This window comes from Peromyscus leucopus, chromosome 1 (assembly GCF_004664715.2).
Source record: "Peromyscus leucopus breed LL Stock chromosome 1, UCI_PerLeu_2.1, whole genome shotgun sequence".
NCBI classification, from domain to species: Eukaryota; Metazoa; Chordata; class Mammalia; order Rodentia; family Cricetidae; genus Peromyscus; species Peromyscus leucopus.
Genome location: NC_051063.1, coordinates 43054647 through 43343004, shown reverse-complemented (window position 1 = coordinate 43343004; position 288358 = coordinate 43054647). Strand labels below are relative to the sequence as shown.

At 42.4% G+C, this 288358-nt stretch overlaps 3 protein-coding genes and 1 long non-coding RNA gene across 7 annotated transcripts in view; 3 read left to right on the top strand and 1 right to left on the bottom strand.

The window, feature by feature from the left end:
• LOC119088126 overlaps positions 1-1616 on the top strand; it is a 16831-nt gene extending 15215 nt beyond the window's left edge. Inside the window, exon 2 of the long non-coding RNA XR_005091703.1 lies at positions 121-1616. This is a non-coding gene — a long non-coding RNA (uncharacterized LOC119088126). The remainder of the gene's footprint in view (positions 1-120) is intronic.
• A 125283-nt stretch (positions 1617-126899) lies between these two features.
• Positions 126900-135205, top strand: Ankrd1 (ankyrin repeat domain 1). The gene is made up of 9 exons (XM_028882867.2): positions 126900-127097; positions 127626-127805; positions 128734-128871; positions 129157-129264; positions 130200-130298; positions 131453-131551; positions 131717-131815; positions 131940-132038; positions 134358-135205. The coding sequence occupies exons 1-9, from the start codon at positions 127071-127073 to the stop codon at positions 134466-134468; spliced, it is 960 nt and encodes a 319-aa protein (XP_028738700.1). The 5' UTR covers positions 126900-127070; the 3' UTR covers positions 134469-135205.
• A 6648-nt stretch (positions 135206-141853) lies between these two features.
• On the bottom strand, positions 141854-167325 carry Rpp30 (ribonuclease P/MRP subunit p30). Of its 2 annotated transcripts, XM_028882865.2 has the most exons (11): positions 167191-167325; positions 165668-165723; positions 163982-164038; positions 163536-163610; positions 161223-161294; positions 155740-155829; positions 147550-147666; positions 146986-147015; positions 146597-146634; positions 145990-146069; positions 141854-143691 (listed from the first exon to the last, which is right to left on the bottom strand). In XM_028882865.2, the coding sequence occupies exons 1-11, from the start codon at positions 167270-167272 to the stop codon at positions 143582-143584; spliced, it is 807 nt and encodes a 268-aa protein (XP_028738698.1). In that variant the 5' UTR covers positions 167273-167325; the 3' UTR covers positions 141854-143581. The 2 variants fall into 2 exon arrangements, with proteins under 2 accessions (XP_028738698.1, XP_028738699.1); XM_028882866.2 differs by lacking the exon at positions 147550-147666 and having other exon boundaries at positions 167191-167323.
• A 19705-nt stretch (positions 167326-187030) lies between these two features.
• Htr7 (5-hydroxytryptamine receptor 7) lies at positions 187031-280852 on the top strand. 3 transcript variants are annotated; one of them, XM_028882861.2, is made up of 3 exons: positions 187031-187941; positions 269523-270278; positions 279229-280852. In XM_028882861.2, exons 1-3 carry the CDS (start codon positions 187394-187396, stop codon positions 279269-279271), a joined length of 1347 nt encoding a protein of 448 aa, XP_028738694.1. In that variant the 5' UTR covers positions 187031-187393; the 3' UTR covers positions 279272-280852. The 3 variants fall into 3 exon arrangements, with proteins under 3 accessions (XP_028738694.1, XP_028738695.1, XP_028738697.1); XM_028882862.2 differs by having other exon boundaries at positions 269523-270283; XM_028882864.1 differs by lacking the exon at positions 279229-280852 and adding an exon at positions 275140-275812.
• Positions 280853-288358: the final 7506 nt, after the last annotated feature.

Sequence of the window (288358 nt, the reverse complement as noted above, 5' to 3'; positions counted from 1 at the left end):
GACTATCCAGCTTCTAACTGAATAAATCTCTCTGTACAGTTTCTATGCATTATAAACCAGGTTCACTTCCTCTAGAGAATCATGCCTACTTCTTACTTTTGATTCTGCTTCCTTTACCAGAGTTTTCCAGCTCAGTAGAGTGCATCTACCACATTCAAGTCAAACACCCAACTACACCTGTGATTCAGCCTGGCTTTTGCCCTCTGAAATCTTGTGACAAGCCTTATCTCTCATCTCCAGTTGGAATCATAGAGCTGTTGCAAAGACTCAGGATGGTGCCGAGCAGTCAGTCATGCACACAGCCTGAGATCAGTTCCCAAAGAGCTCTTTAAAGCATGTTGAGCTTCTAACAAAGGCTCAGAGCAGTACAACAGGTCTGAGGATCCTTAAAGCAGTCTTTGTTATTTTGACAATAAGCCACGTTCTTTACTCCAGAAGGTTGCATGAGAATTGTTACCAGTGATCTCCTCTATTGTTCATGTCTACATATGTTCATATATACATCATACTAATGTGAACAGTGTATATTTCTGTTGGTCCTGGCAGGTTGTGTTTTATTTTGCCTGTAGTTCCTGGGAATCATAAAAGGAAAATACTATAGATCTACAGAATAGCAAGCAAACAAAATGACAGTGCAAATATGTATAAACAGTGCACTCAATCAAATACTTACTGAACTCTTGTTTCATTCCAGGCCATCTTCTAAGAGCTGCCAAGGAGCTCACTGAACGAATAAGCCGTGGTGCCTGTGTTTTCACAAAATTGTTAAGAAAACAAAGCACAGTGAGGGAACATTAAGTATTGAGACTGTTTACGCGAAGTAACGCAGAGGAAATTATATATTGGGACTGCTTTTCAACAACATTCTGCAAGTGATTATAAGCATAAGGACCGAGCAGTGTGAAAAGAGCCTTTGATTGTTTTCAACCCAGTGGAGAATGTATCTTAGTAAACATCAACATCTCAGCTACTCACTTCCATAGTAACCAAACAGTCTAGGGAAGTGGTAACATTAATACTTATCAGGACAATTAAAATAATGATAGCATATGCTGAGATGGACTATAATTTAGGCAAAGGTAATGTGATTTTGCTGGTATTATCTCATTTAAGCCTCATAATAACACTCCAAGTTAACAAGTATTACTAAGGGCTCAGAGACAGTAGACAACATTCTGTCCTGTAAGTGGCAAGAACTATTTGGCCACAGCTCATGCTTCATAGCCACTAGGTGACATGTCAATATGGGAGTATGCCTCATCCTTGTACTTATTTTTGAAAGCAAAGAATGCAGAAAATCTGAGTTGAATTATGTGGAGGGAACAGGTTGGTGGGATATAGGGAATCAGAGTAAATTCTCCTATGTACATTCTACCAACATGTGTAATGGGGCAAGGAATATTTGTAGGCATGTGTTTACATACAGATTGCTAGGAAGTCAACTTTTTGTTCAAATGACACTTTGGAATAGAGGTCTAGTGCATGTTATATACAGTAGATGAAGAAAGAATCACAAAGATTGTTATTCCTTACCTTTGTAAAGAGAATGTATGTAGATGTAGTATACATTTTAAACATTAACTCACAAATTCAATAAAAAGTTCAGAAAAATTAAATTTTTGTTTCAAAAAATGGACAAATTCTTCCACAAGAATCCATTATCACTCTAGCAGAAAATCTTGGTAATTCCTGTGAGTTTGGATATTCTGTGACTGACTTTTGCTAAATTGGGACAGCTCATTGTTATATTGCCAATAATTTTCCCCAGATAGGTAGAGTTTATGGTAGTTTGAATATAGAATGTTGGGAGTGTTTCCACCATGGAAACCAATGAATGTTCTACATCACTCCAAGAGCCACTTCCTAAGGCTGAACAGCACATCACTGCCTAGTAGCATCGAGGCCTTAGCGAGCATCTCTTTGTTCGCTTCGGCAATCTAGAGACAGTGGATGCTGCTAACACGAAGAAGAGTGAATGAAGAGAGGGAAGATGAAAAACATGCAAACTGAGAACAAGTGACAAATGTGGATTATGATTCCAACATCAGGTTGCATGTGAGAAATGGTTGGGGAACTTAAAAAAAGAGAGAGAGAGAACTCCCAGATCCATACACATATCTAGTAATAAGCTATAGAAATGAATTATGAAGATCAAATCTTCCAGGAGATGTCTAGCACATTGGTATGCACTCTTCTTTATGATTAAAAGTTACCTTATTATACCACAGCTAATAATAACTTCTGCTGGTTAGTTTTATGCCAACTTGACACAGGCTCAAGTCATCTGAGAGGAGGGAACCTCAGTTCAGAAAATGCCTCCATAATATTGGGCTGTATGCAAGCCCACAGGGCATTTTCTTAATTAATGATCAATGAGAGAGGATTCAGACCACTGTGGGTGTAGCCAGCCCTGGGCTGGTGGTCCTGGATTCTATAATAGAGCAGGCTGAGCAGCCATGATGAATAAGACCCTCCACAATGCTTAAGGGAAGTTCCTTGTCTGTGTATCCTGAATAATGGGTGTTAACAGCTTAGATGCAAGATTGTAAAACATCAGTAGCGAACTTCTGCCCTCCGGGGTCCTCCCATTGTGCTGTAAGCCTGTATTTAAGACCTCCTACCCCCTTCAAGACATGACATTCAACATTTAAAAATTAAATATATACATATATATATATATATATATATAGAATGAATACTGCAAATGTAATCTATGAATGCCACAAATGTGAATAATATCATGAGTGTAATTAAAAAAAAAAAGACCCTCCACGACCTCTGTGTCAGCTCCTGCTGGTACAATTTGTATAGTTGGTTCTCTCTACCACTTCATGGGTCCTAGGGATCCAACTCAGGTCTTTGGGTACATGCAGCAAGCTCTTACCCTCTGCACCCTCTTACCAGCTCAAACAACAGCCACTTAACAGTTGTAAAGCTGTCTTCCTCTAGTTGTCTCTAGATCTCTAAGCAGCCTACCTTTATTTGTATTTCTTGTTTTACTGGTCACCCCTCTGCTATGATATCTGTAGTTGATATGTTTACATTTTCTAAACTGTCAGTTATTATGACTACTTTTAGAATTTATTAATCACATTTGAGATTCATATTCTGCTACATTTATTTCTGATTCTTTGAGATGCTGCCCACTGTATCCTCAGCTTCTGAGATGCTATCTTCTTTCTCTCTCCCTTTCTTATCTGAAGCCTCATTCTTTTCTGATCTATTGGGCTTTTAAAAATATTTTTACTTACTTTGACAATTATACACATATATAATGTATCTTGATCATGTCCAAACTAAATCCCTCTCTCTTGTCTCTCCTATACTTCTCTTTCCAACCTTCATGACATTTCTTTTAAAGTAACCCACTGTAAACAGACATTTCCCTGTCCCCACCACCCAATCCTAAATAATCACTCAGAGGCTTATATTAATTACAAATGATCAGCTGGTAGCTCAGGCTTGTTACTAGCTAACTCTTACATTTCAATTAACCCATTTCTATTAATCTATGTTTTTCCACATGGCTTATAGCTTGTTACCTTAATTTTTTTACACATTCTGCTTGCTCGGCGGCTATCTAGCTTCTGCCTTGACTCTGCCCTCCTTCTTCCCATCATTCTCAGTTTGTCTTTCCTGCCTAACTTCCTGCCCAGCTACCAGCCTGTCAGCTTCTTATTAACCAAATATAGTAATACATGTTCATAGTGTAGAAAAGGATTGTTCCACAGCAACCCACTGAGTCCAGTTAGTGCTTCCATCATGGATATAGGTGTGGGGTCATCTGTCAGAGCATAAGCAACCTACCAATGTCCACACCCTGAAAGAAAATGGCTCACCCTTCCCCAGCAGCTGCCAAGTTACCAATAACTTCTTAGCTAGCCATGGAGCCTCTGGTTTACTAGTTTTTATTCACGTGGTATGACTTGGACTCCAAGTGTTTTTACTGTCATCTACAAAGTGTCCTTTGGGAGAGTGGCTGGTACAGATTAACACTTCCCTATTCCCTGGTCTCCAGTTTGAAATTGGAAAGAAATAAATTGGTGTGGTGGTGAGATTTGTAATCCCAGAATTTCAGAGGCTGAAGCAGGATATTTAAATTCCCACAGAAACAGCCTAGAGCAAGGTTGAGCTTTTCCAGGAGGGACTAGAGGGCAGACAGTGTCTCTGAGGGGCTTGCTGCTGATGCCTCTGTGGTAGATGTACCACTTCCTGATGGTCTCAGCTTATGCTTCAACACCTGACTCTACCCACAGAAGGGGCATAGCTATTTGGGGGTGGGGGAGGATTCAGGTTAACTGTGTTTCTCAGACTACGTGCCAATGCACTGGAAGCTGAATCTCAAATAGACACAAGCAGCATGATAACCCTTTCCCAGGGAAGCAAAGGGTTTTGCTAATGTGGCCATATTTCCTCACATTATGTCATCTGTGACCTCTGCCAGGGTGTGTTTCTTCTTGTTTATATCTCATTGCTCATCTGTCCCCCGCTTGACTAACATGTATTTAAAAACCTTCCACAGTCTTCATTACAATCAAGTCTAATTGTTCAGCAAGCCATCTTTCTTAAGGCCAATCAGCTCATTTGTGTTAAAATAATTCCCAGAGAGTCATCTTATTCCCCAGATTCCTGACTCCACAGCTCATCACATCACTGTTCCCTTCAGGTAAGAACAAAATATCTATTTTCTATTGATTGAAGGCATCCTGAAAGATTCAGTGTCTCATAAATGCAGACAGCTGAGCATCATATTTCTGTTGCAGGCATATTTCTGAAATGGATGGAGGTACTTCTGTGACAGCCAGGAGACTGGCTGGATGGCAGACCAGGCGCATGCTGGGCCTGAACATATTTACAGCCACTGTGACTCAATGATTCACCGCCAGATGGTCTGTCAGATCTTAAGGGAAAGTGAAAAAGGAGTATTGGAATTAATGAATGGTGCACAGGGATTCAGGTCCCTTCTGTGTTGCTCACACTGTGTGTAGAACCATAACATGGTACAGCTTGTGGCACAGCAGAGTAAGAGGAGGGGAAGGCTTACATACATAAAGCCAAATTGGAAGTATTTCAACTGCATCCTTTTATTCAGTGAACATTTAATTAATATTTATTGACCGTCTCCTATCTGGGAAGTTGTGCACTAACTTGTAGGAATGCAGCACAATAATGATCAAGGAAGATTATCTGACTTCATGGACCTCACAATCTCAAAATTACAATGGAGTTTGATATAATAACCATCACAGCATCTGGTGCACTGCATTCCTGCGGTGGTCATGGTGATTCTGGTGAACCAAATGCCATGTTGTCAGTCATAGAAAAGTCTGTCTCATATACAATCCTATATGGTGCACCCTGCTTGATAATAAATGACTGTGCCGCTGGTCTGTATTTACTGTATACATTTTGTTATTATTTTAGAACAAACGCTTACTTATTGAAATAAGTTTATGGGCCTGAGAGATGGCTCAGTGGGTAAAGGCACTTGCTGCCAAGCCCAGTGACCTGAGTTTGACCCTGGCAACCACATTCTGAAGGAAGAGAACCAAGTCTAGAAAATTTGTTCTCTGGCCTCCAGATGCGTGCTCTGGCACATGCCCCACCCTCATAAATAAATAAAAATTTAAAGTTTACTTTACAGTATTAAGATATGTGGCATTATATCAGCAGAAGACTTATTTCATGCCTAGCAGGTTGTATCATTTTCTGTTGTGATTTTGGCCCTGGAAACAATGGGCCTCTGCGTGTGTTATACAACCTAGGTGTGTAACAATGCAAGGACACTTTGTGAGATTCACACAGTGACATAAAATCAGCCAGTGGTGCAGTCTTAGTTTTCTTCCTGTTGCAGTGCTAAAACACTGGCTGAAAATAACTGGGGGAAGAAAGGGTGTGTTTCAGCTTACACTTCCGGGTAACAGTCTGTGACTAAAGGAAGCCAGAGAAGGAGCTCAGGGCAGGAACCCGGGGGCAGGACTGAAGCAGAGAAGTCACAGAGGAATGCTGCTTACTGGCTTGCTCCTCATGGCTAGCTTGGCTTGCTTTGTTATACAACCCAGAACAACGTGCCCAGGAGTGGCATTGCCCACAGTGGCCTGGGCCCTCCCACATCAGTCGCTAATCAAATGCTTCCCACAGGCCGGTCTGATGGAGGCATTTTCTCTGCAGAGGTTCCCCCTTCCCAGATGACTCCAGCTTGGGTCAAGTTGTCAAAACAAACAAACAAACAAACAAACAAAAACCAAAAAGACACCTAAACACCACAGATGCATCCTCAGAACACATGGCCACTCCTTTCTTCATGGTGGGCTTTATTACTAGCCTGGACACATGAAATTGTACCACAAGCAAAAAGCCAATATTCTAGCCCATGGAGTAGTAAATGTTTTAGATAAACTGATATTTCCAATAGCTGTGCCTGCACCTATTTCTCCTCGTGTAATTTTAATAGCTACATAAATGTATCTATAAACCAGTCACCTAAACACTTTGGAGTGAATGGTTACCAGTTAGAGAGGCTGGACATACTCTGTTCTATGCCATTTGGAGTTCTCGGTTATCAAGTCTACAATGATTTGAGTGTGCCTTAGGACAATGCATGCCATTTGTAAGATCTTTTATTTAAATGTTAAAGTATCAAGGGAAACAAAACTACTGGCAATCCCAGGACATTTCCTTGACTTCTTTGGCTTCAGTCCTAAGGTTGTATAGTGCCTTGAGTTCAGTTCTCAATACCTCACAAAATATACCCTAGTCTGACTTCATTATCCAGAACATCCATGTGCCTTTTTGTTCTATGTCTAGGTCAAATCTTCCTGTGATGACCTATGCACTGTTTCTTGTAGCTGGAATTTTCCTGTGTCCACCTGGCTCCTGCAGCCACTCAGACCCAAGTAAACACACAGAGACTTATATTACTTATAAACTGTATGGTTGTGACAGGCTTCTTGCTATCTAGTTCTTACATTTTAAATTAACCCATTTCTATTAATCTATAAGTTGCCACATGGCTTGTGGCTTACTGGTACTTTTACATCTTGTTTCCTCTGTGCCTAGCTGGCAACTCCTGACTCCGCCTTCCTGTTCCCAGAATTCTCCCCTCTGCTTATCCCACCTATACTATACTTCCTGTCTGGCTACTGGCCAATCAGCATTTTATTTATCAACCAAATCAGAGCAACACATTCACACCATACAGAGCCATATCCTCAGCAGTTTCCAGTTTCAATTTATATTGTATCTTTCTATAAGAATGAGCATTATGCAATTTGTGCTTAGTTGTGTCTATATGTGTGTTCTTGAGGTATGGGGGTATCTCAGTATGTGCAACTACAAACCCTTTTATGTAAATGAGGATTTCTTCACTGCTCCAATGGGCTTTAAGTGAGTCATATCCCCAATCCACGACTCCCCCCAAAAGTAAGGGTAACATTTTATAATAATTGCTTTTCTCGCTGGAGTAATATATACACCACGGCATTTTCCCCCACAGGAAGTGGGGGGGAACAAGGCACCTGGTAGACTGAAATTGAGACAGAATGCTTTAGAGGCCCATTAGTAATTTTCGTTGGTCACCTATAAATTGTAACACATAAATTGAGCTCTGTGAAGTGGAGTTCACTTCTGGGATAACTCAGTTCCTAGTTAGCCTCATTACCAATATTCTTAGGAAGGTCTGAGCTCATAGGTTCTCGTTAGATAATAAGATGATGACTTTACACAGTGAGTATGAAATAGTTCTCCATGTTCTCTAGTAGCCTGGTTCTATGAAGCAACTAATGAGGGCTTACAAAAAACTGGTTTCCTTCCAGGGTTGATGCCAATCCAGGTGAAAGGGCAGCTTAGGAGTCTCTCTTGCGACGATAAACACCATGACCAAAAAATCACATGGAAAGGAAAGGATTCGCTTGACTTCTGTGTCCTGCTTACAGTCTGCCACTGAATGAAATCAGTGCAGGAACTCAAGCAGGGGCAGAGGCAGGAACCCTGGAAGAAAGCTGCTTCTTGGCTGGTTCATCTTGTCTTTATGTCTCATCCAGGACCACTTGACTGGAGGTGGCACTGCTCCCGGTGGGATGGACCCTCCCATATCAACCATTAATCAAGAAAATTTCCACACAGCCTTGCCTACAGGCAATCTGATAGAGGCAATCCCTGCATTAAGGTTCCCTCTTGCTGGATGATTCTAGCTTGTGTCAAGTTGACAAAAACAAACCATCACAAGGTTCATATGATATGTATGATATCGTTTTATATTAGTGAATTAAAGGAGGAGATATGGCCTCATGCAAGGCCTGGTGCAAGAGGCCTCAAAGGAATGAAGAATCCAAACAGCCTTGACTCTACACTGGAGGTACCTGGAGGACTTGAGGAAAACTCACTCCCCTGCCTTCTCTGGGATTTCTAGAGCCATTAATCTGAGTGTGGTCTGAACACTGGCAATTTTAAAAGTTAAACGTCACCATCAGGTGACTCTAGAAACATGCCTTGGTTTAGAGGGAATTGGTGAGTCCTCTCCACGGTTTCCTTCGGATCTCTTCACAGGTGGGTACACTGTCTTCTGCTTGACCGTGAAGCTGGAAGAGCTGCGTATGATCCATGTCAGATATAAAATTTTCATTTTGGGATTTTTCTCCTAGATGTTATCTGCTGGGAGTTGTGATGTCATTTGTGAGAGAGGGAGGGGTGTGACTTTGTATGCAACAGCTTTCTTCTGAGCCTTTTGAAGGTCAATGTCTTTCTCATGCTCCTACTTAGAAACTTGGGAGCCTTTCCTGAAGAGTTGAACCCAAATCTCCAGTAAAAGCAATACTAATTATTAGAATAAATCATCAAGAAGAATGTAAAAGCCAGAACAGAGATTCAGGCCTGATTGCCCTCAATGAGAGTTTTATATATTCCTAGGTTCAGGATTTATTAATTCCGTAGCAGGGTAAGGAACTAGAAGCAGTTGGGTATCGCTTACTCATTTATATTTTCATCCAACAACCATCTGCCAAGTGTCTTCTCAGGCTTGGCAACATAATAGTAAGTAGATTACACGGTCCATGTCCTTAGTCTAATAGGACACAGAGAAGTAAGTGAGCAGTTGGGCTTTGTGTGAACCGTGTGGTAATGAGGGAGTACAGGAGGCCATGAGAGACAAGGCTGGGACATCAAGCCCCAGACCTAACAGCCAGGTTGGAGATTGTGATAGGGAAAGCCTGGTGAGAAAAAATCACTTTGAGGAGGGGGTCAGCTATGGGATTTGGCCATTTGGACTTTGACTACGGAAAACAAAAATCTTGGTGTTCAAGATGAGTGAAGTTATCTGGTAATCTCCAGATGTTGGGCTCTCAGGACTGGCCTTAGCTTTCAGCTTTCAGTTGCTGTGTCCTGTCTGTATCATCGTGCAGAGAACAGAGTAAACAACAGAAGTAAAGGGAGAAGAAGAAGATTAGAAAAGTTTGTGCCCCAGATCACCGGAGACCTGGGAGACCACTGTCGGAAAACTGGCCTCTACTATAAGGGATATGGTGTTAAAAAGAAAAAAGGTATCCGGTGTCTGGTGACAAGAAGTGATTATGTATCCTAGGCCCTCAGCTTTGCTACTGCTCTCCAGCTAATGATACACGGACCCTCTAGGGGGCTGTCATCTAGCTCAGCAATACGTCTGCTTGGTGGCTCCTAGTCTGATAACCTTGGGTAGCTTCTGTGAAGTAGGAGTTCCCAAGAGTCTGAAGACTTCACCTGTGACTTCTGCAGCTTTAAGTGCTCATGGATGAGACTATGTCAATTTTTGTGCCCAGTAGTTTTGGAAGTCAACAAGTTTCAATGTTAAGTGTGCTGGGGGAAATCCCAGAGACGCGATAGGGTGGTGGGGAGAACAAACTGGGTCAAATCCTTACGTGAGGCAACATTCCTACTTACAGTCCACGCTGTAACTGCCCTCCCTGACTTACTCATCTGACTGTCAGTGAGACTGGCAGGCGACAGCCAGGGAAGGACCTGGCTGCTGTGCGTCCCCAGCTGAAGTATAGGCATTTATTTCCTATTCTCTGTCTTCTGACGATTTCCATGTAGAGAGACAAGCTGATGCTAGATGTAGAGATTCATAAGAGGGGGATTTTTTTTATTTAGAAGAAAAGTAATTCCTTTCTAGAGGAATGACCTTCCATTCATAGATTTTAAAAGTTCTGTTTTCCCCAATTAACTATTCTTTCTAGGGTTTAATTCCTCTAATTACATCTTAGCAGGTACTGAGAAGACCTGTGCTTGATAGTGTCTTATTTGGTCGCAGACCCTACATCAGGCATGTCTGTGCTTGAAAGTCTACTTCCCAATAGATTTTGTAGCACAAAGACATTCTTTTCAATACCATCTGGTCCCAAGGAATGCCAATGTTCATGAGAAGAACTAGAATGTTCTAGTCTGTATCTCTTCCCTCCTCAAATCTCTGAGCTATCTACCCTCCATCATTCTTGGTCCCAAGTTCATGATGAAAACAGCAACATGGCCATAACTAATCAAGAAAACGGGGAAGACCTGACAAGTTGTACACACCAACAATGAATACACTTATAAGAATATTTAGCATCACTACTAATAAAAGTGGGGAAACAATGCTGAAGAAAATGATTAAAATTTCAAATAGTTAAAGAGGCCCACAATAATCAATTGATGAAATCTGTATATAATGAGCTATTGTAGTAAACTTTCTTATCAGACTTTTTTGGACTGCCAGCCTACAAATAATGACATGGAGATTTATTATCAATTATGAAAGCTTGGCCTTCAGCTTAGATTTGTTTCCAACTAGCTCTTATAATTTAAATTAACCTGTTTCTATTCATCTATGTTCTGCCACATGAGTGGCTCAGTCACCTCTTCTCTGTACCGAATGTCCAACTTCTTCAGTGCTTCTCTGGCATCTCCTGCATGCCTAGATTCATGTTGAGTTTCTCTTCCTGGAAGTCCTGCCTATCCTCTCCTGCCTAGCTATTGGCCGTTCAGCTCTTTATTAAACCAATCACAGTAGTACATCTTCACAGTGTAAGCAAATATTCCACAACAGGCTATCTGTCACCAGGAAATATTCACACCATAAACTTCTCCTATCAAGAAATCAAAGAAGCAAGACATGTGGTACCTGCCTGTTCATCTCAGGACATATGAGGGTGAGTCAAGAGGATCTGAAGTTGGAGGCTAACCTTGGCAACATAGCAAGTTCCAGGCTGGCCTGGGCTATCTAGACCCTGCAGCAAACAAAATAAAATGTAATAAATAAAATGAATATAAAAACTACCTATATAAACAAGTCCTTACCTTTAAAAAATGAAAACATTTATAAAGGATGGCATGTTGTGGTAAAAGCAATGCTATTTATTTTTGATAAGTACAATTATGACTAATTTTAATTTCCTATAAATATTTTTCTGTTTCCTCCAAACATTTCCTACTTTTCCAGACTAAACACATAGTCAGGAATGTCAAATAAAAATAAATTTTAATAAAAATGATGTTGAAATCACAAAATTTTTCCCATAGTATAATTTTTCAAAAGGAATTTTTTTCTGAGAAAAATAATTTTAGGAAGTCATCTAGCATTGGTGTTGGCTTTTTTTTGTGGTAATATAGTGTGCTGGCAATAAAACGTTGCTCATGAAGTTATGATTTAAATGACTAAACCAGACATCGTTAACCTAGGATCAGGGCTACAAGTTTAATGATAGTCTTTTATGGGCATCATGACTAAAACTGTGTAAGCATGGCCAATTTAATTCCCTGGTATAAACTGGTGCATTTATAGGACCCAGATTACAGCCCCCCCCCTTTCATTGCAAAATGGGGGTGGAAGTGGGATAAGCATCATTTTGTTAAAGCAATAGAAAAGACGAAAGGAAGTAGGTGAGGGGGCATCTGAGGACCATGGCACTGAGGAGATTTTAAGAATGATTAAGAAACTCTTCATGTGTTTTATAAACAGAATACCTCAAGATGTGCGGGCCCATCCACATTTGATCTTACCATTTGACGTCGTTGTGGGTGTTTATGACTGTCTTTTCTGCATCTTTTCTCCTCCTCCTCCTTCATCGTTTATAGTAAACATTTCAGGTGTTTATTCACTGCCGTTTCTGAGTCATCATTTCTGTGAGTCTGAACCCAGTCCCCAGTGTTTCCGCTTCTGTGACTTATTCACCCATAGACACAGATATTGTTTTTCTTTTTCACTTCACAAATAAGGAAACAAGTATGGAGAGCTAATTTGTCTGAGATTGTTCATGCTGCAAATAATGAAACTCCCTTCATAACTGATTCTGAAAACATGTCTCCATAGGTTTGGAGGTGCATGCCAATGGCACTGACCGCTTTGTCTGTGTCCCTGAAGAGTGAGAGGTGACATGATTTACTGCCGACCATGGAGATAACAAGAGAACACAAACCACTTGGTCCACACTCTTAGTAAATAAATTGTGACTTATGTTGGAACCTCAAACTATCAGGGTAAAAGATTTGAAACAGTCCAGGCTTTGGGTATTTGCAGGAATTATAGGAGGGGAGAGTATGGGGAGCAAGAGAAAGAATGGAATACAGGCTTGTGAGGACTTGGTTCAGGGGAAAACTGAGTGTGTTGACAAGGGAGTGTCCACATCCGAGGAGTGGTTTCCTGGAGGACTCAGGATCCCCCATCCCCACCCCACATCTAGAAGGTTCCCTGAAGGGCAAATCAGAGAGTCATATCACCCTAGGATAAGGAGAACAGAGACTGGGTGTGGTGCTGTTTGTACTTGTAGGAGGGAACAGGGAAGAACAGAGCGAAAGCACTGTCTGGAATCCTGGTGTCACAGAGGGTCTCCAGGCCTCTTCCATAGCCCCTGTCTTAACACTTAGAACTCCACATGGAAGCACTCCATGGTGGCTAACGGGGGAGGACCACAGGGAACAGTCTCCAGGGAAGCTGGTTAATGATTCACATCTGTATATTTGAATCTTAGAGGACCTAGTGAGTCCTTATCCTTTGACCTTTTCAAGAGTATGCCGTCATAGAGGGCATTGTCTATGTTTAATCTACCTTTGAGTCTCCATAGAGACTGATGTGATAACTTGCTCATAGTCACTAGGTAAATGAAAGGTGATTCTGAGATCACACTGGAGAATCTACAAGATGATCGTCCTACAACCACAGCTCTGCTTATTTCTCACTGACTACCTTTCCTGGATTTGCCACAGTGGACCTCCTCAATCCTCAGTTTGCCTCGTACTGAGTTATTTTTTTTTCCGGTCAATTTTTTGATAATGTTTTTGAGATTATATTATAACATTCCTCCTTTTCCTCTCTTCCCTCTAAAACCTCCCATAGACTACTCCCTGCTCTCCTTTAAATCCATGGTCTCTTTTTCACCAATTGTTGTTGCATGTATGTATATAGGTGTATGCAGATATGCATTCCTAAATATGACCTGTTCTGTCCATATAATGCTATTTGTGTGTGCTCAGGGCAGACTGTTTGGTACTGAAGAACCAGTGGGTGTACCCTTCCCTAGCCGTTATTCAGGAGCTGGTAGTTCTTTGTGTGCAATTGAGGCCTCATGGGCTTTTCTCCATCTTTTGGTCAACTTTTATAATCCACTAGTTATGAGAAAAAATTATTGGGTTGTGCCATCTGTTTGGTGCGGAATGTTTGAGATGGCTGAGCTGGACACCCAACTGCACACATAATTTAACCGAATATGGATACCCTGGGTTTTTTTGTACGTTGTTTGCTTTTAGAGTTGGCACTATTGGTCCTTCCTCGGTAGGATGTACATCTCCAGTAGCATAGTGGAGTGGAATGATCTGGTCAGATGGGGAGTAAAATGGGGTAACCAGGCCGTGGAAAGGACCACTGACATTCCTAAGCAGCCTTCTACATTTCTTATTTGTTTCTTCTCAGTAATAATGTAGATTAAAACTTACTTATACTTTAAAAATTGGCATCAAAAATTATGATCACTGACCCATGACTGGGTAATGCCCTGCATTCGGCTGTTCAGTTCACCATCCTTCCATTTTACAGAAGAACTTTTACATTTTATGGATTTGAGGTTCATTTCTTGGAGACCAGACAGCTTTTAAACAGCAGAATTTGGACACGAGTCTGTTTAAGTTCAACTTTTTGCTTCTTTCTTCTACACTCTAGTCCCTCAGTGCCCTCCCAGGGAGATGAGAAGACTTCACCATGTGGGCTGCTCAGCCACACTAGCACCCTTTGCTTCCCTGGGAAAGGGTTATCATGCGACTTGTGTCTACTTGAGATTTAGCCTCTAGTGCATTGGCACTCAGTCTGAGAAACACAGTTAACCTGAATCCTCCCCTCAAATAGCTATGCTCCTTCTGTGGGTAGAGTCAGATGTTGAAGCATAAGCTGTACCAGGAAGTGGTACATCCACCACAGAGGCCACCAGCAGGAAGTCCCTCAGGGGCATTGCCCGCCTCTAGTCCCTCCTGGCAAATCTCAGTGAAGATTAAATTCTCTATTTAGAAGTCTTTATTTTTTTAATTGAAAACAATTTTTTTTCTTAAAATATATTCTGATCATGTTTTCCCCACCCATATCTTTTATTCTACTCCTCAGAGTCACTTCAAAACTTTCATAAAGCCAAAAAATATTATCAGTGCAAGCCTGTGGCCATCTGAACCTACCACAATCAGAAGCAAGTGCTTCGAGTGGGATTTACAGAAGGCTGATTTTCCAGAAGAGTCAAATGTCAAGGAATCATGTCCTTTCACAGTTGATGGGGTTTTTCTAATAGATCTTTAAAAATCTCTCAAGAAATCTGAATATAACAGGGTTCAGTAAATACAGTTGTGTAAGAAACTAATCTGTTTTAAACATTAAGAATTATTTTTGGCTTGGTGTGATGGTACACACCTTTAATCCCAGAACTTGAAAGACAGAGGCAATTGAATCTCTGCAAATTTGAGGCTAGCTTGGTCTGTATAGGGAGCTCTAAGCCAGCCAGGGCTGCAACATGAGACCCTGAATCAAAAATAAATAATTAATAAAATATTTTGAAATCATTAAAATGGATCTATTGTGAGACATTAAAGCAAACAGGTTCATAAATATAAGAATGAATATTCTTGGGCTGGAACGATAGCTCATTGGGTAAAGCACTTACCATGTAAGCATGAGGACTTGAGGTCAGGACCAATATAAAGCCTATGAGGTAGTGTGTCCCTGTAATCCAGTGCTTCTGTTGTGAAATGGGGGGTAGAGGCAGAAGAACCCTCAGAAGCCTGTGGGCCAGCTGTCTTGGCATATGCATCTGGAAATCACAACAACAAAAAAAACCTGTCAAACAAGGTGGTGAGGACTGGTACCTAAAGTTGTAGTCCTGTGATCTCCACGTGTATCATATATGCCTGTGCAAATGTACACATACACACACACACACACACACACAAACACAAACACACACACATACACACCACACCACACCATACCACATCACATCACACAAACACAAAGATTAAAAGGCTCCCAGTGATATATTGCCTTTACTTATTTTCATTTAGTTGGGACCTTTGGTGATGCTAGATTGAATACTGTAAACTTCTTTGCTAATTTTTAACACCCTTCTCCCTTACACAGGTACACGTGTGAGTGTGTGCATGTATGCTTACATGACTTATTTTTTAATGAGAGCATATATTGTATTTCATTTCATAGTTTACAACTTATGCTGCACATAGATTTTTGTGTCCAGCAGTTAGAATTCTATCCTTGGTGGGAGGAATACTGCTTCTCTTTTATCTTTATAAGGATTGTAAAAGGTTGCCATGGCAATTACTCCTATATTGAAAGTATTCAAGTACAGTTTTACTTTAAAAGGAAAAACAGGTACCCAAAGTTTTGATACAGATGCCGTTGAATTTATTGACAAAAAGATGATATTCAGGTCATGTGGTACATTCCAAACAGCTTAAGGACAGGGAGGTGGCTTCTCGTTTTCCTTCTCTGAATGGAGGTTCACTTCGTGATCTGCATATTATAAAGAACATGAAAGTGAGGTCAGGCTTGGCAGGAAAATTGCTGGCTACAAGCTTTTTAGGACAATTAAGAAACAACAGGATCATTCTGGCACAAGCTTCAACCAGTTGGCAGAAAAATGCCTCTTCTGCTCCTCCGGTGACTGGCAATTCAAAGTAAGTAGCTAAAATTGCCTTTCATGTCTGAAGACAACTTCTTTCCAGAAACCTGTGAGTCTTGTTGGATTGTCATTGATAATGGAGCATCTTTCCTGTTAGAGTAAGTTTGGCATCTATAGGGATTTATTTCAACACCCACAGAATGAACGTTTACTTGTTTCCGCAAATAGAAGTCTCTGAAACCTTGCTCCAGTCTAGAAATGAAACGTACCCCACCTGAAAAAAAATTTTCTTCTTTCATCTTTTGTTGTCATATACAGAGGCTATGACCATGTTCTGCATGATTAGTGACATCCTAATGGGCATTTTTGAGACATTAAAAATAGCTCACAGACATATGTTATTACCATTGCTGAAATCTGAGGACTTGGAACTCCAGTTAGAATATTATTAACCATCCCTACTCACTTAAATTATAAGCTATCAATAAATATTACTTTTCTTCCAGCTTTCATTCACAGTTTCATTGTTGACCATTCTCCTACTACCAGTACCTAGCAGGGCAGAGCCAGTAACTGCTTTCTGGTTTGCCTCTGACAGCCCGAAGCTGGGACACTGAACGATCAGTACCCCACACCCAAGACTGCATCTACAGACCCAACCAGCCACTGATGGGGTGCAAATTCTATCTGTACTGGATGTAGACAGCCTGTTTTTCTTATTACCCTTGCCTCAACAATATAGCAATTATTTACATGGCCTCTGGATTTGTTAGGTATTATAAATAACCTAAAAGTGACTCAGCGTACGCTGGAGAATGTGCGTAGATTATATACAGCTATGCCATTTTGTATAAGAGATTGAACATCCAAGGTGTTTGGTATCTGCTGGCGCCTTCGGAGTCAACTGTCCATTGTATTGTGTAGTAGAGTACTTGGGAGCAGTGATGCACTGAATTCTAGTAGCTCTTCACATGGCATTCACTTGCAGCTGCCATACAATGCGGGAGCCTAACTCAGAAGGCTGCTGAGACAGGCAACAGGCGCATGTATTGAAAGACACTTTTAACATTTCCCAGACCACAAAGTGCCCATGAATCCCACATCTTTTCTACTTAAGGCCATTGTCTTTGGCTTCTGTCTTCACAAAGAGGTCAGCAGCTGTTTGTGCAGCTGAGGGAGGAAACCATCTCCTGCTGCTCCCTGTGTCGTGACAGAAACAAAGAGGGGAAAAATAATAATGCAATGTCAGCCCATATTTGGTTAGGTAAGAGCAGGGCTTCTGAACCAGGCTGCCTGGCAGACCACTCACAAGCTTGCACCGTGAGCAAGCTTCCTAACACCTTTAAGCCTTGGTTTTTGTATCTGTATGAAAGGGGTGACAATTGTCCTTGATTGCAGGGCTTCTGAGTCACCCAAAGCAGTGTGGATAGAGGGCTTACGCACAGTAAGTACTCTATGCAGTTAGCTGTTGAGAACATTCAAATGCAGCCATTCGAGTTGGCTTCTGTTGAACACCTGCTATCTTTTCATCCTAGGTAGAAAGTTCCCTAACGGTGTTCCACCAGAAACACTGAGTCTCCACCGAATTTGGATCCTTAAGGAGATTGAGACTTTGACGTATTTAATAAGAGCGTAGTGGTTCTCAATGTTAGAGGCGATGGAGCTGAGGTATAACCCAGGTCACAGGCTGGCGGTGTTTTCCTGTGAGAGGTGCCTGTCTTAAAAGTCTGAGGATTCTGGGGATCAGTTAGAAAGTAAGGTGGAGAGACTGGTAGTCCTTGCCTTCAGCTTTTAGAAGCCTGTTAAATTATGCTTTTATAACCAACACCTAGGTAAACATATTTTAAATGATGAATCAATATAGTGTGGCTTTGTTTATATTCACACTCTCCTTTCATGGACTTCCTCGCAAATCTAAAGGTTTACAACCAGGGATTTTCCTCCCTTTTCTCCTTTGACTCGAAAACAGCAAGTTGACTCCTCTTCCTCTCGGAAGCCTTGCTAAGGCCTTGCAAATAGCATCCCTGATGCTCCTCAAGCGACCTTTCACGAAGCTCTTCTTTCTTCTTCCCGGGATGAGTTCTGACATCATTCTCCAGGAACACAAAGGACTCCCTGAGATTGATTCATCCTGCGGAGAGTCTGCAAAGTGTCTCTTCTCTGCTGACTGTATCTTAATTCAAATATTCACCGTGGGGGACACACGATGCCATGGGGGACACACGATGCCTCTCTTTTTCTACTTTTCCTTGAGGTTGGCTTTTGAAAAGTCAGCTATTTTAGCGACGGCTTGGAAAACTTTATTATCCCCATTCACAAATGTGGTTTTGTATCTTTTAGCCAATCATATCTTTCGTTACTTCTGCTCCTTTTTTTATTCAAATCAGCCAGCATCTGTTCCAGGATTCAGTGCCAAGGTGCCGCCCAGCTTAGAGGAATGAATCTTTGATCTTTTTCTTTTGCCTCCTCTTGGTACCAATGCACCAGTTACCGCCTAAATCCCTCCACGTTCTCACGCCTCTTTGCAGATTCACTCGGGACTTTTTTAAAAAAGAAAAGAAAATTTTAAATGGAAAGCTAGAAAGCTTATTCATACAGATGCTGAATGAAGACAACCCCGGGCTGTGTGATTGTGTTCTGTGTGGGTGTGTGTGATTGTGTTCTCTGTAGGCGTGGTGAGTGGACAGAGATGGTGCCAATGTAGCAGCGTGCAAGAGCAGTTTTGCCTTTGGCTCCTTCCCTGCGGTGGGTCCCTGCTAAGTTTCTTAGCCTTTTTTCTATTCAGGTAGCTTTTTCATGTCCTGAGCAAAGTGTTGTGGAAGCCACTTGTGTAGACTCAAGGGATGCAGTTAAGGCCACAGAAGAGGGGCTTTGGAGGGCTGCTTACTTACCAGTGCCCCTGCAATGTCTGCAGTGACATCACTTTACCTCTGGGTGCATTCAGATCCTCTTTTTAATGGAGCTAGCAATGGTTTTGACACTTGGCCACTGGCTGAAATAGAGTTATTGTCATTTGTTTGTGAAGGTGTTTTACTGATGTCTAGCACATAGTGGGTCTTGTAGCTAGAGTTTTCCTGCCTTGCCCACAGTCAGGACAAATCTCTGTCACCCGCCAGTCCCACAGCCGCTCAGACCCAACCAAGTAATCACAGAGACTTATATTGTTTACAAACTGTATGGCCGTGGCAGGCTTCTTGCTAACTGTTCTTATATCTTAAATTAACCCATTTCTATAAATCTATACCTTGCCACGTGGCTGGTAGCTTACCGGCATCTTTACATGCTGCTTCTCCTGGCGGTGGCTGCAGTGTCTCTCCCCCTTCTTCCTGTTTCCCCAATTCTCCTCTCTCCTTGTCCCGCCTATACTTCCTGTCTGGTCACTGGCCATCAGTGTTTTATTTATATAGAATGATATCCACAGCAGGTCTTCTGAATTCGAAATGCCCATTTCAGATGTTTGTTAAGTGAGATTTGCATAATGCGTTGGGGGAATCACAGAACAGTTCTTGAAGTGTTGAAAAGAACTTTTCAGTCATTCAGTCATTCGATCAATGAGTAAAGATTTAACACCTCCCCTGTGTCAGGTACTGACTGTATGTGGCCCAACAGTACCGCCTCAGGGGAAACAGACACAGGCCTCTCAGGCATCAGAGTCCACCCGATCACTTTTATGGCAGCAGTAGCTTGAGAGTAGATATGAAGCTACTCACTTGCCTAGACGTTATGGGAACAGCTACAGACCGCTGGAAGAGGAAAAGACTTACAATTCTGTGATTCTCGTGGACACTTCCTCCCCTCAGGTACTTCCCCCAAGCACTTGGCCCTTTAACCAATAGCCATGAGCCTGATCAACTCATCCATTCTATCACGCAGACATAAGTCGTCAGTGTACAATAAGAACAGCCCACTTATTAGCCTTTGGCCGAATCTTACCTGCTCTCTGTGCCGTATGACCTTTGTGCTTAGAAACATTTTTACATTTGAAAATGCTTGGGAAAAAATGATGATAATAGTTTGTGAGACAAGAAAATGATGAGATTTCAGTGTCCATGAATAAAGTTTTATTGGTACATGGCCCAGCCTAGTGTGGATGGATGCACTATGCATGCCTGTTCTTGAGCTGACAACAGGACCCAGAAGCTGTGAGAACAGCAAGGCCTAAAAGTTATTATCTGGCTTTTTAAAGAAGGATTTTCTAACCTCTGCTCTAGAAGACCAAGGTGTCATGACGTTGCAGCATTTGCCAAGCCATCATTTGAATCACTGGGAGGGAGAACGGCCTCGTTAGTTGCCTCTCGTGCCCTGGCATTCAAGGCTGAGGCCTAGGAACCACAGAGATGGCGCATTTACAGGCACCTTTGAACTTTCTTTAGCCAGAGTGTGCACGAAATATACAAGGTTCTTTTTCTTAATGTAACTCAATTCATTTTCTACCATGGAACCTCAGTTATTTCCAGAAAACTATGCATTCTTGCTTTTTCACCTTAAAATGTAGATAAATCTAGTGGCTGGAGAGGTGGCCTACTGGTTAAGAGCACTTCCGACTTTTATAGAGGAGCAGAGTTTAGTTCCCAGTACTTACGTCAAGAGGCTCACAATCACCTATAGCTCCAGTTCCAGAGGAGTTCACACCTTATTCCAGCCTCCATAGCATAACCCTAACCTGTTCCTAACCCTGCATCCATGTGCACATCTCACATACACATGTAATGAAAGATAAATGTCATTTAGAAATACAGTTAACTATTTTTTTTTCCTATTGTCTTTCTTCTCCCCTGGTGGTGTCTATGTGGGCAGCCAGGTGGTGTTTTGACAAGGGCTGCCTCTCCTAAGATGTGTCCTACCTCTGGTCACCAGCAGTCCGAGGCACTATGGTTCTGCCTGCTCTTGCTGCTTTCTGTGGTAAAGCCCCTTTGCTACCTCTCACAGACGGCTGGGCCACTCAGCCTTGCATTATCCTGAATTCATCAGATGTGTGGAAACCACACTCTGTGTTTTCTTCTGTGTTTTCTCAAGGGCCTCTGAAATAGAGTACACCAGTCTGCATTTCCCTGGCCCATCATCCCAAGGCCTGGGTCGGGGACCAGAGCTATCAGACACCATCTTTGTGCTTTGTGATGCTGGCCAGCTTCTCAAACTAGGAAGTGCCCATGAGCCAGCTGTCATTTCAACATAGTGGCGTCTTATCTCTCGAGTTAGAAGAACAGGATGTTTCTTTGGGAGCTGTGGTCTGAGGAACTGGGAACTAGCTGACTTCTGCTCCATTGACCTTTCGAAAAAAAGACAATTTGACATTTCCAGTTCTATGCAAGCTCCAGACAGCCTCAGTCCAACCGATCGGTGCTGTTATATTCGGCAACCTCAGGCTCTGGTTAGACCAGATGGAAAACACAGGTCTGGAAAAACAAAAACATGAGAACCCAAGACAGAGAAAGCCATTACTCATCCCCCGAAATCTAAGTTCACTAAACGTATTGAAGGACTTGCCAGGAAAACGCAATTTTCAGTTTTCTCTGTGGTTCAATTTATCTTCACTGTTCAGTAGTCAGTTTGAATTAGATCCAGAGGCAGATACAATTCAACCCTTTCTCTTTGAAGACAACAACCCCCACCTTCCTGTCAGTGGCCTCGATGTCCTGTCCCAAGTACTGCCGTTTCCCATGTTAGGAACTGCTGCACCTCTTCCTGTGAGACATCTGAGTGGGGCACCACTTGTTTCTCTTCTCCCACACAGGTATCATTGTGTCTTCCCTGCTGTGCCTCACTAGGAACGAGGAACAGCGCACCCAGCTGCATTTTACTTCAGTGACTTTGCGTTTTGAAGAGGACAATTTGCATCTCCTGATCGGCCTTGGCCCGAGCTCTACCTCATCTATCACAGCAACCATTCAAGTTTGGCATTCGGCAAGAGGCGTGATGGAATAAAGTGTAAGGAAGGGCATAGCTGTCCAGACAACTGAGTGGCCAAGTTCACCCCAGTGCCAAGGATGCACTTAGAACAGGCAGAATACCTACACATGACTATGTGTGAAATAAAACACACAAAACATTCCCTGTGCTTCTGTGGGCAAGAATCATGGTGTCTAGCCTCACAAGATTGGAATGGGATGAAAGAGGGGAGTCCAGGTATAGTCACCCCCAAATGGTAAGGTAGAAACTGATTGCTAGTTTTCACGTGGAAATGATTGTTTCTCCACACTGATTGTCCCAATGAGTGAAACTTCTCAAGATAGTGTAAGGGAAATCTTTCTTTAAACTCCCTCAGGCAGCCATTGTTTAATTAAAGTCTCTAATGTGCCTCCTCCAAGAAGTGGAAGTTAGACTTAGTAATTTAGTCTAATAAATAGAATGTAGCGGAGGTATAGGCCAGTTAGTGTACTACTTCCCTAACATGCATGGAGCTGTGCATTGGATCTAAACCATCCAGTGGTGTACACGTGTGATCTCAGTGCTTAGGAGGTGGAGACAGAACATCAGAAGTATGTCATCTTTGACCAAGTTTAAGCCCCTACCTCCTTTTAGCTAGAATATAGATAAAGCACACAGGACAAAGTATCACTTAATGTACCAATGGCTTCCTGTTCATTTTCATTAACATCACTCTGTAAGAGGCCAGTGTCATGTCCTAAGAACTTTGGGGCATGCTATGATGAAGCCCATGTGTGAAGACCTGGGGTCTCCATCCACTAGCTCTAGGGATGGGCAATGTTCAATGACGACCACTCAGCACAGACAATCCTTTAGATGCCATGGTCCCTCCCTATGAGTAGCCTTGAGAGACAGCCTCTAAGCTAAGTTGCTCACACATCCCTGATCCTCAGAAGCTTTGAAAAAAAGTGTTATTTTAAGATACTAACTTGTGGAGTGATTTTTCCATGCAGCAATAAACAATAAAGTTCTCTTTGGAGAATACATCATGTGTGGTACAGGGTTTATTTCACATGTTATTTATGATGCACACCTGTAGTGGGAATTCCCTCCACCCGTGACCTTGGGCTATCGGGCCTGATAGAGGCTATGCTTCTTGCCTGCCTATGTGACCTCTTAAAAGGGAAGGGGGAGAGGGTCGAGGGCTTTCTCTTGGACATGGAAGGCTTCCTGGCACACAGTTCAGTGACCTGGTCTGGAGATTTCCCCATATTTACCTGGGGGACGAAGAGGCAACAGTATTACTTCATTTTGTATCTATTTTCCCTATAGAACCCATAATAATTATATATATATATATATATATATATATATATATATATATATATATACACCATTGAGGCTCTTGGTACATACACCTTATGTTTAACTGTTATTATTAACTATTAAGTTCATATTATAATAACTAATAAAATTTCACAATGAATGTGAATGGTAAGTGACCACATTAATGGACTCCTGAGCTATTTGAATGCAACCAGACATGTTCTCATATGCTTGAGAGGGAAATTCTAGGGTTTCCCCATATGGGTGCCTTGAAGGGATAAAGAGGAAGTGAGGTCTAGGTTTACTAATCTCACTTGATTGTAGTAGCAGCATGAAGAAGACACTGTAACAGCTTTAAAATATATAAGCAAATTCTTACCATGGAGAGCTGAAGTCTCAGGCACCAAACCTGGAATCTGGGCCAGTACAATTAATTGCTTATAACCAGTATATGGCTTGGTAGACAGCTTCAGATGCAGTGCCAGCCAACAGCCAGTATCAGTCGCCTGATACCTGGGTAAAGACGCTACTTTTGTCCCAAACATCAAGTGACACCCGACTGCAAACAATCCCAGCTTGAGTCTTCTTATAGGAAGCCTCAAATGTCAGAGACAAATATCACACTAGATCCTGTCTAAATTCTTGGCCCACAGCATCTATGACCATGATACCATTATTGTCCAATGCTACTAAAATTTGGATAGTTTATCACATAGCATCTGCAACTAAAACAGATATGTAAAAATAGTTTTATTTACCTTTCAGGCTAGTTGAAAACAATTTAGTTCAGGATTAAGAACTAACTAACCAACTGAGTTTAAGCTCTGATCCTTAAAAAACTTAAGGGTGGCAACATGAGGGACCAGGAGACACTACAGTCTTTGATCTGCTGTTTCAATGTTATAAATTTCATATCTTTTGACGAGATCATTGAACAACTAGCTCATTAGGCTCATTGACTAACTCAGAGATAAATAAATAAATGCATATTTTATCCTTAAATATTCCTCCAGATAGACTTCAAATATATATATTTTAATTTATGCATGTGGGTGTTTTGTCTGCATGTCTGTCTGTGCACAATGTGCATGTGGTGCCCATGGTGGCCAGAAGAGAGCATCATATATCCGAGAACTGGAGTTACAGATGGTTGTTAACCAGCATGTAGGTGCTGGGAATTCAACCAGGGTCTTCTACAAGAGTATCCAGTGCTCCTAACCAACCATGGAGCTGTCTCTCCAGAGCACCCCACCCTAGGCTGCCAAGGCACTTTTTAAACAAATTTGAAATTTTGAAAAAAGAAAAAAAAATCAAAGAAACACAGCAAATAATGGAATGACTAAGTATTTACCTGACCACCTATAATTAAACCAAAGTTCACATTCTGGATATTTTTGCCTTTATAAATTAAAGAACAAGGTGTAGAATTGATTTAGAGCTTCTACCCTCTACCCAGTTCCAAGTCATCCTGTGCCGGGGGTGGGGTGAGGGTGGTAATCAACATCCGGATGTTAATATTTCTCCCTGGCCCTTGCCTTTTCATTGTTTTTAGAGTAAATAACTCTGTAAGTTATCTTGTAATTGCATTTATTAAGAGCTTGTCTTACTGATGTTGTCATAAATAAGTAATTTGATTTGATTAAGCTTCGGTAGACAAATGTTTGCTCTGGATGCCTAATGGAGTAGTAACACTTGTAGGATGCGTGCTGTCCATCCAGTGGTAAAAGGATGGTACCCGTAGCAAAGCTTGTGTCTGATGGACAAGGCTGATCCTGCAGAAAGTCACATCGTGGACAGGACCCCAGTCTCCAAGAGGGAGACACAGATGAAGAGCAGCAGACATTGGCTCACCTCCAGGATGCTCCAGGCCACAGGCTGTTATCACATCCTCAGAAACCGTATGAAGGACATACATGGAAGCCCAGGAAAGATGACATACCTGTCCAGGTTACACAGCTAGTGATTGGCAGAGCCACAGTCCAGACCTGATCTTTCTGACTTCAAAGCTCTTAGTCTCTGAACAGCACAGACACATAGCACTTGCAAGAAGTATATATAAAGGTCACATATCCAAGAGTATATGAGCAGCACAAACTATGCTTGATGGGTTAAAAAAGAGAGAGGACACAATATTGGGTGGGGAGAGGAGGGGAGGGGGGACAGGCCTGGGAGGAGGTTAGGGAGGGGCTAAATATGATCAAAATACATTGTATGAGATTCTCAAAGCACAAATAAAAAGAGAATATACAGATTTCTTGTGAAGCAAAATGTAAACTTCGATGAACTGTAAGGATTAATGAAGAATGTTCAGATAAATGGAATTTGTTTCTTGGATTGTCTTACGACTTTAATTCTAGAAATTTCTGCATTCTGGGGGCCCTCTGATCCCTAGAGAACCAAAAGAAGCTTGCTTGGGAATGGAGGTCTAGCAGAGGAGGGTTCTGAAGGAGAAATGTGGAACTAAAAAAACAAAACAAAACCTGGAGGCCATGGCACAAAAAAATGTTTACAGCTAGGCAGCTGGGCTCCACCTGATCAGACCAGACACTGAAACAAGCACCCAACTTAGTCGTGACTGTGCCCACCCTTTTCTTCATGAAAGATGCATCCTGGAAAGAAAAGTACCCAGAGGAAGGCACTTAATAAAGCATCCACTGATTTTAAGGTACCCCAAACCTGCTCTTTCATGCTCCTGCACCTATTAGTCTCCCAAATTAGAAGCCTTGGTGTTATATTCCACTTACTTTCTGTGTTGGGCTGGAATCCCATCTTGATTTCCACTGCTTGTCTTATTGGTCCCCTGATCTTAGTTTGAGGGAGGGAGAAGTAGGTATGTTTGCCATCAAAAGCCCAAAAGGCACGAGCCCATTGGGAAGGTAGCTCTCCAGATAGAAGCACATGCATAATTAATTTGGGACTGGTTTGGACAAAGAAAGCAGGAAGAGCGCAGTAGACTGGTGGGGGCTAGAAAGGGGCCACAGAAGGCCTGCTTGATAGCTAATATTTTATGCTAAGGGCAGTTGGGAGTTGTTGGAGGGATTTAGTTAGTGGGAAAGGGCCAGATAACAAGGTATGATGATTCCATTTTCAGAACATCCTTCTGGCTATGATGATGAATTCTAGGGTGGCAAGAACAGAAGTGTGCTGGGAGGCCAGGCATTTTTGTTGCTGAGGGGAAAGATGGTGGTTTAGATGGTAGTGATGGTGGAGACAGATGAGAGGAGAGACTTTGAATAGTCTGTAGGCAGCATCTACAGGGCCCAAGTCTATTAGCATCTTCTGATAGTACTGAGTCTAACTCCCTCATATTACAGATAAGAACATCGAACTTCAAAGAGTGATGTTAAGTCAAGATCCGTGGACAAAGAACCCCCAGTCTGATGTGGGCTCTTGCTTCCTGTTGGTCTGCATTACTTTCTGTATGTTTCTTGTGTGTGCCTTTATCTCTTTCATTTCCTGACATGGAGAACTTGCCTTCCATTTTACAAAGGCTTTTGGCAAGCTGGGTGAAGGAGGATAGGGTTCTCCAGCTCAGGGTCACTCTACTCCAGGCACATAGAGGGAATTCCTAAACACTTCTTAGATGAAATAAAGTTGACTGTGTGGAAGAGGTCCAACTGACATAAAGCAACATCCCATTGAGATTCAGACTCCGAGGGGAAGTTTAGAATCTTGCTTAAGAAAAGGGAAAATTACTGGAGGAGATCCACTTTAGTTCTTTATGGAGGGAAAGACAACAGCCCTTGCAGGGCCTGTCCTACATCGTCCCAAAGTAGAAAGCATTTGCATACTCCTTCTCTGAGCTCTAAACTCCGTGAAAGAGTGACTTAGCTAAATGTCCACATACTATTCGAGGGCCACAGAGACTAGAGGGAAGGACAATGTCATAAAGCTCCTAGGAACTTTCTCTTTCCATTTCCGTCTCCAGAAAAGTAAGATGGCTTTGGCTAAGCATTCCTTTTAGGAGATGGTTTTACTCAGAGGAAGATGCAGCACCACGTGGTAGCTTAGGTGAAAGCCAACCAAGGGACTGGCTTCACATGTCTAATTCTGGCTTAGGCTTCAGGCTAAAATAAAAGAAAGAAAGAGACTTTGAGTATTCGTGTTGTTTGACCCAATACACTAAAGCAAAGGAGCTGGAAAGATTAAGTCCATAACCAGATATATAGAATAGCCAAGGATAGCATCATAACCTGAAATAAAGACTGTTCATTCTGCCGGGCAGTGGTGGCACACGCCTTTAATCCCTGTACTGGGGTGGGGGTGGGGGGCAGACCTAGGCAGATCTCTGTGAGTTTGAGGCCAGCCTGGTCTACAGAGCAAGATCCAGGACAGGCACCAAAACTACACAGAGAAACCTTGTCTCTAAGAACAAAAATAAGTAAATAAATAAATAAACAAATAAATAAAAATATTAAAAAAAAATAATGTTCATTGACCCCAACCACATTATCTCATTCAGGAGCCAGGCTTAACAGGACAACTGTTGGATGTGCAGATTTAGTCCAGGTAAGGGAACCCTTCCCATCTGCTGTGGTTGGCAGGATCCAACTTAGCCATCTGGAAAACTCTGATAAAACAAAGATGCCACTTGGTTTCATAGCGTATGCCAAACACCTGTGTCTGTTTTTAGCCATGAAGTTATTGAAAATTGGCTTTACATAGTGCTAATGACAAATTAGTCTGAAATCAGTCCCTGTACCCCACAGCCACCATGTCTTGAGGGATGTGCAATGTTGGTGAGACTTTCCTTTGGTTTGTTCAGTTGACTGTAGTGGAGGGCTGTTCTGTCTATGACCTTGAAGCACCACCCCTAGAGATGCAGCAGGTAACTGCTGCACCTGCCTATGACCTTGAAGTCCATGCCCCTGGGGCGTGGCCTCTGGGGACCCTAAAGACCTGAGATGCACGTATGGGTGCACTCTTTCCCCTCCCTCGTGGTTTTGGATATGGGACTAAGGCGGCCAGAACACCATTCCAGAACCTGCAACTATTCTGTTCTGTGCAGTGAGTTTTCCCCCTAATACATCCCCTTGCCCTTTAAGCAGACTCTGTGGATTTCTCTCTATAGTTGACTGTGCTCTTGGCTTCACTCTGTGTCTCACTCCCTTTATCTGGCATCTGACACCTTGTTGCTGCAAATAGATTTTCTGGAGTTTCCCAAGCAGGTTTAACGATACCCAGTGTTGCTAAATAATTATTTCTTTATTGTCCATTGAGTCCATAAATCCTTCTACTTCCTTGGAACATCATCTCTTGACTCTGAAGGAAAACAGCTGACTGAGCCAAGTCATGGGATAAGTTAGACGGCTTATGTGTTAATTTGTCTATTGCCCCAAAGGACAGATCTTTGAATCCATAGGATGTTGTAGGGACAAGTGACAATCTCTGCATTTGAAGGTGTATATACTTTTATCCCATTGTCCTTATTACAGTTTGTAACTATGTAATTGCCTGGTAACGGATTGATTTCTATTTTATTTTCAATTAGATGATGAAGACTAAGAAAACAAGATCTGTGTCTGTTAGCATCTCTAACTAAAACACAATGACTATTTCCAGGAACACTGGTGGCTCATACTCTTGTGTAGGGGAATAAATGAACGAGTAAAAAAAAAAATTAATCAAAGCAAAACATTTTTCTTACAAACTTTGAAGTACAAAAGTGAAAAATAAAACAGCAGTATCAAAAACCACAGATGTGACTGTCTCAGGGAAATTAAAGATGATTGTAAGGAGCCACAGGATGATTGGTGTTTTGTTCAGAAATGCAATACTATATACAGATGTCTTTACATTCAAAAGGAAGAGGTTTCATTGGGGCTGGCAGGTAAGTCTCAAGAAAGCAAGCCCCGATTACTGAATACCTTATGTTGGCAGGGAACCACCCCTCAGATGAGAAAAATCAACTGTTACCATCCTTTCCCACGTCTGTGCCTCCTGCTCTGGGAAGATGAACAGTTTGGGAGCAGAAACCCCCATCCTGAGCCCCATGGCTCTTCTTATCATACACCCCTCTCATGTCTACCCTCTCTTACACAGGCCTCTCTCTAAGGCCTGCTCCCTGCTTGAGATTCTTGCACACAATTGGGCTGCTATCTATACAACTGGCTGGTTTGACATCAGACTCAGTCTGTGCTCAGGGCAGCCCTGCTTGGTGTGCATTTCTGTGAAAACGAGTTCTTCTAGGTAGGAGTTCTGGGTACTCAAATCGTAGGCCCTCAGAACCTGCCACTGTGCTTGCTCTGTCCTTCATAGATCATTCAAATGCTGCTGAACTGAAGCTGTGCAGAAAGAGCAGCTTAAAAAGAGAAAGTAAAATATTTATAAATAGTTAAAATGCAAAACAGTGACCCAGGACTAGAAATGTGCACATGTAAGTGTTAATAGTGTCAGCAAGGCAACAAATTCTAAATGGCCATGGCCTGTAACTCCCTAGAATGGAAGACTTCTTCAGGAGGGCAATTTCCCCTGAAAGCATAGCTCAGGTGCCTTTTTGATATGGTTCTGCTGTTGCTATGGAAATTGTCTCTGTAGGAATGTGCACAAATGTAGGATAGATTGCTAGCAGTATGAATAAGGAGGTGTGGGCAGGGGGCAGGCATGTTGACACTTGTCAGTCTCCAGCTTTGGTCCTGAAGAGACCGGCACAGAGTGGAGCAAGGGTGAGGGGTAGGTACCACCATGGATAGCTCAGGTCCGAGAGACCCCCGGACCTGGGCTCTCCAGATCTACACTCTGCTACCTAGAGTGATCTATTATGGTTGTTACCGCAATGTCCTCATGAATAGCATGTTCTTTCACTGTCAATGTCGTTGATTTAATTGCTCAAAGAGTCCCACGGTCACTGTAGAATGTAATTTTCCCCCACAAAATGAAAAAACAAAAAACAAAAAACACTTTGAAGCAACCCTATAGACCCTTCTTGATTTCTCTCCCTCTCTCTCTCTCTCTCTCACACACACACACACACATTCTCTCTCTCTCTCTCCCTCTCTCTCTCTCTCTCACACATACACACACACACACATTCTCTCTCTCTCTCTCTCTCTCTCTCTCTCTCTCTCTCTCTCTCTCTCTCTCTCACACACACACACACATTCTCTCTCTCTCCCTCTCTCTCTCTCTCACACACACACACACACAGAGAGAGAGAGCCATTGCTTCCTTCCCACAAACTCCTCACTCTCATCCCAGTCCCAGCTTTACAGCTCTGTTTCTACACAGCCAGGAGAAGGAAACACGTCATCTTTTAATCTTCAGTTTCAGAAGGAAACTGAAGTTGTGTTGAGTCACAGCACGCGAGGTGAGCTAGGTTCACTCTCTAGGGAAATGACTAGCTCTTACACGGTAGCCTTCCAGGTTGTACATTGCAAACTTGTGCTTCAGGCAGAAAAGTAAATGAGTGCCCCTAATGAATTCAAGGGGAGTGTCTCACTTACGGGTTCTTGCTAGAAGGACTCTAGATGTGAGAATGTGCTGAAAGGACACCGAGTCATTGTCACGGGATGGAGGGATAGGCATAGAACTTGAACAGGTACGAAGAAGACTTGCTCAGACAGATCACAGCTTTGAGCATGTCCTGGAAGCTGGCTGGGGCACTGATCCCACCACAGTTCCTCTGCCATGAACCCATCCCCCAATGCTTGTGGCTGCCATGATCGCTACCAATTGATGGAGAATCCATGCCTCCTCCTCCTTCTTTCTTAGGTAGCTTTTGACTCTTGGTACGAGGCATGGATTGGACAGATGGCCTTTGGGTGCTTAAGCCCTAGCAGCAAGCAAGGCTGGAAGAGTGAATAGCAGCCCCTCTGAGCTTCTAGGTAAGAAACTGAGCTTTGCCTCTCACTAAGTTCGAAAGCGTAGCATTGTGGTTTGGATGTGAAAGGCCCTTGCATTTGCACACTTGGTACTCAGATGGTGGTGGTATTTAAGAGGGTCGTGGAACCTTTGGAGATAGAGCCTAGTTGGAGGAAGTGGGTCACTGAGGGGTGGGCCGTACAGCATCAGAGTGCAGCCCTACTTCCTGTTTATGCTCTGATTCAGAGTGCAGGTGACTAGCTGGCTTCCTGTTGCTGCTGGCGCCGTGATGGAATGCTCCCCTTCCACCGTGAGCCAGGAGAAATCCTTCTTCCTTCACATCGCTTCTTTTCAGGTGCTTAGTCACAGCAATGAGAAAAGTCACAAAAGCACATAGGAAGGACTTCCACAGGTGCTCAGCCTAAAAACCATTTGCAATGTGGTAAGTATTGTCAAGGGCCTCTCTCTGTGATATTTAAAGACAAGATCTCTGACAGTCCATGGTAATAAAAATCAAATGCGGCTAAAGAAAATCTTAAAGCATGGCTATCTGACTGTTTTAAAAGACAAGGTAACTTTTAGTTGTCCGTGAGTCTGGGTCTAATGTCCAAAGAGTTGAAGCAAATGGGGAGGAAAGGGCATGACTAGAATTCGGGAGAGGGCGGGGAGAGTTTGAGGTGTTGAGGGAAGAAGGTGAATTCACTAGATTTGCACCACCGTCTGCTAGAACTCACAAGCCACCACAGAAAGTGGGTGTAAGAGGATGGGAAAGCCGAGAGACCCAGAATTCTGACAACAAACAGGAGATAAATGTGTGCCCACGCACCCCAATCTAGAAGGATGCCATGGTGAATTTAGGGCCACACAGGATTTAGCTTCTAGAAACACTGAATCCTGAAGAGCTGAGTCAGATTGACTCCCAGAAATCCTTGAGGAACAAGGAGACACATGGAGGCAAAATATACAGTCAGGGTCATTCACTTATTGGTTATTGGTTGGGCAGCTGTCAGAGTGAGAAAATCTGCCAGTGTGTCACACTGGCTGCCAGTGATGGAAACCAATGTCAATTAGCTGAAGCAAGAGGAGAATATGCATAAGGAATAAGGGGTACTCAACTGCCATCGAAGAGGAGAAGAGTAACTGGTCCACAAAGCTTGAATGTCCCCACTGTCCTCAATCTTTGACTATTGTCCCTGCTTTTCTCTGAAGAGATGAGGCATCACTGCCTTGACTGAGGTCCAGCATCCTCAGCACCGTGGAGAGCAGGATTTTTCATGAAGCCAGGTCTCACAGTCTCATGCTCTGCATGTATTCCCCAGGAGACCTGAGCCTCTTTCAACTCCAGTTTCTTAGAGACAATCTGGTGAGCCTGGCCCACCAGGTGGGGTGTTTAAGTTTAATTGTCTAATCATTTTAAGGGAAGGCTTCTTCATTGTTATTTATAGTCAAACTGCTGACATTTCCACTTACCCCAAGTTATTGCTTAAAAAGCAGGGTCCTGATGGATCCAGCCTATCTTAGTTAGGGTTTCTATTGCTGTGAGGAGACACCATGACCATGGCAACTCTTATAAAGGAAAGCATTTAATTGGGGCTGGCTTACAGTTCAGAGATTTCGTCCAGTATCATGATGGCGGGGAGCATGGCAGCATGGAGGCAGATATGGTGCTAGAGAGGTAGCTGAGAGTCCGACATCTGGATTGGCAGGCAGCAGGAAGTAAGCCACTGGGTGTGGCTTGAGCTTCTGTAACCTCAAAGCCCACCTCCAGTGACAAACTTCTGCCAACAAAGTCATATGTCCTAATCCTTTCAAACAATGCCACTCCCCATGAGCCTATGGGAGCTGTTTTCATTCAAACCACCACACAGCCCACTAAGGCCCTAGTGAGTAGCATCCCAACAGTCAGTATGGATGCTGGGCTTACCTTGCAACAATAAATGAGCTAAGCTTGAGAACTTGGGGCAGGGACAACAGGCACCAAGTCATCCTGAGAGTGAAAGGTCATGGTGTTGGTACTGAAGGGTGGTCAACTCCTCTTTCCATGATCCACTCTCCATGCAGTATCTGATTGGCTTGACAAGGGACTAGCCTGGAACTGGCCAAACATAAAGCAACCTTCTCCTCCATCCTGCCAGTATGCATGTGCTCCTGGACGATGCATCACAGACCAGCTGCAAGTTCACACTAGGAAAGTGAAAAAAGCAGTCTGTAGTTGTGGTCCACGCGGCTGCAGTGGGAAATTCAGAAGGAACCGACTCTATGATGGAATAATTCAGCTCTTTACCAACAGGACTGACTGTACCTTGAAGCGTTGAGAAAGTGAGAGTGTGTATACCTGGGCTCACGCCTTCTAATGGCAGCTCTGTCTCCCAGCCTGGCCTGGCTTTACTGAACCCAATCCCTAAAGAGAATACTAATGGTGTTAAGTTTGTTACTTAAAGTGCAAAAGAGAATTGGGTGATTGGAAAAGGACAGAGAGAGGGTTCCGGAAAACTGTAATAGAGTTTAACCCTTTCTGTTCCTGGGAGTTGAACTTGGCATCTACCTCATAAATTACAGGTACTGAACATTTTATATGAAGTCATGTTCTGAGGACCCAATTGAATCCATGTTCCTCTTGTTCCTTCCAACTCTCCCACATCTCTAACAAGTCATGGACTGGCAGCCTTCTTCTAAGGGAAAATAAAGTTACACTAGCAGACCCGACTGCTGATTGCTTCCTCCTTGAGAATGCAACCGCTTCATCCTTTTCTATTTCTGCTTTGACTCAAGTTCCTTACTTTTGGACACGATCTTATTGGGAGAAAAAAAAATGTATCCATCCTTTTAGGGATATATGTCAACATGTCAACTGCTTTGTCACATTCTTCGCTAATGCCAGTGCCATCGGAATTTAAAAAGCTGAAGCAAGGACTCACATTTTGGAATGAAGGCCATGTGAGCAGTCAGGGCAGACAGCCAGAACCTGCGGCGGCGGCAGAGAGAGAGAAAGTGGAGCTGTGGTGGAGAGCATTTCAATCCCCTTACAGTTCGGGGCTCCTCCCCCACCTTTCCCAGCCCCTTGTCCCACCGGAACAAAGGTGGTGTCATATTTCCTGGGCACACTGCCTGCTGCCACTCTTTCCCCCCAGTCTTTAGATTTTTTTTTTTTTTTTCTGAGAACGGTTTTGTGTTCACAGCAAAGATATGAGGAAGGCATGAAGATTTCTTTCCGGAATAGCTCCCCGTCGTCCTGCGTATGCGCTGCCTCCCCAACGACCTCGTCAGTCTCCTCTTCTGCATTGGTTCATCGAGATCACCTGCGCTTTATGCAGTTTTATATGTCTTATGAGTTTTATATGTTTTGAAGAAATATACAGGAACATATATCTACCTATATCATTCTATAGACTACTTCCACTGTACACCCCGCCCCCACACCCATGCTGTGGTTAGTCACCGCCCCCCCCCCCTTTCCCTCTTGATCCCTAGCAGGGACTGTCTTCTGTTTCCAAACATCGATCTTTCTAGGAGTAATTCGGTGCGAAGCCTCTTCCCTTCGTTGATGTTTTATTTCCTCTACATGTTCTCATAGCTCAATGGGTCACTTCTAGCCACCATACTTCTAGCATAAGCATCATGCTTATACTTCCTGCTTCCCTGCCTCCCCTCCCCCACCTCCATAATGCATGCATTCTAGAATCATTTCCTTGCCATCTACATCCCATCTGGGTGACAGAAATCAGATCACACACCAACATCTCGACATCTTGTTTCCCCATTGGCTTTCTGGTCCCCAGGATCCTGCTTGGACTTCAAGACTTCCTGTTTGAAAACAAAATGCATCGCAGTGACCACCTTGTGATATATGTTTTAAAATGTCTTTCTAAGTAGACATTATCAATAAATTTAGTGTGTAGGGTCAAAAATATAAGCATACTGAGTGCATTTGTTTTTTACTTGGGCTTTCTCATTTTAACAGAGGTTGTTAACGCTGAGACTCTATTCATATCAGAGATGTTTACATCAGAAAAAGTACAGAAGCTGTTCTCAGAAGCCCACATTGCAGAACAGTCCGCAGCAGCCTGTGAAGAAGCGATTTCATTTCCATGGCAGCCAGAGTCCAGACGCTCAGGCTTTATAGATTAAAATCAATGCCTGAATTGCATTCACAAAGCCTGAATTGCCTGTCAGGCTTCAGGACCAGCCGCACAACGTGATAAATGAGGTGAAGAGCCCTGTCCGGGCCAGGGTGTGTGTGCTGCATTAGTGAGGACTTGGGTTTCTTTTTCAAAGCAAATACCAAACGGAATGAATTACTGGGAAACAGCAAATGAACGTCAAGAACTTGAGATGCGGGGGTTACAATTTACTAATTACTGGGAAATGATGAACACAGAGTCAGACTGTGAGAGAACATGGCTGGGGAGAAAGGGTGGATCGCGGATGCAAAGAAAGGAAGTCTTGTGGGAGGCTCCTGATAGCCATTGTGAGCAAATCAGGTGGGCTTCAGAGACGTATTTACCTGGTGTAGCTCCCACCTTGGCCGCTACACCAATCGTTATTAGCATTAAATAAGTGTGTAAACACCTAGGCTAGACTATAGATAGGCACGTGAGAGGCAGTCATTAATTGTGTCTAGCTCTTCCCAGCTCCCATTCAGTTCCTTTTCTTACTTAGTGCTGAGATACTCAGTGATGCCTCCTGTGGCAGGTTAACACGTCAAGACCGTGAAGTGAGGAGAAAGCCTTGAGCATTCACAGAGGCTCTTTCCAAAGTCTGGTTTTGCTGCAAAATTGCTGAACAATATAACTGTGATGCTGCCTCTGCCTGTTCGGGCAGAGGTGTCAGATGGGCAAAAATGACCCCCTCGTCTCATTCTCCAGTAGCTTTGCCTCTTCTGGAGGGGTGCTAATGCATTTCCCAATGTCTAGTGGAAGCTTGGCAAATCAGACTTAAGTAGGTGTTCCTACCAGGGCTTCAGCTCCTAACAGACAAGATGAGGACTTCCTGTGGTCTCCATTCTGCCACTGGGCATAAGAAGGTTGGCATCTGAGGAAGAATTGTGTAGTGGTCTGGTAAGACCTTGAAAGGGAACCTAGATATTTGGATGTGTATCTTGGCTTGCCCAACAACCAGCAGCTATACAAGGAAGGGATCAGACCCACCATCGTTTTCTGAATGTCTTTAAGAGGTTGTGTTGGAGCCGGGCGGTGGTGGTGCACGCCTTTAATCCCAGCACTTGGAAGGCAGAGCCAGGCGGATCTCTGTGAGTTCGAGGCCAGCCTGGGCTACCAAGTGAGTCCCAGGAAAGGCGCAAAGCTACACTGAGAAACCCTGTCTCGAAAAACCAAAAAAAAAAAGAAAAGAAAAAAAAGAGGTTGTGTTGGAAAGCACTCACTTGACACTCCATATACCCACGCTCTCAGCCCTTACTTGAACATACTTGCTGCTTAACTGAATATGGGTGCTCAGAAGGAGGACCATATCACCCAGTCTTTGTGTGTGTGTGTGATGAGGTGTTTGCTTTTCTTGCTGTGTGATGAGGTTTCTGGCAAGGATGTGGAAATACAAAACATTGTACCCAACCTGTTGCACATTTCTTTGGCAAGGACAGAGTGTATGTCCTCTGCTCTTTTTCCTGATCATGTGATGTGTCCAGGATGGTTGGAGCTAGTCACAGCACCTTGGAGACTGATGTGGACATCTTCAGAGTCTGGGTCCCCACACCCTCTAATAAACACACAAATCCTAGTCTGTTTAGATTTCCTTAGAAGGCAAGAGGAAATGTTACTGTTACTCTTGATTTTTTGGTAACTAAAAACTGGAACTAAATCTAAACTAAGGGAGGACGAGTTCAGGGAGGTCTGTACTTTACAGAACCTCCTTAAAGATTTGTACCAGAGGGACTGGAGTGAGTGCCTGGAGCAGCCTTTGCTGCCCTTTAGAGGACTGGAGTATGGTTCCCAGCACCCGTGCGAGGTGACTCACAACCACCTGTCACTCCACCTCTGGGGGATCCAATACCCTCTTCTGGGCTCTGTGGGAATCTGCACATATGTGTGCATACACCTACAGACACACAATATTTGCACAAATAAAAATGAGTAAATCTTAGGGGGAAAAAAGATTCACAGCACAGCCTAGCCCATTGTGGCTTTAATAGGTTCTTTGTGAAGAAATAGAATGTCTCTTGTAAACCTCTTCCCAAGGTTGGTGTTCCATAGGTCCTTGTAGCTCTGAGCATGCTCTATAGGTCCTCAGGGAGCTTGTTACAAATATGGACTCCCGGGCAACACATGCCTGCTGAGTCAGCATCTGTATTTTAAACAAGGTCCCCACGTGACGTGTTTGCTCTTGAGTTTAGGGAGCACTCCTGAGATGACAGCAGTGTCTTATGGTCCCCAGACCCTGGAACAGAGGGACTCTCTCCACACAGCCCCAGCTCTTTAGGTCTTAGGCTGCTTCTGTGGACTTCTGAGTCCTTCTATAGTTTCAGTTCTTAATGTTGAATCATTTCCAGGGCCAGCAATTTTTTGGGCATCACTAGCTGAACCAAGAGCCTGTGGCAAGCTTCCTTCTCCTCTTCTTCTAGGAGATTTTAGGGTGTCCCCATGCCGCTGCAGATCCTGAGTCTTACTAATGCTTCTCTTGGTGGGTTATACCTGGATCTAGCAGGGAGCTAAGACGGGCCTCCCAGTAGACCTACTTGCTGGGGCTGCAAAACATCTGTCAGTCATTTTCAATTACACACTAGCTTACACATGGGCTCTGGAGCTAGCCAATCAAAACATCACTTGGATTAGGTCATACTGTCTGTGAAATGGTACCTAACTGGAGTAATTCCATTTCTGGTTTATCCAGAGATGGACAGTTAGAGGCTGTGCTGGGTGATGTTAAGTATCTTGGTTTCTAGAAATAGATTTTCTGATTGGAATTCAAGTTCATCACATGCTTGCTGCAAGGTTTCAATCAAGCCTTAATTTTCTTATCTTTAATAGGAAGACTAAAATGGTATCTCCTTCCCAGATTTGTTATGAGGGTTATGCAAGGAACATATGGAGGCAAGTAGCCTTATATTTGGTACAGAGGAAATACTATGTAACTATAAGGGAAAATCACATATATGTGTATATAGATGTACGTATATATGCACAAACCCATAAGCAAGAAATTATTAGCATTATCTGTATATTATAATTCAGAGAATTAAAATCCAAATAAAGTGGGGAAAATCTAGAAATGAGAAAAGAAATCTAAAATCATATGAATTGAGGAGGTTTCCAAGCCTGCTTCTCCCATGGAGAATTAATGAACAGTGGTTAGTTTCATTAAATCAGGGCAGGCAGTTTGAGCACACATGGAGAGAATCAGCCTCCACTGAGTACCAAGAAAGGAGGTAGCTGGGGTACATAACGATGTAGCAAAAGAGACTCCTGTTCCATGATAGAGAGGAGAAGGAAGACAATGACTCAAATACTTCATTAAAAGACAAAGGGAGAAATTGCCACATTGTCTTCTATAAAAGCAGAGAAACACACAAAAACCATCACGAATGCTGTTCTAGAAATCACGTATTGTACTTGAATGTGAATGGTTTCTTTTTATATTCACAACAAGCCTTTGCTAACTATCTGAATAACTTCTACTCTAGAAATCACTAAATGGAGCTTCCAGGACATCAAAATAATGAAGATAACTGGATTCGCATACCTGATACAAGAAAGAGCCAGGATTTGAACTCAGGTCTGGATGTTGCCAGAGTCCTTGCTTTTTCTGTCTCAGCAAAGTTAACTGCAGTGAACCATAAACACTTTAAGAGAAGATGACATTTCTACTTAGTCTTGAAAGATGGGTTTGGAGGCAGATTGGAGCTCAACAGTGGACAAGTATTGGCCTAATGCAGAGGCAGATGAGCTGGCTAGAAAAATCAGAGGGTAATATAGGTGAGTGAGTGAGAGAGACAGAGAGAGAGAGAGAGAGAGAGAGAGAGAGAGAGAGAGAGAGAGAGAGAGAGAGAGAGAGAGAGAGAAACTTGCTAACTATGCAGATGGGACAGTGATAGGGTCATATGGTATCTGATCCTGACTTAGAGTCTGAAGGGAGAATGATGATAAAGATTCTGGGTGGCAAGCACACAGACCCCATGTAGATATACTCAAAGTCTAAAAGAACAGTAACTGTGACTACTTTGTACACAGAACACACTCCACAGATGTTGACAGCCAGTTTAATCATGTATGTAGATAGCACTATTTTTGTGACCTTCAATAATATAACTCATTGTATATGTGAGTGCACGCATGCGTGAATGTGTAGAGGTCGGCATTGAATGTCTTCCTCGATTGCTCTCTCCTACCTTTGTTGAGACAAGGTCTCTCGCTGAACTAAGACTGGGTATTTCTGTTAGACTGCCTGGCCAGCAAGTCCCGGGACTCCTCCTGTCTTCTTCTCCCATGCTGGGAATGCGAGCACATGCCGCCATGCCTGACTTTTATGTGAGGGGTGGAGATATGATTTCATGTCCTCATGCGTGTGTGTGGCCAAGCCCTTTATTCACTGAGCCAGCTCCCCAGATTTTAATCTTTAATAGTGTCCATGAGTGTGATGGCTCACAGGTTGGTTCACTGCAGTCTTTTCTACTGTTTAACAAGTCAGATGAGAAGTCCAAAACCTAAAGCAAAACAAAACAGAGCAAACACTCCTCGGTACCACACAGCCAGATGAGCCTGGCCTTCAGGAAGATGAGTTTTCAAATTCTGCAAGGCAGTCCTGTCCTCATGAAACACGAGCTCAAAGCTGGAGGCGAAGAGACCAATTCCGCTCTTTGTGAGGTGGAAGAAAACAAGGGTTGATATAAGAAACTGGCGGCGGGGCCAATTAAAATGGGGGGAAAATGACATTTCACCTGGAGATTATTGAACAGTGGATTTTCAGTCTGGTTGTCTCCTTTAGTTGTCACTGGTGATGGGGAGATGGACACATTACCTAGGCCTTATTCACAGGTCTGCTTCTGAAACATCTCCAATGTAAATGGATGGAGCCACTTTCTCTATTTCTGGTGATTTCCCTGTGCAGAGCCTCGCTGTCTGCCAGGGAGGGCTGCTGGGAAGGGGGAAGCTGGAGGAGTGAGGATGCTTAAATAAAAACAGTTCTATTTTTGGCACGCTTAAATGACAATCCTGTCTAAGAAATATTTTTCCTACAATGCCTTTTCCATTCAGTGTCATTGGAAGTGTTTTTAATTTCAAAGAGAGGCTGTGGCATGGGATGTTAATCAATGAACTGCTGGCATGCTTTTCTATGAATGTGGTTCTTTTATATATATGTATATGTATATTTACCAGTGACAAAGATGATTTCTTCAGCTCAGGCAATGTTACCATTCATGCCTGGCTAATAAAGGAAGAAAGAAATGCCTGAGGAACTCACCCCGATGGTGGAGGGGAGAAGAAGGGCCTATTTTCAGTCCTTGGGATATTTTATTGTCTTCAGGCCTTCCCTGTGAGTCACAGGACAGAAATTCGAGGCAGAAATGCACCAGTGTCTGGGCTGAAAACCGTTGGGGCCGCAATGCCAGAGATGTGTGTATGCTTTCTTTGCTTGTAGGTTCTGGCTGCCCTGCTCTGTGTGCAGGAATTCAACGGGTGACGCCTGCCTGTTCCTTTAAATTCCTGTAGCTGGACAGTTGTCAAAATTTAGGGTGGGGTCAGCTTAGGGTCATTTTAGATCCAATAAAGGTCCATTTTATTAAAAGCCCTCTGGTCCCTTGCCTGTTTACTGCTGTCCCGAGACAACACTTCCTTTATCTCTTTCTGGCTCACTCCCAAAGAAAACAGGGAGACTGACTGCCACTTTGGAATCTAGTTTCCATCTCCAGGCTGGGCTTGTGGGGTTCGGTGGCTCAAAGTGAGCATGCACCAGAGCACAGCGTGTAGGATTAAATTTCACCTTGCTCCATACTCCCAGTGTTTAAAAAGAAATTGTTTCCAACTCACGCTGTTGAGCAGTTTCTGCTACATCTTTTTAATGGGAGCTACACGATGTCAATCAAACATTCTCCCTCCCTTCCGGTGACCACACAACTTACGTTAGAGTTGACGGAGCCAAATTAAACCTTCCCTCCTTATAAGCTGATCGTCTCTGGCATTTTGTCACAGTGATGGTGAGCTGATTAACACCTTCCTGAAAGCAGTATCTTGCCTTCATTTAGAGGTGGTCAATCCGACCTGAAGTGCAGGGGAAAGGGGAGGAGTGAGAGCTGGGAACTTGGAAAAGTATTTCCCTGGGGAATGCAGCTGGGAACTTAGCAACGGAAGCTGATTTTTAGATGAATTCTTACCATGTTCTCACTTATGAATCTGGTCGTGACAGTCGGTAAACTAACATGCTAAGTCAACCACAAGGTGGACCACCTTCCTATCTATCCATGCGGCCTGTTCATTGGGTCACCCATACAGTGGACCACCTTCCTATCCATGCAGCCTATTGGTTAGGTCGACCATACAGTGGACCACCTTCCTATCCATGTAGCCCATTTGCTAAGAGAAGAGAAGGATATATGTAGATGAATTTTTTTAGCAGTCTTATTAAATAAAGAACATGGAGCCAAATATAGGGGTGAAAGTCTTAGAGATCAGGGAAATAGTGAGAGCCACCAATCATCTTACCTCACCAGCTCTGCAGCTCCCAAAATGCGAGCTACTTTCTGTCTAACCTGCGCCTTTATTGCCTTGCTTTTCTGCCCTCTCATTGGCTCTTAGCCCATCTATCTCAATTCCTTGTCAGTGCCTGTCTGTACAGACCTCCAGGTCTCTATGGTTGGTACTGGGATTAAAAGTGTGTGTCACCACACTTGGCTCTGTTCCCAAGTATGACCTGGAATACACAGAGACCCTGCCTGCCAAGTGGTTGGATTAAGGGTGTGTGCCTGGCTTTTGTGTTAATGGCTTGCTATTTCCTCTGATCTCCAGGCAAACTTTATTTATTAACATATAAATAATATATCACCACATTTCAGCACAAATAAAATATCACATTTCCCCTTTTTGTCTAATAAAAATTAAAGAAAAACAGAGAAGCTATACCAATATAAGAAAAACTATATACAATAAGTACAATAACTATATATAATATATACAAGCAATAAATATATCAACAATGTCTAGTCCATTTGCATTTGACAAATTTGGAGAAAATGTTTCATTTTCTATGCTATTTTCGTGAGTCTAAAATGTACCTGATTCATTTTCTATCCTAACTTATATTACTAACAGAGAACTATCTTATAATGTCTTTCAAATGTATACACTTTACACCTTTTAGTGAGTTTCTTTTCTGAAATTTCTTAACAAGGAAAATTGTTACTACAGCTATCTAATCTTCAACTCCCTCAGAGACCCGAGAAGGAAATAATAATATTACCTAGTAAAACAGGAAGTGCAAACAAGCGACTTCCAAAAAAATGTGAGTTGACAGAAACAGCCAGCTGCCTGGACAGTCACCTGAGATTCCTCTGCACATTGGAGCATCTCCTTCAGCCTATAGGCTTAGTGTATCTGACAGACTCATTTGTGAAGCAGGATGTACACAAGGCCTACAGCTTGACCTCACAATTGGTTTGAGTATTCCATGTACCAGACAAACCGGAATTCCACCAGTGTCCTGTCATGATTCAGGATTTTAAATTCTGGAAATTGCCCGTGGTTTTGGAATTTGGTGGCCTATTCTTCTCGGCTTGTGGATGGCTCCATCTCAGTGTCCCATTCTTCTCCACATCCCGTTCTTCTCCAGGTATGTGCTGGCTGGAACTCAGAGGATCCAAAAGTGGGAGTAGAGAGAGCAAGGAGGACATGTGTAGGGGTGGGGGTTGGAGTAGATGGGAGCTGGTGTGGCTGGAGATGTGTGGGAGGATCGTGTGTGGTTGTCTGAAGTGATGAAGGAGAGAGAGAGAGAGAGAGAGAGAGAGAGAGAGAGAGAGAGAGAACAGCCTGGAAAAGGGAAGCTGCCAAGGAAAGAACAGAGGAGGGGTAAGTCCCAGAGGGTCCCACACACATCTTTCAGACTATACCTCTCTGACAGGTGAGACCTAGAGTCATGAAAGAAGTAAAGAATTTCCAGTGAACACTGTGTCCCTTGCTAGTTTATATCTGGAACATTCTTTAATGATCCACACATTGATATTTTTGCTTTCAGCCCATGGTTCTATTTGGGAGACTGTGGAACCTTTAAGAGGTGGGCCTGGTGGATATTAGGTACCCCTAGAGGGGATATGGGGTACCAGCCCCATCGTTCTTTCTCTTTGCTTCCCAGTCACAATGAGGTAGCAGCTTTGGCCCATGCTCCCACCAATGGCATACTGCCTCACCAGAGGACCCGAAGTAACAGGGTCCTTTGACCAGAGATCAAAATCTCTGAAACCATGAGCCAAGCTAAGTTTCCCTCCTTATAATAGGATGGTCTCAGATATTTTGCAACAGTGTTAGCAAGCTCACACCTCTCCAGGGGCGTTTCATGAGATGGGCTTATGAAGTGTGCACAGCTCTCGGCTCAGCTTCCAAGTCAAGCACGGCACCTGGTCCTTTCTTCCGCAGTCCCAGTACCCCACTGGAACTGCCTTCACTTAGTGATTCAGGACTTGGCTTTAGTATAACTTCTTATTGTTCTGGGTCCAGCCTTTCAGTGTGGAACTGGATCTCTCCATCGCACACAGATGCTGCCAATGTGACTATAATGGTATGACTTATGCTTCGTTCTTACATCCAGCCTCACACTTGGTTTCTGTAGCTCCCAGCTCTCTGCTTCTTTTCAGTTTCTCCTCCAAAACCTTGTAAACCCACATCAGTAACTGACAGTTCCTTCCAGTCGGAACAGTTTGGCCTCTCAGCTGTCTGATCCTCTAGAGAACCTCTCACTGTACCCTGCATCTCGCCACCCCTGGATCATTTAAACAACCGTTTTCATACCCGCATGAACAGACAAGTCGCACGCGGTACATGATCTGGTTTTGTCAGCGGAGGACAGGATCTGGGATCCTGATTTTCTAAATCCCTGTGGTGATGCCAATGCTGCTAGCCCATACACCACCACACACCAAGTGGTGATGTTTAAGGATGGGAAGATTATGAAGCTCTTCTGTATCCAGCCCCACCCACTCCAGCTTTTAATAGTCTCCTCCTCCTCCTCCTCCTCTCAGCAAAGGGATGGAGTTTGTCTGTACCTGCTCTTGTTTCCTAGCTTCTGGTTGGATTGATGTCCTGAAATCAGCTTTAAATTGGTGGAGGGTTGAGATTGTCATCTTCGTACACAGAGTTTCAAAATTTTTCTCCTTCTTGCTTTCTTGGTGCATCACTGAAATCATCTTGGGCATATGGCCTATTGTGCTGTGTGGAGGGAACATTGGTGAACTGTGAAAAGCAGACACTGAGCAGGCTTCTTCCTGCACTAGAGAAACTAGGCAGAGGCTTTCTGAAGTTTGTCCTGAGAGGCCCCCTTCCTCTGGCCTCACATCTCTGAGCAATGGAGGCCCTCTGGCCAGCTAGCTCACCGTGACATTAGCTTGTGATTCAAAAGGAACCAAGAGCCTGCCTGAAAAGAATCATGTTTTCCATTTGTACAGAGGATCTGAAAACATTTATTGCTTGTAACATTTACATTTTAAATTTCTTTTATTTTTACACTAAGAGGGTGAATTAGCTCTAAAAATAAGGCTTCCAGATTACAACCAATGTTTTACAGTAGTAATAGTTGAGAACACAGAAAATGGTTATTATTAAACATACACCTATGTCCTCCCCATAGAAAGCCCTCTGCTTATGCCGTGTTCCCCTCCCCACAAGCGCCTCTGAAACAGCGCCTCAGTCCTCAGCTTCTCACATCTAAATTCTTCAGATGGTCTGCACTGATTCCAAGACAACCTCGCCCCACTCCCTCCTAAAGGGTCTGAAGTGGAATTTGACACTCACAGTTTTACTGAAATTGCACTTCTCAGGACCCAAGCAGTCGCCAAGTCACTGGATCTAATGGCTTCTCAGCTCCATTTTACTTTCGTGTCTAAGGCATGGATGCTGTTAGACCCACAGTGCACTTCCGGATGGGTGAGGTCAGCGGATTCACCACGCGGCTGGTCACAGCAAGTCTTTCCGAAGTCTTTCCTGTGTGTGGTGTCGCCGCCCCCCACCCCCATACCAACTGCACGTGTCGCAGGCAAAGATGGATCAAGGCTGCTCCTTGTCCTTGTTTTTCCTCTGCCTTGGATCTCATCTGTTTGCAGGGCTTTAACTGTCCGCCCAGGCCAGTGTTCAGATCCACAACCTGCAGCGCTGACCTTTCTCTGCAGTTCTGGCCCCGCGTTCAATTGCCTCTTTCCCTTGTCATCTCTTAGCTTTCTGCTTCCTAAGTCCTTTATTTCTGGTTGTAGCAAATATCAATGTTTAATCATGATGGTTAAGAAATGATACATTGTGTGTGTGTGTGTGTGTGTGTGTGTGTGTGTGTGTGTGTGTTTCTTTAAGACGGTATCAATCTTATATTCTTTTTCCTGAGGTGGCAGGAAGTTCAGTCTCCTTCCTCATAGGTTCAAAGGCCATGCAGCTGCCACTCAGGTTCTTAACCATTGCTAAAGCATTACCACCAAAATGTCCCCTGGCCCCACTCACAGAGTATTTTAAGATCAAACCACTTTGTTACTTTATATTACACCAGAACTAGGATTTTTTTAAATATATATATATATATATACACATATTTAATTTTATTGTTTATGTGTGTGTGTTTAAGTGGGTGCTGGGAACCACAGGCAGTCTTCTGAAAGAGCAGGAAGTGAGTATTTCGGCATCTGTACTGGCCTGCCCTCAGGGTCCTGACAGGATACATCCTCAGCTGCAGGCATTAGGAGCTCCTTTGGTGTACATTCGCTATGTTCCCTTATAAAAGGCAGGCCTTGCTCACCTCCCATCTCTTTCTCTTCCTTCGCTCTCGTCCCCAGGGACCAGTCTCTGCCCCTTCTCTGCCCTCCCCTCAATAAACCTCCCACGTGGGCCCTGTGGAGTGGTTTGACTCCTTTAAAGCACGACATTCATCCGCTGAACCATCTCTCTCCAGAATCGCCCTCTGACTTATTTTAATTGAAAAAGTAATTTTTAGCTTAATTCCCTAATCTTCCTTTTCCTTCCCATCCTGAAGAAGTCTACCCTAAAGGCTCTCCAGAGTCGGAGCAAAGGGGAAGTCAGGCAAGAGCCACTGTGTCCTAGGGCAATGTATGTGAAAGACCTGGAGAATGACCTGTGTGCTGCGTGGGAGGCAGCCAGAGGGCCAGATGACAGGGGAAGTCAGAGTTCAAGAGGCTTAAAGGAAGTGTCCAGGTGAGAGGGAGAGCCGAGTGTCGGGAGGGCCTGAGTGTCCTAACAGGAGGGACAAATGCAGAATGGACCCGTGACATCACCTTGGGTCGGACAGGGATCTCCTGGTTTTTTATGTGTACGCAGACCTGTCAGCTCAGCCAGCCTAGAAGTCATGGGAGCAGCAAAAGAAAAGAGTAATGACCGGGTCCAGAACCTGGCTTCCAGACACCATTCTGCCTTCAGGGGAGTGAGGGCCACCAACAAGGCAGTAGAAGGGAACTCCCATATACTCGGGGACAGGGATGACAATCAGCAAATGAAAGAAGACACAGATTAGAGTGGGGAATGTTTGCAAGTCATGTACCCCATAAAGGTCCAGTATCTCAAATTTGTCATGAATTTTCAAATCTGAACTTTATAATCCGTCAACGGTAAGTAAAAATGGGTATGTTGATGATTTTCTCATTGCTGTGACTAAACACCCAGCAACTTCAGGAAAGCGGGATTGATTTTGGCTCACAGTCTCCGGGCACACAGTCCATCACGGCGGGGAAGGCACAGTGACAGTCACATCTCACATTGCTCTCACAGTCAGGAAGCAAAAAGAGAGGACTCCCGCCGCTGTTTCCTCTCTCTTTCTGTCCAGTTTGGGACCCCAGCCCTAGGACTCGTCCCTACTCTTTCAACCCTTCCTGGAAATACACTTATAAACATAGCCAGGGCTGTGTTTCCACGGACATTCTAAATCCTGTGTAGTTGCTAATGAAGATTAACAATCACAGTGGTATAGCTACTTAATAGAAGATTTAAAAGGAAGGGACTATTGATACAATAACAAAGATGGCGTCAGCATAGTTATGCAAAGTGGAAAAAGCCGGTCAAACAAGAGCTCATGCTGACTGATTCTATTTAAATATGTTTTATAAAACGCAAACTAATTTATAAGGATTTCAAACAGAGTGAATGTATAATGAGGAAGAATATACATGGGAGTATGAGGAAAATTTGGAGAGTATTCTATGTCTATTATTTTATTGGTGTGATTATTTCAAAGCTATAAAAACTGATCTAATTATTTACTTAAACATATGCCCATAAATGATACTTTAATAGAGCTATTAAAATGATCCTATAAGGGGCTAAGGAGATGGCTCAGTCAGAAAAAGGCCTGTTACACAGTCTGGAAGACCTGAGTCTGGATCCTAACACCCTGTAAAAAGTCAGTCTGATGTGTAAGTCTGGGGCCCTTCTAGCCATGGGAAGGTGGAGACAGGAGGATTTCTGGGGCTTACTGGGCAGCTGATCTAGGCAAATGAGCTAGCCCCAAGTTCCAGAGAGACCCTGTCTCAAAAAAGGTGTAGAGCAATTGAAGAAGACACTCCATGTCTGGCCTCCACATGCACACACACTCACTCATGCATGTGCACACACATTATACTCAAACAAAAAGATTTCATAATACTAATGAAATATTTTGTGTATTCAGACAAAGGTTGGTATAAAATACATCTGTGGAAATTCTACTAAGTTTTGACAGACCTTAACCTTCTGCTAATATTCTTTGAGGAAATAAATCATTACAGATACAGTTGAATCTTTCAATATCCCTTCCTAATCCAGCTTCTCTCCACTTCCTCCTGATTGTAATCATTGCCTTGACTTTTCTGATTATGGATCTTGTGCTGGCTTTACCCTTGGTTTTTAGCATGGTTTGCATATTGGAAATCTTTGCATGAACGGCAATTTCCTCTCAAAACTTGCTTTTTATAGTCAGTATTGTGTTTTTTGAAATCTCTCCATGTTGCTGTACAGCACTCATTTATCGGTCTGCTTCATAAATACACACAATATAGTTAACCTTCTCCTCTTGGGTTTTAAGCTGTTTCCAATTTTCCATTCTTACAAACGAAGATTTGTCTCCTTGGTGTTGGCCTTGAGATCATTTCCCCTGTCCTATACATGGGAACACTTCTTGAGTCTATCTTAGATGAGTTCGGTTTTACTAGTTATAGGCCAAGTGGTCTGCACACAACATTTGGCACTCCTAAGAGCTCTTCATTCTTATCCAAACTTGGTTCTGTCATACTTCTAAGTGTAGGCATGGGTGCTTCAGCTCCTCTTGGCAGGACACAGTTTCTGAGTCCTCCGGTGCAGTGGGAAGCCATCTCTTGGAAGCTGGCTAGCTTCTTAGAGGTCAGCAGAAGATATGAACTGGGCCAGAGGTCTCATGTTATCTTTGATGGCTAATTTTTAATGCTAACTTAATTTCATTAAGCAGTTCCTGGGGGATGAGCAAAGTACACCTTGGATGTATCAGCTATTGTATTTCCAGAGATTTCTAGATTCTGAGGGTTCTGACCTAATGAGTGGATGAATCCCTTGTATTCATAACATGTTGGCATTCTTAGTAGTTGGTGAAAGGAGGAAGTGAGGTCTAGTTAGAGGAAATAGTTCTGGTGTATAGCCTCAGGGCTGTCTGGCCCTGGTCCCTTTCTGTATTTCTGTCTCTGCTTCTGGTTTGCTAAGAAGTGAAGAAAAGCCCCTGTCACACACTCCCCATGCCATATGTTATGACCAAGCTCAGGGCCAAAGAATTCTGGACTGAAAACCCTTGGAAATCATGAGCCAAAATAAGCCCTCCCTCCCTCCCTTTCATCCTTCCTTCCTTCCTTCCATCCATCTACCCATCCTTCCTTCTGTGTTTCTGCCAGGTATTTTGGTCACAGCAACTGAACACTAACTGGTACCGGACCCTTTTCCTACGCTCTGGAAACTGTAGACCTCTGGTGAATTTCAGCTTTTTAAGACACATGAGCTGCCGGGCGGTGGTGGCGCACGCCTTTAATCCCAGCACTCGGGAGGCAGAGCCAGGCGGATCTCTGTGAGTTCGAGGCCAGCCTGGGCTACCAAGTGAGTTCCAGGAAAGGCGCAAAGCTACACAGAGAAACCCTGTCTCGAAAAACCAAAAAAAAAAAAAAAAAAACACATGAGCTGATGGCTCCTTGGGAAAGATAATTCAAACAAAAAGTTGCAAAGAAGCAGGAAGGGTAATGAGAAAAACTTGGAGAAAAGTTGAAATCCCCCAAACTATTGTCTCCATGAAAATGGTACCCCCTCATCATCATGGAGATGTCAAACCCCATGTCGTCCACTCCATCCTGAAGTTCTTCAGATGTCAGCTCTTAATTCAACAGCCTTCCCTAGTCCCTGCCTTTTGTCTACTCTCCACTTCATCTCACAGCGAGTACCTGGCCAACCCCTTCTTTCTCTGCTTCATTCCCACAACTACCCTACCCTCTTCCAATGAGCACAAGGGAAATATTCTTAGAGGACCATGTTGATCCTTTTGGTGTCCTGTTGGGGTCTTTTAAAAATACAGTGGCACAATTGAATGTGGGGATTGTGAAACATCTTGCCACATAAAATGTTTCTTAGTATATGACTGCCAAGAATCGATTCAGATTCAAATATATAGTGAATCTAAGGTGTTTCTGGTGTCATTCACCTCTGCTACATCATGTGACTCCACTGAAGCCTTTGTTGGATTGCACAGCACACATGTTTTGCACTGTGTACAGCATGTGTTGTTTGGAGGTGTTTATGGGACTCCTTTGGCAATGACTCAACAATATGTAACCCAATCCTGGCATCGGAGGTTTACTAGGTTGTATATGATGTCTAGTTGGGACATTGTCTCCCTCATTATATGGTGGACATGGCTCAATTGGTAGAGTGCTTGCCTAGCACACAATTTATACTTCTTAACTTCTCCTGCTTGATATATGTTGGATTTATGTTTGTTTCCTTCTAATAGCTTCAGTGTGTTTTGCTGAGTGGGGTACCATCATCAAGTTTCCACAGTGATGGCATTCAGTTTATTTCAAATCATTTACTATTTATTTTACTTGGTTCTCACAATTTTAGCAACCATGCTATTCAAGATAGTCCATCCTTGATCTGTCATGGTGCCAATTTCCCAGTACTACACAGCATATTCCCCAATTTTCTTTTTAACTATTTTCTAATAGTACAGTTGAAAAGTAACTTGGACTTCTCATACATGATAAGTCAAGCATTCTTATGAGTGAAATGATCTAGCATACTTTTAAAGCACAAATTCTACACATTCTTTGTCATTGTTCCATTTGGTATCCTATTATTGATTCATGGAAACTCTTTATATACTGCTGACATAATTGAACATAACTTCCAGGACTGGTTCCTGAAGGAGACATTAAATCGTGTTTTTTTTTTTTCCAGCATTCTGTTCTCCAACCTGAAGTTTTTACATTATAAATTAGAAACAATGTTAGAAAACATCTGTTTCCTTTCTTCTAGAGTAGCTTTTGTAAACAAGGCCAAATTTACAAGTTAGTAATCTGCTACCGTCTTTCCAAACTTTGTCTTTGGGCATAGTGGAAGTCTTTGTGTGTGAACTGGTAGATCTTGTGAGTTGTGTTCTAATGGAGGTAAGCAGCGTACTTGCCCTGGCTTGTAAGATTTAATCAAAGAACAGCCTAGTCATCAGAGGCTATTCCTTTAGGATCAGAGACCATTCCTCTAGGTCAAAGGGCTACCTAAAGGCTGAATGTGGCCACATGTATTTTATTTTTTGGTCAGCATGATACTTAGAAAAAAAAAACAAACAAACAACAACAAAATTAGTGAGTGATTTTACAGAAATATCTAGATTTCTAGCTTCTCTTGAGGAAAACACACACACACTCATATACACATACACGAGCTGGCAACAGTGTTTCCACATGACAGAGACTTATATGAATCTCTCCTTAATAGCCATAAAGCCAGATATTTTTGCTTTCCTCAGATCAGTCTGCTTCCCTCTCTAATTACCTACCTGGCTCCTGGAGTCTTTGCCTTTGCAACCTTTAACCCTCTGCTTCCAGAGTGCCCCACCCCATTTCCACTTCTTTCCGGTCCCAGGCTCCCTTTCCCTTGGAGACGCACGGTGGCGTGTTGGTTGGACTCTGTCCCATGTCCTCATATCCCCATCTCAGCACTTAGCAGCACAGTCTGTTCTTTGGGATGCCTTCCCACACTTTTTGGAATGACAACAGTCTGCTCTGCTAGGGCACGCATTTTAAAGCGGTTTAACAGGCTTTCTCAAGCTTGAGAAAGATGAACAGAAGCATATTGAAGGTGTCTTTGGGGCACCATTGACATGAACACATCTGCTTGGATGGAGTGTGTTCGTGTTAATGGATGCTGAGGAGGATGTGATCGAGGAGAATCAGTGGGATGCAGCACACATAACAACCCTGATCCTCAATCACACCCTCCTCAGCATCCATCTGAACCACAGCCTCAGCCTTGTAGTTGGTATCCCTCTGCAGGGCTCTTTGCTTCAATATGACTTTTCAGAAAGCTTTTCTAAAAGGTAGCTCTTGTTTCATCCACTGGAACCCCCTTTAAAAACTTTCAGTCAATCTCTGTTATTTAGAGGAAATGTTTCACTGTCAACAAAGTGCCTCAGTGTTTATAATGGGGCCTTAGGACTTATTTCCAAACCCTCTGTACACCTCTGGTCTGGGTGCTTCAGTCTGTCATTCTCTAAGACTGCTAAGAGCATTTTCTCCTCAACTTTCACTGCCAGGTCTATTCCTCCCCTTTCAGCTGGCTTGTTCTTCAAGCTCTGTTAATAATACTTAATATTGACTGTCGACAGATCTAGGATCACTGAGGAAGCAGGCCTCTGGACACCTGTGAGGAGTTAACTAGATTGGGTTAGCTACTGAGCATGCCTGTGGGGGATTATCTAGATTAGGCTAATTGACATAAGGAGACTAACCTTAACAGTGAGCAGCATGGTACCACAGACTTGGGTCCTGGACTGAATGATAAGGAGAAAGGGAGCTGAATGTTAGCATACTCACCTCTAACAGTGGACACAATGTGACCAGCTTCCTCAAGTTCCTGTCAATGTAGACTGTACCCTCAAACTGTGAGCCAAAGAAGCCCTCCCTCCCTTACGTTGCCTTCATTGGGATATTTTATCAAAGCAGCTAACATGAACTCCAAATCAGTATTCCTTTCTCTATGGAATCTTCCATTTTCTCCAGCTGGTCCCTGCTGCCCTCTTAGCCTTGATACCACAACTAACTCGGAGTCTCTCTCCCTGGACTGTGAACTCTTTGGAGTTAAGAAACTAATTTACCCTTATGTCTCCAGACACAATCTCACTGTTTGGTGTTTAGTAAATATTTAGTGAATGAAAGAAGGAGCCATCAACACTTTAACCCCGTTATCAGTCAGTCAGTCATTTGATAGAGTCTAGAGAACGTGTGTTTTTCGTTTGCAGCAAGCAGTATCTTCCCAACTGGCCAAGCCACTATTGTCTAGGTTTTTGTCAACATGATACAGGCCACCCTGTGTGGCTGGACCCCTTGCCTCCATCCCAGCTTCCGTTGTTACCTTTCAACTCTGTCTTAGTCGCTGTTCTATTGTGAAGAGAACCCATGACCAAAGCAACTTACGAAAGAAAGCATTTCATTGGGGGCGTGCTTGCAGGTTCCCAGGCTGAGTCCATGACCATCGTGGTGGGAAGCATGGTGACAGACAGGCAGGCGTGGCACCTTAACAGTAGCTGAGAGCTTACATTCGGATCATCCACGTGTGTGACCAGAGGGAGGGGGGGAGAGAGAGAGAGAGACAGAGAGACAGAGAGAGACAGAGAGAGACTGGGCCTGGCATCTGTTCTTGAAACCTCTGAACCCACCCCAGTGACACACCTCTCCAAACAGTTCTACCAGCTAAGGACCGAGCATTCAAATATAGGAGCCTGTGGGGGCCGCTCGCATTCAAACCACACCAAGTCCGACTCGGGCAACAGTTGAGCATCCTGCAAACCTTTGCTCTCTTGGTCTGGCCCTGGCACTTGCTTCCCATTCCGGCTTGCAGATATTTTCCGGCCCCTTCTAATGGCTGTGTCCTGGGACAGCTTAGAAATGCTTCCCCAGCCTGACCTGTCCGCCACTGGATCCAACGTCTGCATGTCTGCTGTGTGCTCCATGGGACTTGTCACATTGTGACCTTTGTCTCTTCTGCAGTCCCAGCTCCAACCCCACTCAGCTCCCCTAGGACAGATTTTTGGTTTTTGACAATGATAGGAGGGCGGATTTTTGGTGTCAACTAGATTTTCAATAAATGTCAAATGAGTAAAACTAACAGAATGAAGGATGCCTGGTGTGCTGTAGATGATTCACTGAAGCATCTGACGCTTATCCCTGTGTTTGATTTGAGTTGACCCATCCATTTCAAGTTAGTATGCATACCACGCATAAGTTAGGACAGTGAGGAACACAGAAACCCCATGTTATGTTATTTCAAACATAGAAAAGTTAATACATGGGTTATTTCATGATAGTGAGAGACTAGGAGAAGAAGGCAGGAAGCTGAGGCCATGTGGCTATTTATTAGTAAATGTTGGAAGAAGAGGTATCACCGCCTCAGAGAAAACCTGCTGTGACCCTGAGGGTATGGGGCAAAATGGGACACAAGCATTACCAGAACCTGGTTGCTCAGAAAGAAGAGAGATTCGACCAGATTAAAGGCTCACATATTTCTAAGATGTTCCCGGTGGACAGATGTTGAAATGGAAAGGTGAGAAGTGGAGACACTGTGGAGAGTCAGTAGAGTTAGCCAGACCCAGACTTGCAAAGGGAACCTATGGTGTCTAACTGCACAGGATTCGAACGACCACTCTGCCCTACGTAAATGGGTTTCCTAGAACGTAAGCAGGCATTGTGGAGGCAGGAGGCTAACCCTTAAGAGAGTGTCACTGTCCTGGGCTGCTGTCTCTCCAGGTTCATGATCCTAGCCTGTCTCTAGTCTCCAGGCTCGGCTCTGCTCGCTTCTCAACTTCCTGATCATCAGCTCATGCAGCAGCAACTAGAGCATGCTGGGAGCCTCTTGAAAACATGAGTCATTTTAAAGTTGAGATTCTTAAGAAGTGGTTAACATAGGTGTTGAAACAGCATTTTATTGGATGTTTGCAGTGCCCCAGAGTTGTGTTTATCAAATTTTCATGGGTCCTCAGTCAAGTCAAGTACGTAGTAAGGGCTCTCTGTGGAGCCTGACGTATAACAGTCATCATTTTAAATCTATCGACTTACAGCCAACTCATTTAATTTTCTAGACAAGTGTATGAAGTAGGTTTTAGTCGGAATTTATTTGAAATTACTGGTCTTCAACCATTTTTACCTACAAAATAGTGATTTAATATGGGTCAACCTAATATACTCATTTTTGAACCCGTTTTACAAAAGGCAGGGAAGCTGAGGCAATAGAGGTTAAAGAAGAACTGAGTCACACAGAAGGCAAGCACAGGCAGCCTGTACTTAACTGATGCTTCCTACCGATTGCTTCTGAGCGGCGCCATCTCATCCTCTTCTGCAGACGAAGAGCCTGGGGCTTAAACAGTTAGGTCACAGAGCCAGGAGCGGTGTGCTGGACTTCTAGACCTGTGTAACAACTCTGCCTTGCCTCTGTCCACGTTAGTCCACATCTGTCTCTTCCGTGCAAGCCACGCTGCTCACAGTGGGAAGTGGGTGAATTCGTCCAGCTTGTTACTCAGGCGCGGCTGTCATGGTGATGGATTGGTCATTTGCAAGGTTTCTTTGCTGGAAACACGGTTGCCTGGATTGTTTTGTCGTCACACAATGATGTCAGAGATGACGCAAACAATGCCATTCTAAACTACCTGGGGCGTGGTCTAGACACTCCCCTCCAACGCCCGAGTCAGTACATTCTTCTTTGAAAACTGCCTCAAAGTCGTGTTTGTTCACCTGTGGAAGATACTCAGCTCGAGACCACTTTCCTCCTCAGAAATTCATTGATTTATTGAATATACACTATATAAGAAGCCTGGTGCTAGTTGATAGGGATTCGACTCTTAATAATATGGACACAACTGTTTTATTGTATTTTCAGCCTACCTGGGAGTGTTGACTCTAATATTAACAATCATTGATTTTTTTTTTTTTTAAAAATCCATTGATTTTATGTGTAAGAATATTTTGTCTGCATGTATGTCTGAGCATTATGTACATGCCTGGTGCCCTCAAAGGTCAGAAGAGGGCTTCAGATCCCTTGGGACTGGTGTAACGGTTGATCTTAAGCTGCCATGTGGGTGCTGGGAATCAAACGTGGGTATTCTGCCAGAGCAACAGCGCCCCGCCCTTAACCTCTGAGCTGTATCTCCAGCCCAATCTTTACATTTGTTTGTTTGGGGTGGGGAGATGCACGTGTAGAGGTCAAAGGACAAGTGGGAGGAGTCCTTCTCTCCTACCCTGTGGGTTCCAGAGTCCAGACTCACATCATCAGACTCAGATTTGGCAGGCATCTTTACTGGCTGAGCCACCTCCCCAGCCCCCAACCGAGGCTTTTGATAGCTGCATGGGGAAGTCTAGGTCCCTTAATCCAGGCGAGGTTACTTTAGTTTGGAGTACAGCTACTTGAGGTGTGGTGTGCTGGATAATGGTGTGCTGGATAGTTTATGTCGACTTGACACAAGCTAAAGTCATCTGAGAGGAGGGAATCTCAATTAGGAAAATGCCTCTGTAAGATCAGGCTGTAGGCAAGCCTGTAGGACATTTTCTTAATTAGTGATTGATGGGAAAGGCTGTTGCCCATTGTGGGTGGTGCCATCCCTGAGCTAGTGGTCCTAGGTTCTGTACGACAGCAGGCTGAGCAAGCCATGTAGAGCGACCCAGTAAGCAGCTCCCTTCCAAGGCCTCTGCACCAGCTCCTGCTTCCAGGCTCCTGCCCTGTTTGAGTTCCTGTCCTGACTGACTTTGGTGATGAACAGCGATATGGAAGGCTTCCTTCCACACCCACTGAGTTAGAATTTGGTGAAGGGGGCGGGAGGGGGGGGGACAGAGGTAAGAAAAAGGAACCCGTATTTTGAAAATATCTCCCAAGAGATTCTTAAGCACACTGAACTTTGAGATGTCCTGCCGTGGTCGTCTCATGGCCTAAATGAGGAGTAACATTGACCCTGAGTCTGGAAGGGTAGCTAAGAGCAGGTGAGAGGCAGGAGGTAGGAGAGGATTGTTCCAGGCTGTGAGGACAGTATATGCCAAGTTCTAGCAGTCCGCAAAAGAAGGGTCAGTGGGAGGAAGCCATGGTGGCTTGTTAGAGATGAAGAATCATCGCAAAGACAGAGACATCAGAAGGTGTGGAGCTGAGCCCTGTGAGTTCTGAAGCAAGAACATGAGGAAGAAATGACGTGGTGAACTTGTGTGCTTGAGGGTCTTATCTTCTGGCCTCACAGCAGCCTGGTTACTCAGAAGGTTGCTCTGAAGAGGATGAGGACCCCAGGAAGCCTCCAGGAACCTCTGTTGCTGGGCTGTGTAACAGGAAGAACTGCCCCCCAAGCCACATTGCTGTCCCTGTCCTCTAAAAGGCAAGTTGGATCAAATACTTTAGATTGTCTGGAGTCTTTCCTGGAAGAATGTGGATCAGAGCAGAGCTTTCAAAGAAGAATGTGAACCAGATCACGAGACTGATTGCAATAGGCAGGGTGGAGTTTTTCTCGGTGAGATGACTGAAGATTTAAACCTACTATGGTTTGGACTGTGCCCCGCAGACCCCTGTTCTGGATGCTTGGCCCCAGCTTGCAGCACTATTTTGTAGTCTGTGGAGCTTTCGGGGCTGGACTGGTAGAAATGGGAAACGTTGGGGCTGGCCTCTGAAGTTTATACTTGTTTCTATTCCTACCCTGTCTCCCTTGCTTCTCTGGCTCTGCCCCATGTAAACAAGCCACTGCCACACACTTTCCCTGCAGTGAGGTCTGCCTGCTGTCCCTTCCCCACCAGGACAGAATGTGAGCCAGAGCAAACCCTCCTCCATAAGGTGTGAGAAAGTAACTAATAGGAAGCCTATATGAGAGGGGTTGGTCGCTCTTAAATCAGAGGGCAGAGGAGCCAAGTGAGGAACGCCACGGGCAGGACCTCATCCAGCAAGACTACTGCCGTGGGTAACCCAGGAAACCGAAGTCGGTGAGATCACTGACTTGAATGGATGGATGGTGAGGTTAATGTCAAAGGGAATCAGGATGGGGGGGGTTCTTCCTGCAATGTCCCCCCAATTCACTCACTGTTCTGTTTCCTGTGGTTATGTCTGCTCAATTGGTGTGCAAACTGAAAGGCAGGTCTGGGAGCATTGTTGTGTCCTCACAGGACCCAGGGGAGAAGGACATATTTTTACCCCTCTGTGTCCTGCGAGCTCTGAATAGGAGCTGCGACTGAGCGTTTGGCTAACAGGTTCCTGGCAGAAATGGGGGAAGCACTCCAGAGGAGGTAAACCTGAGGGTGGTGGAAACACCTCATAGTTTGGGAAAGCTGCTTTGAAAGACAGAGCCAGGCAGCTGCTATCACCAGGCAGCTGCCATCATCATCATCGGGAAGCTGCCTTTGGGCCTGGCCCCCGTGACAGTGGCGGATAAGCCTCCCAAGCCAATATCGTCAAAACCCCCCCTGGAGGCCCCGGGCTTGACTAGGCCCTTCCTCCTTCCAGCTGCTCAGCATTCCTGACAGGTTCCATCACACCTGAGTGGCAGGCTCCTGAAACGACAGAGGGACTGGAAAACAGAAGCTGCTCCGGGAAACCTGCGGGCAAGACCTGGAGGCTTGGGGCTGTTTCGCCTTTAGTCAGTCCCTTTGATGGATTCCAGGACATATCATTGTGTCCCCACGCACTGCTCAGTGAGCAGATCCTCCGTCCCCAAGTAGGGTGGGCAGGACAAAATCCAGTAAACGTCATTGCATTTGAATTTCAGAAAAATATCAAGTAATGCGTGGTTATTGTCTAAGATATGGGAAACATTTCATAGTCACAGGGTATCCTACATCTTATATGTGCTAAGTCCAGCTCTCGAGGGGCTTCTAAGGGGCGGGTACCTGTGTCTTTTCTTGTGGTGCTTTTAGTCTTTTATGTTGGGATTCTCTCCCAGGTGGAAACTTTCCAAAAGTCTCAGAGGAATGGCTGCTTCTCAAACTTTGGCTAGGCTCTCTCCTGGCATCGTGTTTGTTCATGTAGGGCCATCTAGGAAGGAAGCCAAGACAAGAGAGCACAGGGGGTGGGGGGGTGGGGGGTTGGGGGAGGGTAGCTCTCCATCCTTCCTTAAACCTTAGCTGCAAAGGGCTAGCCTGGGAAGCGGAGGCAGGCCAGGAGGAGTCATATGCACAGCCGTGGGCTCAGACACTGTCAGGAGAGTGCTTGCTGGTCAGTGACCACCGCTCTCGATGCAAACTCCTCGATGGGTTAGCCGAGGAAGGGGTCTCATAGACACAGGGCTGTTCTTTCATGAGCAACACACTCTCAGCTTGAGACCTGGACAAACCATTCCCGGACTCCAGACCCTTAATCACTGTAACCCTCTCTGCCTGGGGAATTTTGAAATTTGATCAAAACATGAGTCGATGGAAAGCAACCGGCAGATTCCTGCCTTGCAGAAAGTGACACTTCCAACCGACCACCACTTCCGGGAAGACTTCCCTTACCAGAACAGCCACACAGGTGTCTTTAGGGGAATGCGCGTCAGCACCTTCTTGAAAGAAACAAAAACAGAACCAAGAAAAGTTAACCCTGCTGCTAACTTGAAAGTGATTAAGGGGGTGGTGGTTCCTGGTTCTGGAGGTGGCTGGAGTCAGAACTGCCTCTCTGCCTATTTTCTGTCTTTGGGAGATCGTGTATAGTAGCTAAAGATCTGAGTGAAACAGTAAGACGGAGTTCGGCGTAGATCAGCTGGCCTGTCATCTGTGGCTTGAGATCAAACTCAGTGCCGATGAACGCTGGGACTGCCGGTATACTGAGGCCTGTGGGGCAAGGCTACCCCCTTGTGGTAGGGTTTGGGACTGCTCCCTAAGAAACAAATCCCTTGCCAGTCCTTTCAAAATGGTCCAATTACACAGGATTAGGTAAAACCTCAACAACAGCGGCTTAAGTGCACAAGATTGACTTCTCCTTCTAAAAGAGAGGCTGAAAGTGGGCAGTCATAGCTACTAAGGCAGCTCCTCGGTCCCCAAAGGCTCAGGCTTCCTTCTACCTCGCGGGTTAATCAGTCTTAATGAATGGTTTCTTCTCAAGGTTACAGGATAGTTGCAGGAGTGACAACCATGATATCCATATTGTAGCCTAGATATAAAAAAAAAATAGAAAGGAATAAAAAAATAACAAACGTGAGATTTGTGTTTGTGTGTTGGGATGAAGTCTCCCAGCCGACTCTCCCTTTAGTCTTTCAGGAACCCTCAAACACATCCCCCTGCTAAATCCTTCTAAATAAATCAGTCGCTGACACCAAGGAAGTGAAGGAATAAATCTCAAATGGCAAGCCGGGTGGCGGTGGCACACGCCTTTAATCCCAGCACTCAGGAGGCAGAGCCAGGCGGATCTCTGTGAGTTCGAGGCCAGCCTGGTCTACAGAGCAAGATCTAGGACAGGCACCAAAACTACACAGAGAAACCCTGTCTTGAAAAACAAAAAAAAAAAAAAAAAAAAAATCTCAAATGGCAGCAGTGGCATTTGCTTCTCTGGAAAGCGTGTAGGCTGAGACTTTCAAAACCCTTAGACAGTTGGCACGAATTTCCTGACTGTAGGTCTGTGCTGACTCTCCCCTGGAGCCAGCCCCGAGGCCAGGAGAACTGGGAGACTCTGGCAGGCCTGCCTCGGGGTGGCAGCTACCAGGAATTAGAGCTATAATCCCACAAATCTTTCTTACTCCGAGGCTTGGCTCATCTCTGTGGGGCTGTGGGCAGGCAAGGTGGAGTGTAGGGGAGGGGTAGCAGTCTGTCGGGGGTGCTCACTTTCACTCACTGGAAAGGGAGTGGCTGTGGTTCCACAGATCTTGGTCACCGAGAGCTGCCTGAGGCCTGAGAGCCCTAGCTGGTGTTTGGTTGAGGAAGAAGAGCTGGTTACTGGCAGCTTATGGAGGAACCTTCAGTAAGAACTCAACCATAAGGAGGCCAAAGCTATTTCCCTAGACACACGAAGAGGACCACCCTGGCTTGGTGGGATAACACGTTGCCCTGGCCCTGCAGCCCTTAGCGATACAATCAGCACCGTCCTGGACACACTGGAACAGAGTCAGTCAGCTTAGTACCATGCATGAGGTAAGAATCTTCCAGGGACCCTTAACTTTGCCGAGGGGTGCTCAGGGCTAGATGCCTGTGAGTGACAGCCAGAGCCCAGAGCCATGAGCTTCTTTTTATACAGAGGTAGGCTATGCGGATCAGAACAAACAAGTACGTGGGTGGGAAATCAACAAATGTTCAAATGCTGCAGCATCACTCAGAGAGCCCCGGGTCAGCCCGCTTCCTTCTCCCCAACCTCGTCTCCCGCTACTAGGACTCCTGTCTCACCCATGAGTCAAACCCCTCCAGAATTCGTCAAATTGCTTCTGGAATTTCTGCCCAGAATGAATTCCCCTCTTTCATGCACATGGTGAAGTCCAGCTGCCCCTTCAAGTTACAGTTTAGGGATCACCTCTGTGGAGCCTTCTCTGGTCCTCCCAGTCTGCTAAATACTGGCCACCAGTATACCTGGCATGTCCGACCACACTGCATCCTGTTGTCAGTCTGTGGCACAGGTCAGCTTCTCCCACCGTCCAATCATCTCCCAAGATTTCTAAGTCCTCACCCTGAGGCAAGAGTCCTGCCTTGTGGTTCAAGTCATGGATACTTAGTTTATTGGAAGGGTTGATCAGTGTGTCTCTATGTTTATGTATGTTTGTGGTTGTTGAATGTTCTCCATTCTGGGCAACAGAATATTGGCCACAGTTCTCAGTTGCTTCCAGTTCTGCTGACTTATTTGTTGAGTGGTTCATTTACCTCTAGGCTTTATAAAGTCAAAAGAGGATTTATAAGAAAATACTGCCATGGAGAATAAATAAAACTTATACACACAATAAAATGATTCATTGCTGATAACACTGAAAATAAAAATCTGTGTCTCCCTATCAGTTACATTAAGCAGAACACAGATGAAAAATAAGTCTTATCTTAGAATTATAGACCATTTTGTTGCCTCACACTGGAACTAGAAAACCCTCTAAATAAATATGGATGAATTTAGACAGGACCAGGACGGGGTAAGTTGGACTTTATTACAAAACCACATCAAGATAAAAGCAAAAATGAAGTCCAAACCTCAGAGAGTCAGTGAAGGTGGAATACTCCCTACCCTCCCTCCTCACCCCCCACCCCCACCCCAGCTCGAGTCTCCCGCTTGTTGTATGGTGGGTCACTTGACTCCTACTGCCCCCAAAGCAGAAGAGAAAGTGCTGGGCCATCCTGTGGCCAGTTCCCTGCAGGCATCCCAAAGCCATCAAGTGGCCCCAGACCACCTCCTGGGAAAGAAATAGGGACCATTCTGGCCAGATGAGATTTCTGTCCTCTGGGGAAGGCCACTGTTGGGGAGATTTATAGGCAGCTCACTGGGGGAGGGGGTGCAGGAAGGGAGGAGGGATCCCCGTCTCTCTTGAGGTCCTTGGCTAGATGGGGAAGAAAAGGATGAAACAGGCTGGCGGGAGGGAGATGCATAACCTGACAGCCATCCTCTCAGGAGCCTGAGCTGCTTTCGTGGGTGCTGGCATCAGATTGTCCCAGTTGCTCACCCTGGATCAGGCTGTTTTGGGACAGAGTATGACCATCGGGTGATTCTGATGAGGACTCACTCCCGAGGGAGCCACAGCTGGGGAATGGGTGCACCTCGAATCCATGATGGGGAACCTGGGGTTCACCCCTTCACCGGGGAGCACAGTGGCCGCTTTCCATCAATCACCAGTACACGGATCTGAACGGGGGCCGTGCTGGGACTCTTCCTACAACCCTGGAATGACAGCCGGTACCAGCTTGAGCCTGAACCGTGCCAGCTGTCTGTCAGCAGGGCCACCAGCCCGAGGCTCAAAGCTTAGTCTTTAGACCTAGCTTTCTGAGCTGTCCCTCCTGGCTCTTACACAGATTCATGCTGCTCATGTCGCCGAAGGATGGTCTCGTCTTTCAGTGTCGCATTTTTGCCAGACTTGCTATGGAATTAATAGCCTCTCTTTGGGCTGCCTCTGGCCTCAGCAGGCCAGGACTCTACACAGGTACAGGGCCACTTTTGGGCTGGACCATCCATTCTGCATTAAAGGCTATCCACGCTCTGGTACGGGAGCCATACTTGTTTTTTCTGATGGTTACGCTGATCACACTGGAACCCACACAGCTCTGCTGAGGAACATCTGCGTGAATCCAGCTTTCATTTCTAGAACCTCCAGTAGGAGCAGAGACTGAGCTGAAGAGTCAAGTTCAAGAGGACATGGCCAGGGACCCACTTCACCGGATCTAACTCTGTGGTGACAATAGGTCCTCAAGCATGTTCACAACTGCCCTGTGCAGAGTAATTTACTTTTGCTGGTTTCTCATAAGCAATCCATTGGACAGATAGTTTAGAACAGTTCCCAAGATCACATGTGGTATAAATGGTGGAAACACTATTTGAACTTAACTTACTTGATTGTGGAATTTAGGCTTTTTTATTATTTTTATTTTTATTTTTGTTTTTGTTTTTTTTGTTTTTTGTTTTTTCGAGACAGGGTTTCTCTATGCAGCTTTGGAGCCTGTCTTGGAACTCACTCTGTAGCCCAGGCTGGCCTTGAACTCACAGAGATCCGCCTGCCTCTGCCTCCCGAGTGCTGGGATTAAAGGTGTGTGCCACCTGGAGGAATTTAGGCTCTTGAAAAGCATGCCACCCAGCTTGTCGACACTGAGGGTTCTTTCAAGCTTAGCAATGAGTGGGAGCCTGAGGGCAGGCCATAGCCCAGCAAGAAAAATTTTCGTGAAATGCTTCTTAAGGGTCACTTAAGGCATTAAAGGTCAACACGTGCCTAGGAAACCCAACCAGAACCAAAGCCTTAGTAAAGAGCCCTCTTTATATGGCAGAAGAATGAACTGAGAATGAATAAATTTAGGAAAGGAGATGCAATTAAAGATATATTAAAAAGTATGCACTTAGAGAAGCTGTAATTTTTAACATGGGACAAATGATGACCAGCTTTGGGAAATTTGTATTAAACAGTTAGGTGGTAAGATATATTTCAATTTGGAAGACAGAAGGCCAGTATGATTGGCAGATGGGATGGGGTAGGACGAAATGAGAGGAGCTACCTCTTAGGGACACTGAGCTGCCTCAGGCTTCCCTTTGTGCATAACAGCCGCAGCCAGCTCCCTGACCATGCCTAGCTCTCTCTGAAATGGCAGCTTGGTTGTTTACAAAGTCTCCCCGTGGTGAGGTGGTATCCTCTATATTAAATGATCTGGTAAGGACTCCAGGACGGTTTCTAAATACAAGCTATGTGTGAACAATTTGTTCCTTCATCTTCAGTGTGATAATTTGATGGGCTTTCTTCACATCATGTTAGCTGGGAAGCGGGCCTGGAAGAAGCTTGGTGCCGTGTTTCTGTGATGCGGATCTAACCTCTCATGTCAGCTCCGCTCTTAGGATACAAATAGCCACAAGGAGTGCCCTGGCCGAGCCTAGCCAGCCCTGCCTGCTGATGAAATGTCCCTCTGCCTGCTGATGAAATGTGCTCCCAGCAGGCCGGGTCTGGAGGTGATTTGGTTCTGACAGCTCGGCCTCCAGACCACATTTTCCATGCGTCAGGAAGATGAACACCAGGTCTACTCCACGTGCTCAGAGCAATTAGACCTTTATTAATATCTCAGAGCAGCTGGGGCTAGAAACAGTCTCAAGTGCTCACATTCTTTGAACATAGAAATTTTGAGCGGATGGCAGCTGCTGAGGCCAGGTTTATCCATCTTGAGCCAAAATTCCCGTTCTTTGACCCCATGTCCCAGGCCTAGATAGACTTCATGGCTCTGAGAAAATATGGCTGCAAAGTTCTCTCTGAGGAATCGAACCCTGTCCGTTAGACAAAATGTCTTTTCTCCCAGCCCTCTGTTCAGCCACACTGCCATTGGCTCGGGATTTATAAAGGAATTTGATTTTCTAAATTGAGGGGTTTGTTTGTTCCCACTGAACGCGGCGTTAGTTTGTGTCTTTTGTTCCTGTCCTCCACTAAGGAAGGGTTCCCCCATGTCTCTACCAGCTGGACTTCATAGAACAGTCTGGTGACTTGACCTACTCCACCTGCCTACCCATTAAAGAGCCTTTCTCTGGCTTCTGCCTTGGTTTCCTGAAGCTGGGGATGAGCTTGTAGACTGGGTGGTTCCATATCGGCTGACTCTGGGCTTGTGGATGTTGTTCCCTGCAGTCAATTGGATCCAATCTCTTCACAAGGCCGCAACAGTTCTGCTCCCACACGTTCACTGCGCGAGTAAATCATTTCTCTCTGGACAGGTTTCTAAGTGTCTCTGCCATATAGGATGCTTATTCTCCAACTCTCTTCTCATAGTGCTTTCTAGATGAAGGAGATGGAGGCTGTGGAATTAATTCCTTTTCTCCCTTTCAGAGGATGAAGTCTGATTTAGCCTTCAAGAATGAGACTCAGCGCCTGTTCCAGAAAGACAAGATCTTTATTTCCTCCATGTTAATCAATTAGTGTTATAATGAGCGCTCTGGTGGGTTAAGTTCTGTTTTACTTCCCAAAAAGGTATGCTGAAGTCTCAATACTGCAGATTGTATCCTTGTTTAGAGATAAGGGCTTTATATATAATCATATTAAAATTCAGTCCTTAGGGTGAGCCTTAATTCTGTATGTTCAGCATCCTTATAAAATGGAGAAGTTTGCCTATAGAGACAGATGCAAATATATAGAAGGAAAATAGTATGGAGGCCCCGGGAGAAGACAACCATCTGAGAGACTGAGAGAAAGCCTTCCTCTTGGCCCTCAGAAGGACCCTGACACCTTAACTTTGGATATCTAGTTTCCAGAACTGTAACATAATACATTTCTGTTTGACCCAATCTGTCTGTGGTGCTCTGTTATATTAGCTCTAGAAAACCAACCTAACTTTCACAATTAAGCTTTTGGTTTTCTGCAGCTGAAAGTTATCTTTGGTTTGTTTTTGTTATTTTTTATGGTGGCTCTGGTGGTGCATGCTTGTAATCCCAGCCGTTGGAAGCCTGGGCTATTGTGTGACCCTGCCTCAAAAATAAATAAATAGATAAATAAATACATATATACATAAAGAAAGAGGAAATAGGACATAAGTTGTATAAACAGAAAAAAATATAAAGAAACTGCAGCAGAAAGGTGGTTTACAACGCTTCACTGACACTGATATACATATATATGTATGTATGTATATGTATACATTGTACATGTGCATACAATATGCTTAGATAGATAGATAGATAGATAGATAGATAGATAGATAGATAGATAGAAAGACAGATATGGTTATCACTTAGTGTCTGTGGGCTATTGACTCCAGGACCACCCTTACAAATAACCCAGATTCACAGATGTCAAGTCCCATATAAAACAGCACAATAATTGCCTACAGTGGTTTGAAAGGGAAATGTCCCCAGAGGCTCAGGATGTGAACACTTGGTCCCCAGCTGATGGTGCTCTTTCAGGAGGCTCAGGAGGTGTGGCCTTGCTGGAGGAAATATACTGAGGGTGGGCTTTGAGAGTGTATAGAGTGATCCTGCTTCCAGTTTGCTCTGTCTGCTAGGTGTCTGTGGCTATGGGTATGAACTCTTAGCTTCCTGCCCCTTGCTACCACGCTTCCCCGTGGTGCATTCTTATTCCTCTGGAACCATGCACCCAGATAAACTCTTTCTTCTGTAAGTTATTTTTGGTCTTGGTGCTTTATCACAGCAATAGAAAAGTAGCACACTTCATCTAATCCGTGCACATCCTCTAATAGACTTTAATATTATGATTAATTATAATATTAGTACAGTGTAAGCACTAGGGGGAGAGTTGTTTTATTGTACTGTTTAGGGAATAATAACAAGAAAAAAGGTAGAACATTCTTCACACGGGTTCCTTTTCCCTGAACATTTTCAACCCAAGTTTGGTTGATGTGAAACCCGTAGGTACAGAGGATTGACTGTACATATGAATTCCTATAAAATAGTATGTATACATGTTATATGTGTTTAAACAATTCAGACATTTCCCAAAAGTACACTAGAAAGAGTCAACATGAGCTTTCACTTCCTGGTCCTTTCTGTTACTGTCAGCCACTGCTCTGATGGCTAATAGTCTACACCCAAAATTGTTCCTATCAGACTCTCTGCATCTCTCCATCTTAAAGAGACTCATACAAAGGGGTTGTGTTTTACAGGCTCTTCTGAGCCTTGCTGTTCTCTTTAAATAACACATTGGTTCATCCAGAGCAGCACAAAGTGTCCTGATTTCTTCGTGGCTGCACAGTATTCCACCACATGGATATGTGGTGAGTCACGAAACAGTATCTGCCCAAGAGCCGGAGCACCTGGAGGGCATCCTGGCCTCCTCTGCCAGCTGCTCTTGTTTTTCAAACGAAGGGAACAGAAACACAAAAAGCAGAATTTTGCCACCGGAAGCACAGAGAACTAAGGCAAGTGGTCCCAGCTGTTAGAGAGATGGAACATCTTTCATAGCGTTACAGTGTATTTGTCACCAAAACGATGTAAAGGCGTTCCTGATGAAAAGTGGCAGGGGAGAGGCGGTGATTATCATATCTGCATGTTAAAACACACACACACACACACACACACACACACACACACACCATCATGTAACAGTTTTCTAATCTGTCTGCAACTCTTCCAAATGAAGAGTATAGTGAGTTGACTGTGGTCTTTGAGAAAATATAAAATCGCAACAAGTTCCTAATAGTTTGTGTAAACAATTGGTTGACATCTGGAGGAAATGAGAAACTTAAGTAAGATTTGCACAAGAGCTTTCGTGAGAGTTTTAGTGGAGTTCCTACTGCTGTGATGAAACACCACGACCAAAAGTAACTTGGGGAGGAGAGAGTTTATTTGCCTTACTATCCTGGATCACAGTTCACTGGGGGAAGCCAGGGCAGGAACTCAAATCGGGAAGAACCTGGAGGCAGGAGCTGATGCAGAGGTCACGGAGGGGTGCTGCTCACTGGCTTGCTCCCCATGGCTTACTCAGTCTGCTTTCTTATAGAACACAGAACCATCAGCCCAGGGATGGCTCCACCCACAATGGGCTGGGCCCTTCCCGATGAGTAACTAATTAAAAAAATGTTCTACTGGTCTGCCTACAGCCTGATTTAAGGGAGAAATTGTCTCAATTGCGGTTTCTTCCTCTCAGATGACTTTTGCTTGTGTCAAGTTGACATAAAACTGGCGTGCACAGCAATCTTGGTTAAGAGTGGCTGGGAAAATGGGCGTCACATCCTGTTCAGTGCAGCTACCCTCTGTGTCATTTGCAGTCACGTGTTTTGTGTGGTGGTGATGATTTTTTTATTGTTAGTTAAATTATATCATTAGCTATCATTGCTAGTTCCTGAATCTAAGCGTTGAAATGAGCCAAACGGCTAGCCGCTCTTACTGCTTCATGCCTACGTGCCATTGACTCAAATGTTTTCAAGCCAATATAGTATTTCTGTCTGCATTTTTCTCCTTAAAATACTATTAGCTAAATGTATTAATTTGTCAAAAGCTGATATACTTTTTTTTTTAAAGACAGGGTCTCATTATGTGACTCTGGCTGTTCTGGAACTCACTCGATATCCCAGGCTGGCCTCAAACTCACAGAGATCTGTCTGCCTCTGCCTCCCAAGCGCTGGAGTAAAAGGTGTGCACCACTATTCCTTGCAATATGCTTTTTTTTATATTGACAAAATTGAGTTTTAGGCTGTTTTATATAGGTCATCTTTTATGTTCTTATTCTACGTATGTTGTGTTATGTACATAATTAGTATGTTATACACGTATGTATGTAGATGTAATGTGTACTTATTCTACAAGTCTGTACTCAAAATAATTTTGCTTATAAAAATATGAAAGAAACAAAGTTTGTGAAACTATAAATGTAATTGTCAACCAATTTAGTCATAGCTGGTACAAAGTGTTGCTCTGAGTTCTAAATGCTTAAAGGGAAAAGAACAGACAGCCTAGAACTCTATTGTCAGCTAAACTGAAATGCAAGACAGAAAGCAAGCTAAGACATCTTCAGGCAGCAAAGATCCCATAAATTACCATTCTCAGTTCCACGCTGAGTCTAAAAGCTTGTCTGTTGTGGGTCCAAGACCTTCAAGGTAAGTGGGTAAAATCAGTGGGGAATGCTTGCCTGGCTGTCCTGTGTTGGATCCCTAATACCGAAGAGATGTGGGGAGGAAGGAAGAGGAGGAGGAAGAAGAAGGGGAAAGGAGGAGGAAGAAGGATCAGTGCATATTTGGGGAAATATAAACAAGCCCAGGTGGATCATAATCAATTTTGAACAGATTAAAACAAAGTGTACTAAAATACTAGACAGCAAAACCGTGTCATACAAGGAGTGACCAGAATCAGCCTTGCCTCAGGTACGCTTAACCACAGGGTGAGGCTTCCTGAGATCAACATGCCAGTGGAGATGGCAGTAAGAGATCGGCATGTCTTGGAAGCATCCAAATGCAAAGAAGAATAGTAAGAAATAAACTTCATTCTCCAGTGCTGGCAAACCTAGGAACCTAGCTGGTGGCTGAAAGTTTGTGTTGCAAAATAAATGGCAATGATCCTTGGTGCAGTGGACAGTGAAGTTCATGGGTAGACACGGGGTAGGCTGTGGTATTAGGGTTCTGATTCAGGCCCGACAGGAAAAAGGCAAAGAATCAGAAGAGAAGGGATCACGTAGGCAGGCTAGAAACCATCCCCCCAGGAAGACCACAACTTTCTGAGGCAATAGATATTGGGGTGGAAACAGACAGGGTCTTGCTATGTAGTCCAAACTGGCCTTGAACTCACAGTGATCCTCCTGCTTCAGCCTCCTGAGTTCTGAAATCCTAGCTGTCCACCTGGGTCTAAATATTTAACAATATAATCTCCCATCCAACCTGATTCTGTAAACCCAGGCAAAGCCCACGCCTGAAGAGATTGCAGGTGCTGATGGGAAGCTGCTGTTGTTTTGCTAATGGTCACGCTGCCAAACTGCCTCCTGACGGTTTACGTTTGTACCCACAGACTGGTGCTGCTCTCAATGTCGGTCAGACAAGCTTCCTTTTTCAATGTTTAGCGATCAGTGCAGACTCACAATGGTCAAAAGTGACGGGAGCCATAAGCCTAAGCGACCCTTGACACACATGCTGCCATATTTGGGTTTCTCTCCTCTTTTCTTAGATCTAGGCCTTGCTGAAGTCTCCATAGCACCAGAACCTCTTCCCACAGATACCAGAACCTCTTCTCACAGATACCAGAACCTCTTCCCACAGATACCAGAACCTCTTCTCAGATATCAGGTGAAGAGCTGCAGTTAAGCAATTAGGCAGCTTGACAAGGGTAGATAGATAACCTTCAGAGCAACATTTCCTGTTGGCCGAAAAGCCCATAATTAAGTCCCTTCCTGCTTGCAACCCCCATTACTAAGTCCCTTCCTGCTCGCAACCCCCATAATTAAGTCCCTTCCTGCTCGCAACCCCCTTTGCCTACCTATATATGCCTTGAGAGTAAAATAAAATTTTGGAGCTTGATCAGACGTCCTGTCTTGCTCTCATTCTTTGTGTCTCTTGTCCCTCTCATTCGCCGGCCCTCCCTTTAGGTCCCCGTTGAAGACCCCACTGGCCGGGGCACAAAAGGTTGAGTATAAATAACACTTAAATGTGGACCGGTCAGCTATACGAGTCTCCCACCATCCAAGAATCAGGGAACTAGTAAGAAGGAGCAGAAAGAACGTAAGAGCTGGCACACGGAGGGGAGAGCTGCGAAACACTGGCTTCAGGACATGACGTGGCCGTTGCATGCGTCAAATGATAGCAGCTACAGTTACCTGCACATGGCAGTATAAGATAAAACCAGTCAAGACTTCAGCACAGATGGAGGGCATCAGGGAAGGTCACTCTGCTTTGGGAATGTAACTGTTCATAAATTGCTCATGCCCCATAGTATACGGGCGGGCAGCACTAATTGGACTCAAGTTATTAATAACAATTTTAAAAATAGGATGTGAAGTTGCAAGGGAGATGGGGTAAGAGACACTGGGAGGAGCGAGAGGAGGGCATTGGTGAATGGGTATAATCAATATGTATTGTATACATGAATGAAGTTTCAAATAACAAAAAATATTGGCCCGGTGGTGGTGACACACGCCTTTAATCCCAGCACTTGGGAGGCAGAGGCAGGTGGATCTCTGTGAGTTCGAGGCCAGCCTGGACTACAGAGTGAGTTCCAGGAAAGGTGCAAAGCTTCACAGAGAAACCCTGCCTGTCTTGAAAAACTAAAAAAAAAAAAAAAAAAAAAAAAAAAAAAAAAGTGAACCACAACCACAATGAAATATCTTACCATGATGCTCAGCAGCAAATGGCTCAAACAAATACAATTCTCAGTAAACATATAAAAAGATTAAAAAACACAGTTAATACTTGAACACAGCATTTCCTGTACCTAACAAAGAATCCATATTGAGGTTTTTTTTTTTTCTTTGAATGACAACACACTTGACCATGAAGCAAGAATTTAAAAAGTAACACATGAGTCAATTTTATAGACCACATTGCCTTTCAAAATGCTACTAAATTAGAGATGCATTCCAAAAGGCATATATATATATATGGAATGAAAGAGAAAGAACAAGAACCATGTTTAGAAATTTTAAAATACTTGCAAATAAGTAATGAGTCAGAGTAGGAATCATAATTGAAATTCAAAAATGCCTCCACCTAAATGATGAGGGGAAACCAGCAGATCAGACTGTGGGATGCAGCTGTGGAAATGCTCGGACAATAAAACACCTGCCACTCAAGTGAGAGTTCAGATCCTCAGAACCCATGTAAAAGCCAGTTGGCGTGACAGCCCACCTGTAATCCCAGCGCTTGGCAGATGGAGACAGGATCCCTGGAACAAGCTGGCAGGCCTGACTTACTAAAACGTGAGCCTCCAGGTTCAGTGAGAGTCTCTGCCTCAACCTAAAAAATGGAGATTGATAGAGAAAGACTTCCAACATAGACATCATCTACACACACATGCATGTTGCTTCATACACATGTGTTCTCACATGTGCAAACCACATGTACATAACATGTATGTATGCAAAAACATTGTGAGGTACGGCTAAAGTAAAGCTTCAAAGGAAATGACAGATACGCATACATACGTAGATAACACCGACTAGAGCGCTTTTTACAGAGCCCACCGGCTTATCCGAAAATAGTGGGAGTGTTAGGATGAATGAAGTCCAAAGCAAACTTAAGGTTGAAAGGCAAAGGGTCACTTCAACTACCAGACCTGCCCTTGAGCTCAAGTAACGTTAGAATTCTTATACAGCTGTACAGATAGAGGAACCCATGGAATAGTAAAATGGGTCTAGCAAAGGATCCACTTGTATGCAGGAATACAGACTTAAAGGGTGTGGAATTTCAAATACTGGGAAAGTCTGCACTATCCTGATAAATCTAGGTGTCCATTTCACCACATAGACAAAAGTAAATTTCAAATGGACAAAGATTTAACTGTGAAGAGCAAAAACTTCAAATCTTCAGAAAATGAGTGGGAGAACATTTTGGGTGCAGTAGGAACGGATGATTAAACAAAAGGCAAAGCTCTCAAACCTTGAGTAGAGTGTGAATTTGATGATGAAGATTAAAACGCCATCTAGAGTGTAGAGCAAACAACCGTGGAAGGTGAGGTGAAAACTGAGAAGGGATATTTAGAGCTAAAAGCACTTCATTTTCATGTAAACAAAGTAACAAATGTCTGAGAAAGAGGGGGGGTGGGGGGGTGGGGGTGGGGGGGGGTGGGGGGGGGCAAGGCACACGTGCCTACCAACTCGCAATTCCACCCACATGGACTTATATCAAGGAATGTACAAAGTGCATTCACAAGCAAATGCAAAAACAAACAAACACAAACAAACAAACAAACTGTCCCTCAAAAAGCAGACCAGCAAATGGTGGCACCGTAGACTGAAGTTAAAAGGAGTGTGCTTGTATTCATGTAACATAAGCAAATCTCTAAAATTCATGGTTGGAAAAGAAAAGCAAATCGCAAGATTGTATATATGTGTGTGCTATTTATGCTATTTAAACACACACACAATAATTGAAAATGTTGGGATTTATAAATACGTAGTGAAAGGACAGAATCATGGGAGGGAATAACGGACACCAATCCAGACCAAAGGCCCCAAGGAAGGAAGTAGGGGGGCCAAGGAAGGGGCCTTGGCTTTAGCTGTCAGTATGTGGGGAAATGTTAGCCGTTGAATCAGGTCAAGTGTTTGTTCTATTTTCTGTACCTTTGTATAGGTTTGAAATACTTCTTTTCTGCATTATTTATTTAGATTATGTGTTCAGGCCCACGTATGCCCATGCCAAGGCACACACGTGGAAGTTAGAGGACAGCTTGCAGGAGCTGAGTCCCTCTTTTCACCATGTGGGTCCCAGGAATTGAACTTGGGTTGTCAGATTTGGTTACAAGAGCACACTGAGACATCTCACTGGCCCAAATATTTCTTATTGAAAACTTTGAATATACAAATCATTCTAAAACATTTAAGACCAAAATTCAAGCTTTTTCTTTCTGAACCTTTTTCAATACAATAAAATTTGTGCACATCACGTGAGCCAGGCATGGATGAGCTAGCTGTCTAGAAGATCCCCGGAACTGGAGAGAGCCTGTCCTGATGGGGGGAAAGGTGGTGATTGCACTGAGAAACACAGCTGTAGGCTTTGTTTTTGTTTGTGCTAAATATAAATGCAACAAGGAAAGACCCATGGGAAGGGCTTCCCCCAGGGTCACATCCTTGGCTGTCACGTCTGCAGATGGCAGTCACAGGTTCCCTTTGAGTGCCAAAATGTTCTCGGTGTTGGTGCCTGTCCTTGCCTGCATGGTACAGCCAGGGAGGCTGTGATGACAGAATCTTTCAAGGACTACAAGTAGCAGGCTCCGTCTACAAAGGTCATGTTCTCTGGGGTGACCCTGGAGCATTGCGTATCGAGACAGATGAAAAAGGGAGCTGGCAGTCTAGCCAAAGTAGGGGACAGCAACATATAAATGAATCTGTATCATCTTGCAACATACAGTTTGGGTCTTAAATGTTCCCCCATCAGCCTGTGTGTTGCATTCCTAGTCCCCAGCTCAATTACTGGGATGTGACAGAAACTCTAAGCAGTCAGGCCAGTTGAAGGTGCTTGGCCATTATGAGTACTCCCTCAAAAAGGTGAGCTGGAGATCCCGTCTTTTCCCTTTCCTCTTTGTTTTGCTTCCCCACCGTGAAGTGAATGGTTTAATCAGGTGCCTCCATTGTGGCATGCTGCCTGGCCACAGGCCCAGAGCAAGAAGGCCAATTGACCATAGAGCGAGACCTCCAAAGCGGAGCCAAAATAAACCGTTGGTTCCCCATTAGGTTGATTTATTTCAGACACTTGTTGTAGTGCCAGAAAGCTGACTAACACAGGTCTGCAAAAGAAAAACATGCTGGAAGAAATGGGGCAGGGGGAAATGAAGTTGGGGGCACTTCTTGGGATTGACAGAATGGGAGATTCCTCTTATTTCCAGTCAGTGAGTGAAATTCAGCCATGGAGCTTCCCCATCAGAAGGGTCAGGGATGTCAAGTTTCAGTTGCCTAAGAAGCCATATGGAAATGACAATGGAATCTGCTAGCAGGCATGGGCATCCCTCTCCTGCTCCATCCCCAACCACCACTGTGTGCTGAGAGTATCATTCATTTGGTCCTAGACAGTGGCCCCTCCAGGGTGAGGGCAGACACTGGATTTGGAGGGTAGGGCACGAGGGAGGAAGTAAGCACAAGAACAGATTTTAGAAATGGCAGGTAGATCATGCCTATTACTGATGTTCCGGTATTTCCCCATAAAATTACCAATCAAAACACAGGTGTCCCGCTGAGGCCAGGCATCCTGACACAACAACTAGCAGGTGACAGAAGAGAAAATTCAAAGATTGCTTCACTTTTCAGCGAAGAGGATACACAGGTTGAGATCAGCAAATATGACCTGGATGCCCTTCAGAATGTGCCATATGGTTTTTGTGGGAGCCCAGCTGGGTGACTGGCTCCCATACTTTATGACAGGGTACTCTGGAGGAGAGAGGGACAAGAGATATTAGATAGAAGGATAGAGGGGAGAGAAACAGATAGAAACACAGGATAGCCTGGAACCTTATCCACGGGCCCCCTCTGTCTCCTCTAAAGGGCTATTTACATCAATGCCAAGGGGTGGAGCAAAAGGCCGCCCCCTACCTCAGCCAAGTGTAGACCCTTCCAATCACCTGGTAACCACGCACATGGTCAAGCAATCCTCTAACGCAGCTCTGCTGGGTAAAGCAAGCTCAGATCTCACTAGGAAATGTTTGTGGGCCTCCACAGGTTTTGTTGTTGTTGTTTGGTTTTTGGTTTTTCGAGATAGGGTTTCTCTGTGTAGTTTTGCGCCTTTCCTGGAACTCACTTTGTAGACCAGGCTGGCCTCGAACTCACAGAGATCTGCCTGGCTCTGCCTCCCGAGTGCTGGGATTAAAGGTGTGCTCCACCACGACCCGCTCCACAGGTTTTATAGTATGTTAGATAATAGCCTGTCATTGTCGACAGGTTCTAAGTTCTAGGACCTATGGATGTTATCTTATATATAATGGATGTTGAGATGGCTACTCTTGGTTGTCAACTTGACTACATCTAAAATTACCTGGAATCCAGAAACAGAGGGCACACCTGTGAGGGACTTTTTGCTTGGTTTGAAGTGAGTGGATCCACCTCTAGTCTGGACCTCTGAGGTAGGAAGACACATACCTTTGATCCAGATATTGAGGAGGGAAGACCCACCTTTAAGCTGGGCCACACCTTTGGCTAGAAGCCTACATAAGGACATGGAAGGTGGAAACTTTTGCTCTTTGCCTACCTGTCCTTGCCTTGCTGGAATTCCAGCATACACCAAAGACTAGTGGAGTGGGACCCACCTCATGAACTGAACAACTACTGGACTCTCGGACTTTTCATTCATAGCCAGCCATTGTTGGATTAGCTGGATCATAGCCGGATCACAGCCTGCATGTTATTCTAATAAATCATGTGTGTGTGTGTGTGTGTGTGTGTGTGTGTGTGTGTGTGTGTGTGTGTTCTGAGAGAGAGAGTGAGAGAGAGAGAGAGAGAGAGAGAGAGAGAGAGTGTGTGAGAGAGAGAGAGAGAGAGAGAGTTCTGTTACTCTAGAGAACCCTTACTAATACAGATGTGACTAAATTAAGCACCTTTGGGAAAGTAGAATGGCTTAGCTGACTAAAGCACCCTTTACCAAGCCTGACAACCTGAATTCAGTCCCTGGGACCCACTTGGTAGAGGGAGAAAATGGACTCCTTTACATTGTCTTCTGACTGAGACATGCACATCTGTCATACATGCAACTCGCTCCTCTATAAATGACTACATATAATGAAAAAAAATTTTAAGAGAAAGATGATAGGATTAGAAGATGGGAATACTAAGGTTTTTTGGTCATCCTGAATTACTTAGGTGGGACCTGAGTGCAGTCACAAAAAGGACACAGAAGATTTAGAAGGTTTGACACAGAACAAGGAGGCAGTGTGGCCTTGGTGGCAGAATGCTGTGTGGCTGACTTCAAAAAGTGGATGCAAAAGTGGATGCTTTGAGTTAATGAATGCAAAACCATGCTCTAGAAGCTAGAAAAGTATGGACAAGATTCTCTGGAGTTCTGAAAGGAGCCAGCCCTGCCAACACCTTGACTGTAGTGAAAGTGACTGTAGATTCTGGCCTCCTGTAGTGTTAGGAGATTGGGTTTGTTGTTATTTGTTATAGAGGCCTCAGGGAATGAACAGAGATTTCTCTTACTGTCTTGATTTAAAAAAACAAAACAAAACAAAAAAACCCTTTCATGTTTTTGATATGAAATTGTCAATGAAAGAGTCTCCATCAAGTGCAGGAATGAAGAATTTGGTCCCAAAGGAGGCAAAAGAGAAAGAGACTAGATCAGTATATGTTGTATGTGTGGTAGATCTATTTTCCTGAATAAAAGGTTCTGGATCAAGAGCTGCATACAATAGACTGACCATGAACAGGGGTAGGGGGGTACCAGGGACTTGGGGAGAATATCTATGAGGAGTCAGGAAAGCAAGCTGAGCGTACGCTGGATTCCCCCCCTCAATGGATGGCATAAAGACCTTATCCTGGGGTCTGTGAAGCTGGGCAGCCCTTTGTAGATAGTCCAGAGGGAGCAAGCAGGTTAACCCTGAGTTTTCAGATGCAGGCTGTTCCCAGAGAAGGGGCTGCAATCTCCACCAAGGTCACAACCCCTGGGAGGAACTCAGCACATCACAGCATTTACCACACTACGGCGCATCTTCCAAGACAAGTTGCCTGATTGGGATCTTGGAACAGAGACGTAAGGGAAATGTTCTTATTGACCCTGCTTTCAGGCCACCAGAGCTTGTAACAGCCCGAGCCTGTGTGTTCCTTTTGGAAGCCTGCTGACAGCCACTCAGGGCCACCTTGGACAAGCTGCTGACATAACTGTAAGCGGTTTGGTCTTGGACTGAGGTCTGAAAACAAACCTCCCAGTGGACAATTTGGAAAGGCCTCTGAGAGAGCCCCTGAGTAGATTCCATAGCCCCTTGCTACACGCGTTTGGATTGTTTTGGCCTGGTTTTCTGGGATTCTCGCTGTACCCTGACTGATAAACTAAGCTGTGTAGAAAGCACGGGCGACACAGAGCCAAGCCCTGTCCCAGGCATCACACCACACCAAGCTCCAGGCAACTCTGGCTGCACACTCTGATGCTGAAGCCCAGGGCAAAGCGGGGTTGAAGCTGAATTCCAGAGAGCCCACTTTTTGTCAGAACAGCCCTAAGCAGGTGAAGACCTTTAGTTTCAGCCTTGGTTGCTCTAAGTCCTACCCAAAGGCCTTCTGTGCTCATGTGATTAAATTGAACTGAACATAGTGTATCGGTGCTTTAGTGACTGAGCATCTCCCAGGGACTCAGAGGCACCGCGTTCTGAGCTGAGCGGTATCTAAGGGTCTGGGGTCTTTTCTTACTTCTGTCAACTATTACAAGTGTAACTTTGAGCAAGGAACTGAACCTGTTTCCCTCCCCTGTAGCATGGAGTTGCAGGACATTATTTCAGGTTTGCCCCATCTCCAAGTTTCGGGAATCTGTGGTTCCCCCATAGGCCTGAGGGTACAGAATATAACATGCCTTTGCATACAAACTGGTACATTCTAGCATCTCCCTTGTTGGGAGAAAGCTCCTGCCATTGGATCCCTTTCAAATGACTATGTGACAAGATCATACTTGTTTGCATTGATTGCCTTACCCCTGTCCCCTAGCATTTAATGATCCCTCCTTGTATCACAGACCCGAGTCCTGCCATCAGTAACTGAAGTGTCTTGGGGGTGTGTGCATGAATACTCACTACATTCTTTTAAACCCATGGGATTATTTCTGAAGTGTAGCAGAATGGTAGAGTGGAAAGTCTGATAACTTATTTATCAGGGTGTTTGTGTTGCAGTTTGTGCCAACTACTTACCCCGTGACACTGGCAAGCCATTTAATCCCAACATGCTTCTGATAGGGAGGCCAGTCAGGTCATCCCTGCCTACCTCACGTGGCAACCTTGAATTTCAAGTATAATGGGACTTGTGAAGGTTATCGGAATGAAAACTGATATTATTAATCATAATAGTTTGGCACCTTCAGAGCAGCATGCAAAAAGTGTGTTTCTGTCAGTTGTGTTTGTTTGGGGGACAACAATCTTCCCTGTTTGAAACAGAAGTTTTCAGTGAGAATATAAGCATAGTGAGTAAAAGATTTACCATGCCAGCTTCTGATGTTCCCAAGAGAACGTTTCTAAGCAGCAAAAGTTGCTAAAACAGTTTGCAAGGTCACCAGCTCTTAGCAACGATGTCTGGTCCTGAAGGACCTAACCCCAGGGATTGATGCCTTTAGTGGGCATTGCAAGTATAAGGAGCAGGGGGTCTTGTCATCTATGGTACCTTGTGCCTGCTTCTGCAGCAGGATACACAGCTCTGTTAGCTCCTCTAGAGCACAGTTCATTTAGTCACGTGGCTCTGCCAGCTACAAGGATGACTGCGAAGGTGAATACAGTTGCAATAAAAAAAAATCATGTATTTCTGTTTTCCTTAATTCTACTCTGCACCCTTAGTCCTTCTGAGGTACAGGGTTCTTACTGAAGCTAGCCCTCAGCACAGCTCTGCATCCATTTTCTTCTCCTAATTTTTTTTTTTTTCAGAAAAACCTACCCATGGAAGACAGAAAATTCACAAAAATATTGTCTCCAGGAGTGCATCATATTTCTCCTTGATTTTACTTATTTTTATTGTTTGACACAGGATCATCTGTGCCCAAGGCTAGCTTTGAACTCTATACAGACGGGGACAAGGCTAACCTTGAACTTCTGATCCTCCTGCAGTCACCTCCTGACTGCTACTATCATAGGCATTTGCAATTATGCCTGTGTGGCACTGGTAGCCACTATGCCTGTGTCATGCCATGCTAGAGACTGAATCCAGGGCTTCACGCACGCTAGCAAGCACTCTGCTGATTGACCTACACCCCAGCTGTCTTTGATTAAAAATAAAACCTTAAGTTCAACTTCTCTTGCAGAAGACAATTAGGTGACATCATAGGAAGGCAATGCATGGGCAGCTGCCTTCCTGTTCTCCTTGCTGCAGCTTGAATGTTCCTAGATAGAACACAGTGAAGGAATTGCAAACCATCAAGATTAGAAGGGTTTATGAAAGCTCTGCTTTTATTTATTGTTTACCCGAGTCTCCATTTCCCTCTCTCTGCTCTTGGGAAATAACTGCTGGTCAACATTGAACAAGTGCCTCAGGTCTGGAGGGGCTGGGCTGGGCTCCGCCAATGTGGATTGGCAGATGGTCCTACATACCACAATGGTGGGCAGGGGTAGGATCTGTTGTTATAGAAACCAAGGTTCTCTGAGGGCACATGGGTAAGGGCAACAGATCTCTGGGAATCATGCAGATAGAAAGCTCTGGAACAAAGCCTTAGAATTCATGACAGGGTGACAGGGGACCGTGAAGAATGTGGCTGAGTGTGGCAGGGGACCACAGAAGAGATGCCTACTCTCTTCTTTGAAAGGGTGAAGCCCTGTCTTTCCTTCCTCCAAGCAGATGTTAGCTGGCCGGTGTTCACTGCTCTATGGGCAAGACCGCTTTGCAGGTGTTTGTAATTGCAGAGCCAGCAGGGTCCAGTCTTCTGGGCGCTGTCCGACACCCCTGAGGCAGCTACTGTGGATCCTGTTTCTCCACAGACTGTTGACTGAGCTTCATTTGGTGTCATGTGAAATATGGATCTCCTCCAGTTGCCTTCTTGGTGTACCCTTTGAATATATATCAATCTGGAAATATCCTCATATAAGTATTATGCATCCTCTGAACCCCAACTGGCAGCCCTTCTCTTGTAGATATTCACATTTCTCAGGTCAGAGGAGGTTCCTACTTCAGAAACACAGAGAAAATATTTTCAGAATGTTAGGACTTGCAGGCAAACAGACATTTATCTTAATGCTAGGCTCATGAGACTTTGGGTTTGAAAACGAAGCTCCATCTCTTTATATAATAGCCACCTCCTTTGATTAAGGGCATTTGCTTTTCAGCCTCCCTGAGATTTGTCACAGTGTGTAGTTTAAACAAAGCCTTACCAGGGACCCTACAGATGACACTTGCTCACACACTAGTTGTTCTGTGGTGTCAGTGAAATGTGCAAAGCATCAGACAGGAATAAGCCCAGCAGAGATGGCTTCATTTAAGATGATGTCCCTTCTCTATGCTACTGGAATAGGAACAGGAGCCTTGACCTCAATTGGCAATATTTTCCCCATCCCACATGCCTCATAGTAGAAGTATCAAGCAGGGTTTTTCACCCCATGACTTGAAATAGACAGCAAGAAGGGCTAATGGGGGATGATTGACTACAACTTGAAATGATGATTCTGTGCAGTTTGTTATGGTTAACTCTGATATACTGCTGTGTCCCATAAGCTGTAAATAATGTACAGTAGAATCCTTGAATCAATTCCTACAACCCTCTTGTTGAAGACTTCTCTATAGGCAAATGTCTGGTCCTGTTCAAATCTCCCTCCCTTTCTCCGCCCTGGCTCTCATATTTGCTGCCCTCCATTGGGTCTCTTACCATTTAGTTCTGAGGCAGTTCAAACTTCAGGAATAGAGGTTCTATTTTCTATATGTTCACAAATCCTACTGTGTAGCATGAATCTTAAAAGTTCTCACCAGTTCCTCAGCTGATTCTGTTTTCTCAGACTGGATGCCTCTGAGTCCTCATCCAGAATGAATCTCAGGTGAACTGCTGCTCGAAAGCCTGAAAGCTTAACCAGCCGAATGCTTCTAGTTTCTGGACTTCACGCCTTTTATACCTTTCTGCTTTCTGCCATCACTTCCTGGGATTAAAGGCTCGCTTTCTGGTGTTAAAGGCAAGAGTCACCATGCTTGGCTGTATCCTTGAACACACAGAGATCCAGATGGACCTCTGCCTCTGGAAAGCTAGGATTAAAGGCGTGTGCTACCACTGCCTAACCTCTATGTTTAATATTGTGGCTGTTCTGTCTCTGACCCCAGATAAGTTTATTATGGTGCACAATATTTTGGGGAACACAATACCACCATACCTACTGATCCTCTAGAGCACAGTCAATGGGAGCCATTGATTGAGGTCTGGCCAGTGGGCAGATGTGGTCAATGTCAAGTCAGTGACCACAAGGAGCAGAGGCTTCCTTGCTCTCCTCCCATACAATCACATGAACTGAGTTGGTCAAGATGTAACTCCTTATTAATGTAAAGATCTTTGGGGATATGTTGATCTCTCAGACATAGACTGAGGCTGGGAATAGAAATTTCTAAGAATGCTTCCTTTCTCTTTCTGCTCTGACTCAAAGTTCAGACTTGGAGTAAATTTCTCACGGATGGTCTGTAACCCAGAGTTGCCCTGATTCAGTGCAGCCTTTATCATCTGAGGTTGCCAGCATATCTTCTCTGTTTACAAGCCTGAACGTCTTCTCTAGTGTATGCCCTCTGGGTCACATTGTATATGGGAATTTAAATAGTTGGTAGAATTTTGGTGTATACAGTGTAAAAAGATCTTCTGTACAAGTACACTTCCAGTTCCTTCTTGAGTGGTGACATCAAATGTTTGTCCACAGACTGAGACATCTCCTGGGCCCAGTAGGGTCAGTCAGAAACAGCTGGAGGGAAAGGACAACAGAGATCTAGGATGAGCTCAGGATGATTCAGGTGACCTGGATTTTACTCCAGACTCTTCCACACACTTGCTGTGAATTTGGGCAAGGTGCAACTTCTGTTAGCCTCTGTCCCTCTGCTTTCTTGCCTATTCTATGCAGATAATATTTCTTCTTACTTTTGCTTACCCAGTAGGTATCTTAGTTGCAACAGGAATGGATGGCGTAGAGGTAAACATAGAACATTACAGTGGAGAAAACATAAGGAATGATTCCAAGAAAGCTTGCTTATAATCAGGTAGCTTTGTGGTATGGACTGACCGCACCTCTACTAGACAGAGTTGCTTTTGAAAAGAATGGACGTTATGGGAGATAGCTGGGGAGGTAGCTCAGTGAGCAAGAGTCATTGATGTGTAAGCATGAGGACTTGAATTCAAATCCCCAACACCCGTGAAAAGAAAAGAAAAAAAGAGTCATGTGTGGCCATATGTATCTGGAGCTCCAACCCTAGGAGATGGAGACAGATGGATCTCAAATGCTCACTGGTCAGCCAACCTAACAGAAATGGCAAGTTTCAGCTTCAGAAACCGATCTTGTTTCAGAGAAATAACATAGAGAGCAGTAAAGGAAGAAACCGGATGTTCTCCTCTGGCCTCTGCCTTCAGCACAGCACATGGATGTGCTTCTCTGTACACACATGTGCACACATGAGAGCATGCACACATGGACATACACACTCACTGTACGTTACTTCTTGGGTTGATTTATGGTTTTCTAACTTTAACTCACACACAAAGAACAGACACAAATGGTCTCTGAGTGGGATTAATATAATTTCTTTTCTGGTTGACTCTTTGAATGTAAGGATTTTGTCAGCACCACAGTTTGAATTGTCCACTCAATGTTTGAGCAGTAGGAGCTTGCTCACTTACGATAAAAACGATTAAAAACCATAGCTAGACAAGTCCATGTATTACTATCTTATGAATGAGTATATATGAAAAATGACATGTGCAAAAAACTATTCACTGTTTTGAATAGCACACGATTCAAAACATGTACACTTCACCACAGGGGGAAACTTCCAATGAATTGGCAAAAAACTGTAGCCACAAATTCTGGAACACTGATCAACTGATATGGCACATTCCCCCCCAAATTTCATTAAGTTGAAAAAGCAAATTGCAGAACAGTGTGTGAAATACAATACCACTTGTGTCAAAAACATTTTTTGAAAATTGTATTTGCCTGTGAATGCATAAAATACCTCTGGAAGAATTCCAAAATTTTGGTATTATTGTTTGCCGCTGGAGAAGAAAATGAATTATCGAGGGAGCTGACTGCAGAGGTACTGTTTATATTTTTATTGAAAACAATATGCCCATATTAACTACCCAAAATGAAGGAAAACAAAAACCAAACACATGATTTGATCAGGTTCACTTTTTAAAATTTATTTATTTACTTTAGCAAAGTTTACATAACAAAACTTATTGTAAACAGTATTTAAGGGGGAGAGTATTATTTAAGGTAAACACTGTAGCTGGAATCTTAGAAGGTCTTATTAATAAAATCAAACCCAAGGCCAGTTATTGGGGTGAATGCTGGAAGATCAGAGAAGCAGAACAAGCCACAGCTACCTCACCTCACTAGTTCCTCAGCTGATCCTGTTTCCTCAGACTGGAAGCCTGAGTCCTCATCCAGAATGAATCTCAGCTGAACTGCTGCTCGAAAGCCTGAAAGCTTAACCAGCCAGAATGCTTCTAGTTTCTGGTCCTCACGCCTTATATATTTTTCTGCTTTCTGCCTCACTCCCTGGGATTAAAGGCTCACTTTCTGGGATTAAAGGCATGAGTCACCGTGCCTGGCTGTTTCCAATGTGGCTGTTTCCAACTCACAGAGATCCAGGGGGATTTCTGCCTCTGGAATGCTAGGAATAAAGGCGTGTGCTACTACTGCCTATCCTCTGTTTAATATTGTGGCTGTTCTCTTCTCTGACCTCAGATAAGTTTATTAGTGTGCACAATATTTTGGGGAACACAATACCACCACAAAACACAGCTGCAGGCACATAACCTTTCTGTCTTTCAAAGAAAATGTCCTGTTGTCTTTCAGAGCAGTTTAGCTTCTTGAACCTAACATTATTTCCAGTTTAGAAAGCAACATTATTCTGCATTCTTTTAATGTATGTTCTTTCAGTTGGCTTCCCCCAAAAGCAGAAGTCTGAACCTTTTGAATTTAAATTTTAATATTTTGAGCAACTAAAATCTTTAAATTTTCTGTTTTAGGCTGGGCATGGGGCACGTGTTCATAGTTCCAGTACTTGAGAGCTGAAACAGGAGGGTCACAAACTAGCAATCAGCTTTGGCTGTACAGTGAGAACTTATCTCCCAATAGATATTTTTCAATTCATGTCTTTCAATAACAGCTCTGAATGTTAATGATCTTGATTCTCTAATCAAGAGACACAGACTAACAGACTGGATCCAACTATTTTTTGCCTGTGAGAAAACACACTTCACTAGCAAAGACAAACACAGCCTGAGGTTGAAAGGATGGGAAAGGGCATTCCAAGCAAATGGAACTTCAAGTTGGTTATCTGACAAAATAGACTTCATATCAAAATTAGTTGGGAAAGATAAATAAAACCACTTCATATGAAGAAAACAATTCATCAAGAACATATTATAATCCTAAACATAGATTCACTGAACATTGGGTGAGCCTATTTAATATAACAAACAGCAGTAAATGCAGGCACACAGGTTGACCTAAACACAGTGACGAGCCACCACAATATTTCACTTTCACTAGTAGGTCATGTAGAACCCCAAAGAAAACCAACACATATACATCAGATTTCAATGACATTAGTAGGCCAAATGGACTTACTTAACAATCATCTACAAAAACTCCAGTCTAACACCACAAAAATATACATTCTACTCAGACTATGGAACATTCTCTAGTAATAGGCTACATTTTAGCAAGTCTTAAGACATACAAAAAAACTGAAATAATTTTTTGTATTCTGTCTCATCATAACAGAATAAAACTAGAAATAGACAGTAGAAGAAACTCCAGAAAATGTTTAAACTCATGGTTATTGAGCAAACACACTATTAAGTGAGTCATTAAAAAAAAATAATAAGCTAGAAAATTAAAAAAATCTTGGAATGGAATGAAATTGAAAACACAATATATCAGATACTGGGAGGTATCATGAAAGAGATTCTAAAGGTATAAATATAACTATAAATGCCTACACTAAAAAAAAATCAGAAAAATACCAAATAACTTAATAATGTATTTCATGGTCCTTGCAAAACAAGAGCAAATCAGACTCCAAATCAGTAGATGGAGAGAAATAATTAAAAACTGGGGTAGAAATTAATAAGGCAGAAATGAGAAAAATATGTAAAGTGAAAGTTGCTGGGAGGCTTGGTGGATAAAAGGATTTGCTGTCAAGCCTGGTGACCTGAGTTTGGTCACCAGGACCTACATGGAAGGAGAGAACTGACTACACAGAGATGTCTTTCAACCTCCACACAAGTGACTTGGTATTATTTCTCTTTCTCTCCCTACCTACCTCCCTTTCACACACACACACACACACACACACACACACACACACACACACACAATGTCAATCTCTCTGATGACATGGATACAATTTTTTTCATAAGATTTTTCATAAAATTCTTGAAAACAGGATTTAATAGCACACTGAAAATAATATTCACCATGAACAAGTGGCTTCATTCCAGGGAAGCAACGATAGTTCGATGTAGGTAAATCAATAAATGTGGTGCATCACATAAATAGACTCAAGGCAAAATTTACACAATCATCACAAAAATGCAGAAAAAGCTTTTGACCAAGTCCAACATCTCTTCCTAAAATCCCCCAGGAAATTAGAAATAGAAGGAACATTTCTTAACAAAGTGAAGACTATGTATGACCAATGTGTAGGCAGACTTTCCTTTCTGCCTGCCAATTCCCAAATAACCAACATGGAGACTCAATGCTAGTTATAAATGCTCAGCCAATAGCTCACACTTATTACTAACTAACTCTTACAACTTAAATTAACCCATTTCTTTCTTTTTTTAAAAAATGTATTTACTGGCCGGGCGGTGATGGCGCACACCTTTAATCCCAGCACTCGGGAGGCAGAGCCAGGTGGATCGCTGTGAGTTCAAGACCAGCCTGGGCTACCAAGTGAGCTCCAGGAAAGGCGCAAAACTACGCAGAGAAACCCTGTCTCGAAAAACCAAAAAAAAAAAAAAAAAAAAAATGTATTTACTAGCTGGTGTCCTAGGGCAGGAGGTTCTCTCCAGGTTCTTAACCCATTTCTATTAATGGCATTACTTCTCTTTCATCTTGCTCCTCCTATTTTTTCTCTGTATCTTGATGGTTACCCCTCTGACTCTGTCTTTCTTCTTCCCAGTGTTCTTAGTCTGGTTCTACTGCCTAACCCTATCCTGTCCAGCTGTTAGCCAGTCAGCTTCTTTATTAAATCAATCACACTGTAATTTACACAGTGTAAAGGAATATTCCACACCAGCATATACCTAGTAAAGACTTCATATGACCAGTGTGTACCTACTGAAGACTGCATATGACCAGCATGTACCTGATAAAGACTTCATATGACCTGTGTGCACTTAATGAAGATACACAAAACAGAAAAACCTGAAAGCATTTCTTCTAAAGTCAGCAGTGAAACAAGGGTATCCTCTCACTGTTGTTGTTCAGTATAGGATTTAAATTCATAGCTACAGCCATAATATAGAAGAAAGAGCTAAAACAGACACAAAGGGAGGAAGAAGTGGAGTATCCCTAGTTGGAGGAAACATGACCCTATACTTAAAAAAAGACTCCACAGAAAAACTCTTAGAAGTGATGACCAGTTTTGTCAAATTATCAAGATATATAACTGAGAAAGACATAAAAAAAAAACACATTCACAATACCTTACAAACAAATAAGCAAGCAAACAAGCACCTAGCTATACTGGAGAGATGGCTTGGTGGTTAAGAGCATACACTGTTCTTGCAGGGGACCCAAGTTCGAGTTCCAGAACCTACATCCAGTGACTCACAATTCCAGCTCCTTGGGGCTCTGACTTCTCTGGCTTTGTAGGGCACCAGCACTTATGTACACACTCCAAATAGTCACACACAGTACACATAGGCACATAATTTAAAATAATAAAGTAAATAATTTTTATGTCTGGAAATAAACCTAAGCAAGAAACTGAAAGACCTCTAACATGAATTTTAACATAATTTCTGAAACACTGAAGGAGGAAAGAAGACTACACAAGATATTCTTTCATGGATTAATAGAATTAATGTATAAAATGGCTACATTATAAAAATTATCTATAGATTGAACATAGTACCCATAGAAACTTCAATGATAATCTTCACAGAAATAGAAAAAAATCCTAAAATTCATATAGATGCATAACAAAAATCCTAGATAGTCAAAAGCGTACTGAGGGGGAAAATAATGCTGGAGGTGTCAAAGCCTCGACTTCAAGTCACATTGTAGAGCCGCAGTGACAAAAGCAGACACAGACCATGTGTGGAATGAAGGAGCAAGGCACAGCCAATAGAGATATATTTCTCTAGATATCTACATCTAGAGAAGCGACACTAAGTTTATGTCTCTTCTCCTACACAAAATATATTCAAAGTTGGTCCAAAGTCTTCATCGAAGACTTGGATCTCTGAAGTGTTGGAAGAGAACACTTCAAGATTCAAAAATAGGGACTTTCTGAGAATACCCTGAAAGGATTAAAACCAGGAACTGATAAATGAGACTGCTTGAAATTAAAAAGCTTCCACACAGTAAAAGAAATCATCAAGGGAGAGACAGCTCACAGAATAGGAAGAAATTTTGCTAGCTATACATCTGACAGAAGAGATTAGTATCTAAAATATGTAAAGAGCTAATCAATGAGGAGTGTGATGGCTCCGTGGCTGAGGGCACCTGCTGCCCAGCCTGACGACCTGAGTTTCATCCCTGGGACTCACACGGTGGAAGGGGAGCACTGACTCCCACAAGCTGTCCTCTGGCCTCCACAGGCACATCCTAGCATGTGAATATAGACACACACCTTAAAAATACTCGATAATCTACATAGCAAAACACTCCACATGATAAATGAGCTAATGAAATGAGCAGACAGCTCTGGAAAGATGGAGTACAGTCAGTGAGCAAATGAAGGCACAGCCAGGGAAGGACAATCGAAACTCAACTGAGATTCCATCTCGCCCCAGTTAGAATGTCAATCAGCAAGAGAACGATGACAGATGCTGGCGAGGATGCGGGGCAAGAGAAACTGTACACTGCTGATGTGCATGGAGACTGGTCCAGCCTCTACAGAAACCACTAATGGAAGTTCCTAAAAACAAAACAAAACAAAACAAAACAAAAACCCTGAAAATACAAGTACTGTATGCCAGCCATACTCCTGGTTAGTTATCCAAAGTTTCTAAAGTCAGACACTATAGACATACCTGTACATCTATGTTTGTTCTCTATTTATGACAGTCACACTGTAGTGTTAGCCTGTCTGTTGGCAGATGGATGGATAAAGAAATTGTAATATGTACACAGTGGATCAGCCTGTCTGTTTACCCCTCGATCCTTTCCACCCCTGAACTTCCCAGCCCTGGTGCTGAGGTGACAGAAGTGTGCCACCACACCCTGATTTTATGCATACTGAGGATCCAGACTTGGGTCCTCATGCTTGATGGTAAAGGACTTCACCCACTCACTAAGCATCATTCCCGCCCTGCTGCCCAGTACATTTGAGTGCAGGTTCCTCCATGTTAAAATACAGACTAGAATAAGTAATTCCACTTTCATAATTCATTATCCACCTCTTAGGCCTCTTCCTCTAGCACAGCCCATCTCTACCTTTGAGTATATGCATATATAAAGTTAAATCTAGATCACACAAAAGAGAAAACATGGCGCTGTCTCTACATCCGACTTACTTTGCCGAGTACAATGATCTCTGGTTCCAAACATTTTCTTGCAAATGTCAAGTTTTCATTCTTCTTTACAGTTGAATAAATTGCCATTGTGTATATGTGCCAAATTTCTTTATCCATTCATTGACAACATTGACCTCTAGGTGGGTCCCACATTTTCACTTTTGTGAATAAAGCACCAATAAACACGAATGTGCAAGTATCTCTGTGGTATGCTAGGTCATATAGGGGTTTTATTTTGGGGGGAACATCCACACTGACTTCCACAATGGCTGTACTAATCTACATTCTCACACTGGTGTTTAAGAGTTCTTTCTCCACATTTCCACCAGCCCTTTTCTTTCTTTCTTTTTCTTTTCTTTCCCTTGAGACAGGGTCCTACAATCTAGCCTTTGCTGGTCTGGAACTTTGAATACACAGTGATCTGCCTGCCTCTGCTATTCATAAGCTTTGAAATGTCATATTTTACTTTGAGAGCTATGATCTATTATGGGTTGATTTTTGTACAGGGTGAGAGATGTACAGTTTCATTCTCCCTCATGTGGAAAAACAGGTTTCCACACACCATTTGTTAAAGAGGTTCTTTTCACAATGTGTGTATCTGAGATCCCTATCAAAAATCAGGTGGCTGTGACAATGTGAACTTATTTCTGGGTCCTATAGCCTATTCCATTTGCCTGTATATCTGGTTTGGCACAGTATCATACTGTTTTGCTATCAGAGCTCTGTAATATAATTCAAACTCTGCAAGCTTTGATGTCACTCTAAGAAGAGAAATTTAAGAAACCATGGTTGTTGTCCACACAGAGCCCTACACCCCACCTCTACATGGACCTTTGTGGGCCCCAGGGGCATTTAACAAGGTCATGTGAAGCCCTGAACATGTTCATTCTTTCAAAAACTGGTAAAGGTCAAGAGACACACAATATTGATCTCGTTTTTAAGAAAGTAGTAGGCTGTGAAATCACTTGCTCTGCTCAATTGTACCTGATGGCCTTGGGGTCCTGATGTTTAAGTGAGCCTTGCTGACCTGCAGAATGCTGAAGGGCATTTGCAAAATTCCAGCTATTTGCTGTAGATGTTGAAGGAAAAACCTAGTAACCTGACTATTTTCCATGCCATGGCTCTTACCTTTGTCTAATGTGTTCCATTGTTAAAAACTGCCTACTGTGATTGAAGCGCCTGTTGTCACCTATACTACTGATGGTCATTATGGTGATATTTTATTTGTACTCTGATAAATAAAACTGGTGTGGAGATCAGAGGTCAAAGCCAGCCACTATATTAAACATAGAGGCCAGGCAGTGGTAGCACACGTCTTTAATCCTAGCATTCAGGAGGCAGAGATTCATCTGGATCTCTATGAGTTCAAGGCCACACTGGGAACAGAGCCAGGTGTGGTGGCACACGCCTTTAAATTCCAACACTAGTTAATCATAAAGGTCTAGAGGTCAGTATAGACACACAGGAATGGACAGAGCTGGGCAGAAAGAGGAAGTGATGTAGCTGGGTGGAGAGAGGAAGTGAGATGGCATGGCCAGAAAGGATGTAGGTGTGAGTATACAGGAAGTGGCTTTCTCTTGGGCTGAGGAATTCCTAGAGTGAGAACTTGTGCCTGTGGCTTGTTCTGTACTTCTGACCTCTTAGCTTTCACCCCAATATCTGGCTCCAGGTTTTTTTATTAATAAGACTGTTAAGCAATTCATCTTACATCTGGCGCCCAACATGGCAGCCAGCTGTCTCTGTCATTCTAGATTTTTGGAAGTAGCTTACAATGTATTTCCTGTTTACTTAGGTAATAATTTATCCTTCTGGGGTCTTGGATATAGTTGAAGATTAAATAGTTATAATTATAATTTTCCTAGGTTATGATAAAAGGTGATTAAATATGACACTTTGGAATCACAAATATAGGATAGATGATAGAGTATTTTCTTTAATTTTGCCAAATACAAATAGACTAGATATTATAACTGTTAAAGTTAAAATCTTCTTTTTTGATTAGACAGAAAAAGGGAAGTGCTATGGGATGTCTTTCTGCATTGACCTCTAACAAGGAAGTTTGGAGAAAGTGAGAAATCCAAGACGGAGACAGGAAGAAGAAAGGCAGAGGTGGAGGAGATATCATCCCACCATTCAGGAAGCAGCATGTGATGGCACACAGGTAAAGCCATGGAACACAGGGCGATATATAGATTAATATAAATGGGCTTAGTTTAGCTATATGAGCTAGCTAGCAAGAAGCTTGGGCCATAGGCCATAGCCATATGTTACTTGGATTCTAACAGCTCCCTCAGGGGGAGGGGGTGAGAAGGCATGGTGTCAACGACTCAGACACTGGGAGTCCATTGAAAGCAAATAATGAACTCATTTTTCAATAACAGGGAAGGACTTATATACCCTCCTCCCAGCACCCAGTCTGTGTAGTCATCCCTCATTGGCTGGGCATGATCAGGAACTCTGACATCACATCAACTGTTGCTAGGTCCTCAGGCAGACTCAGCATGATCAGGAACTCTGACAGAGACTAGGATCTCTGACAATGACTGTTGCTAGGCCTTCAGGCAGACTCCAGGTTGGCTCTTAAGGAGTACGTTATGTGCATGCCTTGGCTACTGGTCTGAGCCAATTTCCTCAACCCTATGGGCCTGTCCTACTACAGCCATACAGTTTGTAATTAATATAAGCCTCTGTGTGATTATTTTATAAGTGGCTGCAGGACCACAGGTAGGAGAGATTTGTCCTAACCACTTAACTGTGGAGCTGGGCAGGAAGGAAGAAATTTCTGGCTATAGGTCATTTTTCTCCACCTGTCCTATGCTAGTTTTATTTAAAAGCACAATTATGAGATAGATAGACTTCCCATGCTTAGCACCAACAGGTTCACCAAATCCTGAAGAAGGTGATAGAAACCATGGCCTGAGAGGTGCAGACAAATGACTTGGAAGAAGTGGGCAACAAAGTGATCCCAGGGAACTGGGAAGATGGGTAAGGTGAGTGCTTGCTGGGCATTAGGGTCTGAGTACAGATCTCCAGCACCCATGTAAACAGCTGGAAAGGTGGCATACACCTGTCACCTTGGTGCTGTGGGGGCAGTGATAGGAGGACTCCTGGGCCTTTCTTGCAAACTAGTCTAGCCAGCTGGGGAGTTCCAGGTTCATGTCTAAAAAAATAAGGTGAGTTTGGTAGTTTGGATGAAAATAGCCTCCATAGGCTCATAGAGAATGGCAGTATTAGGGGGTGTGGCCTTACTGGAGGAAGTGTGTCACTGGGGGTGGGCCTTGAGGCTTCAGATGCTCAAGCCAAGCCCATTGTGTCTCTCTCTTCCTGCTGCCTGCTGATACAGATGTAGAACACTCAACTACCTCTCCAACACCATGTCTGCCTGAATGCTGCCATGCTTCCTGCCATAACGATAATGGACTAAACCTCTGAACTGCAAGCTAGCCCCATTTAAAAGCTTTCCTTTATAAGAGTTGCCATGTCAGCCAGGCAATGGTGGCGCACGCCTTTAATCCCAGCACTTGGGAGTCAGAGGCAGGCAGATTTCTATGAATTCAAGACCAGCCTGGTCTAGAGAGTGAGTTTCAGGACAGCTAGGGCTACACAGAGAGACCCTGTCTCGAAACAACAACAACAACAACAACAACAACAACAACAACAACAACTTGCCATGGTCATGATGTCTCTTCACAGCAATAAAAACCCAAACTAAGATAGTGAGCGATTGAGGAAGGCTCCCAATGTCAACTACATGTGCTTTACACACACACACACACACACACACACACACACACACACACACACCACTGCCACCATCACCACCACACACATAAAACAAAATAGAAATGAAACAGTTCTGGAGAGCTCTGGGAAAGACACAGAAATACTTTCCAGTCTTTTTATCCTCTCTATCCTGTCTTCCTTAGACATCACAGGATAACACTTGTGAAGAAGCCCAAGCTTCATGGTTCTTGTAATAATTCTAGAAAAGACACAGAGGACAAGACAGGTGCCAAAGTCAAACGAACTGATGGACGTGGCCACTGTGCAAGATTTCATTTAAAATTCAAACCTTTCATAGTGACAATCAGAACCCTGTGTCAGCGGGGAGCAAGCTGACCGCTGAGCTGTGCTCAGCAGTGTATCATCATCAGTTTGCTTTCGGGGATGGTGTAAGGGGCAGTCCCAGGAGACCCACTGCTTTGCCACTTTGTGCTTACTCTCGAATGTTGGTGAGGATGTGGCTCTTCATCTTACACAGCATCTTCATCAGGGTCCCAAGGGAGAAAACTCCTTTCAAGTTCATAGTTAGGACTAGTTCCATTTCTGAGTGTCTTGGTTAGTTTCCATCTTCGGGGTAAGTGGTGTGACAAAACAAAGCATGAATCCCTCTGTGTTGACTTGGTGGCCCACACCAGCGAGTGGACTGAAAGTTAAGGTTAGCATGTTTGGGAACATGTGCTCATTTTACTGCTAGTTTCACAATTTTTCTCTCTAGTTTCATCTCTTTTACTCCATATTTTAAAATATACTGAATTAATTAGGACCCCTAATTGAGAATAGCCAGGAACTCAAATAAGGAGGCAGGGAGGATATTATGTCTACTGAAAACGGTCCAGGAGTTGGTGAAGCTTCATCCATGGCTGGATTTGGGATTCTTTTTTCCTTAAAGTGAAGTCTCCTTCCCTGCCACATAACCTTCTCAGACCCTGGCCTCCCCTCCGCTCCAGGGTGCTGGCAGCACAGGCTGGAGCTGCCTGGAGGCAGCAATTCCAGTGGAAGACTTCTTTCACACCAGAATTCAGACCAGAATTCAGAATTCGCCGGGTGGTGGTGGTGCACGCCTTTAATCCCAGCACCTGGGAGGCAGAGCCAGACGGATCTCAGTGAGTTCGAGGCCAGCCTGGTCTACAGAGCTAGATCTGGGACAGCCAGGGCTGTTACACAGAGAAATCTTGTCTTGAAAACAAACAAACAATCAAACAAACAAACAGACAAACAAACCAAAACAAAAAAAAACCATAATTTACCCCAGAATCCCAAGGTGAGTTTCTATGAGTGGTTTGACCAAGCTTCTGTAAGTGAATACAAGGGGTCCTCAGACTGATCAGATGCGGGTGCCACCCTCCTCTAGGAACCTGTGAGGAGATGGTACAATTATACTTGAGAATTCCCAGAGGGGAGACATAACAACGGAGTGGCTTTGAGGCAGGCAAACTCTAAGCCCATGGTATCCCTTTCCATTCGCTTATATCTTTTAGACTGAAGCAGATACATTTTGATAAGCCCCTTTTAACCTTCTAACAACAACATGGGCCACTGATAAACTAATGGGGAAATCAAGCTGTAATTTGCCAGTCACTCGGTGAGAATGTGGTCAGAACTAGGGGAGTTATGCATATGACTCAAATATTTTATGGCTTCAAGAGAGTAGACTCATCTGTCTGCTCAAGTAGGAACAAACAGATCACAGCTATGGGGCAGCAGGAGACACGCTGCAGCTTCTTGGTCCATGAGCTCGCCCTTTCCTTGGTTACTGTTCAACTCTTCCGCCCTCCATAGTTACGACAAAACATTCACTCCATGCCACTGGAGACATGTCAGTGGAACTAGAACTCTCGACCCCTCCTGCTGCCAGCCTGGAAGACAATCTGCCTTTTATTTGTCCTTCTGCATATCCTGCTTCATCCATCATAGGCTGACTTCGTAGTGTAACTGTGACAGCTTAGAGAAGAGAGGAGCAGGAGCCTACTAAATGCTACAAGAAAGGCAAAGGATTGCTTTAACAAAAATTATTGTGTGCCAGCGTCGGTGTGAGAGCAGGCTTAGGTAGCCTGTTCCTGCCGCTGGTGGTGATGGGACAGTATCTATACTATCAACTCACAGTCTATGGACCCGGGGAGCACTTGAAATAAATAAAGCAATTACCCTGGGTATGCATTGTACACCCAGTGTGTACAGAAGAGTAGCTGGAGAAGGCATCATCACCCCTCAACTCAAATGTCTGCTCATGCCTTCCATGATCCCATGGGCCAACACCTTCCTGGACATCTCTGGGAAGATCCTGCGGGGATTTACATCAGCACTACATTACTTTGCTATGAGACTGTTCGATCTCTCTCTTATCTTCTTCTCATTTATTTCCCTGGGAAGAAGGAGAAATCAGGGATGGTGGCATCCATCATTGTCATTTATCACCAGGAAGCCTCACAGTAACACTGAATAGTGAGAGACAGAGCTATTGGCAGGGTCAGAACCAATGTTTCCCATGAAGCAGGACCAAGGGCTGCCCAGAAGAGAAACTCCTTGCCCAGGCTGTGCGGGTGGGTGTTACCAGCAGAAGGTTAACCCTCTGCCTGGCCAATGGAACTCTGTCTCCACTTCCATCTCCACCCCTTCTAGCTCACTGCAGCCCCTGTGTTCATCATCCAGATCTCTGCTTCCTCCAGTCCATTCATAAGTCCTGGAACACCAGCAAGAGCTGGCCTGAGAAATGGGGTAGGAGAAAGGGGCACACGTGTGAGGGTGTAATCCTTTAAGGGGGTACCAGGAAACAGGGGACAGGATAGGACCCCTCTTCATCTCCTCCTTGCCTGCTTCCCCCAGGATCTTTGAGGAAATGAGCTGAGCCTTCTAGGAAAGAGCCACATAGCTTCTTGATGTCATGTATATTTGATAAGAAAAAGGCACAGATGGTGGTTATGACCTGGTCGACAACCCAACAAGCAGGGTTGTCAACCCAGAAAGCACCTCTGCCCCCAACAATCCCAGAGTTTCCATTTCCAAAGGATTCCCTACAGTCACGTGTTGTGGGAGAAGAGAGAAAGACCCGAGGCAGGTGAATAAGCCGCTTTCCTACGTGCCCAGTCTGAACATTCCTCAAGAAAAGGCACCGGGCGGTGGTGGCACACACCTTTAATCCCAGCACTTGGGAGGCAGAGGCAGGTGGATCTCTGTGAGTTCGAGGCAAGCCTGGTCTACAAAGTGAGTTCCATGAGAGGCACAAAGCTACACAGAGAAACCCTGTCTTGAAAAACCACAAAAGAAAAAAGAAAAGAAAAAAGAAAAAGAAAAGGCTTATTCCTTACATGTCCTTCCCCTTTCCTCATCACAGCAACTAGACTCAATATCTGGCCTGGAGTAGCTCTTCAATGAATTAATAATGGTTTTTTTGCAAAAATTGAGGAAAAAAATGACATTTAAAAAAATTGAAATTAGAATTATAACACTTCTCCTTTCTTGTTCCACTCTCCATATCTTCCCATATACCCCCTCCTTGCTGTCTTTCAAACTCATGGCCCTTTTTTTCACTAATTGTTATTGCATGCCTATATGTATTTACATATATATTCCTAAACGTAGCCTGCTCAGTCTGTATAATGTTACTTGTGTGTATGTTTTCAGGGATGACTTTTTGGTGCTGGACAACCAGTTAGTATTCTATTCCCTGGGGAAGAGTATTTCTCATGCTCTCAGCATCCTTTAGTTGCCTGTAGTTCTTTGTATAGAGCTGAGGCCTCATGGGCTTTTCCCCATCCACTTTGGCATGTCTATTAGTATTGTCCGTGTTCAGCTCATGTTTGGACAGTCGTATTGGTGAGACTTTACGGACTTACCTTCCTACACACAGTCTGCTACTGTGCTCATATTGGTAGACACTATGGGCTATAGTATGTGGGTGAGAAACACACAATATGGGAGATAGGAGAACACACATAAACATACAAAAGAAGCAAATGTTGCAGGTCTTTCAAGAGGGTGCTTTAGAAAAGACTAAGTTACATAGATCAGGGCACAGATATGAAGAGATATGGAGCCAGGGTCCCCAACCTTTCTCTAGCAGTAAAGCATCAAGCCACTGGAGCTAGAGAGATGCCTCATTGGTTAAGAGCACTGGCTGCTTTTCCAGAGGTCCTAGGTTCAATTCCCAGCACCCACATGGCAGCTCATAACCAAGACAGCAAACACCATTTAAAAGCAGACCCACAGACAACTAAACCCAAAGATTAGATGTTATTATGACAAAGCCTCCCTGGGATTTCTGTACTTTTTAACAGGTCTTTTCCTCAGTTTGTCCATCGGGACCCACAGCTCCTAATCACAGGGGAAGTAGAGAGGCAGTGAGAAGTGACAATGAGAGACGGTGTGCCCGGTAGTTGGCAGAAGAACAGTGCCAGCCCCCATTCTGCCTGCTGCCCTGCCTGCCCTTGGGTGCTGGGAGATCTTATATGTCCCTTTAGTCTTGAGGTCATGTCAATAGACAAAGGCACCCTGCTCTTTATCCATGTGTCACTGGAGTCCTTTATTGTCCCCGTGGTCTGTAGTTTACATCTTTGCTAGCGTCTCCAGTTTTATGGGTTCACTTACCTGCTCGAGGTACTCAGTCTTCCTTTTATTTAATCAGGCCAGAATGCATTTGGCTTGATCTATAATGGAATATAAGCAGTGAGCCAAAGAGCAAATTGTAAATGTTTGGAGAGATTGCAAAGATCATCTTTGGTTAAAATCTAAATTCTGTCTCTAGTTGCAAGCTGAGAGGGGATTTCCAAATAGCACTTATTTATATAACAGTTGTTTCTTTTACTTATAAAACATCAGCATATTCCATTATCTCAACTCTTAAAATCTCGGGTCTGAGAAACCATGCAGACTAACTCAGTTCTTGGTTATAGTTCAGGACGTGGACTTTCAGAAGGTCGAGAGTCCATTCTGGCATCCTGTCTATGAAAGGGTTTTTTAACCTAGTGACTACCCTTGGCCTTGACATTACAACATGATACACTTGTGTATATCTTCTGTCAGTAGGACTTTTTCTGATTGCTTGGGGTATGACCCATGTCTTGGGGAGGAATGGGATCTACTCATGGCCAAAAAGTCATTTTCTTCCCATTGCTATTGCCTTTTGCTTTAACCAGGAAATACTCCAGTGAAATTGAAAACCTAAAAACAATGTGTATCTGTTCACACAGTTGTCTTTCTCAGTACTTGATGAGTGAGTTTCCATTTGGTTTTGCTTTCTCACTTTAAAATTTAGTGTGTTGTTTCTTTTTTAATTATTTTCTTTATTTTTTAAGATTATTATATAATCATTTCTCCCTTCCCTTTCCTCCTTCCAAACCGTCATATATATCTCTACTTGCTCTCTTTCAAATTCATGGCCTCTTTTTTCATTAGTTGTTGATACAGACATATGTATATGCATGCATGTTTCTATATACATTAATACAACCTGCTCAGTCTGTATGTTGTTACTCATGTGTATGTTTTCAGAACTGACTGCTTGGTATTGAACAACCAGTTGATGTTATTTTCGCTGGGGAAGACTATTTCTCTTGCTCTCAGCATTCCTTAGTTGCTCATAGGTCTTCAGGTAGAGGTGAGGCCTCATGGATTTTCTCCCATCCATGTTAGCCTATCTATATTTGTTCAGCTCTTCTTCAGCTCTTGTTTAGGCAGTCATGTTGGCGAGACTTTATGGGCATAGCTTCTGACATTCCTAGAAGACACAGTCTCATAGAAAACTCCCTGATCCTCTGGCTCTTACAGTCTCTTTGTCCCTCTCCTCAAATGTTCCCTGATCCTTTGGTGTGGGAGTAGTTTTGTAATTAGGACGGGGCTCCACAACTCTGCATTTTTTTTTAGTTGTGGTTTTCTTAATGGTCCCTGTCTTTTGTGAAGAGAAGTTTCCTTGATAGGAGGTGAGGACTACACTTATTTGTAGGCACAAGACAAATATTTGGATTGTTGTTAGGGATGATGCTGGTTTAATGAAGTGGTGGTTGTAGGTTCTTCTAAAGATCCTTGACTTCATCAGCTGGAGGTAGGTGGTGTAGATGTAATCAACCATTTTATTAAAATAAGAAACACAGAACCAATGTAAAAGAGAAAGCCGAGAGGTCAGAGCTCAGAGCTAAAATCTTACCTCCTGCGGTGCTCCTACCTCCCGGAAAGAGAGCTACTTCCTGTGTGTCTGTCTTTAAATAGTCTTTCTGTTCTGCCTTCTCATTGGTTGTAAACCCAAACACATGACTGCCTCGTCACTGCCTGTAAGTACAGCCCTCCAGGTCTTAAAGGCGTATGTCTCCAATGCTGGCTGTATCCCTGAACACACAGAGATCTACCTAGCTCTGTCTACCAAGCGCTGGGACTAAAGGCGTGCGCCGCTGCTGCCGCCGCCGCCACCACCACCACCACCACCACCACCACCACCACCACGCTCTTGCTATGGCTCTAATAGCTCTGACCCCCCAGGCAACTTTATTTATTAACATACAATGAAAATCACATTTCAGTACAAATAAAATACCACCATAACGTGGCAAAGTTTTCAGTACCAGGCATGAATTCCTTCTTGTTGAGTGCTAGATATCAATACTTTGTAGAGCATCTGCCAAAGTCCAACAGGCTGAAAGCAGATACAGGGATTCTGGAGTGAGGACTATGCCATCTATAACAAACAATAGACTACCACTTGGAGTCATGGTACAAGACCGATGTGTGTTGCAGAGATTCCTCATTCCTGCTGTCACCTATGAACTTCCAAGGAGCTCACTATAATACAGGAGAAGCAATCATAGTCTGTTTCATAAATGGGTGACACTAATGTACATAGACCATATCCTGGCATTCTTCTGAGATACCCTAAAGGACACTGCTACAGAACACTCTTCTCATTCAGAAGACTCTGCTTACATAAAGTGAGAAACAGCAGCCTGGGTACACACACACACACACACACACACACACACACACACACACACACACACACACACACTGGCCAGAGAGAAGCACAAAGGTCTGTCTGGCATGGATACCAGAAGGAAAGCAATTGGAAGACCAGAGAGAAGGGAGTTTGGGAGTCATGTGGAAATGAGAGCAACCTGCCTGCATCTTGAAAACAACAACAACAAAAACAACACTGAATAGTCAGCGGAATACATTATTCTGTGGAAGGAAGCCGGTTCCTCCTCTCAGCCACTGTGGTCCTTGAGCAGTGGGCTTGTGAGTGGCATCACAGCAGGGATGGGTTGCCAATGGTATTCCTCTCCTTGAGACTCCACTAATCACTGTCACTCACAAATGCCCTTCTTGACAGCTGTAGAGACTGACACCGAGAATTTGCTATGTCACTCTATGGCAAGGGAGCCAGTTGGTCACATGACAGCACTGATTATTGATCGTGTGATTACTAGTCTATTGGAAAGGGCTCTGTTGGAGCCTTCCACACTGGAGGAAGCAGTAATCCACCCTTATCCTGACTGACATCTGCTCCTTCTGAATGGGGTTTGTTTTTCTTGGCCTCCTGCTCCACACACCACCTCTAAGGTCCCACAGAATGCCCAGTCTGTCAGTATGCTGCCCCCATGTAGCACATGAGCCTGCCTTACAGTGAGGATACCGCCTTATCTGATGGACCATGGAAGGCATTTGCCCTACTATATGCCAAACCACTCGGAGGTGGTCCTCCTGCAGCATCATGTCAGGGAGATTGCTCTGCAGAACCAGAATGGTTTCCTTACAAAAGTGTCTCTTCTGTGTGTGAGCAGTGCCAAACCGACTTCCTTGTCTTCGGTTCCCAGACACTTGTACAGCTGCTCGAGCCACAAAGCCACACATCAGCCCCTGGTTCACTACATATGCTGTCTCCCAAAATAACCCATTCTGTAGCTCACAATGGCAACCAGCCCAATGGAGCAGAACATGTTATGCAACAAATTTTACCCCTATACTACTGACTTGGAAGTATCTCTCCAAGCGTAAACTACTCCCTTGAACTCCAAATTCTCAAATTAAAATATATACTCTCCATAACTGTCTGATGTCCAATAGATGCCTTAGGTTCAAAGGGCCCCAAATCCAACAACCCCAATCCTTCTCACCTGGAACATTCTTCCTGTTTGATGAATGTCAGCTCATGTCTCTATCCAATGGCTCAAATAAAAACTTGATGTCATCTTAGACTCTGTTTTCTCACTCCTTATACATTTTCCATCTAACAGTGCTAGGTTCTGCCTTCAAGCATATCCATTTTTCATGGACCTTTTACATGTCTGTCGTACTCAGTCACAACACCCAGTTGGCCTACTCTAATACCCTTTCGGTTGTCTCCCAGCTTCCACCCTTGTCCTGCAGTCCACGCTCAATGTAAATGACAGACAATCCTTAAAACTTTATGTTGTGGTAACGCCCACACTACCGCCACCCGTTCACCATGTTCGAGCGAGGGGCTGTGGATAAAAAAATAGAGACAAGAAACAGCGAGTCATTTGACACAGCAGAATGCTGAATGCCATTTATTGAAGGAGGGAGGAAACCTTAAATACAGGCTTACAGCACAATGGAGGATCCCCAGAGGGCAGAAGTTCACTGCCCAATGTTCTACATTCTTGCATCTAAGCTGTTTACACCAAATGCAGGATACACAAACAAAGATCCTCCAGTGAGCGTTCAGGAAGAAGGAAACCGGCAGGGAATCAGCATAGGGAGGACATCTAGTCAAGGTCGACAAGCAGGCAACAGTTTACTCAATATGGTAGGCCAGGGCCCTACAACTTTAAGCATCGCTTAAATAAAAATATCTATGCAATTTTTAAAAAAGCCCTTCCTGTCTCCAAGCTTCCTAGTGTCTGTCTTGTCCTTCGAAATAAATCCATATACTGTTAATAATCTAGAATGTTCTGCATGATCTGGCCTCATTGGGCTACAGACATCTGCCTCTTGGATGTTCTCAGAGCACTAAGCCTGCTTCTGCCTCAGGGATTGTTCACATGCTGTGTGCTCTATTTGGAAGGCTCTGCCACCAGATACCCAAGTCAACTTCTGCTCAGTCCTCTCTTTGACTCCTCCATATCACTCTATGTTGCAAAACAAACAAACAAACAAACAAAACTTTATCCCTTGGGTTTTTTTTTCTTTGGGACTTTTGCATTACAGTACATTCTTGATTATATGAGTACTGTTTACACACACACACACACACACACACACACACACACACACACACACACACACTGTAGAATTCTCTCTTCTTCGTGGAATCAAGCATTTGGTTGTGTTTTTGCGGACACCAGAATGCTTAGCACATTGTTAACATTCAGCACAACAAAGAATGGGTTAAATATCATCTTTCACCCGGTTTGTGGAGGAGATGCCTCGGTTGGCACCAGATGTGAACTTAGGTACTTTATTTCTTAATTTAGTGATTTCCTCAGTGCTGTGGTTGAGACATGATCCTAAGTTAAATGAGAAGATGCAGGCCCAGGTTCTCCCAGACCTCATGGTTCCAGCTCTCACTGTCAACTGTACATTTCTGTGGTTAGTCCATAGCTCTGTCTTTTACACAGGAAGTCAGTTGACCATATCTTGCTTAGAAAACAGCATAGCACAACTGATATCTCCATAGGTTCATCTCAGAGCCGCTCAACTTCATCACCAGTTGCAAGAAGAAAAGAGTTTCCATAAGTAGTCTAAAGATCTTGTCCAAATCTTAGGCTACTAGCCAAATAGCACAAAATTCAGAAAATTGGGACTTAGAATAAAGTTCAAAGCGAACCACAGAATTTAACAACATTTAATGGGGAGTTTTCGTCCTCTTAATCACTTTCTCTGAGAATAAAGCTCACATAGAGTGTTTGTCTAGTATGCCCAAAGCCCTAGGTTAAATCCCCAGCACCAGGTAAACCAGGCAGAGTGGAACATAATTGCAAACTCAATGCTTGGCAGGCAGAGGCAGGAGGATCAAAAGCTAAACATAATTCTTGGTGCTTATCAGGTTTACCATCCTGGAACACACACTACATTGTCTAAAAATAAATAAATAAATAATCAGGGGCTGAAGGCATGGCTCAGTGGTAAACAGCACTTGCTCTTGCAAAAGATGGAGTTGCTTCCTAACACCCATATCTGGTAGATTACAACCACTCCAACTCCTGTGAATCCAGTGCTCTCTTCTGACCTCTGTGGGCACCTGTTTTCACATGTTTGTGCACACACACACACACACACACACACACACACACACACTTAAAAATAAAGTATTTTAAAAATAATTTATTCTATATATTTTATTTAAATATGTTACCTGGAAAATGTAGTCATTCATATGAATTTTTATATTTGGTTAATATTTAGTTCTCAAACTCATTTTTTTCTAAAAACAGATATTAAAATTATTTTGTTCTTAACTAAAAATCAAGTGAATAAATTCTCTAGAAAATGGTTATCTAACTAGATAGCTAACCTCCAGAAGACAATAAGAGGTGTGTCTTAAAAAGGAGGGTGTGGGCAAAAGGTCACATGTGGCCTAAGCCTAGTGGTGGCTCAGACATTTAATACCACACTCTGGGAGGCAGAGGCAGGTGGATCTCTGTGAGTTTGGGGATAACCTAATCTACACCAAGAGTTCCCAACCAGCCAGGGTTACATCGTGAGACTCTGACTTAAAAAAAAAAAAGTCACTTGTGACATGGCTACAGGATGTCCAAGGCACAAGAAGGGGAGGAAGGTGGGCAAGAAAGGGGGAGAAAGAAACGATTATTGCAATTTTTTTTTTAAAGATCTATTTATTTATTTAGGTATACAGTGTTCTGCTTGCATGTGTCCCTTCAGGCCAGAAGAGGGCACCAGACCTCATTACAGATGGTTGTGAGCCACCATGTGGTTGCTGGGAATTGAACTCAGGACCTCTGGAAGAACAGCCAGTACTCTTAACCTCTGAGCCATCTCTCCAGCCCTGATTATTGCAATTTTTGATTGGAAAATGCTACGATAAAGCCTAATTCTTTGTAAACTATTACAAAATAAAAAAACAAATTAATAGAATCTATGAAAAAATATTCTGTCTCATGGCATAGTAAAACATCCTTAAACTTAAGTAATTAAAGCAAAATTGACTTAAAGCAGAATTGACTTTTCACCTGAGCCTTGGATTGGCTGGACACTCCTGACTGGTTCCTCTAGATTTCACTAGTGTGTCTGTGTTAAACTGAAGAACTATGTATAGGACAGAGGCTGGAAAACCTTATCTGTGAAGGACTGGATGAGAATATATCCAACCCTCCATGGTCGTCAAAACCCATAGGTTCTCAGATCCCTCGTGTAAATCAACATAGTGTCTGCATATGACCTATGTCCATGCTCCTACATCTTAAATAATCTGTAGATTATTTTTATTCAGTACAATGTAAATGCCACGGCCAGCTGCTTGGTCCCAGCATTTAGGAAATGATGATAAAAAATCATTCTGTATATGCTCAGCACTGACACATTTTTTTTTTCTCTAATATTTTCATTCTGTGGTTACCAAGGATACAGAGGGCAGACTGTATATTAGGTTTTGATTGCCATACCGTCTCTGTAGCCAATATTCACGTCTGTCTTATGACACAGAAGTGACCAGACAATGCCTGAAGAGTGCGTATTCTGAGAACGCTCTATTTGTTACAACCTGAACTGTGTGCAATCTTAATGTGTCTGGGAATAGGATTGTTCCTTTTATTTTTCTCACTATGAAAGCTGTGAAAATTATGGATATGCATATGTATTTGTAAACACACACACACACACGCACACACACACACACACACACATACACACACATATATATGAAATAGTTTTAGGTAACACATATAAATATATGACCACACACACACACACACTCATACACGAAATAAAATAGTTTTAGGTAACAGGCCATTCAAGAACAGGTACTGTGTGTCACAGCTGTCTGCTAGCCGAACCGTTCACCCACAAGCCTGCTGGTTGTTGCACCACCTTTGGTCACCTCCACAAAGACCCTTGTCTCCCAGCATCCTGGAAGCTTCTGCTGTAGCACAAATCCTAAAAGTTCTTATTAATAAAATCAAACCTGATGCCAGGTATTGGGGTGAACACTGAAAGATCAGAGAAACAGAACAAGCCATAGCTAACCTCACCTCACCAATTCCTCAGCTGATAATGTTTCCTCAGACTGGAAGCCTCTGAATCCTCACCTGAATGGATCTCAGCTAAACGGCTGCTCAAAATCCTAAAAGCTTAAGCAGCTCTAGTTCCTGGTCCTTATGCCTTAAATACCTTGGAACACCATACCTTGCTAGTTTGTTAGCATGGTAGCACTATCAGAAGAGAGGACCACACTCAGGTTAAGCAACAGAAAATTACCTTCCTACAGTTGGAAGACTGCGGATTGGAAGGCTGAAGGCAAGGTGTCAATCAGCAGGTGCTTCTTCTGCTCTCTGAGGAGAGAGAGCTGTTCCCCATCACCCTCCATGTGTCTTGCCTAGGCTGACCTCAAACACTTGGCATTAAGCAATCCTCCTGCCTCAGTCTTCTAAATATTTATATTGCTTTCCTTTTATGAGTGTGTATTCAAATTCTTTCATTTTAGAAGGATGTCATTCATACTGAATTAGAGTTCTCCCTCATGATTTCACTATAGCTTAGCCCCGTAACTACTTTATCTCTGAAAAGTTCACATTCTAAAGCATGAGAAGTTAGGACTTCAAAATAAGATTTTTTATAGAGACATAGTTCAACCTACAATAAGCCAGAAAGCCATGAAAGAATCTACTTTCTCAGTGTTCTCAGATGGGAGGACCCTGTTTACATCTTGCTTCCAGACTTCCAGTCACCAGACTTAGAAGAGAAATTTCTGCAATGTGTGGTCTTCATCATGGCAGCCCAAGAAATTACTAGTAGTGAAGCCGGTTTTGCAAGAGCTCGAACTACAGCTCCAGCCTGTGGCTTGTTTACCACATTGACAACTTGAAGCTTAGACCCAGATGCTTGAGTTCAAATCTGTTGACAGATTCAAAATACTCTACAAGTCGCTTGGAGAGACTTTATGTGTGCTAGTCACAGACTCCATCAGCTGGGAACCCTCATCGTTCACACATTTCTAAAAGAGAGATCCAGACAATAATATTCACGATTTTAATTTATATCCCCCCCCCCAGATACACATATGAAAACATAAATTGAAACAAAACCAACAGCCAGAAACCAAAATATTCAGGGATCAAAAAGTGGCATTTGATCACATCTGGCGTTATTTCATTTAATAGCTGAGGTGGAAAATGTTTTAAAAATGCATGACTTTTGTAAAGCCAGAAAGTTCCAGTCATAGGTCACTCACTGGAGCTGGGTTATGCAAATGCCTCCATCTCTTTGTCCTTGGCCTGGTCCTCTTTCAAATGACTCCTCATCATTTATATTTAACCCAGAAAAATAATGCTATATATTTTAATTTCAAGTTAGAGCTGCTTTCATTTTTTGTTTTTTTTAAACACATCTATTCTCATCTTCATTTTTACACATCAGGATTTAGTACCTCCATTTTATAAATGAGAATGTTGACTTTCATGTGCCCTCATAACCAACTCGAAGGACAAAGCTTGACCTCATCATCAAACCCTAAACTCAGCCCACTTTCTGTGGTAGAACAAAACGATCTCAGGAGTTAAGTCCAGTTGGACCACAGAATCAGAATATCAGATATTGCTTTAACTTGCTTCTGTGATTTGAATGTGTTGGACTGTAATCCTCATCCAGAGGTCTCAAAAATATGCCAATTTAATCTAACTATGGTATTTAAAGATGAAGTCTTTGGGAGATCAGTAGGATTAGACAAGACGTAAGTCTGTCTCTCATTACTAAATTTTGTTGGCTTTCCAAGAAGAGACAGAGCAGAACACACACACACACACAGACATACACACACACACACACACACACACACACACACAGAGAGAGAGAGAGAGAGAGAGAGAGAGAGAGAGAGAGAGAGAGAGAGAGAGAGAGAGACTCTCTATGATAGCCTTCTGTTGGTTCTGGAACTCAGCCAGAAAGAAAGCCATCACCCAACATCAGTTCTTGAGCCTCTGGAACTATGAACCAGATCATCGTGTGTGTGTGTGTGTGTGTGTGTGTGTGTGTGTGTGTGTGTGTGTGTGTGTCCACTCTTGCAACAGAGCACCAATAGAGATGAGAGGACAACTTGTGGAAGTTGAGTTTCCCCTTGTTCTTCCATGACAGTGGCAGAGAGTGAACGCCGGTCACCAGGCTTGGTAATAAGTGTCTTCATGAGATGGACCATCTTGCTGGACCCCTGGCTGACCTTAATTCAAGGCAGTGAGGATGTGTACAAGATCAGGCAAAGCCAAGAAGAGTCTGTGGATGAGCAAGATAATGTCTTCAGCCAACACTGAACAGTTCATGACTTTAAGAAAAATTAGGGTACAACTCTTTAAAGACAGGAGTTGGGATAGAGGGACCAGTGCTGGTGCTAATAAAAGAGAGGGAAAGAGAAAGATGGATATAGATGCTTGGTGAAGCCTGAGCATTGTGAGATTAATCTCCATCTTCCCTGGAAACATCCCAGCTCAGTTTTATTCCTTCCCTCCATCCACACATAAGAGACCATGAAACTTGAATGAGCACAAACATGAAAAACCTGAGCTTCATATTTTAAATGCTATGGCAAATGATCTGAACTTTTCAAACTAATAGGTTGGTTGTTGGTTGGTTGGTTGGCTGGTTGCTTGCTTGCTTGCTTATGGGAAGAGTATTTTTGGTTTTTTTTTATTATTGTTTTGTTTTGTTTTTTGTTTTTTTGCCTTTGCCATTAACTCTTGAGAGAATGTAGCAAATTTTCCAAATGTCTAAGGTGGGCCTCCATTTTTCGTTTCTGTAGAATGATGGGGTTGTACAAAATAGGTCAGAGATGTTTGTGGCAAGTGTGCTGCTGCCACTCCCAATTCTGGTATTCTTTTACAAACTTAATCAATAGTGACACCTTTCTTGTTAAGTCTTAACACATTCTGGGACTCTTTATCAACATGATGCTTCCAGCCAGTCATGATCCATTGATGCAGATGACCATCAAAGAAGCCAAATGAGCACTGGGCAGGGAGTAAGACCCATCATAGACCCAAGTCTCAACTCTGTCAGCTGCCATGTGACACTGAGAAATCACTTAACCACTGTAGCTCTTAGTCACCTTTTCTGTTAAAATCTAAATCTAAAAATGACCTGTAGCCAGAATTTTTTCTGTGTCTCTCCTGGTCCTCAACCACTCAGACCCAAGTAGACACACAGAGGCTTATATTAATTAAAACTGCTTGGCCATTAGCTCAGGCTTACTACTGACTAGCTCTTACACTTAAACTCAGCCCATTTCTGTTAATCTATATGTCACCACATTTTCCGTGGCTTTACCTGTATGCCATTACATGCTGCTCCCTGGATGGTGGGCATCTCCTGACTCAGCTTTCCTCTTCCCAGAATTCTCCTTTTCTGCTTATCTCGTCTATACTTCCTGCCTGGCTACTGGCCAATCAGTGTTTTATTAAACCAGTGTACAAAAGCATTATTCCACAGCATTTCCCCTTTTCTGTTTAATTAAAAAGGAAAGTTTTAACTTTAACATAGTAAAATTATAAATAACAAAACAGTTATCAAGCAAGAATTACAGTTACAATTTCTAGTCTATTTATATTTGGCAAATTCAAAGAAAATATTCTATTTATCCTGTATTTGTGAGGCTAAGTTTTCATATCTAACTTAATTTTTATGAGAACTAAGGAAAAATATAATTATAACTATCTAGTCTTCAACTACATCAAAGACCTCAGAAGGATGTAATACTATTACCTAAGTAAACAGGAAATGCATTGTAAGCAACTTCCAAAAATCTAGAATGACAGAGACAGCTGCCTGCCTAGACAGTTATCCAAAGTTCCTCTGTAATATTGGGGCCTCCATCTTCAGCCCACAGGCCTAGAGTCTCTCAGTCACTTTTCTCTGTGTCCTGTAGAACGTCTGGAAGTTTCCTCTGTGAAGCAAGAACCTAAAGGACCATCTCACCTTGCAAAGTTCAGTGGTCACCTTTCTATGGGTCCTGCACATCCAGTTGATACAACATTTTTTAAGCAGTCTAGGCAAGAACAGTTTCTTGCCCAAATGGCTATTTTTGCCAAGAAGAAGATAAACTCCATATGGAGTGTCTTCGATGCTCATCTTTCTCTTTGAAGTAAATCAGTACTGCCAGGGGCAGACGTGTCTCACTGTCCAGAAAGTCTAAGTTTTTAAAACATTTTAAATGCCACATTCTGTAGATCTTTGAAGTGTTTGAAGATTACCTATTTAATTGAAATAGATCTATATACACCTATAAAACCTAACTAACATGATTATAAATTTGATTATCATAGAAGCCTAATTATTAATCTGTATTTCTTAATTTGAAAGACATTATAAGATAGTTCTCTGTTAGTAATATAAGTTAGGATAGAAAGTGAATCAGGTACATTTTGGATTTACCAAAATAGAATAGATAATGGAATATTTCCTCTGAGTTTGTCAAATGCAAATGGACTAGACATTGTTGATTTATTTATTGCTTGTATATATTGTATATAGTTATTGTACTTATTGTATATAGTTTTTCTTATATTAGTTAATAACTTTTTAAATTTTTTTTATTTTTATTAGACAAAAAAAAAGGGAAAATGTGGTGATATTTTATTTGTATGTTAATAAAGTTTGCCTGGAGATCAGAGGAAATAGCAAGCCATTAACACAAAAGTCAGGCAGTGGTAGCACACACCCTTAATCTAGGGTCTCTGTGTGTTCAAGGCCATACTAGGGAACAGAGCCAAGCATGGTGACACACACCTTTAATCCCAGTACCAACCATAGAGACCTGGAGGTCTGTACAGACAGGCAGTGACAAGGAAGTGAGGTAGCTGGGCTAAGAGCCAATGAGAGGGCAGAACATCAAGGCAATAAAAGCCTGGGTAGACAGGAAGTTGTGGCATTTAGAAGCTGCAGAGCTGGTGAGGTAAGGTTGGTTAGTAGCTCTCACTATTTCCCTGATCTCTAAGACTTTCACCCCTATATTTGGCTCCATGTTTTTTATTTATTAAGACCACTTAGAAATTCAGCTACAATGACCCCATTTTACACAGTTCTTAAAATGATCATCTGAGACCATAGACATCAGGCTTCGCAAATGGCGTGGTTGGGCACATCTGACTAATTCTTGCTCCTATGGTCTCGGTGAAGTCTTGCCCAGACTGTGTGCTGTGTAGATGACTGTACACACTCAGAGGAAGGCAGACAGATGACATTTGCTGCCAGTTTTCTCTCCAGCTGCGTTCAGAGTGGGGGCTTAGCCATAAGCACAGGACTTGAAAGGGCAGATGGCAAAGACAGCACTGGGGTTTGAATCACAGATCTCTTCCTCCCAGCTGGGAGGCTTGGAGCAAATTGGCTTAAAGCACTGAACTCAGTTTCTTCATCTATAAAATGGAAAATGTGGTAAATTAAAGGGTTATACCGAGGTTCTTAAAATGAACCGTTCAAACATCCCAAAGCTTGTCACCTGGCAAGTGGCCATCGATGGCATGAAACCAGCAGGGCTGGGAAAGTCACATTATATTGTTTAGAATTTGCCCCTGGTAGGAACTTTTACATCCCCACAGAGCCTTGCTGAAGACTTTAAAACCTTTTCTAATCCATTTCATGAGCTGTGAATTGAAGAGGAAAGTATCCCTGCTTTTCTGGCTTTGATTGCCCTAGAAAAATTGTAAAAAGAAAACAGAAAATCAGGCTTTGGGGGCCTGGTGAGATGCTTCAGTGGTTAAGGCTCTTTCTGTGCAAGCCTGAGGACCTAAGTTCAGATCCCCAGCACACACATAAAAGCATCTGATGGCAGCAAGATCCTGTTACCCCAGCACTGAGTTTTGAGGGTGGGACAGAAAGACTGGAACATCCCGGAGGCTCACAGACCAGCCAGTCAAGCCCAAATGGTCAGCTCCAGGTTCACTGAGAACCTGGCATAGTAGTGCATGTCTTTAGTCCCAGCACTTGGTGGGCAGATCTCTGAGAGTTGAAGGTCAGCCTAGTCGACATAGTGAGTTACAGGTCAACTAGAGATACAAGGTGAGACCCTACATCATCGTTGTCATCATCATCATCACCATAGATGGAGAGCAATAAAGAAACACCAATATTGACCCTGGCCTCCACATGCTCACACAGGACAAGCACACCCACATACACATGTACACACATATGTACAACACACACAGTAATAATAATGAAAAGACAGCTGAGCGGTAGTCCCAACATACTGTTCAGTAGCTTCTCTCCCACGTCCATCAACAGCAGGCAGCTTTCCATTGTGGTTGAAGTTGGCTCAGTTCAGGAGGTTTTCTGTACATTCTAATAGTCTACCTTCTGAGTGCTTAGTTAATCAAAGTACTTTAATAAAAAAAATGATTTCCCCATGGTCTGTTAGAAATTTTTCAAGCAGCCTTTTACTCAAAGATCACCACGGGGGTGGGGGGAAATATTTCTCATGTGGGTTAAGTCTCGGGCAAATAGAATTATCCTTTATCTTTTACTCCACGGAATAAGAAATCTTGGCTATAGCCACAGCAGGAAATAATAGGAATTTTTGACATTTAGAACCTTGAGGTAGCCAATTTCTTTGGACATTCTTTGAAAAAGAGAGTGTGTCAGAAAAAAAAAAAATCTTTCAATAGTTTCATTGTCTTATCTGCTCTACTAACCTAAGGGGAGCTGGGGAAGACAGTGTGTGCTTAGCAAAGTGATCGTAATACAGGCAGGAATGCAAATTGATGTGGAATGGAAAATTGACTGTATCACACCAAGAGGCAACTGCCAGCAGAACGCCTCTGCTGCCTTTTATAAACAGGGCTCTGGCTGCATCCCTTTCCTTCCTGACCTGAGGTGTCTGGATTTCAGTGGACCATCGTCTCTGACAGCCCATGGTTTCCTTAGTTCTGGGCAGGATGCAAGCGTTGCTCATCTATGGTGATCTCAGCCCTGACTGAAACCTCTGACCATATTTGGGCCTCTGCAATGCTCACTCCATCAACAGAAAATGCACCCGAGCAGCAGTAGCAGACAGTAAGCAGCAGCCACAGCCAACACAGAAAGCAAAAAAAGAAAAAAGAAAAAGAAAAAAAGAAGGTGGGAGATGGAAAAAAGGGCAGACGCCAGAGAGATAGAGACACACTGAGTCCCATTAGAGAGACAAGAACACCCTTCTCAGGGGTACAAAGGAAATGAGACCCCAAAACCACTACCCAGACCAGGGAGGAAGAAAGGAAAGGCCAATTTAAGACAGAAAGACAGAGACTTGAGCTTAATATCTGCTTATCCATCCACATAGGTACATTAGTATAGAATGTGTGGGTGTCCTCAACTCACTCGCACACCAAAAAAAAGTAACACACACGCACACACACATACACACACACACACACACACAACCTAACGGCAGCCCCAGAAAGACCTGAACCATATTGGCACAGAGTGTGGACATGGTAATTTGGTTTGTGTAGTTTGCATATAGAATATGAGACACTAATGAGCTTGACTACATCAACACCCCTTCAAATACAGAGATCCTGCCTCACCTTCGCTGGGAATTTCAGCTCACGAGTGCAAAGTTCTAAACAGCACCCCAACTCTTTTGCTTAAATTGCGTTACGGTTTAGTTGAAAGTACCTGCCTGGTTGTTTTGTTGTCTTTTCTGTCTTTATTTCTTAGTCTTTTGGTTAGAACAGGGTTCGATTTTCTGGCACGAATTCTTTCCCTGAATCATGCCCTGTAGTTCCGAAACCGTCCAGCTTTTAATCCCCTAAAGTTTGGTTGACTTGTCATTTTCTGATGCTGGAATGCGTTTGTTAGGGGAAAATTATGGAAATCCCCCACCTACCCCCAACTCCCGCCCTCCTACCACCTGCTCTGGTAAGAGCCCGAGTATTGGGGATTTCCTGAAAGGAAACTCCAAGAATCTTCTGGGGCTTTGTCTCTTTCCTTATGATGCTGTGTGACTTCCATGATCTATTTGTTGTAATGTAATGCTTCCCTGATGTAAAATACTCATACAGCATAAATAACTCCTCCCCATGATCCCCCAGAACTTTCCAATCTGGAAATCTGGCCTGAGTTCTCTGCTTTAAATAAACCACAGACGATTTTTTTCCAAGACAGCAAGTTCCTATTGGGCTAAAGCAGTACTTTTTACTATATTTACTCATTCTTAGTATGCCTGGCTACATGGATTTGGAAGATATTTTGATGCTGTATTGTATATTGTGCAAAAAAAAAATGCTACTAGTATAACATTTTCCAGTGTTGTGTCTTTTCTTTGCTGTTCTATGTAATGCTTTTTGTTGTGTGGTGTTTTGATCGTGTTCTGACAAATACAGCTTGCTTGGAGTCAGAGGGTGGAGTTAGCCACTTGGCCGACCTAAATTAACCACAGAGGCTTTGGAAGACCGAGGACAGCTAGGGCAGGAAGTAGTAAGGCCGGGCGGAAAAGGATCTGGCTCTCTGTTTAGAGGAAGGACCGGGAGCAGGTAGGGAGGACTGTGGCTTCTCTGCTTCATGGATCTTTCAGGCTCTTACCCAACAGCTGACTCCTGAATTTTTATTGATAAAGAATAATTAGAGTAACGCTTCAGCTTTTTGCTCTGGATTTTATTCTGCCTGGTACTATTGTCCTTTCTATATATTTTAGTAGCAGTTATATGCTATCTCCCTCCAGCCCTCTTCTTCTTTCTTTCTTTTTTTAGACAAGAGTCCCACTCTGCAGCCCAGGTTTACCTCAAGGTTCATGGCCACCTGCCTCAGCCTCCTGAGTGCTGGGGTCGCAGGCATGAGCCACCAAGCCTGGCCTCGTGTCGTTCTGGCAGGAGCATCTCATAAACAGCATAGATTTGGGACTTCATTGTTTTACAGTAAATAAGAGAATTTTTTTTTTTTATGTCCTTAAGATAGTTTGTGTTTCATTCACTTTTCCTCTTGATTTTTTATGGTAAGACACACATGAGAGTTACTCTTTGACCTTGGGTAAGTGTACAGTTTAGTGCTATTAAAGTCATAGCATGTAGCCGGGCGATGGTGGCGCACGCCTTTAATCCCAGCACTCGGGAGGCAGAGGCAGGCGGATCTCTGTGAGTTCGAGGCCAGCCTGGGCTACCAAGTGAATTCCAGGAAAAGGCGCAAAGCTACACAGAGAAACCCTGTCTCGAAAAACCAAAAAAAAAAAAAAAAAGTCATAGCATGCAACTGTGACCACCACTCACCTCCATGACTCCTGACACATGGTAAAACCAAACTCCATATTCCAACTCCCTACTTGTCTTTTCCCCAGTCTTTGAGTACACTTGACTTTCCAACTCCATGGTTTTGTTTTAAACTAAGTGCCAAAGACAAGTGAGATAATAAAGTGCTTGTCTTTGGGACTTACCTCACTCATCATAAAGTTGTCAAGTTTCATCCATATTGTATCCTATGCTGGAAGAGCCCTCCTTCCCAAGGCTGAATGATATTTGATTATATGTAAATACTATTCAGGTCTTTTCTGTTTCTCTCTTGAGGACACTTAGGATGTTTCCACATGTTAGCCTAGGCTGCTGTAAATGTGAATGTATAAATATCTATTCAAGGGACTGGAGAGTTGGCTCCTCGATTAAGAACAATGGCTGCTCTTGTAGAGGACAGGGATTCCATTCCCAACACCCACATGTGACCCGCAGCAGTCTGTAATTCCAGTCCTAGGGTGTTTGACACCTTCTTTGGTCTTTTTTGGCACCAGGCACCAATGTGGAGCACATATATACATGGAGGCGAAATACTCATGCAAATACAATCATGAAATAAATATTTAATAAATGTTAAAAAAAAACCCAAAAATATTTGCAAGATCCTGTTTTCAATCTTCTTAGGTTTATAGCCAGAGGTAGAATTGCTAGTTCCTAAGACTAGCTGTCACTTAAGGGGCTCATGTAACTCATTTATGTTTAGAGATTTATGAATGGATCTGTCTTATATCCCTTCCACTTTAATTCATATTTTAAAATTTGTATTTATTATTATTGGTGTGGTGGTGGACATGTGCTATTGCATGCATGTGGAGGTCAGTGTGTGTGTGTGTGTGCGTTGTGGACATTTGCTATGCACTCATGTGGGGGTCAGTGTGTGTGTGTGTGTGTGTGTGTGTGTGTGTGTGTGTGTGTGTTTGTGGACATTTGCTATGCACGCATGTGGAGGTCAGAGGACAGGTTTACACAGTTGGTTCTCTTCTTTCCTTTATGTAGTTTTCATAGGTCAAACCTAGGTCATCAGGCATGGGCAGCTCGTCCTCTATTTGCTGGACCCATCTCACTGGACCCTTTGTTCATATATTATATTCATGTATTTACTGGTATATTCAGTAAATGTATTTTCTTCACTCTCTTATCCTCAGATACAGGATCTTCGGAGACTGCAAATGAGTTTTGGTTGTAACCATGGTGATGCTGATGCCCAGTCCAAGTGCACCTTTAGACACAATATCTGAAAGGAACCTTGTCTTCAAGTCAACAAAGGCTGACTTTGACAAAGCTCTCTGATTAGCGACTGCCATTTGCACTAGGTAGGAGTCAGCTTGACTTTGAATTGTAGCCCCTCCCTCCACATTCTCTCGCTGTGTGTTTGAGTATTTAATTGGCCTCTGCACCTGCTAATTTCCTCATTTGTAAGCTACCTGAGTGATTGAAGAGCTCACCTGGAGCCGGAAGCATTTCTCCCTCGGGTCTAGGCTCAGTGCAGTCTGAGCCACGTCTGTGGAAAAAAAAAAAAATGCGTCCCCTTCTTTTTGTGGCTGCTTCCTTTTCAGAGCTGGGGTCTGGTTGGTATGCAGAAGGCATGTGAGCTATGTAATCTGCTTGTCATCATGAGAGGAGGCAAGTGGCAGGCCATTGGTTGAAGCACATCCGGAGGACTGTGGTGGGCCTTGGAATTCCTAGATAAGGAAGTGCTAAGCAGTCTGCGGGCTTCTGCTGCTGGCCAGGAGAGGCAGAAGCATGGTGGCTCTGAGGGCCACCAAATAAGGAAGGACATCATTTTTCTCCACCTTATCTGTGTGCATGCCAGTGAGCAGAGCGACTTGCCTCACTCACGGCAGCATCCCCAAACATGGTTTGGAAGAGACCTAGGTGCTGCCTTGAGCCGAGAGGTGCAGCCAAGAAACAAACAGATCAAACACTCCTCTCCTTTTTCCCGTGATTTCTGTCCTTTCGCTTCTTACCTCCTCCTTCTGTTGACATTCGTCATTAACCTAAAAAAGAGAACAGCTGTCCTTTTCCCGAAGCTCCGGTGACCCTGCCCCGCCCAAGTGTGACTAGCCCAGGTTGGTGATTCTGATCTGTTGCCAAGCCAAACTGGCTCCCCGGAGAGCCTTTTGGTAGGTTTCCAGGGACCGTTTCCTTGCCAAGCATTCCTTTTCAGTGAGAGGACATTTTTTTTTTTCATCCCTGATAAACAACCCCGGCCTGCCACAGCTGAGAGGGGCGCCTGGCAGATGCTCCACTTCGTCCCCAGCCGATCCAACCCCCCAGGCATCAATGGCTCTGTGAATTCCTTTGTGAAACCCAAGATCCTTGTCTCCAGAGGAGAGCAGAAATCCCTAAGGGGCTTCAGGCTCCCTCTTCCCTGAAAGTTCTGCTCCTGGCATCAGGAGAGTCTGTGTTTGCAAACAGGCCCTTCCTTTCTTGGATTCAGCTTAGAAAGCTCAGGCAGGCTCCTTCAAAGAGAGAGACTGGATCACCTTGACTTCGCACTTGCAGATCTACCGAGGGAAAATGACAAGCTGGACAGTATCAGGGGGAGGGGAACAGTTAAAAGGATCTGAACCCAGACACTATCAGAGGATGAATGCCAATTCCACTTCCCGGGAGGCTAATGTGCCCTCCAAGTGCTGAGCTGGAGGATTAGAGGTGGGACACCAGATAATTAATCCCGGCACTTGGAAGGCAGAGGCAGGTGGATCTCTGTGAGCTCAAGGCCGCCTTCGTCTACATAATGAGGGAGGCTGTCTAATAAAAGGGGGTGGGCGGGAGAAAAATAAATAACAGGAGAAAGGTTGATTGAGTATCTCCCACCTCCCCCCATTACCCTCCTTCCTGAACATTTTATTTCCAGCTTAGCAGTTAATTAACATATATTTCCTTAGGCTGCAGAGGTGGCTCTGTTTTAAGAGTGCTTACTCATCTCTCAGAGGACCTGGGTTTGGTTTCCAGCATTACGCGCTGGCTCTGGAGCCACTGTCACTCCAGTCACAGGGGTTCTAATGCCCTCTTCTGGACTCCTCAGACACTGCCCACACTGGGTGTATGCAAACTGATTTGGACACACCCATATTCACATAAAATAGTGGATTCATAAGTAAATCTTTAAAATATGCCTTTCCTTTAACCCAGAAAGTGGCCTGGTTAATTATCACCTGGCAGGATCTCAGAAGACTGGCCTTTTAAAATAAGATGTCATTTTGGTGGGAAGAAATGTAGAAAGAACTCAGCTCTAGCCTTTGCACTGGGGATGATGCATTTCATGGTCCCTGAGGGCTAAGAGTCAAATGTTCTCCTGGATATAAAGTGGTCGGGTAAGTCAGTGTGCTGTCCTTGTACCATCCTCAAAATACTCCCCACACCATTTCTAGCCTCATTGAGTGACAAGAAAACAGGTCACGGCGGGTCTGATGGGTCTTTTCTCCTAATCCGTTTGGCTGTCCTGCCACACAGAGAGCCCAATGCCCAGAGGAACCTGATTCTGGGCATTGCTGTGGCTCCATGGTGCCTCCGGGAACGTGACTGCTGCTTTGTGAGAACAGACTGGCTACTCACCGGTTTGCCCCTTCCAATGAGTATCCAATGGGACCATCTTCTCTTTAGTCTAAGCACTCAGTGCCTAGTGGGTGCCAGAACTGCTTTAAGAGCTTGGTGTAGAGGGAAACAGATACTCTTGCTTCAGGGAACCCAATTCATAGGGTCCCTGTCTTATTGATTTTTTTTTTTTTAAGTTTTGAAACATGTAGGAAGTCGAAGAAAAAGTATTAAGTGCACCCGTACCATCTTTGCCATTCTTGATATTAGTGATTTTATTTCCTTTGGTGTGGTGTTCATGTGCACTCACTTTTTCCTCAGTTTTCTTTTTCTGAAAGTTTAGAGCAAGTACCTCATTCCTAAGCACTCAGAATACCATCTTGGAAGCATAAGATTCTCCTCCATCACCAGCAAAGCCATTGTCTTGCTCAAGAAAGACTCTCTTTGGCCAGGCAGTGGCACACCTTTAATCCTAGCACTTGCGAGGCAGAGGCAGGTGGATCTCTGAATTCAAGGTCAGCCTGGTCTACAGGGCAAGTTCCAGGACAGCCAGCATTCACAGAGAAACCCTGTCTTGGGGGAAAAAAAAAGCAGAGCTCTTTTTAGTTCAACCATGCTATCTGCAATGATACCCATAGCTCTCAGTTGTTCCAAGAACACATTTTATGGCTTTTCTGTTTTAAGTGACAAGATCCAGCAGAGGCTGGTTGCTTTCAGTCTAGGAAAATCCCTCTTTCCCATCACAGAGCCTTTTGAAGAACTCTTGTCGTCTGTCTGTCTCATGGAACGTCCTGCAGCTGGCATTTGTCTGCCTGTTCCCTTGCGGTCAGATTCAGGTTGGACAATTTTGCAAGGATTTTGCACAAGCAATAGCTTGTGTTTCTTAGTTGACATAGTTTCAGAAATTTGTGCTTTTGGGAAATGTGACAAGAATAAGTTAAGTAAACACATACTGAGTTGATAATTTGTCTCTGTGTGACCTCTTGAAGAGTCACTTGTTTCAACATGTGAAATTAGGGGACTAGATGTGACAATATCAAAGCCCCTTTTACCTTCCAAAACCCAAAGCTCAGCAGGTGTAACCTTTGAGGAAAGTTTTGCTTCCATGGAGGGAACGTGGTAGTTCACACAGATCCCATGGCAGGAACTTCAGTTTTCAATTTTTCTCTACTTTGACTAGCAGAAATCCTTTTAATCATTGTAGAAGTCGTTGTTGATGGTGATAGTCTTCCCTGATGTTGAGGCCAACAGACTAACTGCCAAGATTTAGGTGAGCCACAAGAAACTTGTGTCACAACACAGCCGTGATGTGTCAGAGGTCTTAGTCCTTGGTGTCTACCTGCCTGCCCCTGGGTATTCCAAAAGGGCCTGTGGCTAGACAATGCCTTGCCAGTGTCTCTCTTGACTGCAGAAGATTTATAGTGGAGATGAGTTATGGCAGTCTCTGTTTTATTAGGAACTACAAACTGCACCAAGACACTTTTTTTTTTTTTTGCAATAATCTTTCTTGAAGTCAGAAATTGCATTTTAAAAACGATTTTCCCCTGCTTTAATAAATGGCTAAAAATGTTAAGATGGATTTTCTTTCTATGTTTGCAGTCACAGAAGCATTTATCTCTCACCCCAAGCAGATGTCCTATGTAATTGGGTGTGAAGTAATTCCAAAGTTGCATCAGAATCTCTTCAGGGCGTTGCTATGACAATTACTTCTTTTGAAAATATAATTAAAAAAAAAAAAACAGCCTTGCTTCATTACCAATTTTTCACCATCCACAATAAATTTGGCCTTTCAAAAAGTTGAGGGGGAATAATTATGCAATCATACTTTAACTGATTCTTCTTGAAGTTGCAATAGGTAGTAAAGTCATCCTTATCACAGCCTGAGAATGATTCTTAAGGATTTTTGCCTTTCTAAAACTATGGAAATTAGTGAAGATGTCTAAACAATAACCTATTGTTTGGGGGGAAATATGAATTTTAATAGAAAGTCACAGGCAATCCTTCTGACTCTTATCACAAAGGAAAGGACTTTGCAGAGGCAGAGCAGAGACACTAAATTGGAGGGTTGATCAAAATATCTAATTGCAGTGTGATCCTGGCACTCAAGGAGAATCAGGCAGGGGGATCATGAGTTCAAGGCCAGTATGGACCTCACAGTGAGACAATGACTTCTTCTCCTCCTCCTCCTCCTCCTCCTCCTTCTCCTCCTCCTCTTCTCCTTCTCCTTCTCCTCCTCCTCCTTCTTTTTCTTCTTCTTCCTCTTCTTTGTCTCTCCTCCTCCTCCTCTCTCCAATTTTTGGGCTACTTAGTAAACCTGAGAAAACAAACATACTCAAAGTAATCCCTATGATTGGTTTAGTTTGGGCATCAGCTTGATGTTGATATTTTAATTCATGTCAATAGAAGGTGTGACTTGAAAAAAACCTCCAATTGGAGGGGTTTGGCCTTGGCTGCTCACTTGGCTGGTGAAAGCCTTATAACCATGTTCCTTTTTTGAGGTTTTGGAAAATTACTGTTGTGATCAATACATGATATTGCAGTTATGGGCATTTATTTCCATTTTTTGATTCTGTGATTTCTAAGGTTTCAATTAAACTTTAGACCCCCGTGGTGGTTTGAATAAAAATAGCCCCTGTAGGTCCATAAGGAGTGGCACTATTAGGAGGTGTGGCCTTGTTGGAGGAAGTATGTTGCTGGGGCGGGCTTTAAGGTCTCAAAAATTCAAGCCATACTCAGTGTAGCAGTCTCTTCCTGATGCCTGCAGCTCCAGATGTAGAATTCTCAGCTCCCTCTCCAGCACCATGTCTGCCTGTGTGCCACCATGCTTCCCACCGTGGTGGTGGTGGACCAAACCTCTGAACTGTAAGCCAGCCCCAATTAAATGTTTTCTTTTGTAAGAGTTACTATGTGTTTCTTCATTGCAATAAAACCCCAACTAAGACAGAAGTTGGTACCAGAAGTGGGGTATTGCTGTAATAAGTCTGCCATGGTTTTGTTTGGAGGATAGGACTTTGGGACTTTCAGATTAGAAAAGCAATTGAACACTTTAAGTGGGGCTTAATGGGACATCCTAGTAGAAACATGGAAGGCAGTGGTGCTGAGGGTGACTTGAACTATGGGGGGCTGGCTCAAGAGGTTTCAGAGGAGAAGAGTATTTGTATGTGTTCTAGACACATACATACTCTTATGATGTTTTAGGTAAGATGCTTTTCACCTTCATCTGAAAAGTCTGTTGGAGGCTAAATTGAGGAGTTTTGTATTAATGACATTGGCAGAAGAAATCTCGAAACAGCCTAGTATTGACTGTCATGTGGTTATTAGTGTTCCACTCTTATGCAGACCTATGATGAAAAGGAACAAGCTGAGCAAGAAAGAACACACAATATATAGCTGGAGGAAGAAAAGGGCACCAGGAAGTGAAATAGAGCTAAATCTTGTGTTCGAGAAGAGAAACCGATGAAAGAAAAGCCTGTTGTTAAATGAAATAAAAGGGGTGGTGACCTCAGGGCAAGGTCCCACCCAGCTGAACTTCCAAGCTGTGAAAAGGGATTAAAGAAAAGTTTAGAGCTGGGTATGGTGGTGCACACCTTTAATCCCAGGACTCAGGAGGCTGAGGCAGGCAGATTCCAGAGTTCAAGGCCAGCCTGGTTTACAGAAAAAGTTACAGAACACTTAGGCAGTGAAGGAAACCATTGAAAACAAAGCTGGTGAAGATGTAATTGAATGGGGCGGGGTGGGGGGTGGGAGTGGGAGGGTGGGGGGGGGGGCAGAGGGAGCAGGGTGGGGTGTATGTCTCAGCCCCAGCAAGCAGCAGAACTTGTCAGCTTCAGCCATGTGGTTCTGGCTTTAGAGTTAAGGATACAAGAAAGGGGTTATGGAATCTCCATCCACAACTAAGGAAAGCCACTGAGGCCAGGCATGTGTCAGTGGGGTCACTGCATGAAAGCCTTGAGAGGCCATTGCATGAAGCTATGAAAGTGAAGCCTAGAGTGCCTTGAAGACCCAAAATGCTGATGATGCCAGAGTCATGGAATACCTGCTGAGGAAAGCTCCTAAAAGGGAGTAGAACCAGTACCAGAGAGAAGTGTGCTGTGAGTCAACAAAGCTGAAAGGAGTTGGAGATTTGAAGAGTACTTTCACATCACACATAGAGATGAAGAGTGTAAAGCCAACATGGAGAAACAAGTTTCCGTGTCTCATAAGACACACACACACACACACACACACACACACACACACACACACCCCATAACTTCTGCCTTCATTCACTCTTCTTGAGTTGGGGTAGACGAAGTGTGTTACAGTGCAATTTCTCTTAAATAATTCAGCAAACCTATGAACTCCACAAGGACAGAGAAGTCTGTTTCTTGTGAGGAGAAAAATATATGACACACAGTAGGGCCAAATAAATGTTAGATAAGTAATTTTCTTTTTATTCATTTCTCTCTCTCTCTCTCTCTCTCTCTCTCTCTCTCTCTCTCTCTCTCCTCTCTCCTCTCTCCTCTCTCTCCCCCTAGTACTGGGAACCAGACCTAGGGACTGGGACTGGACATATGAGAACTCAACCACCAAGCTACACTCTCAGCCTGGAATGAATTCATTTTATTAACTTGTTTGTTTCCCATGGTCTTCATAAAGGCAGTCATTAATAATCAAATTCTGAGGTCAAGATCAGGACAGCTGGACTGTCCAATAAAGAGCACACCCATATGTAAATCTGCATCCTAGAGTAACATTATGAAAACTGAGTGGAAATTAAAAACAGGTAGGAAGTTTTCTTAAACATTGGTTTTTGTTCTGTAGTGCAGAGATTTGTATTTTGGGTATCTGGAATCCTGAGTGTGAGTTTTCATTTGTTTGTTTTTTAAGCTTCATGGCCCTCTAAGATGCACTAGTCCTCAGAACCACCACCCTAGGAAATGTTAACTTACATCTCTGGGACTCTAATTGGGAGGTTGCACTCTTTAGGGTCTGTTGGCATTTGAAGGAATATAATGAAGTGCTCCCCTTCAGAGTTCTCAGCCATAAGCATTTACCTTTAACTTTCTTTACTACTACAGGATTACCTGTCAATTACCATGAGAAATGGTGCAATTTATTTCACACTAAAAGGAGAATTCAAGCTATGTGGTTTGGCTGGAAATGAATTTAAGGATCTCACTGGATTTCAGCTAAATATTTATTTAGCCCCATGGCTTGCCTAGCATCTGTCTATGCCTTTGAAGTCCCAGGCCCTTAGTGAATACTAAGACTCAGTCAGATCTTGAAAGTTAGCTGAAGTCAATTGCTAGAATGGAATTATCTGCATTTGCCTCAAGTAAACTTTTTCCAGGGGACATTGTCCATTGACTAGACTTCCCTGACTCTAGTGTCTGTGTCGTTGTGCCCACTGGCTGAGATGAGTTTATGTGATCAGCAGAATTTATAGCAAGCTGCTTTATTCACTCTTGCACATTACCTGCTGCCAGGCTGAGAGACCAGGAGTCAGACAGATGGGGAGAGGGGCCATGGTTAGGTAAGAAAGGTGAATTTCCAAGGTGGCCAGCTTCTTCCTCAGCCTCCTGACTTAAGACAAAAGCCTGGCAACTTTTGTCTCAGGCCAGCAGGCCCCCTGAGGATGGATTGGCTCAACAAGTTCAAGGCTGGATCAGGACATGTCATACAACAGGGGCAGACCAATCAACCATCCTACCTATCTTCAAACTGACCAACCCTAAATTAAGGGAGGAAAACTCTTCAGAGGCTTTAAAACCCCCAGGCCTCCAGGAGAGACTAGATCTTTTTGGTTTCTCAAGTCTCCCCTTTACTCACAGAGAGTCTTTTTCTCTGTGTGTCTATTACATGTGTGTGTTTCCTCACCCCCAATAAATGCCTTTACTCCTAATTCTGTCTGTGGTAAGAATTCTCTACTACTGCCTGTTGTGCTTCAGAATTTTCCTACCTTTTAATTCTTTAACTGGCAGAGAAAACGAACCCAGTCAGAAACTCTAGACTGTGGCATCATTTTCAGACTGTATCACTTTGGGGGCTTGTCTGGGATTTCTTTTGTAGACTGTATCAAGGCCCCTGGGATTAGACCTCCACCCTTTACTTACCTAGTGTCAGGAGGCATCTAGTATTCTGGACAGGAACTCTCTGTCCACTCAAGACAGTCCTATCCAGAGCCCAGAGTAGAAGCATTTCAGTTTTCATGCTTGTCTCTTGACAGTGGATGCCACAGTTCTGCTCAAAATGTCCCTAGCACTTTTGTGTTGTTCATATATGGATGATTTCATTCCTGGTTGGCAGGTGAGGGGAAGCAACCTCAAAGCTTGTTTGTTTGCTTTCCTGACTTCCCTTTGGCATTTTCCAATGAGTCACCCTTGGCTGTAAGGACGCTTGGATTCAGGGCATTTGTCTGAGCCAAGGAAGGTGAGCAGGAGCTGGGACTGGGAGGCAAAGAACCAAGTGTAAGTGCGACAGTGGAACAAGATGTCTTCCAAGTCAGGCTCTGGCCACAGTCCTTGGGGCTCTCCTTTGAGTGTTGAGTCAGGTTGTCTAAGGTCAAGGAATGTTAACAACAATAACATTTGATGTGCTTTATAAAATGCCTTCCATTATAGCAAATAAAAGCAACCATTGTGAAAAAGTGCCCTGCTTGTAAACAGAAGTCAAATAAGATATGCATTTCCAGAGCAAAAATCATCCAGCTTCCTAAAAGAATGAGGTAGATTTGTTTGTGCTGGTAGGGAATGATCTCCAAGGCCTGTTAGTAATGGAAAAAGCCATACATCAAATCAACACTCAGTAAGAGCTCAAGAGAACAATATTCTCTAGGTTACTGATCTTTTAAAATGATGTGCATGTTACTCATGCAATTAAAAATAGAGCCAGATGTGCGAAAATGAAATATTTGGTATTCATGCAGAAAGACAAAATTACCCTTGGAGTTGAACTATATGTAGCACCTGAACCTAGGTGGGTCTGAGCACCTTTCAAGTGCTGGGTACTAGGAGTGAATGCTTTTCTGCCTCACATATTCTCTTGCTCTATAGAGGATTTTGATCATCTGTCATTTCATCCATCAATGCATAAATCCCAAGAAGACAGCATAGTCCCACCAGCTGAGCTCCAGGGTCATTCTCTTGCTGGTCCTCATCAAAGGTGCTTGATAATACATTGCTAAATGATTAGAGATTCAACTAAGAGATTTGTTGCCTTAATCCATCTTCGCAAAGAAAAGCTATGCCCAGAGGCTGTGATAAAGCCAAACATACAAATCACATATCTGCTATGTGAACTTTTATAGGAAGGAAGAGCCTTAAAATCAAGTGATGGGAGCTTTCTCTTCCAGTTGAGAAGTTTTGCCCTCGATTTTGATGAATACAATTTTTCCTTATCTGTTGTTAGGGACCTAACTGCATCTAGGCTTAAAAAAATCTACACTTAGGACTGAAGTTGAGCTCAGTGGTACAGCCCTGGCACAGGTATCACGAGGCCTTGTGTTCATGCCCAGTACTGTGAAAACCCAAAATCCAAACCAGAATAAGCACTCAAAAGATCCTGTCATGTTTAATAATGACAAACCTAACCCAGTGGGGACAAGTCAGCCTGGCAGTGGCTTTGCCAGCCTTGGGTGCTTCCTAGTTCATCCCCTTTGTGAAATTCAGCTCATTCCAACAGCCCTTCAAGTCCAATCTCTACAAAGTGTTCATTGGGATTTCTAGGAGCTTCTCATTCGGGATCAGCCTGATTCTAGGGGGAAACCACCTGAGTGGAGAGGGCAACAGTTTGGGTAAGCCTTTCTCCCCATTTTGCATTCTTGGAAGTAGTGTGCTCACAGAAAGCCTTTAATCAGTTATGTTTGGGCTCTGAGTAAATCTGAGCAGGAACTGTGTCAGGAAGTTTGATCTGGTCTCGTGATTTTCTGCTTCTCGGGGGTGGAACTTTGAGAACTCCGCTATCTAGCTGGGCATTTACAGCAAGTTACCGAGTGTTTCTGTGCCTCGGTTGCTTCTCTGTAAAACCAGATCCTTGGCTTTGCTGAGCCTGGAAGGCACAAAGAACTCTGGGATTTAAGACTGCTCAACAACCCAGAGTCCTTCCTCAGAGGAAAGCTCTCATGCTCGGGCCTGGAATATAAGGAGGGCCACAAGAATGAAAAAAGCGACAGAGCAGCTTTTCGCTTCAAGAGACCAGAGAAAACAGTGTCAGCCATGAACAGTAAGGGAGCTGCGGCTGTCCTTCGATAGCTCTTTCAGGACAGGACAGTGGAGAGGTGAACTCCTGGAATACAAGGTGTTAGTCAGTGTGTTGGTTTTCAGGACAATGTCTCATTCTGAAGGTTCTAGAAACAGAATTTATTGGATGGACATTTTAAGCAGGGAAGAATGAGAATAGCAACCACGTTTGATGAATGGTGAATTTGAGGAAGGACAGACATAAAAGGTCAACATAACAAACATAACATCCTAATTAACACTTCCCTCCAGTACTAACACCCTCCTTTCATTCTTCTTTCATTAAAAAAATAAAAAGTCCTGCAAGTGGCTTTGAAGATAGAATCTTTTCCTTGAACTATAAAAAGACTTAACTATTTATATTGTTCATAATTTAACACCTCAGCGATGAGAAGCCAGAAACACGTGTTTTTACCTCTCACAGGGGCAAAACTTGTGGCTTTTTTGTTTCAGTGTGAGGAACAGAACATGATAGCCTCATGCATCTAGGCAAATGCTCTATCATTAGCCCACAAATCTCCAGCCTCAAATCTGCATTTTTCTCAGGCCAATCAAACTTTCCCTCACAGCTTTTGAAAACTTTATCTCAATGACAGCGTCAAGGTCGTGTTTCTGCTAATAACTGACCTCCTATCTTTCTCTGGACCACACTGATCCATTTTGAGGGAAACACTCTTGATTAGCCTTCAGTTTTAGAACACAGTAAGCATGCCATGTGCTAATTATGGCCAGTGACACCATAAAATAAAAGTGCATTACTTAATGCTTTCAATTTCTTATAATGATGGTAAGGTGGCATGTCATGGGGCCATTTTAGCCCCAGACATCACTCCAGAGAATTCCAAACAGATATAGACAAGTGCCACCAAAACCCATCTCCTTCCCCTCGGGCTGCTTATCCACAGGAATAGGATGTCCTGAAGCAACACTTCCCCCCAACTGGAGTGCTGATAAGTCCAGTTATCAGAAAGATATTGCTGTGAGTGTGATGCACAGAGCTTGCATTTTCTTGATAGGTTAGTCATATGAAAGCTGGCAAAGAAGGAAAAAGAGCCGAGATGTGGTGCAATATTAACAGACAGCTGTCCCTGGCTTCCCGATAAGTAGGATGACTCGCATTGCTGAGCCGTGCGGTCACTGCCAAAGGAATGGCCCTCTCACATTTCCCCCTGATTCTTATGCACTGTGGCCAGCTTGTCATCTCCTCCCTCTTGGGCTTCCCAGACACTGAGTCTGGAATGAAAATTCACCTGCCTCTGAGTTGGCCGCGGGTGGGGGCAGGGGTGATACTTGACTTCCCAGGTTGGAAGATTATCTCACCCAGCCCTAACTATATAACCAGCTGGTGTGGAGGGGCTCGGCAGGGCCAGCTCCAGGGGTTCATCCACGAGAGAGAAAACCGTGCAGACTCACCACTGCCGAGATGATGGTAATGAGAGTGGAGGAGCTGGTATGTAAGACATCTTTCTTGCCTGACAAAGCTTGGTTCATCTTGGCTTTTATTCGAAAGTTCAGATGCTCTTTCTTTTTTGGGTGTAATTTAAGGGAAGTCTTCAAATGTCAAGTATGGAACAGGGTTTGTTTATACAGAGCTGACAGCAATGTTTTTTCTTGTTTATTGTCTTCTCCTTGGGTTTCATTACTACGATAGGCAATAATGTAGTTATCACAACTTGGGGTACAGGTTTTACTGCAAAAATAAATGTCTGGACACTTTACAACTGAAGGCTCAAATGAAAGAATTGAAAAGTAAGTGGGGGTGTGTTAGTGAATTTCCTAAGAGAAAGTGGGTTGTGGGGCTAAGAGTAAATGCAACCTGATGCACACCTTGTCTTACTCTGTGCCTCTGACAGTGCCCTGCCTGAATGTGGCGGTCCTCAGGGAGGAAGGGCTGAGGACCTCCTGCAGCATCTTTTGTGAAGAGTAACCCTGGGATGGGCAGCACTGGTTCTGACCTCACCGTCTTCCTCACATATAGGTAACAGGGAAGAAGAATAGCAATGGAGCCACAGGAGAATTCCTTCCTGGGGATTTCAGAGATGGAGAATATGAAACTGCTGTTGCCTTGGAGAAACAGGAGGATTTGAAGACGCTTCCAGTCCACCGTGTGAGCCTGGAGGAGCAACAACAGAGAAGTGAGAAGCAGCGAGAGACGGAGGTGAGGACCCATGGAATCTACTAGTGGGAGAAGAGACTAGGGTGTGGAGGTCCTTGAAGAAGAGGGAAAAGAGAAGGAAAATAAATAAATAAACCATTTGAAAGATGTCTCCATCAAATTCTAACCCACAAAGATGCAAAGAATCAGTATACATGGAAATGATTCTTAGATGAAACCATGACCTCTGGATTCTGAATCAATGACTTTCTGTGCTATGGCCATGTTTTGATCAAAAGACAGAAAAATAATCATAACCAGGGAAGCCCCAATGGCACATACTGTTTACTTAATGTTGAACCAGAATTTCTTCTTTTTGATAACATTAGTTATCATAGATCGTAGTCAGAATAAGTTTGCTATATTTATTGACATTTATTTTTGTTGAAGTTTTTATTGAAATTGTTTTAGCTGACTAATATAATAAGATGTGCACTCATTGGCAGTGATCTCTGTTTCTGAGACTCTGAGTAGTGGGGGCCACTTGAGAGAGAATGCATCGATATTTGAGAACTTAATATGTATTTTCTTTCCTAGGTAAAACATACTTTAGTTTCTGAGAGTAAGAAAACAAATTCCATAGAAATCTGAAGTTTTCTTTCTGCCAGTACTAATTACAAAATGATAACTGAGAGACTCCATTGTGCCTCCATCCAATTAGTCAAGAACTAGTTCTACGAGCAAAGAAAGTAAATATGACTCAGATTAAAATTAAACCCCAGATACATTAATGGAAAAAAAAATCACTGAAGTCAGACATTTACTTAAAAGCGTTTTAAATTTCCTTTATGAGAAAACCATTCACATACTTCCCTCAGACCTTACAGGTTTTGTTCATACACCACCACAGTTAGAACTCACCATATTTTTAAACGTCTGATTTCTTCTCTCTCTCTCTCTCTCTCTCTCTCTCTCTCTCTCTCTCTCTCAGCTCAAAAAGAAAAAATTAGAACAAAGATCAAAGCTTGAAAACCTAGAGGACCTTGAAATAATCGTCCAACTGAAGAAAAGAAAAAAGTACAAGAAAACTAAAGTTCCAGTTGTGAAGGAACCGGAACCTGAAATTATTGTAAGGACTGTTTGTTTTCCAGGATTGTACGTCCGCGTGGGCTCCAGGGCTGAGCGCTGTGGAGGAAGACTGCAAAGCCCATGACCACTTTCCTTTTCTCTCCTTTTTTCCCTCCTTTCTCCTCAATCTCTTTCTCTTCTTTGCTCTCTTCTACTTCCTTCCCATTTCTTTCCCACCCTCCTCTGCCTTCTCCTGCTCTCTCTCTCTGTCTCTCTCTCTCTCTCTCTCTCTCTCTCTCTCTCTCTCTCTCTGTCTCTTCCTCTCCCTCCTCCACCCTCACTTTAGACTGAACCCGTGGATGTGCCGAGGTTTCTGAAAGCTGCTCTGGAGAACAAACTGCCAGTTGTAGAGAAATTCCTGTCAGACAAGAACAGCCCTGACGTCTGTGATGAGGTAAGTAAGGCTCATGCCTTCTTGTAGGCTGGCCAATACAGTCTCCCACCTAAGTTCCCCCAGCTGTGCTACATCTGCCAGGAGCATAAACATGAATGTATGGTTCTTCCCTGCCCCCACAACCCCCAAATACTGGATTAGCATTATGGATTTCGAGGAGTTTTTCCTGTTCTCATATAATTCTGTCCGATTTATCTGAAGACATTTTGCCTTTAAGTTCTTGGATCCTTCAGATAGACTTCCATAAGGGCAAGGTCAACAAGTTTCTCCTGGAGAAAGATATTATTAGCAGTGTCTTTGATCAGACCCAACTAGCTCAGCGTTAGAAGGGGAAGATGGAATTCCCAGTCTACCTCGGTCACTACTCGATTTGGAGTAGCTTCCCTGCGCTGTCTTCCTCTCAGCCCACCTGTAAGCACAATCTCATTCTGTTAGCCTAATGGCTCCTTGCTATAAAGCTAACTTGTCAGAAATCGCAACTTTGTATTGCTTCTCCAGTACATGAGCTGAGAGGGCAGCTCCCGCCAAAGCTGAGCTTCCTTTCTTTAAAAATGGATTTAATGGTTTTTGATATTCAATCTAGCACTAATTCTGCATGGAAGAAAGCCATCTGCTGTACTTGGCATGTGCAAATATGAAAAGGGACATTTCAGCATTGAGATGGTTTTTGAGGTTTGAAGTCCACATCCTTCTGCCTTGGCCTTTAGCACTTAGGAAGGGTCTAGGACAGGAAGCTCAGGTTAGCTGCCAGATAATTATTCTAATCCTGCAATTTCAGTGAGCTCTGGCCTTCTGATTCATAAAAAAAAATAAATAAAAAAAAAAAAATCCTGGCCTTTCTATCACTTAGGTCATCATAGTCCCAGCTTCACAGCTCTTAAAGGATTATGTGCATTTTTATACACACCACTATCTCTTGTTTTAATCTTTGACAGTATAAACGGACCGCTCTCCATAGAGCATGCTTAGAAGGACACTTGGCAGTTGTGGAGAAGTTAATGGAGGCTGGAGCCCAGATTGAATTCCGTGATATGGTAAATATATTTCTTTGCTTGGAAATGAGCCAAAATAAACAGACTATCTGAAAGCTCAGGAAAACGTACAATGAAAAAACCGGCCCAATTGGATTGAAAATTGATCTGAGAAAACTAGTGAAAAGCTCATTTCTCCATACAAAGGGAAGCTGGGCGATGAGACTAGGTCATGTGGAAAGTATTTTCCAGACAGACTGAAGAGGAGAGGGGTGGTGCAGGGAAGACAGGAAGTGAAAGCTGTTGAGCAGAATTCAGTAAGCTCACCAGAGTTTGGGTCATTGTCAAGTCAGCGGCATTCCTGGCCTTTCCACACCACTCCTTCTGTCAGAAGGTGCAGCCTGCTCCTGGCCCCTCAGCTGCCAGCAATGCACAAGAATTTCCTAGCTGCATACTTTATATGATGGATGCCAATTGCCACCGAGGAGATTTGGAGTCAGGCTGCATACTAAATGACTCACGACTAAGGAAAGTGGCTGCTATTCAGACCCTAACAATCAGACGCTCTGATTTCCATAAAGACCAGTATACAATATATTTTATACCCTCAAGATTGAACTGGAAAATGCTTCATTTGTTTATATGCAGCTCAATTTGACATTATGGTAAAATGGAAAAGGAATAAAAAAAATCTAAAGAACTTAGCCTGAATTGAATCAAAGGACAAAATATTGAAAAAATTTAAGACATTAATAATAACAAAGTTTGGAAGAAGAGAGGCCCACACCAGAGATAAACCAAACAAAGCGGAGAGGTGGCAATCTCTTCTAAGTGCAGTGTACAGTGACCACAGTGATTGACAGCTGAGGTCCCTAGGCTGTGCCCGTGTAAAAAACAGCACAGAGCCAGCCGGCGATGGCCAAAGAAAGACAAGATACTTACCTGGGATGAGGTGTTGGATCCAGACCAGATTAAGATATTCTGGAATGTGATCAGACTTATTAAAAGCTTCCTGACTACACACACAAGTCCAGCCACGCTCACACAGGTTAGCTGAGATAGTTAGAAGACCCTCAGAAGTGGTTCTCAAGACCAGGAGCACCTAGAGCTATCCGTTGCCCATATTCTCCCAGCCTTTGAAACCAAAGACCATCCCCCACCCCAGTAAGAGTCTCCTTCACACTGTCTTGTCTTGTGTTTTTTTCTTTCCCAAATAGCTTGAATCCACAGCCATCCACTGGGCATGCCGTGGAGGAAACCCGGATGTCCTGAAACTGTTGTTGAACAAAGGCGCCAAAATCAGTGCCCGAGACAAGGTATTTCCTTGCCCTTCCTCAGGCTTCTGCTCCTTGCTTGCCCACGGGGGTCCTCTGCTAGCCCTCATTCTGTGGACACCTCAGCCACACACGCGCCATTTGCACGTGCCCTGAGGCTTTGGACAGCATCTGTTCTCACTCCTTCTCCGTCTTGGAACTTTTTAGCTGCTCAGCACAGCGCTGCACGTGGCGGTGAGGACTGGTCACTACGAGTGCGCAGAGCACCTCATCGCTTGCGAGGCAGATCTCAATGCCAAGGACCGAGTGAGTAGCTGACAAGGCTGAGTCACCATAAGCGTATTTGAAATCACCCAGGCAAGCTGGGGTACCCTGGCAGGACCCACTTCCTGGCTTCACACTTAACCACACTTGCTTACCCTGCTTCTAGGAAGGAGATACCCCGCTGCACGATGCTGTGAGACTGAACCGCTATAAGATGATTCGGCTCTTGATGACTTTCGGGGCGGACCTCAACGTCAAGAACTGTGTAAGTACTCAAAGCAAGGGTATCACTGGTCAGCTTCCTACTTTCCAGAATTTCTCAAATATTTGAAAATATTATTCCCATGATAGTAACTTTTGAGGCACACTGATGGTTCAGACGTGTCTATTTCCATGAGGACAGGGTGAGACTTGGCAAGGTCACAGGGTCAGTTATAGGGAAGTTACAAAGAACTGCTCTGACTTTGGAACTTAAATAGTTCTTTGAAAGATTGGTCTTGAATAAAAGATGGTCAAAACTGTCACCTTTAAAATCCACATTGTGGCACTGGAGAGACAGCTCAGCAGTTAAGAAGAGCACTGGCTGCTCTTCCAGAGGACCTGGGTTCAGTTCCCAGTACCCACAGGGTGGCTCACAACCATCTATAATGGGATCTGATGTCCTCTTCTATCATGCAGGCATACATGTGGACAGAGCCCTCTGAAGTGAACATAAAGTACATAAATAAACAAATCTTTAAAAATATAAATCAAAACACATTGGATAATTCTAATCTGCCTTGGTCATTCCTGGCTGAGTAGAGCTGGGAGTTGGTAGGAATGAATGCACCCAGCTTTCTCGAAATAGCTCCAATTTACACAGAGACTGAAATTAATTAATACCCAGTCTGGGGAATTCCAAATAGTCCTGCTTTCCTTACAACAATATGACATGTTGCCACTCTTCCAGGGATCACTATGCTTTTTTTGATGTTTTAAAAAAAGATAACTACCATTCATTCTCCATTTTATATGCACATGTCTTGAAATAATTTCCTACATTAGGTCCCAAGAATTCCTACCTAAGTATACGAATTAATTTAACGTCATCCGTACATGGGGAATGTAAGCAGCTTACTCTCATGGCTGCAATCCCCAGACGACGTAGTTTAAAGAAGATCGGCAGGAGGAACAGTCATAGATCACCAAAGAAGTGTTCTTGAGGGTTTTGGAGAACCATTACAAAAGAGGAAAGGCCTTCTTGAGGCAAATGACCACTTCCTCTTATTGTGTTACGGTGAGGCTGAAAGACAATTAAAAAGGAAGCTGAGTGTGCCCCCAGTCACAGCAGCACTGGACACCCCGTGGAAGAGGATCTTAGGTTCAAGGTTAGCGTGGGCTACGTGGAGTGGGGTGCACATGGGAACCTGGCTTAGTGACTGGAAGAAAGAATAATAGATGAGAAGTGGTTAGATGAAGCCTGCTTGGCTTGGGAAATGTTAGCAGTAGGGTCCCCTGTGCTAGGCATTGGGACTGGTGTCACCCCAAAGTTTCTCTCTTTAGAAGTGAACCTAAAGTACATTCAAGGAAATCTTCACAGATGCAAAAGATAAGGGTTTATTTGTTTATTTCTTTTTACAAGCTATGAAGGCCTACAAGCAGAAATGAATGGTATGCATATATAGTCACCAGAGCCAGGCAGGCCACATAAATGACACCAGTGAGTGGCTACTAGAGTCTGTGCAGGTTACTTGATGGTGGCTCTTCTCCAATCCAGTACCTTGAGGCACTGTGGAATCAGAAGTCTTTCCTGACTTTTTTTTTTTTTTTAAAAAAAGTCATAAATTCATATAGAAAATACCTTGATTCTCCTCTCCTCCCTCTCTTTCTCTCCTTACCTGAGCAAAACCAAGTCTCTGCATTGATTAGCATATCAAAGCTGCCAGGCTACAACCTCTGGGATCAAAAGTACTCCTGAGCTGAATACAGATAGAAATACTTGGGACTTCTCATATGTAAAGAGAAGAATTGAGAAGTGCTGTGGTTTTAATATGTGTAAATATCTTGAGACATGTGCATAAGGGAGATCAAATTTGGGACTGAAAAATTATTTATTTACATATCACTAACATCAATTTCAAAGAAAGTAAATTTTATAAGAAGCCCTGGTGAAAATTCTGAGAAGTTGTGAAAAACCTTCAGAGCAGCCAGCAGCCAGCAGCCAGGCGGCAACTGGCTTGGTGGCAGAATACTTCCCATCAGTCTTTAGATAATGCCTTCTCAGAGCTCTTCTGCGAGGTCCTGGAAACACCTGTATACATTTTTGAATTTCACAGTAACTTGAGGCTCTTGTTACTTTAGTACCTAAGGACCAGGGGTTTTTTACCAATACCTGGGATAGTTCTGTGGATGGTGGAAGGAGAAGCCAATAAAAATAACATGAACATCAGTGACCGGATAGTCTGAATAAACGGTAGACCGACCACTCATAGTAAAAAGCATATACTTTGATGATATACCTCATCAACATAGAGCATAGATACAGAGCGTGTGAGCTGACAGATGTCTCCCACCTGGAAGTCACATTGCCCTTTTCTCTGTGCAGGCTGGGAAGACCCCCATGGATCTGGTACTGCACTGGCAGAATGGAACCAAAGCAATATTCGACAGCCTGAAGGAGAATGGCTACAAAACCTCTCGCATAGCTACATTCTAAGGAAGGAGACTCTCAACAGGAGCTGTTGACAGGCATTTTCGAAGCATTGCCTACCGGAAGAGCAACCACCAGTTATAAAATCCAGCTTTTGTTTGCCAGAGGGTAGAGAGATAGACTTTAAAGACGCTTCAAGAAAGCACTGGGTTATAGGTGCCAAAATTTCCTTTAGTGATGCTCACCATATTTATTTATTTCTATTTATTTATTTATTTCTGAACACTGGTATTCAGGCTTTCACGAGCATTTTGGGGGGAGTAAAACTTAACCTGTATGCAGTATTCAGAGTCTTCCCATAGATCTTAAGCCCTGTGGGTGAATGATGTCTAATTGCATACATTTGTCCTCAGTTGCATAGAGCTATTCAAGGCGTTTTTTAAGTGGCAAGGGGGATTATTGCAGCCAGCGCTCTTCGGAACTCTTGCTGCTGGCATTTGAACGAACTGACAGAAGGCATGTGGCGTCGGGAAGGGAATGGAAGCAGTTCTGCAGGACAGACACGGAGCCCACCGTTCACCCATAGACTTGGTTTGATCGGTTGTTTACCAGGTCACACAAGGTCCTCAGGTGAAGAGACCGTGTGAGCGTAGGTGCAGGGAGGTGGAGGGAGTGGGCAGGGAGGCCGTGATAAACCGAGTCCGATGAAATAAAAGGCAACAGGAAAGACACTGTAAATGTGTAAATGTATATTGTGTTGTATGTCTATTTTATATTCATAATAAATGCGAACAAATTCTGAATCCTGTTCTAAGTTCTTTGTGCAGTGGTGGGAATTTCTCACTTAAGAAGAGTCATTTAGGAAGATGCTGTTTATCGGGGTTTTCCAACTTTTTCAGATTAGAAATGTCTAGGGATTTGGGGAGATGGCTCGGTGGTTAATAGCCCTTGCTGTTCTTGCAGAAGACCTGAGTTTGGTTCCCAGCACCAAATAATGGCTCACAGCCACCCATAAAGCCAATCTCACTGGATCAGATTTTCTCTTCAGACTTCCACAGGCAGCAGACATGCACATGGTGCACATACATGCAGTCAAACACTCATACAGATTAATATAAAATAAATCTAAATTAATAAGAAATGAAGGAGGAGACAGGGAAGAAAAAAAAGCAATGTCCTGTAGAAACTACAGTCTCAGTATTTAATGCGCTGACAGGTTGACCAGGTATTTTGATAAACTGAAGAATTGCCCTCAGCTGGTCTCAGATGAGGTCTGTGAATCTGCATTTCTTACAAGCTCCTGCCTTACCAGGTAGGAGGCTGAGAACTAAACGATTAAAAAAAAAAAAAAAAAAGCTGTTGTTTGGCTCCAATGGTGTGGAAAAAGAGACCCCTGGTGGGAAGAATGATTACTGCAGGTTAAACAAGCACTTCTTGAGTGCTCATCAGGGCTTGACTCACTAATTAGGGGCTTATCAATCATTGTACTGTGGACAGGCACAGACAGGGCTAAAGGCCTTCCATGAGAGAACATTCTGGGTCGATGGCTTTTGACCTCCAATGGGAAGTTTTGTTGTCAAATGCTGAGCAAGGAGCTAAAGACCTCTGGTGAGAAACACGATTGTCTCGGCCCTGCTGGGACAGACAAGTATTAAAGTAAGTAGAAACAAATAGATCACATCAGTCATTTTAGGTCCAATGAAGGGGAATTCTAGAGTGCTCTCTCAGTGTCTAAAATGTGGAGGCCCATATGTGGTGGAGTTGGATTTTATGACTTCTTGGAGGTGTCAAGCTTGAGGGAGATGCTGAAAGACGAACAGGACTTATTCAAGTCTAGATAGAATCTAGAGTTCTGCAGGCAGCAGAAGAGAGTGTACAAGCTCATGGGTGTGGGGAATGCCTGGAACCTGGGACCTTTGTTGCCTGAGGAAGACTCATGTCAGACCCCAGCACTGTGCTCCCCTGAAACTCACGCCAAGTAGGACTGTATACACCAACCTCTCACGCATGCCTCTGCCATTTTGTGGGAGAGTGCAGGCACTCTCTGTCACCAAGACATCTTCCAATCACCCAGCTGTGGACACTCCTGGAGTTGTGAGGATGATCTGAAATGTTATTGGCTCCTCTCCATCTGTTTTCTTTTCTTTTTTTTTTTTTTTTTTAAATTTATTTATTTATTATGTATACAGTGTTCTGCCTGCACATATCCCTTCAGGCCAGAAGAGGGAGCCAAATCTCATTACAGATGGCTGTGAGCCACCATGTGGTTGCTGGGAATTGAACTCAGGACCTCTGGAAGAACAGCCGTTGCTCTTAACCTCTGAGCCATCTCTCCAGCCCCCTCCATGTTTTCTTACCAACCCACAAAGCTCCCCCCTCACATCGAGAACTGAATGGCAGGTTCATTCTCTCAGTACTCTCTCTCCTAACCCTTCTGTTTCTGACTTCCCCATAGTATCCTGGGTCACCTAGCCAGAGATCTAAGCTGGCAGTTCTCCACCTGCAACACTTTAACACAGTTCCTCATGTTGTGATGACTTCAACCATAACATTATTTTCATTGCTACTTCATAACTGTAATTTTGCTACTGCTACGAATCATAATGTAAACATTTGTGTTTTCTGATGATCTTCAGCAACCCCTATGAAAGGGTCCAGAGGGGTCACGACTCACAGGTTGAAAACCAGTAATCTAAGCTATGGGATCCAGTAAGTGCTCCCAATGCAGACAGTGTTTCTCTTGCTCATGCTGACATTTGACTGATATTACTTGGATATGTTAGTATGTGACCAAAGTGTCTTATTTGAGCCTCTTTGACCCCAAGAGCTGGGAGTTAAAAAAGAGTTAAAAGCAAGCTTTGCATTGTCCCATTTAAATATTTATCCTAATAGGGAAGTGGAGGGCACAAGAGACAGTGTAGAATGAATGCATTTAGATGGACACCAGCTCTGATTCTATCTTTGGGAGTGGGAAAGAGATACTTAAGGGGGAAATCTCATATCTATCACAGATTTTAGAAGCTCCTGTCTTTCCCCTGAACTGGCTCTGCTTATGGTCTGTTATTGTGTGTTCCCTTTCTCCCTGAAGGGCATACTTCATGGGCTGATGGAGAGTTCTGGAAGTTGTTCTCGATTTTATTTTCATTCAGCCCTTTTGATTAGCGACCAAGTCTTATCAGACATGCCGACATCTTGTGAGAATGCCCTGTATTTGTGCCCTCCAATCCAGGCAAGGCCTGCAACATCAAAATTATTCAAAAATCCCTCCTGCCTCCTGGCCTTCAGGTTTACTTACCACTCTCTTTAAAAAAAAAAAAATTTATTTGTGTGTGTGTGTACACCTGTGCACCATGCATGTGCAGGAGCCCACAGAAGCCAGAAGAGGGTGTGGGATCTCCTGGAACTGGAGTTACAAGATATTTGAGCCACCCAGTGTGGGTGCTGGGGACTGAACCCAGGTCCTCTGGAAGTGAAGCAAGTGCTTTTAACTGCTGAGCCATCTCCAGCCTCATTCCCTATTCTGTTGTCTTTAGTTGCAGCCAGAAGTTTCCTAAAATGCAAATCTGATCCAATTAAACCTTTCAGTGGTGTCCCATTTCTCTTGGGATCAAATACAAACTCCTTAACTTGTCTTAAAGTATCTTTAAAATTTGGCTGCTGCTAATCTTTATTATTTTCAATATAGGGGCTTAAACCCAGGGCCTCATGCACACAGGCAAGTACCCTAAGCCTGAGCTGTATCCCCACCCCAACCTATTGTTTTGTTTTCGCTTGTTGCTTTTTGAGGCAAGATCTCCCTAAGTGGCCCAGGATGGCCTTTAACTCACTCTGTAGTCTAGGCAATCCTTGAATTTGTGACCCTCTCACCTTGGTCTCCTGAGTAGATGGGATTACAGGCCTGTGCTTCCAGGCAGCTGATGAGTCAGCTTAACTTTATTCCAGAGTATAAGAAACAAATAGGATTTATGAGCCTGGGGACAAATCTTAAGTTGCATTAAGTGGCACCGTTCCTATCATAAAGTTTCCTATGTGGCAGTAGAGCCATATAGCAGAGCTCCTAGCACAGGTATTGGTTATGTGGAGCAGGGATCTGTGCCAAGGGTCAAGCTAAAGATAAATTAGGCATCTGGCTTAGAGACAGCTTTCAGATAAAGTCAGTCCTCCAGGCCCAGGGACATTCTCCAGATAAGGGCAGGTAGGAGCAGGAAGTTTCACTGGGAGGGAGTGAATCTCTGTATCATAGAGTTTTTGGAAAAAGCTACCAGGCCATGATAGACTGCAACCTCTGACTAGCCAGCAAGGCCTTCCAATATATAGCTCTGTAGTACAATCTGAGGTCAGAGATGGTGATAACTCCAGTAGCTTTTTATTATTATTATTATTTTTGTTTTAGCTACCATGTGTATGTGTGTGTTTCCATATAAAGCTGAGAACTCTCCTTTCAAGATCTGTGAAGAATTATGTTGGAATTCTGATGGGGATTGCTTTGAATCTGTAGATTGCTTTTGGTAGGATGGCCATTTTTTTTTATTATATTAATCATAAAAAAATGTAGCACAGGCAGACCTTTAACTCATGATCCTCCTGCCTCCACCTCCTTTAGCACATCCTATGGGTGTGCACTACCACTATCTAAACAGAATTCTCAAAAGGAGAAACTCAAATGGCTGAAGATCAGCAAAACAAGTGACCGGTCATGCTATAGAGGACGTGGAAGAAGAGGAACCCTTCTCCTTTGCTGGTGGGAGTGCAAATTTGGACAGCCACCCTGGAAATCAGTGTGGCAGTTCCTCAGGAAGATGGCAATTGATCCACCTCAAAATCCAACTACACCACTTTTGAGCATATGCCCAAAGGCTGCTTCATCCTACTAAAGACACTTGCTCAACCATGTTCATTGCTGGTCTATTCATAACAGCCAGAAATTGGAAACAATCTAGATGTCCCTCAACAGAAGAATGGGCAGAGGAAGGTACATTCACACAAAGAAACATTACTCAGTTGTCAAAAAAAAAAAAAAAAATGAAATCAGGAATTTGCAGGTAAATGGGTAGAACTAGAAAAAAAAATCATCCTGAGGTAACCCAGACACAGAAAGACAAATACACATATTTGCTTATTTGGGACTATTAGCTATTAAATAAATGATAATCAAGCTTAGGTGCAGATAAATCTCCCTAGAAAGGGGGAATAGAACAGTTATAGTTATGGATGTGACTGGGATAGGGGCTAGAATCGGAGGATCAAGTGGAGATTGGGAAGGAAGGGGGACAAGGGAGGGGAGATGGGGAGACAGATAAAATGAAGGGCCATTTGAGGGGTAGTATGGAAACTGAATACAGTGGAAGCTTTTGGAAACATACACATATATGAAGGTGATCTGAATGAAATTGCCAAATAATGAGGAAGACTGCCCAACTGGCCATCTCTCGTCACCAAATGAAGCCTCCAATACCAGAATTGAGCTACATCTACTTGAGTTCTTGGCCAAAGAGGTCCCAAGGGATCCTCAAACAATCCAGGCTGTTGCCAAGACTATAGGTTACTCTCCACAAACTGACAGCGAGGCCTCACTGCTGAAGACAACACCCACACAACTCATTGAACATGGAGAAGTCAAGCTGGTGCCTATATAGATCTTTCACTCCTAGATGACAGCAACTTTGGTATAGGAAGGTACTCTGCATGCTACCAAAGGAGAAACAAATCACAAATCCTTTGATCTACAATGGTGTCCTGAATGCAAGACAGGCTCCGGCAATGGAGACACAAAGCTTGTGGAGTAACCAATATATGATTTGACTGAAGACCCTTGCCATGAAATGGAACCTATTACTTGAGTGACCAAGACTCTATAGCCCAGGGACCTAGGGTAAAACCAAATACTACTGTTTAACAAAAAGTAACAATAAAATGCCTCCTAATGATATTCTGCTATACTCAAATCATTGCCTTGCTGAACTATCATCAGAGAAGCTTCCTCCTGCAGCAGATGGGATCAAATACAGAGACCCATAGCTAGACACTACCTAGAGGCCTTAGAAGACTCAGCCCTAAACTTGACATTCCCATCAAATCCCTCCCCTTAGGCCTCGGGGAACCCTGTGGAAGAGAAGGCAGAAAGAGTGCAGGAGCCAGAGGGAATGGAGGACGCCAGGAAAACAAGGCCCTCTAAACACAACTGGACCAACACACATATGAAACGGAGACTAAGGCAGCATGCACAGGACCTGCATGGTTCTGCACCAGATGGGGTCCTAGAACTAAAAGAAATGAACACATGCCCCCATCTCTAACCCAGAAGCAATCTCTGATTCATAGCCACTTGCAAATGAAAAATTAGTTTTCTCCAAAGGAGTTTCACTGGGGAGATAAACTACTCTTAAGAGTAGACTACATGCCCCGCAGCAGATGGCTATAGCAGGAATCTTAAAAGTTCTTATTAATAAAATCAAACCTGAGCCAGGTATTGGGGTGAACTGGGAGATCAGAGAACCAGAACAAGCCACAGCTACCTCACCTCACTGGATCCTCAGCTGGTCTTGTTTCCTCAAACTGGAGGCCTCTGAGATCTCATCCAGAATGGGTCTCAGCTGAACTATGCTGCTAGAAGCCTGAAAGCTTAACCAGCCAAATACTTCTAGTTTCTGGTCTTCACGCCTTGTATACCTTTCTGCTTTCTACCACCACTCCCTGGGATTAAAGGCTCACTTCTTGGGATTAAAGGTGTGTGTCACCATGCCTGGCCGTTTCCAATGTGGCCTTGAACTCACAGAGATCCAGAGGGATTTCTACCTCTGGAATGCTAGGATTAAAGGTGTGAGTAACGCCATTTTCTAGACTTTATATCTAGTGACTGTTCTCTGACCCCAGATAAGTTTATTAGGGTGCACAATATTTTGGGGAACACAATACCACCACAGATGGCCAACAGAAAATGAACCCAATGACATCTTTGGAGGTTCTTTATCTTATAACATCTTTTAGGGCTCTTTTTTAATTTTTAAAATTTTATGTATACATGAAATTATGAGTATGCAAATGACTGGGTCTCTGTCTTTATCTGTTTCTTGTGCCTTTTCTTGGACTCTTTTCCTTGGACGCTTTATCCTATTTCAATGTGTTAGTTTTTATTTTATTATTATCCCTTCAAAACCAGTTTGTATTCTAATGAGACTGAAAGGAGATGAAGAGAGGGGAAGTGGGGGAGGGACTGGGAATAGAAGGGAAACCATGATCAGGATATTTTATGTAAAAATCTATTTTCAATAAAAGGAAAGAAAATATCTAAATTTATTTTTGTATGGGAACATGGGCACTGTGGGGAGGAGAGGGACAACGTGGTGTACATGTGGAGGTCACAGGTCAGCTTTCTGCCTCTAACTCATGGGTCCTGGACCCACATCAGGTCATCAGGACTAGCAGCAGGTACAGGAGTCTTGATTTCCTTCTTTTTCATGGCTGAATAAAATTCCACTGTATGTCTTTATTAGTTTTCTCATTGCTGCAACAAAGTATCTGTCTAAAGCAATTTAAGGAAAGAAAGGTTTATTTTAGCTTGCATTTGAAGAAGGTCCATCATGGAGGAGAAGGCATGGCAGCCAGAGCATGAGGCTACTGGTCAACTGCATCCAGTCAGGAAGCAGGCAGTGATGAATGCCTGTACGTGCTAACCTTTATAGATAGATATATATTATAACTCCTTTTTATGAAGATCTGAGGTTTCAGTTCGTGGCAGGGTGACTTTTCTCAACAAACTAGATACTTACTCTTAGGCATGTTCATAGGCTTGTCTCTCAGTTGGTTTGAGATCCTGTCAAGTTGATTATCGATGTTAACAATCATAATGAATGTACCACATTATCCACTCATCTGTTGATGGGTGTCTAGGCTGGTTCCTCTTCTTGGTCACTGTGAATAGTATCCAGTGAACAGTCACTGATGTTGGTTTTACAGTCATCATCAGGCTTTACATATGTGCACAAACTCCACGGGGGTGCCTAGATGACATTTCTCCACCAATCTTGCTTTTTTATTATACTTATGTAGGCCATGCTGGCCTCAGACTTGTGATCCTCCTGCTCCAGCCTCTCCAGTGCTGGGATTACAGTTGGGAACCTCCACCCCTGGAACTTGTCAAGGGTTTTCATTGCTTTGTATAAAATTAAAGAGTAGAGATTGATTTTTATCACATTTTTTGGCATCTATTTGAATATTCTTTTCCCTCTCATTTCTCCTATTAACATGGTAAAGTATAATGTGTTAGAAAGAACTGATAGATCTAATTGTTTAAACTGAGATATCCTTACATCCCTGGACTAAAGCTTCACATCTTAGTGATCTGCTTGCTGCTAATGTTTGCTCTCAGCACCTATTCCCGTGAGTAAGCAATCACTTAGCCTTATCTTCAGGGCTCTGCATTCTCCCCTCCCCCAAGTTAACTGCGCTATGTCTTGGGGGTCCTTTCATCAATATAGCATAAATGCAGATATTTACAAAAATAATAACTTCTACTTAGCCTGGTGAACTTGTTATTAAAAATAAATTATTCCAAAGCCTTTTTTTTTTTTTGAGTCAAATACTTGGAACTGTATAGCAATTAGGAAAATCACTATTAGGTATGGGGAGTTTCTACCTAAAAGGAGGAAGCTACTTAAAGCACAGCTCGAAGGTAGAAGGTAGCAAATGAAGGGGACAAGCAACCTCATGTGAGTGTCCCTTCTGCTTCTACAAGGTCAGCAGTCCTTAGAACAACTCTAACTCAATAAAAAGTGACCCCCATAATAGGGTTTAAGTCTTCAAAATAACTACTTTCTTGGATAGTAAAATACAAAAATCCATATGTATCTATCAAGTAGAAAAACATTAATTTATTTATCTTCAATGTCTTAAAATACTGAAACATCTTACTTTGGTGTACATACTGTTATACATATGTTATACTCACATAAAGGATAAAATAGTTTTTTTCTTAAAGTATATCTAAATTAATTAAACTGTTAGTCTTTAGAAAATGCCTCACTGTGTTCTATTTGCTGTTGTAATGGTCTGAATATAAAGCTGCTTTTATAGACTGCTGGCTTCTAGTTTAATGAAAGGATCCACTCAGCAGAAGTTTACTTTCACTGTGACTGATGAGCTGTAAAGGGAGCAGGCAGCTGATGGAGACTGGGGCTTCATCAACCCTCACATTTAGCTTTCTTGCAAGCTGGAAGAGAATCATCATCCACTTCTGATGGCCGAGGTTTCTTCACTGTAGAAATAATTCCAAAAGCAGTTTTTCTAGTTTCTGTAAAATAGAAATGACATTGAGTGAAGCGATAGGATCGCACTATGTAGCCCAGGCTGGCCTTGAACTCCTTCTACAGTCCAACCAACTCCGATTCTCCTGCTTTAGCCTCCTGAGAGCTGGGATTGCAGGCATGCATCACCATACCTAGTGTAAGGTACGATTTAAGGAGAAGCGGTTTAACCAGCATCACCCCATTTCTTTGTCCTATAGCATAGTAAATAAGAAAACCATAGATAGAGCTTTTACAAGTGTTCATACTATTTACAATGGTTGTTTTTTCCCAACATACACAAAAGGCAGTACTTTTAACATCCAGTCCATTCCTAGGGATTACCTCTTAGGTTAAACTACAGAGCAGGGCTTCTCCATTGCTCTCTCCATGACATCTTATGCAGTCAGAACCAGCCATAGGTACCGGTCTAGCAACTGCTTATATATGGTCAAAAGACGGACAAACCACTTGTACTGCTCCCACAGCAAGGGCTCTGCTGACCTTACTTTACAGTACATGCCATTCACTCTCAGTAGATAATGTACGTCTGAACACTACGTAGAATTGATCATCAATGGCCTGATATACAACATCCACCAAACAAATGCTGTTGAGTGAACCATAAAATCAAACTCAGGTCTATCCATCCTTCATCACTGTTAAAGAGGTACTTTGCATGCTCAGGTCAGTTTGGCAGCAGAGTTGAACTTAAATTTAGTTAATCTGTATTAAAACATGTTAACAGACCAGGCACTGCCATATAGGGAATATAACGATTCCTAACAGTGGTTTTTAAGTGTTCAGACTGTTGGGATAAGTACATAAAAATAGACATTAGAAATGAAGGCACACAGGAGATCAGCTGCCTGGGTTAACTAGTGAAGCACCATGAAAAGTGATACCAGAAGGCCACAGCAAGGAAACGGAGGAGCAGCAGCCTTTGCAAGGCAATGTGGGCTCGGCCTCCCTTGTGGGCCTTCCATTTCACACGGGTGGGCACATAAATCATATCTGTGCAGACCACGTGGAAGTGGAAGTCCGGGATCTAAGGAGACTGTCTAAGGAGCACAGGGGACTAATGGGAGTACGTACAAAGGGACCAGTGGGGTTAGTGCAGGAGAATATGAACAAAGAGGACAGTGGGAGACAGCAGAGGGACTATGCACAAAGAGGACTAATGGGGGGAATGTGAGCAAAAGGAACTAATAGCTGTGTGTGTGTGTGTGTGTGTGTGTGTGTGTGTGTTTTAGTGGTGGGTAATGTGCACAAAAAGGACTAACGGGGTGAGAAAAAGGTGGGTAGAGGGGTATGGGAGGAATACGTTCAAAATACATATATTATAGTTACAAAGAAACGGGCCTTATGTAACTTAGTATAATACATTCAAATAAGCAACAAAACACCTGGGGGGTGGAATATACCCAAAATATATGATCAATAGATACATGATCATGTCAACCAAAATAAGAAATGAAATATTCTCAGTTATAATAAAAGCAAAAGTTACAGACTGACTTTAGATACTTTGATTAAAAAAAAACTAAAAGAAATCTGTTTCTGTTTTTCTTCTTAATGGTTTAACATACTGTTTTTGTTACTTTTCTGTTCCTGGTATAAAATGCCCTACTAAGAGCAACTTATTCTTTCCCACTTATTTCAGCCCCACACAGTTCAAGGGTAGAGTGCATCATGGAGGGGAGCTCAGGGAGACAGGAACCGGAAGCAGCTGGCCACATCACACTCACAATCGGGGAGCAGAAGGTTAGGAACACTAGTGCTCAGCTTGCTTTCCTCATTTCTCCCACCCATGGAGTGGTCTCATCCACTGTGGGTCTTCTCATACCCATTAGCCCAATCTTACATTCTCAGGGTTAACTGTAATCTAGATAACCCCTCATGAAAGAGTCTGAAGCTAGGCACTTTTAGATCCTGTTAAACTAACACCGTTATTCCCATTTCTGTTTCTGAAACTCATTATTTTTAGCAGGGAGCAAGCCTATCTAGAGAGAAGCAAACAGGATGGATGTTAAAAGCCTCTGAAAATGTAGGCAGGGGACACTGTGTTGTTTGAAAGAACACATTCAATGGTCATTCCGGTAATGCAAACTATATATAATGTACACACTATAGAAAGTAAAACTTAAGTGAGGGTAAGGAGCAGAGTATATGGTTAGAACGGGTTGAGAAAAGACAGTCTCGTAGGAACTCTGTAGTGAGGATAATAAAGCAGGCACAGGTCAATTGTTTGGTAGTAGCCTGACTCTAACATGACTATTCAGATTTGACTCTAGAAACACGCTCACCTCCATGGAGAAACGCAGCTCGGCAATTTGTGGACACGGCAGCCTTGGCTTCGCTTTCAGACAGCCCAAACAGCAGCCCTCTGATAGGTTATTAAAGATTTCAACTCGGAGTCAGCCAAGAGTAAGAGACCACACAAACACTGACGAAAATGACAGCTCACCTGGTCTGTGGCAAACACGTTAACTCTGCAGCAATTCTTAGCACAACGGAAACCTGCATCTGAGAAGTCTCACTTAACTGTTTATCATGCAGAGTCCCTTGTTTCTCTTTCCTGCTGCTTAATCCCAAACCACAAGGATGAAGACATTTACAGCCTGCTCAAATCTGCTTCTGAGACTACTGACAGTAAACTTACAACTAAAGGGTAAGAAAACATAAGCCTAAAACTCTAATATCACTCCTGATTCAATTTTCTAAGGGAAAATTCCAGTCCAGTGTCATGCTGAGCAGGAAAAGGTGCCTGCTGCCAACTCCGATGGTCTGAGTTTAATGCTCAGGACCCACAAGATGAAGGAGGGGACTGACTCCTGAAAGTCGTTTTCTGACTGACACATGCACCCTTCCACCTTCGAACATAGGCTTTTAAAATGAACACTGAGAGGATACAAGTTTGCCACATCATACGGTCCTCTTATTTCCAAAGGCTAAAATAAGAAAACGGAAAATAAAATGTTAACATTTTAATTATTTACAATAAATAAGATACAACTAAGTATCCAAAGACAGGTAAATTTCATAAGGTTCTTATAATTGTGATAGGTTTCTAAAAATATAAATAAACCTTGTAAAGCATTTTTAACAAGGTAAAGGAAAACATAAAATCACTTTATTCTAATTAACCCATAAATAAAAATATATATAGGCAAAACCTGAAGCCCACATGAATGGGATACATTTTAGCAATGGCTATGGAAAATGCAGTAAAAGCACAGACAGGCAATACATCACACTGCTATTTCAGTAACTACAAAGACAAATACACACGCCATACTTACCCTCTCTGCAGCACTGGACAGAATTACATTCTAGAAAACAGAAAGTGAGCAACTTTAATCTCATAACTGATAAAATAATTGAAGAACTGTATAATACGAATGACCAGCAACCACCCTGCCCCCCAACATTTCAGGCTCAAATACCAACTTCTTTTAAAGATAAAGTAAATACTTAATGTGAAAATATTAAAAATGCTCATGTCACACTCAAGGCAGCTAATTCAAAAAGCAGAATAAGCCTCGAGAAGGAATCTTAGCGCAGATAAATGAAGTTTAAAAGCTGTAAGTTGAATTCACTCAGAGATAAACAACTGTTATCTAGGAGTCTTTTCACTGTGGCCAACTGCAAACCCTCATCAAAAATGAAGGCTTTCAGCACAGCCTTTCCCTCCACATCTTACTTCTCCCTTGGGAGTTTTCATCACAAAACTCTGTAGGACTCACTGAAATGGAGGAATCGAGTGTCGCAGAACTTTCTGCTTAAGACTATGGGAGAGTTGACAGCACCCGCACATTACTAGTGACCGCCAGAGGTAAAACGTGTCCTTGGCTCCGGAACTATACCTTTCCTCTGCAGATCTGCATCAAGTTGAGGGCATTGGAAATTGTGTACCTTCTCATCGTCGCGTCTCTGATAGCAGGGCCGTAGACAAGTTCAAAGCCCAGACCTCTGTCAATTGCCTTCACCAGAGATAAAGAAGAGACACTGTGAACTGCCAAAGACAAGCGCGGAAACTACTTCCTTTCCACTGAAGTCTCTCTCCGCCTTCCTCCTTCCCCTCTATGCACACCTCCTACACAGCAAGGGACTGGCTTAAACCAAGGTGGTGGACCCACCTCTGCACCCTGTCCAAAGTGAGGAAAACAAACTCAAGGCTCTACCTGATTGACAGAGCTTAGGCTAGCCGTGGGAAGCTAACTCTAAAAACAGGAGTCACAGAAGCTGAGGAGAGTCAAGTCAGTTCAGTGCAGTGGCGCAGAGGGCTACTACTCCATCAGTGGTCCACGGAAAAGGATGTGTTTCCCATGTGCAGGGAAACTGAGTCAACAGGGAGCTGAGCAACCTGACCCAAGAACGAAGGAAAAGGAGGAGAAGATCTGAAGGGTCTGGGGAGCAGGAATGGGAAACCTTACAGCTAAGTCATTTACTGCACACTGCTGAATGACAGAACAAGTGCCATTGCTAACTGAACTGAAGTCCAAGGAGCATGCTAACTGAGGCTGAGGTACCTGGAAAAGAACTGTGGCTGAGACTCGAATACATCCCTCAGCCCATTCTGTTTAAGTAACATTGTTTAAAGTTCCTTGCAGCTCAGGAGAAAAGGTGAAAGAGGTCTGGGCCCTTCAGGATTTTGCCAGCTTACCACATGGGCTTGGTCTTTTCATGAGGAAAAAAGTTCTTTCTCATTTAGTGTACTCTTAAGGTTGGAAAGTCTGCAAGGCACATGAGCGGGACTGTAGTTCACCAGTACGTAATTCAGCTTCCTAGGTTAAAGGGTGCAGTGCTTGTCCATTCATAAGAGACACGTTTTAAACCACTCACTACTTGTCAAAGCCGAGGCCTTCTCTGAGCTCTGGTACATGAGAGCGAGCAAGGGGAGTGTGAGGAAGAGAAATTTAGCAACTGCATAGTGGATGGAAGAGCACTTTCAGAGGGCAGAAGAACACAAACAGGCTCTGGGCTTGGAGAGGCTGGAGAAGATGAGCAGGAGTCCTGTGGTGGGAACTAAGGCTACAAGGAGCGGGAAGGGCCAGTGTGTAGATCTTAATTGCTGGTGACAAGGCTTAATCAGTCTTGCCAGCAAGAGGAAATATGTGAGGTTTTTTTTTTTCCCCCTGGAGGCAGGAATCAGACAGAAACTTGCCAAAGTCATGTAGGTTATGGTGACCCTCTGAAGTAAAGGGAGGGTGGATGGCTCAGTCCAGGACGGACAGTCTCAGTCTCTGTAGCTGAGGCTCTATAGGCCTCACTACTCAGGGTCCCGGGAGTGGAGGGACTGATCTCACAGACCTGAAGTCTCGACAGGTAGTTACTGATGACTCCTTCTGTCCTTTCTTGAAAGATTTCCTTGTCCGTGTCCCGCCCCAGCTTCTTTCTTTCCTTTTCCTTCTGATCTTAAAGCCAGCAGCGTTTAGATTTTCCTCCATCTCTAGGTTTAGCTGAAATTTAAACACCACTTTCCCCTCTTCGGACATCTATTTTCCCATCTCTAGTTCTCTAGTTGTATTCCTTCTAGGAATGGCATTTGCTGCCACAGTGTTGGCAGTGTAATTCAACAAACACCTCGTTTCCCTGCCTAGCTTTTCCACTTCTTACAGCTGGTACAACTCCTCTTTGGAACTGAAATCATCATCATCATCATCATCATCATCATCATCATCACCATCATCATCAATAGCAAGTATATTTTGAGTGATTGACGGCTTGTGAAAAAGAGGCCACGTGACAATGTTGTTCACTCTGGATTTTCTAGGAACTGGGGTGCACTTGGTAAGGAGATTCAGATAAATGAAAGCATCCCTTTGGCCAATTCAAGTTACTCCTGGGCTATTTCTTTTGCTAAAGCTAGTTGGACAAAGGAGCCTGACTCTCATTTCCCCGCCCTTCTAGTTAGTTACAGAAGTAAACCACAGGGCAGGAGGATGAAGACAGGAATAAAGGATGTGAGCAATGTGGTGTTGATGATCTGATCCCTAAGTGTTTCTAGTTGAGTCCATTTAAATTTCCACACCTGTATGGGAATCACAACAAAATCAAAACCGCTCTGAGGGAGAGACCTGGGGAAAACAGGATAGAATTGCCAGCTTAATTTCTTCCACATGTGATTCCGGTCTTGGTACATTAATCAGGTTCACTTTAAAACTGCTAAGAACACTCTTGAGAGAGAGAGATTAAAGATAATGTGCTATTGATGGCTGTGAGCATTTCTTTCATAAAACTTTACCGTTTTAGATGAAAAAAATACAGTCATTACCTGGTCTCCTGCTCCTAAGAGCATTTTTATGTAAATTGTTGTAAGCGCATCATATGATTGTTCATAATAATGTCTTTACAGAGAATGACAGTGTCTGCCTGATTGGCTTTTGTTCTCACGTCTGAACAGACGTGCCTGAATAGGCAGATGATGAGATTTTTTTTTCTTACTAAGAAGAAATAATAGTCACAATGATGTCACCAAGGGCAGCCTGTGAAACGTGGATCAGGAAATAATGATAATAAAGTTCCAGGCACTAAAAACTTAAGCTAAGCTTTGGAGGAGGAAGAATGGAAACCAAGAGTTGATTCCAGGGCAGCATTTGGATTGCTTGCCTTAAGAATCAGTGCCCACGCTGAACTTGCAGTAGACAGCCTTCCAGCATATCACTGTTAAGATGTCCTGACTCACTGATCAAAGCCACAGAAGGAACCAGCAAGTTCTCCCTGAACCTGCTCTCACTGCCCCACCCCCCTGCTGTAATTGCTTTCATTTATTTCTTATGTGTTCCTCCAGTTTCTTCACACAAATACAGGCAACTGTGAATACACGCCGTAGTTTCCTTTTTCTTACCTAGAAGGTGGCTTGTTACGTTCTTATCTTGCCTGATTTGAAAGCTTTCCCATGTCAGCTTGTAAATTTTATTTTCTTTTACAGCTGCCTAGCATTTCTTGTAGGGGTACACCAGGTACAATGTTTAACAAGTCTTTACTAATAGATGTGGGCTGTTTCAAATTATCAGCAGGATAAACACTAGGGTGGGACAGCTGGGTACTGTGAGCTGAATTGTGTCCCTACCCAAAAAAGGTTCCTAACCCACAGTATCTCAGATCTCAGACTGTAACCTTTTTGGGGAGAGTCAGTACAGGTGTAACCAAGATGCGGAGGTCATACTGCAAACAGTAGGCTCCTAACCTCACTGGTGTTCTTATGAGATGGCCAGAGGCTCACAGGAAAACACAATGATGACAAAGAATGGCGTTACTGTGGCTGCACAGCACCGATTGTCAACAAGTCACCACCGGCCGGAAGACTCAAAGAAAGGCTCCCTTCATAGATTTTGGAGGGAGGACAGCCTGCTCACACCTTGACTGCATGCAGACTTGCAGCCAAGTTGTACTTGGAATGTGTAAATGTCTCTCCCGAGTCCACGTGTTGGACACTTGGTCCCAGCTGGTGGTGCTGTTCTGCGAGGCTGTGGAACCTTTAGGAGGTGGAACTCTGCTAGAGGAAGTGGGTGACTGAGGTTTTATAGACCACCCTGCTTCCTGTTCTGCATTTCCACGTAAGATGCCGCAGCTGCACTGCGGCCTCGCCTTCCCAGTACAGTGATGGACTGTATCCCCACAAACTGGCAGACACAAACCTTTTCTCCAGTACATTGCTTTTGTTACATTTCAGCATTGAAAGTAACTGATACAAAGCTCAAGGAAGGAGCAAATGTCTTTTGTGGTATGTGACTGGGAAGAATGTCAGGACCCTGTCCTCGTCCTTTTTTTCTCTCAAACTTCCAGCTATCATAAAGTGAGAGTTGTTTTATTACATTTTAAATGTGTATATGGTGTGCATGCAGCACACTGCTCTCACCACGATGTTGCACACTGCACACACCTTACAGTACAATTTTCCTCCACACAAAAACATGGGCACTTGTTTCTAGTTTTCTCTCTTTCATGAAAATAAGTGAATAAATTAACAGGGACTTTCCTGCTTCCTGGCCAGCTCACACTGCAGTCTTATACACCAGATGAAGACTAAATGTAATCCAGTGCAGCCTTTCTATCCATACCTCCATCTAGCCTTTTTAAACAACGTATGCAAAATGCTCATACTGGAGGTTTGTTTGTTTTTTTTTTAATAAAGTAGATACTGTGTTAAATATTGTCAATTTTTTTTTCAGCTTTTCAGCTTTTCTAAAGTGAAAATGTGGGAATCATGTGAGCAATATCAAACACTCATCGGCAACCTTTCTGCACTTCCAGACGGAACTGGCAGATGGTGGTGTCCTGGTGCCTGCCTTGCGAGCCATTCTCCTAATCTACCCTAGTACCCACCCCACTTCTCTCATGCCTATGTTCCTGCCCGACACTGACAACTACCTAATGACTAATCATAAGCACCTTGGCCAGATTGCCCACAATGCTCACTGCTAATTTAAATTAGATACACCAATTCAACAGTCTACTTCAGGAAGATCTCATAGGCCAGCACTGGGTTATTTGGAAAAGCCTTGCCATAGCTGGTGTACTATGGAAGCCGAGAGGCTGCTTTCATAGTAAGGCATGCTCACAAGAGACTCAGTTATAAACTCTCACTAACATACGTCTCTAGGAATCTGACAATCGTCATGTGCCACGAGGAATTATATGGTATGTGTTGCTCCTTTCCATATTTCGACCACATGTTACCATTTCCTCCCAGCCAAGAACACAGAACTGTGCATAAGCTTATTCAGGCAAATTACCTAGAAAATAGGCCTCCTAGTTTATTAAGGTGAAATGTTGTTAAATGTAACAAAAAATATACACAGTGGCTGGGCTGTCTAGTTCTAGTATTTTGTGGGATGCATTGGTAAGTAGATGCAAACTTGTAAGGCAGAGATGGCTTTTTCAACACAAAAAATGAATACAAGAAGTCAATAAGATGACCATAAACTTAGGTCCTTTGTACCTAACAGGATCTAGGTACCAAGCGCTTGGGAGCTGTTCCCATGTGTAGAACACACAGGTCTTACCCGACAGGCACAATCAGACCTGTCTGAAGCCTGGGACTGAAGCTGGATGACTTGACAGCTGCCATTCCTCATTTTTGAGAAGTGAGCTGCTGAATAACAGATCCCCGAGGCTGAGGTGTGATGCCTGGGGTTGAGGATGTTCACTTCATTATCTAGAAGTGCTCCCACCATCAGAGTTGGGGTTCAGGTTCTCCAGCATACTCAGGAGAGCTCTTCCATAGTTTTCCCTACATATTTTTGTACTTCTCAAAAACCATCTTAGTAGTATATGTCTAGGGTTAGAACCTAAGTCATCTTACATTTTTCTACACCATACAAATAATTTACTCCCCTCACTATTGCCCCTAATACCTAGGAACAAGCAGAAATTCTTTGTTTTTTTGTTTTTTGAGACAGGGTTTCTCTGTGTAGCTTTGCGCCTTTCCTGGAACTCACTTGGTAGCCCAGGCTGGCCTCAAACTCAAAGAGATCCACCTGCCTCTGCCTCCCGAGTGCTGGGATTAAAGGCGTGCGCCACCAACGCCCGCGCCACTACCGCCCGGCTTAAGCCAAAATTCTTTAGGCGATAAAGGGAGACAAAAGTGAGGAAGATCTAATTCTACAAAGGCTAAAGAATAAGGGACTTGCCCACTTTGAAAACAATATTTGAATTCTGACATGGGATTTGGACTGCTTGCTAAACTTTTTCTTGGGTAATAGTTTTTGATAACATAACTGAGTTCTGGAAGTCACTATGCTAAACAATATTCCCATGTTCTGGCTAGCAAAGCAAACAGTTACCAGCTGCAGTAACCTCATAAATCAGTTGCTGGTGTGAGGCAATACTACCATTCAATAATGGGAATGGGGCTGGGGTAGGTGGAGTGGGGTGTGAGACTTAGACGGCAATATGGCAGATGGAAGATGAAAGGCATAGGAAAAGAGAAATTCTTATGATAGGGTAATGAGAAAAATTCTCTTGTATAATATTAGAGGAATCAGCCTCAATATTATACATCCCAGGGGCTCAGGAGAGAGAACTACTAACGGCGAGGACTATTTTCAGGAAATAGAATCTCAGCACACCGAGCTCTATAGTCCACTTGCTTTAATTCCTCTGGCATAACATCCTTTATACACAGCTTCAGTTCTGTTCTCATGTCTAGCTCCTTTCTTGCCTGATTTCTCTATATTTATCTACTGTCCCCTCTAGGTTCTATCTTAATTCCTTCATCTAGTTCTGTCCCTTCTAGGTTCTCATCTATCTAGTTCTTTCCCCTATCAGCTCCTCTCCCGTCTCCTTCTCACTCATCTGGTTCTTCCTCATCTTGTTCTTCCCCATCTGGCTCTTCCTCATCTTCCATCTCGTTCCTCTAGTCCTCTCTTTTAGCCCTTCATTCTAGTTCTTCCCCATCTCAGTTTGTTCCTCTCAAGTTCTTACCCATCTAGTTCTTCCATTTTCTTTTCTCTTCTCTCCCTTGTGCCCTGGAAGTCCTGGTATATAAAGGGAGGGTCCAAGCTAAATTATGTAAAGCTATTACTTAACGTCCACCTCTCCTAGGCGGCGTCTCCTTGTGGAATTTATTGTAAGTCAGGAGACTTGCATGTGGGCTGTTATCATTGTTAGTCCACCTGGGACTAACAATGGGCGCCCACCTGGGTGGTGTTTCCTGTAGTCCTTGAAAGTGGCCAAGGGGGATAATCTGATTCCAGAGAAAGCCTTTCCTGAGGCTGTTCTCCAAATACCTGAAATGTGTATGTCCAGAGAGTGCTCAGTCTACACTGTTAGTCCTTCTTAGGGGAAAGTCAATTGGAAAAACTATGAAGGCACACATGATTTTCATAACAGAATACAGCTGATATATAACGAGCCAAGTAACACCAAAAACTCCTTGGAATTTGGCTTGTTCTGGAGGAATTCCCTGATTCCTCCAGGTAGTGACTTTGCCATAACCAGCTGAGTTCTTATGATATATTCCTGCAGAGCAAAAGTCTCTGTTAAGAGGGAAAATAAAAGGAACTCTGAACACATGGTTACCCTGCTGTAAGGGTTCTTTATGGGAGCTAGCATGCCACAGTGCATACTATAATTCCATTCACCATTCCCTGCTGACTTCACACCATTGCCTTTTGTATCTCAATTTTTCGGGTGTCTCAAGGACTCTATCTTTTTTTTTTTTTTTTAACCTTTTTCTATTTCATTCGTTTGTTTGTTTTTTTAAACAGAGTTTCTCTGTATAGCCCTGGCTGTCCTAGAACTCGCTCTGTAGACCAGGCTGGCCTCGAACTCACAGAGATCCACCTGCCTCTGCCTCCCTAGTGCTGGGATTAAAGGTGTGTGCCACTACCTGGCTTTTTTTTTTTTTTTTTAACCTTTCTTTCCATCTTTATGCAATGTTGAAGTTTTAAATATCTATCATTATTAAATATCAACTTGAGAAATATTCTTCATAAAATCTTTTTTTGGGGGGGGGGCAAGGTCTCAGTGTGTTACTGTTGGTCTTGAACTTCTGGCTCAAGTGCCTCTTGAGTAGCCGGAAGTACCAATGCAATCAGCTTAGATATTTCCCTTTCGTGTGTGTGTGTGTGTGTGTGTGTGTGTGTGTGTGTGTTCACATATGTGTATATGTGCATGAACAGTGTGTGTGGAGGCCAGGGATAAACACTGGGTGTTGGGCCCACACTCGAACCCAAAGCTGGCTGATTCAGTTTGTCTAGCTACCCGGTTGTTCCTGTCTCAGTTTCCCCTATGCTGAGAGTACAAGCAGGTTGCCATGCTGCCTGGCTTTAGTGTGGATGCTGGCGATCCAAACTCCTAGCCTCATGGCTTGCACAGCAAAGACTTTATCACTGAGCCACCTTACAGCTCCCAGCTTAGACACTGTCTATTTTTAACTTTCTCTTTTAGTCAGCTTAGAAAACCAAAATTCTCTTTTCTGAATCTGCTCCAATTACCAGTTACCCAGGCACTGGTCTCTAGGAACACATGTTCCTCCTGCTTCTTTTCTAGTCTGCAGACACAAGTTTCTACACATTCAAGTTTAGAGTAGAAAAAACAGCACTTACCACATTAATAGGGGGTCTTTTGAAGTAAAATGGTAATTTCTCTGTTACAGTTATACAGACTAAATCCACATCTAAATGCGTGCAAGCAACCTGTTAACAAGAAAAAAACAGATGAACAGAAAATTGGCATGCACTGGAATGAGAAACATGGTCATACTCAATATACAGAAACATAAATAGTATGGCTTATTCCATAGGTGCCATGATGGTTCTGTGTTGAACTGTAACAACCTATTAGAAGGCCAGTTGTTTACTATTCTTTCAGGCTTGGCTTGGATGGTTCAGTTCTCAAAGGTCAGGGCCCGAAGGCCCTCTAACTCATAAATTTTTTATATATGAATGAGTTGGTGAGTTAGGATCAGTATCTAGAATATTACTTTTAATTATTTCAGAAAGCAGAAAGTAACCGTTCTGACAGAATCCAAGGAATTGGAAAGCCAAAATGAATGCATGCATGGTCCATCTTTTCCACAAGCTATTTAGTGAGCACATTTCTACCAGGAATTGTCCAGGGTTCTTGTTCCAACCAGACTATACTATGACTAAGAAGTAGCATGATATGGCTGATGGCCTTCTGTTCACAGACTAACAGAAATAGTTTAACAGAGGGTTAAAGCAGAGCTGAGAGAAATCAAATGAGCATTCGTTTTTATCATTGCTGGTTGATTAATTCCATGCACTCACCTCCAAAAGAGTTTGGAAAGTAACTGTATAAACTACATACAAAATAAATGAAACAGATAAGGCAACCAGGAGAAACAGAAAAATTAGGGAGGAAGCAAATCAGTGGACAGATTATAGAGCGCAAGTCAGAAGACAGTGCCAGGACAGGCCTGGATAGCAATCAATCAGCTACTACTTGATTAGAGGGAAAAAGGTTGACTGCTTTGTACCATGTTGAAAACAGCCCTACTGGGGCTGGGGAGATGTTGGCAGTTAAGAACATTTATTTGTTGCTTCTTCAGAGGACCTGGGTTCAGTTCTCAGAACCTACATGATGGTTCACAACCATCTGTAACTCCAGTTTCAAGGGATCCAACACCCTCTTCTGTCCTCTGTGCACACCAGGCAAACATGTCACACATACATACATGCAGGCAAACACTCACAGACGTAAGAAAAAGTAGATGAGAAAACCACCCCTACTTAGAATGCTGATGCATACAGGCTATATGAGCAAACCTGGTAAGCCAGTGTCTGCAGCAAGAAGAGGAGAAAGTGTGTAAGAAACAAGCGGGAGCTAAGTGTTGGTAATGCCTGTAGGACAGGCACAGCTCTTCAGCAGTGGCAGATGTCACATCTCACCCGTTTTCCTCAGAATGCCAGCTTAGGTCATTCTTGCCCTAGCCCCATGGCTCAGTGGTCACCCGAGACCATCTGGCTTGGAGATGGTCATAGTTATATGGTAAGCCTGGGAAACTATGTTGTTTTGGCAGAAGCACTTGGCTCCTAAAGAACCTGCCCATCCAACTGCTCCAGCTGTCTACCTCACAAAGACAGAGAGACTGTTAAGAATGAAGAAAAGCTCTGCAGAGGAACAGAGCTGAGTTCAGCATCTGTCCATTTTTAGGAGCACAGTAAAGAGCTTGATGGCAAGACCACCAACATTTTACTTCATTGCTGCTGAGGACCAGACCAGGGTCCTGAGAATGCCAAATGCTCTACTGCCGAGCCACGGCTCCAGTAAACATTAATAATTCCTATATTCATACCAGCACTATCACTTATAGACATATTTTATAGGGACTTTATTATATTCTACTGCTATAAATTCCACACAGGTCAGGGACAATAGTGTGAGAACAGTCATTGCCAGGCCAATCACCGAGAGAGGACAGAAGAAAAACACTTCTATTTCACTTCATTATCATCCCCTGGGTGGGAATGTGCCAGTGTTTTAAAGGACGAGGAACACTTGTAATCATGGAACTCACATACTGTACGATACAAAGAGCATGGGGACAACAAGGACAGAGGGAGAGACAGGGGACAATGAGTCAAAGAAGCAGGCAAGCATTTCTGAAAAAATACCACAGAAAGCTTGCAGTGGTTGCCTCTGGAGTGAACAAGCAAGGAGTTTAGTGGGAAGGCATTTCTGAGGAGATGCACAGGAAAGTCAGTATTGGCTGCCTCTGGAGAAACTTCAGCATGCTTTATACACATACACTCCGCGGTGTTTGAATTTATTATCATGAACATCATTAGTTTTAATGAAACGATGGCTTTAAATGACTCCCCTGATGAAGCTGAACTGGGTTTCTTCTCATCATACATTTTTGTTTTCTTCCTCTCTCCAATGGGGGGGGGGGCAGATAAACAAGGAATCGGCACTGGCCGAAGGGTGGCATCGTAAGGAACTTTCAGCCAGAGGACAGCTTCCTTTGGCTTCTCTGACCTCTTGAATGTAAAATGTTCCTAACCAAAGTATTCTGATTTACCTTCCCGTCAATCTAAGCATTCAACTGTCATTCAAAGAACTATGTGAAGCAGGGGCACATGCCCATATTCCCAGCACTGGGGAGGCTTAATCTAATATTCCCCCAAATCATTAAAATGACTGAATTATGTTTAAAATAGTTTTAGAGCTAAGTATCTCAGCTCTCTCTGAAAATTGGCAGACTGTATATGAATTTACTTAGCCTTCTTTAACTTTTTTTTTTGAGGGGCAGAGAGGTCTATGATGGTTTGAGAGAACTTTGTCCCTATAAAAATGTACAAACATATGCATATTTTTACTGTTGGGGAACACAAGGCACAGGAGGGTAGGGTTCAGCCATCCCTTTGCCCTGGAGGTCTTTCTTTCTTTTTTTTCTTTTTTGGTTTTTCGAGACAGGGTTTCTCTGTGTAGCTTTGCGCCTTGCCTGGGACTCACTTGGTAGTCCAGGCTGGCCTTGAACTCACAGAGATCCGCCTGCCTCTGCCTCCCGAGTGCTGGGATTAAAGGCACCCTGGAGGTCTTTCATTGATGCCAGCACTTATCATACCACACAAGAAAAAGTCAGGCTTGCCAAGGCAGAGAGGTAGCCATACCCATACCCATAAACAATAGCTCTCAACTGTACATGTGTACAAAATTCACCTAAAAACTATCACAAATGGCTGGCTAGGCTATATTTCCAAGACTTCATTCAGTACTTAAGACCTAATAATCTGTAACTTAGTAACAGTCCCAGATAAATCTGAAGCTGAAAGACACAGACCATATCTTGAGAGATGCTGCTTTCAAGATGCTGCCTTCATGCCGACATTCTGCAACAGCATCCTGCAAAGGTCAGCTTTGAAAGATTTCAGGAGCAGTACAAAACCACAACTTTTTAACGCTACTTCTCTGCTGGTATGGCGGATGTCCTGGATCTCCTTTGTAAACAAGCTGGCCTCAGATACAGAGATCCACCTGCCTCTGCCTCTGAAGCACTGGTAATGGAATGCTGGAAGTAAAGGCCTGGGCCACCACACCTGGTCCACAGGTCTTTGATGATGAAGTACTTGCTTCTACTCATTCCTTAATCTATAACAAAATACTTGAGAATTAGTATCATCTTTCATTTCATAAAAGAAGCCACAAAAACCAGGGTAGTGTGGTGTGTCTATGTGTTCACACACAGGCATCCCAGATAATCTGTGGTTCTGTGGTGTTTCTCTCTATCAACATAATTAGCAATCGATGCTAAACCCTGAGACACTGCATCAGTCTCCTTAGTCAATGGCTCCCTCTACTGAATAAACTTGGGATAAAAAGAGCTGTCGAGTTTTAGAACAAATTTTGCTTAAAAAAATGGTCAGCCCTGAAAACATACATACAAATAACATTATATGGAATCAACAGGTGATATTTAGGAATATATATGTATATACGAATACATATATATATGCAATAGAAATTAATTTGAAAGAGAGTGGGGAGGGGTATACAGGAGGTTTTGGAGGGAGAAAAGGGAAGAGAAAAACCTAATTAAATCACAATCTCAAAAATAAACAACAAAAGAAAATACTACAGTTAAAAAAAAAGGGGGGGGTAAAGTTTAAAAATGTATGACTAGTATTTTTTTCCTTCAATACTGTTTTGGCAGAGGGATCTTTTTTGAGACTAAGTTAGGAAAACATTCATAACTCTACCTAAAAGTAATTATACCTCATTTTTCTCAGTATTTCTTAAAAAAACCATTCCTTAAAAGAACATTTCAGTGCCCGCCCCCACTGCAATCATTTGAAAGAACAGGACAGTTTATCTTGAAGACAAAACCAGCCCATGTGCTAAGCTCCTTCTTTTCTGAAAAAGCAACAGGTCAATTCTAAAAGAACAAGAGGAATTAAGTCCCAAAGGCTCTCAGGAATGGGAAGGGGAATCACGTTAGTACATGGCTGACCCTGAGGATTGTCTGGAGGACTAAGGGCTGACATGTACACTGCCATACGGGTTACACCTCAGAGCTTGCAAAGGGGGAAGCTGGACCGGAGAGGGGCTTTTCTTCTCTCACAGGCAGGAGGAGATGAAGCCAAAAACTGAAGTGGTTACTGAGTAGAAAGGAATGAATTTACCAAGGAGAAAGTTCAAATGAACAAAGTATAGAGAAAGAAACAGGAGAAAATTCATGAGCTCTTTCACACTGAATCCATCAAACGTCTACTAGGATGACTTAGGGTGCAAACAGAAAATACAGAGTTTCCAGATGAGGCCTGTGATGGGTAGCTTTAATTGTAAACTTTACACAACCTAGAATCACTTGGTGGTGTGGGATAGTTTGATCACATCCTGACACTCCCAAGACTGACAAAGTTTACTTTGAATCGGGGTGGAGCTAGCTACTAGCTGACAAAAATTAACTATAGAGATTTTGGAGGACCAAGGACATATAGAGAGACATAGGAAGTAGTAGGGTGGGGCTTAGAAAGAGTCTTAGCCCTTTTGGATTGAGGAAGCACAGAGAGAGGTCACTGTTCAAGTCTCTGCCGCTTCTCTGATCATTCAGGTTCTTACCCTGATATCAGACTCACGAGTTTTTATTGATAAAGAATAATTAGATAAGCTCTTTAACCTGGGAAGACAATCTCAATGAGGGACTATCTACATTGAGTTGGTCATGGATTGTGCTATGAGGAATTATTTTAATTAAGACAATGTGGGAAGACCCAGCCCACTGTGGGCAGCATCATTCCCCAGGCAGGTGGTAATGTGGTGATGGTAGTGTCTTGGATTGTTGAAGAATGGAGAAATCGAGCTGAGTACAAGCAACCAAGTGTACATATGTGCATTCCTCTCTGCTTTGGACTGTAGACATCTACCAGCAGCTGTCTGAAAGTCCTGCTTTGCTTCTCCATAATGACGAACAGTAACTAGCCCTTTTTCCCTGTGGCTTTGTGTCCAGTTATTTGATCCCAGCAACAGAAATGAAACTAGAACCGAGAGGAACAGGGCATCTACTGTGGTAGAACAACAGACTTACACCATGAGAAACCATTATTCTCTTTCGCCTATCACTTACATGAAAAAGTTTTTCTGTCTTTGGAAACACTGCAACAATATCGTACAGCCGGACCCTTGAAGAAGTTGCTCTCTATAAGACAAAATGAATGTTTATCACACAGTAACAAAAAAATATAAACAGATGCCTGGTCATCTAGCAACACCCAATATCCTCAACCTTAAACCAATCCTCCCGCCTCAGCCTCCTGGGGTCTGAATTACCACATCTGGCTGCAAGTCTCTGTGTTCACAACACTCACTCTAGAGCTGACACAGGAGAGCATAAACATGAAAGTCATTGATCATGGTTAGATTTTCATGACTGACTCAAAAGTAACAAAAGTGGGAGCCTTTTAGGGAACAAAGGTCCTTTCTAACCCAGATCTGAAACCAGAGAATACAGAGAAATGTTGTTACTTGTTTTTCTTTTCTTTTCTTTTTTTTTTTTTTTTTTAAAAAAAAATAGAATAAGAGTAAATCCCAAGACAGCTTTATATTGTGCAAAGTTATTAATCTATATTATTATATTAATCTTTTTTCCCATGATAATAAATATGACTAAGCTCTAGAAAGGGCTGTAAGCTTGCAGCCTTCTGTGTATGGGAAAATGGAGACAGCTCATCCCCAGTTTCTTGGAGTAAGAAAGAATGTAACTTATTTTTTATTTTACAGCACCCACAGTTAAGACTTTGAAGTTAAGGAGACTGGAATTTTACAGAGAATTTGGATATTTTAGAGAAGCTTGAACTTTGAAAGAGACTGAATATTTTAAAGAGAGTGAAATTTTCTAAAATATTTTACTTATATTTTTTGTACGAGTGCTCTGCATGTATACCAGCATGCCAGAAGAGGGCATCAGATCCTATTATAGATGGTTGTGAGTCACCATGTAGTTGTTAGGAATTGAACTCAGGACCTCTGGAAGAGCAGCCCCTTAACCCATGAGCCATATCTCCAGCTCCTGTTTTTTGTTTTTGAGATAGGGTTTCTCTGTGTATCCTTGGCTGTTCTGGAATTCACTCTGGAGACCAAGCTGCCCTCGAACTTGGAGATCTGCCTACCTCTGCCTCCTGACAATTGGAATGAAAGGCATGTGCCACCATTGCCTAATGAGACTGGCTTTTTGTTGTTTTCAAAACAGGGTCTTTCTGTGCAACCCTGGCTGTCATGAACTCACTCTGTAGACCATGCTGACCTTGAACTCACAGAGATCACCTCCCTCTGCTTCCTGAGTGCTGGAATTAAAGTAGTGCAGCACCACTGCCCATCGAAACTGAACTTCTAAAGTGTTTGAATTTTTAAAGACTGTGGGACTTTTAAAAGTTGGAATGTTTTATATTATGATTACTATTACATATATGAGATCCTGGGTATGAACAAGAAAGGAAAGGTTATAGTTTAACAGTGATGTGTTTGTGTGTGAAGCTGACAAGAGGTCAATTGTGCTAATTTTATGTCAACTTGACAGCTAGAGGCATTTGGGAGGAGGGAACCTCAACTGAGAAAATGCCCCCATCAGAGTGGCCTGTGGGTAAGCCTGTGGTGCATTTTTTTTGAACGATGATTAATGTAGGAGGGCCAGCTAATTATAGGCAGTGCCACTCTTAAGCTGGTGGTCCTGGGTGCTATAAGGAAACAGACTGAGCAAACCATGAGGAGCAAGACAGTAAGAAGTGTTCCTCATGGCCTCTGCACTAGTTCCTCCCTCCAGGTTTCTACCTCAAGTTCTTGCCCTGACTTCCTTTAATAAAATGATGGACTACAATGTGGAACTGTAAGCTGAAATCAACTTTCCTGCCCAAGTTGCTTTTGGTCATGATGTTTTATCACAACAAAAGAAATCCTAACTAAGATAGCCTTCAATGGAATTAGCATTTTCCCCCTAGACATAGCTAGATAAAACTATTTCATGTGTTGTGGGTAATTCACATGACTGTAACACACAAGCTCACAATGAAAATACTGCTCAATATAAATTAATGCCAGATGTATAAGAAAATATTTTTGTTCCAGGACAGGAGAATATATCAGTAAATCACAGTTACTGCTTACAGGGAAAACCTCAAACCTGACATTGTATATGAGAATGAAAAATATATTCAAAATATATAATCTCTGAATGCTGGAATAATGTATGATATTTCTCTGTCTGTTGGCACCTTCTAACTTTTTGGAAGAGACACATTATATGTGTAGCTTCTACACACAGGGAGAGCAGGAAGGTGTCATAGATTTGAGGGATACAGGGGGTGGAAGAATGGGGTGAGATAAAATGGGACAATATTAGTTAATATAGTTTAGAAGGCCAAATGTAGAAAAATAATGAACTTACCAAAACATTACAGTGGGATGGATCTGTAACTATAATTGTCAATCTAGTTAAAATTTTAATTGGTCTTGATTTTCCCTATAAACAAAAACACATTATTAAAAAAGATAAAACACAATTGATTGATCAATTTTTTTTTTTAACCAATGGAAAATAGTAAAAGTCACAGAGAACAGTAAAGATCAACAAAGCATGCTTTTCCACAGGAATTTATAAGAGCAGAGGAAAATACTATGTACATCTAGTAAACTACACGATGAGAAATTTAACAGCCATAGGACTTTTGGAAAGGAGGATGCCAAACAAGTACTGACGGACAGTAAGACACTGGTGAAGAGGTGAGCCCCGATGGAAAGGGGAAACTGGCTGAAGGCAGGTGCCTTAGAGAACACCACAGAAGGTGCTGGATTACATGAACAGACACTACACTTAAACAATAAAACACCTACCTGTACAATTGGTAAAGTTGTGAAGAGTTCAGAAACTGCTACTGGCTTTTCAATTTCCTACAACAAATGATAAATACTACTTCTAGTCACATGTTAAAGAACAAAGTACAACAAAACACTTTAAGGGCATCTCAGAAAAAAAAATCAAAGAAAGCTAATTTCTGATATTCAAACTTACTAAATAGCTTTTCTCTTTCTTTCTTAAGGAAAGAAATTAAAGAACTGAGAAGTTGCTAAGGACATCAGAAAATAAAAATAACCAATTTTGAAGACAGAAATGACTATAAGATACAGTTGTTCATCTAAAAAGAAATATATATATTTGATAGTCTATTGAAGAGAAAAAAAAGTTAGTAAACGAGTTAATAAGACCATGGCAACAAAGTAAACAACAAGATATTGTGGTTACAGTTCATTTAACAGCAATGTACTTGTAAACATTTGAATTTGTATGAATATATATCAGTTCAATTACTAATGTAAAATAATAAGCACAATAATAATAATAAGGATGTTTTAAAGAAATATAGTTGAGGGTCGGGGATGCAGCTCAGTTGATAGAAAGGTTGGAGATGCAGTGTTGAGAGATATTTGATTATACTGTATAAAGATATGTCACTGTGATTGGTTTAATAAAAAGCTAAACAGCCAATAGCTAGGCAGTAGGTATAGGTGGGAATTCTGGACAGAGAGAGCTCTAGGAAGAAGAAAGGGAGAGTTGAGGACGCAGAGGAAGCAGGACATGCAGGAGAAGTAAAAGCCACAAGCCATGTGGCAGCATGTAGATGAATAGAAATGGGTTAAGTTACAAGAGCTAGCTAGAAACAAGCCTAAGCTAAAGCCAAGCTTTCGTAATTAATAATAAGTCTCCGTGTCATTATTTGAGATCTGGCGATGCAGAGAAAGACTCGCTACAATGCAGCTCAGCTGGTAGAGTGCTTTCTAAAATGCACAGCCTTGGCTTCTAACTCATCATCTCATAAACTGGGCATGGGCTTGTAATCTCAGCACTTGGAAGGCAGAGGCAGGACGTTATCCTTGGCAACACAGTGAGTTCCAGACCAGATTGGGAAGTATAAGACCCTGTCTCAAAAAAAGAAGTATGTGCCGGGTGGTGGTGGTGCACACCTTTAATCCCAGCACTCAGGAGGCAGAGGCAGGTGGATCTCTGTGAGTTCGAGGCCAGCCTGGGCTACAGAGTGAGTTCAACACTGAGAAACCCTGCCTCGAAAAACTGAAGGGGGTGAGGGGTGATAAGAAGCATGCTTGTAATGACTTATCCTTCACTGCAATTTGACTGGATTTAGAAACGATGACGGAAACACATCTCTGTATTTCTATAGTGGTGTTTCCATAAAGAATTAGCCCAGGAGGGAAGACCCACCCTGAATGCGAGCTGTGCTATTTCATGGGTTGTGGTCCTGAGTGAACTAACTAAAAAGGAGAACCTGACTGAGGAGAAGCTGTGACCAGCCACTTCCTGCTCCGCTGCCATGATGGACTGTACCTTCAAAGTATAAGCAAACTACACACCTCCTTCCTTACGCTGCTTTTGTCAAGTATGTGGTCGTAGCAACAAGGTAAGTAACTGACACTTATTTCTAGTTCCATATTGCCAACACAGACACAAACATTTGTAAATTCTTAACATTTATTAACTAATTAATCTGAGAAATCTTATTTTACCTGTTTCTTTTCCTTAAAGTCAACAATATGATTGATGGCAACAACTGAATATCCAACTGAAAAAAAAATAGATTAATTAAAAAATATTCTTTCTTGTTCACAATGATCCTCCCGATCTTAGATTCAAGAGTATGAGATGAGGTTGGGGCTGCAGCTAAGTGCTAGAATGATTGCTTAGCATACACAAAGCCCTGGGTTCTATTCCCACACCTGGAAAATAAAGGGGTGGGGCAGGGGGCAAATCTAAGCACGATTGTTTCCTGATACTTAACAGGTTTCAGGTCTTACATCCATCAAGTGATGTTAACAGCAGACAGCACTTTCAAGTTCAGGGAAATTAAGTGAAATAGCTCTTGCCAGGCACATAGTTAGGCTGTGATTCATACTAAAAACACCTTGCTTCTGCTTTCCAGACAACATTCCCTTTGTTCATTTTTTTTTTTTTTTTTTTGGTTTTTCTGTGTAGCTTTGCGCCTTTCCTGGAACTCACTTGGTAGCCCAGGCTGGCCTCGAACTCACAGAGATCCGACTGGCTCTGCCTCCCAAGTGCTGAGATTAAAGGCCTGCGCCACCAGCGCCCGGCCCTTTGTTCATTTTTATTCCATCAAGTTTATGTGTCTGTTGCCCTCATTATCACTCACTTCTGCGAGGCTCCTTCGATTTCCTCCCTTTCCTAAGGTGCAATGGAGGGATGACTCCCTTATACCTCTTTTGAGGTGCTCTACAGTAAGAGACAGGGAACACCAGAGGTTTGCCTCATCATCACAACAGTGAGCACCGTTTGGACAAGTGTCTATGTCTCCAGTACATCTAAATCACAGCTCCTGTCTTCAAGTTGTCTAAATACCAACAAGGTGATAGGGTATTAATATTAAAAGGCAATGCACGGTAATGACAAAATAGCGGTCTTTCCTCTCATCTCTTACTCCAGTAACTCCCTAGTTTCCTTCCTGTTGAAGGTATTTGAGCATCCATTATCTGACAGGCCCTATGCCAGCTGAGGGAGAGAACACATGATTAATGCTCATCCTCAAGGAATTTACAATGTACGAGAGAAATAAGGTAAGACCCTCCCCACCCTCTAAGCTTCCAGAGCAGTTCCTGCCTGTGAACCAGCTTTTTTTTTTTTTTTTTTTTTTGTATTTGACAGATGTCGTGTGAGTCAAAAAGGACTGATATTTAAAAGCACCGACTTAGGGGACTGTACACCTGGAGTCCAGTCCCAGTTTCTACCATTCACCAGCTTGCAGCTACCCTATGCCAATCTCTCGACCCCTTTGGCCTCTGCTCTCTCCCTGGGCATGAAAGACTGGGCAAGCCCAGGCAACACCAGCTTCCTCAGGAGCCTCTGAGGTTCCCACGCCAGGGATCCGGGCGACACCGCAGCTTTCTTCCGCCTCTAGGGAAAATCAGGCAGAGTCTACGAGAGACCGGAATGGCACCTGGAAAAACTACCAAGCAAACTGGACGGTGTGGGTGGCAGCGAGGGGACAGGGCTCGCAGCGCGAAGCCAGCAGACTCACGGTGAGCAGCGGTCTCCACCAGTCCGCGCAGAGCCTTCAGGTCCGAGCCCGCTCTTAGGTCCAAATCTGCGAACGCCGCCATGCCGACAGCCCAGGAGCACCCGCGCGCCTGTGTGCGACGCCGCCGTGTTGCTCCTAGAGCATGCTGGGAGTTGTAGGCTGTCACTTGGGCATCCTGGGATTTGTGGTTTTTCCTTCTCAATCGTCTGGACTCTGCAGAGACTTCCCTATCTTCTAGGAAACAGCCAAAGTTAGCGTGCTCAAACCTACAGCTTCACTTTTGTCGAGATTTGAACCATTATGTTTGGTAGACTCCGCAGGGGCTCCCTCATGATCCTACCACACAACAATGTAGAAAAAGTGATACATTTTGAACACAACCGTGGAGCATTCTGAGATCAAGCAGACATCTAAGGTCTTGAAGTCCCGTTTGAAGAGCTGGGAGAGCCTGGTGTGGTGATGCACGCCTTCAATCTCAGCTCTTGGAAGGGTGAGGAGACTTTGTGAGTTCGAGGCCATCCTGATCTACACGGTGAGTTCCAGGACAGTGCGCGTTACATAAGTCTCCAGAGTAGATGAGTTGTGACATAAATGAAGAGACAGGGGAAATTGTTTTTCTTTCCGTTCTCTAACATTCTTTCCATTCTTTCAAAAGCGCTTGCTCTGGGGCTAAGTGTCTGTTACAGCCGACATCTACAACCACAAGATGGCAGGGTGCTCTCAAAGATGAACGCCTACCGCCAGCATTCTTTTAGCCCAGAGGTTTGATGGGAAGGAGCAAAAATGAAAACTTTTCTTTTTGTTTACAAATTTCCATGAGAAATATACAAATATCACTTGGTGCTTCAACTTTAAAAATTAACTCTTGAATATTGACAGGTCAATTATCCGGCAACATAAAATACTGGCTTGATTTTCAATCTACTTGATGCAGAAGGTCAGTCCTTTACTCCTTTTCGTTCAGTCTCTAGTTGGCCAGCATGGGAATCCTTTATGCTTTACCAATAAGCAGCTCCAGCCTTGTTCAGCTCATTAATATGATATCTAAATTGCTGGGTTCTCAAATAAGAAAAGTCCACTGATCAGGAACTTGTCCATCAGGACCATAACAAAGTGCTGAAAATGTTTAGAAACGTTTTCAGTTTCTGTACTGATCACAAACAGTATGCGGCCTTCCCCGTCTGATCACACTTTAAGTAATACTCCTCAACATAATGGTCTCTAGTTTCTTACTGATTTCAGAAAGACTATTATTATTGTTGTTATTATTATTATTATTTTGAAGCAGGGTATTTTCAGTAGTCTAGGGTGGGCTCAAATTCACAATCTTCTTGCCTCAGCATCCTGGGTGTTGGGATTACAGCTGTGCACTGCCACACCTAGCTTTGGTTACTTTACATAAAGAAAAAAAATATTTGGTTGTTTCCAATACTTGATATTTTCCCCCAAACAAAACGACAACAAAACAACTTCTGCTTTTCATCAGAATGTCTAGTGCTAACTTTTGTAGGCATAGAGAGGCATCTTCATGATCGAAAAATCTAGATTGGTTAGTAGTATGGCCACTGTGTAGTGGACCTAGTTAAGATTAAAAATTTTAATTATTTGATGCTAAGTTTAGGTTGAAGAGGACATATTTGTTTTAAAGTCATGGTAATGTTGCTGTGGACTTCACCATTTAAAATCTCTTTGCTCTATACCCGGAGCTTAATTGAAGAGGAAAAGAAAGAGAAATAAATGAATAGATATCATTGAGCACTATAATGAGGCAGGCCACCTGCAACTACTTATGTGTGTGTTATTAATTTTCAAAACAATTAAGTATTGTTTTTTAAAAACCAACACCCACTTTTTTGACATTTGAGCAACTGAAGGCTTAGGCGATACAATGGTGGACTGAAGCATTTTGGCCCAGTTGCTGCCTAGGATACTGTCTCCTGAGAAAAGCAAGCAGAGAGGACAGTTGTGGCTGGCAGGTGAAGGAGAGAAGAGGAAAGAAAGAAAGGAGGTCAAGGAAGGAGTGAGGAAGCAGGGAGTGGGAAGGAAGGAGAAGCAGATAGAGGAGGAAGAGGCAGGACTGGGAAGATGGGAAAGGATGGGGTAGGGAAATGGTAGGGAATAAAATGTCAGATTTCAGCCTGGGTGGGCTGCAAGATGCAAAGTTTGAAGAAAGCATTAGAAAGTCCTGAATGGAACACAACTGTACTGTATGCTTGCTGGTTTAATTCTCAAAAGATGTCCACAGGGGGTGGTGGTGGTGGTGGTGGTGGTGGTGGTGGTAGTAGTGGTGGTGCTGTAATGATGGTGGTGGTGGTGGTAGGTGGTGGTGGTGATGGTGGTTCCTGTTATCTTAGGCTTTAGGATAGTGCCTATTAAATACATTTCTCTTCCATAGTGGAACTTAGTGTCAGGTCCAAAAGAAACAGGAACAAATAGCTAATTGTAATGCCTACTAGCATACCAATGTGCATGCTGGCCTCCGGACTGTCTTAGCGTCTCAAGTACCAGTTTCAGAGTCCATGCTGGCATCCTGGCTCTTCTCACCCTGCCCTCTACTCAAGATTCATCCAGCTCACAGGCTTCCTGTGATAGTGAATAACATGTTATTACTTAAAGAATCCATGAGAAAATTGCTTCAGCTTGTAAGCTGCTAGTTTGTGAAATGTACCATGAGTGAACTTGCTCAAGATAGATAACTTCTGGGAATGGAATAGTTGAGTTAATCTTGAGAAACTGTCTATCCTCGCAAATTTTACTGCCTCTACTGTTCTTGCAAGACAATGGATCCTGGGATTAATTGGTAATTTTGCTTCTGTAAACACTGTTCTCTTGCTGGAGATAACTGAGACATCTACGGGATGTCTATTGTCAAAGTTAGGCACCCCAGGATGTGAGATAATTCACCCTCCAAAAGCTGTAACTTTGTAACTTTGTGGTTTCTGCCCTTATAAGCCTAGGGCGAATATGACTAGGTGCTGCATTTTGAGAATTCTGAATCTAAAGATGCAGACCTGGCACCACCAGTATTTAATAAAGCCTCTTATTTGTTAGAATTTATTAATGGTCACTGTGAATCTCTGAGGGACCCCAAATTCTTAACACTCTCCACCCAGAGAGTTCCTATATAACCCTGCCATTTTGGCCATATGCTCTCTTTGCTCCTCTTTGACCCCTTTCTCGGCACCCTCTCCTCTCCTTCCCTCCACATCCCATCCCCCTTCTCCTCTCATGGCCTGGTTCAGTCTGCTGGCCATGTTTCTGTACTGCTTTCTCTCACTGCTCCGGAGTCCTCCAGATGCCTCTGCTGTGCTCTCCCTCATATCTGCAATAAAAATCTTCTCAACCATACCTTGAAGCGGTCATTCCTCACTTCACACACTGAGAAGATGGGGTTTTGCATTCAAAGCAGCCTTTGGGCTCCTGTCAGTGCATCCAAAGACTTCTAAGTTTGGAGGAGGTAGGAAAAAATATTGGGGAGACCCAGGAGGCCCATCATATGATGTTTGGAAAGCCAGAGTTACTTTTTGGGGTTCTTAGTTTCATCAATAAAAGAATTTAAGAATAGACACAAATAGGCTGGAGGACAAAGAATGGACTCAGGCAGAAACTCAGGAACGATTTATTAGAATTTAAAAGGAGAACTCGAGGGCAGCCAAGCTGTAAATACATCACAGCTGCCTGTAAGGAAGAGGAGAATGGAAAAGAACAAAAGCGATTCTGCTTGGAATAAAGCAGCATGGAGGTCAGCCACCTGGTGGCAGGCTGGGAAGGCGAGCTTTAGAACAAAAGCTAGGAGGCACGGAGTGCTAGTTAGAGAGTTTTAAAGGCTCTAGCCAGTGTAGAAATGGTTACTGCATTGGGAGTTAGGCCTCAGAAAGGTGGGTAGATCCAGTCGAACCTCACGGAGGCTCAGATAGTAGAAACTGCCATAGTGGGTGGAGATTTGGGCAAGAAAAAGCACATTAAATGGTGAACCTGCTTTCCTAGGGGTGGTTCCCTAGTCAGGTCCCAGATCTGGCAGGTTTAATTGACTCTTGAGAGAGTCAAGGGCATGTCTCCACCTAGAGGCAGACTCTGTTCTTTGCAGGGCTTCTTACGAGTTCCTTCTCAGGGCCTCATAACTCCCCATCTTTCCATCCTGCCTTAGTCTCACTTTAAAGCCAGTGTTGTCCAAAGACATGTGGGCTGAGGATGCAGGAAGAGCCAGGATTTCAATTCGAGTGCAAAGACCAGGAAAAACTAATGTCCCAACTCATGGTAGTGGAGGAATGCTCCACAAGGCAAGAGAGCTCAGTGTGCATAGATAGGCTTCACCTTCAACAGACTGGATAAAGCCAGATCAGGGAGAGCAATCATTTGACTTAGTCTACTTACTAAAATGCAAACTCCATGGAGAAGCACACTCACAGCCTAAACTAGAATGGTGTCCTCCCCATCCACAGGTCAGTCAAACTGACCAAACCAAAGCGAAACAAAAAACAAACCAGCAAGGCAATGCTGCTCCACATCACCTGCAGACAGCTGCTCAAACAACCCTTTTTATTTCAGGCAAGTTTACATGGGGCATTTATTAAGGCTATAGAAGAGAGCAGATCCTAAACAAAGTAGCATTTATAAATGTAATACTTAGAAATCCTATTGTTTAGTATGTTGTGAACTCATAAGACAAGTCCCATTTAAAAAACAACAACAAAACCCCAAAGAAACCTAATTTACACCTGGCATTTTTCATTGCTGCTCTTAAGTGACTAGATGCTCCAAATATACTTGTATTTCTGAGAATTTTACTTTATGCTTGAGTTATGTGTAGCACACGCCACCACCATCCGTTCACCATGTCTAAGCGAGGGGCTGTGGATCAAAGAACAGAGACAAGAGACAGCGGGTCATTTGCTTCAGCAGAATGCCAAATGCCTTTTATTGAAGGAGGGAGGAGGCCTTAAATACAGGCTTACAGCACAATGGAGGAACTCCGGAGGGCAGAAGTTCGCTACCAATGTTCTACATTCTTGCATCTAAGCTGTTTACACCAAATGCAGGATACAGGAACAAAGAACCTCTGGTGAGCGTTCAGGAAGAAGGAAACCGGCAAGGAATCAGCATAGGGAGGACATCTGGTCAAGAACAGCAAGCAAGGCAACAGCTACCCAAAATGGGGGGCCAGGGCCCTACAGTTATATACGTGTGTGCATTAGTATGTGCCAATACCTGAGGAGGCCAGAGGTGTCAGATCTCATGGACCTGCAGTTATAGCTATTCTGAGCCACTCAACATGGGTTCTTTGAATTGAACTTAGGTCCTCTGTAAGAGCAGTAAGTGCTCTTAACTGCTGAGCCATTTCTCTCCAGCCCGTGATGTGAGAATTTCGACAAGACTAAAAACCTTTTAGAAATGGTGCTCCTCAGAGGTACAATCTTAGAAGTAGCTTATTTTTGTGTAGGGAGAAGAGTTTTGAGAATTTGAAAGTAGACGCCTCAGAACTGGTAACCATGACAACAGATGGGCTTCCTGCAGGGGTCAGTATTCACTTTAGACTTACAAGCACAATGTGACATGGCTTCATCGAAGCACAGAATTTAAGCCAATTTATTGTGCCATTGACCCAAAGCCACTTTGGGCTCTAAATTTAAAAACCGTAGAAATGATAGCTAAAGTATTAACATAACCCCCACATGGTTCGTGCTCCAAATAACTATAGCGAATATTGAGAGATGTTTGAACTGTCAAAAGAAATTTACTTGTAAATGTCTTCAAGGATACAATCTTCACCTTAGTGTGTGAGTGAAGAGTGGGTCAAAACCAGAATTTTCAGTTGATGGCACTATGGCCCCTTTAAAAACTCCGAAGTACTCTACTTTTCAAGGAAACATAAACTGAATTGCTCATATATAGTAAAATGCTTTCTTTGGAAAACTCATTAGACTAGCAGTAATCTAGCACATTTCTTTAAAATTGCAACTCATTTCTACTTATGAAAGTTAAAGACTCACTTCCTACTGCAACACAAAACTGTGGTGGTGATCCTGGTAGACATGGAGGTTTGCTGGGTTCTTGACAGGAGTTCTAGTATCCTCAAACAGGAAATGAGCAGATACAGAGTTACATCAGAAGCAAAGGCAGGATAGTAAGGGAACATCCATGTCCCCGGGAGGAGGGAACTGAGCAAAGAGGAAATTCAAGAGCTCAAGCAGCAGCTGTGCGCAGATTCAGGGCTTTTATGGCTCATTACCTGGGCTTTAAGGGACATTTGCATAGCAGAGGCTTTCTGGCTGTCACACATAGTTCTAAACACGACTCCATGCATCCCGTGCTTCTTAAGTCTCCACCCAGGGGTATACAATTTTTGTATTATAATGAGTCAGTCATATGTCACCTTAAGACATGCTGGGATGCCAGTTTTCACAAAGTCTATCCAAAAGTATAAGAATTATGAACATTTTCACTATGCTAACATAGGCTAACACTACTATTGTAATAATGACAGAAAAATCCCCCACAATAAAGAATACTAAAGATCAGTATCTCCTATGAATGTGGTTGTGATGATTCTCAACAAATGCCATAAACCTCAGTGCAACAGCCTATTAAAAGCATCATACAACCACACCCAAGTGGGATTACCTCGAGACTTAAGGATAATTCAGCAGTGAAGAACAACAGATGTTGTCTCTCATACCAACACAATAAGCAACAGAAACGCATGATCATCTCAATGCCAAGAAGCATGATCTTAATTTTTTTGAGGGTATCCCTTCTAACTCTTCTTTAAAAAAAATGTTTTCACTGTTTGGGGAATTTTTATCAGAGCAAGAATTTTCTAACCCAATTACATTTTCTTGCTCAGTTATCAGTTTTTTTTTTTTCCTCAAAACAAAACTGACATTTCAAGCTATTTTACAGTAAAGAATTACAAAATTAAAGACAGGAACACTTTGCGGTTTTGTACTCCGACGAAAGTTCTTTTCCCAGCTCTGTAAAACATTAATTTGTTTTTATATATTGTGTGTGTGTGTGTGTGTGTGTGTGTGTGTGTCTCGCTGTTTTAAAATCAAGTAATCCAGGACTAGCTGAAGGGTTCACAACGCGGTTCCATTTACTGGGCGGACACTTCCGTCCAGCCACTTCCGCATCAAAGCGTCCGTAGCTAGGATACCGGTGGCCGGATGTCTCCACTAGCAAGTTCTGGTCAAGGGGTCTCGCGTGATCAGAGTCCGTGGCGTTGCATGGTGATGTAAGTGCGCAACACACATGTGCCTACTACACACGTAGAGTATGATGTGACTGCACGCCCCAGCCGTTTTAAAAGTCCGGCGCATATTTTCCTTCCTTCTCCACGCACGTGTCTCTCCCACAGGCCTGCACTTTCTGTCCTTTGTTTCTAATAAACTCTATAAGCGGATTCTGTCGTGTTTCGTGACGTTCCTTGCAGGGTAAGAACACAACGCAGCCAGAAAACTAACACTAGCATTATTTGCTAGACCTAGCATTTGCTCCATCAGGTTTAGTTTTCTTTCTTAAATTGGGTTGCAAGACACTGGGTTTATGTGTGGCTTTTTCATACACACTTCCCTATGCTTAGCCCCTAACCCCACCCTGCATACACCTTCCCATCCCATACATCAACTATTTTCAATTCTAAAATCATTTTACAGAAACAAGAATAGAAAGGGCTTTATTGATCTGTGTCTTACTTAGGGTTACTATTGCTGTAATGAAACACCATGACCAGAGGAACTTGGGGAGGAAAGGGTTTATTTCACTCACAGTTCTATATTGTTATTGTTCATTATCAAAAGCAGTGAGGGCAGGAACTGCAGGGCAGGAACCTGGAGGCAGGAGCTGATGCAGAGGCAATGGAGGGTTGCTGCTTACTGGCTTGCTCCTCATGGCTTGCTCAACCTGCTTTTTTATAGAGCCAGGACCATCAGCCCAAGGGTGGCACCACCCACAATGAGCTGTGTCCTCCCCCACTGATCACTAATTAAGAAAATCCTTACAGTTGGATATTCCGGAGGCATTTTCTTAACTGAGACTCCCTCCTCTCTGATGGCTCTAGCTCGTGACAAGTTGACATAAAATTAGCCAGTGCAACCTGATAAAGGCCATCTACGAGAAGCCCATGACTGGCATCATGCTCAAATACAAAATACTGAAATGTTGCTCCCTGTTCTTCTCCCAGAGTGAGTAACAAAATGAGGACACAAATTTTGCCACTGCTGTTCAGTATTTCACTGTAATGTTATGGAGACAAGAAAAGGGAATGAAAGGCATCCAGATGCTCAGGTGATTTTTACCTCATTTGTGTGTAAAGTGCTTATGAAGCCACATGCAAAAATTTCTAGCATTAATAAGTGAGCTAAGCTCTGGTATATGAGATCAATATAAAAGTTAGTTTTATTTCTATATACCTGAAACAGCAATCCAAAAATGAAAATTAAAAAAAAAAAGAAACAGTATTATCGAAAGAGTAAAATAATTAGGAATAAATTTAACCAAGGTATTGCCAGACTTTAACATAAAATTAGGGCAGTATTAGAAAACATTAAGTAAGACCTAATAAATGGAAAGACATCTCTGAAGTAGAGGGCTTAGTATTGTTAGGATGTCAATATTATCCAAATGTATCTATATTTTTGTTATGGTTTGAACAGGAAATGTTACCCAAAGACTCATGTTTTGATACATATTCCATGTCTGGTAATTCTGTTTCTAGAGGTTATGGAACCTTTAAGAGGTGAGATCTGCCTAGAAAAACTAGATTTGAGGAGTGGGCCATAGAAACAATAGCCCAGCCCATAATTCTGACCCAGCACTCTGTTTCTTAGTACAATGCCATGTGAACAAGACTCTTCTATCCACTCCTGCAACCATGCCTCCCTTGCTATGATGAACAAAAAAAAAAAAAAAAAAAAAAAAAAAAAAAAAAAAAAAATCTCGCTGAAACAATAAACTGAAGTGAACTAGTTTACAGATGCTTGAACTGCTATCTTTCTTGCCTTAAAATCAGACCATCCCCTGTACCCTCAATATGTCCCTTTTAAATAACTAACAGCCCCTGCTGTGACAATTATAGCACACAGATCTCAGTGGGATGATCTCAGTATCTCCCACTTGTAAGTACAAGATACATTTGGGGTCCTACCCTGTACCTTATCTTGGCACGTGGATCAGGTTAGTCTAGACAAAGTCACATTGTGTGGAGCTTCCTATTGTTGGCAGATTTTTCTGTTCCACCTGCCAGCTCCCAAAAAACCACACAGAGACTTCTTATTAATTATGAAAGCTCGGCCAATAGCTTAGGCTTATTTTTAGCTAGCTCTTATGACTTAAATGAATCCATTTCTATTGACTTATGTGCTGCCGTGAGCCTTGTTTACCTCATCTACGTACTGTCCATCCTGCTTTCCTGCTTCCTCCATGTCACTTGTGTCTCTGCCCTTCTTCTTCTTCCCAGTGTCCTCTGTGCCTGGAAATCCTGCCTAGCTATTGGCCGTTCAGCTTTTTATTAACCCAATCAGAATGACACTTCTTCACAGTGTACAAAAAGATTATTCCACAACATTCTACTATTCTAGAAAATTTATAAAAATAAGAGAACAGCTTTGTTCATTTTTTTTTCCTCTTTAATCTTTAGGCCCTCTGTCACATAATACATGGCAGCCTTCTCTCCTAATGCGGCTCCCCTCTAGACCTGATTGAGGGCTCCCCAACTTCCAGGCCTTATTTCTAATAATTTAGCTTCTTTCTGAGTTTGGAGGGAAGGCTTTCTCTTTCTTCCCAAGGCCCTGCCATGCTGTATCTAGTCTGATGCTTCATCTCTTTTAGTGCTCTCGTACTTCAAGGACCACTCATGACCTTTTTCCATATTCACAAGGAGCCCCCTCCCCCTCTCTCCTGATAATGAAAATTCTGAAAGGAAATTTTGTGTCAGCTCCTTTCCAAAACCAACCAACCTTCTATTCTTCTGTTACTAGAAAATTGGGGAGTCCCACCTGGGGTGCCATATGTTACCCAGGAAATTGGGTCCTCTCTTGGAGTTTTTGTCTCATTAATAAAAGAACTTAATTACAAACTCAGAAGTAAGCTTGGAGACAGTTTTATTAGACTTTAAAAGGAAAACCACAGGGCAGGCAAGCTGTCAGTTTGGTAATTGTCCAGAGGGAGACAGAGAAAAGGAAGAGAGAGCCATGCCATTTGTAAGCAGCCACATGGCGGGGAGGAGAGCTTCAGAGAAACGGTGAAAGCATACTTAGGCTCTGGCCAGCACCCAAAAGCAAGAGATTAAAAAAAGAGGAAAAGTAATTCAGTAAAGTGGTCAGGGTTAACTCAGCTGCATGGTTCTGGTTACATAGTGACGGTACCAGGGGCAGGCTTTCTAGGAAGGAAAAGTACATTATCTCATTAAAGGGGTCATTATTCCTCCCATCTCTTTAGCACCGCTTCTGTGAATCCAGGCAAAATAAGTGAAGTTGTTTCTATTGAGTATTTTACCAGAGATGTAAACAGTAATCAAAACCATTTTATTTTTTATTTATGTGCATGTATGCATGTGCTCGGACTTGAGCGTGTACTTCTGCTGTGGTGTGTCTGTAGAGGTCAGAGGACAACTTGTGAGATTCTGTTTTTTTGTTTTTTCAAGACAGGGTTTCTCTATGTAGCTTTGAACCTTTCCTGGAACTCACTTTGTAGACCAGGCTGGCTTCAAACTCACAGAGATCTTCCTGCCTCTGCCTCTCGAGTGCTGGGATTAAAGGCGTGCGCCACCACCGCCCCACCCTGTTCTCTTCTTCCACTATGTAGCTCTTGGGACTACATAGGATGTCAGGCTTGGAGGCCAATACCTTTACATCTCCATGCTCTCTTGAAACAGGGATTTTTTTTAAAAAAATATCTTTATTTTATTTTATTTTATTTTTTGAGACAGGGTCTTGACATATAGCTCTGGCTATCCTGGAACTCACTCTGTAGACCAGGCTGGCCCCGAACTCACAGAGATCTACCTGTCTGTACCTTCCAAGTGCTGGGATTAAAGGTGTGCACCACTATGCCCAGCTGTCCTTGAAACAGTTTTAAATGCTTTCTTGTTTTTGAAGAATTAAACAAGCTGAGCTTAAAATCCATATTGCATTGCAAATAGAAAACCTTGATGAAGCAGGATGTGTTGGAGGGCATGTACTTGCTAAGAACAAAGCAGTGTAGCAAATGTGGAATGAAGAAAGTGGGGAGCATGGGAGTCAAGCCACATGTTCATGACCAGTGAGTTTTCATAGGGAAAGAATCATCTTTTCAACCAGTGATGCTGGCACACTGAGTACTCAGACGTACAAGAATGAGTTTCATTCATATTATATATCAAAAAGTAACTTGAAATGGGTCAAACACCCAAACACAAAGGTCTTAGAAAGAAATGCTGGTGCCAATATTCATGGAGTTGGAAAATACTTCATTTTAAAAAAGGTTTATTTTATGGGTATGAGTGCTTTACCTGCATGTATGTATGTATATCATATGTGTTTCTGGTGCCTGAGGACAGAAGAAGACATTGGATCCTCTGGAACTGGAGTTACAGAGGGTAGTGGGTTACCACGTAGGAACTCAGAACTGAATCTGTTCCTCATCAAGAACTACATGTACTCTCTCCTTTTCATTATTTTTCCTTTGTTTTAAAAAGGTTTCTATTTATTATCTTTTTCATTATTTTATTTTACTTTTGAGATTATAATTTAACTAGAACATTTATCCCTTCTCTTCCCTCCCTCAAAATCCTTCCATACACCCCTCCTTGCTCTCCATCAAAGTCATGGCCAACTTTTTCCACTAATTTTACAATTGTTATTACATGCATACATGTATATACTTATATATTCATAAATATAATCCATTCAGTCTCTATAATGTTACTTGTATGTATGTTTTCAGGGTTGACTATTTGGCACTGGACAACCAATTGGTGTGCTCTTCCCTGGGGAGGACCACCTCTCTTGCTCCCAGATTTCCTCAGTAAGAACAACAAATACTCTTAACTGATGAGTTATCTTTCCTGGTACTGTTCTTAAATAGGGCACCAAAATCCTAAAGTGGCAAATCTATTCTGGTCAAAACTGTAGATTTTCTGGGATTAACAGGGACAGTGTATCTTGAGGTAGCTTGGAGTTCCTGACTTCTGCCCCAGCCTCTCAAGTGCTAGGATTATGGGGATGTCATGATGCCAGGCTAGAAGCAAAATCTTTGTATTTTAAAGTACATTATTGAAAAAGTGAAAATATTACTCAAAGAATTAGAAAAAACTATTTGGAAATCATATATCTGAGATGGGTCTTACATCTAGAATGTGTAAAGAATTCTTTTCTTTCTTTCTTTCTTTCTTTTTAAATTACACTCATGATATTAATCACATTTGTGGTATTCATAGATTACATTCTCAGTATTCATTCATATATATATATATATATATATATATATATTATTACAAATTTTAACTGAAATTCCAAGTATAACAGCACAGTGTAATTTTTTGTAATATATATTTACTACTGAGAAGAATGTCATTCAGCTAAGTAGGTTGGGGACACAGGAAGACAATAGGACTCTCCTTACACAGAGTAAAGCTCAAATTTACTTTGTATGGAAAACAGGTTTCTCTATGATCCATCCCCAGTCCACCCTCATAATTCCCAATGCATTTCAACATCTGCAGATGTGAGGAATGTTTCATGTGTTTATGGATGTTGTTGGCACTGCATTCTTCATATCCTCCAGTCTTGTACATGGACAGTCTTAGAAGCTTCTTCTTGAGCTGAAATGTTAGCTCAATAGATTCTTTAGTCTCTCTGAGGCAGTATTAATGCCACTTTCCTGAGAGCACATTTCTTTGGTTTACACCTAAATTAATATACTATTCATACTGCACTGTAATTATTTAACTTGTCTTTCTATGAGGCTGTTGATGTCTGCAGAGCTAAGAACTTGCCATACTTGACTACTGACCATAGACCTGCCTGGGTACAGGTAAGGCTTCCTCCTCCTCTTTCCCTTCCTCCTCTTTCCCCTTCTTATCCCCCATCTCCTCCTTTCCCTATTATCATGTGTTGAGGTTAAAATCCAGCACCTTGTACATACTAAGCATATGCTGTTCCATGGAACTACACCCTACTGTGAATAAAAATCCCTGAAAAGGAGCTGTGTCTGGCTGTGAATGAAAAGTCCTGGAAGGAGTCTGTCTGCAGAGACTGATGGACCGATCAGAATTTCAGTACTGTGAAGAGATTGGAATTTTGCAGGTTCAGAGGTAAATTACCTTGTCTTCTGCTATTTTTAACCTTCTAGAATAGCCATTCCTTGCCCTACATTGTATTGGAACTAACATCTTTTGACAATAGCCAAAAATATTTTATTATCTATTGACTTAGCAGAATAGTAGTTTCTGCCAATCCAAAAGCAAAGAATGTTATCAAACAGCATTTTAGGACTGCATGATCACCCCCCCCCCCAAAAAAAAAAATCTCACTGTACCTTCCTCTCTGGTATACCCACCAATGTATTTTAAATTTGCCTTGATTTATGACTCTCTTTGTTCAGTAAAACTATAAAAACTTCATGAAACTGCTTCACATGGAACATGGAACTTAGGGAAACCCAAATCTGTGTTCCCAGGCCATGGTCATTCAAAATGTCTCAAGAATAAACTCTTAGTCCCTTTAAAATGAGAGGTGTGGTTTTTGCCTCAACACCACCTTGGCAATTTTCATTTCAGATATAATTTTTGAAGAATCCAGGACTCTCAACACGTCAAAAAGCTTTAGAAAAGATGGAGTTAGATGCATCCCATGCCCCATTTCTTCAGGGAAAGAAAGGTCCTCTTTTTATTTTCTCTATAGCACACATTCCTGTGGCTTCTGCCTGAACTGCTGGCTCCTTCTGGAACAAAACTCCTGCGAATGCCACCTGCCGCTGCCGCTTTTCCTGTTCTGGAATCCATTCCAGCCTGCTTTTGTTCCTACCACTCCACTGAGATTTCTTGCCATTCTTAGTGTTTTCCCACTTGGTGGAGGCTTGATTGAGAACGGCTCCCATAGGCTCAGACATGTGAATACTTGGTAGCTCGTTGGTGGACCGTTTGAGAGGGATTAGGAGGTGTCACCTTGTTGAAGGAGGTGGTTGTGTCGCTAGGGGTGGACTTGAAGTATCAAAACACTGGTGTCATTCCTAGTTTCTCTGTCTCTGTCTCTTTGTCTCTCTCTGTCTTTCCCCTTCTCCTCTCTTCTCTTATCCCCTCTCCACCCACCTCTCTCTGACTCATGGTTGTGGATTAAGATATGAGCTCTCAGTTGTTCCTTGCTCAGCCACCACGGACACTAATCTTCTGAAACCACAAGCAAAATTAAATGTTCTCTTTAGTCAATTGCCTTGGTCACAGTGTTTTATCCCAGCAATAGAAAAGTAACCAAGATGTTCTTTGAAGCATATTCTTTCTTGGACATTAGGTGTCCAGTCTCTGCTGGTTCTCCATGTGCACCGGCCTCTCCCCAGTCTTTTCCGGCTTCTTTTCCTTTCCCTTGCCTCAGGAAGTTGGGGCATCCCCAGGCTGCTTCTCTATAATTCCTCTTGGGATAGTTTCCCTTTTTTGCCTGCTTATTTGACATCTGCACTTGAATATCCAAGATAATCTCATATTAAATTTGTCCTTTGGCTACTTTTATCTGTTATTTTTAAATTTAGGAGCTTTAGTTCTCTTTTCATTAGATTTGGACTATGGAACCTGATAACAGTTTGTTCTTTGACAATTTTTCTTCCATGGCTTTCCTTGTGTATTGTCTTTGCAGAATTTCCATTGCTGAATAGAATTCCCGCTAGAGGGCGCACATGGATCACCGATATGTTAAAAAACCTGGGCCTAGTAAGGGAAAACACTGAACAATTAAAGTAAGAATATGTATGTTCTCTGACTTTCCCTCCCTCCCTCCCTCCCTCCCTCCCTCCCTCCCTCCCTCCGTCCCTCCCTCCCTCCCTGCCTTTCTTTCTGATAAGGTCTCACTCTGTAATCCCACCTGGCCTGAAACTCACTGTAGGCCAGACTATCCTTGAACTTGTGATGACCTACTCAGCTCTGCATCCTGAGTGTTAATGTTACAAGCATGTGTCACCATGCCCATCTGTTCCTTGATTTTCTAGTCATCTTGATTGAAAGATTTCATTTATTATTATTATTATTATTATTATTATTATTATTATTTTGAGACAGGATCTCACTATATAGCCCTGGCTGGCCTGGAACTCAATATATAGAGCAGGCTGGATTGGAACTCCAAGAAATATCAGAGGTATGCCTGCCTCTGTCTCCTCAGGGCTGGGATGAAAGACATGTGCCACCATGCCTGGTAGAAGAAAAAAAAATTTAAAGATTACAAATGTAAACTTTATTTTGTATAGAGAATGATCAGTTTTTCAATGGAAGTAAGTAAGTACATTTTTAAGTATATTAAGATTTAATGAAAATGAAAGTAACATGCATACATGCACATGTCTGAACTAAAATTCTCCTTACCTCTGTGGGCACCAGGCATGCATGTGGTGCACAAACATGCATTCACGTAAAGCACTCATACATAAAGATAGAAATAAATAAAAATATAAGATATAATGCAATAGTAAGTACTATAACAAAGACACAGAAAAAGTTCCCTAAGAGCCTGGGGGGGGGGAGGGGGATGAGAGTAGCTATGGTGACCGGCATTGTCACAGAAGACATTTGTGTATTCCAGGCTAACTTGCTTTCATCACAACAGAGCCTCAGAATGTCTCTGGTGACAGACTTGTGTCCTAGCTTTAGAACGAATGTTCTGTTATCTGTTACTGCCGTAGGGCCCTTATAGTGGCTTCCGGGTAGGATTTAGACATTTACATACAGTAATCCTGGTACAGGTTTAGCATCTCTAATATGGAAATCTGAAACCCAAAGTATTCCCAAATCTGAACTTTTTGAGTGCTTGTGTGATAGGAAAATTCCACAGGTAAAATGCAAGTGCACTAAAAATATTATATAGAATTACCCTTTAGGCTCTGCAGTTAGTGTGAGCCTTGAGGGGATTTTATGTATAGACCTGGGCCCCATCCCCAAGGTATCTCAATATGCCTAGACAGATAATCACAATCTGGAAGAATCTGGATTACAAAGGGACACTCTGCCCCTCTTTCATTTAGCACAGTGCCTGCAAATAGAGAGAACTGATACCTGATTATGAGAGGATTAAAGGATGTGTCAGGAATGGATTCTTATTATACCTATGGAAATATGTATTATATATTTATTTATTATATAATTATAGTATTATATATATGGAAATACAAAAATCTAGAAAAACATCGGAAATGGGAAGTTTCTGGGTCTCAGCCATTTCAGTTAAAAGATACCCAACCTATTCTATACCCATTTAATCTTATCTCATCTAATTCTGGAACCAAAGGACACCCACATTATTAGTTCATTTCAGTTAGGTAATGGGCATTAAAATGAGAGGCTGAAAAATTTGGAGGAATTAAATACTAGCCTTGCACCAAAGAAGTCTGCTGCCTTGGGCCTGAGAAACCATTGGAATCCCAGCAGGCAGATACCAGCATATGTGACTGAGCGGTGAGTTTCCATGGACCCTTTGGCATAGGAAGTTTTATCCCGAGTTTTCTCCTTAAGCAAGGATTACTAGCTTATCACAATGTTCTATTTATGGGTAAATAAACTGTCCTCAGTTTATGTCCTAATGTACAGCCCTGTGTAGGTTTGCATAGTTATGATGAAGGATGTGCATTTGGATGAGCCAGATGAGTACCCAGAGGAAGGAAGGGCACATAAAAAAGATGAGACTCCATGTTGCAGAGCTGTGTCCTTCCGCACTCTCCCAGAGCGGTTTTGAGAGCAGGAGACTGACAGCTGGAAACACCAGAAAGCTGTATTCTCAGGCACCCTCACTGATGATTTCATGCCAATGGTTTTATAGGCAATGAGACTGGTTGAAGACTGGTGTGTTTTAAAGCTGCAGAAAGAAATAAAAGGGATAAAAACTGAAGACATGGTCTGATTTAGATGCCAACATTTCACTTATCTCCAGCATAAGTGACAGAGCGGGGAGGCAGGAGGAGACGTGAGGGATGCAGCACCTTGATACACATGTTAAACGGACAGCAAACTAACGCGATGGACAGCAAATTCACATGAGTGCCTCTGTATTGTGTAACTGTTTCGTGGGTCTATACCTTTAATTTTCCTTTGTAAGACAAGCATTGAGAAACAGACACAAGATTTTAGCATTTTTATTAGGATACAATTATTTGTTCCTGAAGGCTGGAGGGAAATTGCAAGAATTCCAGATTGTTCCGTCAGAATTTCAGAATAATACAATGATAGATGAAACTTAAAGTCAACATAAACAAGGTAATGCTGTGGAAGCCAAGATTCTCAATAACGATGTTTATGCATTGTGACAGCTTATAAATTAAAAATCTAGCAAATCCTAGGACATAAACCCAGCCACCACTCGGAATAATGTAACAGAGGTGACTTCTATAAAGAGGGGGGTTTGGGCTATGTGCTATATTGACAATGAAAAGGAAAGACATTTTGAAAATCGTATTTTATGATTACTTGGAGTGTCCATATGCCACATAATTTAAAAGTTGTTACGGACTAAACAGTTTTTTTTCCTTATTAAATTCATATGTTGAAATCCTGCTGCCCAGTGTTGTGGCATTGGGGGGGAGGGGTCACACTGGCAGAGCCCTAATGCATGGGATTAGTGTCTTCACATAAGAGACCCCAACAGGCCCTCTCATCCTCTCTACAGTGTGAGGACAAAGCAAGATGGCTGTCCGTGAATCAGGGGTTGGAACTGCACCAGGCACTGGGTCTGTTGGCCTTTGTTTTGTATTCTCTGGCCTCCAGAGCAGTGAGAAATTACCCCCACCCCTGTAAAACTAGTTAGTTAGTCTATGGTGTTTTCCTCTACCAGCTTGAATGGAGTAAAACAAAGCAAAGACAAGAACCAGAAGTGACTATCAGATACTACAGAACTAGGCAAGCGTGTAGCTGGAACATACGTGCACTATAAATTTCGATGTAAAAACTACCAACCTCTGAATCTTTGTGTAATTCACCATTGTGAAATATTATTTAAAAGCGCCAAGGCAGAATGTATATGCTGAATCAGTCAGGGCTGGTGGTCAACGAGAAAGAAAATGAAGAGAAAAACAGACATGAGTAAAAAAATTCAAATAAGCTGAAGTGTCTTGTGCAATGAACCACTTGAAGGGTTTTCAGACGCACGAGGACAGGTCTAAACCTCAGAAGTGAGAGGCATTTCACTGTGGCCACGCAATCCTGGAGAAACAGACTCTTCCAGCTTCCTTTTCATCCTCTGTACATGGGTGAACAGATGATTGCAGAGTTGCCTTCCAGGCACAAATGATTATTTTTTTTTTTGTTTGAGAGTAAATACAGCAATAAGTGAAGCTAAGAAACATCTTCTTCCACCTTCTTTAATGTTAGATAATGGTGTTTTGCGGCCCGGGCGTTATTGAATGCCACCTCTCACTCCCATTGCGTTGTTCTTTTCAATAGAAGACAGTTCTGGATTGTAGATCCTAGCAAAGGTGAACGTTGGGCCACCATTTAGGCTGTATATTTTTCTCTTTCATTTCTTTTAGTGTACAGGGGAAGATTATAGAGCTGGTAATTAGCCAAGCCTGAGTTTGAAATACAGTAATTACTTAACCAGTGGATTGCAATAGTAACTCTTTCCTTATCTGCCAAAACAGGGCTATTACCTTGAAAAATGAGAGTACTATTCAGGATCCAGATCAATATATTTGAGTTTTTTTTTCCTTCTTCCTATTTTATAAACCACTGGGGCCTAACTAGAAGAGAAAACGTATTTGAATATTTTTGGAGCCTAAAGCTTATGGAAATCACCATGGCTTCCAATAAAACTTTCAAACAAATGGAATGAAGCAAAGTCTCATATAAATAATAAAAACCAGCCACCTTGACAGCACGTGAATTAGAGGGGGTTTTAGGTAATAGATATTAAATCAACATACACCTCCAGGATTACCTCTGCAAAACATTATAACCGGTCATTCTTTGCACGTGTGTGCAAGAATTCCTGGATGTTGAGGGAAATTCAAGCCGCATCTCGGGGTGTTGTGTACTTGGAAGCCTTAACATAACGGCATCCAGGGGCCAGTTTCAAGAGTAGAGGCCTGTTTCTAGTCCTCAAGAAGGCTAGTCAGAGTTGAAGGCCCCAGAGGCCAGTGCCCAGTGCCAGCCTAGCTGCAAGGGCCTCGAGCATTCCTCCCTCCCCGCCCCCATTTTTTTCTTTCTTCCTTTTTATCAGAGCTCCTACACCCACCCCATCTGGCTGCTTCTTCTTTTCCATCTTCGCTTTCTCTCATAAGTGGTCAAAATGGGAAACAGAAGTATCTATTTGTTGCTTGGTGTGATGCTCAAAAAGGTTTTTTTTTTTTTTTTTTAAATTTTTATTTATTTTTATTAAAGGGTTTAAAAAAAAAATCTCCAAAAGATTCTTCACCGGTTCATGCGCTGACCCCCGAGTTTTCTTAAAAAGCAAACCTCCCCCACTGGCTTGTCATTTGCTACAGTGCTGGGGGTGGGGGGTGGTCTGCGGCAGGGCGAGCCGGGGCTGGGCATTCGCACGGTGTGGCGCGGTGGGGTTGCCTAGCAGGGGAAGCCCGTCCCGGAGCGCGCGGGGCGCTGGCGGCGGCCGGAGGCGGTGGCTGGGACGCGGCGCGGTTGCCGCAGGGGAGCGGCGGCGGCGGGCGCGAGGGGCGGGGCGCACTCCGCAACTTCGGCCGCGGTCGCCGGGCGCTCTCGGCCGGCCCCGGCGCTCGCCGCTGCGGGGCTGCGGTGCGGCCAGCCTGGCCCGGCCCGGGTCCACCACCCCGCGCCTCCCGCGCGCCCGTCGGGGACCGCTGGCGCCTCCCGCGGGGAGTCCTCGCCCACGCGTCACCCGCAGCGGCTGGGGGACCCTGGGACGTGCGGGGTCGCGAGGCCGAGCCGGGCGCCCCCCAGTGGACAGCGCCGGCCCCCATGGCTGGGCCGCGCGGAGCCGAGCGGGCAAGGTGAATCCAGCCCCGGGGCCGGCAGCCGGAGCGCTTGGCTGGGGCGCCGGCTCCATGGGCAGCGGCGCTCGGCACGATGATGGACGTTAACAGCAGCGGCCGCCCCGACCTCTACGGCCACCTCCGCTCGCTCATCCTGCCGGAGGTGGGGCGCGGGCTGCAGGACCTGAGCCCCGACGGTGGCGCCTACCCGGTGGTGAGCTCCTGGATGCCGCACCTGCTGAGCGGCGTCCCGGAGGTGACGGCCAGCCCCGCGCCCACCTGGGACGCGCCCCCGGACAATGTCTCCGGCTGCGGGGAGCAGATCAACTACGGCAGAGTCGAGAAAGTTGTGATCGGCTCCATCCTGACGCTCATCACGCTGCTGACGATCGCGGGCAACTGCCTGGTGGTGATCTCGGTGTGCTTCGTCAAGAAGCTCCGCCAGCCCTCCAACTACCTGATTGTGTCCCTGGCGCTGGCTGACCTCTCGGTGGCCGTGGCGGTCATGCCTTTCGTTAGCGTCACCGACCTCATCGGGGGCAAGTGGATCTTTGGCCACTTCTTTTGCAACGTCTTCATCGCCATGGACGTCATGTGCTGCACGGCCTCGATCATGACCCTGTGCGTGATCAGCATCGACAGGTAAGGGCCAGGCGGCTCCGTCCCAGGCTCTGCTGGGGATGTGCTGGGCGCTGAGCCCGCGCCAGCCTTTCCTGGGAGGATCAAGCCAGACTTCACCGCGGGATGAAGGGCTGAGCTTAAAATACAACCCCACACGCATTCCCCTACACCAACCAGGCAACTTCAAGCACAGGCTAAGCACACCTTTAAAAGAAACCTTGAAATGTTTCTGGTTTAGTGTAGGGATGATTCTAAGACCAGAGTTTTTAAAGCACTAGGAATTCCACCAGGGATCCCTTTGCTGTTTTTTTTTTCTTTTCTTTTTAAAGAATTTGGTTTGATGCTCTCTAGCTCGACAAACCATTGCTGTCACCCATAAAATAATTTCTCTCTTGAAGAAATCAGTCAGGAGGAAAAAGTCTGTGCTGCCCAGATTTTAGGAGCTACTCTGGACAATGAAGAAAGGCCTTTGAAGGGCCCTAGCATTGGCTCTTAAACGCTGCACTCTTACAAATGCTAATTCTGAATTTTATTCTCGTGAAAGTCTGGTTTCAGTGTTTGGCCATGCTGCCAGTTTCCTGCAAGCTTACGGACTGGAGCCTTATTCCTGTCTTAAAGGTTGGTTCTAGTCTTTCGTCATATTCCTTGGGAATCTAGGAATATTATCTGGAGAACTCCCCCAGTGGAGCACTGAAGCAGAGGTTGACCATCTATCAGAGATGCTGGGGAAAGGGAAAAAAAAAAATGCTGCTTTGGGTGTAGAGTAGGAGAATCCTTGGAGTTTCTTCAGACTCTAAGAATATAGAATTTTGAGAATGAGCTGCTCTTTGGCCTTAGACGTATGCAAACAACAACCTGAAGTATGGTTTCAATACTCTTTGACTACAGAACACTTCTGTTTTATTTGTAATTGAAAATATTAAACCTCAATACCCACACTAGGATTCTGCTGGTGACTTCAACCCAGCACAGAACTATACCCTGTGGTGTTTAATGATACAGAGAAATAGTTGCTTATTTTCTTAGTGGACCCGCAGAACCTCTAAATGTGTAGATCTTTCAGCATGGGGACAATAATTGATGCCTCTGCATTTAAAATGACTGTGCCTCAGAGGATGCGCTGGCTTCTAGCTGAGATTTCCTCCCCATTTCCTCCTTGAAAACATTGCTATGCGTGGTTTGTTGTGTTTGAAATGTTCTTCCATTTTGCTGCTTGACCAGAGTTTATAATTACTAAATAAAGGGAACCGTAGGAAAGGGAATGTTTGTCAAGAAAAAGAAACACATTGTAGTTGTATTTAGGTAGTGATTTAGATTTTTTTTTAAAAACGATCCTGCCATTTTATGTCATGACAGGAGCCTCTGACAGCAAATAAGGGATTATTTTAAGACTGGAGCATGAACTGCCTATGTGAGAATATTGGCACCAAACTTGGCAGCTGAAGTTCTGAATTACTGCAGTTAAAAGTGACAAAAAACATATGCATTTACAGTCTGGCTGTGACAACAGGAATTCGGAGAGTGCACTCGATATACATAATAAGTGTATCCACGAGTGACATGCCCAGACACCGACTGCTCAGCCAACCAAAACTCAGTTCCTTCACGATTGGAGTCCTTGTCAGTGGACCTTAGTGTAATAAAACAAATCCCAAGTTATGCTGCGCGTGACGGCTCTGGAAGCCTGTCTTCATCTTGTAATTGGAAAATGATAAGCAGCACATCGAGCTAACTTGTCGGCCAGTGCTTCTGTTGCGGTGGGCACATGCACGTTCTGCTGAGCTCACACTGATTCCTATACTTGGGCTAAAGGCATCCTTCACTCTGCATGCACATGCAGTGTGGTGCCAGCAGGGTGTCCTGAATACAGCGTACAAGTTAATTCTTCTTGGCAAGATCTCAGCTTTTCATTAACTATATCCTTGGGATTGTTATGAGTTATGGCAATATAGGCATATATTTTACCTTTTTGTTCCTCCAAGAATTGACCCACTGGTGAATTCCCATCTAAGCAGAATTTTAGATTTGCATTTTTTTTTTTTTTTAGATAAAATGAAAATTTTATACCACTTCATGGCTAAGCTCAAAGAACTGTGCCCACAACTGTATTTCCTTCTTTACTGTTCAGTATGTGAGTTCGATATTACCAGCTCTACTGCAGTGTTGGAACTTGACTCTCTAGTTTCATTTTGCCCACCCCCATCCACTTCCTAAGAAAAATCTAGAATGATCTATTATTATTATTATTATTATTATTAGCAGAGTGAACATAGATTTATTAATGAAAAGTGCTAAAAAAAAACCTCCTGAGAGTGAGAGAGATTGCAGGGAAGGAACATTTTAGTCTTTGAAAAAAAAAAAAACATAGTTAAGATAAAGCTAAGCATAATAAAATACACATTTTTTTTTCCTTTTTTTCTTTTGAAACAAAGTCTTCCCATGTAGCTCAGGCTGGACTTGAACTCACAATCTTCCTGCCTCGGCTTTCCAGATGTTGAATTACAACTATGAAATGACAACTGGATAATGCATAGATCTTAAATGTCTTGTCCAACCCATGTGATCCACGGCACCGGAAAGATACAGTTTCGTCGTCATCCTACAAGGCTACCTCGGCCTTTCTTAGCAAGCTTCCTTTATAAAGTCGTATAGACAAGGGGGGCTCCAAACTTGCTATGGTGGGTGCCATCAGGAATCAGCACACGTCAACTATATTGAGATTTTTTTTAATGTCTCAGACATAGATGCAATCTTACTATTATTCGTATAGCTTTTCATGCACCTGAAATGCATTTTAAAACTTACATTTTGAAATACATATAGAACAGTGTACATTCTAAGTGCAGAGCTTGGTAACTAACAGCATATCTTTATAGTCAACAGTATAAACTAAAACAGTGTCAACCTCACAGAGGTCTTCCCCTCCTCTAGTTCTTCACAAAGTACAATGTAACCTCCATTAGGTGATCAAGAGAGAATGAATGAAGAGTAAATTGTCTTGTAATTTTCATAAAGAATCCAATGTCCTGACTTTGGGCATCATAACATAGTTTTGCTTGACTTAGAACTTTTAAAAAGGTAGAACTGGAACTGTATAGTATATACTTTTTTTGTTTGTTTGTTTGTGATAAGGTGTGATTATGTAGCTCTAGCTGGCACAATCCTCCTGCCTCAGCTTCCCTAGTGCTGGGATTATAGGCATGTGCTACCATGTTCAGCTTTGGCACTCACTCCTTTGAATCCTCCTTCTTATGCTTATCATACTGTACATAAGATTCATCTATAGTTTTAACCAATTAGTGATTCATTTATTTTTATTTATGAGTTGTATGTCAATGTACAATGATATAATCACCTGATATATATATATATATATATAATTTAAGTATCTAGTTTGTGCTATTATGTATAAAGCTGCTCTGGATGTTGATTGCTCATTCAAGTCACTTTGCTGTGGTAAAACACCATGACCAAGGCAACTTATAGAAGGAAGAGTTTATTTGGGCTTGTGGTTCCAGAGGGGTAAGAGGCCATCACCATAATGGAAGTGTGGCAGCAGACAGGCATGGCAGCTGGAGCGGCAAGCTGAGGTCTCATATCCTGAACCACAAACAGGAAGCAGAGACAGCAAACCTGGAATGATGAGAGACTTTACATTCTCAAAGCGCACCTCCAGTGACACACTTCCTCCAGGAAAGCCACACCTCCTAAGCCTCCCCAAACAGTGCCAACAGCTGGGAATGAAGCAGTCCACGCCTGAGACTGCAGGTGACATGCATTCAAATAGATGCAAAGCAGACATATTGAGGGGTTTATTATTTTCATTCAGTTAAGGGATGGGCTCTGTATTACTTTTCTTATTATTGTGACAAAATATCTGATAAGCAACTTAAGGTAGACTAGGTTTGTTTTGACTTATAGTTTGAGGGTGTGGTCCATCATCGTGGGGAAGGATGGTGCCAGGACATGAAAGAATAGTTCACATTGTTTTCACAGTCAGGAAGTAGAGAAAGATGGATAATGGTCTTATTACTTTCTTCTTGTAATTCAGTCTAGGACACTACCTCATGATGAAGTGTTGCCCACATTGATGGTGGGTCTTCCCTTTTCAGTGAAAACCTTCTGGAAACATTCTTACAGACATGCCCGGAGGTGATGCTAAATTCAATCAAGTTGGCAGTGAAGATAACCATCAAATATGTCTTTCTAATTCAACATCCAACTATATCACTTAAATCATAACATTCCACTCCTGGCTCCCAAAGTCTAATTTCCATCTTAATGCAAAATACATTAAATTCATCTCTAAATGTCTTTCTAGACTTAACAGTTCCAACACTGTTCAGAAAATCTATTCTGAAACTCAACAGAACATCTTAACTATGATTGCCCGTGAACAACAACAGCAGCAGCAGCAACAACAAACTGTCTATGCCTTCAGTGTACATAGGCAGAGACTAAACATTCACATGCCAGCAGGACTGGGAGGATAGTAAGAAACAGCCAGGCCAGAACAAAACCGAAACCATTCAGGGCAAACACCAAAACCTTCAGTTTTGTATCTGCCATCTGGGACTCACGATGGAATCACCTGGGCTCCAACAGCCCTAGGCAGCTCTGCTCCTCCAATTGTGCTGCAGACAGCACATGCCGACTCTTTTTTTTGGTCAGGGGAGAGAGGATCAGTTCTCCTCTGCGATCTTTATCTTTCCTTGGTGGATGTCCTATGTTCCTGGCCATCTCTAAACCTTTGGAGTCTCCATTTCAACATAAGCCTCACATTCCCAGCTTTATAAAATGGTCTCCTAGGCTTTCTTGGTGGGAAATCCAACTTTGCTACCCATTGCCCGGCCTCATTTGCTTTCTGGAACCTTAGTGAAAGTCCTCGTGACCCCATTCCCTCTTGTATCTTTCATGCCTGAAAAATCAATAGCACGTATAAGACAGTGCCTCTTGAGATGTAGCCCGGGACCCGTGGACTATAACTGCAGCAGCTCCTGTACACCTTTGAGGCTGACCCTGGGAAAACAATTCCCTAATTGCTCATTTTGGAACAGAGAATCCCTTCACCAGCTTCCTCTGTCCTGTCTCTGATCTTTTAAGTGTATTTGCATTATTATAACCTGGAGCCTTCAATGGCTGACGGGGTCTTACCCCAGAGCACTTTTCTGCAGGTGAGAGTTTTCCCTTAAGGTGTCGCTAATCACTTCAACAATCACAGCTTATTTCTCGGTACCCTCCTTCTTCACAGCTTTAAGCTCTCTCAGGCCTTTCTTCAGCAAGCTGCGTTTTCCATGTCTTCCGGCTTCACTTGTTCGCTCACTATTAACCTGGGTAAGAGCAGTGACTGACAGCCCTGTCTCAGTCTGTTGGCTATCCGGTCTTGAAATTTTCACTACCAAACAAATTAGTCGCTTATTTTAAAACCCATCCCCATTCAAAGTCTGAGGACAGGCAGAACAGCGTCAGGTTCTTTGCAAGGATATAGCATGAATGACCTCTAAGCGTAGGTCCCGATAGAATTCTTGTTTTACTCTGAAACCTTGTGAACTGAGACGCCTACTTTCCACGGTTCTCTTGGCATTCTGGTCTTCCAGACTCTTACTAGAATGGCCCACTGAGCTCTATTTACAGCATGCTAGGGCATCTTTAGCTTGAAGCTCCAGACTCTTCCATTCTCCCCCACAGATGGGTTCTTCATGCCTAGGAACTACATCGTCAGATCTATCACAACGATTGCACTCCTGCTACCAACATTCTTTGTTAGGGATGCTTCTCGTTGCTGTGCCCAAATACCGGAAGAAAAGCAATTTAAAGGAGAACTCTTTTATTCTGAGACAAGTTCTCTCATTAAACTTGGAGCTCCCCACCTGGATAGGCTGACCGGCCAGCCTGAGAGATTCAGTAGTCTCTGCTGCCCGAGCACGGGGATTACAGACTTGTGCTGCCACACCTGGGTGCTAGGGGTCCGAACTCGGCTCCTTGCACTTACTTGTTTGGTTCTTTTACTGTAGTGTGAAAATCATGCTCACAGTACCATGACACAGCTGGTCACATCATGTTCTCAGTCAGGAAAGACAGAGAGAGAATGCTGGTGCTCAGCTTACCCGCTCTGTTAAACTTTTCTGGAAACACCTTCTTGACACAACCAGGAAACGTTTCCATGGTGATTTTAGATCCAATCAGGTTGACAATGAAGGTGAGCCATCACCAGCTGTCCCCGTAAGTCGTACTTTACTGATGAAGTGCTGTCGCTGGCAGACACCCCTTTCTAGGATGCAGCCTTCCTGGGATTTCAGCTCGGAGATTTGGGTGTTCTCAGTGACTTCTCCCTCTGACTTACTTATGTTTCAGTCTCTGGAGAACTGTGAGACTGTCAAAACTCCCACTGAAAACTTTCAGTATGGGAGCTTTACGCTTCTTAGCCTCCTGCTCTCCTCTGTTCCAGAATTCAGCCAATGTCTTGAGTGGGATGCCAGGTCAGTGCTTGCCGGGTTTTCTGGTCCTCCCTTCTCACTGGGTTCTTGGCCTCTCAAGTCTCTAATTGTTGCCTCTCTGGTTCCAGAAGATTGCAGAAAGCTCTTCTGGTGTTTTTGACTCTTAAAAGCAGTTTTGAGTTTAGGCTCTTTCCTGGATCCTCAGCCCTTTCGGCCTGACCCAGTTTTGGCTGGTGACTCAAGGGGCTTTTAGCTTACCTTCCTGTCTCTGTAGCATGTTCAGTCCCGAAGTCCTAGTATTTCAAGAGTTCTGCGATACCTACAAGAAGGTGTGAGTGTGCACTTTGTATTGTATCATGCTTTTTATAGTTGCTTTAAGTGGAAACATTGGTCTGAAACATCTGAAAATCTCATTACAGCTAGAAGTGAATGTATGCCTGAAATAGTTTAAACATATAAATATAGAAATAGCATCATGTAAATTTCTTGTTTAAAACCCATCATTGGCTTTTCATTTCACTTGGGATGAAATTAAAACCCTTTTAGATATGTACAAGGACCTTGATTTGTTCCCGTCTTGCTCCCCTACATCTTGTAAAATATTATGTTTTGCTCTCTACATTCTGGTTATATTGATTTTTTTGTTTTGTTTTCTTTTCTATGATATCAAATGATTTCCTGTATCAGCCCTACTCCAAGAAAAACCATTAAATAATATTGTCATATTCTGCACAACAACATATAAAGATGTTATGTGAATGGGTGTGCTGCCTACATGTGACTGTACACCATGTGTGTGTTGGATCACCTGGGACTGGAGTTACAGACAGTTAGGAACTACCATGTGGGTGGTTGGAATTTAACTCAGGTTTTCTGGAAGAGCAGCCAATGCCCTTAATTCTTGAGCCATCTCTCCAGCTCCCCATCACAACATTTCAATCAGTGATGGACTACATACACAATTTTTTAAAATAAATTTTTTTAAGAGTCACATTTTTTTTTATTATATGTGCAGTGTTCTGCCTGCAGGAAAAGGGCACCAGATCTCATTACAGATGGTGTGAGCCACCATGTGGTTGCTGGGAATTGAACTCAGGACCTCTGGAAGAGCAGTCAGTGCTCTTAACCTCTGAGCCATCTCTCCAGCCCAAACATTTTTTTTTTTTTTTTGTGGAGCTGAGGATCAAACCCAGGGCCTTGCATTTGCTAGGCAAGCACTCTACCACTGAGCTAAATCCCCAACCCCTACATATGCAGTTTTAGTCTCATAAAATTATATCACCTAGTGATGTTATAGCGTGTCTTAGTTAAGGTTTCTATTGCTATGAAGAGACACCATGACCATGGCAACTCTTATAAAGGAAAAACATTTAATTGGGGTGGCTTACATTTTCAGAGGTTTAGTCCATTATCATCATGGTGGGACACAGCAGCATGTATGCAGACATGGTGCTGGCTACATCTTGATATACAGGCAACAAGAAGTGGTCTGAGTCACTGGGTTATATCTTTTGTGTATATGAGACCTCAAAGCCTGCCTCCACAGTGACACACTTCCTCCAATAAGGCCACACTTACTCTAACAAGGCCATATCCCCTATTAGTGCCACTCCACTCGGAGGCTATTTTCTTTGAAACCACCACATGGCCATTTTAATTTGGTCAAATAATGTGTTTCCATAAAGACAAAACTGGCTGACAGTGCACTCCTTGGAATTTACCTCCAGTCTCTGATGAGAAGCAATGTTTGACTGTGTTTGTGAAGCTGAGTTCATATTTGAAGTTCTGCTAGTTAATGGGTGGTTTGTTTTTTGTTCTACTTATTTGTTTTTGAGGTAGGATCTTGTAACGCAGTCTAGTCTGCCATTGAAGTGGTAATTTACAGACCTCGGCCTCCCCTAAGTGCTGAGATTACAGGCATGGACTACCGTGTTATTGTAGTTAACTTTGATCTTAAGTTAGAAAGCTTAAAAATGTTCAATCCTCTAGATGAGCAATAAATGAAATATCTGAAAAAATACTAAATGTTGGCAAGAATGAGAAATAAAGAGTGCTGTCCTATGTTAGCAGTGTAAGTGTAAACTGATGAACCATTTAACATGTTTTACCATTTTCATGTGTTACTGAGGACACATATACACTATACCTTTGTTACTTTACTAAAAGTATATATAAAAGAGACTATTGCCTACTAAAAGCATTCTATAAAAATGTTTATAGTACTCATCAATTTAAAACTCCTGAGCTTGAGATGAATAATACACATATGTGCAGATAGAATGAGTAAATAAATTGTGGTATATAGAGATAGTTGAATAAATTAACTATGAATCAGATCCACTTAGAGAGCTTGCACACAGCACTGATTAAATCAAATTTTAGATGTCATATCATTTTAACAATGAATACTCTAAGGTCACATACATAATGTTGAACAGAAGAAAGAAAGTACAAAGAAATAAATATATGTGATTCCATGCACAAGAAAAGTAATTAATAGACACCATTGTGTAGGGATGTGTATTATTGGTGACTTAAATAAGGAGGGAATGTGGCTAAGGAGGACAAGAATAATTATCATTTCTAGGTGGGAAAGAGTGTGTAATCCAGGTGACATGCTTCTGTGGGTACTGCAATACTTACTCGCTTTCTAGACTGGATTGCAATGGAGTTTAAAATTATTGTTAAAGCATCCATACACACTTTAGGCATTTCCTAGCACAAAACAGGTCATTTTGTAGCAAAAGAAACGAAAGTATTTATTTGAGGACAGCGTGTGTAGTGCACTTGGCTCTCTGGGATGTCTGATTAATCCGAGCAGACGCAGTATAGTCTTAGGACTGTCAGCGGTCCCTGGTCTTTCGCCCCCTGTGTGGGGGCAGGGGTCAGCTTTGGGTTGTTCACAGTTACAGGAAGTCATCTGGTGCTTTTCCAAGAGCCACGGTGTTTAGTTCCGACTGGTGTCTGGCTGAAGTCTTGCTTCCCTGCCAGGTTCTATGACTCATTGCCTTCGATGATCTGAGATCGGCTGTTGGCCTTAGTTCTGCTGTTATCAGCAGTGCAGGGGCAGTCTGGCCTCTCCAGATCGTCTTTCTCTTCGAAGGAAGTCATTCTTTCTCAACTCTATATGAATTTGTGGCTTGTACATACATTTTAAGAATTGTTGGAATCTTCTAGCTTTGCTAAGGAAAGATTAGAGAGAAGAAACAGAATCCCTTGTTCTTTTGGGAGGAACACTTCCCACAAGCAACTTGAATTTTCTTCTTACGTTAACTAACAGTATTGCTTTTTTTTGTTCATAAACCACTTCCACATACCAAGTCTTCTCTCATCCTTCTTGCAGCATTATGAAGTGATTGCTCTCACCATGTACTATTAGAGGAACCAAAGGTTCAGAGGGCACAGGTGACTTGTCTAAGGATATACAGTTTACAGAGATGGATCTATGTTCAAACCAATTCAGGCAATATATATATTTATATTTTTTATATAAATGTATAATATAGATTATGTTTTATACAAATATGAATGTTTTATATTTATATGTTTTATAAATTTATAAATAATTATTTATAAATAAATATAAAACAGAAAATAACAGGAAAATTATATTTGTGAAATATAATAGATGTTGGTGGGGATAAATCTTGTCTTAGATCACAATAGAAATGTAGAATTAGATTGGTGGTGAAAATACCAGAAGGTATCCCAGGATAGGAAAAGCACCCATGAATGGAGGCTATAACAGCATTTGAGTGAGTTCAGAGAGAAGAGCAAAGAGGCCTTCCAAGTGAAGGGATGTCAAGGAAGAAACCCGAGTCAATAAGACGTTGCCCCTTGTTGCTGATTCTGCAGTTTCAAAGATTTATTTATTTATTATGTATACAGTATGTATGACTGTAGGCCAGAAGAGAGCACCAGATCTCATTACAGATGATTGTGAGCCACCGTGTGGTTGCTGGGAATTGAACTCAGGACCTCTGGAAGAGCAGCCAGTGTTCTTAACCTCTGAGCCATCTCTCCAGCTCCCTCTCCTTCATCTTTAGGTATGGAAATACACCCCACACTCAGGCTAAGGCTTCCTATAATAAAGACTGTTTCCTAGCTTCTCTTGTAGCCAGGTGTGGTCATGTTACCTTATTTGGTCCAAGAGATGTTAATAGAGCTATTAATGTTTCAGCCATCTGTTAGCATCCCTTAAGATAGTTAGCATGAGACCCCCCTTTTTATTTTGTCCTTTCTCCTTTCTTGTTGCCTAGAATAGGAATCTGGTGACTAAAGGTTTGGCCACTTTGGTCAAGGACCATGCTTCAGAAGGAGGAGTATGAAGGAAGGGTTTCTCAGCTTCCAGAATAAGTACTGCTGGAGTCCTTAACTTCTTACTGATTAGCAATTGCTACTGTGCTACTTATTACATGGTTCAAGTCAATCAGAACCACTACATCTAACTACCAATTTCTTCCCCAATTTGATTGTCCTTCCTACAAATGTTTCCACATTTCCTCGAACCTCAGTGTATATGTGTCATTCTCTTTTGTAAATATTTCAGATAGAATCTACCATTTCATGAGTATTTCTTATGTTACTTAACTTTATAGATATCTAACAGTAACCATTTATATCACTGAATCTTCCTAGCATCCTGGCAAGTGTATTTATTGAGTATCTGACATCGAGTGTCTCTTCTAATCAAAAGGGAACATGACATATATGACTACTTTCAAGACTATTCTGTAGGTGAGAATGCTGTGGAAACCCATGTACATTGCATACAGCAAGAATGCAAAGCTTATTTGGTTCCTTTACATCACTGTAGCCATTGTCTACTGGGTGGCGTGTTTAGAAGCATTCCTGGAATCCCCAGACATAAATAGTCTCAGATCACTGTGCACTTTTTCCTCCTTGCAGTCACTTCAATTTGTAATTAAAGTTTTGAGAAAATTGACTGTAATGACTTCATGATTCATGGGCTCATCTGTACAGTCTACATGGCAGGATCTGGGCTTATCTAGCTAGAAATTGCATTTCTAGTTCCCAGCAGCAGTAAGTGTTCATTTGCCTTTGTGGGTTGACTGAAGGAATAAGGGAAGGAGGGAGGGAAGAAGGAAGGAATGATGTCTCAGATTCCTGAGTCCACATATCTGGGCCTAACTTCTTATTCTCCAACTTCTACAGAACATTCCTCTTGTTGAAGGTGGAGTTTACTTGGGAAAGCAAATTAAGACAAAAGAGATTGTATAGTGAGAACAGAAGCAAGGAGCAGGCAGTGATAAAGCCAAGGAATGGTCCCTCCAAGGCATTGTAAGCTGGTGAGTCACTTATGGCTCTCTGCACCTGTGGAACACAGACATTAACAAGTTGCCAGTAATGTGAAAGCCTTAGCGGCTGAAAGCCAGGGGTGGCTTTTACCATCATTGCTGTAGATGAGGATAAAAATGCAAACAAAATTAAATGAAAATTCCAAAGTCTTTTTTTTCAGTGAATCAACACATTTTCAATTAAGCTCATGAATCTCACAAAGAAAGTCATAGGTGTTAGGTATGAAGGCAGTGCCTGAGTAGAGCAGCTGGGAGTAGAAATACCATTTATTAGGTGTGTATTGTATACCAGGCCCAATGACAGATTTACATGATTCTTTTTATTTAATCCCTTTAATGATTCTGATTACTTTTATACTGAACTCAAAGCCCTAAGGTGAGAAAGAGAAGCACATTATTTAACCACAGTTGGTAAATATTTTTTTTCCTAGGGATACACAGAGAGAAAGGAGCAATTGCAAGGGGGTGTATGTGTGTGTGTGTGCTTTGACATTAGGTCTTTTGAACCTTCCACAGGTCCTTTGTCATTGGCATTGTGAATGTGGTCTGTTAACTCTGTCAACCACAGAGCATTTCTCTTCCCATTCAGATAAGATTATAAAGATACTAAGAACAACTGTAATTATAATATTAGCATAATTCCTTAATATTATATCTGAAATCCTTTGGGCTGGCACTATGTATTTCAGAGTTCTGATTTTTTTGGAGTTTAGAAATGCAGTTCAGTGAATGTATAAATATATAGCTGCTATGACAGTTAATTATGTGTCATTTTGATTATATTGAGATACCCATGTAAATGCCAAAACGCTTTTTTTTTCTGGGTATGTTTACACTTCTTTAAAAAATTAAAGACTAAAAATTAGTAATATCAGTTCACATCATGTTTTGCTGCCACATAAGCTTACTACTAGCTTAGTAGGAAAAAAATTGGCTTTCCCAAGTACACCTGTGTCCAAATTCCTGGAACCTGTAAATATATGACCTTGTATAGTAAAAGCATCAGGGGAGGTGAAGGTAGCAGGTGGAATCAAGGTTTCCAGCCAGTTGACTTTAAGGTTGAGAAATTCTCTTGGATTGTCTGGTTGTACCCAATATAATCGTAAGGTCTTTAAATGTGGTAGAGGAGGGCAAGAGAGTTAGAGAAGGAGACGATGCAGTGGTGTAGCACTGTGGGACGAGGACTCAAGCCACCACTGCTAAGCTTTGAAGATGGAATGAACATGTCAAAGTATGGGAGTAGCTGCCAGAAGTCAGAAAAGATGAGAGAGAAATGGGTTCTTCTTGAGTCTGGGAAGGACTGCAGCCTTCTAATGTCTCAATATTAGCCAAAAAAGATGTGTATCACACTTGTGACCCAAATGACTATTGAATAATAAATTCATGTTGTTGTTAGGGGCTAAGTTTGTGGCCATAGGGAATCTGATACAACCAGTTTAAGAGAAAGATCTGATACCAGAACTTTTGGAGTGTCAGGGTTATAGATGAGAATTGTGGGGTTGAAATTAGTTTTAACACACAGTAGGTGCTGCTGCATTGGCTTAATCCTTTCTTTCTTTTTTCTTTTTTCTCTCGAGACAGGGTTTCTCTGTGTAGCTTTGTGCCTTTCCTGGAACTCACTCACTTGGTAGCCCAGGCTGGCCTCAAACTCACAGAGATCCACTTGGCTCTGCCTCCCGAGTGCTGGGATTAAAGGCGTGCGCCACCACCGCCCGGCAAGGCTTAATTCTTTCTAGAGCCCCATGCAAAGGTGCTTTTGCTGATTCTTTCTTAAGGTAGAGAAATCAAGCTCAGGAGGTTAGCAATCATTCCTAAGGTCACACAACTCATGAATGGAAGTTTGGGACTTGAAGCCTTTGGTGTTTTGGTGGGTGGGGGCTGTCAATGCTAGGGATTTAATCTAGGCTCTTGTGCATGATAGTCTGAACTATACCCCATTGCCCTTCTGTGGGATAAGTACAAGAAACTTACCTATAAAACTGGTAGTACTAAAACTTCACTTTGTAGGTTTTGATAGGATGGCATGTGGACAAACCTTTACCATACACCTGGTTCGTACTGAGTACTGATATGTTAACCATTGTGATTGTTAGTATTATTGTGTTAAAGTATGCATTTCTATTTAACAGGGAGTCTATTCCTGGGCACAGAAGAATTGGATCTCTAAGAAAATATTGAGCAGTCCTAGTAAGTTGAAACTTGTAGGATAAAAATTAATAAGATAATCTGTGCCTTTGCCACCAGGACTCCCTTTCCTGGCTGGCTCATGGAGTGTTGGGTACTCAGGATACTTGCATGTCAAAGTTTCTACATATAATCTGGAGAAAATAGTGAGCCCCATTTATTCTAATAAGCTGGACGTCCTTCACTGGATTACCATGGCAAGCTTTTGGGGCAGGGTTAAGATGAGATCACTGTGGGATACCAGACCCACTCCTTCCCAGGTTTAAGGTACAGTGTAAGTGATGAACTTGTGTAGGGATTGTGTGTGTGTGTGTGTGTGTGTGTGTGTGTGTGTGTGTGTGTGAAAGAGAAAGAGAGAGACAGAGAGACACACACAGAGAGACACAGAGAGAGACAGAGAGAGACAGAGACACAGACACAGAGACACAGAGGGCAGGGAAGAAGAGTTAAAAGATTGAATGAGTAAACTAGAGATTTATTGAGCCAGGCGGTGGTGGCGCACGCCTTTAATCCCAGCACTCGGAAGGCAGAGCCAGGCGGATCTTTGAGTTTGAGCCAGCCTGGACTACCAAGTGAGTCCAGGAAAGCGCAAAGCTACACAGAGAAACCCTGTCTCGAAAAACCAAAAAAAAAAAAAAAAAAAAAAAAAAAAAAACAAAAACCAAAAAAAAAAACCTAGAGATTTATTTAATAAGCAAATCTTTCTTCTTTGCTTCCTAGACACTTTAAATATTGAAGATGCAAAGCTGAATAAAGACACATACCCATCTTCCAGGGATATCTAGCAGAGAGTATCAGGATTATTTTATTTACATGTTAGACTTTGGAGCTCAAAAAAGTTCAGTTAAAGATATTGTATTACCATTAATTCCTGTGTGGTATGACCTTTCTTGAAGGAGTTATGAGTCATTTAGCTTCTAGTTGCAAACAATTGGAATATTTCAACTCTTCTATCAATAAAAAACAGCTACTCTGTGATTTGTTTTCAAACAGGCTTTCTGTGCCTGAAGAATTCTTAAGAACTGCTGCATTGACTGCCCTCTAAGTCAGAAGTATGATAAGGGTCACTCTTTTGATGTGTGTTGAAGTTAGCGATGCCAGTCTTAAGATGAGAAGCTGTGGACTTTTGAGGACATCTATAGTGCTTCTATTTGGGGGAACATTCTTATTGCCCATTCTTCCATTTATATTTTTGTTTTCATCATGGCCTCTGTTCTGACTCAAATTCTGGGGTGATCTGTGTTGCTGAACACTCTGATACTTTCCACTTTCTAACAGACATCTGGATAGATAGGTGTTTTCCTTCTGAATGTTTCTGTCATCAGGCAGAACCATACTCTAAAGGAAGCCATAAATATTTAGGCAGAAACATGGGAGACTTGCAGGGCATACCCTAATCTAGCTGTGGTCAATATGGTTCCAACTTACATATTTCAGAATTTTATTTTGAGAAATGCATTTTTATATGCTTGGATTTAAAATGTCTCTGCTGCTCTCAGAAAAAGTCCTTAAAATTCTTTCTTGCTTATGAATGGATTTCTTTGATTTTTTGGCAGTTTTCTATGTACTAAAAGCTCCTATGATGCTACTGGCTTCCTTTCTAAATTCCAAAAGTCAAAGTCTTTAAAATATCTATTGAAACATTACCACACCCCTTTATTATTAGAGAACTTATAGGAGATTCATCTATTTACTTCTTCAACATTTATTGATTCCCTAATCTGTATTATTTACTTGTAACACAAATTGCTATGCTAAATGGCCTTATTAATAATAATAAAAAAAACCCAAAAACCTGGAGTCAGATATTGGGGTGAAAGCTGAAAGATCAGAGGACAAACCAGATGCAAGTTCTTACCACTAGGAAATCCTCAGCCCAAGAGAGCTACTCTGTATACTCATGCCTTATGTGCCTTTCTGTGTTCTGCCATCTCACTTCCTCTCTCTGCCCAGCTACATCACTTCCTCTTCCTGCCCAGCTCTATCACTTCCTGTATGTCTGTATATACCTCCAGACCTCTATGGTTAACTAGTGCTGGGATTAAAGACATGTACCACCATGCCTGGCTCTCTTCCCAGTGTGGCCTTGAACTCACAGAGATCTGGATGAATCTCTGCCTCCTGAACGCTAGGATTAAAGGCTTGTGTTACCACTGTGTGACCTCTATGTTTAGTATAGTGGCTGGCTTTGTCCTCTGATTCCCAGGCAAGCTTTATTTGTTAGAACACAAATAAAATAATCACCACGTTTTAACTCTCCCATATCCTAAGCAAGACAAACACACTATACTCTGGGATTGTATATTTTAATGAAATGGGCAAGAAACAGTTTACACACAGAGAGACAAATACGTTAGGACTGAGTATGACATGGAGAATTAGAGAAGTAGGTTAGAGTGGGTGACCATGAAGGCCTTTCTAAGGAGGTAAATGCAAAGGGTGGTGAAATGGTCCAACTAAGAAAGAGGCTTTTCCCCAAGCTTGGTGCCCTGAATTCTTGGATCTACATAGTGGAAGGAGAAAACTGACTCCCACAAGTTGTCCTCTAACCTCCACATGGGGAATTTCCTCAACACACACACATGTATGCACTAGAAAACAAAACAAAAATCCACTGAGATATAGATAATGTAAGGGGTGTAGTAAGAAGGACATTCCAGTCAAAGAGAGCAAGTGTTGCGAAGGCCCTGGGCCAGTGCGATTGCAGTGCAGGGGCCCAAAGTAAAACCTTGGAGGAGATGAGAGCATCAAAGTAGTCAGCTATTACATTCAGGATTCAGGACAGGTAAAGAATTTGAGTTTTATTTAAGTGTGGTATAGCCATTGGAGCATAGGTTAGCAGGCTGGATTTCCATCCCAGTAGTTCATTGTGGCTACTTTATGGGTACTAACAGAAGAACAAGACTAAAAACTAGGAGGTCCACTGAAAGGCTTTTGCAGTGGTTCAGGAAAGAGGCAGTTGTAGTTTGAAATGGGTTGAGGGTGGCGAGAATGTAGGCAAGTAGAGGTATCCCAGATGTATCTTTGAGATGCAGTGGTTGGCCTTGCCTATGGACTGAGAGCTCATTTGTCACTCTTGTGCTGTGGGCTCAAGAAATCCAAGAGACAGTGATGCCGTTGACTGTGAGGTGAGAGTAGTCGGAGTCAGCGGTTAAAGGACAGAGTTGCGTTTTAAATGATAATTTGGTATCAGTTCTAGAAAGAAGTCAAGGGTAGAGATATGAATGTGGGTGTTGTTCTGGCTAGTTTTAAAATGCCCCCACCAGATTGACCTGTGGGCAAGCCTGCGGTTCATTTTTTTTTTTTTTTTGATTGATGATAGATGTGGGAAGGCCCAGTTCACTGTGAGTGATGTCACCTGTGGTGGTGTGAAAGGGAATGGCCCTCACAGGGAGTGACACTATTAGGTGATATGGCTTTGTTGGAGTAGATGTGGCCTGTTGGAGGAAGTGTGTCACTGTTGGGTGTAGCAAGAATTCTAATTGGTCTTAATAAAAACCTGGAGCCAGATATCAGGGGTAAATCCTGAAAGATCCAAGAGATAAAGGAACAAGTCACAGCCATCACTTCTCAGCTCACCAACTCCTTAGCTGAAGAAGACTGAGCTCCTGTCTCCTCCACCTTATATTCCTTTTCTGTACCTAGCCATATCACTTCCTGTCTCAGTCCCCCCAGTGCCTCCCAGTTACTGGGAGCAAAGGCATGAGAACCTAAGCGTTGGGATTAAAGTTGTGTGCCACCACTGCCTGGCCTCTATGGCTAATTAGTGAATGGCTTTAGGCAAGCTTTATTTGTTAGAGTATACACAAAATATCACCACAGTGGGGGTGGGCTTTGAGATCTCATATATGTTCAAGCCTTTCCCAGTGACTCAGATCACTTCCTATTTCCTGCAGGATCAAGATATAGCTCCTTTTCTACTCTCAGTTTCTTCTCTAGCTCCATGTCTGCCTGCATGTTGTCATGTCCCACCATGATGATAATAGACTAAACCTCTGAAACTGTTAGGCCACCCAATTAAATGTTTTCATGGTATCTCTTCACAGCAATAGAAACCCCAACTAAGACACCACATATGGGCTTGTTGTCCTGAGTGCTATAAGAAGTCAGACTGAGCAAGCTGTGGGGAGCAATTCATCAAGTAGCACTTCTCCATGGCCTCTGCACCAGTTCCTGTTCTCAGGTTCCTACCTTGAGCTCCTGTCCTGACTTCTCTGAATGATGGACTACAAGCTATGTGATGAAATAAACCCTTTCCTCAAGTTGCTTATGGTCTATTTCATAAAAATAGAAACTTAACTGAGACAGGTTTCACTGTAATGATTTTTTTTTTTAAAAAGAAATAGTGGGAAAGAGAAGACATGAAAAGGCATTCCAATGCTCACAGTATCAAGCCTTTGGGAGATAAAGTGAATCGAAGTTAGAAGAAAATGAGCCAGCAAAGTTTAGGAAGGATGGACAGTGAGCTATGAGAAATGCCTGGGTTGTATAGAGGAAATTAAAGGGAGAGTGTTTTGGTGAAGGTGGAATGTAATCAGTTTGCTGATCTGGAAGTCACTGGTGGTTTTGACAAGAGTAGTCTCAGGGAAGTGGTAAGAGGGAAGTCTAGGGGATGGAGGTGACTTTGAATGAAGGAAAGAAGTAGAACAATAGTGGTGGTGGAACATTTAAAGTAGCAATAGCACTTCCAAGAAGGTTAGCTGTCAGGCATTTACCAAGGAACCCAAATTCCAACACCAAATTGGATGCAAATTGCTTATGCACATGTCTTGAATTCCATTAGGATGGGCAAGAACTTCAAGTTCATTATTCACTTCTACATCCCAAGCCTTACAGAGTGCTGGGCACACAGTAGTTATTTAGTCATTTTAGCTGAATGAATGGATGGGTGACTTTAGGAATATCCTACTGTAATAGGAACACTTTAGGCTTGAGGCCATGTCTCATATCTTGAGTCTCACATACAGCAGTTGAGATGCAAATGTATTCCTCAATGAATAAATGAGTCTGATGAATCTGGCTGTAGACAGAGAAACTGCAGGTAGGAAAACTCAGAGATGGGCGATATTTAGACTGAGGTTCCTGGAGCCATGAGCATGACCCACGCCTGGAGTCTCAGGCCAAAGATGTCTGTTGAGACAGAAAGGAGAGGGTAGATTGCAGGCTCTTCTAAACTTGACTGATTCTCCAACTGTAACTTCACTTGTCATCCCTTAATTTTAAACCTCATGATTTATAATTATAGCTATATCTCCATAAAAGTAGTATGGTGGTTTCATGAGATTATATCAGTAAGGAGGTTAGCCAAAGGTCTGACTCTTATGAAGCATCCATGAATGCTCAACATTGCACTAGGAACTTAGGTTCTCCAGTCAGTCAGGACATCTGGAATTGGAGAGTTGTTTGAATGGGAGGATTCCCTGATGTCCTTGTTGACTCTCCTTTCATTCTAAAAGGGATATATAAATCATATTTATCTTTATGAAAAGCCTACATGTGTTCTTGATGAGGCTTCAACAAATTTCATTCTGTCCCTCAAACTATACAACTTGCTTACTGATGTCATAAGTGGGGACCAAAGTCTGTTCCATGGACAAGGCCAGATGTGGTTGCATCCAATCAGGAACTGTTTCTGCTCCTGGAGAAGGGAGGGTTCATGGTTGGACCATCATATTTTAATTGGCTCTTGCCTACTCTCTGTGATACTTCCTGGGTGTAACCATGCCTTCCCTTACTCCCATGCCTCAGTAAAAACTATTTCCTCTGCCTGGAATGCCCTCCCAGTGTCTGCTGATTTCTGAAACATTCTTGGAAATTCAGCTAAAGTACAGTGGTTATCGGGACGCTGTCCCTGGGCTGAGTGTTCCTCCCAAGCTTTCCTGTAGTTTGTACAGCAAGCTCTATTTTGTGCCATCACCATATGAGACTGTTGCTTTATATTTACGTCTCCCTCTCTTTATCAAATGGTAAGACCCTTAGTGGGGGTTTTTTCATGTCTGTTTTCTCCTAGCTTCTATTGGCATTTGGAAGGTATTTGATATACATTTGCTCAATGGATGAATGGATTAATAAGTAAACAAATGAAAGAAGCAGATAGGGACCATTTACCTGAATCTTGAGCATAAAACATGTAGCCAGGGGTAAGTGAAAAGAGACATGGAAGCCACACCATTGATGACACAGTTTGGACTTGCTGGGCCTGTTTCCTTCCCTTCAGCATAGCTGCCGGCAGCATTTGTCTGTGACTTTGAAAGCACAGTTCTGCTTCATATGATTTATGAAGACACTGCTGATTTTATCCCCAGGATGTTCTTGTCAGTAAGGCCTTCCTGTAAGGACAATCATTGTAATGGGGTTTTACCTGCATAGCTCATTATATGAACATCCCTGGAAGTCTTATTGGGTTAGTTTCTAAGCCTCAGAAGCACAGCTTGACAATGGGAGTAATATGGCAGGAGTCACTCTAGCATAGATATTTCCAATATACCTGCACAACATGGGAAATCACATGGTGAACCCTGATTTTTATCTCCAGAACTTTCCTAAACACATCGCTCACTGTTCATTGTCACACCTTGGCTGAACTTCAGACATTCTTATCCATGCACACTAGCTCCAGTCTTGATTCTTCTTCCAGAGAATAGCTTCTACTCTGAAAGATTTCTTGGAGACTGGAATATTCTTCTCAGATGTCTCACTTGTATACAGGCTTGTAAATATGCTGTGAAAATGGTCCTAAGTTTCTTCCATCCCAGTGCATACAACCCTTTAAAAGTAGAACTTCCTTGCCCTTTCATATGGGCTCTGGGCTTGGCCCTATAATCTGTTTTGGCTATTAGGATTTTGACAAACATGATCTGACTTGAAAAAGATGCTCATTTCTCCAGTTGCTGCTTTGAGGACCCTGTGATGCCAATTACCTTGGGAAGAACCCTAGGTCAGATAAGAGATGTATAACTCGTTTACTTGGCTGCCTGTTGCCCATTTCATGAGTGAAGTTATCATAAATTATTCAGATACCAGAAGATCTATCACTTGACCAGAGACATGTAATAAAAAGACAGATGAGATGAATCAAACCTGCCTGGACCAAAATGGTGAGCTGAATAAATAGCTGATGTTGAAACCACAAATTTTAGAATGGTTTGTTACTCTGCAAGAGCTAATTAATGAATTTACTCTCCTGTCTCCTGAATTCATGTTCCCATATTGATTTGTTCATATTATGGCACAATGCCCATCATACTCTCCAGATGGAGAGTAAGTTTATGTATGAGTGTGTCTCTCTAGGTGACCTTAGATACTCTGATGACAGGATCAGTGCCCCCAGGAGCAAAAAAATTCATCTGTGTAAGTTCAAGCCCAATGCCAGGCACAAACATCCACTCTGGAAATGTGAATAAATATACTCAGATAAACAGAATAAATATATGCAGATCAATTAGGTATCTTTTAATCTTGTCTCCTTGTCACCAGCAGTAACTTACATATGACTTTCCCACTTCCCATTTAGCTATTCAAAACTTGGTGTTGAGCATATTATCACTGCTTTGTGTTTTCACATTCTCTTTGCAATTATGTTGCCTTTTGACCATCCTCATAACATCTCAGTGTACCCACAGATCAAAGTAAAGTCTCTCAAGTTTTAAAAAATAGGATTATGTAGCCATAAAAGACATCAGCCAAAATAAAACCTTTTGATAAAAGCCAAAGTTTCCTTTTTCTAAATTACATTTCTCAAATGGCATTATGTGATGATTGATATTTTATTTAGATATTTTCTTTTCAATGCAAAAGACTTGTACTTGCAAAATGAACAATTTTCTCACTGAAAGCTATTAATTTCATCTTGTCTAAGGTGATAAATCTTGAAACAAATTCATTTAATGTGTTGCTCCAGTATAAATTGCTGATCATTCTGGGTAACCCCAGAAGTCAAGTGAAAAAGGCTTCCAAAGCCAGAGTGAAGGCAAAAGAAGGCAGCACAGGTCAGTTATTAACAGACTTCCAAGAATTGCTTATTAAATAAATGCCCAGTGTGGGATTAATAATAAACATTAGCGTTTACTAGTCAAATCCTGTGCTGCCTGATGAATATCTTATTTAATCTTCATAACAGCCCCACATGGTAGGTTCTAATGTTCCCATTTTACAGATGAGGAAAGGCTTAGGGAGTTTAATCTGCGTACTCAGGATAATTTGGGCCCTAGAACCAAACACTGTTGTGTTGGGTTTAGACACAACAGTGTCTATTTTAAACCTAATATCTTAATCATTGAGTTTCACAGAGAGGGGGATGAAAAAATATCTCTTGAGTTTCACAGAGAAGGGGATGCAAAATATCTACTCATGATGAATCATGTATTTTAATATTGCAAACCAAATTACTAATGTAGCCATGACTTTCTTAGGGGCATGAAGTTCTTGGCTGGCAGAAACATCTTATTTATCTCCTTTCGAATCATATTGATATTGAGAGGGTAGGAGCTGACCTTGGTGAATATGTGTGTCCACAGCTGTTCCTAGTTGCCTACAAATTTTAGGTTTGCCTGTCTTCAGGTCAAGGTGTCCCCACAAAGTATCAAATACCAGAATGTAAGATGGAAAGGGTCTGCCCTAGTTCATATCTCCACATCAGGTCTCCACCCTTCTCCAGTCATTTCTCTTCTGGAAAACTGACTCATAATCTGGCTTCTGCTGGACACTGTAGCAGAGGTCCTAGGGAGGACCTGTCAGAGGTGAAGGGAGGGTGTGCCACCCCTGTTTCTCTATAGGGCCAACTTGTACTTAGTGTGATTCTTCTTAAAATGTTTTTATTTTGCATTTCTTATTTTCCCTCATTTTTATTAGTTCTCTGAGAATTTTGTTCAATTCATTTTGATCATATTCACCCCTCCTCCATCCCTCCCAGGTCCATCCCACTTTCCCTACCCATCCAAATTTGTATTCTCTCTCTCTCTCTCTCTCTCTCTCTCTCTCTCTCTCTCTCTCTCTCTCAAACTTGTTAAGTATAGTTTATACACTTGGATGTGTGGCCTTCACTGGAGGGTGGTCTATGCACTAGGATTTTCACCCTTAAAGAAAACTGATTCTCCTTCCCCTAGCAGCTGACAATTGCCAATAGCTCCTTAGCTAGGGCTTCATGCCCACCTTTCGTTCTCCATGCTGGAATTTTGTTTGGCCCGAGCCTGTGATGGTCTTGTGCAGACTGTCACAGCTGCTCATACGTGCAACGGCCCTGTTGGGTCTGGAAAATGATGTTTCATAGTCTTCATCTACCACCTAAGGCTCTAGATATTTCACCCCCTCTTCCACCATGATCCCTGAACCTCAGATAGGGTATAACGTAGATGTCCCATTTAGGACTGAGCATTCTAAAGTCTCTTATTCTCTGTACCTTGATCAGTTGTGGGTCTCTGTGTTGATCTTTAGCTACCTCAAAGAAAAGCTTTTCTAATGATTGTCAAGAACTGTACTAATCTATGTATCTAACTGTAACTGCTTAGGTGTGTGCTAAATACCATGTCCATCTAGCAGAGTATTTTATTTTAATAGGTCCTCCCCCCTAGCCCCCTGCAAGGCCTGTGACCTGCCTAGTTTCTTGGCCCCAATAATGGTGCTTAGATATGGGTTTCAACTTTTGGAGTGGGCCTTAAATCCAATCAGAAAGTTACTGGTTCCTTTCATGATGTCCATGCCACTACTGTACCAGCAGGCATGTCTCATCAGGCCAGTTGTTATTATAGTTCACAGTTGGGTAAGAGTGATGATTGTTTTTTTTTTCCCTCTAGTATCATGCCTAATACTTTCAAGCACCATGAAAATTAGCCAGTAGGGATGAGGTTTCTCAGTGAGCACCACCTTAATTTCTTCATGCTCTATGACTCAAGAATGTGGAGTCTTCATTAACAGGTCTTAACCATCAGGTTCTGGAGAACAATCAAGTATATTGGCAATATCTTGTAATATTTTAGTTTCTATGGGACCTCATTTGCTAACAATGCTAAGAGAGGTAACCCATTCCTGACATTGTGCCTTTTATTTGCTAGTCTGTGGTGTTTACTTAGGGGCATGGTTGAACATTTTAAAAATGTTCCTCAGCCATTTGCATTTTGTCCTTTGTAGTTGGACATTTTCTCCAGTCCCACTAGGCCCTCGAAGTCCCGTGGTCTGCTTGTAAAATAATCACTCAGAAGCTTATATTAATTATAACTGCTTGGACATTTGCTCAGGCTTATTTCTAACTAACTCTTACACTTAAATTAACCCATAATTCTTATTTATGTTTAGCCATGTGGCTTGATACCTTTTCTCAGTTCTGCCTTGTCATCTTGCTTCCTCTGTATCTGGCTGGTGACTCCTGACTCAGTCTTCCTCTTCCCAGCATTCTCCTCATCTGCTTGCCCCACCTATACTTCCTGCCTGACTACTGGCCAATCAGTGTACAAGATCATTATCTTATAGCAGTCCCTTGAGAACTCTTTGTTTAGTTTCATGCTTCATTTTACATAGAGTTGTTTGTTTTCTTGATATTTAATCTTTTGAGTTCTTTGTATATTCCAGATACTAACCCTCTGTCAGATACATAGCTGATAAAGATTTTTTTTTCCTATCTGTAGGCATTTTCACTTGAATTTTGGTATTTTTGCTGTAGAGAAGCTTTTTAGTTTCAGGAGATCCCATTTATTAATTGTTGGCCTTAATCCCTGACCTGTCTTTGTCCTGTTCAGAAAGTCTTTTCCTGCCAGTGAGTCCAACACTACCCTCACTTTCTCCTCAATCACATTCAAGATATCAGTTCTCACATTGAGATCTTTGACCCATTTGGAGTTGAATTTTGGCAGAGTGAGAGATAAGGATCCAGTTTCATTCTTCTATATATAACTATCCAGTTTTATCAGCACAACTTGTAGAAGATTTTCTCCCATGTATTGGAATTATAAGCATCAGTAGTTAAAAGAAATTTATTTAGTGCTGATACAAATGAAGAATAGATAGTCGGGATCTGGAAGTGTATCGCATCAGCGTGTTCTGGAGCTTGCTCAGTCACTCCACAGTCCAGGGTCAGAACAGAGAGAGCGCTTCCATCCAGGTCTCGGTCTCAGATGCTCCTTTGCCCGCTCGTAGCTGACAGTTGCCAGAGTCTCAATGGTTGAGCTTCAGATCCAAGCTGGAATAGCTACCCACTACACCCATGTGTATTGCTGGCCTCTTGGTTAAGAATTAGTAGACTGAAAGAGTATGGTTTATATGTGGTTCCTCAGTTCTATTCTACTGATCAATGTGTCTGTTTTTATGTTATTATTATGCGATTTTACTACTATAGTTATATAGCATATTTTAAAATCTAAGGTGGTAATATATCTAGCCATTCCTTGTTGTTCAGGGTTGTTTTTGTTATCCAGTATTTCCATATTGAATTTAATAATTTTCAATTTCTCTGAAGATCTGAATTGGGATTTTAGGAGGATTGCATTGAATCTGTATGTTGCTTTTGATAGGATGGTAATTTTTACAATGTTAAACCAAGAGCATGGGAGATAATTCTAGCTTCTGGTATCTTCTACAATTTCCTTCTCAGAGTAAAGTTTTCATTGTACTAGTCTTTCACTTCCTTGGTTAGATTTAGTCAAGGAAATTTTGAGGCAATTATAAATGGACTTGCTCGCCTGGTGTCTTTCTCAGTGTGCTTGTCGTTTGTATATAGGAAGGCTGCTGATTTGTGTGTGTTAATTTTCCAGCCTGTTATTTTGCTGAATGTGTTTATCAGCTGCAGGGGATTTCTGGTGAAGTCATTAGGATCTTTTATGTATAGAATTATATTATCTGCAAATAAGGATAATTGCATTCTTTCTATTTCTATTTGAATCCTCTTTATTTCCTTCATTTGTCTTATAGTCTCAGAGATGAAGAGATGGTTCAGTATATGTAAATCAATAAAGATAATCTACCACATAGACTCAAGGAAACAAACCACATGGTCATCTCATTAGATGAAGAAAGCCTTTGACAAAGGTAATATTCTTTCATGATAAAAATCCTAAAAACAATCTAGGACTGCAGGGGACATACCCCAACATAATGAAGATAGGAAGTCCACAGCCAGCATCTTGCTAAACAAAGAAAAAGTCAAAGTCTTTCCACTAAAATCAGGGATGTCCACTCCCCACCCCCATCCCCTTATATCTAATTTAGCACTGGAAGTCTTGTCCATTCCACACCCCCACCACACCTTGTATTTAATTTAGCGCTGGAAGTCTCACTATGCTTCTAGACTGTTCATCCTCTTAAGCCTACCTTGCTAAATATCTACTGCCCTCCTGGCCTAGTTCCCATCCCTTTTTCATGTGAGTCCAGGATAGGAATTGTTCTCTTGTTGCCACACTCTTCCCTTTCCCTATTCCAACCCACATCCCCGAACCATTCTCCTGGAATTATCCCGGGTGTGCACTCTCTTTCTTCCTGGGACCCTGACTGAAAAGAGAGGTTTAGAGACTACACTCCCCACTTCACATTCCATGAAAAAAAAAAAAAACAAAACAAAACAAAGCAAAGCTGAAGCACAGAGAAGTTAGCATCTGCTGTGCCAGCTGTTGAGGAGTCCAGCCAGATGTGGAAGGCCCATGGACCTGCTTTTTTTGTCCAGTGATATTCTGCATACCCCACTAAGGAAAAACCAGTGAGGGTGGGTACCTTCCTCATGTCCTCATGTTGTAGGCAAGCCCAACCTTTTGACATTGTGGCACAACACTGTCCATCTACAAAGTTCATGCTTGAGAACTACACAGCCATTTTTTTTTTTTTTTTTTTTTTTTTTTTTTAAAGAAACGAATCCTAAACGTTTTAAGTTTGTTTGGTTACAGCTTTGTTTGGGCCACATTCATAGCTGTCCTGGGGTGCATGCATCCTTGCACTGCTGTGCTCCTCCCATGATGCCTTTAAAGCCAGATCATAGCTCATCTGTTCTTGGATCGTTTCTCTTGCAGCCTTATCCTTATCCTCTGGAATGAAAAAAATGCCCTGAAGGGACTTCTGTGTGTATCTGGTAACAGATTTAAAAGCCATGTAGGCAGATGATTTGTGTGTATAATGAATGCTCTGCAGGGTAAGGTGCTTTTGTTCTTTAAAAAATGTAAAGTATTTATCCATTTACTAACACCCACAAACCAAAATGGCTGCCAGTCAAAATCTTTCCATGGGGGTGGCTTTCATCGCAGTAATTAAGTCTGTTCAAGCTTGGCTTACTGTTAGAAGGCTGTTGCAAGGTACTGACACAGCCCAAATGGCCAATAAATATTTGTTGCATGAGTGAATAAATGTTTATGCTGCTGAGGAACTATAGTAGTTTAAAGTTAGTGTGTAAACTGTGGGCAACAGTGTTATTTCTTTGACCTCTGATGTGTTCTCTCTGGCTGCTGAAGTCTCATGAAGTTAACTAGAATGTTGCTGATGCCTTGATTATGTTTTAGTTTGTTTTTTTGCACCTGTGATAAAGCAAGAGCAATACCTTGGAGTTTGAGGGCCTGAGTTTAGATATTCCCGTGAGACTTCTTATTAGATACGGTGATCCACACTGTAGAGCTGGATTGATAGCACTTTAAAAAAAATTGTGTGCAGGAGAGTGTTTTTGTTGTAAGTTGTCAAGAGGTAATTGTTTTACTTTAGAGTTCAAGTCTCGCAATTAGCCTTTGAACTGGCAACAAAGTGGTACTGTCCTGTGGGAATTAGGCTGAAGTGTTCTAGTTCAGCTGCTTGGGATCTTCTAATGTCCACAAACGCATTTATAATTCTTATGATTCTATGGAGGTAGATAATGAAAGAACATCATCAGAGACCATCTTTCCTCATAACAGCTACCTCTTTCTTCCTGGTAGCCAGGATGTCTGGCAGCCTCCAGACCTGGGTACCAAGCAGCAGTGGTGGTCTGGACTCACATTTAACAACTCTTCCAATCAAAGTTTTACCCCCACAAAATCTCTGTACAGGTTTGGGTCCTTTCACTTCCTTCCTTCCTTCTTTCTTCCTTTCCTCCCTCCCTCCCTCCCTCCCTCCCTCCCTTCCTTCCTCTGTCCCTCCTTTCCTTCCTTCCTCCCCAGCAATAATAAAAACAAATGTAGAAACCAAACAAAGATTCATTGCTCTCTTAAACTTCTAGGGAACAACTTAAAAGGTCTTTTATTACAATATTACCTTATGTGGAATTTCTTTAGCCTGGAAACTCATCCCCTTGTTATCATACTAGCCAGAGCCTTCTGCTTCAAAGTCTAGGGGCTGTGTCATCCTAAACAAATGAAGGACCTACTTTGAAGAAAATCCTGTAAGGTTTTTGGAATACAGAAGTGTCTTTCAAATATTTCTTCCTGCTTTGAATAGCAGATTTTTGTATTTGATAAATGCCAACATTGTTATGATGAATAAAATGCAAATTTACTGAGCATTTAAGCTATCATAGTAGGTTTTTGTCATTCTGTACTTTTTCAATCAACTAATATTAAAGTATAATTACTATTGTGTGTGGGTTTGAAAAATGTTTAAAAATTTTCAGTGTTTTAAGAAGAGTGGGAATTTTCCCTGAGATACTGCCTTAATTCCACCCCACCTCAGAGCTAGCAAGGAGCTAAATGGTGTCAATTTGAATGAAGTTTTTGGCCTGGATTCTGGACTAATTTTGGGGTTTTTGTGCCTGATATGTTTTGAGGAGGGGCTGAACTAAAACAGGGGCAGGGCAAAAATGAGCTAAGGAGCCAGAGACATAGGGATGGTTGGTGCCAAAAGATGAAATGAGGTCTTCAAGGGAGAAGATTTGGGCTTCTAACACTATTCAAAAATCGGTGGATATTTAGGAGAAGTTAAGAGAGAATGAAGTCCTTGTTTAAAGAGAAGGCACAATCTCAGCATGTTCCTGTAGACTTGAGTTCTAGCTCACAGTAGATACAGAGACAGAAAATGATAGAAGGAGGAATGGGAACGAAAACTTGATGTTTCCACTACATTTTCATCTTTTTTTTGTTGTTGCTTAACACCTTTAATAAGGCATAATCTATATGGCACAAAATTTACCCATTGTAAGTATACTGCAAGTATATAGATAAGTGTTTTTGAGTGAGAGTGTTGTGTATCTATTAATACAGTGTTCAACATTTCCAGCATTCCCCAAAGTTCCCAGTCTTGGGAGCGCATACTCTTGTTCTCTGGTATCAACTATGCAGCTGATTTCTGGGTCTATTGATTTTCCTTTTCTGGAAATTTTGTGTAAATGGAACAATACAACATATAATATCTATATATGGCTTCTTTAACTTGGCATTATTTTTTTTTGGCAATATTACAATTTGCATTGATAGCCCCCTTTCTACTGAATAGAATCTATTGTATTAGTATACCCTATTTGGGTTATCCATTCAATGGCTGGAAGACATTTGAAGAGCTTCTGCTTTTAGCTGTTGTAAATATAGATTATCTTAATCCAAAAATCCAAAGTCCAGAACACTCCCAAATCCACATATTTTTTTGTTGATAGATGAAAAATGCCATATGCAATCTCATATGATAGTTGAACACTGCAGTGTTTAACATCTTATAAAATTACCTTCTATGTATATTTGTAACATAAACAGAATTTCATGTTCAGGGTTGGCTCTATCCCCCAAGACATGTCAATATATGTATGAAAATATGCTAAAAATGTCTAGAATCTAAGTATTCATCTGGTTCCAGAGATAAGAACAATTTAGTCTGAAGTTTTTCTGGTCCCTCCTAGCTCCCATGGCCCCACAGTCCTGCAGCCGCTCAGACCCAAATGAACACAAAGAGTCTTATATTAATTACGAACTGTATGGCCTAATGGCTCAGGCTTCTTGCTAGCTAGCTCTTATATCTTAAATTAACCCATTTATATAAATCTATACTTTGCCATGTGGCTTGTAGCTTACCAGTACTTTTATATCTTGCTTCTTTTGGCGGTGGCCAGCAGCAACTCCCAGCTCTGCCTTTCTCCTTCCTCTCTCTCTAGTTGGAATGTCCCACCTAACTTTATTCTGCCTCACCATTGGCCAAACAGCTTTATTTATCAACCAATCAGAGCAACATATATTCACAGCATATAGGACGATGTCACCCATCAATTCTTCCATGAAGATTTGTATACAGGCCTTTGAATAGACAGTGGTTTTTTTTCTCTTAGGTTGAGACCTGTGAGGAGAATTACTATTATATATGTTTAGCTTTGTAAGGCACTGACAAACCTTTGTCTAAGACAATTGTGTATTTCCAACACCAGTGCCTGGAAATTTCAGTCTCTTAAATTCACACCATGATGGATAATATGGATTGTCAGCTTAGCAGAACCTAGACTCATCTAAGACACAAATCTCTGGGCAAGTCTGTGACAGAGTTTCTAGACTGGGTTTATGGAGCTGGGAAGACCTAACCTAACTGTAACTGTGGGTGTCGTGATTCCATGGTTTGGAGAGGTGGAAACGAGTGTGGGATGGCATAACAGGTAAAAACACTTGGTGCTTGCCACACCAGCCCGAGGACCTGAGCTCAATCCCCAGAACTCATGTATGCTAGTTATTTTTTTTTGTCGACTTTATACAAGCTAGGTTCATCTTGGAGAGGAAATGTCAATGGAGAAAATTCCCCCATCTAATCAGCTGTAGGTAAGCCTGTGGAAGGGGCCTTCCCTGAGTGAATGTTCTTGTTTGTATATGAGAGGAAGCTGAGCAAGCCACAGAGAGTAATTAAGTAAGTAGTATTCCTCCATGGCTTGTGTTTCGACTCCTGCCTCCTAGTTCCTGCCTCCAGGAGTTCCTTCTCTGCTTTCCATTCATGATGGGCTGTGATTGGGACATGTAAACTGGAATAAATGCTTTCTTCCTCAAGTTGCTTTTGGCCATCATGTTTATCACAACAATAAAAAATCTAGCTGTGACACTTAAAGGTGCAAAGAAAGAATGAACTGCATAGAGTTGTCCTCTGACCACCACAGGAATGCTGTGGCACATGTGCCTCCATCATATACGAACGCATACAATAATACTTTAAAAGTTTAAAAGGAGGAGATGAGATGAGCATCATTATTCATCTTTCTGCCTTCTTACTGTGGATGCAGTGAGACCAACTGTCTTAGTCTCTTGACACTGTGACTTCCCTATGATGAAGAACTTACCTGTCAACTGTGAAACAAAATAAATCTTTTTTTAAGTTGCCTTTGGGAAGTATTTTGTCCAAATAACAAGAAATGATAATAACTAATAAAAAGTTGGTATAAAAAGTAGATTCATTACTGTGATAAACTTGACCGTGTGGTTCTTGGGTCTTTGGAATTTCTTAGCTGAAGAGATGTGGAAGAGTTTGAAACTTGGAGCTAGAAAGCCCTAGAATGCTGTAGGCAGATCTTAATGGGACGTGGTTAGCCTGGAGGGTACACAGAAGCTGATGCAACTGTGGTCCAAGGGAGGCAGGTAATATATCAAGTTAATAAAAGAACTTGGCGATGTAGTCTGTAAAGGCATCATAGATCTGTGACTGACAGAGTAATGGAGGCTTGTCCCAAGGTTCCAGAAGGCCACTGCAACCAAGCAGTGTGTGACAAGGTTAGATTTCCTTCAAGGAATCTCTGAGAATTCAGTGTGTGAAGCTGTAAAGGCAAAGCCCAAGTTTCTATGGAGGAGACCCCAAGATGTTAGAGATGTTGGTATCATAGGATGCATTCCAAAGAAAACTACATGCGCAGAGTGGAGGCATGCAGAGAGTTGCTATGTGTGCTACCCAGGTGCCAGGGCTGCTAGAGTGGAACTGGACAATTAGAAGTGAGATGATTCCTTTATGAGCCTCAGATGCTGGACATGGAACTGCAGGATTTCTGTTTACCTTGATGGGTGTCAGTCTTGTTTTGACCCCATATTTACTTTCTATGCCCCAATTCTTTCCTTCTGGAATAGGAGAGTCTGTGCTGTGCCATTTTATGTTGGAAGTATATACCTTGTTTTTTTTTTTTTAAACGTTATTAGGGCTCACAGTTAAGAGATTGCCTTAACTTCACAGAGACTATGCATTTATACTTTTGAACACCATGGGAACTGTGAAGACCACGGGGACATTTGAAGTTGGACTGAACACATTTTGCATCTTGAGATGGCCACAATCTTATGGGGACAAGAAGTAGAAGGTGAATTACGAATATGATTATGTTTGGGTATGAAATTGACAAGAATAGAACTATCATGGTTGATACCATTGTCAACTTAACAGGATCTAGAATCATGTAGGAAAAAAAAACCAATTGTCTAGATTGGGTTATTGGGGTGGGAAGGCCTAGCCTAACTGTGGGTGGCACCATTTCATAGGGATCCGGGACTGAGCAAAGCGTGTAAGTGAATTGTACATCAGCATTCATATTTCTCCCTCTCGACTATGACTTTTAACTTCTGCCACCACGGATTTGCTGCCATGATGATGGACTTTAATCTCAAACTGTGAGCCAAAGTAAGCCCTTCATTCAGTTGATTTTTGTCAGAGCAGTGAGAAAACTATCCAATGCACTCGCCAGCTCTTGGCCTTGCAGTGCTGTTTGAAAATAGTCATGACTGCTGGGTATTAGAGATTTTTTTTTTTTTTTTTTTTTTTTTTTCGAGACAGGGTTTCTGTGTAGCTTTGTGCTTTCTGGAACTCACTTGTAGCCAGGCTGCCTTGAACTCACGAGACCCCGCCTCTGCTCCGAGTGCTGGATAAAGCGTGCGCCACCGCCCGGCTTAGAGACTTTTGATGTTGCACGCTGGTGAATATGAAGTAAAACATCATGGTTTTTCCCTACCTGGTCATGATATTAAGAATCCTAGTCAACTGTGTACCTTCATATGTGAAATGAACATTTGAAATTTATTCCCACCTTTTAATTGGATTATTTAAGTTCTTTACCAGATAATTCTTTGTATTTTTTTTCAGAATTAATAAGCTATTTTCACCCTTTAAATTTAGGTGCTGTGGGGCAAAGTCTTTAATCACGAGGCTAGGGATAACATGAAAAACATTCAACTACTCTGAATGACCAATCTAAGTCACAAAGGTACTTACTTGATGGGACCCCTCACAGAGCTTAACTGCTGGCAGATATGGGAATATTATATTTTCCACAACTAGTACCACTAGTCTAGTATGTGAACTTGGTATGAGAGTTACATTAGGTACCCTTGAGTACTTTGAGAGAATCAGGAATTGAGGCAGGAGGAGTCCCAAAGATGTCAATGTGGAAACAAAAGAGAACAGCCTGGAGTCTCCCCAGTGGACACTGGGGGCTTCTAGGTGTTGTATGCATGTATGCACATGTGTATCTGTGTGCAGGTGTGCTTATCCATGTGGGCTTGTGTGATGGCCAGTGGTTTGGCTAGGATGTATTGTTTAATTACTTTTCCTCCTCTGAAACCAGTCCTTTTGCCTGGAATCACTGGTCAGTGTGACCCTGTGGTCCACCTGCCCTTGTCCTCCGGTTCTGGGGTTATTGCCATGCATTGCTATGCCCTGCTTTGTCTATGTGAGTTTTGGGGATCTGACCTAAGATCCTCATACTGATGCAATAGGCATTTAATCTACTGAGCCATCTCCAGCTCCCATTAGGGGTTTTGATCTATGCAGACAGGTATGGAGGATCACCTTCGGTTTAAAGGATTCTCTGAGACATTGAATTCAGCTCAGGCTCTTAAGAGAATACTGTAGGAATCTCTCAAAATGATCCTACATTACTTCCCACAGTCCAGGGGATCTGCCGATAGAGAATAAACTGATAGTCTTCCAAAAGTCCCCTGGTGATTCTAATGACACCACCTTTTGAGAAACCCTGTGGAGAACACACTGTTGCTTTGAGTATGCTTGTACCTAGTCTGGAGTGAGCTGCATATAAGAACATACTGTGTAAGCTTTTGCAAACACGGTTTCTTCTTCTTGAACAAAAGTAGATGAAAGACAGGCTCATCTTTGGAGCATTCTTTAAACATGTGATCATGTTTGATGTCAATTATTCTCCATCACATGTAAAAGGAGAGTCCCTCATTCTTAGAGAATTAGCATTCTTCCCGTGAAAGGCCTGAGAGCTTTCCTGTTGCACAGTGAGCCTTCCCCAACAGGAAGAAGATTGGAAAAGAGCCTTCCAAGTCAGCATGATATATGGGCCCAGAGAACATCCAAACTCTTACTCGCAATTCTTCAAATAGTTCCTCATTTAGATACGGTTATTTTTGGTATGATTCTAACAAGGCTGCTGATCTTGCTCCCCAGTTGTCAGGTTAGAAACAGAAAAGAAGAAAAGAGAGACAAACGGCTCATAGCAGGCTCGACACATTAAGACAGCAGCGGAGTTGGAGCCAGAACATCCTGGTGGAGAAAGGGAGATGGCTTTCTCCTCTGAAGAGCTAGTGGGTTGATCCAGTTCATCTCCAGGGTCCCACACAGCTCTAAAATTCAGTATGTTCAAGAGAAAAGCTGTAAAAAGCTGGAGAAAACCATTCAAGAATGAAAAACCTAGAAATCTGGGCCCGGTATGGGGGAAATGTTCCTAGCCTCACTGCTCTTGAGGGCAGGGCTGAGCCACACACAGTGTGGTAGCTGGCTGTTGTGCTAACAATGCTGAATCATTAGATGGGTTTGTTTTATAGATGCCCTTTCAGAAGGCAAAAAAGCACACAAGGCACTTTAGAAAGATTGCACTTAAAAATACTTACCAAAATTTTTACTGTTTCAACATGCACTGCTTTTAAAAAGTCCTTTGAAGGATTGTTTCCCTGATACAGTCTTCCTTGTTTTCTTTTTTTCCTCTTTGACAAGTCTTTGTATTGCTTTATGTCAACTCAAAGCACTTGCCATCCCAGAGTGTACTTTCTACCTCGATAAGATTTCTAGTCCTTTTTACTGTGTATGCTGTTGAACTTGAACCCAACATTTAAAAATGTTTTCTAACATGGTTTTATGGTCACTGATAAGATAACAGACGGTTGATTCCTTGAGGACAAGAACTGAGCTGCCTTTTGCTTGGTTTCCACTAAATGTCCATAAATGAATGGGTCTTAGATAAATGATTGAGTCAAGGAATCAGTGAATGAATGAATTGGGGGAAAATGTTCTTTACCTTCTTCTAAGCTCTGAAGATTTGTCTTTTTTTTTTTATGTCAGTCTTTGTGTCTTCCTCACTTTTCCGTTCCCACCATCTCACCCTGTCTTTACCTCCTTGCACTCAAGCATACTTTTCTATTATTAAACTGCCTTTACCTTCCTTGGATTAACCTCCTCCATGGTCATTACTAATGATTTTTTTATTATAAGTGTTTTGTCACAGATTTTTCACATTTTAATCCCTTAGTTGACCTTCCTTGACTTTTAGCATAGTACCCAAAACAATCAATTTAAAAAGAGGCAAGGTAGACGCAAGGGGAGGAGCTCAGTCCTGCCTCAATGTGATGTGCCATGCTTTGTTCAAGCCCATGGGAGGCCTGCCCCTTTCTTAAAGGAGATAGAGTAGGAGTGGATGGGGAGGGGCAGGGAACAGGAGGAGAGGAGGGAGTGGAAACTGTGATCAATATGTAAAATAAATGAAAAATGTTATTTAAATAAAAATTTAAAAAAAGAGGCAAGGTTTATTTTGGGTAACAGTTCTGGAGGTTTTGGTTGATGGTTGGATGAATGCATTGCTTTTAGTTTTGTGTGTCATTGAGAGAATGAGAGCAGAGAAAGCTTTCACCCTGCATATGGAAGCTCAAGAGAGATGAAGGGGAGAAACCCACATATCCCCTTGAAGGACAACCTCCCCCCACCACCATGACTTAGGACTTCCTACTAGACTCTACCTCTGGAAGGTTCTGCCTTCCCATAATAGCACCATATGCTGGGAACCAACCATTTAGCATATGGGCCATTTGGGTACAAAATTGCAAGCCATAATAGTCCCCATTATGGTTACTTTTTAAATGACTAGAGTATAAATTCCACGATGGCAGAAGATATAATTTTTTCCCTGTGTGTTAGCATAGTGCTTGGATCTCAGCAGGCTCTGTGTTAACACCAGTGGAAATAAGAGATTATGGACCTGGTCTATAGGTAATTTTGATGTTTGGGCCTTGTCTAGAGCTATTTTATATTAACATCATAAAATTATTATATAACTTTTTATCTACTTGCTTAATCTATGCATTGAGAAAAAACTTTAAATTCAGTTTTAATTGTGGTTAAAAACACATAGTGTAAAATTTACCATTTTGAATATTTAGCATCTAATTTACCAGTATTAACTGTATTTAAATTGTGGAACAGATCTTTAGAACTTTTTCAATGTAGAAACCTGGAGTTCTCACTTACTGAGTGGCCCTTCACTTCCCCTTCCCTTTCCCGGCTCTGGCAGCCACTACTCTCTGATTTGGATTGATTTAGATACTCCATAAATACAAACACATATATTACTTGTCTTTTCTTTGGGGGATTATATAACTTAATATATCATGCTCAAGGGTCATCTAAGCCACAACATTTGACAGGACTTAGTTCTTTTAGGGATTAAATACATGTTGCATTGTAGATACGTTTTAACTTTCTTTAACCATTGGTCGGTGGACAAACATTGGGATAGCTTTCACCTCTTGGCTGTTGTAAGTAATGTTGAAATGAAACCTAAGTGCAAGTATTTCTTCAAGATTCTGCTTTCCTTTCTTTTGGCTACATCCCAGATGTGGGACTGGCAGATCACATGATACCACAACTTTAAATATCATCAGGAATATCCATAATGTTCCCCATAAGCTTCTGTTTCATTTGTATCTCCACCAACAGTAAAGAGTTTCAGATTTCTCCAGAGCTTCCTCCACATTTACTCCCTTTTTTTTGGTCATGTTGCTTATAGGAATGGGAATGAGGGTAGAAGCATCTTTTTCTGCTTTGTATTCTCATTTTTCTAATTCTTAGTGGCAGTGAGTGTATTTTCTCATTTTTTTTTTTTTTTTCGAGACAGGGTTTCTCTGTGTAGCTTTGCGCCTTTCCTGGAGCTCACTTGGTAGCCCAGGCTGGCCTTGAACTCACAGAGATCTGCCTGGCTCTGCCTCCCGAGTGCTGGGATTAAAGGCATGCGCCACCAACGCCCGGCTTTATTTTCTCATTTTTATTGTGCATGTAATTTGTATGCGTGCGAGAGTGTATTTGTGTACATGTCAGTGGGTGTAAGTGTGCATGTGGAGGTAATAGATTGACATCATGTGTCTTCCTCTATCATTGTCTACTTTATTCTTTTGAGTCAGGGTCTCTAGTTGAATTGAAGTTTGCTAATTGGCTAGATTGGCTTGCCCAAGAGCCCCGGGAGGAATCTGTTTCTCCCAACCAGTGTTAGCATTTCAGACATGCTCTGCCATGCCTGTCACTTTACCAGTGGACCTTCTCTGTGGCTGCTGTGTGTCTTCTTTGAAGACATGTCAATTAGTTGTTTGCTCATATATACATATATGTTATATAGATTTTAAATATATGTATTTAAAATAAACTTTCAAGAGTTCTTTATGTATTTTGGATATTTGGTACTTATCAGGTGTATTATTCACAAATATGTTTTCCTCTTTATATTTCATCAATGGCTATCTCACCCCCTTGATTGCTTTACTTGAGGCACAGACTTGTAAAGTATTATGTTGTTCCTTTTCTCCAACTTATTTCTGTTGCCTGTACTTTTGATGTCATATATGAAGCCATTGCCAAACCTGCTGGAATGAAGTTTTCTTCCCATGTTTTTTAAGACTCTCATAGTCTTACGTATTAGATTTTAAGACCATTTTGAATTGAGTTTTGCACATGCTGTAACAAAAGGATCCATCTTTGTTCTATTGTGTGTGGATATTCAGTTTTCTTAGTGTTGGTTGTTGACTGACCTTTCACTGGCGGTTGTGAAAAAATCATTTGACTATCTGTTAGTGCACAGAGATTATTTCTAGCTAGGCTCTGCATTGACTTCTGTTGGGTGGTAAACCTGTCTTTCTGCCAGTGATATACTGTTTTGACTACGGCAGCTTTGTAGTTATTTCTCAAATAAGGAAACATGGATCATCCTGCTTTGTTCCTTTTCAATAATAATTTATGTATTTAATATGCACACTGTGACTTGACATGAGTGTGTTTTTCTGTATCTGCAAAATACATCAATGAGATTTTGACAGACATTGCATATGATTATTGATTTTACAATATGTAATTTTAATAATATTAGTTTTTCCAGCACATGGATATGGGATATATGGAATGCTATTTTCATTTATTTGTGTCATATTTAATTTGTTTCAGTAGGGTTTTGTGGTTTGAAGTGTACAAGTCTTTTGGCTCCATGACAGTTTATTTCAAATTATTTCATTAGTTTTATCGTCAATGTAAACAGAGCAGGTTTTGGAATGTACTCCCAGATTGTTCATAATAGTACATAAAAATGGAAATTATTTTTGTGTGTTGATTTTGTATTCTGAAACTCTTTTGAATTTATTATCTGTAACAGAATTTTATTAAGAGGGAAACTTTCAGGAGTTTCTGGATATAAGATTATGTTGTCTCTGAACAGAGAGAGTTAGATTTTTTTTTCCAACTTAAAATGCTATTTATTTGTTTAGTCTAATTTCTCTGCTTAGGACAAGTGGAGCATTCTGTGTTGAGTAGAAGCGGCCAGACAAGGCATTCTTTCCTTGTTTCTAATCATAGGAAAGAAAAATAACTGCAGTCTTTCAATATTAACTGTTGTTATGGTGTGAATGTAAATGTCCTTATGGGCTCGTGTGTTGAAGATGTTGGCCCCAGATGTTGATACCATCTTGATTGGATCTTGAAGGTGTTAACCTTATCAATGGGTTAATCTCTTGGTAAATCATAGAAAAATGGGTTATTAGGAGGTAGGGCCCAACTGGAGGAAGTCACTGGGGTGTATGCGTGTGCTTTTAAAGGTGAAATCTCATCCCTGGGCTCTCTCTTTCAAAATCAATCAGCCAATCTCTCTTTCTTCCCATATCTCTCTCCTTCGCTCTCCCGCTCTCTCTTTTTCATGGCTGCCATGATGTCAGGTACTTGCTCTTGTACAGTCTTCCGCCATGATACTCTCTCATCATGACTCAGAAACAAGAGTTGGCTCAGGCTGGATGAAAACTATGAACACAAATAAATCTTTATTTCATTGCATTGTCTTGGATATTTTACCTTTTAAAAAAAGATTTATTTATTTATTATATATACAGAAGAGGGCACCAGATCTCATTACAGATGGTTGTGAGCCACCATGTGGTTGCTGGGAATTGAACTCAGGATCTCTGGAAGCGCAGTCAGTGCTCCCAACCTCTGAGTTATCTCTCCAGAACCCCCCCCCCCTTTTTTTTTAAAGATTTTTATTTATTATGTATACAGTGTTCTGTGTGTATGCTTGCACACCAGAAGAGGGCACTAGATCTCATTATAGATGGTTGTGAGCCATCATGTGGTTGCTGGGAATTGAACTCAGGACCTCTGGAAGAACAGCCAGTGCTCTTAACCTCTGAGCCATCTTTCCAGCCCAGATATTTTATCTTAGCAGCAGGCAATTGACTGACAAGTATGATAATATTTGTGACCTCTTCATATATAACCTTTATTATATTGTGGTAGCTTTCTATTTCTACTTTTGAGTGTGTGTGTGTGTGTGTGTGTGTGTTTCTATGTGTGTGTATAATTATGAAAAGTTGTTGGATTTGTTAAAAAGCCTTTTCTGCATTAAGTAAGAAGATCGTGTGGTTTGGTGCCTTTATTCTATTAATGTGCTGTGTTACAGTGGTTGATTTTCATAAGTTGAACCATCCTTGCTTTCCAGGAATGAATCTCACAATACTATTAATATGTTAATTGAATTTATTTTGTTATTAATTTGTGGAGATTATCCCACCAATATTCATGAAGAATATAGCTTGTAGTTTTCTTTAAGTATTTTTGCATTTGGTGTGTTTTGACAATATGTAAAGATATATCAGTGAAAATATCTTGTTCCAGAAATTTGAAAATATTTTCAGTTTATTTCAGTATCATTCATCTACTTGGATGATCTACTAATTTGGGAAATTAATATTTCCCATATACATTGTGATTTAGCTGAATTTTACATTCCATATCACCTGACATAAATATGGTGACCTGTGTAAGCTTTATTTTATCAGTGTTTGCCCAGTGAGTGTTTATTCTCTGTCTTTTTAATGGCTGTTTTTACTTTTAAATACCCATTATCAGTGCACGTAAGAGAACAGTTTTGAGGAGGGAAGCTGCCTTTTGCTTCAGTTTCAGAGGGTTCAGTCCATGGTGATTTGGCCGCTGGCACTTGGACAGAACATCATGACGGTGGGAATATGGTGGGGAGGTTCTTCACTTTATGGTGTACTGGAAGCAGAGAGCAAGGAAAAGGATAGACTAGATATCAGGTATAACCTTTAAAGGTATGTCCCCAGTAACCTACTTCCTCCAAGTAGGCCCCACCTACTAAAGTTTCCAGAACTTCCCATGAGCTGGGGACTAGTTAGTTGCTTAACACACACTGCACATTCAAACCACAACAGGAAAGATGTGTGCTAAGCCTTGAATTTAAGGCTTTGAGCAGGCCAAACAAATACCCTATCAACTCTTTAATTTTATACCCCTAGCACAATCTTTGACTTTTGTATTTGTGTTTATTTCAACATGTGTCACTAAATATTTAATTTGTTGATGGTAGACTATAAGTAAAAAATGTATAAGTAAAATGTGGACCTCTGTTGATAGTGTTTTAAATCAAGAATTATGAGCCGGGCGGTGGTGGCACACGCCTTTAATCCCAGCACTTGGGAGGCAGAGCCAGGTGGATCTCTGCAAGTTCGAGGCCAGCCTGGGCTACCAAGTGAGTCCCAGGAAAGGCGCAAAGCTACACAGAGAAACCCTGTCTCGAAAAACAAAAACAAAAACAAAAAAAAAAGAATTATGATCAATTTATTCTTGTACCACTGCAGAGAAACCAAGCTCCACAAGCCCCCATATAAAACAAACAAACAAACAAACTCCCAAATAAAACCAAGCAACTCTTTTTTCTTTATCTTCTCAGTTAGACTTCAATGTCTCCAGAATCAGAGGCTTGGTAGTGTCTTATTTTTAATTATCCACCATGTCTTGCATTGTATTAGAAGCCAAAGAATTTGAAATTTTGAATAATAGAATTATGATTATATTCTGGCTCCTTACGTGAGCGAATGGGATGAATCCATGCTGCACTGGCTGGTTTTGTGTGTCAACTGGAGACAAGCTAGAGTCATCAGAGGGGAAGGAGTCTACTTGAGGAAATGCCTCCATGAGATAGAGCTGCAAAGCATTTTCTCAACTAGTGATCAATGGGGAGGGCGCAGCCAGTGGTGGGTGGTGCCATCCCTGGACTGGGTTCTATAAGAAAGCAGGCTGAGAGCCGGGCGGTGGTGGTGCACACCTTTAATCCCAGCACTTGGGAGGCAGAGGCAGGCGGATCTCTGTGAGTTCGAGGCCAGCCTGGGCTACCAAGTGAGTCCCAGGAAAGGTGCAAAGCTGCATAGAGAAACCCTGTCTCGAAAAACCAAAAAAAAAAAGAAAAAAAGAAAAAAAAAAAAAAAAAAAAGAAAGCAGGCTGAGCAAGTCATGAGAAGCAAGCTAGTAAGCAGCTCCCTCCACAACTTCTGTGTCAACTCCTGCCTCCAAGTTACTGCCCTGTTTAAGTTCCTGTCCTGACTTCCTTCAGTGGTGAACAGTGCTATGGAAGTGTAAGCTTAATATAATCTTTTCCTCCCCAACTTGCTTTATGACCCTGGTATTTTGTCACAGGAGTAGATACCCTGACTCTAAGACACATGAAGACAGAATTTTGTTTCATTTTCTCTTTAATTTAATCCTTTTAATAGTCACCTGATTTTTTTCTGGGAGACAAAAACTTGTGAAAATGAGAAGTCTGAGCTGCAAGACTTGTATTTTCAAACTTCTTTAGTGTCATATGTCTTTTTATATTATACTGAAAGCAGATTTGTAGATTTCCCAGGTAAGTACTAAATAACTATAGGGAACAGCTGTGACTGCATAATTCAGATTCAAGGACTAAAACTCCTGATAATGGAATAAATTTCATGTTTGTGAGACACTGTTAAGAAATATCAGGAGACAGGGGGATTAGAAATTGCAGTGTTATCTTGAAGGAATGAAAAAATTAAAAGGGTCAGGCAGGTGTGGTGGTGCACTCTTTAAATCCCAGCACTCAGGAGGCAGAGACAGGCAGATCTCTTAGTTTGAGGCCAGCCTGATCTATGGAGCAAGTTCAAGGACAGCCAGGGCTACACAGAGAAACCTAAAGTAGAAAGAAAGAAAGAAAGAAAGAAAGAAAGAAAGAAAGAAAGAAAGAAAGAAAGAAAGAAAGAAAGAAAGAAAGAAAGAAAGAAAGAAAGAAAAAGAAAGTTGAAAGGGAGAAGCAAGAGTCAATTTGAAGAAAACATTACTCCTTGGGCTCATTAGACATAGGCTGATAAGATCAAAACATGATGTGCAGCTTTGTTTGAGTTAAGACTTGAGGTCTGTTATTACACACACACACACACACACACACACACACACACACACACACACACACACACACCTTTAGGCCAGCCTTACATCTTCTTGTACTTTTATCTTAATTTAGGATTTTTAAGATGGGCAGCACCCTTGAAGTTATTAGGAAAGACACAAGATGGAAATATGGACACCTGCAGGACACACATGGCATCTAGGGAGTAGAGAGAGAGGGATGTGGGGACCTGTGGGCCAATGCCTTTAATGGATCCAGAACATTATCCAAAGAGATCATTTTTTTGTAGGGAGCTACAAGAACTCCTGCTGTGATGGGGACTTGTTTTTGTGGTGGATTTATGAAGGCTGCGCAGTGTGGAAGTCAACAGGGTCTGATACACAGGCTGTAACTGCCACATAGGGAAGTGGCTACTGGGAGGTAGTTATATGAGGCAGAAAATATCTGGATTGGCCACATTGAGGAACCAAGAATGTAGTCAAGGGCCACTGGCTTCTGTTATGAGAAAGTCCAGCGTATGTTTCTAGTGGTTGATGGGGAAATATAAAATTATAAGAATTCTCTATAAGCTTCTTCTCCTTTCAGTACACATGAGCAAAAGCATTTCCACACATCTAGACCTCTCATCTGTCTTGAGCACCCTATGAGTCTTCTCTGGATCTATTTTTAGTATTTTTGACTTCCTCTCCCTGGTTCTATTCAGTGTTTAGTGTGCCATTTAAACACTAAGCTGTCAACATAACCTTCCTTTAACATCCAGGTTAGAATCTGTCATCCCCAAATCTATCTCCTCTCCATTCCTTTAGGAATTGTACATACGCGTGCGTGCGTGCGTGCGTGCGTGCGTGTGTGTGTGTGTGTGTGTGTGTGTTATATGTATGTGTTTACATATATTATAGGTGCTCATGAAAGAGAAGGGCTTGAAGGGCTTGGCGTAAAACCTTTTGAACCTCTGTTTTAAATGCAGTATCAGACAGGAAAGATAAAATGCAAGTGCATGGAATAATTAAGGGGATTATTATATTAGTACATATTTATTAGTTAAAATTTGTGATATTCTATTCTTATAGCAATCCAGAGGAATAGCAAGCTGGTTTAATAAACTTCAGATGCATTCTGTGTGTGAGACAGTTGCAGCCACATGCAGTTAATTGTCTACCTTGATTTTCTCCTTACTACACTATTGCTTTCTCTTTAGCTTCGTCTACCCCGCCTCCCCGCCCCCGGTTGCCTGACATCAAGAAAGCTACACAGAGGAATGGTTGAAAATGGCAGCCTTTTAAAAATGTGCTTACTTAATTTAGCTGTTACAATTTTTTTTTAATAGCTTGTTCCCTAACTGATACAGTAGCTCAAAGAGTAGGAAATGCTTGCTTAAAATTAAAGTCATGGCAAGTAAGAGTGCATGCGGTTACTGTTAAGCGTTCAGCTGAAAGAGTCAGCTAATGGGCTCCTCAGTCAGTTTAATTTGTCACCATTTGGCAGAAAATACCACACAAATGTATCTTGTCACTTAATTGAGCAGAACACACAAATGTCACAGGATTGGATTTGGTTGCACAATTTTATTCAAATAGACATGTGCAGGTCTGAGTTTTTTAAAAATGGAAGAAAAAAAAAAGCCAGACCTGCAATTTTTCTAATCGGTGTCATCTTCCAAGAAATCCAAATATGTTTCCAGTGAGGCTTGATGTTGAAAGGTTCCAGAAAAAAAGCACAGTTAATAGACCCTAGAGACAGAGTCACTTGGGACCTCTGTGTCAAAAGATAAGAGTGAACGACAGTGAGTGTGATGCTGACTTTTAAGTCACTTAAGAAAGGAGTAATGTAATTTAACAATGGAATTGGAATTTAATGATTGCAGAAGCCTGGCAGCAGTTTAAATACCACCTGGCTGCCATGACAGAGGCTGGCCTGGGAAAGACCACTGTGTCTAACTCTTTTCCTTCTTCTAGGTGTGAACAGTGATAGTGTGTGTGTGAGTCTCTAGCTTAATATCAAAGTGTGTGTACTATGTCCTTATTTTTTAAGAAATCAATGGATGAATAAGTTAGAAAAGAAGGGTAGCAACTGCAAATCTTCACTGAATGAGTGTTTCCTATGTACTAGACACAAAGGTGCTCATAACAAAACCAGGTTTTGAATATTGCCCTTCCTATATTACAGAGAAGAAAATGGAGGCATTGAGAGATTATGCTTATGTGCAGGGTTGCTCAGCATACATGTACATCAGAGCCTGGATTTGAATATGTGTGTGTGTGTGTGTGTGTGTGTGTGTGTGTGTGTGTGTGTGTAAGGTCAGAAGACAACCTTGAGTGTACTTTCTCAGGTGCCACCCATATTTATTTTCTTATTTAAAATTTTTTGTACTTTTTAAATTTTGTTTCTGTCCACCAACTCCCAAATCCTATCTAACTACCTATCCACCCAACTTAATATTCTCTTTCTTTTTCTCAAAACAGAAAAATAAAACAAAACAAAACACAACAAAACCAAAAATAAAAACAAACTGACCAAAAAAAAAAAAAAAGAAAAAAAAAAGAAAAATGTCAAAATGAAACAAAAAGCCCACAACAAAACAAAACATGGGAGTTTGTTTTGCATTGGTTAGCTTCTCCTGGACATGGGGCTTGCCCTGAAGTGCGGTTGAAATACACAGTGATAATACTATTGGAGAGAACTGATTTTCCCTTTGTCAGGAGGTATCAGTTGCAAATAGCTTCTTGTGGTGGTATTGTGTTCCCCGAAATATTGTGCACCCTAATAAACTTATCTGGGGTCAGAGACAGAACAGCCACAGTATTAAACATAGAGGACAGGCAGTGGTAGCACACGCCTTTAATCCTAGCATTCCAGAGGCAGAAATCCATGTGTTCAAGGATACAGCCAAGCATGGTGACTCACGTCTTTAATCCCAGGGAGTGATGGCAGATAGCAGATAAGGCATGAAGACCAGGAACTAGAAGCATTTGGCCTGGTTAAGCATTTGGCCTGGTTAAGCATTTGGCTGGTTAAGCTTTTGGCTGGTTAAGCTTCAGGCTTTCGAGCAGCAGTTCAGCTGAGAGCCATTGGGATGAGGACACAGAAGCTTCCAGTCTGAGGAAACAGGACCAGCTGAGGAACTGGCAAGGTGAGGTAGATGTGGCTTGTTCTGCATCTGATTTATCAGCATTCACCCCAATACCTGGCTCAGGTTTGATTTTATTAATAAGAACTTTTAAGATCCCTGCTACAGCTTCTTGGTTAGGGGTGGGACCTCGCGTCCACTTCCCCTTCTCCATTCTGGGATTTTGTCAAGTTTTTATCTTTACTTATCCTAGGCTTGTGCTCTCATGGTCTCTGTGAGTCACATGTGCATCAGTCCTGTTGTGTTGGGAAGACACTGTTTCCTTGAAGTCACCCACCACCTCTACCTCTTACGATCTTTCTGCCACCTCTTCTGCATAGGTTTCTGAACCTTGAGGGGAGGATGTGATGAAGACATCCCATTTAGGGTTGAGTGCTGCAAAGACCTCCACCCTGTGTGCCTCATCCAGTTGTGAGTCTCTGTGTTAATTACCATTTATTGTCAGAAGAAGTGATTGAGGGCTGAACAAGGCACAGATATGAGGCCCAGCCTAGTGTGGCCCCCAGGGGTTTCTGGTAGAGAGTGGTTCTCCAGGCAGTGTGTATCATAAGGGAATAGAGATGGGCTAGAATGAAAGGCTCAACGGGGCAGAGGGGAAAAGATTCACTTTTCTTTTCTTGAGGCAGGATCTCTCACTGGCCTGGTATTCATCCAGTGGCTGTCTGTTAGTCCACCTGTCTCGGCTTGCCCTGTGCGGGGATTACAAGTCTATGCCACCATGCCTGGCTTTTAAATATTTCTTTATGTGGCTTCTGGAGAGTGAACTCTGGTCCTCATTCTTGTGAAAACACATTTGCCAACTCCAATCCCATTTCTGGCTCTTTAACCTTCCCAGATCCAAATTTTGAACCACTCGAGTATACCAACAAAATGCATTTAGCAAGACAGTGTCTTCTCTGCTGATTTATTTTTTTGTTTAGCTGTGGCTGATTTTAGGCAATCACGCCGGGCTGATCTTTCTGTTTCGACTGTTATTACCATGGAAATGTGATGATTCTTATTCGGCTCTTAACCTTCAGCAGTACATTTGCCATCAGGAATCAAAGGAACAGACTCTGTCTCAGGGCTTGGATTGATGTAGAATCTGATCTTGCCAGGGAGCTTTCCCACAGTCCTTCCATTTCGGGCAGATGCACTGATGTGTATGTAGCCTCCCTTCTGACAGTTTTATCTCTGGCAAAATAGAAGAGAATAGCATTTAAAACCAAAGCCTCGGCTATTTTCCTTTCTGCTTTACATTTCAATGACTGTTGATTTTGTGGCTTGGGAAGACTATATTTAAAGAGAATACAGAAGAAAAGAAAATCATGAAAGAAGAGTGGAAGCACAGGCCAGGAAGATGACTGGGTCTTCATGCCATCTTCCAGATTTTTCTACATTTTGTTGCAGAACAATGCAAAGTATAGTTTAGGAAAGAGAAAATGGGATTTGTTTCAGAGATCCTTTTTTACCTCTGGTCTCAGTAGTCACTTAGCAGACAGATGTGCTGGGAGACTCAAGAAGGGAGAAGGACAAATCAGCACGCATGCTGGAACTGTTACGCTGTTTGGTGGTATTGTAGAGTGCCGTATAATGGGAGGACCTGGCTGGAGGAGGGGTGCAGACTGGGAGGACTGCACGGTGGAGGGGACACTTGAGCGAGGTCTTGAAGCTTGAGTAGGAGTTTGGCAGACTGCGAAAGAGCAGCGGACTCTGTGATGCACCCTCCACCTTGGTTGCTTCTGTGTTTCTTGTATTTTCATCTCTCTTCCCTTTTCTTGCTTTTCCCCATCTTTTTGTAAAATAAAAAAGCCACCAGGAGATTAAAACTTCAATAGAATATCCTCTTATTGCTCCTGTTCTTTATTTTTATTTTTTGTCTTTGAAAATTTAATGCAGGAATACAGTGTATCTTGGTCATATCCACCTCCATTTTTTATTCCAGCCCTCACAATAGGTTAACAAAACAAATGCAACCCATTTTTTTTTTTTTTGCTTTACTCTGAATGATTACAGATGCAGACTTTCCTTAATTTTATACTAGTGTGTCAGTATCACAACTGGTAAATATTTAGTAAAAGAGAGTTTGGTTCCTAGCTAAAAAGAGATAAAAAAAGTTTTAGTTTTCCTTCAGAGTTTGTATATGGATGCAGTCTGATCCCTGGTCTTCAAATCATTTGTTTAATTTGCTTTTCAAGTTAAGTGCCACTGTGTACTGTTGTGGAATATTACCATAGAAATGTGATGATTCTTAGTTTACCTTAGTTTAAAAGGTATTACATTCATTTATGCTGTGGAATATTTGTTTAATGATGCAAAGATGTGTTACATTCTCTTACGTTGCATTTGTTTAACTCTGTGAAGCTGTGTTACTTTGCCTGCCTAAAATAACTGATTGGGCTAATAAAGAGCTGAACAGCCAATAGCTGGGCAGAGAAAGGATAGGCGGGGCTGCCTGGCAGAGGGAATAAATAGAAGGAGAAAAAAGGAGGAGAGGAGGACACCAGTGGCTAGCCACCTAGCAACACAGCCAGATTCAGCATAAGAAGTAAAGAAAGATATAAGGAATAAAGAAAGGTAAAAGCTCAGAGGCAAAAGATAGATGGGATAATTTGAGATAAGAGAAGCTGGCTAGAAACAAGCCAAGCTAAGGCAGGGCATTTATAAGTAATAAGTCTTTGTGTATTTATTTGGTATCTGAGTGGCGGGCCACCTAAGAGCAAAGAGTAAAGAAACCAACCACAGTGTACAGAGTCACACGTGGAGGTCTTTCCTGTGAGAATCTCTCAGGTTTCCCCACAGAGCTCCATTAAAAATGTTCTGCTTTGCTAATGCTTTAACACTCTCAGCACGTGATCTGTTGGGGTTTTCGATATTGTTTATACACTAGGGAACCAGATGTTGACCTATACAGAGAGGCTGTTGGTTAGAGCCTACCCAGGAATGCCAGCCTTTGATTTGGGCTGGTGATATGGCTCAGCAGGCACTAGTATTTGCCATGCAAACCTAACAGCCTGAGTTTGATCCCCGGAACCTGACTTCCAGACACGTGCCTGGTACACTTGTGTTACCACGCCACGAACAACATGTATTTTAAAAAGAATGCACCATTTGGTAAGCATGAAGGAGTTGTGAAAGCGACTGCCAGAGGTCTGTAGAGTGGTGGCAAAGATCTCTGTGGTGCCATCTGCCTGGTCTTGGCTGTGCCGTCACCCACGCCACAGGGTCTTCTTGCCTGTGACAGGCTCTATCCACTAGATGGAGCTAGTTCTTATCACTGCTGCTCCAGCCCCAGGTAAATGGAATTCAGTAAAAAACAGCCAGTCAAATGCTTAGTGAACACCCATGAACCATGCCCCGTGGGAATGCAAGCTGTAGGTGACAAAGATAAGCCAGGAGGGAGCCTTCGGTGAGCAAGGGAGGGCAGAGAACCTCTCTGTGCATCTTAGACCGTGAAATGGGGAAGCTTGGCCTTGTTGGGTACCCAGAAACTTTCTAGATTTCTAAATGTCCTTGTCATTCCAAAGAGATATCTTTGTCATTAAACAATGTCATTTTCACTAGAAGTCTTCCTGAGAAAATTTAGTGATGCAGGGGACAGCTTCTCTATGGCTTCTGCTAGCTGGGCCGGGGCTCAGGAGGGCCTTTCATGGGGATGTCTTCCCTGGCTGGCTCTTGGGTTGCTGCTGTCTCCACTCCTCTTGTGTGCCCCCCTCTGGTGCTTTTTATGTACATCGAACAAACATCTTGAAGGCAAATGTCAAGGCGAGGAATAAGAAAGGCTTAATTTGTCACATCGACTACAGCTGTGTGTGGCACTGCAATTTGCATTTTAATGTCCTGCTTATTCCAGAAAAGTGGTGTTTTATAGATTTCCTGTATTATTCATGGATTTCAAGGCTTTGTAGTTTAAAAATAAAGGTTCAGGTAATCACCGAGCATAAGGGAAGCTAAACTCTGTCGAGTTGCTCATTCCTTCCAGTTCTCCTCAGTTTCCCGTCTGTTGAAGTCTTGCGGAGTCCATCCCTGTGTTCTGTATTCAATGTCAGGAGACACATACACACAGAAAAGTTAATTAATACACCACATCTGGTTTCCCATTGGCTTCAAATTTACAAGAGAATCTGCTTGGTTTTAAAAAAAAATCACTGACTTGCATAGAGAAACATGGATAGATCCACCAAAACAGGCCAGTACCTGTTGGAAAGGTGGATGTAGCCCCGTGGACAGAGGTCTGCTTGAGGTCTATTGAGATCTACAGTGTGCTAAAGGGTCCAGGTGCTTATTCTGATTGTTGGGGTGTGTGGAGTTGGTCAGGCTGAGTGAAGCCCAGATATTAATCTGCCTCTCTTGCAAATTATGTGAACATATACTGGTTCAGGCCACAGAGAAGCCTGGGCTTGTGTGTTGAGGAGGTCCCCTCTGCAGAAATGCCTGGAATGAGCAGTGTTGAAGATGGATGTCAGCTGATGTGAAAGTGCCCTGCAGAAAGGCCACCTCCCTATGCTCACATGAATTTAGAGAGCAAGCACACTCTGTGGGAGGATGTGTCCTGTCCAGGGCTGCTTGGCAGGCGGCTCACTGCTTGCTTTCTAGCTGGACATGATTTGTGGTATAGTCTGGACTCAGTCCTTTTCATTAGATGTCTGATGCAGTCTGAGGAATAGTAAGAAATGGGAAAATCAAGACTGTTTTACCGTGTAAAACAACAGTAACAACAACAACAACTAGCCATAGAGATACTGAAAATTGACCACAAAACGGAGGCTAGAGGAGGGTCCTGTGTGTCCTCCGCTGATACTTGACTGATGCTGTCATATGGCCATAGTGGAAATGCTTATTTAGTGCCAGGTACTGAGTACTGAGTCTTGTGTTGTATGGCGGTTGTGTGTGTGTGTGTGTGTGTGTGTGTGTGTGTGTGTGTGTGTGTGTGTTGGGTAGGAGTGGGACCAACAGACAGACAGATGGGAGGAGGATTAAAAGTAACAACTGAAGTTACATCTAGGATTTTTAAAGTTCCTAATTTCCATTGGCTTTTCACTGAGAAGACAGAGTTCAAATCGTCATTTTTTTTTTTCTTTTTCAGATAGGGTCTCACTATGCATGTTGACTTGGCTGAGATGTTCCCCATAGGCTCAGATGTTTGAATACTTGGTCTTTGGTTGGTGGTGCTGTTTGTGTAAGTTTAGGAAGAATAGCTTTGCTGGAGAAGTATTTTCCTGGGGGTTGACTTTGAGGTTTCAAAAGCTACGTACTGTAATTCCCCATTTACTTGCTCTATTTCTTCTTTTTTCTTTTTTTTTTAATTATTAAGAAGATTTCTATACACTTTACATACCAGATCCCCCTCTCCTTCCCACCCCCCCAGCTTCCCACCCCTCTTCCCTACCTCCCCCAAGTCAAGGATTTCTTGCTTGGGGATGGGGATGTGAGCTCTGAGCTGTTCCAGTCACCATGTCTGCTTCCTGCTGCCACATTTCCCTGTCATGACAGTCTCTTATCCTCCTCTATAAGCCCAAATAAACATATTCTTCTGTAAGAGTGCCTTGGTCATGATGTTTTATTACAGCAGCATGGCAGTAACTAATATACTATGTGTGTCTCTTGGCTAGCCTGGAACTCCTTATGTAGACTAGGAAGGTCTCAGATCTGTTATGATCCTCCTGCTCCTGACTTCCCAGTGCTCAGATTACAGGTGCACTAGGCTTCTCTGTCACTATTTTGATTATGTAAATCCAATATTTACATTTGTTGGAGTGATCAAATACATTTTGTTTCTGATTGCCTCTAAGTGATGTCTATGGGTCAAAGAAGTCTTGCTACAGTTCTGTGTATTTTATTAAATAGGTAACTTAATTAATTAATATGTGCAGCTAGTATTTATTTAATGCCTATGTCATGCCAGCCATTGTGCTAGGATATGATTTCGAGATGAGCAAGGGAAAGCATGCTCCGTTTTAATGCTTCTTACCTTACTGCAGATGCAGATAAATAAGTAGGTTCTTGTAACACAGTACACTCAATGAGAAGATGTCTATGGAGTGCAGAGCAGGACACATGGAGACTAGAGTGTCCTTCTGGAGAGAGCCAGCATCCAAGGTGAGATTCTGAAAGAGCACCATGAAATGCTCCAGGCAGAGAAGCTGTCTGTGCAGTGGTGGGAACCAAAGTCTTTTCCAGACTGGTTGGCAGAGTGCACCCTCATGAATGGACTGGGAAATGATGCAGTGCTGGTGCTGGTCATGCCAAGTCATGTGTGTTCTAGATCAAGGTGGGACTCACCAGGCTTGTTATGACTGAGTCTCTGAGAAGAGAAAATTGTCAAGGTTAACACTCATTAATCCTTGTTCCTAACACCTCTTGGCTTCCTGATCCTCCAGGTCCTGTGACTTAGTTGTAGATCATTTACTATATCTATAACTCCCTTTGTAGTGAGCTTGGATGCATGTTTTAAAAAATTAGGTATTAATATAATTCTTTATTATAGTTGCCACTCACTGCGTATAAACTCCATAGCAAGCTCTGTACCAGGCATTTTAAAAATGCTGTTATTTAAATTCTGACACAGTCCCGTAAGGAAGGCTCTAGTACTCAGGTTGTGTAGGTGAAGACTAGAGGCTCTGAGAGATGGAGTAATGTAGCATAAATTCTAATTGGTCTTAATAATAAAAACACAGAGTTGGGTATCAGGGTGAAAGCTGAAAGATCAGAGAAGCAGAGCAGCCAGCCACTAGAAAGACTTCTTACCTCTAGGAATCCTCAGACTGAAAGGGGCCGGGCTCCTGTCTCTATCCAGCCTTATCACTTCCTGTGTCTCCTCCCAAGTGCTGGGATTAAAGATGTGTGCCACCACTGCCTGGCCTCTAGTAGCTAGCTCCACACTCTGATCTCCAAGCAAGCTTCATTTGTTAGAGGACAAACAAAATATCTCTACAGAATAATCTGCTTTTAGATTTCAGTAGTGTTGGTATTCACACCCAGGCTATTTGTTCCAGAGACAGGTCGCAGACTCCAAAAAGTCTGAGGCCCAGAGGAAGAATAACATGTAGGGATTGATCATGCAACAAAGGAATTATTAGTAAGGCATTTCAGGTAAATTTTGTTATTAATTTTAATATAATAAAAAGATAGAGAGATAAATGTTACCTATTGGGTTGGCTGGCATTATGATCAGATAGTAATGTATATATTTAAGATTTATTTACTTTTATGTATATGGTTGTTTTGACTACACATATGTATATGCACCATGTGGTGCCCATGGAGGTTGGAAGAGGGGGTGGAACCCCTGGAACAGGAGTTAGAGATGTTATGAACCATGTGGGTACTGGAACCTAATCAGGGTCCTCTGTAAGAGCAACAAGTGCTCTTGACTGTTGAACCACTTCTCCAGGGTACATATATGGCGTATTTTATGATATAGATAACTTATAAAATAAAATACATTTATTTCACAGCATCTAGTCAATATGTCCTGTCTTAGCAAGAATATAATTAATCCTAATATTTCTTTTTATAATTTTATTGTTACCTGTCAAGAATTAAATTTTCTAGAACACTTGCTTGAAGCCACAGAATAAAAATAATAATTATATAGTAACCTTTCTCCTAGGGGCAGACAAGACCAGAATAAATCACAGAAAAGAGTTGGATTCTAACAGAGTAGAAGAGAAAAGTTCTGTAGAGGAGGATTATTTTGGGTGAGGGCTCTTAAGTGTGTCACCACAGTAAGTAAGCAGGTGACAAGGAGAGGCAACAGTAAGGCACTCTGGTAATCAAACACATGAAACACTGCGTACATTCTACCACTAAGATCTCAAGACCAGGATGTGAAAGAGAAAGAGGAAGCAGTTATAGCCCCACGTCTTCGCTGAGAGCTTGCTGTCAGTGAGTGAAAACTTCCCAGTAGGCCCTACCTTTTACCATCACCTTCCACAGAATGAAGGGCTGTGGACCAAACCTTTGACGTGTGGGTCCTTGGGGTACCATTCTAAATGCAAACTATAGCAGCAATTATTCCCTTTTATACCTTTTAAACATATGCAGTGTTCCATGAGCACATAATGAGGAGTTACTTTATTATAACCATGTTATATAAGTATCATTACCAACCCTATGCTAAAATGGGGGCAATGAAGCCTTACAGAAATTAAATGGTTCTCAATAGCTTAGGAATTAAAAGTCGGGTCTGAATTCGGTCCTCCTGACTTCTAAACGTATATTCCTATACTTTATTCTTCTGGAAGCATCTCAGTGCCCTTTCTGAGAAGCAGAGTCAACAGTATGGTATCCAGAGGATGGCAGGGCAAACCAAAGGGATAGCTGTCTACCTGTGTTTACTGCATCACTAGTCACAATAGCTATGATAGAGAATCAACTTAGGTGTCCACCAATGGATGAATGGATAAAGAAAATTTATATATTCACAAAGAATATTTTTCAACCATAATGAGTAATTAAATCATGCAGGCATTATTTTGAGTGAGATAACCCAAACACAGAAAGATGAATGATATGTGTTATCTCTACTTTGTGGAAGTTAAAAACAGTAAAAATTGACTTGAAAGTAGAATAAAGATTGCTAAAGGTTTGGAAGTGGAGCTTGATTTGATTGCTGTATGCTATCATATCACACAGAAGCCATTAGTATGCTTAACTAATACACAATAATCTAAAATGAGACCATAATATGAATTACCTCTTAATTTTCAAAATAGATCCACTAATTCTGTGCATTTCCCTGCCTCCTTTGGTCAGTCAAGGCTGTAGTGGATAGGTTATCCAACAGCATGTGAGGGGAAATGACAAGCCATATTTTGGGGAAGATCATTCACTGTAGATGTAGAATCTCTAAAGCACTCTTTGCCTCACATGGAGACACATGACTGAGTGTTCTCACAGAAGAAGACTGTCTGAGAGAGTCTCCTGGGCTCAGAGGAGAGGTGACATGTGTTAAAATTATGCCATGATTTGGGAGTTGTTAGTGGCCAGCACATAATGTATGTTTGGATTGATAGAGAATTTGGGAAATAAAATGCAGGTAGAGACAAGGAGTGTCTTGCAGTGAGGTTAGGGCAAACACAGGGGCCAGATCAGTGTGGACCTTGTCTGTCTGTTACTGTTTCCTCTATAAGATAAATATTGAGTATTCCTCACTACAGATGTTATTTCTGAGCTGATTTTGAAGTATAGAGTTTCATTCTGCCATTCCTGATGTTAGGCCCTTATCTTCTGTTTATCCTAACTCTCTTCTTCATCATTTTATTCTCCAAAGGAAGAAAAGTTGAAAATTCTTTTAAAAGGCAGGGGGTGATGCCTGTTTCCTCAGGGAGAGCTCCTAGGATTGCATAGGAAAACAGAACCGTGGAGCAACAGGTCCCACAAATTTCCTCTTTCTGAGTACCTCCTCAGTGTTCTCAGCAAGAGTCAGGGTAACCTCCCTTCAATGTGGTTGACCCCTCCTTTCTAGCACACAGTGCAGATATTAGGGGTACTTGGTCTTTTCTGCTCACAGTGGTGATTAAACACAAGCTCAGAGATCACAGGGAACAAGACAAAAGTCAGGGTCCTTGTGATAGTTTAAATGATAAATGTCTTCTGTAGTCTGAGACGTTTGAATATTTGGGCCCCAGTTGGTGGCACTGTGGGAGATTCGGGAGGTGTGGCCTTGTTGAAGTAAGCCCCTGTGCTTGAGCTTTGAGGGTTTGAAGACCAGAACTGTTTCCAGCTCCGTCTCTTGTAGCTCAAATTGTAATTGGTCTTTGTTAGGATTCTGCCCTTACTCCAGCTTTGTGATCGCACATGCACAGTTTAGGGGTTAAGCAAAAGGTCTTGCATCTTACATCATCAGTGTGTGCTGGCAACTACTTATTCACCTTAAAAAGCAGGACATAGACTCCACGCTCTCTCTGCTTTCTTTCTGCTCTGCTCTGCTACCCCCACCATCTTTCTCTCTCCTCAGGCCTGGTTCTCTTCTTTCCCCTCCCCTCTTTTCCCCCCTAATAAAGCTCTGAAAACTAACACTGAGTTCTGTCCTGACCATGACCATTCCACACAGTAACCAGCACCATCACCAGCACTGTTTATCATCCTTTCAGTCTTAACAATAAAGACCCAGAGTCAGCTATCAGTGTAAATGCTGAAAGATCAGAGAAGTAAAGGAGCCAGATGCTGGAGAGACTTCTTACCGCTACTGAATCCTCAGACCGAAAGGGGCTGAGCTCCTGTCTCCTTCTGCCTTATATTATTGTCTCTACCTCCCTAGTGCTAGGATTAAAGGCATGTGCCTCCCAAGTACTGGGATCAGAGACATGAGATCCCAAGGGCTGGGATCAAAGGTGTGAGACACCACCATCCAGCTCTGTTTCTCTTTTAGACTGGTTCAATTTTGAGTAGCTCAGAGTGGCCTTGAACTCCTGATCTTCCTGCTTCCTCTTCCCAAGTGCTGGGATTAAAGGTGTGTGCCACCACTGCCTGACCGCTATGATTAACTAGTGGCTAGGTCCACACTCTGATCTCCAGGCAAGCTCTATTTGTTAGAGCACAAGCAAAATATCACCATAGTCTCTCTGAGGTTCAAGATGTGAGCTCTCAGCTTCCTGTTCCAGCTACCATGGCTGCCTTCTGCCATACTTCCCTTCTATGACAGAATATTATCCCTCTGCAACTGTAAGCCAAATAAACCCTTCCTTCTATAAGTTGCCTTAGTTATATTGTTTTATCACAGCAAAAGAAAAGTAACTAATATAGTGCTCGAGGCTGGATGGAGAACGTTTTGAAGTTGTGTCTGGAGGGGTATAGAATTAAAGCTGAAAAAATGAATTTGAGGCGAAGTTGAGAGAAGCAGGAGGAAGAGAGCCACATGCAAAAAGGTATCTGGTTATAGAGCTATGTTCAGCTAGTGTAAGAGACAGGAAAACTTGATGTGAGAAACAGTAAGTGTAAGCGGGAAGAGGTTGGATTCACTGCAGAGGCAGAGGGTAAGTGCCCAGTGTGTGTTTTTGAGGATATCCTAGTTTGTTAAAGGAGCTGCATCTGAGCAGTCAAAGAAAAAGTAGGTTTTCCTTCAGTTCATTATAGAGTCTACATCGTAGTCAAGAGTTTGTATGTAGATGTTTATTCTGCTAGGCTGCAATGCCCAACATGAAGAGACTCATATCATCCCTGTTTCTTGTGATTGATGGATCAGTTGATATAAACCAACTTTGGGGGGGGGAATGAAGAGGGAAAAACTTTTGGAAATTTGTCTTTACAAATGTACACAGGAATTTTCAACACTGGCTGAGGAGGAAGAAATGAAAAGGCATGTGTGACTTGGGTGCTGAGTGAGGAGTGACACTGTTATTGCTTGATATAAATTGTGTTCTCTTACTGGTTCTATACATTTCTCACTTTCCACCATCTTTCACAAGACACAGGAACCCAGGAGTCAACTTTTGTTTCCATCAACTGAGCTGTAACCATCTTGGTACTCAACTCCTGGATACCTTTTCCAAATCCTTTTTAAAAAGCAGAATCCTGGTTTTGCTCTTGATGGCTATTATTCCCAATTTAAATACTTCACAGTTCTGACCAATGGGATTAAAAATGACAGTTCTTGGGGCTAGCTATTGGAAACTTCTTAAAATTAGACTTGGTTGTCTTTTTTCTTGCTTTCCCCTAATTTCTTGCCTGGAACATGGCTGTGGACACTTTTTGTAGAAGTTATGTTAAGGCCACAAGTATGTCTGTTTAAGATGAGTCTTTTTAAGACTTGGAAGCATCTTGGGTTCCCAGTGGTCTTGAGATTCATGGAACCTGTCTCTGTCAGCTGTCCCTAACTCTAAGGAAGACTTTTCAGCTCAAAGCATTCCATACTGTTATGCCCACAGAACTCTGCAAAAGACTTGCTCTAATATTTCATGTCACCACAACTTTTTAACTGACCTTAGCTAAGTAAGACTTTTAATTAATTAGATTATCTTTCCTTTATGCCTCTGTTCATGCATGGTTATTAGAGACCAGCACTGCTGAGGTTGTGAAACTCCAGGAATCATCTATTATATAGTCAGGAGAATATACTGATTTAGGTGGAAACACACATAATATAGCTTAGAAAGATTTTTACAATATGGAACAAAACCATAGTCTCAAAATTCAGTTAATAAGACTATTGTCCTCTAAGTATTCTGGTTAGTCAATATTTTTGCATCTGATACTATGAGTAAATATTGATCTTGTAAGATAAGCTCTCACTATGTGGCTTTGATCAGCCCCAAGTTCTTTATGTAGCTCATGCTAGTCCTGAACTCCAAATCATCCTGCTTCAGCCTCTAGAAGGCTGTGCTACCACACTCAGCCTGGTTCTATATATTTCTCACTTTGTTTTTTGAGATAGGGTCTCTCTGTGTAGCCCTGGCTGTCCTGTAATTCTCTATGTAGACCATGCTAGCTTCCAACTCATGGAGATTCACTTGCCTCTGCTTCCTGAGTGCTGGCATTAAAGGGATGTACCTCCATACTTGGCTTCCTATTGGTTTTTTAACTTCTTGTTGATGTTTTGTGAATTTTGCATCATGCATCCTGATCCCACTTATATCCCTGTCCCCTTCCTTCTGCCCTCTGCCCTTGCAACCTCCACCCCCCCAAAAATTTAAAAGTAAACCCCCAAAACTAGAAACTAAACTAACAAAACAAAAAACTAAGCGAGCAAGCAAACAAACAAAAACCAAATTAAAAAAGAAAGTGTTACCCAGTGAGTCACACAGTAGACCCTTAGTCCATACATCTTTATTTGTAAGTCTTCATTGCAATGAGTCATTGGTTTGGTTCGAGGCCTCTGGCTTCTGCTACACCCTTGATGCTGGGCCCTCACTGGGACTCCTCTTGGATATCCTGTTGTTGCCTTGTGTCATGGAGATCCTGTAGCTTTGGATCTGCAGATCCGGTTCCTTCACAGGCCCAGCAGTTCATAGATGAAGTGGATGTTGGGGTGGGCTCCCTTGTAATCCTGGTTCTGGGCCTGAGTGGTAGCTGGGTTTGTCAGCCTGTCAGCTTTTCCTCATCATCACTACACAGGTTAGCTCTCCAGCACCACCCTGGCTAGCTCACTCAAATGTAGTAGACAGCAGGGAGCAGGGTCAGTTCTCCTACTCTCACACCCTTGGGTCCAGCTCTACTGTTTTGCCCTGGTGAGGTGCAGGGTCTGCTCTCCATATTGCTGCCCTTGGTGAGGGACAGGGCCAGCTCTTCTGTTCTCATGCCCCTGGGGTCAGCTCTCCCACCTGTCACAGGTAGCAAGGGGTGGGGGCGCATATTTCTCTTACCTTTGCCATCTCTTGGCATGTGAGGGAGGGGGTAAAGGCAGCTTTCCTGCTGTCATACCCACAGGCCTGGCTCACCTGCATCCCCACTCTAGTGTGTGGCCCAGGTGAGGTGCCATGCCTGCTCTCCTGTGTCCTGCAGCTGGTGAAGGGCAGGGCCAGTTCTTCTACTCTCGAGGCACTGGGGACCAGTTTTCTCACCTGCCACAGTTGGTAAGGGGTGAGGAGAGGTAGGACATTTTCTTCCTCACCCATAGCACCACATGACAGATGAGGGAGAATGGGGGTCAGTGTAGCTAGAGTTCTCCTGCCTGGCCCACAGTCAGGACAAATCCCTGTCACCCGCCAGTCCCACAGCTGCTCAGACCCAACAAAGTAAACAGACTTATATTGCTTACAAACTGTATGGCCGTGACAGGCTTCTTGCTAACTGTTCGCATATCTTAAATTAATCCATTTCTATAAATCTATACCTTGCCACGTGGCTCGTGGCTTACCGGCGTCCTCACATGCTGCTTGTCATGGCGGTGGCTGGCAGTGTCTCCCCCCCACCTTCCTGTTCTCTCAGTTCTCCTCTCTGTTAGTCCAGCCTATACTTCCTGCCTGGCCACTGGCCAATCAGTGTTTTATTTATTGACCAATCAGAGCATTTGACATACAGATCATCCCACAGCAGGTCAGTCTGCCTGCTCTCATGCCCCCTAGGCCCACTCACCTGAATCCTCTGCCACACCCAACAGGGTCAGCTCTATTGTGCTGCCCAGGGGAGTTGCAGGACCTGCTCTCCCAAGTGCTGCTGCCAGTGTTGGGGCAGTGCCAATCCTTCCTCTTTCATGACCTCAGGGCCCACTCTCCCACCCACCACAGGTGGGGAAGGGAGGGGGAGGGGAGGTCATCTCTCCCTTGCCCATTCCACCATATGGCAGATGAAGGGTGGGGCCAGATCTCCCATGCACTTATGCTATGCAGGAGCAGGATCACCTGAGCCTCAGTCAACAGGGTCAGCTCTACTATACTCTCCCGGTTGCTACAGCTGGAGAGGGGTGGATCTGCTTCCCCATTTTTGTGACTCTGGAACCAGCTTTCCCTGCCTGCAGTAGGTGGTGAAGGGTGAGGGACGAGGGGCAAGGTGGGTATCTCTCCCTCGCCCACGGCACTGTGTGACAGACCATGGGGCCAGCTCTCCTACTTTCATATCTTCAGGGTTGGCTCATCCACACCCCCTGCCAGTGTAGCTAGAGTTTTTCTGGTCCTGCCTGGCCCACAGTCAGGACAAATCTCTCTAACTTGCCAGTTCCACAGCAGCTCAGACCCAACCAAGTAAACACAGAGACTTATATTACTTATAAACTGTTTGGCCAGGGCAGGCTTCTTGCTTAAAATCAACCCATTTCTATTAATCTGTAAGTTGCCACATGGCTCGTGGCTTACCAGTATCTTAACATCTTCTCATGGCAGTGGCTGGCAGCATCTCTCTGCTTCAGCCTTCCACTTCCCAGAATTCTCCTCTCTCTTTGTCCCTCCTATACGTCCTGCCTGGCTACTGGCCAATCAGTATTTTATTTATTAACCAATCAGAGCAACACATTTAGCATACAGAACATCGCACAGCATGCCAGTAGGGACATCTCTACTGTACTGCCCTGGGGAGGTACTGGGCCCTCTCCCAGAGTGGTGCCTTTGCTGAGGGGGCAGAACCAGTTCTTCTTAGTGCTGCAGCCAGTGAGGGGCAGGGCCAGCTGTGCACAGCCCTCTCTTCACTGCTTTCGGTGGTAACAGGAGCCACAGACATCAACACGGACTGCAGCTACGGCATGACCATGAACCCAGACATGGCCCTGGGCAGCAGCCCAGGCTTGAAGGACACCATGGCCCTGGGTGGCAGTGCAGGCTACTCAGATCTGCATGGCCTCAGCAGAGGTTCCACCCTCGAACCTAAGTGGTGGCCCAGACCCCTGATATCGGAGTGGCCCTTGTGGCACTACAGGCCATGGACATCAATACAGATCCCAGCTGTGCTTGGACCATGGACTCAGACATGGTCCTTGCCAGAAGCCTGGGCTCAGATGCCGCAATGGCCCCAGTTGGCAGTGGAGGTCACTTAGATCGGCATGGACCCAACGACAGCATGGCACTCGAACCCTACATGGCCCCAGGTGTGGGCCCAGATCCTGGGCATCTGCACTGCCTTCAATGCTGACAGGAACCTCAGACATCAGCCTAGGTCCTGTCTGTGGCAGGGCCGTGGACCCAGATACCGCCCCTACTGTAGCTCAGGCCTGTATGATGCCCTGGCCCCAGCAGCAGCACAGCCCTCAGGCACCAAGAAGGTCATAGGTGGATCCTGGGCATCAGTGTGGTCTTTGGTGGCAACATGGGCCACAGATAGCACAGACTCAGGCTTGTAGTAGGACCAAGGATCCAGATATGGTCCTTGGCAATAGCCTGGGCCCAGATGCCATTATGACCCTAGTTGACATTGCAGATCTCGCCTGGATCTGCATGGCCCAAGTGGCAGCATGGCCCCCAAATGCCAACATATCCCCAAGTGGCATCCCAGACCCTAGGTATCTGCTCAACTTTTGATGGTAACAGAAGCCACAGACATCCACACGGATCCTGGCTGTGGTAGGGCCATAGAGACCCAAACATGGCCTATGGCCACAATTTGGGATGGACAACACCATGGCCCTGGGTGGCAGCACCAGTCACCTGGGTCTGTATGGCGCCAGTGGCAGCTTGACCCTCTATGACCAACATGATCTCAGGTACTGGCCTGGACTGTGGGCCTCTGCATGGCCCTTGGTGGCAACAGGAGCCATGGAAGTCAACTCAGTGCCCAGCTGTACCAGGGCCATGGCATCAGGGTGATATCTAGGCTGGACATCACCATGGTCCTGGATGGTGGGGCAAGGATCTCAGATCAGCATGGCCCCTGAGGGGGCACATCCATTGGATATTAACTTTGTCACAGATAGTGATCCAGACTCCAGACATCCACAGGACCCTTGGTGGTAACAGTAGCCACAGACATCAACACAGACCCCCACAGCTGCATCCGGGTCACAGACCAAGTCATGGTCCTTGGCAGCAGCACAGGCACAGACATTGCCATGGTCCTGGGTGGCAAGTAGGGCATCTACTTCACCCTGTTCTTAACTGCTCTCACCTTTTCAGATCTGCCTCTCTCCCCAGATCATAAATCATTCTGCCCTTCTCTCTCTCTCTCCCATTTCACCACTCTATACTCACTCGCCATAATGGTACTTGCCTGCCTGCACACTCATGAATGAAATTCTTCCCGCCCCAGAGACCTGGAGCAGAGCTGTCCATATTGGATTTTTAAAAGTAGAAATAAAGCTCATACTCATTCAGCCACATCTATATTGTGATACATGAAGTTCTGGAAATTAATTGTATGAATACATTAAATTTAAGTTATACAGAGTAAACATTTAATCTTGAGATATGCCTAATAGAATTCATCTACCTGTTAAAGACATAGAGATTAGCTAGGTTCTGAGTTTTCAAATAAATATACTTGAACTAGAATTGGCTAACATATAGATAGGGATATAACTTAGTGGTAGTGTGCTTTCCTAACATACTCAAGGACATGGGTTCAGTTCCCAGAACCCCAGGAAGAAAATAAAACCCATATCAGTAGAGATGGTCACTATAAACATATGAATATATTTTAATTCAAGCATTTCAAAGTGAAAAGTTAGAGGCAACAACAGAATGATAGGTCTGAGCTCTGCTGGATAGTAAAATTAGCCACTCATTTAACTATTAAAATAGTGAAATAAAGCAGCAAATACCGTAGTCATGAAATAGTACTAAGAATATATTAGAAAGAACTAGAAGCAACTGGGAACTGTCATCTCAAACAAGCATGTCCAATATAGTAATTAAGAGTGGTACATGGAGTACTACAAATGAAGTTTGTGAGAATTATGGTAAGCTGTCAAAATGTAAACCAGATTTCAAAGACTTCATGCAAACATAGTAAAATGTCCCACTCATTTTTTTTTTTTTTTTTTTTTTTTTTTTTTTTTTTTTTTTTTTTTTTTTTGAGACAGGGTTTCTCTGTGTAGCTTTGTGCCTTTCTGGAACTCGCTTTGCAGACCAGGCTCACTCATTTTTATATTGATTATATGTGCAAGTTATATTTAGGATATATTAAGTTGAATAAAATAATGTTACTAAAACAAACTGTGTGTGTGTGTGTGTGTGTGTGTGTGTGTGTGTGTGTGTGTATTTGTAGGTGCACATGTGTGAGCATGCACTAGAAGTGTAAGGACAACCTGGGGTGTAATTCCTCAGGATACACTTACCTTGCTTTTTGAGACACTCTCTTGCAAGCCTGCTGCTCACCAGGTAGACTAGGCTGGCTAGTCAATGAGCCCCGGGGACCTGCTTGTTTCTGCCTTGCCAGCTCATTTGCTACAAGTGTGTGTCATCGTGCTTGGTCTATTTTTATTTATTTATTTTTATGTGGATTGTGGGAGCCAAGCTCAGGTCCCCGCCTGAGAAAAACATACATGCTGTTAAGGTCGGCCTCCTTGCTTTGGCTGCCATTCTGCCTTGTTGTCCACTCGTAGAACATGATCGACTCTTGTGTAAGTGAATAAATGCAGCAGTTTTAAGTGAGACAACCGAGAAAGGGGAAAATTTAGAAATACATATATTAATATGATCTGTTAGTAAGGAATAAAATCTTTTTTCCCCTCTTAACAGCATGTGTGTTTTTCTTCTTATTCAAAAAATCCTATTTGGTTCAGGTGTCCCTCTCCTACACGTGCCAATCAATCACTGAGAGCTGTCCCAAATGCCTGCCTGTCAATAGTTTAAAGAATATACATAGGGCATATTTTGTGCCATTAGGCTGTGAGTATAGGATGGCTTAAAATGGTACTATATTGTTTAATTTGCCCAAAGAAGAGGTCAGATGTTCTAGTCACTCTCTCTCTTAATCTCTCCACTCTTTCTCTCTCTTTTACCACCCCACATACACACACAGTGTGAAGTGATAGACCTATGACCTCACTTGACTGTGGTAATCATTTTACAATATACACTTGTAGCTAGAAGTTTTCCTGGTCCCACCTGGCTCCTGCAGTCCCTCACTCCTGCAGCTGCTCAGACCCAAATGAACACACAGAGGCTTAATATTATTTATAACTGGTTGGCCATTAGCTCAGGCTTACTCCTGACTGGCTCTGACACTTAAACTCAGCCCATTTCTGTTAATCTATATGTCACCATGTGTTCTGTGGTCTTACCTGTGTGCAATTACATGCCACTCCCTGGATAGCAGGCTGGCATCTCCTGACCCAGGCTTCCTCTCCCCAGAATTCTCCTTGTCTCCTTTTCTAGGTAAAGCCACAGAAGCCTGATGACCTTACTTTGATCTCTGGAATCCACAATGGATGAAAATAACCAGCTCCTGAAAGTTGTTATCCGCAATACCATGGCATGAATTTGACTGTGTGCCTGCCCATGTGTTCTCAGACACACAGCCTATACACATGCACACACTAACAATAAATAAAAGAAAATAAAAATGAAAATAGCTTTGCACTATTTGAGGGATGATTTAATTTTTTTTTGGTTATACATACTCATTGTAAAATTCAAGAAATTATAGGAAGTACAAGAAAGGAAATAAAAAAGTCATATAAACTCTTTATTCAGATAGAGAAAATGAGTGTTAACCTTTGGTGAGTAGAAATTCAGGTGTTTCTTTATGCTTATGTCCAATAGAAGGTGAACATGTTGGCTAGTTGGTCAATTCAGGTGGAAAGAAAGTCCACAGTTTAAAAATTATAAGAATAAAATAATATTCTTAACAAATATGAAATTATTTTATTAATTATTACTTATAATTAACAAAATATAATTTTACTACATGTAATTAATTTATTGCATATATTAACAAAATATTAAAATAGTTTATTTATTTTAAATTCAATAAATTTATTTACTATATTGCTTTATTATTATTTGTACATATATGTGTGCTTGTGCACATGTCAAGGACAGAGGACAACTTGCAATAGTTGGTTTCTCCTTCCACCATTTGAGTCCTCAGGCTTGGCCATGAACACATGGATAGGTTGAGTTCCAGTGGCCCATGATTCACTTAAATAAAAAGTAAGAACTTTAAATAAAGAGTATTAATTTTAAGAAATATTTACTGGTGAAAGGTTATGTGAAAATTAAGGGGCAAAATGTAAAAGATGGCAAGAGTTAATTCATTGAAGTTTAGTAGGCAGAATCAGTTCATCTGCACATGACAGTTGAACATGTGAGTGCTCTCACAGTATATTTCTCCCCCAACTCCTGATTCTTGTGCTTTATAATGTCTTTATTCTGTAAAAATTACATTTTTTGTGTGAATGTAATTCTTACATGTTAGTTCAGTAATTAAGCAGGTTCTGTGGTTTTAAATTATTTGTGTTGATTCACCATTTGTCAGATGAATTTTATTACTCTCCTCCAGAGAGCTTATGGATATTACTTTCCTCAAGGTCTTTAGTGTTTGAGAATGTCCACTTGCTAACTTTTTAGTCTTAGATAACAGGCACAATGTTATTTCATGTTTTTATACATTTGGATCTTTTAAAATAGTTTTCTAGCATTTTCTAGTATAAGATGGTGCTGTTGAGAGCTGGCTTGATTTTTTTCCCCTACCTTACATATTTCTTGTTAATGGTTTTTCATACCAAATACTTCTAGTGGTCTTTCTCATCTCTTAAAGCTCAGTAACTTTACCAGGATAGATAATCTTAGATAATTATTCTGTATAATTTTTTCCAACAGTGTTATATATCCTTTGATCTTTAGATTCAGCTTTTTCGTTGGAAGATATATTTGTCTACCTTACTTCTGTTTACCTCCATACTTTTTTGTTGCATTTTCTTGGGTCCATTCTTTCTCCGGAAAGAGGAGTCACCCTTGTTACCTTTGTGCTTACTTCTTATCTATCATCTCCCTGATTGCTTGAACAAATTCTTCTGTACATGTTGTTCATGACTGCTCAAGCCTCCACTTCACACAAATGGTCTGCCTTTAGCTCTGTCTGTTCTAGCTTGGCTGCTTCTAACTCATCATTAGACCTGCACTGTGTTGTTTTGGCCTCAATTTATTTCCCAAACTCAACAATTTCTTTTACCATCTCATTTTGCCCTTTCAAAATATTTATGCCTCTGTTCTGGTGATTACAGGTGCTTGCTAGGGTTCCTTACTGTGCAAAGGACTTACTTCTGTTCCAAAGTGTGTTTTCCTTTTGAGTCGATGCTTCTGGAGTCTCACACATACTCTTAACTGGTTCCTTTTATTGTTGTGATTATTGTACCAGATTGTATTGTGACAGAAGTCTTTGCTGTAAGAATTCTTTTGGATATTTTGCTCATTCCTTATGTAGTTATTACTTTTACTTAGTGTTTTTTTTTCCTACATAGAGTGGTTGAATGCTTATTGATACTCTTCCTTGTTTAATATCATTTATTTCTGTTCATTTCAGCCAGTATTTATTGCATGTACTTTCTGAAGCCTGAGTAGGGCTGGGAGAAGGGAGTGGGGTTCACTGCAAGTGAAACCCTTATTCTGTGCTTTCATTAAATGTCCTGGCCCAGCACATATTCCATTAGCCAGATGTGTCTGTTTCCTGGAACTCGGCATATCTCCTTGTTCAGTCCTGAGAGATGAGTGCTGGTGGCTGTCCTCAACTCTGCTGAAATATGTCAGAACTTCTGTTTCTCATCTGTTTCATTTCTTTCTGTTTGCTGACTTCTCATGCTCAGTTTGATTCTCTGTAAATACTCTTTAAATACTTAAATTTTTTTAGACAAAAACATGGAAAGAGAGAGGGGAGATGAGGGATGGAGGGAGATATGGAAGAAGGGAGAGAGGGGAAAGGAAGGAAAGAGAGGAGGGAGGAAATGAATGAATGAGGGAGGGAAGGGAGGATATGAGACCATCATAGTGTGAGTGGAGGCTAGAGGACAATTTTGCCCAGTGGGTGGCCTCCTGTCTTCAGAGGGATTAAATTCAGGTTACCAGACTTCTGTAGCTTCCTTGCTACCTTGCTAATAACCCTATTAACTAAAAAAAATTTTTTTTGAGACAGAGTTTCTCTGTGTAGTTTTGTGCCTTTCCTGGAACTCACTCTGTAGCCCAGGCTGGCCTTGAACTCACAGAGATCTGCCTGCCTCTGCCTCCCGAGTGCTGGGATTAAAGGTGTGTGAGCCGCCACCACCTGGCCCTATTAACTAAATTTTAAGGAATTGATTCACCCACTTCTTTTTAAAGTTTTTTTTTTTAAATTCATTTTATATATCAACTACAGATCCCCCTCTCATCTCTCCTCCCGATCCCCCTCTGATCCACCCCCCATCCCCTCCTCTAAAAGGGTAAGTCTTCCCATGGGGGACAGCAAAGCCTGGTACATTCAGTTGAGGCAGGACCAAGCCCTTTCCCCCTGCATCAAGGGTGAGCAAGGTGTCTGACCATAGGTAATGGGATCCAGAAAGCCAGCTCATGTACCAGGGATAGATCCTGATCACACTGCCAGGGGCTCCTCAAACAAGACCCAGTTACAAAAGTGTTTCCCTTATGCAGAGGGTCTAGTCTGGTCCCATGCAGGTTCCACCGCTGTCCGTCTAAGGTTGGTGAGTTCCTGTGTCACTCACTTCTTTTAGTAGTACCATTTCTATGGATGAGGTGGGGTCAGGAACCCTGCTGTCATAACCCAGAACTGTTTTCTTCCCTCAATCCTTCTGCTCCTAAGCAAAGTTCCAGCCACTCATCTGTTTTGTTATTTGTTGTAAATGTATTGACTTTCCAGTTTTGTTTCCTCTGAGGAATAAAAGGCCAAGTTTTTGAGATGGGAAGAAAATTCAGTTTATTGTAAGCAATAATGCAATTGAAATGGTTAACATAATTCAGGGGTCACTATTAATCTTCTGTACTACTATTCATTCTCATGACTTTCTTCAGTGACCTAAATTCTTTTGATAGCTTTCATATACATAAAGAGAAATATAAAATTGACTAAAAATATAGCAAAAAATAACTTCCTCACATAAAGTACAGTTGGAATCCTTGTCTGTTATTGAGAAGGTAGCAAGTAGCTTTTGGTTTAAGTCCATCAGTAGAAAACTGTACCCTTTGCTTCCATTATCATACGGGGTAAAGTTCAATTTTCTCCTTCCACAGCCCACATTCTTGGTGGAGTTCCTTCTCCTCGAATGTTGGTGGACGTAATCTAACCAGATGAGTACCTTTCAGGGAAGATCTAAAGGCCAGGGAGATTCAGAGTTCTCACATGGCCTTGGAGATGTGTATTTCATGAGTTCTACAGCTGCAAGGCGGTGAACTGTCAGCAATTACGTGTACTTGGTGGAGGACACTGAGCCTTGTAGTACTTCAGTCCCGGCCAACATGATTGAGCCTGGTGAGACCCTGGGTAGAGAAGTCAGCTGACCTCTGCCTAGAGCCTTTCAGGACTGTCAGATGCTCTGGCAATGCTTAAGTCATTAAATAGTGGCAATGTGTTACGCATTAACACTAAGCTAATGCCATATATAAATTTTAAAAGTGTTTGTAGAGCTGAGTGATTTGCTTTGCTTTAATTTAGTCTGAGGATCTCCATAAGGAGAAACTCTTACTTTTTGTTCTATAATAGTTTATTTTCTCAGACAGAAGGGCTTTGTTATTCTATTTCCATACTTGGTTGGATTTGTCACTTTTTTTTCTTTCTTCTTCCTGCTTCTCTTCCTCAACCTTGGTACTTCAGGAAGAAATTTAGAGTTTTTACTGCTCTAAATCATAATTGCAACTTGGAAACAGGGGTGAAATGGCTTTAAGTTAATGTCAAATGGTAGGGTTAGTGTATTTTTTTAGAATCACTTTTAATTAAAAATAAGATTATTTACATGCATTGAGAGCATTGCATACATCATAGCTGAACAGCCTGTTTAATTTTTAAAAAGCGAACATATGTATGTGCTAGTCCTAGATAATGACCCCAATTTTTATCTAACTCTTATGTATTCATAACCCCTTTCTGCCAGTTAATCACTAGTCTGTTTATGTCAGCTTAGACTAGTTTTGCTTACTTTTAAAGTGTGTGTTTTCTTTTGTTTCGAGCTGCTATAGCACAGCATTGTTTATGGGAGGCAAACACTGATGGCCAAGCTGTAGATGGCTTGTTCTCATCCTTTCGGAGACTCCCATCCTGTCAGCATGCTGCATCTCTAGCTCCGTTGGATTCGTGGAACTGTTCTCACTTCAGTCTTGGAGAATACCATGGTTTAATTTGGGGCTGTTGCTGATTGTGCTTCTATGAACATTCTTGTACATGCATTTGATAGTTTTGATAAGTGTCATTTCTTATTTGGAAGAATTGCTGGATCATAGAATGTAAACTATTAAGTTTTATTGGTGGCATAATCAGATCAGGCCCACCAAGAGTTTTCAAAGTTACTGCATCAAGTGGCTCAGAACATTATGGATTTAATCATCATCATCATTATCTTTAATTCTTTTGATGGGCAAGATATCTTTTTTTTTTTCTCAGATACTAATGGCTAGATTCATGTACATACCTGATTACTTCCATATATGCATGCATTCACATGAGGTATATGTGTACAAACACCTAACCACAGGCCTGTGGACGAATTCATTTGTGTACACATACATATTTATGGGCACTTGGAGTATACATGCACTCGGTCTTAGGACAATGGAAATCTTTGCAGAGACACTCTCTATCTCTGTCTCTGTGTCTCTGTGTCATGCCCATGCCTTTATGCAAATTCCCATAGATACATATGCCTGGACATCCAGGGCCAAGCTTGTGTGTGCAACTGTTCACTCACACTTGTACATATATAGGCACCCAAAGGGATGTTCACCCATATACTAGATACCCCAGCCTTCGTCAATGGACGCCTCTGAATTCGCACCCAGCTCTAAGCACTTGGCCAGAACATGTACACACACAGACATGAACACTCAGGCAGCACAGGTGGATAGCAGGCTAGTGTGCTTAGCACCTGTAGTGGTGTGATGAGGAATGGCCCTGTAGACTCCTGTGTTTGAATGCTTGGCCCATATGGAGCGGCACTGGGGGTAGGCTTTGAGGTTTCAAAACACCAAGCCAGGGCCTGTGCTACTCTCTCTTTCTGCTGCCTGGGATCTGGAAGTAGATCTCTTTCTGCTGGATGGGATCTCCAGTACCATGATGTCTGTCTACATGCTCCCTGCCATGATGTCAATGGACTAAACCTTTGAAGTGTAAGCAAGCCCCATTTGAATGCTTTCTTTTATAAGAGTTGCCATGGTCATGGTGTCTGTTCACAGCAACAGAACACTGTCTAAGGAAGAAGTTGGTCCCAGGGAGCAGGGTATTTATTGCTGTGATAGGCCTGACCATACTTTCGTTTGGAGAAATGTGGACTTGGGGGCTATGATTAAGGAAAGCAGTTGAATGCTTTGGGTGGGGCTTAATGGGCCATCCTAGTAGAAGCATGGAAGACAGCAGTGCCGAGGGTGATTTGAACTGTGATGACCTAGTCCAAGAGGTTTCAGAGAAGGATATTAGTAAGTGATCTAGAGACTGTTCTTTTGATATTTTGGCAAAGAATGTGGCTGCTTTCTGCTCTTGTTCATAAAATCTGCCTGGGGCTAAACTGAAGAGTTGTGGATTAATAGATTTGGCAGAGGAGATTCCAAGACAGCCTAGAATTGACTGTGTTGCTTGGTTATTAGTGCCTATGCTATAAATCTATAACAAAAAAGAGCAAGCTGAGCAAGGAAAAATACAAAATGTACAGATTGAGGAGAAAAGGAGCACCAGGAAGTGGAATGGAGCTAAGCCCAGTATGAGATAAAAAGTTTAAAGAAAGGCCTGGTGCTAAATAGAATAGTAGGAATGGGGACCCCAGGAAAATACCCCATCCAACTTGTAGGAAGGAATTAAAAAGTTTGAGCAAGCCGGGTGGTGGCAGCGCATGCCTTTAATTCCAACAATCAGGAGGCAGAGGCAGGCGGGCAGATCTCTGTGAGTTTGAGGCCAGCCTGGGTTACAGGGTGAGTTCCAGGAAAGGTGCAAAGCCACACACACAGGGAAACCCTGTCATGAAACCCCCCCCCCCAAAAAAAAAGTTTAATCAGTGAAGGAAATCATTGAAAACAGAAAATTGGTGAAAATGATTTGAACAAGGGGGCCAGTTTTCAGCCCCAGCAAGCAGAAGAACTTGGCCACTCGATGGGCAAAATTGTCTTATGGTTGTTTTATGTGTTTATTTATAAAACACTATTACTTTTCCAAATTTGTGCCATTTTGTTATTGGCTTATGAGGTCAATTTTGAGCATTAAGATCAGCATTTAAGAGCTGAGGATATAGCTCAGTGGTAGATGTAGCTCACTTGCTCTCATGCACAAGACTCTCAATTTGATCCCAAGCACTGCAAATGGAAGAGAAAGAATCAGCGTTTAAATGTCTGAAACAGGTTGGGGAGATGCCACAGATGGAGTGTGTACAGATCTGGAGTGTATACATGAGTGCCTGATCTCCAGCACCCATGTAATGAAGTCAGGCATGATTGCAAGTCTATCACCCTAGTGCCGACAAGGCTGAGAGAGGTGGATTCCTGGGGTTTTGCTGGCCAGCACATCTAGCCATTTGGTGAATGCCAGGTTCAGTGAGAGAGCCTGTCTCAAGAGGATAAGGTGGAGAATCATCAGAGTCACCTGAAGTCAACCCGTGGCTTCCACCTGCATATTCACACATGTGCACACATGTGTACACAGACAGACAGACACACACACACACACACACACACACACACACACACCACGCACAGAGACACAGACACACAGAGACACACACCACACACAGACACAGAACACACCACACACAGAGACACACACACATACATGACACACACAGAGACACACACCACACACAGAGACACAGAACACACTACACACAGAGACACACATACATACAGTAACACACACAGACACACACACACACAGACTCAGACACACACAGTCACACACACAGACACAGCCACACACTCACACAGAGACACACAGCCACACACACAGACAGAGTCACACACCCACACATAGACACACAGCCACACATAGACACTCACACACACACATAGTTATACACTAAGAGGTCTGAAATAGTATAATGTGGAACAGAAGAGAAGAGAGAGTAGTTATAATAGATATTTTTGGAGAATTTTATTTCAATTTCATGTCATATATACATACTAATTTTAATTTATAAACATAAATGTGTCTGTTTTATCTCTTAGTATGAATGGCAGCAGAAAGGTTTCTAAAACCTTGTTGTCTATTACATACTCAATGCCTCTCTAACTTGAGTAAGACATAAAAGCTAAGACTATCTCATTTAGCTCAGTCCTCGGACAGAGCGAAAGATGTGAGACTAGAAACATGGTTCACTGTGGTTTCATCAGGCCACACTGGAAGCTGAGATGGAACATAGGAAATAGAGGTAAAGTACCTGTAAACTGACAGAAGAAGACACCTGGCGGGGTCTGCAGTGAAGACACCATATATATAGTTAACTGCAAGTACACAGATGATTCCTGGGCCTCCAAACCTTCTGGGAAGACAAAGGCGATTTTAGAATCCCGTGTTTCAGAAGCTGCTCATGATGTTGACCAGTTTGGGGGACCTCTACATGCTTGGAGTTTTCTTCCCATGAGGGAGGAAGTCTGTGGAAGAGACTTTCTGAGTGTGTGAACTTTCTTCTTTCAGCTGAGCACTCTTAAGAACCAATGTACTTTAGAATAATTCCATCCATTTGTTTTACCCCTTGACAAAATTCTGCCACATTGAAACTCAGGAGAAGTCATTGAATTAAGGACCATTATCTACATTTCTATACAGCTACAACAGGAGGCAAGCAGCAGAGTTAGCTTGTTTCTAATCCCTCTCGATGCGGATTATAGCTCCTTAATCCTCTTTCCTTTAATCTCCTACTTCAGTCAGACCCCCAATGTGAGTTGCTTACATTTCTCAATTATATATTACTTTGGCATCTTTGTCTCCAAGATGTACTGTATTTTAACATTTGTATGTATTTTAAAGTTCATTTATGAAGGCTTCATAAGGACTCTGATTTCTAATTAAATGTTAGCGTGATAAATATTAACTTGTATAATTAAGGAATATTCAGAATTACTCTATTTTTTCCATAATTTTTTCATTCTCCATGTTGAAGGTAAAATTTATCCTATACAAGGTTTGGAAAGAATGAATGTATAATTTGAATAGTACTTCCCTGAATAGCAATATTACTTTATATAGTTAATTATAGGATTTTAAATACTCGTGAGTTCCATTGTGCAAATCTGTGAATGTAATAAAACACTTTTGACATGCTAATCAAATAAAACAATATAAGATTTAATTATCCACTTTTAAAGGATTTTATGTGCATGATTGTCTCTGTTAGAATCCTTCAGGTAATTCAGGAATGTTAGAATCCTCCTAAATATTTTATTTTGTTCTTAAAGTGAAAAAACAGCCTTTTTATATGCTCACTTTTAAAAACCTTTAAGAGTGAACACTGTAAAGAAAAATTTAAAACCATTAAAATATGTACATCTCAGATCAAATTCCAATTGACAGTTTGCTGTGCATTCTTGTGGACATATCATTATATATGCATGTAAATATAATGTAAAACATAGACCTAAATGTACACGAAGCTAAGCTAATGTATAATATAATAATCTGATGCTGTTTTCTATATACTCTTCTTTTGTGTTTCCATGTCATTCAATACGGATGTGCACAATGCCTCTGGATCACTGATGACATCACATTCGGTGAATGAGACACACTGTGATTTATCAAATCTCTTGTCAAAGGGTTAAATGGTGCCTCCCCCACCCTCTGTCTTTTGTTAACGTCTTTGTAAATTAGTCATTTTGGTTTTGCACAGCCATCTCAAGACAAATTCTCAAAGTCTGGTTTCTGAGGCAAAGGGCAGACAATGATGCATGTCAGTTGACAAACTGTCCTCCAGTCTTCCTCCTCAGTCCTCTCTTGTAGCAGAGTAATGCAGTCCCTCCTTCCCCAGTTTTCCAGATGGATTTTGTCTTTTATCTTGTGAGTGGTCAGAATATATGCCATATGTCAAAATTTGCTTCTCTTTGATTACAAGTAAAGCTTTGCATATTTGTGTTTATTGGCCACTAGTATTTTCTTCTTTGGTCAGTTACCTGAATAATTTTATCAGAATGATTGTCTTTTTGTTCACCAGTAAGAGTTCTAAGAACAGTGAGGTATCTCCATTTGAATCCCAGTTTTTTTTTCTTGACTGTTATTTATTTTTAAAACTGCTTTTATTTCTGTGAGAATTTCATACTGTATTTTGATTTTATTCACCCTCAACTTCTCCCTTTAACTCCTCCTATATTGATCCCTGTGGTGGTTTGAAAATAATAATTTCATAGGGAGTGGCACTATTAGGAGGTATGGTTTTGTTGGAGTGGGTATGGCCTTGTTGGAGGAAGTATGTCACTGTGGGGCAGGCTTTGAGGTTTCCTATGCTCAGGATACAACTGAGTGTCTCAGCTGACTTCCTGTTGCCTACAAGATATACAACAATCAGCTACTTCTCTAGTACTGTGTCTGCCTGCATGCCATCATGCTCCCCATCATGATGATAATGGACTGAACCCCTGAAACTGTAAGCAAGCTGCTTCAATTAAATGTTTCCTTTATAAGAGCTGCCTTGGTCATGGTGTCTCTTCACAGCAATGGAAATACTAACTGAGACCATCCCCATCTCCCTATCCTCAAACTTCTTGTCCACTTAAAATTATTTAATAACCCATCAACTCCAATCTGTGCTGTTCATATTCTTCTGAGTATAGGACCATCATCCACTGGACCTATATCATTAAAGAAAACTGGCACTGGGCAGTGGTGGTTCATGCCTTTAATCCCAGCACTCGGGAGCCAGAGGCAGGTGGATCTCTGTGAGTTCAAGGCCAGCCTTGTCTACAAAGTAAAATCCAGGACAGCCACCGAAACTACATAGAGAAACCCTGTCTCAAAAAACCAAAAAGAAAAAAAAAAAAAAAAAAAGAAAGAAAACTGGCTTTCCCTTCCCCAGAAACCATTAGCTATCCATAGCTCTCCAGTTAGGGGTGGGGGCTCATGAACTCCTTCCTACTCCATGCTTGAATGTTGACTGACTTGATCTTATTCAGGTCTTGTGCTTGTAAAAAGAGCTGTTGTGACCTCACAAATAGTGGTTCCCACATGTCCAGAATGCACTGGTTTGTTCTGGTTCTTCCTGACTTCAGGCTCTTATAACCTATCCACCTCCTCTTCCATGATGGTCCCTTAGCTTTGGGGAGGGTATGATATAGACGTCCCATTTGTCGCTATGACTCTCTGGTCACTTATTTCTGTGCCTTGACTAGTTATGTGTTAATTGCTGTCCACTGCACAAAGAAACTCCTCTGGTGAGGTCTGAGAGCTGTGCTAACGTGGGTTCAAGACTGGTCTGTGCCCTGGGCCTGTAGCAAGTGTTAGAGCTGCTGGGAGATGTTTGTTATTTGATTTTAATTGTTCCTGTAGTGATTTTAAAATTTAAATAAATGCCATTTGTTAATTTTTCGAAGTTTATTTTTATTTATTTATATTTGTGTGATGTGTGTCTGTATTGTGGTGTGTGTATGAGGTGCCCAGGAAGGCCAGAAGAGGGCATGGTATCCCCTGGAGGTGGGTTAGAGGTGGTTGTGTGCCACCTGATATGAGTGTTAGGAACCAAATTTGGGTCCTCTGCAAGAGCAGCAAGTGCTCTTAGTTTCTGAGTCATCTCTTCAGTCATTATTATTATTAATATTTTAAATAAAAAGTAAAAAGTTATAAATGTATTATTTATAGTCCAGTATTTTGTCTTGTAGGTAGGAGTACTCCATCACACAGTATTGAAGGAATCCCTATATTTTCTCATTGTAGTCTTAAAGTTTAATTTCTTGACATGATAATATTTGATCCATCTGGGATTTATATTTAATAAGGTGAAAGAGGAGAAGTAAGGGTTGTTTTAACCCTGCTTGTCAGTAAGTTGTCAGAATGCATGGCTATTAACCTATTGTAACTGATTTAAAATGGCTCATTGTACATTACCCTCCCATATAGTTGAACCAATTTATGTGACATATCACACCTACTCTTAGCCACAAAGTCCAAGAAGTAGTGACTCATGGGATGTACTGTGTTGTAGTTTATAGTTTCTGTGGTGTTGGGAATTGAGTTCAGGGCCTTGTGCATGCTAAACAAGAATCCCATCATCGAGCCAGAGCTCAGCACTTCACCTATGCTCCTCTTTCATAAGAAAAAAATTATCTCTGTGACTTTTATACTGACTTCAGTGAGATAACTATCACTTTATTATTTCTTTTTAGATTATATGCCCATTTTTAAAAATTTTTTTTATATGTGCCCATTTTTACACATTGACTCAAGCTGTGAAATCAGCCAACCTAACAGAAGTTCTGGAATGTTGTTCAATTGGGGCTGTATGATATTTATAAGGATCATAAATATTAAAGGAAAATTGGCACTTTCGTAGTACTAGATATTCTTATAAAAGACAAAAAGTATTTTTCTCCATGAATTTAAGTGTCCTTTTAAGTACGTCAATAACATTTTAAGTTTCTTCATCTAAGTCTTGACCATTTTTAAAGCCTTTTAGTAATATTTAAGGTCTTCGGTTGTTAAAGAACTTAAACTCCTTCTAAACATTTATATTTAAGTTATCCAAACATAAGCTATTGGTTTTGTTTATTTATTTTATATCCAGAAACTTTAGGGAACACTTAGCAGTGTGTATGTTATCTTTCGGTTGATTTTAACTTTCTAAAGTCTCATTAAATGGGATCTGGCCAGGGGTCCTCTTTATTGTAGGGTGTGACTTAAGAACTTAAGAGAATGCAGTCAAAGCATGACAATGTTTATGGAACATTGTACACTGTGGCTAGTCTTTTTCTGTCCCACCAGCCAGCTCCCAAATCATGACATGAAGACTTATTATTAATTATGAAAGCTTGGCCGATAGCTTAGGCTTGTTTCTAACTAGCTCTTATAAGTTAAATTAACCCATATTTTTAAATTTACATTTTTGTACATGGCCTGGTTACCTTTACTTTACAATGCCCATGCTGCTTGCTCTGTGTCTCCTGGTGTCTCCCCCTTTTCTCAACATCCTCTCTGCCCCCCAAATCCTGCCTAGCTATTGGTTGTTCAGCTCTTCATTAAACCAATCTGAGTCACACACCTTCACAGTGCACAAAAAGACTATTCCACAACAGTACTCTGAGGGCAGACTAACTATGGTCTGGCTCCCACTCCTGAAATATGTTAGTTAAGTGTGCTAACTAGTGTATGGGCAGGGGCTCTTATGAGATTGTCTAGTGTTCTGAGATATCACTTAGTACTCCATTGGTTAATCTCTGATGACAAATATTGTGAATTCTGTATTGTTTATGGAGATAGGAGAAAGGCTGGATTTTCAATTGAGCTTGAGGCATAGTTCCTTGTTCCAGCAAGGGGCATATGAAGAACACAGAGGTACACTTGAATTGCCTTTAAGTAGATGGTTAAGAATTTGTGAATTCAGGGACTGCTAACTTTTTGTTTTGCAGCCATCCAAATAAAACATAACTTCTTATCTTGAGCGATTCTACTGTCTCCTTGGAATTTACACCTGTTTTAGGCAACTCAAACCCCTCACCCCTAGGTAGGTGTAAGGTGGTCTGTCAGTGCCACCTGGTGGTCACCTGGGGAACCATGTGAACTATCCTCAGTTGTCTAGCTCTTGATGAACCTTGGCTTTTGGATTGTACTGATTGGTTAAGTTAAAGCCAGGTCCATATATACATTTAACAGAGCAACGGCATTCATCCTTATGGTAAAATAAGCCTAATCATGAGGCTCCCATCAGTGCCAAGGTCTTTTTTTTTGGGGGGGGAATCACTTTTATTTAAAAATATTTCCAGGTATTTGTTTCTGTAGCTTGCAGCTGAGATGATTCTACGTAAAACAAATTCTATCTCATATTTCCTTTTCCTTTATATTTTCCTTCACCCTGATTCATTCTTTCTGGTTCATTTTCCTTTCTCCTTTCTTCTCTGCATTTATTCCTCTAGTTTTTTTTTCCCCAGAGTGAAGTATTTTATTACAGCTCTTTATTTTCCTTTACAACTATTGTATAGTTTTGTAATCTAAATTCAGAAACAAACTAGAACCAGAAACATTTCTACAGAGACTATCTCATAGGTAAGTACACATGTATATAACTACATAAAAGAATAATAAGAATAGGAATATATGAAATAGATTTTCAAAAAAATACCCCTTTCCCATGAAACCGCTCAGAAACTGTTTGGTAACTACAGTCCTAAAGTGTTAAATTAGACAGGATGTGCTGGCAAGGAACAACAATACAATCAGTTATGACACAGCATGTCTGTCATCCTTGGTTGACCACCACAGAAGAGAGGAGACTACACAGGAGGCCCACTTAAAGTCCAATTCCAGATAAACATAGTTACAGTTTGAATATGAAATGTCCCCCATAGGCTCATGTGTCGAGTGCTTATCCCCAAGGTGGTGGCACTATTTCAAGAAGTTCTTGAAACTTAGGGGATAGGACCTCATTGGAGGAACTCGATCATGGGGCCATGCTTCTGAAGGTTGTACCCAGTCTCTTGTCACATCTCCTTACTCTGCTTGGCTCTCACAAAGGGCGTAGCTTCTTTCTCCACTGTACTTACCTTTTCTTTTTAAATTAGTTCTGTAAGAACTTCATACATTGTATTTTGACCATATTCACCCCGTTACCCAACTTCTTCCAGGTCTACCCATTTCCCCACCCACTCAACATTGTGCCCCTATTATATTTAACCCATAGAGTCTGAATTGTGCTGCCTATGTATTTTTGTATACGTGGCTTTCCTCTGGGTCATGGTTGATCTACTCTGTAGATATACTTAGAAAACTGATTCTCCTTCTCTCAGCGGTTGTCAGTTTCCAATAGCTCTTTAGGGTGAGGTTATGTGAACACCTTTCCACCTCCATAGTGGGAATTTGCCTGGCTGGAACTCCAGATCTTGTGCATGTTGTTACAACTGCTGTGAGCTCATATGTGTAACATCCTTCATGTGCAATACTCTTCCTATTCCAGAAGACACTGTTTCCTTGTGTTATCTACTACCAATTGCTCTTCAAATCTTTCTGGTTCCTCTTCTGTAATGATCCCTGATCCTTGAGAGGAAAGAATGTGAAATAGATGTCCCATTTATGGCTGAGCATTCAGTCTTTGGTTCCCTGAACCCTGACTGGTGTTGGGTCTCTATGTCAATCATCGTCTACGTTAGAAAGAAGCTTCTTTGATGAGGGCTGAGAGATGCACTAATCCATGGGTATGAGGATAAATCATTAGGAGTCAGTTTAATACTAGGCCATTTAGCAGACTAATAGTAGTAGACTCTCTGTTAAGGCCTATGGTCTGTCTAGCCACAGGTTCCTGGCCCTAATAATTATGTCAGGTATGAGTTTTAACTTGTGGAGCTGGAATTAAATACAATCAGAAGATGGTTGGTTACTCCCATGACATTCATGTCACCACATGTTTTTCCAGGCTGGTCTTTAATATAGTTATTTAAAGTTCACAGATGGGTATGACTGATGATTATTTCCCCCCTCTAGTAGTGTGCATAATACCTTCCAACACTATGAAAGCTAGCCAGTAAGGATGAAGCTTTCAGATGAATACCTATTGATTTATCCACTCTGTCATTGATTTATCCACTCTGTCATTATTCTTGATTTCTTAGGAAAACATTCTTTGTCTTTTTTATCTCTTTGGGAGCTCAAACATGGTTCTAACGTCAGTTGATAAGCCCATGTCTGCAGATATTTCTTACTATGAACTTGGAAGGCAAAACCTGTGAAATGAAGAAACTATGCAAGTCCCTGGAAGGCACAGAAAAATCCCTTTTTACTTACTGTGGCTACAGCCCTTCCCTCTGCTCTTCATAATTGCATTTGGTGCTGCTTTCAAAACACTTTATCTGTTTGATTTATTGCTATATACTCAACATTGAAGACAGCGCCTGGCATATAGAAACAGCTCAATTGATGTGGTCAACCCTTTGTATTGTGATTTCTCCATCAGTAGATGCAGTCAGCCACAGATTGCATGCCAAATGATTAATTGTATCTGTCCTGAACAAGTACAGACTCACCTTCTTGCCAGGATTCCCAATATACGATGGCAACTATCTACACAGTGTTTATTATCTGACTAAATGTTATAATTCATCTAGACATGATTTAAGTCAACGTGTGTGTGTGTGTGTGTGTGTGTGTGTGTGTGTGTGTGTGTGTGTAAGTAGGTTATGTGATATTTACATAAGGGATTTGAGCAACTTTAGTGTCTGGAGACCTTAGAGCCTATTTTAGAAATGCTCATACTTGTTGAAGGAATGAAGAAATAGATATTCATGGTGAGTAAACAAATCTGACTTGTTCATTTTTACTGTATCTCTGTTTTGTAAATGATGTAGAAATACTAATTTTCATAAAAAAGATCATGATTTTGAAGTTCTGTGAGATAACTTAAGCATCAGTGGTGTTAGCAGATTGAGAACTTTCAGAAAAAGAGCTGTTGGTTGGAAAGCTGGAAATCCTTCTTTTCGGGCTTTAATAGTGGATCTTCCGTACTCATAATGGGAATGAAGACCCACCAGAATCAAGACCATTAAACATATAGAGAATAATTCCAAACATTTACAAATATTAAGCCTTTAGTCAGACATCTCACCATTTATGTTTTTGTGTGTCTGCCTTGTGCCTTTGGCATTGTAAATTCCTATAAAAGAAATGCAGGCCTATTCATTATCTCTCTAGAAGCACACAGAGGGATGACACTGCATTCGTCTACTCTTCAGGAGGACTGTTCCCTTTCTTGTGGTCCATCTCAGAACTGGAGCACAGGGCAAGCTGCATTTAATTTCAAAGAATGTTCCTCTCATGTTGCTGTTTGGTGAGAATTTTATGGCAATAACAAAATAATCGCTTTCCACTCCTGATTCCATTTTCAAATTCTGAGAGTCCTCCAATGCCTCACAAATCTCTGATCATACGGGCAAACCTCTGCTCTGCTGCAAAGGGGACAGCAGAAGGGATTAAAAGCTGGCCAGAATTAAGACTGTGGAGGTGAGGGGGCGTATAATAGCAGGGTGACAGACCTTCACCAGGCTGTGAAGATGTGCTACAACGTTTGCACATGAGGAGGACTGCCTTAGCCCTGGCTGGGTTTAATGGTGATGGTCATGGGAAAGTGCAGGCATTTCACCTTTACCTCCTTGGCTGCACTGGTCGTCAGGATCTACAAGGTGTAAGTAAACCATTGGCTAACTTTACCAAAGGGCATTTGAAACTTGGCATTACCTCTGTCTGACTGCATGGCCGGGAATAAAACAGGTAAGGTGTGAAAGCCCCCATTTACCTTTCTGCAAAATGGAAATAATGGTCCTATTGGGTGGCTAGCACTTCGTGGCCAGTGATGATTGTATTCAGTTCTTATCTTTCCATCTCTCCGCTAGGTACCTTGGGATCACAAGACCCCTCACATACCCTGTGAGGCAGAATGGGAAGTGCATGGCCAAAATGATCCTGTCGGTCTGGCTTCTCTCGGCCTCCATCACCTTACCTCCGCTCTTCGGATGGGCTCAGAATGTGAATGATGACAAAGTGTGCTTGATCAGCCAGGATTTTGGCTACACGATCTACTCCACCGCTGTGGCATTTTATATCCCCATGTCGGTCATGCTGTTCATGTACTATCAGATTTACAAGGCCGCCAGGAAGAGCGCGGCCAAACACAAGTTCCCAGGCTTCCCACGTGTGCAGCCGGAGAGTGTCATCTCCCTGAACGGTGTAGTGAAGCTCCAGAAGGAGGTGGAAGAGTGTGCAAACCTTTCGAGACTGCTCAAACATGAAAGGAAAAACATCTCCATCTTCAAGAGGGAACAGAAAGCAGCCACCACCTTGGGGATCATTGTGGGAGCTTTCACAGTGTGCTGGCTGCCGTTTTTCCTCTTGTCCACAGCAAGGCCCTTTATCTGTGGCACCGCCTGCAGCTGCATTCCACTTTGGGTGGAGAGGACATGTCTGTGGCTGGGCTATGCAAACTCTCTCATTAACCCTTTTATATATGCCTTCTTCAACCGGGACCTGAGGACCACCTACCGCAGCCTACTCCAGTGCCAATACCGGAATATCAACCGGAAGCTCTCTGCGGCAGGCATGCACGAGGCCCTGAAACTGGCTGAGAGGCCTGAGAAAGTCGAGTTTGTGCTGTAAGGTCATTTATCACTACCATCCTTTTGTGCCCCAACCCCTTTCATACGGTTTCTTGAATGCTGGGGGAAGTGCCCCCAGTCAGTGGCTAGCATATTCCTTACCAGACATCAGGTGTGAATTCAGAATACTTTTACTCATTCACATTGAGGTAAAACAAACAAACAAATAAAACAAAACAAAACCAAAAACCAAAACCAAAACAACCAACCAACCAAACCAAACCAAACCACAACAATAAAAAACCCATGGTAGGTAGGTATTTGAAAGGGAAGAGGAGACTGGTTTTCTGATGAATTTCAGTTTGTATGACTGGTGGCATACAAGGTGGTATTCTCCATTTCCTTCATCATAAAGAACATTTCAGTTATGTCTGTCCTTGGATCTGAATTCCTAGGATATTACCATCTTAATTGCTTTTGTACTTTCATGTGGCAAAACGTATTTGGTGATCTCATGGTTCCCAGGGAAATGCCTCTTTTGAGGAAGAAATGCCTCCTTTGATTTTTCTGGTATGGAACTGAATCCATACAGGAGATGGCAAGCTGGGACAGGGCACTAGTAGCCACTGAGCTGTCACGAAGTGCTTCCTGTCTTGGTATCCAAGAACCGATTCCTGCTGGAGTTGACCAAGTTTTGATGTTGTCTGGGACACTCAATGGGAGTTGAGATCTGAAAATGTGCTACAAAGGGCTAATGAGTTTCACAAGTCACTCACATATTAACAAATCTGGCGTTGTTACAGAGGTGAGAGGCAAGGTAGTAGGGAGGACAACAGGTAAAATGAAGACTTTTTTTTTTAAAGAAAAAGTTACATAAAGGAGATTTGACCACTGAGTGAGAAAAGAATTTTGGGATGAGATCATAGAAGGTTCTGGTGGCTGAGATGTTCCTGTGCACTGAGGAATGGGAATAGGAAAGAACAGAGCAGAGAAGCTTGAGGGCTTTCCCTCAGAGGGACCTTCTCTGTCAGCTTCCCTGGGCAAGTGACATGCTCTTCACTTATGACCCAACTAAGTCTAGGTCCCACATAACCTCAATCCTAGGCCCACAAGTCTTCTAAATACTCGAGTGTGTTTGTCTTAGAATGGGAAATTGTTAGAGTATAGCTCGTCTGGTTCTTGGGCTGGGGCTGGCATCACAGTGTTTATTTCTACTTCTATTGTGTCTACTCTGTTGTACATATGAAGTCGTTCACAATACAAAAGGCCTCATTAAAAAATTAGCATGTGACATCAGGTTCTAGGACTTTTCAAATCTAGATGATCCCACTGAATTGAGTATTTGCCCCCCAGACTTTGAAATTCTTAGAGGAGGAGCTACATTTTAGATTCCTGTTTGCATCATCTATGCCAGTGCTAGACAGGTGTAGAATACCAACGGCAGTATCTGCCCTGCTACCCAGTTCTCAGGGAATGAACTTGTGGCTTAGGGTAATTGATACAGGATAATTGACTTATGATCGCATAGATAATGTGGAATGAATCATCCCAGTGCAGGTGCCCTTAATCGTCCCATCATTCTACTTGCTAGATGAATTCAGTCTGAGGTAGTAAAGAGCTACTGAATGGTAGAGCTTGGAACAGCAGACACCAGCTTGCTAAGAAGGCAGCTAGGATGCTGCTGTCCTTACTCTAAGTGAGCTGAGTTTGTTAGACATGCTGTATGGGTGGGAGGGTCCCATCTGGACAGAATCCTAGTCATTTCTCAAATATAGGAAATTAAGCCAAGCCATTGATAGGAGTTCTAGGGTGTGGACTGGGAAGTGTGAGGGTGAACCGAAGACAGCTGTAGATTTCTTGATAAAATAGCTTTGGATTAATGAGTATGGGAAAGTGAAGGATTTGGTGAGTAACCTATTTTAGTTGGTGTACTTCTGTATGCCCTGGAAACAGCTATTTTTTGGGACAAGTTGTCAGGTTATTTTGCTTGGCACCAGGTTTGTTTGGCCATAAAGAGGAAAGTGTGTTCGTTTTATTTCTTAGGAGTAACACAATGAGGAATGTGTTTGAGGAAAGTCTTTGGAAATGGTGTGGAGGGCAGACACCAGTGTGAGATGGGGGTAGGGGTGGGGGTGGGGGGCAGGAAGTCTCATTCAGTAGCCAGTGTACAAACTAGGAGAATGCAGATGATGTTCTGATCATCTCTCTATTTACAGGCCTCTGAGGACTTGTGGATAATTTTCCTGATTAGTTTATCTAATAAATTCACAGGTAATTCAGGTATAAGAATAGTAATTTTAAAAAAATGTGACATAAACAGCTTTCCCTGTTTGAAATAATAATAGCTCACATTGACTGAGCATTCATTGTCAGCCACTACACTGAGAACTCTGTGGGAAGAATACCACTGAAACTTCAAAAATTTACAATGGGCTAGTTTTCTCCATTTCCATTTTGAAGATGATAAAACAAGAGCTTGGTGAGATTAAATCATTTCCCCACGGTCCTTCAGATAAGATTGATAGAGTTGGATTTCAGCCCAGGAAGCCTGTGTTCAGAAGTGCTTTTAGTTTCATGCTACTGTACCCTTTATAAAAATAAATCAGCTCAAATAAAGCACAGGATGCTTGCCTGTCTGTCCTTAACTAGTGTGGAGGCTTGGGTGTTGTTTCCCCTTAGTCCCAGACAAGGGTCAGCAGACTTACATGATAAGAGACCAAACAATAGTATTTTAAGCCTTTGAAAACTCTCCTTGCCACTGCCATCCACTTAAGTAAACAAGAGGACATGGGTGTATATACCAACAAGACTTACTTTACAGAAGAGATGGCCAGCTGGATTTGGTCCATAGGCAATAGTTTGTTGTCCCTTGATTTAAGAGAGAATTACTGGGCCTAATTACATCTCTCTCAGTTTGAATTTATAACATGTAGGATATGCAAATCAGTTAAGATTGTTGGCCTAAAAATATCCATCAACTTTAGGATGTATTTACTGTTAGAACTGTTGTGTGGAGTTCATATAGCAGCCATGTTTGAACTCTATACTAGGCAGTTTTGCTGTCAGCACAATGTTAGAATATTCATTCTCAGTTTTTTCAGTTTTTTTTTTTTATAACTTGCACACACTGTGGTGGAGACATAAAATGTGACATCATTTTTGCTGTTGTGCATGTATTTCTACACAGAAAGTATATGCAGATAGAGTCCAGAAACATATACTTTTGTGATCATACAGAAGTACAGAAAAATCTTTTGTGTTCTGAATGTTTGCGTGTCCCCCCCCTCCGCCAAATTTATATGTTGAAATACAGACTCTAAGGCAGCAGTATCAAAAAGGTGGGGACTCTACGAGGTGACTAGGTCATGAGGGCCCTTATAAAAGGGAACAGAGGGAACTGGCCTATGAAGGAGACAGAGAGCCTCACAGATACCAAATTTACTGGCTCATCAGTTATGGACTTTCTAGTTTCTAGCAGTAAAGGACATTCTCAGAAACTACCACTTTATGGTATTTCATTGTAACAGCCTGAATCTACCGCAGCACATGAACACCCAGCTTTGTTTTGTAATGATGAAAGCCACGGGTAGAAAGCTGTGTCAGTCAACAGAGAAGAACATGACTTAGCTAATGCTTACATGAATGCTATCAGAGAAGACTTCCTGAAAGAAAGGTGAATCTTTGAGGCTAGTCAAAGCATTTATAATTAACAGTGAACAGAGGGGCATTCCAGGTAAAAGGGACATCTATGTAGAGCCACCAATATAGGAGTTAATGCAAAGGACAGACCAGCCAGAGCTGAGACCTAGACTAGTTTCTAGAGTGGGAAAACAGTTGGAGATCAGAGTAGAAATGACATAGAAAGTGTTACTAATGATCTATGCTGGTCCCAAGATTCTGGACTTAAAGTGTAGGCCACGACTCTCAATTCAGAGGAATCATTGCCTCTTCTCCTGCAGATGGTTGACAAGGTCTGGAGATACTTTTGGTTGTTATTACTGGAGTGTGCCTGGATGTTAACTGTCATCTACTAGGTGTAGGTCAGGGAGGCTGCCAGCTATCTTACAATGCACACAGGGGCCTCCTGCAGAAAAGACTTACCCAGCCTATAAGGAAGAAGCTTGGGAACTCTGATGTAGATGGTAGTAAGCCATCCATATTTTCTGTAGCTAGGGGATAGAACCATCAAAGTAGAGGACATTGGCTCAGAGACATGGTCTAGGAAGACTCAGAAGGTGGAGGCTGGATGTAGAGTCCTTTCTCTGATATTACTAGAAACACTGGATGGCTTTCTGTGCCTGAGATACAGCACCAGGCATGGTTGGGGTAGAAAGAGGATGGTGTAACAGTGTTCACCTCGGGAAGTTCACACTCACTGTGGGTTTAGGTACTGTTGAGGTTAGTGACACTTGACCATGAAAGACATATTGGAGTTAGAACCTGCATGGTCCACAGTTACATTCAAGCAAACACTAATTAGAAAGCTGCTAATAGATTTGACTAGACATATGTAAGTCTCATGTTTTGCTAACTTGTTCTTTGGTATTATTAGGTTGGGTGATATTTGGGGTTATAATTTACTGAGTCTGAATGGTAATCTGTCACTTTGGTCTCTAGAAGAGTGACAAAAGACATCCAATCCGCAGCTCAGAGCAAAGGAGAAATCATCTTAGACTCCTACTTTTCCAGCTCCCTCACACATCTGGTGGCCACCCCTAAGGACTCTGAGAAACTCCCTATAACTTCTCCTGCCTTTTTCTTCCTATCTGGCTGCTTGGGTTCAGGCCTATGTTATTTTGCTTCTTGTTTGGCCCTTCTTGACTCCATTATTTTTTTTCTCCTACACTTCAGTTTCCTTGTTTCTCTGTGTGTTGTCACTTCCAAATATTTACCCATTTCTTCCCACTTTCTTAATCAGCCTAACCCAAGCTTCAGGAGTCCAGCAGGCACTGGAGAATTTCCCTTGGGGTAACAGAGTGAATACAGGGAAAAAAGCTGTAAATACTGTTGCACGGGTAATTTGAATTCACTGCTATCAATTCTAATCTTTTCACCATTTCCCAAATGTTTAAATAAAGGCAATGACAAAATATAACAACGTGACATGAGCAAGGTTCCTTTCTTTCTCTTTAATTGGATGATTTCCCTCAGAGACTTGAACTGCCACAGATTGCTTTTAAGTATCTTGCCACAAGGACTTGTTCTTGGGCATCATTTATGAGTAGCATGGAAAGGCAGCTTCTAAAATACTTTGCTCTAAAAGAATATCATGGAGTTGTTTTGAAGCAGCTCTTCTTTTTCTGTCTCCCCTCTTCTCCTTGGTGATTGTATTGTCTTCATCTTCAAAGAGCCTCTTAGAATCCCCATCAATTGCAGTAGTTCTCGGCAGTGACTCATCACAGAATAACCTTGGGTTTCTGCCATGAATTCTGTCAATTTGTCACTCCAGGCTTTAGGCTGCAGCTTTGGAATTCAACCTGATTGCATGCTTTCTTTGTGGAAAGGGGTAATTTTAAAGAAACGAACTAAAGTACATCCCGGGGAAACTGGGAAGAAGCATCAAGGCCCCTGCAACCCTGAGTGTCTGTGATGGGTCCCTGCCTTAGTGACAGAAGCCAAAAAAAAAAAAAAAAAAAAAAAAAAAAAAAAAAAAAAAGAGTTTGCTGTTCTCTGGACATATACCTCACAGTGAACAGTGATCCTTTCTTCATCATTAATTGCCTGAAGTTCAAGTTCAGTGATTTGCCTTCATTAAATAATCAACTAGTAATGACAATGGTTTCTTCGCTCCATGCTTTACAGTTCCCCAGAGTTTAACTTTGAAGTATCTTAAAGCAGGAAGGGTGTTGTTCTATGTCGTGTTTTATGTAATGCTGAGGATCAAAGTCAGAAGCCTCACGCATGCTAAAACTCACCCACCGAGCCCCAGCCTGTGCCCTGCTCTCTTCTACCACTTGCTTTTGCTTCTGTTTTTCCTCAGTTGGTAATAAATGCAGGTAGCACAATGTAAAATCAAACAGTACAGAAAAGTACACAATACAAATAAGGCTTGGGGGTATTCTTAGGAAGATAATCTACATGGTAAAATCATGAAAGAAGTGATATCAAGGTAGTAGGGTTTAATAAGAAGAGATGAGGGGGGGCTTAGGATAGGGGTTGCTGAAGGACAGTCCAGTCCAGTGACAGCTGCTGGTGGAGGTGATCAGGGGACCTGGAACATGTCTTCAGTGATATCAGGAAGTTGAGTAGGTTCGGGTTGTCCCAGGGAGCTAGGCTGTAGTGGGCGTGATGGAAGGAGAGACTATACCATTAGCAGTAGGAATGTGTGTTCTAAAACTAATGTAGATGTGAGGTCTCTGCCTGGGGAGACTATATGTTCTAGGAAGATGGCATTGACAGTAGGAGAGACGCTAATGGTATCTGAGCAGTTTGGTACCTGGAACCCTTAAATCATCACCATGGCTAGCAGGTGGGTGGTAAGGAAAGATGGACTCTGGAGATGGAGCCTGGAGTAGAGTTTAGGAACGGGTGGGAGCAAAACTGAGTTAGAGGATGCTGGCTGTGTTCCTTCCACCTGGTTGGAAGAACCAATGGTCCCAGGATAGAATTGTCTCCAGAGCTTCATTAGTTGAGGACACAGCTTATTTCCTGTGTCTACTCCAACCCATGGCCAGTTGAAATACAGCAATTGTTCTCAGGCACTATTGAGTTGAGGGTCCCAGCCAGAGATTGTGTCTTATGGAGAAATGGATTTTATCAGCAGGGATATTCAGTCATTGTCACACTGATATGAAGGACTGGACAGAGAAGGGAACTTGAGATAAATGGATTCAGATATAGGGACAGTGTAAGTGGGGCAGGCAGGCTAAACTGGAAGCATACATAGTCCTGGGCCTATGACTGCCTAGACCATCTCCTAAATATAGTGCTCATGTGGTAAGTCAAGGGCTGTGAAAATGTGGCATTGTGGGAGTGTGGTTCTATACTAGGAGAATGGATACTTTCTCAGCTGTTGGCCGAAGCTTCTTTATGGCCCAAGACACTTCTGTGAGTCTAGAAGACAGGCCTGGAGGGAAGCAGGATTCTGATTTCTGTGTAGGTCAGTTACTAGGATATATATTTCTAGGTTTAAAATGGGTGAAGATTCTCAGTGGACGTAACACAATTTTGTGTGTGTGTGTGTGTGTGTGTGTGTGTGAGAGAGAGAGAGAGAGAGAGAGAAAGAGAGACAGAGACAGAGAGAGAGAGACAGAGACAGAGACAGAGACAGACAGAGACAGAGACAGACAGAGACAGAGAGGAGACAGAGACAGAGAGACAGAGAATATGCTCTGTACTTTGATCATATTGCCCCTTATTCTTTCTTAGCTCTCTTTAGCCAAATGCATTCTTCTTTTCAAGTCCCAAGCCCACCACCCACCCACTTTCATGTTTGTCTTTTTGTGTGAGAGACCCACTGCATCTAATTAGTGTTGCTTTATTGAACATTGTTACTTGAGAAAGGGCAAATTTCCACTGGCTGTACTTCTCCCTCGGGTACTATTTAACCTTAATGACCCCCCCCCCCACTCCTGATGGGATGTTAATGGACCCAGTCTTGTGCAGGTGACTAACCCTTCTATGAGTTTATGAATGCAATAGCCGTGCCATGTCCAGAGGATGGGTTTCATAGCCCTTTCTCCCATCTTCCTGCTTTTATATTCCCTTTCTCCTCTTCTTCCCTGTCCCCTGAGCTTGGCAAGAGTGAGATAGGTGTGTCACATAGGGCTGATCATTCAGTGGTCAGTTATTCCCAGCACTTTGGCTGATTATGAGTCTGCATTAACCATTGTCCTCTGAAACAGAAGCTTTTCGGACCCAGGCTGACAGTAGTACTTACCTATGGTTAGTACTATGACAGTAGTACTAACATAACTATTTAAAAGGCAGTTTGAAACTATGTTCATTTAGTAAAAAAAAAAAAAAAAAAGATAATAATATAGCTAGATCCTATGACCTTCCAAGTCATGGTTGATCAGGTTTATAGGAATGAATTCCCTCCTATAGCAAAAATCTTACCAGAAGGGGATTGGTTATCCCCACAAACATCATGCCACCATATCACCAGTTGGCACATCTTGTTTGGTAGGTAGTTACTATAGAATGAAGGATTCATAACTAGGTAAGACTGCTGATGACTTTTCTTTACCAGCAGACTGTGTAGTATCTTCTGGCAGTAGGAAAGCTAGCCATCAACGGGGAATTGTTGAGGTCAGTTCCTGTTTGATTTCAGCTAAAGTGTGTGGTATATTCAGCACAGTCTCATCATCTAGTCTTGGAAAGTAACCATGGAGATGGCAGTAGTCTGCATTGCTTTGATGCCTCTCTGGCTTCCCCACCCCAAACCTCCCAGGGGTGTACCCTACACTGGCACTGGGATTTTCACTTAATAACTTACAGCTTCTCAGAGCAGCTGTCTACATGCATGCAGGGTATCTTTCTTCAAACTCTTTTTTAAAATTGTATTTTAATTGGCTTACAAAATAGATTTTCTGTATGACTTTTTTACATCTTTAGTTTGGGCTTAGCCTTCCCACATCTCTTCTTCCCTCTTCACATCTCACCCTTGTTTAAATATTTCCAACCTTGATATTGCCCCCTGTATTTTCATACTGTTGTTATTTTTTTAACAGTCATTATTTTCAAGTAGGGAGAAGATTATACTATTTTGCAAAGATTTTAAGTTCTTTTGAAAGCAAAGCCATTTTTCGATACATCTATATTATATTTGGGGGCTCATTCTCAAGTATATTACTAAGGGCTTGGTAACTTACAGAACTTTTGACATTTATGAAAAGAGGCACATTATATTTTCTTTCCCATTAGAGATGCTCATGAAACCTTATAAATCACCAATGATTGAAATCACTGACTGCCATAAAAAAGATAAAAAAAATCCACCCACCACAAAATATGAAAACCCACACTTATGATCTGGCTAATTATCTTGTCTTTCTCTCTTTTATAGACAAAACTCTGACCACTGTAGAAAAAAAGTTCATGATACATGATCCAGAGTGGAATATTGGAGATGAACAGTGCAAAGCAGGTGGAAACCAGGAAATCATTGGCTGAGACTTCAAAATGGAATGTGGCTTCTGTCTTCTTGGCATGGCTGAAATGGAATGGGGTGATCTGTTGTACAAAGTGTATTTTGGGGGAGATGGCGACCTCTTCCTTTTTGTCCCTGTGGATCAGTGATATTGTGTTTAAATGAAAATAGTTCTCGGTAGTCAGACAGCCATCCCGGCAGTAAGCACACTAACAGAGCTGGGTTCCGGGAGGGAAGCAGTTTCTGGTGCTTTCCACAAGTCCACATCCACGCGAGTGGGGGAAAATCCTAACGCACAATTCCCATGCTTCCAGTCTAGGCTTTGTGGTAACTCTTCAGGAGTCATTCATGAGGCAGAGTACATTCTGTGGTCTGACAGAAGGGTGTCTTTCCAAGCAAGCTGCAGTAAGCATAGTGTTGAATGTATTGCATGTCCACGTTAGAAAACAAAAACTTGTCATCAGCTAATACAAAACGATTCCCCAGAGCAGTGTCTGTCCAGAGCTTTTGTCAAATACTTTGGCTTTTCTGCAGGGTCCCTGTGACTTCCTACCAGTGTATGTCCACTGTTAAACCCTTATCATTGTGGTGTAACTCAGGAACAGATCTCAGGATGGAGAGAGGCAGAAAACCTGAATAAAGCTTTTCCTTGCAATCACACTCCTGAAGGCTCCTGGGAGAGGACGGTAACGGAGAAGAGTGAGTGCCACCTAACTGCATTGTATATTAACATGATTCTCGGCATGTTGTTTACTATCATCTTCTACAAGGGGGCAAGGAGTCCACAGGGCTGGTCTATAACTGTGTGTCATGAGGAAGGAGTGTGGCGATGGCATATCCATGAATGGGTGCGGTGCTTCTGGAGACAGCGCAAACATGTTCATCCAACTGGACTGTGTGAAGCAGAGGTCACCTGGACCCCTGCTGTGAAGACTCTAGAACATCATTCTGTTTCATGTAGAGAATTTGTCTCTGTGTTCTCTGTATCTTAAATCAAATGTGTGCCTGATGAATTCTGTCCTCTAAACCCCTCCCTTCAATAAAAATGGTCAACATTAAGGACAGGTAAGGAGACAGAAAGGGTTCCTTTGTGGATAGCATCCTTTAACACTACACTATGTGTGGGTGAAGGAGATGGAAGGGAATAGATCAGAAGAGTATCTATGTCTACAAGGGGGAAATGAATGCAAACCTTTATTTAATAAAAAGAGAACTGAAAGAGAATATTATTTTCCTACAATTAAGAAGGCTGTCCTCTCACAGGATACAAGGAGTTCCAACAATGATTATGGACTTCTTCCAGCTGTCACTGATGTTGTTTATTATGAGACATAGGGAAGGGCCCCTTTCCTGTGAAGGGGAGGTAGGCATTGTCCTTTCAGACAAAGTGTGTACAAATTCCTGAGCCGCAGATTTGCTAGAGTGACCGTATATACTTATATTCATAATTTAAATAACAATGATGTCAGATACATGTTGTTAAATTTGAAAATGTTTTATTACATTACATCAAATAAAGGTTATTTGTAGCTGTAATAAAGCAACCAAAGTAATTGTTTTTAATAAAAGGTCTGATGTCATACATGTTACTCTACAAAGAACGGTGGGGCATACTCTGTGCTTGTGCTTGCTAAGACCTTAACAGGTAGCTGGGAGTGCTGGTGCACACCTGTAATCTTAACACACAAGAAGCAGAGGCAGGAGAACCTTGAGTCTGAAGAAAGTCTGAGTTTACATCTAGAGACATTGTCTAAAAACAACAACAACACAACCTAACAAATAATTGAGTTTTGTACTAAATTACATTTCAATGTAGGAATTTATCTACTTAGTGGCCTTTACGTTTTAAATCAAAGAGTGTTTGTTTGTTGATTAGATGAACACTGGCCTCTTGCTCCAGTCCGGATTGTCAGTGCTGAGAGGGCAAAGGCGGGAGTGGCGTAGTCCTTACTTGGGAGGAATTTGTCCTCAGGACCCCAGCAGCCATGTATCAGGCCATCAGTGTGGAACAGAGCACTGTAACAGGTTGCTGAGATGGTTTTCTTTCTTGCAGCACACGGCAGGACCTTATGGCTAGTTAGTGGCATTAATGCAGACTTTGTGTTTGCTTAATTCACTATTCAAACTAACTTTTTATCCCGCCTGATGTTAACGCCTGAGTGTCACACTCTGCCTCACTGTAGCTGCAGGGGCTACCTGTGTGCATTGCACTTGAGATGCGTGGCAGGCAAATGGAAGGAAAAGGCAGCAATCGAAAGGGAGGAAATGTCCAATAATTAATCTTTCCTGTATGACGTAACTTGTCTCTGCCAAAGGCACAGCTTTTGTTTTAACAAAGAACTGAGAGAAGTTATTGAGGTAAACATTTTCCATATAGTTTATGACTGTTTGGGCAAGAATGAGTGATGATTAATCTCTCACTTTAGGGGATCAGCTGTCATCTTCTGGCAAGGCTGAGCACTGGGAAGCCATGCTTGGGAAGTGAAGTGCTTGTAAGAGACACTGAGTCACTGTTGCCTTTCTGTTTAGCTTTATTCAGTAAATATCAAACATGGTACTCAGGGTTTTCCTGGGCTTGTTGGAAGCTGCATCAGACACAAGTCTCCAAGCACTTACGTGGTGTCTTGTCCATGAGAAGCCTGTTTATGTATTTGATAATCATATTCTCATATAGTTTTATTAGACTGATTGTAGGCATGAAGTCACCAATCTGTGTTAAAAATTTGCATTATTTTTTCAAACAGTTGGTGCAAACACAATAATTGTTTGAATTCCCACCTGGAGACGGTAGAACTTTTCCTTTCAGCATTTTAATTGTCAGTCAAGTTCTCAATGGAATGGATACAAATGTTTGTAAGCCTTGAATTATTTTAAACAGTTGATGATTTTTCTTCTCAGGATCTTTACACATGCTCTCCCTCTGCCCAAGATGCTCTTTCTACTTTCCATTATTCACTAGTCATGTGTCTTCATCATTGTTTTCATCACTGATGTGGTGGCTTGGCTGAAAATGGCCCCCATAAGCTCATAGACAGTGGCACTATTAGGAGGTGTGGCCTTGTTGGAGGAAGTGTGTCACTGAGGGTGAGCCTTGAGATTTCAAATGATCAGAACAGGCTCCGTGTCTCTCTTCCTACTGCCTGGTAATCTGGATGAAGAACTTGTAGCTAGAGTTTTCCTGGTCCTGCCTAGCCCACGGTCAGGACAAATCTCTCTCACCCACCAGTCCCGCAGCTGCTCAGACCTGACTAAGTAAACACACAGAGACATATTACTTATAAACTGTATGGCTGTGGCAGGCTTCTTACTAACTGTTCTTTTTCTTAAATCAACCCATTTCTATTAATCTATAAGTTGCCACATGGCTCGTGGCTTACCAGTATCTTAACATCTTATCATGGCAGTGGCTGGCAGCTCTCTCTGCCTCAGCCTTCCACTTCCCAGAATTCTCTCTGCTTGTCCTGCCTATACTTCCTGCCTGGATACTGGCCAATCAGTGTTTTATTTATTAACCAATCAGAGCAACACATTTAACATACAGAACATCCCACAGCAAGAACTCTTAGCTACTTTTGGAGCACCATGTCTGCCTGTGTGCTACAGTTCTTCCTGCCATAACCATAATGGACTAAACTCTGTAAAGCACCCCGATCAAATGCTTTCCTTTATAAGAGTTGCTGTGATCATGATGTCTTTTCACAGTAATAGAACACTGACTAAGATAACCAATATGCCCCTTTTATTGAGCAACATGTTAGGAACATATAAATGGTAGGCATGTAATACATGTTTCTTAATGGGAAGAAAGAAGAGAAGGATGGAGGGGAGGAGGAAGGGGAAAGAAAGGAGGAGAGGACTACAGTTGATTTGGCATTTTAAAATATTTTTACCAGAAGAAGTGAGAGATTTTCAATGTTGTGACCTGCCCAGGGAGGAGCAAGTAAGAAACTCCTGTTAAGTCTTCTGTGTGTATCCCAGGGCAGGCCTCCACTGCCCAGTACCACTTGTTTATCATGACTTACTCATACCAAGAGAGTGACCTTTTCTCAATTTTCTGCACTGGTGGAGCAGAGCTGTGTATGTGCTATGGCCCATATGTTGAGACTTGTTTATCTACAACTAGCCAGATGGTCTTTAACAGTATACATAGAAGCCATTTGGAAACTTACAGTGGGTCAGCACAATCTGAAAACACCCCAGGAATGCATATCGTGGTGTCCTTACTTGCTCCAAGCTTAGAGTGAGAAATTCCTTATTCAATATCATGTGTAAATATTCAGCCTTTAAAAACCAGCTCAGAAAAATTCTCATAGAATGGAATTTGTTTGGCTGGTGGCTCTTTAAATTGAAATTGTCTACATGCTAGAGAGAAAAATGTTTGTTTGTTTCTTTCCTTTTTTCATTCTTTCTTCTTTGTGGTGCTAGGGATTGAACTCAGCACCTTTTACATACTAGAAAAGCATTCCCTAAACATCCATCCATTAAAATAATTTCTGAGGCTGGAGAGAAATCTCAGTGTCTGAGAGAGCTTACTGCTCTTGGGGGAGGACCCAGGTTCCATTCTCAGCAACCTCATGACATCTTAGAGTATTCTTTAACTATAGTTCTAGGGGATTTGATGCCTTCTTCTGGCCTCTGAGGGCAGTGCATGAATGTGATACACATATGTAATACACATGCACACATACATACACACATACATACATACATACAAGAACTCATACATACACATAAATTAAAAATAAATCTTTAAAAAGAATTAATTTACAAATAGCATGGGGAAACTTTGATAAAGTTCCAGTTTTTAAAATATGCTGTGTAGTGTAAGCTAACAGATGTGATATGATTATCTATAAAAACATAACTGTGTAGTGTGTATGGTGAGAGCTGGGAGGAGGGAGAGGTTGGCAGGTGTCAGTAGGTTTGGAGATGAGAGTCATGCTGTAAAGGAATCACACCTGTGCTATGGAGAGAAATAGCGAGGGGCAAGGGAATACCTTTGATGTGTATTATGGAATACTTTTGGTGCCCAATTATCCTTCTTAATTATATCTTGATTAGGCTATTATTGAAGTACTCTTCATTCCACAAACCCACACAGTTTCACAGTAGGAGAGGAAGCCAGCTGTAGATCTAATATGTTTTGGGTTATTCACCAAAGTGAATGATACACCTGTAGAAAAACTAGATATTACTAGAGCCACAGAGGACCACAGAGCTGAAGACTCTCCTGGTTGGCCTGATTCCACCTGTACTCTGCTGTAAATGAGAGATGGCTCTCCAAGAGCTGTGTTCTGTCTGAATTTGTTTAAAGGAGAATGGAATATACCATCACTTCGCCAACTGTCTTAGATGAAGTGTTACATAGCCTTTTGGTTGAAGAATAAAACTGAACTCTAAGAAAAACTGAGGTAAAATAATACAGTATAAACATATGATTTTAACAGGCAAAAACACATTTCAGCAGATTTGATGAGAACAAACATTATATATAGGGAAGGAAAAGAATCACAAAAATTGACCATTGTTTTCACTGAAAGTGAGTAGTGACTGGATTGGGGTAGCTGAGCAGGTTCCCCCGTGTAGTGATTAGTGTAGTGTAGTCATAGCTTGTACAGGGCACTGGGTTTGCAAAGCATTCTGGGATGAGACCATCCTAACAGAAAAGGCTCAACTCAGCAATATGAACAGAGAAACTGCTTACTCCAACCATGTTGGAAGAATTCTCAAGTCAACCTGTCAACAGCCGTGTGTCTCCTTGTGTGTTATTGTTGTTATTATTATTTCATTTTTGTTTTTATTTTTGCTTACCCACACTTAAGTTGAATCCACAGTGCTGTCTGGAAAGCCCTGAAAAGTATTTAATTTTTTAGAATGAATACATTAGCTAAAGTACTCCCAAACCAAAGGAAGAGTTTTGAATATCAACAGATTTTTGAAGGTACAAGGTCATATTAGAAAGGTGACCATGGTACTTTATATTTCAAATCCAAAGTTTTCCAAACTTCATTCTCAATAGGAATAATCTAGGGGCTTTCGTATTCTGGTTCTGGGGACTGAATGCAGGATTTTATGCATTATACCTGCCTCCCTAACAAGGAGCTTGTTGGCATGACGGTTCCTTTGCCATTGATGGCTTCAGGGGAAGGGTGAATCAGTTTTCTTGAAGAGTGGGGTCCCTAGCAGATTATGCTTTAGTAGAAGGCTCTGCTAGTATTTGGGCAGCACATTGAAATCAGTGGTCTATAAAATAAAAAAATAGAGTAGAGGAAGTTGGGAGGGGTTGGATCTGGGAAGAACAGAGGGATGAGTCTGGAGTGAATATAATCAAAATGCATTATATGCATGAATGAAAATCCTAAAGCATTAATACAATATTAATTTCTTAAAATGTGACCTACTGGCGCCCATTTCAAGATTCTGATGTGCTGTGTTTTGGATGAGATGTGGCATGAAGAGGGTGTGCAACTAGACTACCAGGTGATTCTGATGAAGCTGTTCTGAAGTCTCTAATCACTGGGAATTATTGTTCCTATGAATGCTGGCTAATTGAATTATCTAGATAATTGTGTGAACTGGTAATCAAATCATTTGTAAATAGTTATAGAATCTTTAGCAGAGAATTTCACAAGCGTCCAAATATCCTTTCATTCTCAGGGATACCAAACCCCACAAGCATGTAGAAGAAAACAATCCACATGTACTTTAGATAATCATCTTAGTTATTTTTCTATTGCTTAGTTATAAGTATTTATTGGAACTTACAGTTCAGAGGATGAATCCATGACCGTCATGGCATGGAACATAACAACAAGCAGGCAATCGTAGCTGAGAGCTCACATCTGGAGACCAGCACAAGGCAAAGGGGGTGGGAAAAGACCACAAGAGAGAGTGTGAGAACAAGCACCAACTAGGAATGGCCTTCCTTTTGAAACTTCAAAGTCTATCCTCAGTGATAGACAACTCCTACCACAAGGCCACACCTACTAATCCTTTCCAGACAGTTCCAACTGGGCATAAGTATTCAAATATATGAATATGAGGCTATGGGGGCCATTTTCATTCAAACCACCACAATAATTCAGGAACACAACACTTAAAGACATGCAGATGTTCAAGTTTGATTTCTATTGTTACAGTCTTATAACTTAATCTTGAAGTCTTTCTAGGAGAGTTTGACCATGGGAAAGTTAGGTTCAGATGTTTCTGTCAGGTGAGACACAATGAAGAAGTGAAAAGAGGTTTCTACTTACAGTTACCAGAGAGGCCAGGGTGCTGATGTGGGGCTGTTGTGGAAGCCTGGAAAGGATAGCAAGGGATGGGGAGTTAGACAGAGAGACTCCAAGGGATTATGTCTTAATTAATTAATTGACTTCCTCCAGAGTGTCATGGATTAGCTGGTTTAAGAATGACTGTGAAGGGAGATCTTATTGGAATGACTCTAGTGTGGACTGTTAAATCTCATGTCACCAGCAAATATGGGATGTGCTGTGTTTTGGTTAGAGAGAAGAAGAAAAAGTGGTTTGACATTAGGGAAGGGAATCATGTAGGGAAGGGAGCTCTAGTTGAAGTGCTGGGCTATATTTTAATGGCAGGGCAACAATTTTCTTAAATTCACAACAGGAAGAGGTGGCAAGTTCCCACATCACTGAGAGATTACTTGCACCAAATACTTAATGTTAGCATTAGTTACGGAGTCAGTTAAAAGACCAATGCATCACATTTCTGTTTCCATAGCAAAGCAACTAACTGACCAATGTCTGTCATTGAAATGATTAGTTTTTTGTAAAATAGGTGATGAATATCAGTCATGAAGTGGGGAATGATGACATTGTATAAGGTGTACATTTTCAGTTTTATGTGTATTTATTGTGCATTTTATGACAACGATTAATAGCAGCTTTGGGTTAAGTGTTTTGTTGCTCACCAATTATTCTAATAATCCTCAGAAGAATTCTAAGAAGATGTTGTGTCTGTGTTTTATAGATGAGGGAACTGAGACCAAGGGAGTACAATGACTTTGACTTCTATTTAGAAACACTAATCTCTCAGCCGGTGGATACTTTTCATTATACCTTTTCTTCTATGTCACAAAATGCATGCTGGTTACTGTCTACTGGACTGCCAATGCTGTGATAAATATCTGAGAGAAACAACCCAATAGGAGGAAAAATGTGTTTGCCTCGTGGTTGCACAGACTTCAGTCTGTGGTCCATTTCTGCCACTATTTAAGGCCCATGGTGATGCTGAGCATCATGGTAACAAGAACATGAGAAGGTACAGATACTTGCCTTATGGCTGCTAGGAGAATGAGAGCGAGTGAAGGAGCATGAGAGAGAGACAGAGACAGAGACATAGAGACAGTCAATGCTTGTGTAATTATCAGCCATCCTCCTTATCCCCTTTTATTTGATCTGGATCTCCAGCCTGTTGGACATCTTACCTAATGGTAAAATCTACATGCATGGCAGCTATTCCTGAAAATTCATCTTTGCTATACTGATCTCTGTTGGAAGGCCTTGCTGGCTAGTTAGAGGTTGCAGTATGTCACGGCCTGTCAGCTTTTTTCCAGGAGCTCTATGACATGGGGACTTTCTCCCTCCCTAGTGAAACTTCCTGCTCTCTACTTGCCCTTATCTGGAGAATATCCCTGGGCCTGGAGGACATACCTTATCTAAAAGCTGTCTCTAAGCCAGATGCCTGATTTATCTTTAGCTTGATCCTTGGCACAGATTCCTGTTAGAAGCCTCCTTGCTGCACATATGCTAAGACTTGTGCTAGGAGCCTTATGATTGGACTGTGCCACTTAATGAAAATTAGGGTTTGTCCCCACACTCCCCAATCTTATATATTCTTTATATTCTGAAATAAAATGAGTGGGCTTCAACCCAGTCACTGAAGGACCAAGTAACTGTAACACAAATTGTTAGATGGTCTTATTAATAGAAAACTCAAGAGCCAGATATTGGGGTGAACACTGAAAAATCAGAGAAACAGAACAAGACATAGCTAACCTCACCTTGTCAATTCTTCAGCTGATCTTTTT

Coding starts and splice junctions, on each gene's coding strand:
- Htr7 (XM_028882864.1), top strand. CDS start 187,394: ATGATGGACGTTAACAGCAGCGGCCGCCCCGACCTCTACGGCCACCTC. Junction 187,942..269,522: donor TGCGTGATCAGCATCGACAG/GTAAGGGCCAGG, acceptor TCTCTCCGCTAG/GTACCTTGGGATCACAAGAC. Junction 270,279..275,139: donor GAGAAAGTCGAGTTTGTGCT/GTAAGGTCATTT, acceptor TTTCTTAATCAG/CCTAACCCAAGCTTCAGGAG.
- Rpp30 (XM_028882865.2), bottom strand. CDS start 167,272: ATGGCGGCGTTCGCAGATTTGGACCTAAGAGCGGGCTCGGACCTGAAG. Junction 164,039..165,667: donor ACTTTAAGGAAAAGAAACAG/GTAAAATAAGAT, acceptor CATTTGTTGTAG/GAAATTGAAAAGCCAGTAGC. Junction 143,692..145,989: donor AGCTGCGTTTCTCCATGGAG/GTGAGCGTGTTT, acceptor TCTATTTTACAG/AAACTAGAAAAACTGCTTTT.
- Ankrd1 (XM_028882867.2), top strand. CDS start 127,071: ATGATGGTAATGAGAGTGGAGGAGCTG. Junction 127,098..127,625: donor TAATGAGAGTGGAGGAGCTG/GTATGTAAGACA, acceptor CCTCACATATAG/GTAACAGGGAAGAAGAATAG. Junction 132,039..134,357: donor ACCTCAACGTCAAGAACTGT/GTAAGTACTCAA, acceptor TTCTCTGTGCAG/GCTGGGAAGACCCCCATGGA.